The 288,358-nt window shown below is 37.3% G+C and overlaps 8 protein-coding genes, 1 long non-coding RNA gene and 1 pseudogene across 14 annotated transcripts; 5 read left to right on the top strand and 5 right to left on the bottom strand.

Moving 5' to 3' along the window:
- Positions 1-8,309: 8,309 nt before the first annotated feature.
- On the bottom strand, positions 8,310-20,354 carry LOC121389540. Its single transcript, XM_041521207.1, has 2 exons — positions 20,004-20,354; positions 8,310-10,489 (listed from the first exon to the last, which is right to left on the bottom strand). The coding sequence occupies exon 2, from the start codon at positions 10,474-10,476 to the stop codon at positions 9,526-9,528; it is 951 nt and encodes a 316-aa protein (XP_041377141.1). The 5' UTR covers positions 10,477-10,489; positions 20,004-20,354; the 3' UTR covers positions 8,310-9,525.
- Positions 20,355-29,672: 9,318 nt separating this feature from the next.
- Positions 29,673-47,015, top strand: LOC121389499. The gene is made up of 6 exons (XM_041521151.1): positions 29,673-30,206; positions 33,012-33,105; positions 34,086-34,292; positions 39,861-40,017; positions 44,303-44,427; positions 46,704-47,015. The coding sequence occupies exons 2-6, from the start codon at positions 33,048-33,050 to the stop codon at positions 46,817-46,819; spliced, it is 663 nt and encodes a 220-aa protein (XP_041377085.1). The 5' UTR covers positions 29,673-30,206; positions 33,012-33,047; the 3' UTR covers positions 46,820-47,015.
- Positions 47,016-50,971: 3,956 nt separating this feature from the next.
- LOC121388986 (proline-rich transmembrane protein 4-like) lies at positions 50,972-86,909 on the top strand. 4 transcript variants are annotated; one of them, XM_041520567.1, is made up of 5 exons: positions 50,972-51,098; positions 65,394-65,641; positions 70,149-70,908; positions 81,804-82,238; positions 86,183-86,909. In XM_041520567.1, exons 3-4 carry the CDS (start codon positions 70,173-70,175, stop codon positions 82,199-82,201), a joined length of 1,134 nt encoding a protein of 377 aa, XP_041376501.1. In that variant the 5' UTR covers positions 50,972-51,098; positions 65,394-65,641; positions 70,149-70,172; the 3' UTR covers positions 82,202-82,238; positions 86,183-86,909. The 4 variants fall into 4 exon arrangements, with proteins under 4 accessions (XP_041376501.1, XP_041376498.1, XP_041376499.1 ...); XM_041520564.1 differs by lacking the exon at positions 86,183-86,909 and having other exon boundaries at positions 81,804-82,977; XM_041520565.1 differs by lacking the exons at positions 65,394-65,641; positions 86,183-86,909 and having other exon boundaries at positions 50,976-51,098; positions 81,804-82,977.
- Positions 86,910-94,097: 7,188 nt separating this feature from the next.
- On the top strand, positions 94,098-105,341 carry LOC121389058. The gene is made up of 4 exons (XM_041520675.1): positions 94,098-94,109; positions 95,064-95,308; positions 104,663-104,843; positions 105,126-105,341. Exons 1-4 carry the CDS (start codon positions 94,098-94,100, stop codon positions 105,339-105,341), a joined length of 654 nt encoding a protein of 217 aa, XP_041376609.1.
- Positions 105,342-105,344: 3 nt separating this feature from the next.
- Positions 105,345-118,435, bottom strand: LOC121389060 (annotated as a pseudogene).
- An 11,143-nt stretch (positions 118,436-129,578) lies between these two features.
- On the bottom strand, positions 129,579-187,358 carry LOC121388625. 3 transcript variants are annotated; one of them, XM_041520045.1, is made up of 5 exons: positions 187,274-187,358; positions 157,947-158,049; positions 154,240-154,338; positions 148,880-153,134; positions 129,579-130,706 (listed from the first exon to the last, which is right to left on the bottom strand). In XM_041520045.1, the coding sequence occupies exon 4, from the start codon at positions 153,123-153,125 to the stop codon at positions 148,884-148,886; it is 4,242 nt and encodes a 1,413-aa protein (XP_041375979.1). In that variant the 5' UTR covers positions 153,126-153,134; positions 154,240-154,338; positions 157,947-158,049; positions 187,274-187,358; the 3' UTR covers positions 129,579-130,706; positions 148,880-148,883. The 3 variants fall into 3 exon arrangements, with proteins under 3 accessions (XP_041375979.1, XP_041375981.1, XP_041375980.1); XM_041520047.1 differs by having other exon boundaries at positions 148,866-153,134; XM_041520046.1 differs by lacking the exon at positions 154,240-154,338.
- Positions 187,359-191,331: 3,973 nt separating this feature from the next.
- On the bottom strand, positions 191,332-191,907 carry LOC121389061. Its single transcript, XM_041520676.1, has one exon. The coding sequence runs from the start codon at positions 191,905-191,907 to the stop codon at positions 191,332-191,334; it is 576 nt and encodes a 191-aa protein (XP_041376610.1).
- A 1,437-nt stretch (positions 191,908-193,344) lies between these two features.
- Positions 193,345-261,991, top strand: LOC121388907 (meckelin-like). The gene is made up of 22 exons (XM_041520446.1): positions 193,345-193,558; positions 195,887-195,975; positions 198,045-198,114; positions 198,685-198,778; positions 202,292-202,367; positions 203,256-203,330; positions 204,896-204,964; positions 206,939-207,060; positions 209,036-209,288; positions 209,871-209,934; positions 211,149-211,244; positions 229,099-229,173; positions 238,487-238,659; positions 239,703-239,957; positions 245,717-245,836; positions 246,565-246,880; positions 247,993-248,201; positions 251,612-251,731; positions 254,545-254,628; positions 256,784-256,889; positions 259,603-259,745; positions 260,373-261,991. Exons 1-22 carry the CDS (start codon positions 193,345-193,347, stop codon positions 260,451-260,453), a joined length of 2,904 nt encoding a protein of 967 aa, XP_041376380.1. The 3' UTR covers positions 260,454-261,991.
- Positions 212,727-223,192, bottom strand: LOC121388908 (acid phosphatase type 7-like). Its single transcript, XM_041520447.1, has 4 exons — positions 223,132-223,192; positions 217,473-218,181; positions 215,977-216,466; positions 212,727-215,102 (listed from the first exon to the last, which is right to left on the bottom strand). The coding sequence occupies exons 2-4, from the start codon at positions 218,166-218,168 to the stop codon at positions 214,912-214,914; spliced, it is 1,377 nt and encodes a 458-aa protein (XP_041376381.1). The 5' UTR covers positions 218,169-218,181; positions 223,132-223,192; the 3' UTR covers positions 212,727-214,911.
- A 6,400-nt stretch (positions 261,992-268,391) lies between the features above and the next one.
- On the top strand, positions 268,392-277,998 carry LOC121388139. The gene is made up of 4 exons (XR_005959937.1): positions 268,392-268,561; positions 273,380-273,453; positions 275,178-275,231; positions 275,814-277,998. It is a non-coding gene; the product is annotated as an uncharacterized LOC121388139 (long non-coding RNA).
- The last annotated feature ends 10,360 nt before the right edge of the window (positions 277,999-288,358 follow it).

Below are 288,358 nucleotides of genomic sequence, written 5' to 3' on the forward strand. Positions count from 1 at the left end.
CCATATATCTACCATAACTACCATAACTACCATATAACTACCATATAACTACCATAACTACCATATAACTACCATATAACTACCATAACTACCATAACTACCATATAACTACCATATAACTACCATAACTACCATATAACTACCATATAACTACCATATAACTACCATAACTACCATATAACTACCATATAACTACCATAACTACCATATAACTACCATATAACTACCATAACTACCATATAACTACCATAACTACCATATAATTTTGAACAGAAGTGCAGATGTCTTTAAGGTAGAGGGCTATTGGACTATATCTCATTCCAGCCAGTGCACCACGATTAGTATATCAAAGGCCGTAGTATGTGCTATCATGTCTGTCGGATGGTGCGTATAAAAGATTCCTTGCTACTAATGACAAAAATGTAGCGGGTTTCCTCGCTAAGACTACAGGTCAAAATTACCAATTTGTTGACATCCAATCGCCGATGATTAATAAAGCAATGTGCTTTAGTGGTGTCGGTAAACAAAACAAACAAAGTAGAGGGTGGGATTCTGCTCATTTGGTAGAGCGCTCGCTTGAGGTGCTTGGAACATAGGATCGAACCACCTCGGCGGACCCACTGGGTTTTTCTTCTCCCATTAAGTATTCTATGAAAAGAATATCAATTGCCGTGGTATGTGCTGTCCTGACTATGGAAAATGCATATAAAAAGATCCCCTGCTGCTGCTGAAAAACATGTATCGGGTTTCTTCTGAAGACTACTGGTACCTGTTTGAATGACGAAATGCCCGACATATAACAGATGATTAAAGGGACACACCCTAGTTTTTAAACACTAAGGCATACTTTTAACTATTAGGGCCGTTTTTTTGATAACTGAAATCATACTTTACTTAGATTTTATTGTTTAGATTATCAATTTCCGTACATTCGAAGTGTTTTTGGTCATCCTAGTGTTTTTAATATCACAAAATGCATTTATCATATTTTTAAAAACGCACGTGCGTCTGAGGAAGAAACAGTTATGGAGTCGAGTTTTAGTCTATTTGTTTAGGGTATTTTACCATTTCAATGAATGAATGAATGTTTAATGACACCCCAGCACGAAAAATACATCGGCTATTGGGTGTCAAACTATGGTAATGCAAACAAATAAGGTGATGATCAACATCAATATAAAAATTCAAGATTTAAATAAAAACATTGTAAAGAACTGTGCAAAAATACAAATATCACAGATAGATACTGACTTTTACTCAAAATTTCAATTTGTGCTGTATTGGCCATTCTCAAAGAGAATGTTACACCCCTGCACCACGGTGAGGTTACAGCACGCGCAGGGGCTGACCATTTCAAAGTCACAGTCGGCTATTGGATGTCGAACATTTGGTAATTTTGACATATCGTCTAAGAGAGGAAACCCGCTACCTTTTTCCATTAGTAGCAAGCGATATTTCAAATGGTCTTTGATATACCAGTCGTAGTGCACTGGCTAGAACGAGAAATAGCCCAATGGGCCCACCGACGGAGATCGATCCTAGACCGATCGCGCATCAAGCGTGCGCTTTACCGCTGGGCTACGTCCCGCCCCTGTCCCAACCAGTGCTCCACGACTGGTGTACCAAAGACCGTGGTGTGTGCTGTACTGCCATGTCTGTGGGAACGTGCACATAAAAGATGAAAAAAAAATGTAGCGGGTTTTCCCTGTGTTAGAATTAAATAATGTCTATCATCCAATAGCCGATGGTTAGTGAATCAATGCGCCCTAGTGGTGTCGTTAAACAAAATAAACTTTAAATAAAGACTACGAACCGAATATACAAAGCCTGTTTATATGTCTTACACGTGTGTAACTATATACATTTACAATGCTTAAACAGCTGTGTTTAGGAAAAAACAGGCTTTAACCTCATCGTGGTGCAGGGGTGTAACATTCTCTTTGAGAATGGCCAATACAGCACAAATTGAAATCTTGAGTAAAAGTCAGTATCTACCTGTGATATTTGTATTTTTGCACAGTTCTTTACACTGTTTTTATTTAAATCTTGAATTTTTATATTGATGTTGATCATCACCTTATTTGTTTGAATTACCATAGTTTGACACCCAATAGCCGCTGGTTAGTGAATCAATGTTATCTAGTGGTGTAAACAAACATATATTTATATACTAGTATTTAGAAAAGTCCCGCTGAGAGAAAAAGAAACAAATGGTTGTTAATCAACATTTGATATCTTGTATATATAGAAAATACTACATGAGTGGCCGTTAGATACCATTTATCTTACAACAAGTTGTTTATATAGAAAATACTACATGAGTGGCCGTTAGATACCATTTATCTCACAACGAGTTGTTTATATAGAAAATACTACATGAGCTCACAACGAGTTCTTTATATAGAAAATACTACATGAGTGGCCGTTAGATACCATTTATCTTACAACGAGTTGTTTATATAGAAAATACTACATGAGTGGCCGTTAGATACCATTTATCTTACAACAAGTTGTTTATATAGAGAATACTACATGAGCGCTGTTAGATACCATTTATCTTACAACGAGTTGTTTATATAGAGAATACTACACGAGTGGCCGTTAGATACCATTTATTTTACAACGAGTTGTTTATATAGAAATACTATATGAGTGGCCGTTAGATACCATTTATCTCACAACGAGTTGTTTATATAGAGAATACTACATGAGTGGCCGTTAGATACCATTTATCTTACAACGAGTTGTTTATATAGAAATACTACATGAGTGGCCGTTAGATACCATTTATCTTACAACAAGTTGTTTTAAAACATATCTAACGAGCGAAAGTATCAATGTGCTCTAGTGGTATTGTTAAATAAAACAAAGTTTAACTTTTGAACTTTGAAAGCTAATAATAAACTACGAAATACATGTATATTATTATCATAACCAAAATGATGCATGCACGGTGTTGGTAACACCATTAGGATGAATAGAATGCATGGTGAGTATTGTATTGCGTGCTGAATCATTATTAAAGTCGCATCTGTCCGCGTGTATTAATGATGTTGACCTCAGATCTGACGCGTCATCAATTAATCAGTAGCTGGTATTACAGTCATACATTATATACGTCTTCTCCTAAAACACGGACTCGGTACTAATTACCATGCTGGTCATGGACACGGAACAAACATTTGTACGGCAATGATGTGCTATTCAGGCGGATAATCAAACACAATGGAAGGGGCTTCGCTTAAGTGGGTGGGGGTGGAGGTATTCCAGGAACAGTTAGAGAAGTTAAAATAAAGACAAGGTTTACGTTCCAAACCTCACCCCTTCGATAAAAAATAAACATATCAGGGAATCACTAAGGAAGGAAGGAAATGTTTTATTTAACGACACACTCAACACATTTTATTTACGGTTATATGGCGTCAGACATATGGTTAAGGACCACACAGACATTGAGAGAGGAAACCCGCTGTCGCCACTTCATGGGCTACTCTTTTCGATTAGCAGCAAGGGATGATTTATATGCACCATCCCACAGACAGGGTAGTACATACCACGGCCTTTCATATGCCAGTCGTGGTGCACTGGCTGGAACGAGAAATAGCCCAATGGGTCCACCGACGGAGATGGAATCACTGAGGAGTTGGGTGTGGTATGTATTAGAGTAATACAGTTGATAATTTGAACTAGTCCAGACCAAACATTCACTAGCTGGACAAGAGCTAGTGAATTTGTCGAATTTCATTCATTTCAACTTATTTTTGTACTTATATCCAATTAAGGTTCAAGTACGCTGTCCTGGGTACACACCTCAGTTACCAGGACTGCCTGTCCAGGATAGAGGGTTAGTGGTTAGTGAGAGAGAAGTCAGTGTAGTCGCCTTACACCTACCCATTGAGTCGTTAAACACGCTCTGGGTGGAAGCCGGTACCGGGCTGCGAACCCTGTACCTACCAGGCGTTAAGTCCGATGGTTTAACCACTACGCCACCGAGGCCGGTATTTGTCGATTCATAAGTGGATGTATTTAAGGTAATCGTATAGGGATTCAGAGATTGGTAAAATTTGTAAAAGGCAACCCATCACGTCGACGATCGAATGCTGCAATTTTACAACCTTCTTGTTTCTATGGCACACTGAATAAAAGTTAGTTTGTTTTTGTTTAACGACATCACTTAATCATCGGCTATTGGATATTAAACATTCGGTAATTTTTACATATACTAGTATTCTTAGAGAGGAAACCCGCTGCATTTTTCCTTTAGTAGCAAGGGATCTTTTATATGCACCACCTCACAAACAGGATAGCACATACCACGGCCTTTGATATATCAGTCGTGGCGTACTGGCTGTAGCGAGAAATAACCTAATGGGCCCACCGACGGGGATCGATCCCAAACCGACCGCGCATCAAGTGAGCGCTTTACCACTGGGCTACGCCCCGCCCCCTCACTGAATGAGTCCTATTTCTATTCTTCAGACCACAATGCTTGTGTCCATATGGTCCTTTGTAGTCATATTCGTTAATGTGTCGACATTGAGTTACGGTATTCCCTCGGTCGACGTAATCGTCATATTCGTTAATGTGTCAACATTGAGTTACGGTATTCCCTCGGTCGACGTAATCGTCATATTCGTTAATGTGTCAACTTTGAGTTACGGTATTCCCTCGGTCGTCGTAATCGTCATATTCGTTAATGTGTCAACATTGAGTTACGGTATTCCCTCGGTCGACGTAATCGTCATATTCGTTAATGTGTCAACATTTAGTTACGGTATTCCCTCGGTCGTCGTAATCGTCATATTCGTTAATGTGTCAACATTGAGTTACGGTATTCCCTCGGTCGTCGTAATCGTCATATTCGTTAATGTGTCAACATTGAGTTACGGTATTCCCTCGGTCGTCGTGATCGTCATATTCGTTAATGTGTCAACATTGAGTTACGGTATTCCCTCGGTCGTCGTGATCGTCATATTCGTTAATTTGTCAACATTGAGTTACGGTATTCCCTCGGTCGACGTAATCGTCATATTCGTTAATGTGTCAACATTGAGTTACGGTATTCCCTCGGTCGTCGTAATCGTCATATTCGTTAATGTGTCAACATTGAGTTACGGTATTCCCTCGGTCGTCGTAATCGTCATATTCGTTAATTTGTCAACATTGAGTTACGGTATTCCCTCGGTCGTCGTAATCGTCATATTCGTTAATGTGTCAACATTGAGTTACGGTATTCCCTCGGTCGTCGTAATCGTCATATTCGTTAATTTGTCAACATTGAGTTACGGTATTCCCTCGGTCGACGTAATCGTCATATTCGTTAATGTGTCAACATTGAGTTACGGTATTCCCTCGGTCGTGGTAATCGTCATATTCGTTAATGTGTCAACATTGAGTTACGGTATTCCCTCGGTCGTCGTAATCGTCATATTCGTTAATTTGTCAACATTGAGTTACGGTATTCCCTCGGTCGACGTAATCGCTGTCGTTATCTACTGAACAGGGCGAGACGTAGCCCTGTGGTAAAGCGTTCGCTTGATGCGCGGTTGATTTGGGATCGATCCCCGTCGGTGGACCCATTGGGCTATTTCTAGCTCCAGCCAGTTCACCACAACTGGTATATCAAATGTCATGGTATGTGTTATCCTGTCTGTGGGATGGTGCATATAAATGATCCCTTGCTGCTAATCGAAAAGAGTAGCTCAATAAGTGGCGACAGCTGGTTTTCTCTCTCAATATCTGTGTGGTCCTTAACCATATGTCCGACGCCATATAACCGTAAATAAAATGTGTCGAGTGCGTCTTTAAATAAAACATTCCTTTTCTTTCCTCAACAAACTGAGCTAAATCCCGCCTTAATAGATTAATAGAAGACAAAACATTTATGGTAATTTCACTTACTTGTCCATCTGCCATCCTGCTTATGTCTGCATATAATAAAACATATAAAACAGGTGTCATCAGAATTAAAGCGACTTACTCCGATTCCATGACATGAGAAAACGTCTTCACCCACGGGGGACAACCACGTGTCGATGTTTCGAGGTTTCATCCACATCTTTGACGGAGACTATCGTCCATTAGTTCACTGGTTGTGTAGCTATTGTGTCGTGCGCTCTGACACACATATATTACTTGCGACAGGTTGTGCTCTTTTAGAACGTGGCTATTGAATTCTTAAATGTTAATTACACGCTAATAGCTCTGTCGTACTAGCGTTATGGCAGTGTCAGCTTTGTCGCCACACATTTATATTAAGCATGTTATTTTAAAAGACAATTGTGCTAGTTATTTGTACTTTTATTTTACAGTGGTGTAGTCAGTTTTGAGGTGCAGTATTTTGAAGTCAGCATGGTTGCATTTAATTAGGGCGTGACTATTTTGGGCATATGTATGTTGTTTGTTTGTTTAGTTTAGTTTAACGACACCACTAGATCACATTGATTAATTAATAATCGGCTATTGGATGTCAAACATTTGGTAATTCTTGAACAACAATATGCGGCATTTTGAAACAAAAAAGGTAGGGAAAAACTTCCTAGGAAAAACAAAGTATTTTGAAGAAAAGGAGGGAAAAGAGGGACAAGTAAGACAGCCTGATATAGTGATCACAATGTGCAATAAAGGGGCTGGGCGTAGTCCAATGGTAATGCGGTCTGGGATCGATCCCCGTCGGTGGGCCTATTGGGCTATTGCTTGTACCAACCAGTGCACCACGTCTGGAATATCAAAGGCCATGATATTATGTGCTATCCTGTTTGTGGGATGGTGCGTAGCAAAGATCCCTTCTTACTAATGGAAAAATGTAGCGGGTTTCCGTTCTAATACAATATGTCAAATTACCACATAGCTGACATACATCAGCTGATGATGAATAAATCAGTGTGGTGTTGATAAATAAAAGAAACTAACTTTTTAAACTGAAGTTGTTTGTTTTTAGAGTTGCTTCCCTTTTTGGACTCATTGAAGTGTAGAGCAATTGTTTGTTTGTTTTGTTTAATGACACCACTGGAGCACACTGATTAATCAATTACCAGCTACTGGATGTCAAACATTTGGTAATTCTGACTTATAGTCATCAGAGGAAACCCGCTAAAAAAAATTCTAATGCAGCAAGGGATCTTTTATCTGCACTTTCCCACAGACAGGAAAGCACACACCACAGCCTTTGACCAGTTGTGGTGCGAGCAGTAAAGAACAGCTACCGATGATTAATAAATCAGTGTGCTCTAGTGGTGTCGTTAAAGAAAACTTTAACTGTGCAATAAAATGTTATTTCTTTCTTCTTCTTTTTTCCATACACCCACACCCACAATATTTTCATACCGACCTTGGGGGCGTACAGGTTAAACCACCTGACTTAGGGCCGGTTGGTATTGGGTTCGCACTCTGGTAGCGGTTCCCACCCAATGCGAGGTTTAACGGCGGAGAGATATAAGGCCAATATACCGACGAGCACTAACCATTAATCTCACTGTCCAGAGAGCTAAGATATGCACAGGAAAGCGTGCTTGAACCTTAATTGGATATAAGCACGAAATTAGACTGAAACGAATGAATGAATTATTTTCAGTCCAAGCAAGAACTGGTTCTATTAATAGCAATCTTGATATGAAGGTAGTTTAACCCGATCTAACCTGAACGACAAAGCCTTTGGCATACTGTTTTTCAAAACTGTATTTGTGCACAAAGCAGAGTCCGAAAGACGGTTTGACAAGGTCAATCGCCAGAACGTATACATCGTTCCTACTTTTTCTATAGGAGAACTGCGACTCCTAATAAGGGCTAAAAGTTTGTTTTGTTTAACGACACCACTTAAGCAGACTGATTTATTAATAATCGGCTACTAGAAGTAAAACATTTGGTAATTTTCACATACAGTGTTACAGAGGAAACCCGCTATATTTTTAATAGGGGTTAAACGAATCAAAACCTGCACAACTAACTCTTGTACACACCTATGGAGTGTGAGGCAAGGAACACAGTGAAGAGATTAAGACAGTGATAATATAATTGAATGAAGCAGATCCAGTGTCTTGGTCAAACTGGTTCTTTACCTGGAGGTCCAAGGAAAGGGGAGGCCAAGTGTGTATGTGTGCGCGCGAGTATGTGTTTGCGAGTGCGTGCGTGTGTGCGTGAGTGTGCGTAGGTGTATGTATGTGTATGTATGTGTATGTGTGTGTGTGTGTGTGTGTGTGTGTGTGTGTGTGTGTATATGTGTGTAGGTGTGTTAGTGTGTGTGAGTAAAACACAATATAAGCCAAATGTATTGTCGTTATTTGGAATGAGAATATAACAACCAATGGGTATTATTATGACACATTTAACACAGCGCCAAATGACTTGCATACATATACTACATTGCTATCTCAGTCGATATGACTTGCATACATATACTACATTGCTATCTCAGTCAATATGACTTGCACTTCCACCAACCCCCATCGCCAAACGACCCACACAAAATAAAAGCATCACACACAAAAACATAAAGAAAACAAACAATATCAACCTCTTCGATCCTGCATAATTCCAACACAAATATACTCCCAGCCCCGTGCTTATAAAACGTTTAGAGTCTAGACTCGAGACTCAAATAGAGTCTAAGACTTTAACGTCATGGCAACGCACTATACATTTTATGTATGTGATGTCATTTTAGATTTGAGTCTAGACTCAAGCGTTTTTTAAGCACGGGCACTGACACCTCCAACATTTCCATGAATAGGTCACATTTGGCTCTATGCTTATAAAACGTTAACAGCAATGAAAATGTTCAACATAGTTTTGAGAAAGTCACCAGCCCTGTGCCCTGTGCCAGATAATAATACAGTTGATAATTCCCACTAGCCGAGACAAAAAATTCCAAAGGTGGTGGATGTGTCGAACACTGCCATAAAAAAGATTCCATATAGCAATTCAGACTTCAGTTGTGGACATTGAAATTTTATAACCATGTGTCTCGATACGTCGAAACAGTTAACACACATTCGAATTCACTAAGTGCAACGTAAAAAACAAAAATCACTTTTTAGATTTTTGTTAGGTCTCAATAAAAAGATACCATCTGTCACAAAACTCCATGTTAAATTAAAATTGCCCAACTTCAAAATGAAGATTGCCAATAGAATGGGTTCTCGTTGGCACTAACAACATATATACCATTGCGAACATATATTATATGCATTTGTTTTCACTCCAAAATTGAGAACATTTAGTCTCAGTTGTTTGCTATAAGAGGGCATGTCTGTAGTATTAGTCATAACAGGTGGCACAGGAATCGATTCACACCGGCCGCCTGTTCCGTTGTACACCCATGTCCCAAAACGTCAATGCACAATAGTAAAAAATAGCATGGGCAAAATCCAACCTGAGGGCTAACCAGTGAAAAATACAAATAGTTTAATTCTTCCTCTATTACAAGAAGTGAATATGCGAACCACAACATGTCATATGTCACAATTAGGAACTGTAGTGGACCTGATAAATTAATTCTCACTCGGAAATGAACTGTGTAGTGAGACCTTAATATAACATGTCGTCATCAATTCCAGATACAAACAAAGTCTGTGAACTGAACAGTGAGGTGTCCGGACACGATCCCACTATGAGCGGTTCACTAGAATATATTGTTGACGTCTCAAGAAGAGAAAACCTTCTTTCAGTATCAATGACGTCATCACCCAACCCGTTGCTTGGGTCACCAATGACGTCATCACACAATCTGTTGCTGGGGTCATAACTGATTTCATCATACAATCCCGTGCTAGAACCACCATTGACGTCAGCACGCAACCCGGTAATGTGTCCACCACTGTCGCCAAAAGTATCCTTGGTATGAACTATCGATACCCTGTCCGTTCTGTTTTCGTTCCATGCGCGTTCCCTATTGTTATACATATCGGCGGAAGCGAATCTTCCCAGAGCAGCATTTGGGCGACAGTTGGAGAAATAATCTTCGACGTGGCAACCTTCCAACGCTGTCGACGCGTAGACGTTTTGCATCGTCTTTGGGATGTATCCATACATACTCTCTGATTCCTGACCTGGACTGAGAAATGTGTTCCCGTGTCCATGGAGAGCCGTGAGAATGTCTCTCTTTCGAGGACAATATTCAGAAGAAAATCTCGACGATCCTTCAGAAGATTCATACGAATCACGAAAACCATGTTCCGCCGGAGTTTGGCTGAAGATGTCCTGGACCCTTCTCCGCCTCTTGGGGCCAGAGTTCTTCAGCAGTTTCGTCATCGTGTTTCCGTCGCAATGGCCGTCGCTGTCAAACGAAAACGCGGTGGCGTTGGCCCCGGTGAATTTGACGTCAAACTCACCGGATGGCGTCAGTTGTCTGTATGCGTTGCTGCTGACGTCACTGGCCGAATCGCTGTCCATGAACGACCTCCTCTTCCGCGTCTTGCTGCGTCTTGTGAGACATATCCTTTTCCTTTTCATGCACAGACAACTCCACATGGAAGGCATGGTGGCGCTGCTTCTGGACGATCATAAAAAAGAAAAGAAGGAAAATACTTTTAAAGGTGCATAATCACAGTTGCGTGTGTTTTTTATCGTTAATTTTATTATCGTCGATAATTGATTATCACAAGCATGCATAATATAAAAATACAAATATTACTCTTATGCAAAGAAAATATTTGGGGGATCTTCTGATTATGCGTAAATGGATATGTTTATGTCGCACAGAAGGTAAGTGTTCGTAAATATAACCTAATTATACATTATCCAATCCGTTTTAGGGAGAAAAATTAGAATGCAGACTGATGTAAAAGAAACCTAGGCTTATATATGTGGTCTCAAATAAGCAGAACCTCGATATATTGTCAAATAAAACTTTAAAGAAAAACAAAACACAAAGAAACCCACACACAAACCTGAGACATTTTAATGGAATTTTCTTTTCCACTCTGGTGTTAATTTCCAGCGAATCAACCCTAATACTTCACTATACATCTATGTCTTAAACACAGGAGTGACATGTAGGCCTATGGTCTTACTATACAGATGCCATCTGCCATTGAAATCCATGTCAAAAATTAATCACCCAACTTCAAATGAAGATTGCCAATAGAACGGGTTCTCGTTTTCACTAACAACATACACCATTGCGAATATACATTATATAAGCATTTATTTTTCACTCCAAAATTGACACCATTTCCGTCTCAGTTGTTTGCTATATGACCGCATCTGGCTGTAGTACCGGTCCGAACACACCGGCTATACACTCATGTCCCAAAAAGTCAATGCACAATATTGCAAACTAACATGGGTAAACTCCATCCAGAAGGCTTACCATTGAAAAATTAAAATTGTTTTAATTCTTCCCCAATTACTGGAAGTGAATATTTGAACCACCACATGTCACAATTAGGAACTATAGAGGACAGTGATGAATGGACTGTGACCCGGAAGTGAACTGTGTAGTGACACTTAGACGTCTATGTATCCATTCATAATAAATGATTATAATGTAGTTTGCAATGAACCTGTCTTGACAATAAACAATAAAGGACTATAAATGTTATGTATGAGTTTACTTGACAAACATGAGGGAGTACAATACGTGTGATGGGATCTCAACATTTACTGATGACCAAGGTTATAGACAGGACCATCGAAAACTGATGGGGTCAGACTTAGAAATGGGCATGGTAAGGTATTGTATATATACAACAGGGCAACAAAATATGAATTTATTTGTCGCGGTAAAGGTACACATGCGCGTCATCAAACGTATCACTGGCAGCAAAATGCCAGTTTCCACCTTTCAACCGAACCGTAAGCTAATTTATAATCGGTTTGCGTGAAAATGGAACCGATGAATTGCCGTAACTCTATAATGAATATTGTTAAAACTGATATTAAAACGTGTGTGTGTGTGTGTGTGTGTGTGTGTAAACCATATAATAAAAGTTAAATTACGGACATGGGGTTGGGTGGGAGAACGATTTATCTCAGTCCGTAGAGCGATCGTCTGTGATACCTGGGTCGAAGGATCGACCCCCATAGGTGGTCCTCTTGAGATTTTCCCGTCATAACACCACGACTGGTATTTCAAGGGCCGTGGTATATGCCGTCCTAGCTGTGAGAAAGTGTATTATAAAAGTACCCTTGCTGCTAATGGGAAGATGTAACCGCTTTCTTCTGAAGACTACGTGTCAAAATTACCAAATGTTTGACATCCAATTGCCCAATATTAATAATCAATGTGCTCTGGTGCTTTCGCTCGTTATTAAAGTGTCAGACTACCAACTACCAGCAGAAAGTTGGCCAACTTTGTGCTGTCACGACTTCTACGACTGTCCAGTTGTTAGTCTGAGCACTCTTACAACTCGATTCTCGTCGTGTAACCCATTAGTTGTTAATCTGAGCGCTCTTACAACTCGATTCTCGTCGTGTAACCCATTAGTTGTTAATCTGAGCGCTCTTACAACTCGATTCTCGTCGTGTAACCCATTAGTTGTTAGTCTGAGCGCACCCGTCGTAAGTCGGGACTTACAACGCAACCGTCGAGTTGGTCAACATTCTGCCGACAGTTGGTAGTCTAACACTAGCGTTAGATACGTTTTTAAAAAATCGTAAAAGAAATAGTATCTAACGTATCATACCATCATTTAATATTCTGTATTTAACTTTAAGCAAAAGAGGTTGTAATGTTTTCTTAAAAGGTACCTACAGTATTTCAAAACCACTAATAAGCACTGCTTACATATTTTTTTATCCACTGCTTGACTAATCGAACAGGTGTGCATTTGTATATCGATCACGCGACACATCGCACCTCACGCGAACGCTTAAATCCGCTTTATGTGTCCCACTAAAACTTAGTAATAAAGTATTTAAATGAATATAGGAACATACTAATTTTATTGTTCTATAATTATATTTGTCAGCAGGTGGGTTTTCTAAAGCAATAACACTATATACCTCGTTGAAGCAGCCTCATAAATAGCTAACTAATAATAATATACAGAGAAGTAGATTTAATCTATCGCACGAACAGTTTATTCGTTGGAAGCCAATAACTGTTCATTTACTTACAAAAGGACGTGTGTTCGAGTCTAGTTCAGGTTGGTTCGTTTCACTGCAGACGATCTTTTCAGGGGCGGGACGTAGCCCAGTGGTAAAGCGCTCGTTTGATGCGCGATCGGTTTTAGGATCGATCCCTGTCGGTGGGCCCATTGGGCTATTTCTCGTTCCAGCCAGTGCACCACAACTGGTATATCAAAGGCCATTGCATGTGCTATCCTGTATGTGGGATGGTGCATATAAAAGATCCCTAAGCTTGCTACTAATAGGACAATGTAGCGGGTTTCCTCTCGTAAGACTATATGTCAAAATTGTCATATGTTTGACATCCAATAGCCTATGATTAATAAATCAATGTGCTCTAGTGGTGTCATTCAACCGAACGAACGTTTTGATGGTTATAAACTATACCTCATCTTTTTCTTCTTTTTTGTTTTGTTTTTTTTCTTTGTTAATTTGTGCATGTGTTGGGAGGGGGTTGGGTTTTTGTTGTTTTGCTTAATATATAAATAAAACTGGAATACTCGTCTGCTCATGGATTTTCAAACTATAATTTTGGCTCTTTTTTTTTTATCGTACATACATACAAAATGCATTTTAAACATTTTTAATAGTAGAGAAAGCTTAACAAAAGACTAATCAAAATTAGAGTTAAGTAGGTACATACTAATTCAGAACATGTAACTTGAAATTCTACAAGCAGACGACATGCACCTTTGGATGAATGTTATTATATCTATATTTATATATATTAGGCTAGCCAATGTGCTTACTATGCATATAAATATATAATATTCTTATTATTTCCAAAACATATCCTTTTCTTTTTACCTCAAACTAAACTGGAATTACTGACAAAAAACATGTTTAATGTTTGCTGGCATTAGGTATAGATGGTATTATCAACGGGAAACGACTTGTAGCCTACTGGTTTAACAGGTTACTCATCCTTATTAGTATATCTGACCAGGCGAAAGAAAAAGCAAAGAAGCTACTTAGAACCGATCAGAGGAGGAAAAAAAAAAAAAAAAATGTTTTATTTAACGACGCACTCAACACATTTTATGTACGGTTATATGGCGTCAGACTTATGGTTAAGGACCACACAGATTTTGAGAGAAAACCCGCTGTCGCCACTACATGGGCTACTCTTTTCGATTAGCAGCAAGGGATCTTTTATTTGCGCTTCCCACAGGCAGGATAGCACAAACCATGGCCTTTGTTGAACCAGTTATGGATCACTGGTCGGTGCAAGTGGTTTACACCTACCCACTGAGCCTTGCGGAGCACTCAATCAGGGTTTGGAGTCGGAATCTGGATTAAAAATCCCATGCCTCAACTGGGATCCGAACCCAGTACCTACCAGCCTGTAGACCGATGGCCTAATCAGAGGAGGAAGAACTGTTGTTGTTTGTTGTTGTTGTTTCTGGGGATTTATTTTATTTATATATATATATATATATATATATATATATATATATATATATCTATATATATTTTTTTTTTTTTTTTTTCTTTTTTTTGGTGGGGGGGGGGGGGTGGTAACGATGCACTCAGCACATTTCAATTACGGCAATATGGTGTCGGACGCATGTGTAGGGGCTACACGGATATTTTGATAATGAGAGAAGAAACTCGCAGCCGCCACCCCAAGGGGGTACTCTTTTTGATTTAGCAGCAAGGGATCTTTTATATGTACTATCATACAAACAGGATAATACATTTCAAGGCCTTAAGTTTTGTTAATATTGTAATACCAGTTGTGGAGCACTGGCTGGAACGTAGAACCAGTTATAATTTTGCTATATGATTTATTTTAAGTCCCTTTTGATAGTTTTGATATTATGATGCTGTCTAAAAACGTTTAACCACTTATAAATCAAAGCTATATGTTATGTGCAGTGTGCAGTAGTGTCGAATTCCTGCTATATATTATATAGCTGCTCTTGATTGGCTTTTCAAATAATTTTCTTACACACCCGTTGGTGAGAACGTCATGCATTATTTTTCGTAGCACACGGCTGTTTACACACGTACATGTGTTAACAATTTTCAAGACATACGACTGGCTGCTCTGACGTATAGTTAACCTGTCAATCATGGGTCTGTGACGCGAAAGTTAGCTACAAGTGCAACGAGTGTAAATAACTTTTAGTCAAAAAAGATGTTAAAATTTGCTTAAAACCTGCTTTTTGAGGATATTAAAGAAATAGAATAATACATTCCAGTGGTGGATCCAGAAAATTCATTTGGGGGGGGGGTGGCATGAGGCGGAATGCCAATGGAACTTTGGGGGAGGTTTGAGGGGATCGTAAACAAAATGAAAATTAATATATAATAAAATTATAACTGTCGCAAAATTTAGGGTGGGTGGGGGGCGGGTCACTCCCCCCCCCCCCCTTAGATCCGCCTCTGCATTCGTGTCCGTTAGATACCATTTATATCACAACTCGTTGTATAAAAACTTATCAAACTCGCTTTCGCTCGCTAGATACATTTTAAAACAACTCATGTATTATTCTCTATTTTTAATGTGGATACATTTCCAAATTTAAGCTTTTAAATAATGTACATACTTGTTTGTTTAAAAATCATATAATAGTATGTTATGCGTTTAGGTGTCGACTCGAAGTCGTTATTCCAAGGCCCGTGCTTATAAAACTTTTAGAGTTCAGACTCAATCTCTAATGACGTCACACACATACAATTTGTATGGCGTTGTCATGACATTATTGTCTCAGACTCTTATTAGAGTCACGAGTCTAGACTCTAAAATCTTATAAGCACCAGGTCAGAGGCCTAATTCACTCAACTCTCGCAACTTTGCGTCCTCACACTGTGCAATGCAAAACGACTTGCAAGGAGGATGCGATATTGCCAAATGCAAGACTCAGACTACCAACTGGCAACACAAAGTTAGCCAACTTTATGCTATCACGACTTCTACGACTGTCCAGTTGCTAGTCTGAGCGCTCTTACAACTCGATTCTCGTCCTATAACCCATCAGTAACTCTAAGCGCACCCGTCGTAAGTCAGGAATTGAGGGAAATTACAACGTAACCATCGAGTTGGTCAAATTTGTGGTGACAGTTGACAGTCTGAACCTAGAATAAGAGAGCTTTGTGAATGCACTAAACTCTCGCAACATACGATTTCATAGTGCGATGTAAAACGACTTGCAAAGGTGATACGAATGAACATTTGTTGTTGGCCTGGTAGGGGCCATGTATTGTTTTAGCAGTAATCTCAGAATGCTTGTTGGATTTAGTTGGAATCAGAACTTCTTCTTCTTCTTTAAGATATTTTCCTGCTTATATCCAATTAAGGTTCAAGCACGCTGTCCTGGGCACACACACACACACACACACACACACACACACACACGCACACACACACACACCTTACTATCAGTCAGCTATTTGGGCAATCTGTCCAGGACAGTGGGTTAGCTGAAAGAGAAAAAAGAGGGTGTAGTGGTCTTACACCTACCCACTGGGTCGTTAAAACTAGCTCTTGGTGGGATCTGGTATCGGGCTGCGAACCCAGTATCTACCAGCCTTATGTCCGATGTCTTAACCACGACACCCCCGATGCCGGTAATCTGAACTGATTTCAGTGTTAGTCTATGCAATATTCAAAGGGAGCCAACTCCTATAATTAAGGTGTTAAAACAAGGCTAATTCCTGCATCTAGAACCGAGTGTCATGCCATGTCGTGTGTTGCTGGTCTACTGAGGTGTAATACGAGTTGCTTCCCTTTTCTGACCCTTCGAAGTAAAGGGAGGTAATATTTAAACTCCGGGTGGAGAGCTTATTATACCCTTTATTTTTCGGCCGACCGTTAAAAAAAAAAAAAAAAAAAGCGCCCAAATTCCTTCATTAAATGTGTGCAATCTTTCTCTTTGGTTTAATCCTACGGGACTTTCAAAATTCCATAGCACCAAAACTAACCCCGCCCGCTATCGACCCCGGTCGGGCTGCTGGTGCTCTCTTGCACCTGCCAGTGCGAGCATTCCCCTCTCTTACCCACCCCAACTCCGTTCCTGTCCTGAACAGAGGGGCCGAGCAAGGCCGACACCTGTGTCCATGACAGGCGTACGCTACAACAGCTTGTTCTGAATGTGCACGTAAAACCCTCTGACCTGACCAAATTTAAGCTTTTTCGTTTTTTTCGGTTTAATATCTACGTAGTAAATGTTTGTATGCTCAGCTATTGTTGCCTAATTGTGGCAGCTACTATAGGCGACAGTCTGGGGTTTTTCGGTTTCATATCTACGTAGTAAACGTTTGCATGCTCAGCTATTGTTGCCTAATTGTGGCAGCTACTATAGGCGACAGTCTGGTTTTTTCTGTTAGACTGTGGGGGTAGCATAGATGCAAATCTGAATAATTTTATTTCATTCGCTCAGCTCCTATAACCAATATCCTTCAAGAATTGTTATCAATAATATGCTAATGTGAAATACGGTAAGCCTTTTCAGTACATACTCATTCAACCGTATAGTTATAAAGACCATTCCGATCTATGCAATAAAATATCTTGTGTGTACATATCTGTGTGTATTTGTATGTAGGCATATAGGCTTACATATATATGTAAGCGTGTATGTGCGTGCGTGCGTGTGTGTGTATTTGACTATAAATATCTGATGTGGGTGGGTGTTAGTAATTTTTGGCATGCCTCCATCAGATAACTGTTCAAGCACGCCTGTCGTGGGCACAACCTCTGACTTCGCCAGTGTGTCTGTATGTTTGTGAATGTGTCTGTCTGTCTGTCTTTCTGTGTGGTCAGCATAATCCTACCTGAAGACTTCACAGTAATTCCTATTGTAAGGGGGCGGGACATAGCCCAGTGGTAAAGCGCTCGCTCGATGCGCGGTCGGTCTGGGATCGATCCCCGTCGGTGGGCACATTGGGCTATTTCTCGTTCCAGCCAGAGCACCACGACTGGCATATCAAAGGCCGTGGTATGTACTACCCTATCTGTGGGATGGTGCATATAAAAGATCCCTTGCTGCCAATCGAAAAGAGTAGCCCATGAAATGGCGACAGCGGGTTTCCTCTCTCAATATCTGTGTGGTCCTTAACCATATGTTTGACGCCATATAACCGTAAATAAAATGAGTTGAGTGCGTCGTTAAATAAACCATTTCCTTCCTTCTTTAATTCTTATTCTAAGATTAACCGCAAATAGTAAACCTATTCAACGACTTGCATATGCTACCAGTAACAAAACGCTACGTCTAACAGATTACCTAATTCAACAGAGAACGGTTAGCATGTTTCCTTTCATTGTTGACAGAGGACGCAGTCAGCTGGACACGTTCTGTGACCCGCACACCTCGTTTAGAAAGTAGTTAGTATACACGCATTGTGTGGCCCGTACACCTCGACTAGAAACTAGTATACACACATTCTCATAAACACAACACCCCCCGGAGCTAACACTAGACTTGTCATTCATTTTCATTTCAACTTAGTTTCAAGGTTCAAGCACGCTGTCCTGGGCACACACCCCAGCTAGCTGGACTGTCTGTCCAGGACAGTGGGTTAGTTGTTAGTTGGTTAGTGAGAGAGAAGAGGGTGTAGTGGCCGTACACCTACCCAACGAGCCCTTTAGAACTCACTCTGGGTTGGAGCAGGTAGCAGGCTGCGAACCCTGTACCTACCAGTCTGTATACCGATGGCCGGTACGAGACTGTCAAAACATTTCGGTATCCATGTGTACACCGCTATAAACACCCTTGACCTTCCTACAGAGGGAGATAAAAAAAGCTTAAAGGTTTAGTAACAGTACCTGTATGTCACGTTTCTTTTTCCTTCGCGGCAAAATAATAATACAAAATGAATCTTTCTTGAAGTCACTTTCCGACTACACAACAATGACTGTCTCCCGAGGGAATAGAGGGTTAAGACGTTCACCACTGTGGGGGGTCTCCCCGCCCCACAAAAGAATGTGGGTTCGTTAGATTCTGTGTTCGCGAAATAATCAAATAACAATGGAGCGACACACTTGGCTGGGTGTAGGACACGGTGACGTCAGAGAGAGAACAAATAGAGATTAACACCTAGAAACTTTTCAAACAGGTTGACAGGATCCTTTTATTTCTGGGTGTTATACAAACACATAACTCAGCAATCAAAATAGATGTTGATATAAAACTACTGGCATTGAAAGTAATATATATATATATATATATATATATATATATATATATATATATATATATATATATATATATATATATATACACACACAAACACACACACACACACACACACACACACATTCAATTCAGAATAATATATGCATATAGATAGAGGCATAAGCGTACGAGACAGGTGGGCAGTGGGTGCAGGGGGGGGGGGGGCAAATGACCCCTAGCGCTGGAGCAAATCCTCAAATTCGGGTAAAACGATAGAGATATTCGGGCAAAATGTACTAATCTGATACCTTTTTACCATATATTTTCATCATTCAACCCGCAAAATCAGTTGCAATCCATGGGAAAATGCGTAGTGATTCGTTTATAACCCTATATAGCTGCTTTGCAGTAATGTTAATAAAATAAATGTTGTTACCCAGATTTGGGCATTTTTGTATAATTCTCCTCCCCCTTACAAAAATGGGAGCCCGTACGCCGATAGGTAGATAGATAGATAGATAAACATACATACATATATACATAAACATATACATATACATAACTATATGTACAGGTGCATATGCATGGGCATGTGCATGTACATATAAAACATGCATGCATACGCAAGCACACACAGAGGTTAGAAACACTTTTTGTTCAAAATAAAATGAATTTTAAGTTACAGTATTAGCCCCCACACCTCCCCATGTGTGTCTCCCCCCCCCCCCCCCCCCCCCATGTGAACAGTTCTGGCCCAGCCCTAAGATAAAATTAATACACAGTCATATTGACAACCAAACAGTAAATAAATACCTGTGTCTTTTGGAAGCTTTCCTGTATGTCCAGCACTTGGTAAGTTAGTTGCTTGGATTTTTTTTCTCTCAAAACCCAAAATGGACGACAGCATAAATTAACACCTGTACGCTTGAGGCGAGACCTCATTTAGACCGCACGACTCCAAACAGATCAGTATCTTCATGTACATGTAGGTGGAAAAAAAATGAGAGACATCCAAAACATTGCCTCAAAACACTTTGACGTGAATAGTTTCGGGTAGCAGATAAAACATAATACTCCATACGGTGTTGGCGACACGACCGAATAACAATGACAGAAATACTAGTAACGGGGAGAACAAAAACACACACAAAAACCACTGCCTAGATGTTCAGTAAAACGAAATCACAGCCCAAGGCATGTTTGGTTGACTTCAGTCCGAGAAAATGATCAGTTGGAGAGATACCCTGTCAAACATTTGTCGAAGTACAAATCTAAATGAGGTTCTGACAGCTCAAGCGTGACTGGATCTGATACTAGCACACACAACGACCCGCGGATTGCCCAAACACACGACATAATTAAAACGGTGGTCGCTATACGTTCTAACGGCCATGGTCAAAGGGATCTGAAAAAAGCAAACAGAAGACGTCGTTATCCGTATTAGACTTCACCACATTCCGATGGGCAGTGCTGACAGGTCGCATGAGACAGCAAACATCGCCTCCAGGTGGTATAGTGGTCGGGTCATTGGTCTTAAGGCTGAAAGGTTACTGGGTTCGCAGCCCGGTTGAACCCAGATCGAGTTTTGTGTATGTAGCCGAGTTTTATCTGTATACAAAGGTTGCATCAAATATTGTATTGCGTTGCATTCTATGGTCCCCAGCCCCGTGCTCAACACCACCATTTGATTATATTTGGAACAACCCTAAACCGCAGTTCTGTAAAGAAGAAAATAGGCACCGGCCTTGGTTGTGTCGTGGTTAAGCTATCGGACATAAGGCTGGTAGGTACAGGGTTCGCAGCCCGGTACCGGCTCCCACCCAGAATGAGTTTTAACTACCCAATATGGGTAGGTGTAAGACCACTACACCCTCTTCTCTCTCACTAACCACTAACAACTAACCCATTCTCCTGGACACACAGCCCAGATACCTGAGGTATGTGCCCAGGACAGCGTGCTTGAACCTTAATTGGATACAAGCACGGAAATAAGTTGAAATGAAATGAAAATAGGCGATTCAATGTTGTTAAATTAAAGCCCAGGTATTCAATCCCAATAAGTTATTAATGGCATCACAATCGCCAGCCATAACGTAAAGTACGGTATTCAAAGATTGTGCAACAACTGTCATATAGATCAAAACACATCTCACCATAAAACTCACACCGGAAACTAAGGGTGGGCGGTATTATTATTCAAACGGTAAACAAGCATTCTGAGAGTACTGCTAAAGCAATACATGTCCTGTATCGGGGCCATTAAATTTTTGTACCTCCTAAATTCAAGAGCCATAACTCTGTAAAAAATGGGTAAATTGCCAAAAAAGTTAAACTTGATCTGTAACAGAGCATAATAAAGCTATACACAAAATGTCAGCTGGATATCTTCCGGAAAACACATTTTCGTAACTCTGTCAAACATAGGTAAAACGTCATGAAAGTCAAACTCGATCTGTAACAATAAATGATAAAGCTATATACAAAATTTCAGCTCAATATATCGAAGCATTGTGAAAAATAATATCCGAAAAACTATATATGGGACAGACGGACGGACGGACAAACAGAGAGAGACAGAGACAGAGAGAGAGAGAGAGAGAGAGAGAGAGAGAGAGAGAGAGAGAGAGAGAGAGAGAGAGAGAGAGAGAGAGAGAGAGAGAGAGAGAGAGAGAGACCTGCATACAGACAGACAGATATGAAACTTAAATCGACTAATACTACGATATGAAACACCCTACTTAGGGATGCGCGATATTATTGGTATACCGATATATTATTATTATAACGATAAATCATCCGTATTGCGATATCATGACAACGCCATACAAATTGCATGCGTGTGACGTCTTTTGAGATTGAGTCTGGACGGGTCCTGGTCTTTTAATATCGCAAAATGCATTTTTAATCTTTTTAAAAACGCACGTGCGTCTGAGAAATAACAGTTTTACTCTATTTTTAAGTGCATTTCACCGTTCCGCCGTCACAAAATCACAACGTCACAAAGTCTTGTTTCACTCTGTTGTAACGTTTATCCAAATGTGTTACAGGTTTGTAGATTAACTAAACATCGGCTATTGGATGTGAAACATCGGTTACTTCCTACACAGAAATCTTGAGAGGAAACCCGTCACACTTTTTCCATTAGTAGCAAGGGATCTTTATATGCAATTGCCCATAGACAAGGCAATACATACCATAGACTTTGATACCAGTCGTAAGGCAAATTGCATGAAGGCAGTTACCGTAGATAGCTATATCAGCCAAGTGTACTGAAAGTGTAGCTGTGTTTGTATATCACATCAGTACATGATACTAGAACAGGGCAAGGCGAGAATGTGACTTTTTACTAGCCTTGACGGTGTAGCCTTAACGTTGGTAGGTACTGGGTTCGCAACCCGGTACCGGCTCCAACCCCGAGCCAGTTTGAATGACTCAATGGGAACAGTGTTTGCCAGCACAGCGTGCTTGAACCATATTTAGATATAAGCAGGAAAATGGAGTTAATATGAATGAATGAATGAATGAATGAATTGATGGATGAATGAATGAATATGACTGAACGAATGAATATGAATGAATGAATGAATGAATGGATGGATTTAATTAATTAATGGATGAACTGAACTGAATTGAACTGAATAAATGAATGGATGGATGGATGAATGAATGAATAAATGAACCAAATTGAGTGCGCGAGTGCGAATAATTTTTACATACTCATATACCACTAGAGTTTCGAGCATGTCCGTCCCGGGGCCTGTCTCTGGATAGCCAGGGCCTTGTCCCGGGACAGAACCAAATTAAAGTGAACTGAATTGCACCGCATGGCATTACTCTGTCCCGAGTCCGGGCCCTGTCTATCCAGAGACGGGACGCGGGACGAACATGCTCGAAACCTTCGTGGTATATGAGCATGTTAAAATTCACCGCACCGCACCGCACCGCACCGCACCGCACCGCACCGCACCGCATTGCATTGCTCTGTCCCGAGTCCGGGCCCTCGCTATCCAGAGACGGGACGCGGGACGGACATGCTCGAAACCTTCGTGGTATATGAGCATGTTAAAATTCACCGCACCGCACCGCACCGCACCGCACCGCACCGCACCGCACCGCACCGCATTGCATTGCTCTGTCCCGAGTCCGGGCCCTGGCTATCCAGAGACGGGACGCGGGACGGACATGCTCGAAACCTTCGTGGTATATGAGCATGTTAAAATTCACTGCACCGCACCGCACCGCACCGCACCGCACCGCACCGCATTGCATTGCTCTGTCCCGAGTCCGGGCCCTGGTTATCCAGAGACGGGACGCGGGACGGACATGCTCGAAATCTTCGTGGTATATGAGCATGTTAAAATTCACTGCACCGCACCGCACCGCACCGCACCGCACCGCACCGCACCGCATTGCATTGCTCTGTCCCGAGTCCGGGCCCTGGCTATCCAGAGACGGGACGCGGGACGGACATGCTCGAAACCTTCGTGGTATATGAGCATGTTAAAATTCACTGCACCGCACCGCACCGCACCGCACCGCATTGCATTGAATTGAATTGAAATGAACAGAACTGAACAGAACTGAATGAACTTTAGCAAGGACGCTCTATGTTTATTTGAAAGAGACCAAGGCAAGTCTGTGCCACCCGCCACCCATTGATCACTTCGACGAGTCGGACGAGTCTATGTATATCATTGTCCCGGCAGATTGAAAACAGCTTTACCTGGCCCAGGGCCAGACTACCCGCTGTTAGGCTAAACCTCGGTCGCACTTTAACTTCTTCAATGAAACAGGAAGAAGTTTGTTTTGTATAACAACACCACTAGAGCAAATTTATTAATGAATCATCGGCTATTGGATGTCTAACATTTGGTAATTCTGGCATGTTGTCATCAGAGGATGAGTTTGGTTTGTTTAACAACACCACTAGAGCACATTAATTCATTAATCATCGGCTACTGGATGTTAAACATTTGGTAATTTTGACCTATAGTCATCAGAGGAAATCCGCTACATTTATTCTAATGCAGCATAGGATTTTTATATGTACCTTTTGACAAACAGGAAATCACATATCACGGCTTTTGACCAGTTATGGTGCACTGGTTGGAACGAGAAAAAACCCAATCAGTTGAATGGATCCACTGAGGTGGTTCGATCCTGCGACGCAAGCACCTCAAGCGAGCAATCAACCGACTGAGCTGAATCCCGCCACTGAAAAAGAAATAGTTGTTCGAGTTTAACGACACCACTAGAGCACACTGATTTATTATAATCATCGGTTATTGGGTGTCAAGCATTTGTAAATCTGATACGAAGTATTGTGAGGAAACCCGCTACATTTATTTTTAGCAGCAATGGCTAGTTTATATATACTCCCAACAACAGGACAGTACATACATCGGTCTGTGGTATACTGGTGCCAGTCGTGGAACACTGTTTGGGTGGGGAGACAGAATATTTGTTTAACGACACCTCGGCACATTTTAAACTGCGGTCCTTATTTCACTCTATTGTACTTTTATCCAAATGTGTTACAGGTTCGTAGATTAACAAAACTTAGTGTTAATTTTCACTCTTTGAAACTACGGTTTGCGTCTTTACCACGACTTTACCACTCTGCTCCATATATACCACCGGAAAAAAACCCCAGGCCGTTCTTGCCAGGATTACATGTTAGACATCTATCCACAAATTAAATAGATTTCGTTCCGGGTTTTTTTCCAAGTTAGCAAGCGAGATTTTATCTCAGTAGAGTTCTTGTCTAAGATGATTGGGTTCTAGGATCGAACCTCATCAGCTGACCCAGTTGTAAGTGATAGGAATGGAAATTGGTAGCAGGTTTGCTCTGAAGACTATTAATCAATGTTCTCCAGTGATTTCGTTAAACAAAACAAACTTTCATTTTCTTAGCCTGTGTACCACACACACATGTAAAACACACACACACACGCACATTCACACACAAATACATACACACACACACACACAGAGAGAGAGAGAGAGAGAGAGAGAGAGAGAGAGAGAGAGAGAGAGAGAGACACACACACACACACACACACACACACACATACACACATCATACAACATAAACACGCACAGCATACACACACATTTAACACATGCACAACACAAACGCTCACACACACATGCACATTCACTCACATACATACACACACACACACAACACACACACACACACACACGCACGCACGCACACACACATACAGGGAGTTATGTAAATTTGCATTTGTTTTTTGCTCAAGTCATTAAAATGTATTTCTTTTTATTCTTAACACTATCCAGAATTAGAAATCCATTGGTAGCATTTTTTCGGTCATTTGATCATAGCAGCCATCTTGAAATTCAAAATGGCCATCATTTTAGGGTATTTTAGGTGTATATTCACTCCCAGTTAACATAGAAACACAATGTTTGTGTCTATTTACATTTGTGAGGACAATGAAGTCGCTAATAACATTTTGTTTAGTCATTTGGACATGACCGTCATCTTGAAATTCAAAATGCCCGTCATTTAAATATCTTTACGTATATCTTTACTATATTTACATTTATGAGCTCAGTGAATGAATTCGTACAAAAAGAAAGTTGTTGTCTGACCTAGGCAGCCATCTTGAAATTAAAAATGGCCCGGTTAACGTAGAAACGCAATATTTTTGTCTATGTACATGTTTGCAGTCATGAATTTATTGGTGACATTTTTATAGTCATCCAATGACTACCAACATGAAATTCAAAATTGCCACCATTTTAATGTATTTTTGTACATCTTAACTCTTGACGTAGAAGCACAATTATTTCTGTCTATGTACACATCGAGGATCAATTAATTAATTGGTGACATTTTTATATCTTCCAGTCAACGCAACCACCTTTAAATTCAAAATGGCCACCAATTTAATTATTTGGCAAACAAGTGTCCTCCTAGTCCACACACATTTTATATCAAATGAGTAAACTATTGTATTGGATGTAGCATGGAATCTTGAGCTCAGATATTTTCTAGGGGGTGTGTGCTCTTTGGGTATGCTGTTTTCATATCACTTTGGTTTGGTGATGGCTTCTTGAACTTCTTTCCTATTAGAATAACTGCATCAGCTGTACAAATAACCCTTGAGTTTAATACCATGCAGTAAAATATTCACATTTATACTGACCTCATTGCACAGTTCATCACCAATTCCAAACAGGTTAAGAGCTTCAGATATAGCTGGTGGATCTTTGCCGAATAATGCAATAATATATTTTGTCAATGCGACCAATTTGTCCTTTTGTGTCATATCCAGTTACTGCATGAAAGACGTCTAACGCTGAGGTTCTTTCTGAACCCAGTTCATCATAAATTAGTTCCATGTTGATCTGGTTGTGATTTATGTCTGTAACTATAATTATGTATAGGGACCCATGTGTGTAACCTTCCCAGGATGAGAACCCAACAGTCTGTGTCTGGTGTAGAAATTCACTTCATATCTGTCAGATATGTTGTCAGTGATCAGACGCATTTCCTGAATTCATTGATTCACTATTCGATGGAAGATTTATCTTTACAATAGAGCAATATTTATGAAAGATGATATGATATTTTCACTAACCAGGCTACAGATGTTCAAAGCTATCTTAGCGCTATGATGTCATAAAACTACCAAAGGCCATGCTGTGACAGTGGCATGCGCCAAAGCCTACGTCGGTTTTATGATATCGTAGTGCTAAGTTAGCTTCGAGTCTTTTGGCCCAGGTAATGGGGGTCACTTGTATGTTCAGGATGTTACTCCTATCAATGTCATCAAGTAGGTATACAAAAGATCATCTGATAATACATCTGGCAGATAACGTTATACAGACACAATAAACGATGTTCTCTGAAATGTACCAAAATACAGCTGTCAGTACACAGAAAGAAACAGACATGTAAGCGACACAACTTTCAATGTACAGACTCCTGCACATTCTGAGCAGCTGCATGCGTTTAGGTATGTTCCTTTATTTCATTAGCTTTAAAATATAAAATATAAAAGAATAGGTATTGGAATTATTTCACCTAAAAATCCTGCAGGCATACAAAATATTTGTATGTGGACCAAATGACTCTGGTTACCATTTTAAATTGACCAAGTAGATGTTGGCCATTAACTATGCTAAAAACATTTCATGAAATTACATAGGTAACAAAACTGTGCTTCTTCTTTAACTGGAGTTTAGATTAGTTTAAATTATATAAAATATATTTTGAATTTCAAGTAGTTGACATAGGACTATATACATGAATCCACATTTGAACAAAAATATACATGGACAAAATACTTGAATTTCAAGATAAAATTGAATGACTATACATGAATCCAATGACATACAGAAATATACATTTGAATTTCAAGATAGTTGGACCAAATGAATCCAAATTTGACGGGCTACAGAAATATACATGGACAAAAATACTTTTCAAGATAGTTGACATGATGAATGACTATATACATGAATCCATCATTTGACGGGCTACAGAAATATACATGGACAAAAATACTTGGCCAAGATAGTTGACTGATTGAATGACTATAGAATCCAATCATTGACGGGCTACAAAATTGGATTCATACTTGAATTTCTACTGAATGATTGAATGACTATATACATGAAATAATCATTTGAGGGCTACAAAAAAACATGGACAAAAATACTTGAATTTCAAGTTAGTTGACATGATTGAATGACTATATAGATAATCATTTGACGGGCTACAGAAATATACATACAAAAATACTTGATATTCAAGATAGTTGACATGATTGAATGACTATATACATGAATCCAATCATTTGACGGGCTACAGAAATATACATGGACAAAAATACTTGAATTTCAAGATAGTTGACATGATTGAATGACTATATACATGAATCCAATCATTTGACGGACTACAGAAATATACATGGACAAAAATACTTGAATTTCAAGATAGTTGACATGATTGAATGACTATATACATGAATCCAATCATTGACGGACTACAGAAATATACATGGACTACTTGAATTTCAAGAACATGATGACATGAATCCAATCAAAACTACTACATGGACAAAAATACTTGAATTTCAAGATAGTTGACATGATTGAATGACTATATACATGAATCCAATCATTTGACGGACTACAGAAATATACATGGACAAAAATACTTGAATTTCAAGATAGTTGACATGATTGAATGACTATATACATGAATCCAATCATTTGACGGGCTACAGAAATATACATGGACAAAAATACTTGAATTTCAAGATAGTTGACATGATTGAATGACTATATACATGAATCCAATCATTTGACGGGCTACAGAAATATACATGGACAAAAATACTTGAATTTCAAGATAGTTGACATGATTGAATGACTATATACATGAATCCAATCATTTGACGGGCTACAGAAATATACATGGACAAAAATACTTGAATTTCAAGATAGTTGACATGATTGAATGACTATATACATGAATCCAATCATTTGACGGGCTACAGAAATATACATGGACAAAAATCCAATCATTTGACGGAATCCAATACGGGCTACAGAAATATACATGGACAAAAAACTTGAATTTCAAGATAGTGACATGATTGTGCTATCCACATTAACATTTGGGAGTTGAGATATTTGACAAATGATATATACATGAATCCAATGACGGGCTACAGAAATATACATGGACAAAAAATTTGAATATAGTTGACATATGAATGACTATATACATGTTTCATTTGTACAGAAATATACATGGACAAAAATATTGATTTCAAGATAGTGCATGATTGCGCACATGAATCGACGGGCACACATGGACACAATTTCAAGATAGTTGACATTGAATGACACATGAATCCAATCACACACTATATACATGAATCCAATCATTTGACGGACTACAGAAATATACATGGACAAAAAAACTAAATTGTGCTTCCACATTAACAGGGAGTTGAGATATTTGACAAATATATTGAAATGGTAGCCATTTTATGGTATGTATGTTTGTATGTATATATGTGCGTGCGCACGCGCACACACACACACACACACACACAATACACATAAACACACACACAAAACATACACACACAACACTTGGGTTGTGTCTGTATGTGTGTGTTTTGTGTTTGTATGCTGTGTATTTGTATGTGTTTTGTGTGTGTGTTTATGCGTTTTGTGTGTGTGTTGTGTGTGTTGTATGTTGTGTTTTTATGTGTGTATATCTGTGTGTCTGCGTCTGTCTCTGTGTGGGTGCCCAGGACAGCGCGCTTGAACCTTAATTGGATATAATCAAGAAAATAAATTGATATGAAAGAATGGATTTCAATCAAACTCGTTACATGTTACTGTTTTGCGAACATTTCCGAACATTACCGAATACTAATTACCTACAGGTTGGGAATGTCTCCACTGCTCACCGCTAGCTCGTTATGTTTTACGAACAATTCCGACAATTACCGAATACTAATTGCCTACAGGTTGGGAATATATCGACTGAGCACCGCTAGCCATTCCACATTAACATGCGCGAGATGTCATTGATTCTTCGCGAGGTTTAACCAGAGAAGCAGAAGTGGGGCATAATTTGACCATGCCGTCAAGATGGCCACTTAATCACGTGGCCAGACGGGTGCGATACGAGTTAACTAGCCTCAAAAGGATGAGAAAAATAACCGAACAGACACGCAGCAATTATGTACCACCCTTTGAAGAAATCTAATTGTTACCGGTGTGTATGAACACTCGCAGTCCCGGTCTTTATTGGCGGGGGTAAATATTTGACTTGTCACCGGTATGTTGGAGTGCCCTCTCAAATGGCTTCGACAGACTGGGAGGGAATGTTTTGAAGTTTCCTAATTCTTTTTTTTCCTTTTTTTTTTTTTTGATCTTCTGCTTTTTTGTACTGAGAACTGCGGTGTATTTCTAAATGTCGTGACTTTTCATTTGAGAACTGGGAACAAGCTACAGGTAGGAAATAAACCTTTTCTCTGTCACACCACAAGCCTAGTTGGTTTATTTTAACATGATCAGTTGTAAAACGCAATTCATTTTTAACTTATCATTCAATTTCGTAAAGTGAAAACGCATTAAAAAATATATATAATCATTGCATAATTTATATAATGTTTCAATGTTTGCAAAAAACATTATATGATTTAAATTTAGGTACCACAGTCATGTGTTTACATTATTATATTTTAAAATAATTAATGACTACTTAGGAGAAGGGATACCATTTCCTTATTAAATGCACTGGTTTGTCCGTTCTCATAAAATACAATATTATTGCGTGGATAACGTTTGGTTTTGTTAATATAACAACGATAACACAAATGTAATATGCTCTAAATTTAGGTTTTAAAAAATGGAAACCAAAATGGAAGTCAAAAATATGAATTATAATTTCTGCATTTGCATTTGTTCCATGTTTATGTAATATATATATATATATATATATATATATATATATATATATAGTAGTCGTTTTCGAGTTGAAAGACGCTATTTTATAGAGTGCTCAACCGTGTGGGAGCCAGATATATTGTTAAAAAGTATATGTTTTTCTCTACATGACAGGCTTGTTTCGTAAGAGAGTTGAAACAAGCCTGTCATGTAGAGAAAAACATACACTTATATATATATACGTATATATATATATATATATATATAGAAAAACAATAAAAATGCGAATGTGTGGGGGTTTTCGGGGGTTTTCATGATTAAATGAATTTGGTAAATAGAATGTTAAAATGGGCCTAAAATATTCACGAAACATTGGTACTGTTAAAAAGACGCGTAAACTAACGGGGTTGAAACGGAATGATTTAAAATAAATTTAAAAAGCTTTATTAAAGTGACGGACCCTAGTTTTGTTAAAAAACTAAGACATATTTTTCTCTGTTAGAAGAGTTTTTGATAACTGAAATCAGACATTACTTAGAGTTTATTATTTAGATTATCCATTCCCGTACATCCGAAATGTTTCTGGTCAACCTGGTGTTTTTAATTTCACAAAATGAATTTTCATATTTAAAAAAACAAAACAAAAAACGCACGTGCGTGTGAGAAGTAACGTTTATGAAGGAGTTCTAGTCTATTTATTTAAGGTATTTCACCGTTTCAACGTCACAGATTCTTGTTTCACTCTTTTGTAACTTTATCCAAATCTTTTACAGGTTTATAGATTGACTAAACTTAGTGTCCGTTTTCACCGGTTGAAACTAGAGTCTGCGCCTTTAATATTTGCGTTTCTTTTATTGTTCAGTATCCTATAATGTTGGCCCAGTTGTAATGTTGGGTCGCGTTAGCACTACATATAACTTCCAAATCATGCAACCGATATAATATTTTGCCATAGCCATGTGAACCTTTCGTTTCTCTGGGGCATGATCTATTACAACGGGTAGACCGCTCGCCTGAGGTGCTAGGGTCGAAGGATCGAATCCCCATGGTGGATCCTTTCTCTGATTGTATTTTCCCTCATCTCAATCAGTGCCCCACGACTGGCATATCAAAGGCCGTGGTATATGATGTCCTGTCTGTGGGAAAGTGCATATAAAAGATCACTCTTATTAATTTGTTTTCCTTTATTAAAAAGTTTGTTAAAGTTTGTTTTGTTTAACGACACCACTAGAACACATTGATTTATTATTCATCGGCTATTTTGGATGTCAAACATTTGGTAATTTTGACAAATATTATAGTCTTAGAGAGGAAACCCGCTAAATGTTTCTATTAGTAGCAAGGGCTTTTATATGCACCATCTCACAGACAGGACAAAACATACCACGGTCTTTGATATACCAGTCATGGTGCACTGGCTGGAACGAGAAATAGTTTCCTTTAATACGTCATCTTTAAACATGAGGATCACTGTGTGGGACCGATACCGGATATTGGTACTGTCGTAGATATAATCTTGTTACATATTTTGTCAACCACGATGAACTATGGAAGTAAAATTATTCTTTTAACTTAAAGTTTTAACTGATAATAAAGCAATTATAGACCTATATTTAAGACTTTTAGCAAACAAATTAACCAACAATTAATTCCGAGTGAAACAATTAAACGCCGTTCGAAATTGTAAAAATAACTGGTATAGAGAGGAAGCCCACTACATTTTTCCATTAGTAGGAAGGGGTATTTTATATGCAACATCCCACAGACAGGATAGCACATACCACGGCCTTTGATATACCCGTCGTGGTGCACCGGCTGGAACAAGAAATAGCCCAGTGGGCCCTTGACGGGGATCGATCCCAGAGCGACCGCGCACGAAGCGAACGCTTTACCACTGGGCTATGTCCCGCTTCCTTTAAAAGTTAGTCATTAATAAAAGACAAAATTTTAAAATTATTTTGTCTACTTGTGCTAGCAAGATTTGTCGTTACAATACCAATATCCGTTATTTGTCCAACACAGTGATCACTTAGCCTACATGGTTTCTGTTGAATTTATATTATGAAGAACTTTATTTTTAAATTCTAAAAATGTAATAAATATTTAAAAAAAAAAAATAAAAAAAATAATTCATAAATAAATAAATTTCATAATCATTGTGTCGAACATTTTTGCGCTGCAGAAATGAATATTGTAAGTACACCAAATGTAAAATTTAAACAGAAGTATCGGTCAACTGTTTTGAGAACTGTGAACATTTAAAACGCACACGTATACACATAAGTATTTAAAAAGGGGGGAAAAGAGAGAAAAGCTTTTTAATAAAACTGCGCTGTTTGCATTGCGGTATCATATTACTGTATGTTTTAGTGAGCTCTCCAGTGAAACCGGCAGTCGTTGTTGACCATGATGGTGACGGTGAAATGTGACGTCGTCGTGGTGTTGACATTAGTACACCTATCTGGTAAGATACACATTTAACAACAAGGTTACACATTCCGCGCTATCTAGTTAGGGTTGGAGTTAAACCGCGTAGATAGAACTATTCATTTGCGCCAGGCATTCATTCATTCATTCATTTCGTTCGTTCGTTCGTACGTCCGTCCGTCCGTCCGTTCGTTCGTTCGTTCGTTCGTTCGTTCGAGAACAGAAGGGTTATGCAAATAATGAGAAATTGTTTTATTTATAACTTCTTTTTTTTACACACCTTTTGGTGAGAACATATTTCGTTACTTTTGAAAACACATACTTGTTAACACATATACGTGTGATAACATTTTACAGACATACGACTGGCTGCTCCTAGGTGATGACCAGGTCACCAATGAAAACCAAAAAAAACACGGTCGAATCGATGACTCATCTCTGACGCACAAGTTTAACTATAAGCGCTAGGGCCGTACATAGGTTTTAGTTGGGAAAGGCATTCAAATTTATTTTAAAACTGTATTCTGAAGATATGTAAGAAATAGAATACTACATTCGTGTCCGTTAGATACCATTTTATCTTACAACTCGTTGTAAGATAAATGGTATCTAACGGCGCCCATGGTGTATTCTCTATGAAGTTTGTGTAATTTAAATAAAATGCGTTGTGCATCAGTGTTGTCTGCTTGGAGCTACTTTTTCCTCATTCTAATCTCAGACTATCAACTGTTACGACGCAGTTGGGCAATTCGACGCTTGTTTTGTAATTTACCCCACTCCCAAATCGTTATATACGACGATAATCGAGTTGTAAGAGTGCTTAGACTACCAACAGGACAGTCGTAGAAGTCGTGATATCGGCGAGTTGGCCAACTCTGCCGTAGTAGTTGGTAGTTTGATTCTAGCATAATATAGTCTGTTTTTCTTTCTTTGTCTCTTTGTTTCTTTCAAGTTTCCTTTTTCTTTCATTTTTTGTCTTCTTCCCCCCCCCCCCCCCCCCCCCCCCCCTACTTTTAGGACACACCTTTGCCGTTGATTCGAGATGTACGTCGGACAACGGTCTTATTCCTGACCAATCACGATGCGACACGTTTCTGATCTGCGTCCTCGGGGAAGTCCGGAGATCGATCACGTGTTCCGACGGACTCCTGTTTGACGTCAACGCGAGGAAATGTAACTTCAAAGACAACGTCGACTGCGGCGGCAGAGCCAGAGACATGCCAAGTAAGAACAGGGACTAAAGGGGGAGGGGTGAGGTCTACATTACGTGTCTGGGGCGGGATTTAAGTCAGTCGGCAGAACGCTTGCTTGGGTTTTTCACGTCCCAACCAGTATCCCACGACTAGTATATCAAAGACCGTGATATGTACTGTCCTGTCGGTGTTAAAATGCACATAAAAGATAATGGAAGAATGAAGAGGGTTTCCCCTGAAGATATCGTGTCAGAATTACCAATAACTGTTTGATATCCAATAGGCGATGATTAATTGATCAATGTACTCTAGTGGTGTCGTTAAACTTTGAAAACTGGAGCCATGTGCACCCGACTATAACTGCCCTCACATGTTATCCTTAAAGTGGCTAAACTGTTAGCGAAGAAGCAGGAAGTCTTTGTTAGTCAGTTATCATGTCAAGGCAGTACATACCATCGTTCTCTTAATAAGCAGTGGTGAATCATTGGGTGTAATGGAAAAGAACGAAATGAGTCGTCGAGATGGGGGTTGGTATCGATCCCATAACCTATCACATGAGAAAACCACCAAAAAAAATAATAACCTAGCAAATCACACTACATAGAAATGTATGTATATATATATTGAAAAAGTAACCATTCGTCGCATGTTTAATCAAGAAAAATAACTCTGCTGTCAAAGACGGAAATGGGTTACGTCCCTTACTACCGTTATACAGAAACATAGTGTAACATATTCGCTTAAAGGGACGTTCCTGAGTTTGCTGCATTGTAAGATGTTTCCGACTAATAAACTATTTATACGATTAAACTTACATGATAAATATATTTTCTGGTTTAGAATATCAGTGTCTGTATATTCAATGTGTTTCTGGTTGTCGTAATATTTGTAAGAAGCCCAAACTGGATTTTGTCATCAAATAAGTTCGTACGTACGAAAAAAATATAGTTTAGGAAATAAAATGAAATTTAACCTAGTACAAATATTAGAACGACCAAAAACACGTTTAATATACAGCCACTAATATTTTATGCAGAAAAATATATTTGATATGTAATTACAATCGTTAAAAAGTCTCTGTTAGTCGATCACATCTTAAACATTGCTGCAAACTCAGGAATGTCCCTTTAAAATCAGTATGGCAAAATACATGCATACATATATTAATCAATAAAATCTGTTAATAACTCTCATTTCCGTCACTCTCCACAACCGATCATCACCGTCAATGATCCTAGAAAACAAAGGGGTCGGGTAGGTCCTTTGCCATCACAGAGCGTTGCATTCTTTGTCGTGACATGTAAAAATCTTCTTCCCATCCAAGAAAGAAAAACCATGCCTGTGCCACACCCCACCTCTACTACCACCACCACAATGGTGGCAGAAAAAAAAGCCAGCACAGATATGTGTAAGGGTTAATATAGGGTTGACATTGGAATATGGTATGTTGGTGGGAGGGTCATATTAGTATATTTCTTTTTCTAGTTTCAACTTGCTTATATATGCCATTAAGGTTCAAGCACGCTGTTCTGGACATGCGTGTTAGCTGCTCCGGTTGTCACACTAATATTGCAAAACAACAACAACAATAACATTTAAAAACAAAAATCCCACACAAACAAGCAAATAATAATTTAAAAAAACTACATTCTAGTGAGTGCCCACGATCGCTCGCCCTTTTGAATATTACTCTCTTTAATAATAGATTAATAAACGACCGGAAACCCGGTTACCACAGGCCTGGACTGCCCATTAAAGCTGAAATATATCTCGGATCACCATATAATACATCATTTACATAAGCAAAATATAAAGACTTGTCACTGCAGTTTAAATAAACCCACACTCTCGCCTTACCATGATATTACAAATATCATTTATATATGCTAAATACAAACACTTGTTACTAGTTTTAATAAACTACACAACTACTGTTTCAATAAGCCCGTGTGTTATTGTTATCAAAAGTTATCGCCAATTTTTTTTAATACAACACACAGTACACACTTATAACGAACATGCTTAGAACGAACTACTGCATAGAACGAAATGATCGTAAAGTCCTGTTTTATCGTCGTGTCCTGTACTAGTATATCGACATGTGTTAAAGCTTTGTAACATGAAACCGTGGAGCCAATCTATAATTTTAAAGGGACAGACCCTAGTTTCAGCCCATGAAAATTAACACAAAGTTTACTTCATCTACAAACCTGCAACACATTTGGATAAAGTTACAATTGAGTGAAACATGTGTTTGTGACTTTGAAATGGTGTAAGTCACTCTAAAAAATAGACTAAAACTCGACTCTATACCTGTTACCTCTCAGACGCACGTGCGTTTTTAAAAATATGAGAATTGCATTTTGTGATATTAAAAACACCATGATGACCAAAAACACTTCGAATGTACGGAAATGGATAATAAAATAAAATTTAAGTAAAGTATGATTTCAGTTATCAAAAACGGCTCTAATAGTAAAAAAATATGCCTTAGTGTTTAAAAACTAGATTATGTCCCTTTAAAATTGCTACTAGTATATTTTATGAGACCTAGATTAGTGTGCATGGGCGGATCCAAGGGGGGGACCAGGGGGACGCGTCCCCCCCAAAAATTGTTGTTCAAGTGCCCTAAAATGCCAAGTGATATTTTTGAAGAATGGCGCAATACGTAGATAAATGAAATCAAGATTTTCGTGTACATGCGCAAGCTTGCAGATATGTGTCTGTGTTATTGAGTCTCAATGGGGCCCCATTGAGGTTCTAACGCGAGTGACGCCAATTTACTTCATTATTGCTAGTATATTATGACGTAGAACTGTAGGAATTCATATTAATTGTAAATATCAAAACTTGTAGTAAGGTGCCCTTTTGACGAGTCAATGTGCCCTTCTTTTTTGGTCCCCCTCCCCCCTAAAAATATTTCCTTGATCCGCCCATGGTGTGTATAGCCAAATGATATCGAAGAATGGCGCACGACAGTAAGAACATTAATGTAGACTGTCTGTTATAAACCACCCAGTGCCTCACGACTCGTATATCAAAGGTCGTGGTATCTGTAGGAAAGATTATTTGCTGCTTTATCTTTACGAGTAGCCCAATTGGCAAACGTGGGTTACTTCCCTTTGCATCTCTGTCTATCAGCCTGATGTGCTGTCGGCCTGGGATCGGTCCCTATCGGTGGGCCCATTGGGCTATTTCTCGTTCCAGCAGTGCACCACGATTGGTATATAAAATGCCGTGGTATGTGCTATTCTGTATGTGGTGCATATATAAAAAAATGCTTGCTGCTAATCGAAAAGAGTAGCCCATGAAGAAGCGACAGCAGGTTTCCTCTCTCAACATCTGTGTGGTCCTCAATCATATGCCCGACACCATATAACTGTAAATAAAATGTGTTGAGTGCGTCGTTAAATAAAATATTTCCTTCGTTTGCATTTAGTGGTGGTGTGATACCTTATTTCTCTCCATCACTATTTTATTTACTGTACTGATGGAAAGAAATAAGGGGTTACACTAACAATGACAGGAACAGGAAAGAATGACTACAACTAAATCCTCCATCCATTGTTTCAGAAAATTACCGACATTCAATCCCACATTATATCCTTGTACTTTATACAGACATAACGACGCTAAACGTTACTGAAGTTTGGTCTAAAATACGAAGTGTTGCCTTATTTCTCTCAGTATATTAGTACATGGGCGGATACAGGGGGGGGGGGGGGGGGGGGGGGGTACCAGACGCTAAAATGTCCAAGTGCCCTTTTTCTGTTTGTGAATTTTTACTTTTTTTAGACAGTAAACAATAATTATATTCTAGATAAATGAAATCAAGATTTTCGTGAAGCAAGCTTGCAGGATATGTGTTCTGTGTTATTGAGGCTCAATGGGGCCCCATTGGAGTTCTAACGCGAGTGACGACTTAATTTACTTCATTATTAGTACAGACGTATACAGACATTATATACGCTAAATATCAAAACTGAGATTTGGTCTAAAATACCACGAGTTGTGGCCCTTATTTATCTCCCCCCCCCCCCCCTAAAAATATTTGGTCCTGGGTGTATATTAGTACTTTATACAGACATTACGACGCTAATAGTGACTGAGATTTGGTCTAAAATACCAAGTGTTCCCTTATTTCTCTCGGTGTATTAGTACTTTATACAGATATTACTACGCTAGTAGTGTCTGAGATTTGGTCTAAAATACCAAGTGTTCTCTTATTTATCTCATTATATTAGTACTTCATACAGACATTACGACGCTAACAGTGACTGAGATTTGGTCGAAAATACCCAGTGTTGTCTTATTTCTCTCAGTATATTAGTACTTTATACAGACATTACAACGCTAATAGTGACTGAGATTTGGTCTAAAATACCAAGTGTTCCCATATTTCTCTGAGTATATTTGTACTTTATACAGACATTACAACTCTAATAGTGACTGAGATTTGGTCTAACATACCAAGTGTTCCCTTGTTTCTCGCAGTATATTAGTACTTTATACAGACATTACGACACTAATAGTGACTGAGATTTGGTCTAAAATACCAAGTGTTGCCTTGTTTCTCTCGGTATATTAGTACTTTATACAGACATTACGACGCTAATAATGAGATGACCAAGTGAGATTTGGTATATTAGTACTAAAATACCAAGATGTTGGGTCCCAAGTGTTTTTATTTTCTCTCAGTATATATTACAGTACTAATATACAGACATTACGACCAAGGTTCCTAATAGTGACTGAGATTTGGTCTAAAATACCAAGTGTTGCCTTGTTTCTCTCGGTATATTAGTACTTTATACAGACATTACGACACTAATAGTGACTGAGATTTGGTCTAAAATACCAAGTGTTGCCTTGTTTCTCTCGGTATATTAGTACTTTATACAGACATTACAAAGCTAATAGTGACTGAGATTTGGTCTAAAATACCAAGTGTTGCCTTATTTATATTTGTACTTTATACAGACATTACGACACTAATAGTGACTGAGATTTGGTCTAAAATACCAAGTGTTGCCTTGTTTCTCTCGGTATATTAGTACTTTATACAGACATTACAAAGCTAATAGTGACTGAGATTTGGTCTAAAATACCAAGTGTTGCCTTATTTCTCTCAGTATATTTGTACTCTATACAGACATTACAAAGCTAATAGTGACTGAGATTTGGTCTAAAATACCAAGTGTTGCCTTATTTCTCTCAGTATATTAGTACTTTATACAGACATTACAAAGCTAATAGTGATTGGGATTTGGTCTAAAAAAAACAAATGTTTCTTTATTTCTCTCAATATATTAGTACTTTATACAGACATTACATAGCTAATAGTGACTGAGCTTGGTCTAAAATACAAAGTGTTGCCTTATTTCTCTCAGTATATTAGTACTTTATACAGATATTACTACGCTAATAGTGACTGAGATTTGGTTTAAAATACCAAATGTTGCCTTTTTTCTCTCAGTATGTTAGTACTTTATACAGACATTACGACGCTAATAGTAACTGAGATTTGGTCTAAAATACCAAATGTTTCCGTACTTCTTTCTCATAGTATATTTGTATTATTTTTCGTATTTTACTACAGAGACAAAACCCTGCGTTCCACGTCAGATCACAGTCACTATCGTCGCCGAGAACGACCAGGTGGAGCCTCGTTTCTCTATTTCCACTTCCGTTACTGCGCCGAGTCAGAGTCTGCGCAACTTCCTGTTAATGGCGGCTGGACAAAATGATGCATTTAGGTAAAAAGCTTCAAGAATAAGCATGTCTAGCTCTGGATGAGTAGAATATTTCGACAAATTATCTCCAAAAATGCAAAACCCACAGTTATTTTCCAGATAAATATCAATTATTACTTTTTTTTTCCCCATCAAATTAGAATAAAATTAGCAAATGTTTCTTAAAATTCGCAGTTGGTGAATTTGGCGAATGGCAGAGCTGACCCTGAATATGCGTACGAGACATATATATGATAAGGAATGAAAAACACAACCCCCCCCCCCCCCCCCCCCACACACACACATCCTTCTTGGGTGGCACTTATATGTAGCTCATTCTGAAACCGGTCTCATGTCAGCAATGTGAAACTGACTGTCAGTTACATGGGTAACGTCATGCCAATACGGATCAGCATTTTCATTGATTGCAGTCACAATTTCCTGCTAGTGTTCGTGCGATCCCTTATTTCTTTTCATGAGAATATTTCACACTACTAGAATCGGCGACTTTAAAGTGACAGACCCTAGTTCTTAAACACTAAGGTATATTTGTCACTATTAGAGCCGTTTTTGATAACTGAGACATACTTTACTTAGATTTTATTGTTTAGATTATCCGATGACGAAGTGTTTCTGGTCATCCTGATATTTTTAATATCACAAAATACATGGTTTTTAAAAAAAAAAATTTAAAACGCACGTGCGTCTGACAAGTATCGGTTCTGGAGTTGAGTTTTAATTTATTTTTAATATTATTTCACCGTAACTTTATCGAAATGTGTAACAGGTTTGTAGATTAACTATACTTAATTTCAATTTTTACCGGTCTGCGACTTTACAAAATAGAACGATGCTGTATCTTTAAAATGATAGTAAAACAATAGATGTATTTGTGATATTGAAACACGAGACACAACGCGAAAATCCAGTATCTACGTCATGATCCTTGGGCGATATCGGGGATGACTTTCACTATTGATTTATATGTGATAAATTTATGGATAAAAGATCAGCATATCTAAAGACATTTCATACTGTTTAGCCCAGTGTTCTTAAATTGAAATAGCTGTGTAATTGCAAAAATGCTGACACACTACGAAAATTGTGTCAGTTTATATCAAAAGTAGGCTATAAAGAAAGTATGTTCTTCCTGAAAACGTGTTGTATTTTTTATGTGTTGTATTATGTTTCATTATATATTTAAAGGGACATTCCCGAGTTTGCTGCATTGTAAGATGTTTCCGACTAATAAAATATTTCTACGATTAAACTTACATATTAAATATGTTTTCTTGTTTAGAATATCAGTCTTTGTATATTCAATGTGTTTCTGGTCGTCTTAATATGTGTAAGAAAACCAAACTGTATTCTGTCTTCAAATAATTTCGTACGTACGAAAAAATCATATTTTAGGAAATAAAATAAACTTTAACCTAGTACAAATAGTAGAACTATCAGAAACACGTTTAATATACAGCCACTAATATTTTATGCAGAAAAATATATTTGATATGTAATTACAATCGTTAAAAAGGCTCTGTTAGTCGATAACATATTAAACGTTGCAGCAAACTCAGGAATGTCCCTTTAATGTCCGGTCATGATGAGTGCTCACTTGTATACTCCTTGTGGCCGGTAGCGGGGTTTAGCTCAGTCGGTTGAGTGCTCACTTGTATACTCCTTGTGGCCGGTAGCGGGGTTTAGCTCAGTCGGTTGAGTGCTCACTTGTATACTCCTTGTGGCCGGTAGCGGGGTTTAGCTCAGTCGGTTGAGTGCTCACTTGTATACTCCTTGTGGCCGGTAGCGGGGTTTAGCTCAGTCGGTTGAGTGCTCACTTGTATACTCCTTGTGGCCGGTAGCGGGGTTTAGCTCAGTCGGTTGAGTGCTCACTTGTATACTCCTTGTGGCCGGTAGCGGGGTTTAGCTCAGTCGGTTGAGTGCTCAGTCTTGTATACTCCTTGTGGCCGGTAGCGGGGTTTAGCTCAGTCGGTTGAGTGCTCACTTGTATACTCCTTGTGGCCGGTAGCGGGGTTTAGCTCAGTCGGTTGAGTGCTCACTTGTATACTCCTTGTGGCCGGTAGCGGGGTTTAGCTCAGTCGGTTGAGTGCTCACTTGTATACTCCTTGTGGCCGGTAGCGGGGTTTAGCTCAGTCTCCTTGTGGCCAAGTGAGTGCTCACTTGTATACTCCTTGTGGCCGGTAGCGGGGTTTAGCTCAGTCGGGTTGAGTGCTCACTTGTATACTCCTTGTGGCCGGGGGTAGCGGGGTTTCAGCTCAGTAGCGGTTGAGTGCTCACTTGTATACTCCTTGTGGCCGGTAGCTGGATTTAGCTCAGTCGGATGAGTGCTCACTTGTATACTCCTTGTGGCCGGTAGCTGGATTTAGCTCAGTCGGTTGAGTGCTCACTTGTATACTCCTTGTGGCCGGTAGCTGGATTTAGCTCAGTCGGATGAGTGCTCACTTGTATACTCCTTGTGGCCGGTAGCGGGAGTTTTAGCTCAGAGTCGGATTGAGTGGCTCACTTGTATACTCCTTGTGGCCGGTAGCGGGATTTAGCTCAGTCGGATTAGTTCTCACTTGTATACTCCTTGTGGGCCGGTTGAGCTGGATTTAGCTCAGTCGGATGAGTGCTCACTGTATACTCCTTGTGGCCGGTAGCTAGGGATTGTAGGCAGCTCAGTCGGATGAGTGCTCACTTGTATACTCCTTGTGGCCGGTAGCTGGATTTAGCTCAGTCGGATGAGTGCTCACTTGTATACTCCTTGTGGCCGGTAGCTGGATTTAGCTCAGTCGGATGAGTGCTCACTTGTATACTCCTTGTGGCCGGTAGCTGGATTTAGCTCAGTCGGATTGAGTGCTCACTTGTATACTCCTTGTGGCCGGTAGCGGGATTTAGCTCAGTCGATTTAGCTCAGTGGCCGGCTGGATGAGTGCTCACTTGTATACTCCTTGTGGCCGTGGCCTGGATTTGAGCTTGCATGTCGGATGAGTGCTCATTTGTAGCTCAGTCGGTTGAGTGCTCACTTGTATACTCCTTGTGGCCGGTAGCGGGATTTAGCTCAGTCGGTTGAGTGCTTGCTTGAGGTGGATCCATTCAATTGATTAGGGTTTTTTCTCGTTTCACCAGTGCTCCACAACTGGTCAAAGGCCGTGGTATGTGCTTTCCTGTCTGTGGGAAAGTGCATATAAAAGATCCCTTTCTGCATTAGGAAATATCCTCCGCTTGTTACCGGCTCCGTCCGGGCTGCTGGTGTTCCCTTGCACCTGCTAGCACAGGCGGTCCCCTCTCCCACCCACCCCCACCCTCTCCTGTCCTGGACGGAGGAGGACGAGGCCGACACCTGCCAGCACAGGCGGTCCCCTCTCCCACCCACCCCCACCCTTTCCTGTTCTGGACGGAGGAGGACGAGGCCGGCACCTGCCAGCACAGGCGGTCCCCTCTCCCACCCACCCACCCCACCCCACCTTTTCCTGTCCTGGACGGAGGAGGACAAGGCCGGCACCTGCCAGCACAGGCGGTCCACTCTCCCACCCACCCACCCCCACCCTTTCCTGTCCTGGACGGAGGAGGACGAGGCCGGCACCTGCCAGCACAGGCGGTCCCCTCTCCCACCCACCGCAACCCTTTCCTGTCCTGGACGGAGGACGAGGCCAGCACCTGCGCCCATGACAGGCATGCGCTACAACAGTGTGTTCTGAATGTGCACGTAAAACCCTCTGACCTGACCTGACCTGACCTGACCTGATCTGATTAGAAAAAATATAGCGGACTGAGTCTAATTACTAAATGTTTGACATCCAATGGCCGATGGTTAATTAATCAATGTGCTCTAGTGATGTCGTTAAAAACCAAACCTTTTTGTTGTTGTTGTTGTTGTTGGGTGCCCGGCTATGTTGGCATCAAGTAATAAAAAGACAGATTCAGCTGTCAAATTTGTTTAAGATTTGCCCAATGTCAGGGTTGGGGTCCTCTACTCTGAATTTAATCATTGCATCAGTCAATGTGTCTCTTCAACTTGGCAACATTGTTGGGACGGTGCGGTCACGAACTAGCTTCATTCTGTCAAGCCAGTCCTGGGATAATAGTGGCAGTCCTCCTATTGGCGGTGTAGCAGGGACGACGTAGTCTTGTGTCATGCTCGCATCGGTTATACATACTTGAAACATTCAATTATTACGAAGAAAGATCCTCCGCCTTAGTGTGAACACTGTCAGTGTTTTGGTGGAGCGCAGTTATCTCAAGCAGACGAGGAAAGATATAAAATTTGGTAGGCAAAAATGTGATGGAATCGATTCTGTTTACTTTCCAGATTTAAATCGCGGGACATTGGTAATTTCGGAGAGTTTGTGACGTCAATCAATGGCCTGGACTCCAACCCTGCAGCCCTGACGGCGTGGGTCCCCTTTCTGTTTTCTGGTGGACAGCTCATGGAAGGTAACTGATTCTGTAGGGTGTATACCACCAAATCAAATCCCATAGACGACAATAGTAACATATGTGACTAAACCTCATACCTGCAGCGTATCAATCGACATATACACCACGGATATAAATACTACCACCCCTCACCCTTAAAGTGAATCAGAAACAAATTAGGGGTGAAGCTGCTCATTTCAGAGATAACGGGTAGCGTCTGTAACTACGCTAGTTCCGCACAAAAATGTAGTACTTTTCAGGCACCCTACACGTTTCAAGCATAAGGTTTACTTGACACCGTGGTACTACATGAAATAAAGCTGCATACATTGTTTGCCCAGATAAAACTAAAACATTTTTTTTTACAACAAACACTCATATTTATCACCAATCACAGGACTTGTGGTATTAACTGCTCTATCAAAAGATGGGTGAATTTTGGATCGATGAAATAAGAATTTTTTTTAATAAACGCTGTTGTAAGACCACGAAAACAGTGGTAAATAAACCAATATTAGACCCAATTATAAACATAAAACGAAAACCGTATTTGAAAATATTATCACATATGCTTATATAACTAATTTTAAAATGTGCGAGAGATACCGAATATGTGCTGTATTCAAAGAAAACCATTAACATATTGTCAGCCCTGCATTACGAGGAACGGCAAACGGGGGATGGGGGAGGTTGTAACAAAGATATTATCTGTCTCTGTGTTCGTCTGCTTCCTGTTCTTGGTGTTATACTCTGTCTCTGTGTTCATCTGCTTCCTGTTCTTGGTGCTATACTCTGTCTCTGTGTTGGTCTGCTTCCTGTTCCTGGTGCTATACTCTGTCTCTGTGTTCGTCTGCTTCTTGTTCTTGGTGTTATACTCTGTTTCTGTGTTCGTCTGCTTCCTGTTCTTGGTGCTATTCTATTTCTTTCTCGTCGTCTTCTGTGGGCTCGTCTGCTTCCTGTTCTTGGGTGCTATACTCTGTCTCTGTTTGTCTGCTTCCTGTTCTTGGTGCTATACTCTGTCTCTGTGTTTGTCTGCTTCCTGTTCCTGGTGCTATACTCTGTCTCTGTGTTTGTCTGCTTCCTGTTCTTGGTGTTATTCTCTGTCTCTGTGTTCGTCTGCTTCCTGTTCTTGGTGCTATACTCTGTCTCTGTGTTCGTCTGCTTCCTGTTCTTGGTGCTATACTCTGTCTCTGTGTTCGTCTGCTTCCTGTTCCTGGTGCTATACTCTGTCTCTGTGTTCGTCTGCTTCTTGTTCTTGGTGTTACACTCTGTTTCTGTGTTCGTCTGCTTCCTGTTCTTGGTGCTATACTCTGTCTCTGTGTTCGTCTGCTTCCTGTTCTTGGTGCTATACTCTCTGTCCTCTGCTTCCTGTTTGTCCTTCTCCTGTTCCTGGTGCTATACTCTTGTCTCTGGTGTTTGTCTGCTTCCTGTTCCTGGTGTTTAATACTCTGTCTTCTCTGTGTTTGTCTGCTTCCTGTTCTTGGTGTTATACTCTGTCTCTGTGTTCGTCTGCTTCCTGTTCTTGGTGCTATACTCTGTCTCTGTGTTTGTCTGCTTCCTGTTCTTGGTGCTATACTCTGTCTCTGTGTTTGTCTGCTTCCTGTTCTTGGTGTTATACTCTGTCTCTGTGTTTGTCTGCTTCCTGTTCTTGGTGTTATACTCTGTCTCTGTGTTTGTCTGCTTCCTGTTCTTGGTGCTATACTCTGTCTGTGTTTGTCTGCTTCCTGTTCTTGGTGCTATACTCTGTCTCTGTGTTTGTCTGCTTCCTGTTATTGGTGCTATACTCTGTCTCTGTGTTTGTCTGCTTCCTGTTCTTGGTGCTATACTCTGTCTCTGTGTTCGTCTGCTTCCTGTTCCTGGTGCTATACTCTGTCTCTGTGTTCGTCTGCTTCTTGTTCTTGGTGTTATACTCTGTTTCTGTGTTCGTCTGCTTCCTGTTCTTGGTGTTATACTATTATGTTTTGGTTTTTCTTCTTTTTACGACAGGACGTAGCCCAGTGGTAAAACGCTCGCTTGATGCGCGGTCGGTTTGGGATCAATCCGCGTCGGTGGGCCCATTGGGCTATTTCTCGTTCCAGTCAGTGCACCACAAGTGGTATATCAAAGGCCGTGGTATGTGCTATCCTGTCTGTGGGATGGCACATAGAGACAGAGGCAGACAAACACAGACAGAAAAATTTTAGCGGGTTTCCTCTCTGATACTATATGTCAAAATTACCCAATAGCCGATGATTAATAAATCAATGTGCTCTAGTGGTGTCGTTAAAAAAAAAAAAAAAAAAACTTGTTTTCAGGAATTAAAGCAACTGTTCCGTCCATTGACTCAGTGTACCTGTTCAAGTTCTACTCATTCCAGGACGGATGCACGGACGAACAATGCCAGGCCATCAGCAGACAGTTTTTGTCGTAGACTACGAAACCCATACATACAGACGTGTAGATCACATTAAATAAAATTGACAATAAACGAATAAGTACAAGAGTAGTTTACTTCGTATTTTTGGATGAATGTGATATGATAGAAGATGATGGTATCAGTCAAATTGTTCACGAGCGCCAAACCTCCGGAACACAGCCGGTTCATAGGCATTTTCACACACACACACAAACACACACACACACACACACACACACACACACACAGAGAGAGAGAGAGAGAGAGAGAGAGAGAGAGAGAGAGAGAGAGAGAGAGAGAGAGAGAGAGAGACATACACGCGCGTACACACACGTCACACACACACACACACACGCACACACCACACATTTACATATAGGTCTATATACAAATACACAAACAAGTACACAAAAGATATTTGAGTGCATGGATCATTTCAGCGATTTCTCATGTATTATTGGAGATGTTAAAATAAAATTTTAAACATTAAAACGAGTACTCTTTAATCATTTCATTGCCTGAATGGGATTTTGCTTTTCAAAGATGACATAGAGACAAAAAACAAACTATTTTTGTTAACACCTCACAAATTAAGCACAGACAGATGATGGTGATAACAAGATGACTGGTGAAACCCGCAGTATTTCCCTTTCGGTATGGGACTACTTGACGGGGCCGTGCTCCACACTGGCTATCACCGATCGTATCAGCTCAGCTATATCGGTATTAGTATCGCTGAGCCCGGGGTACACGGAACTTGCAGTGCCTGTCGGGTAATAATCGTCCACTGGAGTCATACACTTATCTCACCTCAAAGGTCCAATCCAATTATATATAAAATATATAAATATATATATATATATATATATATATATATATATATATATATATATATATATATATATATATATATATACAGTTAAACCTCTCAAAACCGGACTCTCTGTAAACCGGAATTCCCTCAAAACCGGATATTTTTCACGGTCCTTTTACAAAAATCAGTAAAGAATTTGAGCTTTCTAAACCGGATATCTCTTTATAGCCGGACATTTTACTTGGTCCCGAGGGTGTCCGGTTTAGAGGGGTTTCACTGTATATATAGACCCTTGTTTCCATTCGGGAAAATGGGAACTACGTTTTACAGATCTCTGCGGAGAGTGGTGGTCCTACTAAGGACGAGCACCTGCTAGTAGATTGCGACTTTGCCTTAAACAAACTTTCGACTCGACCTTGTGCAGAGATACGATTGTGATCACGGAAAACGGGTTTGTCATTCTGATTGTTTAGCTGCAACACTCACACAATATTATAATTATATTAGAGTGAAAAAGAGTCTACATTGTTAAAATTGGGAAATACCACTAACAACAGGCAAGAGCTCGTCTTCATAGCCGTTACTTCTCAGAGGTATGTGCGTTTTTAACAAATGTAATATGAATATTGCATTTCGTAGTACAATGTATTAGAAAACTAGTATGACACTTCGGAGGTACGGAAATGGTTACCAGTATTCTAAACAATAAGGCGCGGGACGTAGCCCAGTAGTAAAGCGTTCGCTTGATGGGCGGTCGGTCTAGGATCGATCCCCGTCGGTGGACATATTGGGCTATTTCTCGCTCCAGCCATTGTTCCACAACTGGTGTAACAAAGGCCGTGGTATGAGTTATTCTGTCTGTGGGATGGTGCATATAAAAGAGCCCTTGCTGCTAATCGAAAAAAAATAGTAGCCCATGAAGTGGCGACAGCGAGTTTCCTCTCTCAATATTTGTGTGGTCCTTAACAATATGTCCGACGCCATATAACCGTAAATAAAATATGTTGAGTGCGTCGTTAAATAAAACATTCCCTTCCTTCTAAACAATAAAATTGAAGTAATGTCTGATTTCAATTATATTATCAAAAACGGCTCCATTATTTACTGAAACTATGTTGTAGTGTTTACAAACTCACATCTGTCACTTTAAAGAGTGTTTGTTTAGTTGGGGTTTTTTAATTGTTGTTGTTTGTTGTGTTATTGTTGGGGGAATTTTGTTGTTTGGTTTATTTGTTGTTGAGTTTTTTGGGGGTTTTAAATTATATTATATTATATTAAATTATTTTTAAAAAAAAAAACAATTGGGGGGGGGGTGTTGTTCTTGTTTGGGGTGGGGGTGTTTTTTTTTGGGGGGGTTGTGGGGGGTTTTCTGGTTGGGGGGGTTGTAGTTTGTTAAGTTGGTAGTCAGCTTTGTCTCTTCTAGGAATCACACAACAATTAATCTACAGATGAAGACATGTATTTTAAAACTAATCAACTATCATTCATTTTATAGATAAAAAATAATTATTTTCCTTGTCTGATTAACCCACTGGCTACTTAAGAAAAACTAGTGAAGTTAAGGCGGAATATAGCCACGTGGCAGAGGAACCATATTAAGTTTATTTTGTCTGACGTCATCACTAGATCACATTGATTTATTAATCATACGCTATTGTATTAAGAAAGGAGATAATTCTGACATATAATACAGAACAACACATACCCCTACTCCCCTCTCCCCCCCCCCCCCCATGACAGCCAGTGACACTGCCCTACCTATGATCCCTTGCTGCTTTATGCGATAGATGCGGGTTTCCTCTTTAAGACTATATGTCAAAATTACCAAATGTATGACAGCCAAGAGCCGATGATGTTGTTTTTGTTGTTTTTTTAAATAGTTTATTAACAACAGAAACATATATGGTAGTGTCATGGTTCAATAGCCGATTATTAATAAAACCAATGTGCTCTAGTGGTGTCGTTAAACAAAACAAACTTATGTTTTTCGTAAATTCGGCCGAGATGTTGTAAAACAATTGCTCTTTTCCCAATCTAATTAAAATTAGCTCCACTATTACATGTGGATCTAACAGCAGTCAGTTGGAGCTCATGTCCACCAATCAAAACCTTACTTGCAGAATCATGCCAGTGATTTGAAAATAATTTGAAAATATTCCGAATTATCCTGAGGATATACGACGTTTCGTGTGAATTACGAATGCCGTATTAGACCAGTAGAACTAATTTTAATCAGATTGCTAACAACACTGCGTAGTCTCCAATGTCCAGGTACCATTTCGTCTGTAAATAATAATTTAAATATTGACCAATCACACTTCGCCTTTTATAACGTTATTTGGGAGCATACAAATTCTAAAAATATCGGGCGAGTCTATTTTAGTGGCCGCAGTACAGCGAACCATACCAATACGTACGGGATGGGTTATCAGTTTTCAATTTTAAATAAAAATTATTTATTTATTTATAAAAAAACAAAACTAATTCAGTCTTGTTTTACATTACAAATTATTTATTTTATAAAATAAAACATGTTTTAAGGCATTCGTAATTCACACGAAACATGTCGTATACCCTCAGGATAATTCGGAATGTTTTAAAATTATTTTTAAATCACTGGCATGATTCTGCAAGTAAGGTTTTGATTGGTGGACATGAGCTCCAACTGGCTGCTGTTAGATCCACATGTAATAGTGGAGCTAATTTTAATTAGATTGTTCTTTTCCAAGTGTCAAAATAAAAGAGGAAAAGAACGAGAGAGAGAGAGAGAGAAAGAGAGAGAGAGAGAGAGAGAGAGAGAGAGAGAGAGAGAGAGAGAGAGAGAGAGAGAGAGAGAGAGAGAGAGGGGAGGGAGGGAGGGATGGATGGAGGAAGAGAGAGATGGAGATATGAATGGAGAGTGAGAGAGGGGGGTGGGGAGAGAGATGGTGAGAGATGGAGAGCGAGTGAGTGAGAGAGAGAGGGGGAGAGAGATAGATGGCGAGAGAGAGAGAGAGAGAGAGAGAGAGAGAGAGAGAGAGAGAGAGAGAGAGAGAGAGAGAGAGAGAGAGAGAGAGACCAACCCTCATATTACCAAAAACTTCAAGGGCAATTAATGAAAACACGTTAAAATATGTAACGCCTACACTAGCGCAACACGTCAAGAGCGCTTCAGCAGTGCGTCTGCAGCAAAAAAAAATTCAATGAATTACCTTTTACATACCCCCATCAGGGCAGTGCGTCGACAACGCGTCAATAGCGCTTCACCGTCACTTCTTTTCAATCGCTCATAAAGCGATTTTTGCTGCTTGCTGCTCCGACGTGCATAGAAAGCCCAGTTGTGACGTCATAATGTTATATTAACAAAATATATTAACGGAAAAAAGTTAATCACGGAAATGCAAAAACATGCACATTTCAATCAATTGATTGTAAAAGACACGGAAATGACCGAAAGTGCTTGGTCAGTGATAAGAAAAGTGATTGAAAATACCAACTGTGGTAAATATAATAATTATAGCTGGTTACATCCATAGGTCTAAAGACATGTACTAGTAGTGTTATTTTAGTCTTCATTTATTTCCTGTTTGACGCACTGCGAGTGTGTAGGTGTTGTTGACGTTTGTCTGCTGAGGCGCGGGATTTAGCTCAGTCGGTTTTGTGCTCGCTTGAGGTGCTTGCGTCGCAGGATCGAACCACGTCGGTGGATCCATTCAACTGACTCTTTTTTTTCTCTCGCTCCAACAAGTGCACCACAACTGTACAAAGGCCGTGGTATGTGCTTTTCTGTTTGTGGGAATGTGCATATAAAAGATCCCTTGCTGCATTCGGAAAACATTTAGCGGGTTTCGTCTGTTGACTGTGTCAGAATTACCAAACGTTTGACATTCAATTAACCAATGATTAATTAATAAATGTGTTCTAGTTGTGTCGTTAAACAAAACAAACTTTAATGTTACTAACGTACTGCCGACGGCGTGCTGACGCGCTACGGATGTGCTGCCGACGTGCTGCTGTCGTACTGCCGACGCCCTTGTGACGTGCTGCTGACTTGTGCGTAAATGTGGGACGGGCTTTAGATACCAAAATAACCGCAGTTTCAAATGTGCTGAGGTGTTGTTCGGCAAATGTTTCTTTCCTGTCCAATTAGCAAATCCTTTGTTTGCCTGTACAATATAGTTCATTTGCCGAAGGTCTTACAGCTCACAGAAGTACATCCTATATACACATATCGTGACAAACAATGTGTACTTGGAGAATGGCGAATTAAATTCAGTGAACCTATCAAAACCGGACCCTCTGTACGTTAATAACAATACACATGTATTGTTTTGTTTTGTTTTGGATATCAGTGGTACACGCTCTATTCAGGTCAGATAATCTTCAACATTATTTGTGGCATTCTAAAATATATCTTTTAAATAAACTCGCTAGCAAATTGTTCTGGGTTTTTTTTGCTACGGTCTAGATAATAGTAGGACATATTTAATTCTTAAATCGTGACACAATTTTAACAAAGAACAATAAAATATTGTATTATATATAATGACTGTAAACCTCTTATATTAATTAATAATGGTATTCCTCCAAGCATTTTGTCTATATAATAAAATACAGAAAAAGAAAGAAAGAATGAAAAAAACTTTGAGAACTTTATATTCTGTGGGCTTTTGTTTTTCTTTCATTCTTCACATGCATGCGGCGTCTTGTGTGAGAATTTCGGCGTGCGTTCAACCAGCTGTTTGTCGCGAAAGCTTGCTAAACAGGTTTTTATGCTACACATTAAACCAAATGACCACTTCGAAAAACAGTCAAAATAGTCTGCAAACGTTTTATTGTAAAACGGCTGGTTTAACGTAGGCCAGCAGTCATATTTCTTCGTGGCACCCCGCCAGTCGTTGTTTATTTTACATTCAGTGCGTTTGAATGTAGCCTAGTCTAGATTGTAAAAAACACAAAAAAACCTAACTAAATAAAAGCGAAAAATTATGCGCAACAAGAAAAAAAAAAGCAGATCTATTCTAAATGTTTAAATATTAAAAATAATCTAGATGGTTTTAGTCAATATTTAATATTTGCTCAATGACAATACCATTGTAAAGAATGTATATGATCTGCGCATGATCGATATTCTTACCGTAATGTTTGAGCAGTGTAATAGATTCCTTGTTTAGTTTCGTCTTCAGGGTTGATGCTAGATAATTATATTCCATGACGTTTTTTTAGGCTTAAATTAACAGTGTGTGTATGTATATGTATAATTTGACGGAGAGGGAGAGAGTGAGAGAGAGACACAGAGAGAAAGGGGGGAGAGAGAGAGAGAGAGAGAGAGAGAGAGAGAGAGAGAGAGAGAGAGAGAGAGAGAGAGAGAGAGAGAGAGAGAGAGAGAGAGAGAGAGAGAGAGAGAGAGAGAGGGATGAGAGAGAGAGAGAGAGAGAGAGAGAGAGAGACAGAGAGAGAGGGGGTGAAGGGAGGGAGAGAGAGAGAAAGAGAGAGAGAGAGAGGGGGAGGGAGGGATGGAGAGAGGGGGAGGGAGGGAGAGAGAGAGGGATGGAGGGAAGGAGAGAGATGGGAGAGAGAGAGAGAGAGGGGGGGGGGAAGAAGAGGATATAGAGCGAAAGAGAAAGAATGGAGGAAGAACCTAATTATGTCACACAAGCTATTTCTACGGAAAAGCAGAAAATGCTTTTTTATGTGCATTTTCCGATAGACCGTACAGTACATACCACAACCTTCAATGCACCAGTTACGGGAACAGATAAGAGGGAGAGAAAGCGACAGACAGACATACATACAGACATAGACTAAGACACAGACAGAAAGACAGACAGACAAAGAAATAGACAAAGACAAACATACATACACAGACAGACACACATACACACAAAGAGATAGATGATGCATGTGTCAGCTTGCTATAAACCTGGACATATACTCTTCAAAAAAGGTAGGGGAACTCGTAATAAGAATTTACAATTGCCAAAATTGTATGGTATATTAGCTGTGTTCAGTATTACAGTAGGACGATTGGGGTCAGAAGTGAAATTTGAAAGTTGACGGGTTTTTTTTGCAGTAAATCGCAAATTAGAACAATAAAAATTACTAAAAACAAAACAATAACAACTGTATGATCAACAGATTGAAAAAGATTCACAGAAATAATGTTCCAGTGATTAATCGACCTTCCTGGAAATTGTCAAAATCGAGAATGACACCCCACGCACGTGTACGGGGCAACTGCGTGATTCACGTGCAAACTATGGAATGTGTTTCGGTATGTTGATAAACAGACCTGAACGTTCTTTACTAGGATGTCTGTGGTCAAAACGTATGTTTTGTCTAATAGTTGATAGTAACTTTAATATTTCAGGTTCCCCTATTTTTATTTTTTTTGAAGAGTATAGGAAGCGCGAGGGAGGCGGGCAACTCTGAAGAATTATGCAATGCCCCCCCCCCCCCCCCCCCCCCCCCCAAACCACATTTGAAAGGCGAATTAATTTATTATTGGCCCCTCTCGTAGGGACCTTTTTCAACGCCTGTAAGCCTATGTGCGCGTGTGTTTTTTGCGTACATACACGCGCCTGGCCGTGTATTCGCCCTTAACTCTACATCTGCATTAGCGTGCGTTCCTTGCGTAACCATCGTCTTTTCATTAATGATGCAGATAGGTTCATATTCGTTCACACGCCGTACTAATCATCCGAGTAATGATATCAGCGAAAACATGCTCACGTTCCACTGTGGCACTTCTCATTAGCAAAAGTATTAGATATAGCGTTGTTACGTAGTAGCGCCGAGGTTTAACTCAGTCGGTTGAGCGGTTGTTACTTAGTAGCGCCGAGGTTTAGCTCAGTCGGTTGAGCGGTTGTTACTTAGTAGCGCCGAGGTTTAACTCAGTCGGTTGAGCGGTTGTTACTTAGTAGCGCCGAGGTTTAACTCAGTCGGTTGAGCGGTTGTTACTTAGTAGCGCCGAGGTTTAACTCAGTCGGTTGAGCGGTTGTTACTTAGTAGCGCCGAGGTTTAGCTCAGTCGGTTGAGCGCTCGTCTGAGGTGCTTGACTTGGACCATTGGCTGGGGTTTTTCCCTTGTGCCAATCTTGGTTTTTGAAGATATGTAAAACGTTAGAAGACGATCACGTACTATACCAATACCCATTAGATATTATTTATCATTGGGTCGACCGGCCTCGGTGGCGTCGTGGCAGGCCATCGGTCTACAGGCTGGTAGGTACTGGGTTCGGATCCCAGTCGAGGCATGGGATTTTTAATGCCGATACCGACTCCAAACCCTGAGTGAGTGCTCCGCAAGGCTCAATGGGTAGGTGTAAACCACTTGCACCGACCAGTGATCCATAACTGGTTCAACAAAGGCCATGGTTTGTGCTATCCTGCCTGTGGGAAGCGCAAATAAAAGATCCCTTGCTGCCTGTCGTAAAAGAGTAGTTTATGCGGTGACATCGGGTTTCCTCTAAAAAAAAACCTGTGTCAGCATGACCATATGTTTGACGTCCAATAGCCGATGATAAGATAAAAAATCAATGTGCTCTAGTGGTGTCGTTAAATAAAACAAACTTTACTCTCTTTTTTTTAAATGTGAGGGGCGGGACATACCCATTGATAAAGCGCCTGCCTAATGCGCTGTCGATAAGAGATCGATCCCCATCGGTGGGCCCATTGGGATATGTCTCGTTCCAGCCAGTGTACCACGACTGATATATCAAAGACCATGGTATGTGCTATCATGTATGTGGTCTGGTGCATATAAACGATCCCTTGCTACTAATCCAGAAATGTAGTGAGTTTCCTCTCTAACACTATGTCAAAATTACCAAATGTTTAACACGTAATAGTCGATGATTAATAAATCAATATGCTATAGTGGTGTCGATAAACAAAACAAACTTAACAAACTTAATCGTTGTGAGATAAATGGTGTCTAACTATTTATATACTAGTAACACATACTGTGATATTTATGAAAACCACGCACATAATAATGTACCTATTCAGTCGGTAGAAAGATCGAACCCCCTTGGTGGACCCATTCACTGATTTGTCTTCCCGTTCCAATCATTGCCCCACGAATGGCATATCAAAGACAATCCAGGCTATTCTGTCCGTAAAAAAGAAAGAAAGAAATGTTTTATTTAACGACGCACTCAACACATTTTATTTACGGTGATATGGCGTCAGACATATGGTTAAGGACCACACAGATTTTGAGAGGAAACCCGCTGTCGCCACTACATGGGCTACTCTTCCGATTAGCAGCAAGGGATCTTTTATTTGCGCTTCCCACAGGCAGGATAGCACAAACCATGACCTTTGTTGAACCAGTTATGGATCACTGGTCGGTGCAAGTGGTTTACACCTACCCATTGAGCCTTGCGGAGCACTCACTCAGCGTTTGGAGTCAGTATCTGGATTTAAAATCCCATGCCTCGACTGGGATCTGAACCCAGTACTTACCAGCCTGTAGACCGATGGCCTAACCACGACGCCACCGAGGTCGGTCTGTCCGTAAAAAAGAGAACATTAGATTTTATTAAATGTAGCGGGCTTTCTCTCAGAATGGTAAAGCGCTTCCTTAATGCGCGATCGGTTTAGGATCGATCCCCGTCGGTGGCTCCATTGGGCTATTTCTCATTACAGCCAGTGCTCCACGACTGGTGTAACAAAAGCCGTGGTATGTAATATCCTGTTTGTGGGATGGTGCATATAAAATATCCCTTGCTGCTAATCGAAAACAGTAGCCCATAAAGTGGCGACAGCACGTTTCCTCTTTATACATATCTATGTGGTCCTTAACCATATGCCTGACGCCATATAACCGTAAATAAAATGTGTTGAGTGCGTCGTTAAATAAAATATTTCTTTCATTCATTCCTCAGAATAGTAAGATAATGTATCAGAATTATCAAATTGTCACCCAATAGCCGACGATGTGCTGTAGTGGTGGTGGCAACAAACTTTATATGTAACTAAAAAAGGGAAAACGCTTTAACACAAATTACCTTTTTAATACGCGTACAGGTTTTACAAAATGTGTAAATGTTTTAGGCTTGTACTCATACAATATATTCGTTACATACAATAACTAACTTGTTACACAATATCTGTTAGCAAATCTGCTAATCAACATCTGTTACCTTACGAAGTAGATTATAGATCGGTAACTCGTAATAACGTTATTGTTTGATTTAACATTTTTAAGGAAATTGTCTATCACATTGGTGCGAACGAAAACAAACACCCACGGTGTATAGTTGATGCAAATATAATTATCTCTGACGGGTGTTTCGTAAATCGCTGCCCTAAATGCCATTAGGTGTGACAGGAAATGATGATGTTGGTGTTTCGTAAATCAAAATTGGAAATAATATGCATGACGTAACGCCATATGGGATTCTTTTTCTCTGTAATTAAGCCCGCATTGTACGAAATCAGGAACTTTCAGGTGAAAGTTCGCTTTGTACCGCGGTCGGTTTGGGATCGATTCCCGTCGGTGGGCCCATTGGGCTATTTCTCGTTCCAGCCAGTGCACCACGACTGGTATATCAAAGGCCGTGGTATGTGCTATCCTGTCTATGGGATAGTACATATAAAATAACCTTTGCTACTAATTAAAACATGTAGCGGTTTCGTCTTTAAGACTATGTCAAAATTACTAAATATTTGACATCCAATAGGCGATGATTAATATATCAATGTTTGCTCTAGTGGTGTCCTTAAACAAAACACTAGTTTCACTAGTTCCAGACAATTTAGTGAATTTACTTTATGAGTTGTTTCAAACAAATAAGTTTCTAAACAACGAGTTGTAAGATAAATAGTATATAATGCTAGTCTCAGGCTAACAACTGTCAGCACAAAGTTGTCCAATTTTCTGCTGTCACGACTTCTACGACTGTCCAGTTGCTAGTCCGATTTTCGTCGTATATATGACTCCTACGACCAAATAGTTGTTAACCTGAGTGCACCCATCGTCGGGAAATTACAACGAAATCGTCGAGTTGATCAACTCCATCGAGAGTCTGAACTTAGCATTACGCACACGAGTGTAGTGTTATATTTTATACATATCTTCAAAACCAGCTTTAAACGAATTTTAAACACCTTTTTCAAGCAAAACGTTTTAACTACGCTTGTGACTGCAAACAATTTCGGTTCTACTAATTGTATTGGATAGTATGGAGGGGGGGGGGGGGGGGCAAGGCAATGGCGAGGTTGGGGGGGGGGGGAGCAACCAACACTATATATATGTATGAGGTTTGGGGGGGGGGGGGGGGGGGGGGGGGGGTGCACACACATACACACACACTGTCACGGGGATCCTATATATCTTAACTGTATATATGTAAACGGGTGGTTATGGCTCGTTTTATGATCATTACGATCTTATATAATAGTTTTAAATAAAAACGTTCACTAGAAAACACAACAAAAAACACAATACACTTTGGAATCTGTATTAACCTATGACAAAATGGGGGGGCACGACCCCGTTGGCCACCCCCACGTTGTGCTATATTTGACAAACGCTTCCAGGGGAACTTAATTAATAAAGGAATTACAACTCTATTCCTAACTGGTTAATTTTTAATTAACCCTTAACTACTCATTCAGTAACCTTGTAATACAGAATTAATACTGGTACCTATCACAATAAAGACAATAACCTACAGTTTACCTAGGTCCTCTAGGATCACTGGCTAAGCTTTAATAATTATTTAGACAGTGAGCCTACAGTTTACTGCGTCAGATGACCGGCAGCACCGTCTAAATAACATTGGTATATTACAGTATTAAAATATTTAAAGTCACATCAATCACATCAAGGTTATACAACAGAGCAGAAAATATATAATTACCAAGTCCAAACGGACGCGCTCCCTGGAAGCCTTCCAATATGTTTCTCCCTGATATCTCTAAAACCCTAGCTATTTATTATAAAATCCCAGTATCGCCTGGGGGTATATCGCAGCACCGAATACCTACAAGTGATATTTCCACAGCGACCAAGACGGGAATTTTCCTTAGATGTCCAGACTCGCTGTCGCCAATCGCGGAGGTATTACGTAACTACTGGCCACATGGCCTCCGCACCTGGGCTGCGTGTGTATTAGGCACAGCTCGACCATGGTCGCGCGGAGGTATTACGTAACAAAGTGCACACCTGGCCTTAAGTGCATATTGGAACTGCACACCGCCCTCTAAAACAATTAATATCGCCACAGGCGAAAACAAAATTAAGAGCATGTTCCGTCACACACACACATACACACGCACACATACACACACATACACACACATATACACACACACGCACACACACATATATACACATACACACACACGTGCACGCGCACACACACACACATACATACGCACACACACGCACACACACACGTACACACACACATACACACACATATACACACACACATACACACACACACATACATATACACACACACACACACACATATACACAGACACACACCTCCTGCCTACGCTTACCTCGGTATATGGCGTCGGACCACACAGATATTGAGAGAGAAAACCCACTGTCGCCACTTCATGGGCTACTCTTTTCAATTAGCAGCAAGGGATCTTTTATATGCACCATCCCATAGACAGGATAGCACATACCACGGCATTTGATGTACCAGTCGTGGTGCACAGGCTGGAACGAGAAATAGCCCAATGGGCCCACCGACGGGAACATCACCATGGAGTAACCATCACAAGTCTCAAACGTTATCCCCAACACAATATGCTGGAGAAGAAAATGATCAACATGTACACTGAGTAATATCTCACATGGGTCTAGGATCGATCCCTGTCGTTGGGCCCATTCGGCTATTTCTCGTTTTAGCCGGTGCTGCACATTTGGTGTCAAATTGACCATGGTATGTGCTATCCTGTCTGTAAGAAGAAATTTGTTTTGTTTAACGACACCACTGGAACACATTGATTAATTAATCATCGGCTATTGGATGTCAAACAGTTGGTAATTCTGACTCGTAGACATCAGAGGAAACCCGCTACATTTGTCCTATGTAGCAAGGAATATTTTGTATGCACTTTCTCACAGACAGGAAAGCATATACCACGGCCTTTGTCCAGTTGTGGTGCACTGGTTGGAACGAGAAAAAAATCAGCTGAATGGATCCACCGAGGTGCTGTCCGTGAGATAATGCATATAAAAGTTCACTTGCTGCTATAATCGAAAAGAGTATCCCACCGCGTGACGTCAGCGGGTTCCTAGCCATATAACCGTAATTAAAATGTGTTGAGTGCATATAGTTAAATAAAACATTCCTTCCTTCCTTCCCTGTGTTATGGATTTTCAACAAGGCACTTAATAAAACAAGCACACAAAAACAACAACAAAACAATAAAGACCAAACAAAACACACATAAAAAAACACACACAAAAAAACCCACCCACCGAAATAAATAAATAACTTTTATTTTTAATCTTGGCATTTGGAAAGGCGGTAATTATTGTTTTCTCGCCGTCAGTACCTTATTTAGCTATATTACCTATAATATCCTGCTGCATGGAGAGGGGATAATTAATTATAAAACAATTATACTTATTGATTTCCTTTGTGTAGCGATAGGAACTGGTCATACAAATAATTGTTATGTAGACACTAAATCGTCTGGAATTCATAGCCGGAAGCTCACAAAGCGGACCACCTATTTGACAAATCACCTGAGGACTTTGTTAACATGATATTGCAGAGTCACTCTGTTCCACTTCCGTTGCCAGACAAATAGACTGGCATTCGCTTGGCAGAAATGGGATTTAGTGTTGCCCAGGGGAAATAATCATCAGTTGGATCAGTGACGACATTGCCAGTGGCGGGTACAGCTAATTAGACCAACCACACCCAGCCCACCCGGTTTTTTTATCTGATGATGAGGCTGAAGGACAATGATATTAATGTTTTCAGTTTGATACACTCTCATTTCGGAGAACACCGTGTGCTATTTATGGCATCATGCGGCGATATCTAGTCCCCATTACTGTCCTGGAGAGGCAGTCCAGGCTGCTGGACTGTGTCCCCAGGACAGCGTGCTCGAACCGCTATTGGATATACGCACGTCAAATACTTATAAGTAAGTAAGTAAGTAAGTAAGTAAGTAAGTAAGTAAGTAAATAAATAAAATATCTAGCATAAGTCAGCGATAGATTTAATTACATTAGATTGCCTTCTTTGTGTGAAGATTGGGGGGGGGGGGGGGGGTATGGGTATTAAAAAATTTGGTATATCAAAGGCCGTGGTATGTGCTTTCCTGTCTGTGGAATGATGCATATAAAAGATCCATTCCTGCTATTCGAAAAGAGTAGCCCATGAAGTGGCGATAGCGGGTTTCCTCTCTCAAAATATATGTGTGGTCCTTAGCCATATGTCTGACGCTATATAACCGTAAATAAAGTGTGTTGAGTGCGTCGTTAAATAATAATAATAAATAATACACACCTGTAATAATATTTAAAAATTTTACTCGTCAATCCCCCTTGGGTGACCCCCACCAGGAGCCGAAACTCCTGCTGGTAAAGATGACTGGATGACTAACACAGTGTTATGCAAGCTACAGCACGTCGTTAAAGAATGACCCTCGATATAGTACTAATAGCCCGAGAGCCAAGGAGTCAGACCTAGATATGCCGGATAAAGTTAAATTTTGTTTCGCTTAACGAAACCACTAGAGCTCATTGATTAATTAATCATCGGCTGGATGTCAAACGTTTGGTATCAGAGGAAACCCGCTACATTTTTCCTAATGCAGCAAGGGATCTTTTATATGAACTTTCACAGAGACACGAAAGCACATACCACGGCCTTTGATGCACCAGTTGTGGTGCACTGGCTGGAACGAGAAATGGTTCAATGGGCCCACCGACGGGGATCGATCCCAGACCGACCGTGCATCAATCGAGTGCTTTACCACTGGGCTACGTCCCACCCCGTCTGCAACTATTGAATATTATGCTGAATGTCATGTTGAATATTATGATGAATATTATGAGGAGTGTTATGATGAATATTAAGCTGAATGTTATGCTGAATGTTATGATGAATATTATGCTGAATATTATGATGAACATTATTTCTGAGTGTTATGATGAGTGTTATGATGAATATTATGCTGAATGTTATGCTGAATGTCCTGCTGAATATTATGCTGAATGTCATGCTGAATATTATGATGAATATTATGCTCAATGTTATGATGAATATTATGATGAATATTATTTCTGAGTGTTAGGAATATAATGCTGAATGTTATGCTGAATATTATGCTGAATGTCATGCTGAATATTATGCTGAATATTATGCTAAATGTTATGCTTAATATTATGATGAATGTTATACTGAATGTCATGCTGAATATCATGATGAATATTATACTGAATATTATGCTGAATATTATGCTCAATGTTATGCTGAATATTATGCTCAGTGTTATGATGAATATTATGCTCAATATTATGCTGAATGTTATGATGAATATTATGCTGAATATTATTCAGAATATTATGCTCAATGTTATGATGAATATTATGATGAATGTTATGATGAATATTATGCTGAATATTATTTCTGAGTGTTATGCTGAATATTATGCTGAATATTATGCTGAATGTCATGCTGAATATTATAATATTATGCTGAATATTATGCTCAATGTTATGCTGAATGTCATGCTGAATATTATGATGAATATTATGCTGAATGTTATGCTCAGTGTTATGCTGAATATTATGCTGAATATTATGCTCAATGTTATGATGAATATTATGCTCAATATTATGCTCAATGTTATGATGAATATTATGGTGAATATTATGCTGAATGGTATGCTGAATGTTATGATGAATATTATGGTGAATATTATGCTGAATGGTATGCTGAATGTTATTATGAATATTATGCTGAATATTATGCTGAATGATATGGTGAATATTATGCTGAATATTATGCTGAATATTATGATGAATATTATGCTCAATGTTATGATGAATATTATGGTGAATATTATGCTGAATGGTATGCTGAATGTTATTATGAATATTATGCTGAATATTATGCTGAATGATATGGTGAATATTATGCTGAATATTATGCTGAATAGTATGATGAATATTATGATGAATATTATGCTCAATGTTATGATGAATATTATGCTGAATATTATGGTGAATGGTGAATGTTATGAATGTTATGCTGAATGTCATGCTGAATGTCATGGTGAATATCATGCTGAATATCATGCTGAATCTTATGCTGAATGTCATGCTGAATATTATACTGAATATTATGCTGAATGTTATGCTGAATATTATACTAAGTATTATACTGAATGTCATGCTGAATATTATGCTGAATATTCATCAAGACAGGGGCGGGACGTAGCCCTGTGGTAAAACGTTCGTTTGATGCGCGGTCGGTTTAGGATTGGTCGGTGGACCCATTGGGCTATTTCTCGTTCCAGCCAACTGGTGTAATAAAGGTCGTGGTATGTACTATCCTGTCTGTGGGGTGGTGTATGTAAAAGATCTCTTGGTGCTAATAAAACAGAGTAGCCCATGAAGTGGCGACAGCAGGTTTCCTCTCTCAATATATGTGTGGTCCTTAACCATGTGTCTGACGCCATATAACCGTAAATAAAATGTGTTGAGTGCGCCAAATAAAACATTTCCTTCCTTCTTTCCTTCTGCAAAACAAGAAGCACGTTCGACGTCCAGACGTAAGGTCAGTGACTTTAAACCAGCGACTAAGCACCTAGTTAAGATGAACCTTCCCACGGTGTTTACACCACAAATGAGCCACAATTATAGGCTACCGTAAGACGTCTTCACCTTACTTCATCGGTGCAGTATGTTATTTCGCCTACACAGAAAGGGTATCTCAAGCTATTTACAATCGTTGTGCAGTTATCGTAATGACGGTTATTACAGCCGATAGTCGTAAAGACGCGTACTCAGTGCAATTAACGACTATTATCTACGCACAAATTTATAACGTCACGATCAAAATCAGTAAACGTCAAAAGTCTCGTGCGACCCTCTTTTCACCGACTTTTTCTTCCGAGTTGTCCACGTCATCATCTACGTGTTTCAACGTCCTCCATGAGTGCGGGTTCTATGTACTTCCCAGCCCCTAACTGGCAAAGCTGGTCTTACCCCTGACATTAAGGGTCGTCCATTGGGGTTATACACTTGAGTGACTTCAAAGGTCCAATCCAGTTCTATTTTTATATGGGATTTTTTTTTTTTTTTTTTTTAAAGGGATGTTTGTTTAACACCATTAGAAATTTCATCATTCATTCATTCATTCTTTATTGACTTTGAGCTAAAAAGCTCATAAGTTACATAAATATCAAAATTTCAAAACCGCAGACACACGTTTCAATCCGAGAAAATGGACACTACGTTTGTTTAATCTGCAAAGCTATAAGTCGTTATAGTTGAGCCTGTGATGTTGAAACAAGGAAATATCCTTCAAAACATATTCTTAGAAAATAGCCCCAACTGGTATACTGGTCCTTTGCCGCTAATAAAGCTGGTCTGACTGGTCTGACTACGTGAATGAGGTTTATGTACACAGGTGAAATCTCCAGTGGGGATACAAGCCAGATTTGTATGTTTATCTATATACCAAAAGACAAAAAATAAAATATTTTTCAGGCGTGTGTGCAGTACATTGTGCAGTATAAGCCCTAGACCGTGACAATCGAAAATTGTAAAAAAAAATTGGGGCTGGGTGGGGGTCGTATGATTATTCCCCGGAAAATACATAAAAAATAGAAATTTTACTTGGAGTAGATTTGGATCTTGGAGTTTCCACCGCCAGATCCCCCCCCCCCCTCCCCCTGCACCCGCGCCTATATTATGTGTGTGTCGGGGTGGGGTGGGGTGGGGAGTGGTTGGGTCTCATTCGGGTCTGTATGAGCAATATATATGCATGCATGTATGTATGTATGTATGTATGTATGTATGTATGTATGTATGTATGTATGTACATGTATATATATATATATATATGTATGTATGTATGTATCATAAAACGACATGAATACCACAACATCTGTTATTGATTGTCATCTCATCAAATACGCCGATATCCAGCCACTATATTTGTCTATCTAGATTCCGATCAGCCGATATCGATCGCGTACAGGCAGATTTTTGTATTGCTCAAAGCAATCTACGACTGTCATTTGTCGTAGACTGCGACGTCGCAGTATCAGTCGTTCATTAGTGGCCCACAGGTACCAGTCGATTTATTGGCTGCTAATAATAAAAATCGAAAGACAAATCAGTGACGTAAACAACCCGCCCACTTTTATCCAAGTCGCCAATTAAGTATTAAAACCTCCCACTATCAATCCAACCCGACTCATGACACGCCCACTTTCGTGGAGCTGACCAATCGAGAACACTTTTAGCAAAAACCGACCTAGGGGCAAGCGGTCACTTACACGTTTGACAGGTTTGTTATTTGCTTAGTCAGCGTGTATTGTTCCAACCGGTCTATTATTACGATACATCTGTAAACAAGCAGACACTTTGTTTATTTTGATGTGCCTGTTCTAGTATAGTCTGACATATTTCACTACTTGACTTTGTGTGGTAAAACGAGTATTGTTTTTATAAAGTATTTCGGCATTTGCACAAGGATAACATTTAGGAGAATTCTGCAGTTGTTTTCAAATTTTCCTGAAAGGACACGTGTTTTAGATCTTGCTCATCACACAGTTGACTTTCTATTTCTAGATGCTATATATTCTTCAGAGCCTATACAATGCCCACTTGTCTATTTGGAGATGTTAAAAGCACAGGACTTCGACAAGAGGATTTAAGTCTCCTAAATTCTATTATTAATTTACTGACAGAATTTTTAAACATTTTCTTAGTTATCAAGTGATTGCTTTCAGTAAATGAGAAAACAAAAACAATCTAAAGCTTCAACACAAACAGATATGATAACGCAACTTATAGTTATACCAGCCAGTGCAACAAAGGTTTGTATATTATTGTATTGTCAGGGCCGTAGCCAGGATTTTTTGTTTGGGGGGGGGGGGAGGGGGGGGGGGGGTGGCAACTGAGTAGTTAATAGTCTAAAACTTCTTAAACAGTCAAGAAGATAATTTTCTTTAAGTTTCTATAATGCTTTCCGGATTTTTTCCGCTAGCTACGGCCGTGATTGTATTGTTTTGTTTGTTGTTTCAATGGGAAATTTTGCTATGGTCTATATTGTATTAACAGACTGATACAAGTTCTTAAGTTATTTCCGCTTGCAGGGTCGTACTAGCGGGAAGGAGCGTGGTTAAAAGCAGCTACACCCTCAGAAAAAAGTACTCCTGTCATGGACAGAACTCTCCGGCGAAGTCAGAGGTTGTGCCCACGACAGGCGTGCTAAAAATTACCAACACCCCCGTGCAGAAAAAAATAAAAATACAATATGCAGTTTAGAACGTTAAATGATGTTTGTTTTTTGTTGTTTAACGACACCACTAGAGCACATTGATTTATTAATCATTGGCTATTGGATGTCAGACATTTAGCAGTTTTGACATACAGTCTTAGAGAGGAAAGCCACTACATGTTTTATTAAGAGCAATGAGCGTTTTCTACCGACAGGATAGCAGATACCACTGACTTTGATCTTTAGTAAGATTTCCTTATCCCCCACCCCAATTAAATATATATATATATATATGTTGATCTCTCAAAGTAATTTTGTGGTCCCAACATAGAGTAAAAGCAACGGCATAGAATCGATAAAAGTCAATACTAAATGTGTAATACATTTATAGTAATAATATACAATTATTAATACACACGTCATGTATCAATGTTATCCGTTCTTTGAGTGGTAGCAGCGAGCACATACTTACATAATTTAATTAGCTGTTTTGAATCGTCGTTGGACAGTAGTTGTGTTAATTTAAATGTTGATGCTTTATTTATAATAATAAGCTTTTTATCTCTTTATTGTACATTGTATTTATCTATTATGGTACTGTAGAAAAGATACGCTAGAACAAAGTGATATTCGTCTTCTACATTCATATTGCAGACCGGCCTCGGTGGTGCAGTGGTTAAGCCATCGGACTACAGGCTGGTAGGTACAGGGTTCGCAGCCCTGTACCGGCTCCAACCCAGAGTGAGTTCTTAAGGGCTCAATGGGTAGGTGTAAGGCTACTACACCCACTTCTCTAGCACAAACAACTAACAACTAACCCACTATCTTGAACAGACAGCCCAGATAGCTGAAGTGTGTGCCCAGGACAGCGTGTTCGAACCATAATTGGATATAAGCACGAAAATAAGTTGAAATCAATCATATTGCAGGCTACAAATTCTAATAATCGATCGCCGACTAAGCGGAACGAATATGTGTTTGATTATCGGTGTTTGTACGAGAGGTACTCGTTACGCAATGCATAATTACAGACACGGTCTGGTTACCGGCATGAAACAGTAGTAATAATCATTAACGCAACTTGGTTTTGCTCTCAAACGAGTGGATCGTGTCAAACTATTTTGAACGTTTTTATTGTGAATTTTTTGTATAAGTGAAAAAAGTATCCTTAGTACTATTCGTTATTCGGTGTTTTACTTTGTTAATTACATTCTGCCAATTTTCATTATGTCATATATATATATATATATATATATATATATATATATATATATATATATATATACACAGTATATATATGCAGCGTATATGCCTCCCGTTTTTGTTCTTAATTGTGGGGGGGGGGGGTTGTCAATAAATACAATACGTGTGTTAATACAAATGCATCGGAGTTAGCTCTTTTCTTTTTTTAAATTTATTTAGTTTTAAATTATACACAAAAAGAATGTACTGTATGCGTTGGAAGATGGGTGGGGTAAACAGGACAACATATATATGAGAGAGAGAGAGAGAGAGAGAGAGAGAGAGAGAGAGAGAGAGAGAGAGAGAGAGAGAGAGAGAGAGAGAGAGAGAGAGAGAGAGAAATATAACGGGGTGGAGAGACAGGAGAGAGAAACAACGGGATGAAGAGAGAGAGAGAGAGAGAGAGAGAGAGAGAGAGAGAGAGAGAGAGAGAGAGAGAGAGATTATTTAATGATAGTCCAAGGTTATCCATTCCTCAATCCCGTAGATGCTATTTTAAGTGACAATCTATTATTTTCATTTCATTTTAGTTCAACTTATTTGTGTGCTTACATAAAATAATTAAGGTTCAAGTATGACAGTGGGTTAGTTTTTACTGAGGGAAAAATCGATGTAGTGGCCTTACACCTACCCACTGAGACATTAGAACTCGCCCTGGGTAGGGGCGAGACGTAGCCCAGTGGTAAAGCGTTCGCTTTATGCGCGGTCAGTTTGGGATCGATCCCCGTCGGTGAGCCCATTGGACTATTTCTCGTTCCAGCCAGTGCACCGCGACTGGTGTATCAAAGGCTGTGATATATGCTATCCTGTCTGTTGGATTCCTTGCTACTAAAGAAAAAAAATGTAGCGGATTTCTTCTCTATGACGATATGTTTGACATCAAATAGCCGATGATTAATAAATCAATGTGCTCTAGTGGTGTTGTTAAACAAACAAAAACAAACTTTTCTTTCGCTCTGGTAGGAGCTGGTGTCGGGATGCGAACCCAGAACATAATATCTTTAAGGACGATGGCTTAACTACTACACCACCGAGACTAGTCTATTATTTTTTTATACCCCACTTCCGGTCTCGTTGTCATGGTTTCTTTTGTTAAAAGTGTAGGTGTATTCACCGATACACCTACACTTTTCCTCCATGTTCGACTGCAACGCATTGTCTTTTAAATCCTTCAACACTTGACTAATGTCTTTAAGTATCCATATTGGGGGAATGTAAACGAATTTTTCCCTTGTGGTACACGTCCAGCTGTCATAACCTGTATTATACAACACCAAGTGTTCTTAGACGTGTTTGCGGGAATCAGTAGCGTAACTGTCTCCAAAAAGATTTCTCCTCCTGCAGTTATAATTTAAAATCTTCTTGAATGTCCAAATTAAAATACACAGAAACTGAAGTCCATTTAACTAAACAAAACAATCTCCATTCTGGCCTCCATTCTGGCCTTCAAAGTCCTTTTTTTGTCGCTGGCTTATTTTCACACCCACGGCCGTCTTTCACAATATTTGCCGTTACAAAATCAAACAAAAATGGTTTTGCTTGGTGACACTTATCATTTGCATATAACAAAGTTCAAACTATGTTTTCGTAATATTTCAACCAATAGAACAGGCCATCTACAAATTTTTTTTTGCTGGGTGACATCATTTGCATATACCAAAGTTCAAATTATGTTTTCGTAATATTTCAACAAATAGAAAGAGCCATCTAATTATACATGCGCACTTATTCACAATAGTTACCTTGAGATATTTGCAGAACGATACGTCTGTTAAAGGGACAAACCCTAGTTTCAACCCGTGAAAATTAACACTAAATAAATAATAAAGTTTGTTTTATTTAACGACGCCACTAGAGCACATTGATTTTTCAAATTAACACTAAGTTTAGTTAATCTACAAACCTGTAACACATTTGGATAAAGTTATAACTGAGTGAAACATGAGTCTGTGACTTTGATATGGTGAAATACCCTCTAAAAAGAGACTAAAACTCGACTCCATAAGTGTTACTTCTCAGACGCACGTGCGTTTTTGAAAATATGAGCAATGCATTTTGTGATATTAAAAACACCAGGATTACCAAAAACACTTTGAATGTATGGAAATTGATAATCTAAACAATAAAATCTAAGTAAAGTTTGATTTAAGTTATTAAAAACGGTTATAATAGTAAAAAATATGCGTTAGTGTTTAAAAACTAGGGTGTGTCCCTTTAAAAATCATGCAGTGTACGGAGCTGTAGTTAGTGTGGTAGGGGTGTCAATTACCACCTATCCAGTAAATTCGTCAAACTTTAAAAAAAAATCATTAAATATTATTTCTAATTCATATCATAAATGGTTTCTTTTAGACAATCTGAATATAAACATTTTATATATTCCCATACCAGTACAGCTCTAACACACTGATAAAACTACCTCAAAATGCATTTGCACGTGCGACACGAACAACTAAAATAGACAGTTTCACTGCTCTAGAACAAAATGTGAGGCTCACGACGTCTGGTCCACGTTATTTTGATTTAATTATTTACTACTTTCTAGTTATTGATTTTATTTGCCATATAACTAATATAATAATTAACTCGACCTTAAGTGGAGTATACGTCAGTTACACCCACACTTTACGAGGTGTATCGGTGAATATCCCAACAGTTTTGGTCGTGAGAACATCCTCGGCTTCGCCTCGGTGGCCCCAAAACCAAAACTGAAGGGATATTCACCGATACACCTCGTAAACTGTAGATATAAGTATTACGAAATAGGCAGCATAATTATTAAGTGATGGGTGGGTTCGGTACCTTGATCTCAGAAGATCATATGATATAATATTTTAATTGACTGTTGTGCCTCTTTGCAGTGACGTTATTTCGAAAAAAAAATCATGTCGAGCACCAGCGAGCCGAAAACTGAACCCATCAGTGAAGGCGAAAGCTCTCCAGAACCCTCCACCGCAGTCCCAGAAACGACGATAACCTCCGAACCGGAAACTTCCCAAACAGAACCGGAACCGCAACCGGAAATATGGCCGGAACCCGGCCCGGACTGGCCGGAAGCGTTCTCCGCATGGGGAGTGGCATGGCCGCTGCACGTGTACATCATCGCGACCATCTTCACGTGCATCGCCATCCTGGCCGTCTTCCTCATCCTCGCCAACGTCTGCAACAAGACCGGCCAGAAGAAGAGCACGACGACCATCTCCCTCAACTCGATGGTCGCCTTCTTCACGGGAACGCGCGCCTGCGTCCTGTTCATGGACCCGTACTCGCAGGCCCGGGACCCCGTCCCGTTCATCGTCAGTCACATAGTGTGGTCTGTAGGACTCCCGGGACTCACTGCGTCCTTCAGTATCGTGTTCCTCATCCTGCTGGACACGACCAAGATGGAGATGGCGCCGCCCAAGTTCCAGAGACTCGGCACGATCGCCTGGATCACCGGGGTCCACCTGGGGATCGTGCTGGCGGTCGATCTGCTGGTCATGTACGTCGGCTTCACGGTGAAACCCTTGCTGCTTCTCTGCCAGGCGCTGTTCATCGCGTATGGGCTGACGCTGTCCATAGGATTTCTCTACACTGCGGTGAAGATCCGCGGTAACCTGACGTCGAGCGGACAAATTAAAGGTATGTATTCAGGTTTTTTGCCACGAAGTAATACAATTTTTTTTATTTTATTAAAAGACTCAAAGTAATCCTGTCCTGGGCCCCGTTCCACATAGCGATCTTAACCCTAAGATCGCCTTAAGTGCATAGCCGGAGGAGCCGGCAAAACTAGACACCTGGGACCAACAGCTTTTTTTCTTCTGAATATCAGGCCATCGGTCTACAGGCTGGTAGGTACTGGGTTCAGATCCCAGTCGAGGCATGGAATTTTTAATCCAGATACCGACTCCAAACCCCGAGTGAGTGCTCCGCAGGGCTCAGTGGGTAGGTGTAAACCACTTGCACCGACCAGTGATCCATAACTGGTTCAACAAAGGCCGTGGTTTGTGCTATCCTGCCTGTGGGAAGCGCAAATAAAATATCCCTTGCTGCTAATCGGAAGAGTAGCCCATGTAGTGGCGACAGCGGGTTTCCTCTCAAAATCTGTGTGGTCCATAACCATATGTCTGACGCCATATAACCGTAAATAAAATGTGTTGAGTGCGTCGTTAAATAAAACATTTCTTTCTTTCTTCTGAATATACGCGTTAAAACCTATGACCTGACTTGACAAAGTAATTTGAGGGCAGGTAATAATAGCAAAACAGGTCATAAGTGCCTCTACTAAGAGATTATGAGTTTGAACTCTTTAGAAAGTGGACACCGCATTTCATGTACTTTCAATATGCTCTAGTGGTCTCGGTAAACAAAACAAACATTTTCGTGCATTTTAAACAGCCGTTCTCTTACTGTAATATTTCTAAAAGTTATAAAAATGTAGGCAGGACGTAGCCCAGTGGTAAAGCGTTCGCTTGATGCGCCGTCGCCCTAGGATCGATCCCCGGCGGTGGACCCATTGGGCTATTTGTGTAACAAAGGCCGTGGTATGTACTATCCTATCTGTGGGATGGTGCATATTAAAGATCCCTTGCTGTTAATCGAAAAAGAGTAGCCCATGAAGTGGTGACAGTGAGTTTCCTCTCTCAGTATCTGTGTGGTCCTTAACCATATATCCGACAACATATAACCTTAAATAAAAATGTGTTGTGTCGTTAAATAAAACATTTCCTTCTTATAAAAATGGATCCAATAATTTCCAAGATTTTAGGGTACGTATTTTCATCCTTCGTACTCAGAAACCTTACCGGCCTCGGTGGCGTAGTGGTTAAGCTATCGGTCTACAGGCATGGGATTAATCGAGAAACCGACTCCAAACCCAGAGTGAATGCTCCGCAAGGCTCAATGGGTAGGTGTAAACCACTTGCACCGACCAGTGATCCATAACTGATTCAACAAAGGCCATGATTTGTGTTATCCTGCCTGTGGGAAGCGCAAATAAAAGATCCCGTGCTGCTAATCGGAAAGAGTAGCACATGTAGTGGCGACAGCGGGTTTCCTCTAAAAATCTGTGTGGTCCTTAACCATATGTCTGACGCCATATAACCGTAAATAAAATGTGTTGAGTGCGTCGTTAAATAAAACATTTCTTTCTTTCTTTCTGTCAGAAACCTTGGTATATAGACTGAAAATTAAAACTGAAAGAATACAGTTAGTTGTTTTGTTTTGTTTAACGACACCATTAGAAGCACATTGATTTATTAATCATCCGCTATTGGATTTCAAACATTTGGTAATTTCGACATATAGATTAGTTTTAGAGAGGAAACCCGCTACATATTTTCCATTAGTTTGTTTTGTTTAATGACACCCCATGGATAAATCAATAAATGGATTGGGGCCGTCCAACAATTACATAACGCCAAAATCTGGCATTTGTATACCCCACGTCTCCCTCTTATATTACACAACGCTTGTCAACACCTTGCAGTGGCGGATACAGAAAATCCATTTAAAGGGGGGGGGGGGGGGGGCAGTGACATGAGATGGAATGCCAAGGGAACTTTTGGGGAGGTTTGGAGGGGGATCGTAAAAAAATGAAAATTAATATATAATAAAATTATAACTATCGCAAAATTTAGGAGGGCGGAAAACTTTATAGAAACTTAAAGAAAATTATCTTCTTAACTGTTTAAGGAGTTTTAGACTATTAACTACTCAGTTGCCCCCCCCCCCCCCCCCCCAAAAAAACAAAAAAATAAAATAAAATAAATAAATAAATAAATTCCTAGCTACGGCCCTGTAATTGTATGGTATTAATACGTTTCCATAGTGCATTTATATATAGTATACAAGCAAAACATTTCATTACAGTTATAAAACAAGATCTTTACTAGATGAAACACGAGCATTCATTAAAATTGTAAAATAAATCGCCACGGGCGAAAGCATGGCCGGGGTAATTATTTTAGAAATGTCCCGAACGTGTGCTATGCGAAGGTCTTAGCTAACCGATAGCTCGGGGCGAGAACGGGGCAGCGAAAACGCTATTGTTAACTCTTTATTGTAGTACATCAGCATCCAGTCTGTTATTTTTATACTAAATTAAAGTTATTGTTATTTTTTATTGTCTTTACGTCAAACGGATATAGATGGAAATCTTTAAAGGGTCTTCTGTGTTACTGGCCCGTTTGTTTCATTCACCGATCACCCGCATCGTTTATTTCACTATCCGTATGTGTGTGTGTGTGTGGGGTGTGTGTGTGCGTGAGTGTGTGTGTGTGTGCGTGTGAGTGTGTGTGTGTGTTAGTGCGTGAGAGTGTGATAGTACGTGTGTGTGTGTGTTCGTGAGAGTGTGTGCGTGAGTGTGTGTGTGTGTGAGTGTGTATGTGTGTGTGTGTGACTGAGTGAGTGTGAATTAGTGTGTGTGTGTGTGACAGTGAGTGTGTGAGTAAGTGTGTATGTGTGTGTGACTGAGTGAGTGTGTGTGTGTGAGTGAGTGTGTATGTGTGTGTGATTGTGTGTGTGACTGAGTGAGTGAGTGTGAATTAGAGTGTGTGTGTGTGTGTGTGTGTGTGTGTGACTGAGTGAGTGTGTATGTGTGTGTGACTGAGTGTGTGACTGAGTGTGTGACTGAGTGTGTGACTGAGTGAGTGAGTGTGAATTAGTGAGTGAGTGTGAATTAGTGAGTGTGTGTGTGTGTGTGTTTGTGTGACTGAGTGAGTGTGTATGTGTGTGTGACTGAGTGTGTGACTGAGTGTGTGACTGAGTGAGTGAGTGTGAATTAGTGAGTGAGTGTGAATTAGTGAGTGAGTGTGAATTAGTGAGTGTTATTACTTTATACGGTGTTTTTTTTTACACTTATCAGCATAATATAAAATAATAAATATATACAGGTTAGGTACAGGATTATGGTGGTGAATGATTTAGTAACAAATAATAATTTTAAAAAATTGTATAAAAGCTTATATATATTTTTTTTAAATTAAAGTTCTGTTGACTTGTATTTTTAAATACATACAAGTCATTATTTATTTAGTATACTGAGAGATACATGTATTGTTGGTTTAATATACATGTAAACGAATACAGTAGTATTATGTTGAATAAATAGAACTAATGTTAATATTAACCAATTTGTTCAATAGCTGATCTCTAATGGGATTTGTTCTAAATAAATATTATTAAGTTCATTAGGGGCCGTCTATAATTTTCAGTATTTTCACGAGCGGACAAACCGTACACTTTTGACCACCCCCCTCCCCCCCCCATTGAAAAATGTTGATCGACATTTTTTTTTTTTTTAAAGTGTACGCTGCCCCCCCCCCCTCCCCCGCGTACGGTTTGTACGCTCGTGAAAATGTTGAAAATTATGGACGGCCCCTTAGTATTGTCAAATGCTAATAGCTAGGTAACTTTGAAAACGCTTGGACGTCTGTTGTAAAAAAAAAATAATAATAATAAAATAAATGTCATTCTTATATCGTGGGCATTGGAGGATAAAATGAATACATATAGCACATGTATATTAAAACAATATAAATAAATATGAATAAATATAGTATATTAAAACTGTATAAATAAACATTAATACATATAGTATATTAAAAATATATAAATAAACATGAATACCTATAGTATATTAAAACATAAATAGAGGATAATAAACGAGTTACCAGTTATTATAAAATTTATGTCCCGAGTGAAATAATTTTCAGTTGTCAAATGAAAATTGTTTCACGAGGGACATACATTTGATATTAACTGGTACCGAGTTTGTTATTCTATTTATTACCTACGAGGTACAGCATAACGAGGGTCATATTTATCGTACGATTTCCCTCGTATGTCACAACTAAATCGTATGTCCTCCTGACATTGTCGTATAACGATTGGCTGTTGTAAGAGTACATTTCTTTCTGATTGGCTGACACATTCCACAGATACTACTTTCTTCATTAATACATTTTTATTTCGAGTGTAAGCTGATCATATGCCGTAATGACAAATACGTGTTACTTGTATTATATCACGATGTAGTTGTTTTGGCTTCGTACATAATAAATGTAGCATATCTTACCGTAATTTCACTTGAAAGCCATATTTAGTAAAAGGTACAATGTTTTAATCATAAGATTTTCTTCAAACACGTTCAGGTGCGTTAATAATGTTAAAAAAAAAAAAAATTCAATAGCAATTTTGCACTGGAATTTTTCCATCATTCTTAAAACGGAAACGTCATGTACCCAATTTATAGTTATTTTAAGGCGATGCAATTACTGTGTATTTGTTTGCTTTTTAGTATACACATGCTGTACAGTTTACAGCTGTTGATACATGTGTACTCTTTATTTATGGGCGTATAAATATCACGTAACTTTAGAACAGGTTGTGATTTGGTTTTCAAGACATCAATGAACAAACATTACTCCGCCGTTAAGGAAACGTTAGTTTGTAAACAATGACTGGAATGTTTATTTAGCAAGACAGTTCTACGGTAATAAACAGAATATTACATTCGTGCCCATGACAGACGATGTTTACGACACTCGTGCCTAAATTATCGCATTTCCCGAGCTCTCGCTCGTCTGTCCATGACAGACGATGTTTACGACACTCGTGCCTAAATTATTTCGGAAATATGCTAATTTAGGCACTCGTGTCGTAAACATCGTCTGTCATGGACACTCCTATAATATCCTCTGTTTATTACCTCAGCTATTTTGTCTCTAAAAGGCTTTATTTTCGAAACACATGCACGTACATGTATAGAAACGAGTTAAAATACATTACGCACTATTATGAGTATTGCTATAACTTTGTTATTTAATCACGTTCATAGATACATTTTGTTATCAATTTAACACCAAAAACAGAGAGCCCTAAACGCACACTCTTTAAACTACATGACGTCATTGTGTGTGTTTGCCCAATCGTGATTACGTCATATTTAGTACCGACATGGTCATTGGTTTGTAAGCGTCAAATCGTCCAAAAGTATTATCTCGCCTTCATGTAAAATTCTTTAATCTCATTGGTTGTTTGCCGTTGGACAAATCCCTTATACCCCTGTGGGTGGAGCCAAATTCTCTTATACCCCGTCTGTAATTTCCAACAGTTTCCAGCCACCCCAGTTAATGCTAAAGCAATAATTAGATTATAAATAACATTGATAATCAATCAAGTATACATAATTAATTTTATTTTTACTATAAAATACACTATTTCAATACTTTCAAAAGCTGCAGTGTTGAACTGGGCCACCTAATTACGGTCGTGGTGTTATTGTATTAATGCGCGATTAGCAACAGTTGTGGGTTTTTTGTTGTTTTTTAAATATTTTTATTTTTTTTACTACATACATTTCTGATAAAAAAAAGTTTTTTTTTTATTTATTTTATTTATTGATATCTGTTTCAGACAATTTCGTATTACAAACATTTGAAGTTAAAAACTCGTTTATCGATGGAACTATTTTTCGTCACTGGCAAGTGGTTTCGTTCGCGTCCGCGTGGTACGGCTCCGTTAATAAATTGTTAACAATTATTATCTGGCGTTATTTTGTTTATTTGGCTATATGTTTTAACATGTCGGCAAGATAAATTCGTTGTAGAAGCATCTCTCGGGGTATATGGCTTTTTATGTACCCTCTGTGTGCTCTTTTACCCCCTCGCCTTCGGCTCGGGGTAAAAGAATACACAGAGGGTACATAAAAAGCCATATACCCCTCGTGATGCTTCTACAACTTATATTGTTCGTTATAGTATATATATATATATATATATATATATATATATATATATATATATATATATATATATATATATATATATATATATATATATATATATTATATTAGAATAATATAAATAAACATAGATTCATACAAACATAAGAGTTCTGTGATATAAAAAATTATGTGCTTTACAGTGAACCTGGGAATATAATACACACATGTAGTGTTATATTTGGAGAATTACGGTTCAGTCGGATGCTGGTAATGGTGGAACATTGAAGGCGAATTATTTAAACACTCACCAACCCATTAACTGGTTTCCTTATTCGAGATATCGTTTACGAACCGCTACGCTTTACTTCAGCCATTTGTAATTTGTACTTGACACGAAAACTGACTTAATATCGACTTTCTCAAATTGAAGATAACTAACAATGGTTGTCCATGTCAATGTTTATTCTGTATGGTTAATGATAGTGGGTGGAATTTACGAAAGACTATCATCGCGCGTGTATTTATAGATTGGGGGGGGGGGGGGGGGCAGGTGGCGGACGGACGTGACTAAGTGGTAAAGCGCTAGCCTGATGCGCGGTCGATCTAGGTTCGATCTTCGTCGGTGGACCCATTGGGCTATTTTTCGTTCCACCCTGTGCTTCAAAACTGGTATATCAAAGGCCGTGGTATGCCCTATCCTGTCTGTGCAAAAGTTCATATAAAATATTCATTGCAGCTACTTGAAAACTGTAGCGGGTTTCCTCTCTACTGCTAGGCTCAAACTACGTTAGTCAACTGTCCTATCTTACGACATCTACGCCTGTCCAGTTGCTAGTCTGAGCACTCTTACAACTTGATTTTCGTCGTATGCAACTCTTAAGACCGAATATTTGTTAATCTGAGCGAACCCTTCGTAAGATGGAAGTTGGGGGAATTACAATGTAACTGTCGAGTTGGCCAACTTCACATGACAGTTGATAGTTTGAACCTACATGAAAAAATGTAGCGGGCTTCCTCTGATGACTATGAGTCATAATTACCAAATATTTGACATCCAAATGTGCTCTAGTGGTGTCGTTAAAGAAAACAAACTTCTTCTAGTGGTGTCGTTAAACAAAACAAAACTGTTTAACTTTAGTTCTGCTTCAACATTGTGTGTTACTGCTGTCTAAACCTTGGAACTGGGTGGTGGGTTTAAAATTCATTAAAATCACTAACATTTTGGCGCGCATAAATCAGTTACTTCAGGACACAGTCCAACGTTCATCAAATCTACAGAACTCAATATTGCAAGAAACAAACCGTAAAGTTTCAACCGTAAGTACTGTTCAATATTTTAATAAGACTGTATACCTTTAAATGCGCACACAGTAAAAGTTAAAGATTGTTTAGTTTAACGTCACCCTTAGAGCACATTGATTTATTAATAGATCCGCCACTGAAGGGAGGAAGGGGTAACTGGCGATATCCATTGTTTAAAATAAGCTATAGACCGTCCCATCCTCCAATAAAAATGTTGTTTTGGGTTTTTTTTTTATTTATTTATTATTATTATTATTATTATTATTTTTATTTTTTTATTATTATTATATATTTTTTGTAAATAATATAAGTTTTGTTTGACGTAAGAAGAAGGAAGGAAGGAAATGTTTTATTTAACGACGCACTCAACACATTTCATAGAGACACGTTTGCATGGTGACTCATGATCTGCGTATTCTTAGCGTATTCACAGGTTGTGTGCTTGCTGAACGAACACGCTGCTGTGTAACTGCGCTGCAGACTCGACGAATGAATGCTTGCTGAACGAACACGCTGCTGTGTAACTGCGCTGCAGACTCGACGAATGAATGCTTGCTGAACGAACACGCTGCTGTGTAACTGCGCTGCAGACTCGGCGAATGAATGCTTGCTGAACGAACACGCTGCTGTGTAACTGCGCTGCAGACTCGGCGAATGAATGCTTGCTGAACGAACACGCTGCTGTGTAACTGCGCTGCAGACTCGACGAATGAATGCTTGCTGAACGAACACGCTGCTGTGTAACTGCGCTGCAGACTCGGCGAATGAATGCTTGCTGAACGAACACGCTGCTGTGTAACTGCGCTGCAGACTCGACGAATGAATGCTTGCTGAACGAACACGCTGCTGTGTAACTGCGCTGCAGACTCGGCGAATGAATGCTTGCTGAACGAACACGCTGCTGTGTAACTGCGCTGCAGACTCGGCGAATGAATGCTTGCTGAACGAACACGCTGCTGTGTAACTGCGCTGCAGACTCGACGAATGAATGCTTGCTGAACGAACACGCTGCTGTGTAACTGCGCTGCAGACTCGGCGAATGAGTGCTTGCTGAACGAACACGCTGCTGTGTAACTGCGCTGCAGACTCGGCGAATGAGTGCTTGCTGAACGAACACGCTGCTGTGTAACTGCGCTGCAGACTCGGCGAATGAGTGCTTGCTGAACGAACACGCTGCTGTGTAACTGCGCTGCAGACTCGGCGAATGAGTGCTTGCTGAACGAACACGCTGCTGTGTAACTGCGCTGCAGACTCGGCGAATGAATGCTTGCTGAACGAACACGCTGCTGTGTAACTGCGCTGCAGACTCGGCGAATGAGTGCTTGCTGAACGAACACGCTGCTGTGTAACTGCGCTGCAGACTCGGCGAATGAGTGCTTGCTGAACGAACACGCTGCTGTGTAACTGCGCTGCAGACTCGGCGAATGAGTGCTTGCTGAACGAACACGCTGCTGTGTAACTGCGCTGCAGACTCGGCGAATGAGTGCTTGCTGAACGAACACGCTGCTGTGTAACTGCGCTGCAGACTCGGCGAATGAATGCTTGCTGAACGAACACGCTGCTGTGTAACTGCGCTGCAGACTCGGCGAATGAAAGAAAGAAAGAAATGTTTTATTTAACGACCCACTTAACACATTTTATTTTACGGTTATATGGCGTCAGACATATGGTTAAGGACCACACAGATATTGAGAGAGGAAACTCGCTGTCACCACGTCATGGGATACTCTTTTCGATTAGCAGCAAGGGATCTTTTATATGCACCATCCCACAGACAGGGGACGTAAGAAGAAAAGTAAAAGTCTTTTGGAAATAAAAAAAAGTACAAAACCCCACAAAACCCCCTATTTTTTGTGTGCAATTTAAAAAACAATCTGCTTAGAAATAAGTAAATTGTAGCATTTTCATTTCAACTTATTTCCGTGCTTATATCCAATTAAGGTTAAAGCACGCTGTCCTGGGAATCTATCTGAGCTGTCTCTCCAGGACAGCGTGCTAGTTATTACTTGTTAGTGATTAGTGAGAGAGAGAGGAGGTGTAGTGGTCTTACCCATGGAGTCGTTAAAACTCGCTTTGGATGGGAGCCGGTACTGGGCTGCAAACTCAGTACCTACCAACGTTATGTCCGATGGCTTAAGCACGACACCATCGAGGCCGGTACTTGTAAAGTCCATTGTATGATAAAAGGTGTTCCCTGTGGGAAGGACTATAAGTGTGTATATTGACGCTGATTTTTAGTGGTTCGCTTGTTGTGTGAAAAATTCTATTATTCATTGTTGTGAATGCCATTAATTTGGACTCTGATAAAGTACCCTAAGACGTATTCAAAGACTGCCAGATGTTACTTATTTTACGATATTGTTGTTTTCCGGTTTTCAATGATACGTACGTGCATATGTCTGGCAACACGCCTGGTTCATTATAAATCGAAATCCATCCAGGGCGAGACGTAGCCCAGTGATAAAACGCTTGCCTGATGCGGGGTCGGTTTAGGATCGATCCCCGTCGGTAGACCCATTGGGCTATTTCTTGTTCTAGCCAGTGCACCGTGGTATGTGCTATCCTGTCTGTGGGATGGTGCATATAAAAGATTCCTTGCTGCATTAGAATAAAATGTAGCGAGGTTCCTCTAAGACTTTAGGTCAAAATTATCAAATGTTCGGCATCCAATAGCCGATGATTTTTTTTTTTTTTAATTTATATTGTCCCAGTAAAACAATAGATAATGTCAGGGTTGGGGCCCCGAATCATTACCGTACATACCAATTATACACAGAATATACCATGGAGCAAGGAGAGAAAGGGAAGGAAGAAAGTTGAAATAAGTATTTCCTCCAAACACGCAACATTGTAAAACAAACAACCATAGTCTTTTTTTTATATATATATATTAAAAAAAGGCTGGTCGTTTAAATATTTTCCAAAAATCTTAACCAACATTCCCAGTTTTTGTCGAATTCTTTATGTAAACAATTCTTGTAATAAATATATTTTTCTATAGCCGATGATTAATAAATCAATCATCTTCATAAATCAAGGCTAATATTCGTTCCTCGTATTCAGCCTTGATACATGTCGTCAAGAAATCGTGCCACAAAATGCTTAAATTTCATTGGATGCGATGAGATCTGATTGCAACGAATCGCAACGCTCCTTATAGATTCCCTTGTTATTGTAAACAAAGATGGCAGCGTCAGCGTCCGGCGGTTAATTTTTTATATTGCTTTCAAGATTGTCACATGTTACCGATGCTGTGATTGGTCAGCGATGTCATCGTGTAAGGGACATAATCGGTGTTACAAATTTTCTTTCAATAGAGGGCGCTAGTAGTGGATATCATGTATCAAGGCTGAATACGAGGAACGAATATTAGCCTTGATTTATGAAGATGTAAATCAATGTGCTCCAGTGGTGTTGTTAAACAATTAAAAAACAGTATAACAACAACAACAACAACAAAAAACAGCAACAAACAAACAAAAAACTTATTTTTTATTTTAAATTGCAGATGAACAAACCGAACGCTTGTGGAAGCTGACCAGGACGATAGGCACGGCCTCGGTGATCGCCATGGCGATGTGTGTGACGTACGTCTACTCTGCCGTAAGTGAGTTCGGCGTGTTGAGCGACATCAGCGTCGTCGACCCCTGGAGCTGGTGGTCGCTGCAGACGTTGTTGCGCTTGGAGGAGATCGCCTGCTCTTTGGTCGTCGTCACGATCTTCGTCAAGTCGTCGCCCACGTCGACCGTCGCCGGGTACCTCTCCCAGCTGTGTCCGCGCCTCACCGGTAAGGTCAAGGACAAGGCGTTTCTGGCGGATAAGTCCGAGTTTTCGACCAAGCCGACGAAGGAAGACCTAAAATCGGTGTGGGTGTCATCAGTGACGCCAGTGACTGTCCAGAAATAGTGTGAAACATTCAGGCGCGGATACAGAATTTTTCCAGGTTGGACTAACTACTTAATTGAAAGTTGTATATTGATGGTGAAATCACTTTAAAATAAGTGAAAACTTTCTTTTACAATTTTTTTCTGTTGTGAGCAGGTGGGGGGGGGGGGGGGGGGGGGGGGGGGGGGGTGGTGGATTCCGGAAATATGGAAACGAAGGAACAATTAGCACTGGTGTAGCCAGAGGGGCCATATCCCCCAATGAACCACCTGTTTTTCCTACCACATTCTATATTTGTCTGTTGCCCTTTACAACGACTCATAAACAGTTTGGGTGCCCCTCGCCCCCCCCCCCCCCCCCCCCCCCCCCCCAATGTGGGTGGTCCCTCGATATAAACTCCCGACTACGCCAATGACAATTGGGATTAGTTGTTTGGAAAGTGTTCTTCGCACCCTTTGATACAGTAGTGAGTTAAATATTAATTCTATTGTTACGGACCTGGTTCATTATAGTACTATGGATGTGAATTAAGGGACCCCCCCCCCCCCCCCCCTTTCAACCATGTCTGCCCGGTGAGACCTCCCTTGATCAACCAGTGTAAACAGTAGCCCTGTGCAAGAGATGGACCAAACAAAATAAACAGTTTGAAAACATGTACTTTGACTTTGTAATAAAACAAAGGCAAACTAAGCGCACAAGCTGTGTCCCCCGCCCATTCCACCCTCTAACGTACGTCACTGCCTATAGGTCGTCCCTAGCCTGAACTTGAATCTGTATTAAATAAATGTAGATCTGCATTTTCGAGTATATTATTATTTTTAGTAGTAGTAGTAGTAGTAGTAGTAGTTTGTTTAGTTTTTTTCCTCTGTGTGTGTGTGTGTGTGTGTGTGTGTGTGTGTGAGAGAGAGAGAGAGAGAGAGAGAGAGAGAGAGAGAGAGAGAGAGAGAGAGAGAGAGAGAGAGTGAATGTCTGTTAAAAATATAAATCAAAATTGACAGTAGGTAATAAATAGAATGTTAAACTCGCCATCATGTCATATCAAGTTTTATTTCACCAGTGATATTTTTTTTTATGGCTCGTGATAACTGCAAATTATTTCACTTGGGACATAAACATGATACAGAATGGAAGCTTGTTTAATATTCTATAAATACTTGTGACGAGTTCCTGTTATGACAAGTTGGCTATATGAGCTGCAGAAGTAGAGGGACAAAGGTACCACTGCCTCTACCCACCCACCCCCCCCCCCCCCCCACCCCCGATGTATTGGGAGGGCTTTGTACTTTTCATTGCATATTAATATTAATAAATCGAAGATCTGTTTTTGTACATATGTAATATGTTTATATTATATAAAATAGTATAGAAAATGTATTATACATAAACCTGAAAGTTATTTGTAACATTTAATTGCATTATAACCTTCCCCTCTTTCCCACGCAAAGCAAAAAGCACACAAAAAAGTAAAAACAATTTTTATTTTTTTTTTAATCGTGTTCCGCTACCTCACGCAATGTGACCCCCACAGTATATTCTGTGTCCCCGGCTTATGGCTTACTCGAAGGAGTTTTGTTTATCCAGAAATTCAAACAGATTGCTTCTTCCGTTTCGCTACGTCCTTGAATCAGCTGGATGTGTCCGATATTTTGTTACTTATCGAATAATCAGAATGACAAAGTGTCAAGTATTTGAGTTTCAATGGATCAGAGAATAATAATAAAATTAAAAAAAACATTTATCTAATAATATATATATACAGTGAAACCCCTCAAGACCGGACCCTCTCTAAACCGGAATTCTCTCAAACCCGCACGTGTTCGAGGGTCCCGTGATTTACTGAGCAACGGACGAATAATTCAGTTCCAAACTCTTTATTTAGTGCAAATTGTACTTCTAAAAATCGGACGATCAGACCATTGTCAATCAATATTGCGCGACTAATAATTGTTTAGTTTATTGTCACTTTGCCGTTTTCGACTGGATTACTCGACTGCGAACATAGCTCGTGCAATATGCACTTGCTCTGGCAAGCCATTGATTGCGTAATCACCGTTACATGTGACTTGGTACGTTTTGCAAATAACAATTAAGCAGCGTGGCAGCTTCAGTATTCTTCGTAAACATGTTTATAGTTTGCTTCAAGGATCGACAAACCAACAATGAATTTAATCCTCTGTTTCCTATTGTGTGAAAGTGACTTTATTTTAATGCCGTTTATTGCGCAAAATAAAGAGTAGGCAAAAGTAGCGTTAGCTTGGCGGTGTCAAAAACAGTGGCGTAGCTGTGTATTAATGCCATTGTTATGAAGCTTGTTAACTATATTGTTACAAAGGTTTTAATTATAGAACATGTTGTAAATATACTGATAGAAACAAACAAAGGTTCACACCAACGTTAACATGAACATATTACTGCAAGAAAAACCTCAGCCACAGTGTCAGGTAGTTCACTGTGTTACTGACAATCATTCTCACACTACTGACAATCAATCTCACATTACTTATAATCATTCTCACATTACTGACATTCAATCTCATATTACTGATATTCATTCCGACATTAATTACATTTAATCATACTGACAATCATTATCACATTACTGACAATCAATCTCACATTACTGATAATCATTCTCACATTACTGACAATCAATCTCACATTACTGACAATCAGTCTCACATTACTGACATTCAATCTCATATTACTTATAATCATTCTCACATTACTGACATTCAATCTCACATTACTGACATTCATTCCGACATTAATGACATTTAATCACACATTACTGATAATCATTCTCACATTACTGACAATCAATCTCACATTACTGACAATCATTCTCACATTACTGACATTCAATCTCATATTACTGATAATCATTCTCACATTACTGACAATCATTCTCACATTACTAACATTCAATCTCATATTACTGACAATCATTCTCACATTACTGACATTCAATTCCACATTACTGACATTCATTCTCACATTACTGTCGTTCAATGCCACATTACTGACATTCAGTCTCACATTACTGACCATCAGTCTCAGATTACTGACATTCAGTCTCATATTACTGACATTCATTCCGACATTAATGACATTTAATCACACATTACTGACAATCATTATCACATTACTGACAATCAATCTCCCATTACTGGCAATCATTCTCACATTACTGACATTCAATCTCATATTACTGAGAATCATTCTCACATTACTGACAATCATTATCACATTACTGACAATCAATCTCACATTACTGGCAATCATTCTCACATTACTGACAATCATTCTTACTGACAATCATTCTCACATTACTGACATTCAATCTCATATTACTGATAATCATTATCACATTACTGACAATCATTCTCACATTACTGACATTCAATCTCATATTACTGACAATCATTCTCACATTACTGACAATCATTCTCACATTACTGACATTCATTCTCACATTACTGTCATTCAATCCCACATTAGGCCTACTGACATTCAGTCTCACATTACTGACCATCAGTCTCAGATTACTGACATTCAGTCTCACATTATTGATATTCAGTCTCACATTACTGGCATTCAATCTCACATTACTGACATTCAGTCTCACGTTGCTGGCATTCAATCTCACGTTACTGACATTCAGTCTCACGTTATTGACATTCAATTCAACATTACTGACATTCATTTCAACAATACTGACATTCAATATCACATTACCGACATTTGGTCTCACATTACTGACATTCAATGTCACATCACTGACATTCAAACTCACATTACTGTCATTCAATCGCACATTACTGACATTCAGTCTCACGTTACTGACATTGAGTCTCACGTTACTGACATTGAGTCTCACGTTACTGTGTTCCTTTATTTCTTTCTCTCATTATATTTATAATCATCAACATTTTATCAAACGTACAGACAATTTGCCCTCACAAAATCAAAATTGTTGACGTATAACTTGTTACATTTTTTCAGTTGGCAGCAAGGGATCTTTTATATGCACTTTTCCCCACACACAGGCCAGCACATATCACATCATTCGATATACCAGTCGTGGGGCTCTGGTTAGGACGGGGGAAGAAAGGATCAGAGAATGTGTCCAATTAGTGGATTCGATCCTACGACTCTGGTATATTAGGTGAGCGCTCTGGCGACTGAGTAGATTTTAGTAGTACCCCGAGGGAGGTGTAGCAATTAATTGTGTACTGTGTACTCTTCTGAAATTAACTTTCCTAATATGGACAGTGCCTAATATGCCTAATACTGAACGGGATGTCGTTAACAGTTGGATGTTAACTGTTCTAAATAGATGGATGAATCACCAAAACGGACCAAAAACACTGAAACACTTAAATATTTTAATTCTGCCTCTATTCCATTTTGTTCGTTTCGGTTCGTTTCGGTTCGTGTTGTTGCACCTGAATGGATTTTGCGAATAAAGAAATCATTGAAATGAATTAATTTCCTTTTATTGCCGAAACATTTTCACAACCAGCACGTGGACTCGTGTACAACGTTCTTAAACAAAATAATAAACGAGTTACCAGTTACTATCAATGTTATGTCCCGATTTGAGACGGGATACAATCGGAGTCTGTCGAGGTAGGTTGACCCTGCGACCCAGTGCACCTCGATCTCTACCACTGAGAGGGGTGGGACGTAACCCAGTGGTACAGCGTTCGCTCGATGCGCGGCCAGTGTGGGATCGATCCCCGTCGGTGGGCTCATTAGGCTATTTCTCGTTCCAGCCAGTGTACCACGACTGGTATATCAAAGGTTGTGGTATGTATTACCCTGTTTGTGGGATGGTGCATATAAAAGATCCCTTGCTGCTAATAGAAAAGAGTAGCCCATGAAGTGGCGACAGCGGGTTTCCTCTCTCATTATCTGTGTGGTCTTTCACCAGATGTTTGACGCCATATAACCGTAAATAAAATGTGTTGAGTGCGTCGTTAAATAAAACATTTTTTTTTTTTCTACCACTGAGCTACATCCCGTCCTGATTTCCGAGTTGTTCCAACAGTAACTATTGTAGTTAAAAGTTTGTTTTGTTTAACAACACCACTAGAGAACATAGCTTCATTAATCATCGGCTATTGGATGTGAAACATTTGGTTATTCTGACATATAGTCTTAGAGAGGAAACCCACTACATTGTTCCATTAGTAGCAAGGGATATTTTATATGCACCATCTCACAGACAGGATAGCACATGCCACAGCCCTTGATATACCAGTTGTGGTGCACTGGCTGGAACAAAAAATAGCCTAATGGGTCCACCGACGGGGATCGATTCCAAACCGACCGTGCATCAAGCGAACGCTTTACTACTGACGGGGCACAAGTCGAGAGTCCATCGAGGACGATCGACCCTGAGACCCATCGCACCCCGATCTCTCGCACTTAGCTACCTCCCGCCTCTATCTCCGAGTTGTTCAAACAGTGACTAATTTAGATACTAGTTTATTTTTGTTTAGCGACACCACTAGAGCACATTGATTTATTAATCATCTGCTATTGGACGTCAAACATTTGGTCATTTTGACATAGTTTCAGAGAGGAAACCCGTAGCAAGGGATCTTTTATCTGCACCATCCCACAGACAGGATAGCACATACCACAGCCGTTGATATACCTGTTGTGGTGCATGGCTGGGACGAGAAATAGCCCAATGAGCCCACCGACGGTGATCGATCCCAAACCGACTGCACATCAAGCGAGCGCTTTACCACTGGGCTACGTCTCGCCCTGCAGAAAACAACGCCGGTGATCGAATTTTTCTAACGGTTATTCTTTAAATGTTTGACATATTCCACTGTAGCCAGCTAATGGCGTCAACGAAAAAAACCTTGAAAGTTCGACACAACGATGCTCGACTATATAATTATGTCATCGCTATGTAGACGATGGCTAGTCGATGCGTGCTGATAATAACTGGCTATCAGTTTGAGATATCAGATTTATTACGTGCACATTATAAATAATTATGAAACACTGTGACGTGATATAACCAAAGGATGATCGAATCAGCATCATCAGGCAAATGGTCTGTTCATTGATTTATATTACAGTTTAAATTGAAACGGAGCGTAGCTAGCCATTATCCTAGGGAGGAGAATAATTAAAGGGACTATCCTTAGTTTGTTGTCATTGTAACATGTTTACGACTAACAGATCCTTTTTAATGGCTAATGATATTATCTTGTGTAGAATATCACTATCTGTATAAACAGGGGCGGGACGTAGCCCTGTGGTACAACGCTCGCTCAATGCGCGATCGGTGTGGGATCGATCCCCGTCGGTGGGCCCATTGAGCTATTTCTCGTTCCAGCCAGTGCACCACGACTGGCATACCAAAGGCCGTGGTATGTACTACCCTGTCTGTGGGATGGTGCATATAAAAGATCCCTTACTGCCAATCGAAAGGTGTAGCCCATGAAGTGGCGACAGCGGGTTTCCTCTCTCAATATCTGTGTGGTCCTTAACCATATGTCTGACGCCATATAACCGTAAATAAAATGTGTTGAGTGCGTCGTTAAATAAAACATTTCTTTCTGTATAAACAAGGTGCTTGTTGTCCTAATATTTGTAGTAGCCCAAATTACATTTTATCTTCCAATATTACGAAGATATATATATATATATATATATATATATATATATATATATATATATATATATATTATTTTATTTATTTTAAGATATTTTTCTTCTAAAAAACAACATTTTATAAATAACATACACAGCATTTGGATGAAAAATGGCCGCAGCTTCTTTGTTAAAATATAATAAATGATATGTTTTATGATGAGTAGGCATACATATATTTTCCCGAATATCTGGATACTACACCCTAGTGTTGAGCCATAGCAGGGCAGTTCTTCTAACATGCACATGCATAAGTAGGTCTCTCATACTGAGTATCTACCGACCACGGCATTGGACACAACAGCACCTTTAATTACTCCCTAGTGTAAAACGTAGCGGAGTATACCATATAAATATACATGAAAGACCGTATAACCCAATCAAGTATACCATTCTTGCATTCCAACCAGAACTCCCAGGGTTGCTTTTCTGCCTGATCTGTTAACTCGTTTTCTTTTCTTTTCAACTGATGATATTGATTTACCCCCTTTCCAAAATAATCGTGGAATAATATCTGACAAAATTATAGTACAATTTGGAAGCCACTTGGCCAAATTATGAATATCACATTCAACTAGTGTACAAAATTCTGCTGTGGAAATATCTGTTAAATCATTACCACCTACATGTAGCATCAAATATTGTGGTGGAGGAAATTTAGACAATTGCTGGCTAATTGCTGAAAACACTCCTTCCCATCTCAAACCTCTTCTTCCCAACCAGGTAATCTTTACCCTTAATCCTTCCAGTCGCAAATCCTGACTCATGTGTCTAACAACTCTCCTATATGCCCAATATATGATGGATGAGCCTACTATCCAGATGTCTGTAAAAACCCATACCAATGATTAACTTGCAATAATGCATACATGTAATAAAATTCAAATCTGTCTATTTATTTTAAATAACAAATTTAATCACAAACGAATGTATTTGTTTAACGCATTAGATTTCCAACGCCCTAAGACTTGAATTATTTCAGGAGAAATTCCACCCATGGTCAATGTGGTTGCTGCACCTATTCTAAAAGAATGTGACTTATAAGAAGCCTGTGGCAACCCCAAAGATGTAATTACCTTCTTCAGTACTGTACTAAATTGATATCTTGTTAAAGGTTTTCCATCATTATGTACAAACAAATAGCTTTTCCTGGCTGGTCTAAACAATAGAAATTCTCTAATGTTATCAACAGGACAAACTGCACTTCCTTGTATTTTTGGAATACATATCACCGTACCGTTACCCTGTTGATCAGTCTTTGAATATCTCAGTGTTACAATAATGTGTTTGTTTGTATTTAATTTGATATCTGAAATTAATAAAGGCCTATTGTATGCCCGAGAAGTGGTATAAATCAATTCACTTACTCTGAAAAGACCAAAAAATGCTAAAGAATATACTGCTCTGAATAAATTCAATTCATATGTAGATGAACAAATGTATTTCAATTATGTATTTATTAATAATATTATATTGTAAGTAATTGGCGTTCTTGAATCTGGTCGGCCTTGCAGTCTCTTTAAACCCAACAAAGCTTTCTTAACAATGAAAAATGAAGTTGGATCATTCCATTGTTGTAATTTATGAATGTAACTAATACCAGATATATAAGTAGTTATTGTGGGCGGTGCTGACTTCTTATTAGAATGATAAGCTATAAATAACAATATATGATCAAGTGGCACTGGCCATATGCCACCAATATGTATATTTTGCCTAAATTGCACAAATTTTTTAAGAGCATTACAGTATGCAGCCTTTGTGTTATCTGATATAGCCGCACCTAACAATCTTTCAAGTTCATTGTGAAGTCTGACCAGAACTGTTGGAAATACAGTTTCCTTGTAATCTGCCTGTGGTGCTAGTCTTCTGAATTTGTCCAACTGCAAACGCGACAAATTATCTGTTAAAATATTAACACTGCCTGGGATATACTTTGCTTTAAAAAGTATATTTAACTTCAAACAGCGAAGTACAAATTTTCTCAACAATATCAAAACATTTGGCAATTTACATGTCATAGAATTGATAATGGCTACCACAGATTGATTATCTGAATGAAATAAAACTTTTTTATTTTGTAATCTATCACCCCAGATAAGAATGGACACTAAAATAGGAGAACATTATAGAATGGTTAAATCATCTGCATAACCTGGTTCAAACCAAACATTTGGCCAAACAGCATAGGTCCAACTGCCATTATAATAAGCCCCAAAACCATTTCCATTTTTAGCTGAACTGTCCGTATAAAGATTTTCATGTTCACTGGTGATTCAAAATTGATCCTGGAATACAGAAATCCCATTGAATGATTTGAAAAATGTTAACCACATAATCAAATCACTACACATTTCAGCTGTTATTCTTAAATGGTGAGAAGGATTCGTCAGCCCAATTGTCTACAAAAAGTACGACCAGGAACAACTGCACAACATGCAAAATTGAGAATGCCCAATAATGATTGTAATAACCTCAGTGTGGTTTTTTGTCTGTTTAACATATCAGAAAGTTTAGCTACAATATCCAAGACTTTTATCATGGGAATTCTAATCAACATATTAACTGTATCAATTTCAAGTCCTAGATAAGTAATTACCTGCTGTGGTCCTCAGTCTTCTCATTAGCAATAGGAACACCTAATCGACTGCTTAAAGCAAAAAATGCATCTGAAGCTAATTGACAGTCACTAGAGCTATTAGATCCAGCAAAAAAAAAATCATCTAAATAGTGTATCATTTCACCACCACACAATACTCTACATGTAGCCCATTCCAAAAACGTAGCAAATTTCTCAAATGTAGCACAAGAAATAGAGCAGCCCATTGGTTAACATTTATCAAAGTAATACAGGCCATCAAGTTTGAAACCTAACAAATCAAAATCACCAGGCCATATTGGCAAAAGCCTACAAGCAGATTTAATATCAGTTTTTGCTAAAAGTGCCCCTTTACCCAACCTTTGTACTATATTAACAGCTTGATCAAATTTATTATAAGATACAGAACACAAACAAGGATCAATAAAATCATTAACAGATGCATGTTCTGGATATGACAAACAGTGAATCATCCTAAATTCCCCTGGAGTTTTCTTTGCTACCAAACCCAAAGGAGATACACACAATGTAGAAATAGGTCTAGATATGAATGGCCCAGCTACTCGACCCATCTTTACTTCCTTATAAATTTTTTGCTTAGCTAATGTAATATTTTCCATCAATGATTTTAAGTAAGGAGCCTCTACTGGCAAACATGGACCTGTGTAATGTAAATGAAAACCATATGTGAAACCTTTAATTAACTGCATAGCAATATCATCATTTGGGTAACTTTTTAACTCCTCACAAAGAATACTAACATTTATTGGTGTAAAGCCCAAACTAAATTTATTGCCTTTTTTCAACACCAGCTTTGTACATAATCTGTCCGCGGTTACCACTGGCCTTGTTTCCCTGGGTATGAAAGGAATCATTCTTACCCCTATTACAATTTGTTTTAGGATGATTCCCATGACAAACTAAGCAAACATGTTGATAATGACATGGATTCCATTTGCAATAACCTCTGTTGAAAGCAAAACATAAGCCTCTAGTACCCCGACTCCTGTCAACCCCACTATTCAAAACTGAAGGTTGAACTGACCCAATAACCTTTGGGACCGACAACAATCTGAGCCAAAGATCAGTGTTTAATTTTGACCAAGACTGCTGTTTGACAGACTGACGTAACCTAAACTGTTCATCATAATTTCTCCATCCATAGCCTGGCGACCTGGCAGCAGCATATCTAATGATTGACATATACTGTATTAGCTCAGCTGCTTTTGAAGGAAATTTATTAATATAAATATGCATAAAAATCAAAAATGCATCAGACCACCTTTCTATTGTGAGAATGATATCCTTACTAACACATGGCCGAGATTTAATAGCCCCACTATCATTTACAAATAATGTGCCTCCAGAATAAAATTCTTGTAACTCTGCAGTGCCTTTCAATAACAATGCTAAATTATTAATGTACTGATGAGCCCAAATTTTTTGGCCTAATGCCATGTGAACATGTGAAGCAATATCATCTTCAACCAATCATAACATATCTGGTTGGCCTGCTAAATGAGTCAAATTGCTTGATGAAAAACTCTCACGTGGACCCGATTGTGCGTTGGCATCGCTTTCAATTTGATTTAATACGTAACCCCAAATGTTATTATTCATACCATGTTGAGCACTTGCTCCCGATGTGGCTGGGTCAACAGCAATCCCTGTTGGTACTACAGCTGGCTCAGTCTCTGTTGACAACACTGCAGGCTCAGGGTGTTTTCCAGTTTCAAATTCAGGCTGCACCGTGGTGATCATATGCTGTGTTTTTGAAGTGCAAAGTTGTTTCCAATGTCCAACTTCCGGACGAGAAGCTGTACCCATAGTTTTCCTTTTTCTGGAAACTGGAGGCATATGTGAAATAAGTCGAAATTTTTAAATAATGCTGTTTGAATGTGAGTACTGTGTAACTGCCAAACCGTTTTATTAGCAAATAGCCCGATGGCAACTACATTAGATTTACAGACACTGGTATTCTAAACAAGAAAATGTATTTAATATGCATTTGTAGTCTCCCAAAAAGCTTTGTTAGTTAGAAACACCTTACAATGGCTGCAAACTCAGAATAGTCCCTTTAATACAAAATCGCACACAAAATTTGTTTTGTTTAACGACACTAGTACTACTACAGCACATTGATTAATTAAAAATCGGCTATTGAAGGTCAAACATTTGGTAATTTTGTCATAGTCTTAGAGAGGAAACACGATACATTTTCCATTAGTAGCTAGGGATCTTTTATATGCACCATCAAACACATGATAGCATATACCACGGCCTTTGTTATGCCAGTCGTGGTGCACTGCCTTAGACGAGAAATAACCCAGTGGACTCACCGACGGGGATCGATCCGAGACTGGCAACGCATCAAGCGAGTGTTTTATATTAGATACACAGACACTGGTAATCTTAAAGAAAAAAATGTATTTAATATGTATTTTTGGTCACACAAAAAGGCTCTGATAGTTGGAAACACCTTACAATGGCTGCAAACTCAGGACAGTCCCTTTAATACAATAGCGCACAAGGACCCACTCATAGACAATCGGCCTCGGTGATATAGTGGTTAAGCCATCGGACATAATGTTGGTAGGTTGTGGGTTGGCTTCCCGGTATCGGGTCCCGTCCAGAGCAAGACTAATGATTCAATGGGTAAGTGTAAGGGCACTACACCAACTTCTCTTTCACTGACCACTAATCCACTGTCCTGGGCCAACAGTCCGGATAGCAGAATTGTGTGCCCGGGACAGCGTGCTTGAACCTAATTGGACATAAACACGAATATAGGTAAATATACCTATAAATTAAAGAATAAAACTCAGACGAAACTATTGCTGGCTGGCTGGCTGCTTGGCAGGCTGGCTGGCTGGCTGGTTGAAGTGTATTGTCATAAACAGGCCTTGACTATCTAGGCTTCTCAAGGGATAATGAATCCGCCTAGATATATCTCTCTTTTTTTTCTTCTCTTTTTTCGTACTTATATCCAATTAAGGTTCAAAAACGCTGTCCTTGGCACACACCTCAGCTATCTGGGCTGGCTGTCTAGGACATTGAGTTAGTTGTTAGTGTGAGAGATGAGGCAGCAGTGATCTTACATCTACCCATTGAGTCGTTAAAACACGCTCTGGGTGGGAGCCGGTACCAGGCTGCGAACCATGTACCTACCAGCCTTATGTCCAATGGCTTAACCACGACACCATCGTGGCCGATCTAGACATATGTTTCGCCTCACGTTATACACAACAATATATGAAACTCCAGAATGGTTATTCTAAGTCTAAAGCTAACACTTACCCGTATGTTTAAAATTAACAAATAATCGGAATCCAGTATTTGTGCTGAAATGAAATTACAACGCAGCCACGGATCACCCTGTCCTTTGCCAAATTAGCCCACTGCTAGTTTTTATACAAATTGGCTACAACGTTTAGGATTTCGCCAATAAAATTCGGTTTAAATTAGCCACTTGGTAAACATTTTCAAGGCAATACTCTACATACAGTGTACCCTCGATTTATTGCCCCCCGATTTAACGCCAACCTCGCATACCGCCAACTTTCTTTAAAGTACCGTTTTCATTCATTTTGGATTGTTGGATTCACACAGGGGTCGTTCCTCGGGACCCTCATTTCCGACTTGCACCAAGCACCAGCCAATGAAACGACAGCGTTGCGAGATCTGGTTGGTAACGTCACGGGCCGACTTTCAATCGACGAAAAGCTGAGAATGGATGTTGATGAGTTTGTCAACATTGACAACGAAACAGAGACATTTGCTAATATCAGCGACGAGCAGATTCTTGAAAGTGTTAAACAGATTCACGACGAAACGACTGATGACCAGGAAGAAGAGTCCGACGCTGAACCGGAGCCCATATATGTCATATTCTTGACATTCAGAAATTTAAAAAAATATTAAGTTTGGTAGTAAACACTATACCGCCAACTCGATATAACGCCAAAATTATTTTGGAACATTGGTTGGCGTTAAATCGAGGTTATACTGTATATGGAAAATGACTAAAGCAAAATTGTTTCCAGTGTGAGCTCTGTGCGTCGGAATATTTTATCCTCGGAACTGTCATCTCTTAATAAAAAATATAGGTTAGCGTGAGCGAGATGTTGGTGTAGTGGCCTTAGACCTTTTTAGTTAGCTATGAATACCCACCCTAAAGTGTTGCTAGAGCTGCTACTAAGATAGGAACCCAGTGCCTAGCACCCACACACAGAGCAATGAAAGTACTGCGCGCTCGATTTATATGTTTCTCACAGTGCTACTACTTCAATCTTTATATAACAATACGGATTATATAGTTATTTTTAAAAGTGCATTAATTAGAATTAGTTCATTGGTAATCTGACGTCTGTCGTGGTATCCACTTAAGTAGCGACTTGCCAATCGGACCAACTGACAATCAGACACAATGTAGTTTAATTGTTGATACGCGTATTGCAGGCGTCTGAACGAGTACACCATGAAAACTACATATTACATGGATACGTGTTTAGTATGCGTGTTATAAATAAGGATATTTTACCCATGAAATACAGACTCGGGGAGAACAGATACTGTTCACACGTTTTGCAGTTCTCTAACAAGACACACACTCTACTGGAATACAGACTCGGGTAGAACAGATTCTGTTCACACGCCTTGACGTTTTCTGACAAAGCACAAACTCTACTGGAAGAACCGAGAGAGTTTTTTGACATAAGCAATGTTAACTCTATCGGGAGACCTGTGTGTCATTCACCCAAGAGCTCTGACTTGTATATTATCTGTATGACCATGTTGTTAACTTGTTAATCATGTTTCGTGTTGGAAAAGAAACCAACAACCTACGTCACCAACTTGTCACTTCTGTTATTCATTTAACATTGCGATAAAACAACACAAAGAAAACTACACTGTGTTATGTTCTTAAAACACTTTTTTAAAACATTGTTGTTTCGGCCAAGAACAACGCAGAATCATCCAAGAGCCAACACCTCTAAAGCCTCTTGAAAACGTCTCGACCTCTAGATACCAAACGCAAGAATCAAAAATCATTTTAAGTGTTAACCGCACTAACCAAAATACCTTTTAAGGACCGGGGGCAGAACGTAGCTCAGTGATAAAGCGTTCGCTTGATGCGCGGTCGGTCTAGGATCGATCCCCGTCGGTGGACCCATTAGGCTATTTTTCGTTACAGCCAGTGCTCCACAACTGGTGTAACAAAGGACGTGATATGTACTAATCAAAAAGAGTAGCCCATGAAGTGGCGGCAGCGGGTTTCCTCTCTCAATATCTGTGTAGTCCTTAACCATATGTCTGACGTCATATAACCGTAAATAAAATGTGTTGAGTGCGTCGTTAAATAAAACATTTCCTTCCTTCATTTCATTTTAACGACCAATCTTAACTACCAGATTCATAATAATACTTGGGACAAAACCACTTTGGGCATCTCTAAATTAAGGCCTAAATTTATATTGTTTTTGTTTCTCAGACCAAACCGTTCTAAATTACGCGTCTATTCACCTCAAAGATAAAAATTAAAGTTTGTTTTGTTTAACGACATCACTAGAGAACATTGATTTATTTGGTAATTCTGTCATATAGTCTTAGAGAATCCGAAAGATTTTTTTTTCTATCAGAAGCAAGGGATATTTTCAATGCACCATTCCACAAACAGGATAGCACATACCACGGCCTTTGATATACCAGTCGTGTTGCACTGACTGGAACCAGAAATAGCCCAATAGGCCACCGCCGGCAGTGATATGTGCTATCCTGTCTGTGGGATGACGCATATAAAAATATCCCTTGCTACTAATGGAAAACTGTAGCGGGTTTCCTCTCTAAGACTATATATCAGAAGTACCAAAATGTTTGAGAACCAATAGCTGATGATTAATAAATCAATGTGCTCTAGAGGTATCGTTAAATGAAACACTGTTTTAATGTGCACGTTAAACCACTTGCCTTGAACTGACTCATGTTTCGTACACATCGAATGTATACGAATAGATATAATATCTTTATGTTTGCTTGTGTTTGTCTCCAAAACCGTTTAATCATTAGCCTTGTTTCTTGGAAGCAAAGACTATTCTCAGCTCTGTTTGATATTAACATTGATCACAAATGTTTTCAAACATCGATGGCGGCTTTGATGTCAACACTAATCACACATGTATCAGTGGAACCCATTTCGCAGATTAAACATTATCTTCTGTGTTTTTCTGTGGTAATCTTTCTTCAATGTCTGCCTTTGTTTGACACCCAATAGCCGATGTTTATTTTTGTGCTGGGGTGTCGTTAAACATTCATTCATTCGTTAATATTACTCAGTCAAGCAATCCATTATACTTGACTGCACTTCCTCGTGTCAAGACCGATGTTTTCTATTGTTGATGATGGTGCTGGTGATGATGGTGGTGATAATAGTGAGGATGATGATGGTGATAATGATGATGATGGTGGTGATGATATTGATGATGATGGTGATGATGGTGGTGGTGATAGTGGTGATGATGGTGGTGATGATAGTGGTGATGATGATGGTGATGGTGATAAAGATGATGGTGCTGATGCTAGTGATGATGATAATGATGGTGAAATTATGATGATGATGGTGGTAATAGTGGTTATGATGACGATGGTGATGATGGTGATGATGATGGTGGTGGTGATGATGATGATGGTGCTAATGACGGTGGTGATGATGATGGTGATGATAGTGATGATGCTGATGCTGATGATGATGATAGTGATGACGATGGTGGTGATGCTGATGGAGATGGTGATGGTGGTGATGATGATGATGGTTGTGATGATGATGATGATGATGATGATGATGATGATGATGATGGTTGGTGTGTTTATTTTTGTATTTGCACATGGACATAGTTATAATAATTATATCAACGGCAAATGCGGATTCACGAATGACGCACCAAAGAAACATTGGATTAAAAATGATTTAATCATCCAATCTACCCCCCCCCCCCCACCCCCCTCCTCACTCGGTCTCCCGCTGTCTGTCTCTCTGTCTGTATATGTTTTTCTGTGTGTCTCTGTCTGTCTGTCTGTCTGTCTGTCTGTGTGTATGTCTCTCTCTCTCCCTGTATCTCTCTGCCTCTCTGCCTCTCTCTCTCTCTCTCTCTCTCTCTCTCTCTCTCTCTGTGTGTGTGTGTGTGTGTGTGTCTTTTTCTGTACATGTGTGTGTCTAACTCTCTTGTAGGCGATTGTGTGTACTTTTCTATGTGTGTGTGTGTGTGTGTGTGTGTGTGTGTGTGTGTGTGTGCACATGCGTACGCGTGTGTTGTATGTGCGAAACCTGCAGCATTTCCCCCATTAGCAACAGGGGATCTTTTATGTGCATTTTTCCACAGACATGACATTACATACCACGGCATTTGATATGCCAGTTGTGAGGCTTTAGTTGAAACAGAAAAAAAATGTATTCGCTTTAGATTTAAATCGATTATAGGACTCCTGAACTTGCCATTCTTAAAGATGGCGTCTTAATCCCTGCCCATGCCGAAATGTATTTCAGCTCCTATTAGGACTAGATCCTTGTATAATACCACATTTTAAGGTTTTTTGTGTGCGAGGAATCCATTTCTGTTTCAAGGTCACTTTTACGGTCAAAGGATATTTTCAAGGTAATTTTTACATTTGTTTCATTTCAACATATTTTTGAGCTTATATCCAGTTAAAGGTTCAAGCACGCTGTCCTGGACACATAAATCAGCTATCTGGGTTGGCTGTCCAGGACAGTGGGTTAGTTGTTAGTTGATTAGTGGTTAGTGAGAGAGAAGAGGGTGTAGTGGCCTTACACCTACCCACTGAGTCGTTAAAGGGACATTCCTGAGTTTGCTACAATATAAGATGTTTCCGACTAATAGAATAGTTCTACGATTAAATCTATATATTAAATATATTTTCTTGTTTAGAATATCAGTGTCTGTTTATTCAATGTGTTTCTGATCATCTTAATATTTGTAAGAAGCCCAAACTGGATTTTGTCTTCAAATAATTTCGTACGTACGACAAAAACAACATTTTAGGAAATACGATGAAATTTAACCTAGTACAAATATTAGAATGACCAGAAACACGTTTAATATACAGCCACTAATATTTTATGCAGAAAAATATATTTGATATGTAATTACAATCGTTAAAAAGTCTCTGTTAGTCGATAACATCTTAAAAAGTGCAGCAAACTCAGGAATGTCTTTTTAAAACTAAACAAAAAACCCAAAACGGCCACAGTTCGATGATCGAGGTCTCTAGACCTATATTTTCGACGCAAGGGAATTAAAATGTTTTAAGTTTACTGCACAACCCACTGTCACCCTATGTTTTTAAAAAAAATCCAGAATGGTGTGCAAAATGGCTGCCATTATAACTAAAAATGATCATAACTCCGGAACTGAGCCACATAGAAAGATGATCTGTGGGTCTACCGCAAGTATAAATCATCCATGATCAAAACGTCAAGAAATAGAAGGAAAACTTTACAACGGTTTTTAAGTTTGAAAACATTATTATCAGGATATTAGTTTGGGTTGAAAAGACAATTATGGTGGACCCACTGAAATAGCCAGGTATTGAGACAATAGAAAGCTCAGGTTTCACTGTCAGTGGCTGGAGACAAAGGGTGACCACGAGCTTCCTGGCTTCATTCGCCGAGTCTGCAGCGCAGTTACACAGCAGCGTATTCGTTCTGCAAACACACAACCTGTGAATACGCTAAGAATACGCTGATGAGTCACCATGCAAACGTGTCTCTGTGAAAACGTCGCGAATACGCAGAGCCGTAAATTCAAGTATCCGTTCTCTCTCAAATACGAAGGAATACTGTTCGGTATTTTAAAGTATTCTTATCTTTGCTCACACATTAACGGTCGTCTGTGTTGTCTTGGTATTTTGTATTCGTTTAAACGACTGGAATCGATTCCCGTCGGTGGCCCATTGGGCTATTTCTTGTTCCAACCAGTGCACCACGACTGGTAAATCAAATATAGCGGGTTTCCTCTCTAAGACTGTATGTCAGAATTACCAAATGTTTGATATCCAATAGCCGATGATTAATAAATCAATGTGCTCTAGCGGTGTCGTTAACAAAACAAACGTTAACTCTTTTAACTGTATATCAAAGGCCGTGATTAATGCTTTCTTGTATGTGAAAAAAAAGATCGTTTTCTGTTATAACTGTAAAGCCGCTTTTACATTGGTACGTTTCCGGTTTGACTTCCAATACCAACTTACTTATCCGCTTAGTGCCTTGTGGTACATAAGGCCCACACAAAATCTCTCCAAACTACTCTGTCTTGGGCGTTCTTGGCTCCCGTACCCCAGGTCAGTCCAGCATTCATTAGTTTTTCCTCCATTGTCCGCCGCCATGTGGTTTTGGTCTGCCTCTTTTCCTTTTACCTTCAGGCATCCACGTGAAAGCTGTTTTTGCTGTTGACATCCTATAGCAGATGATTAATTAATCAATGTGCTCTAGTGGTGTCGTTAAACAAAACAAACATTATTTTCTTCGCTGCACGGGTATAATTCTTCAGCTGTGTATAACAGGATGTGCGACAATGCATATCTCCAGCCTCTGTATCGATTGCAGTGTTTGAAACATCACCATGAACAACCCAGTTCTTGGATTCTGTAGCTTCTGTGTGGAGGTTTTTGCCACAGTTTTCACTCCTTGCTCTGTAGATTGATTCATCACTGTTGTATAGACACAGAGCTAACGATCGTCTTTCTATGTGACTTAGTTCCAGAGTTATGATAATTTTAGCTAGAACGGCGGCCATTTTCCCCACCATATTGGATTTGTGACTAAAGGGCGAGAGTGAGGTGTCCAATAAACTGAAAAATTAATTCCCTGGCGTCGAAAACATAGATCTACATACCTTGAGCATCGTCCTATGTGGCTTAGTTGCAGTGTTATGGGCGTTTGTTGCGAAAAATGACCTTGGAAATTACTTTTGACCTTGAAAATGACATTGAAAAAGACAGATGACTTTAAAAAAAACTATTCCTGGCTCCACAAAACATAGAAAAGCGGTATTATACAAGGATCTAGAGCTACCAGGAGCTGAAATAGGACATTTTCTTTTTTTCCAGCAGCCGCATTATTAGATTTTGTGCATACCGATAACTAGGGGACTATCCCAACTTGTATGCGGTAATTTCTGAAACCCTTATGTCCATACCTAACTAGGGTCTCCATGAGCACTCGAGTACTCGGGCACGGGCTGAGTCTAGCAAAACTCGAGTCTGTTCACAGGACTCGGTACCCGTGCAAGAAAGACCACTCTCATTAAATACCTCTTCCTTTTTTTACGTCATTTTGCGATATGTTACCGCCGGTTATATTACACGGCTATGAGACATGGAGGGAAAACAAATGTCGAATGTGTGGAATGCAATACAATGACATGATTCGGTTGGAATTAAGACGCATAATGCTATGTTACTTTATTCCTTAGTTTCATTATCGTCTGGTGCATGTGTCGAGTACTCGGGTCCGGGTCGAGTGTGACCCTCGAATACTGTCCAATATTTTGGACTCGTGTAGGCCCTATACATAACACTATGCCAAATTGTAAAAAATTTGTCATAAAGTGCACTTTTTTTATTTATAAATTTGGATATATTCCATCTCCGCTAACCAACGATCCCGGTACTTTACTAACGAACACTCTCTAACAAATTTCTACACCGACAGCAGACGAGAGAGAAGGCTACATCAGATTCTACATCGGCTACTCATAAAATGTAATTACGGTATGCTTCGTTGACCCGGTCATTCACCAAATCGGTAAGACAAGATAACTAGTATTAGTAAACATATTATTGTACTCTACACGGTCAGCTTTAACGATTAGCCATTTTCTTCGAGGTAATCAGGCACTACATACTATAGATTTCAGCCATTAGTGAAAAAATATTTATCTACACTAACGTAGGGCCTACGATTTACTACCCTGGTCATAATAACACAGTTATGTTCTTCAGGTTTAATCTTTCTCTTTTTTTTTCTTTTTTTTTTATTGAACCGTTTGTTGATATATTGATAAGTTAATGAACTAATTAAGGTAGAATGCCTGATAAATGGTTTTGAGTAATAACAAAGAAAGACCAGCCGATATAGAATCAAGAGATTATTTTTAACCTATAACCTATAATTATGGTAGGTCATTAAAAGTAGTTGTTACCTTATGTTTTCTTAGGCATAGCTTAAATATTTCACGATTGCAGATATATAAACATTAAAATTAAAAAAAATATATATATCGCCTTACTAAACAGGTGACATCACGTGTTATTCCCGTGGACCTTTCATAGATATTGAGAGAGGAAACCCGCTGCCGCCACTTCATGGGCTACTTTTTTCGATTAGCAGCAAGGGATCTTTTATATGCACCATCCCATAGACAGGATAGCACATACCACGGCCTTTGATGTACTAGTCGTGGTGCACTGGCTCGAGCGAGAAATAGCCCAATGGGCCCACTGACGGGGATCGATCCCAAACCGACCGCGCATCGATCGAGCGCTTTACCACTGGGCTACGTCCCGCCCTTAATATGATAGTGACACGTGTGTTATTTTTGAAAACTGGAAACTGTGATTCGATAATCATGGATCTATACAATAAGCAACAACAACAACAACAACAACACGAAAAAAAACCCCCAAAAAACCAACAACAACAACAACAAATAAACAAACATTCCCCCTAAAAAAACAAACAATTTTAAAAATTAAATAGAGGATAATAAACGAGTTACCAGTTATTACCAAATTTATGTCCCGAGTGAAATTACCGGATGTAAAAACACGAGCAAAACACACACACACACACACGCATACACGCGCGCGCGGACACACACGAAACAATAACTACCAACCAACCAAAAAACCAACAATAAAAACCCCAATCAACCTAAAATAGGCCTACTTTCATTTTATCTCAAGATTATTTAAATTAAATAAAAGTAAGTTTTTGGCAATCATATTAAACGGTCACTGACCCTGCTAACAAGTAAACAGATTTTCCTTTCACAGGTATTGACGGAACCCAGCCTAATGCGATAGCCATGACAAGCGATTATATCTGGAGACACAATGAGCCAACATCGTAACAATCGCCTAGAAGCTAATCTGAACAAAATGGCGGATCCTAATGGCGGATATTTCACCACTGCTGAACAAAACGGACGGCCGCACAGCCCAGTGTTAAGACTTTTCAGTCGGATGTAGCTATATGAGACGCTCAAACCCCACTATACCTAATCAGCCAGTGACTTCCGAGTCTTATTAGGCCTACATATTACCATTATGTTGGTTAATTAATACGACAGCTACTATTATATATATGAATACCAGACGTTCAAAATGATGCGATCCATATCCATATTATTGCAAGTTTTGAAAATATTGCATTTCCAAGTACACATGACCAAAAAAATAACAACAAACAAAAAAATACAATCCTAACATGACCCACCTCCACACACATCTAAGAATGTGCCCACAGTTGGTGGTGCTGGGCACAACTACCAATAACTTTCAACCAATTTAGGGGTTTTGCCCAACACAAATAATTTGTTACTAAACAACTCACTTTTCATGATATACAAAAAATCACAAAGAAAATGATAAGATAATATGACATTTATTCTGTAAAAAATGTGGCCATTGCACATTGCACATTTTACATGTTTGTGTCACAAATGGTAACAAATCATATTTCAACATACAAGTAGTTGTACATATATAAATATATATATAGTTATATTTTTATTTAGTTATTAATATGAACAATCCATGTTGATCAGAGTAGAAACCACAAGCATGTACTACATGCATACTTAGGCACATAGCTTTGTGTAATGTGAACAATATATAGTGTGCTGTCGGCTATAATATTGATACTAAAAAATTACAACAAAATTATTTTATTGTGATGATTTTTTAAAAGACAATACAAATGAGAATAACCCAGGATTATTGGTGAGCATGCCCCAACACTCCCACTTCCCCCCAAATCCATGCAGCTATTAGCGCTTGCCGGCACTCAAAATGGTAAAGCGCACACCTGATGCGCGGTCGGTCTAGGATCGATCCACGGTGGTGAGCCCATTGGACTATTTTTTGTTCCAGCCCGTGCACCACGACTGGTATATCACTGCTACTGATGGTGTCTGAGAGGTATCTGTCCATGATACTCGACATACTGGACACAGAAGAGGAAATGTAGGATACCACCCACAGCCAGGTGCCAGTATTGCAGACTGGTGTTCATGCAACAACTGCAGAGAGATGCCAACTCCTGCAGAACGGCTGTGTTGTAGGAAGAACCCACAGAACTGTCTCACGTTATTACCAGTATGAAAACTCGTGTCAGCTTTAGTTATTTACACATTTTAAATGCACTGTTTGAAATCTTCACAAGTTTTTATTCAGCTGTGGGCACACTGCTTTATCAGCATATTACTTGTCATATATTTGTTAATTTCCACAAATCGTCTATCACCATAGTGTACTCTTTCCCATTAGCAGCAAGGGGTCTTTTATGTGAACTTTTCCACAGGCACGATAATTTTATAACTTTGTCATCTGACCACACAACATGAAATCATCAATCATAGTGTTTCCTTTAATTTTCAGGATTTTATTGTCCTGATACTGGATGAGGCTGTCCTGTCACTGGCCAGGTTGTACCGGCAAGATAAGTTTGCCCTCCAATTTATTCTCTGGCAGCATGGTCGACTGGGTGTTGGAGATCGAAGGGTCATTCCATCGTGCAGTGTGTGGAAGATCAGAGACAAATTTCCAGATCCATTCGGACAGTACACCGGATTCAAGCCATCTATACTTACTTGAAAATCAATTTGTTGCCATCCTGGAAACCTTCTCCTCGACCAGTCTTGTTGTTGGTGGTGGCGGAACTTCTGCAAGAACAGAAGATATTCTTCTTGGGTATGAAGCAGCCAGTGCTACTTTTTGGTGCATTCCTCCAACATCGGATAAGCGATTTTCGACAATCAGATTGATTAGACCCTCGATATGTGAATATGTTTTCTCAACCTTGTACGGCACAATTGGCCATCGTCCACTTTTCTTGTAAGTTCTGTGATATCTGAATCGTAAATAAATGGATGTATTAGACGAAGGTATTAGAACGTTTCCCTAACATATCAATGTCTCTCATTGTGCAGTTAATAAAAAATAAAATTAAAATACTGAAGACGGTAGTGCCAATTTGACACACAAAAATGACCTATTTCTAAAATAATTAAATGCATTAGGTAAATTTTGAAAATCTTGTTTTGACTAATGGGATAAAAGAACAACAATTGTTAGGAACAACAAATACCTTATCAGACCATCTTTATTCTTCTTGATTTCTCTGTCAACATGGGTGTTGTAATCCAGTGCAGCCAAACGATTTCTCATTCGGTAAACTGGTGGTGTGTAGGAAAATCGTTTGGAAGCATACATCAGTATCAGCGGGTGATAATTTTCCAGTTCAGCAGTACTTCTATAAACGAGAACATTACGAACAAGTTACAATATGATGAAACAAAATGACATCAATTTCGATAGCCAATCCCCTTTCTGTAAGTTTCTGTACATTAGATACAGGTGATCTTTTACGATGTTCTTGAAATGGACATGTTTTATTACAGCAAACACCAAATGATCTAAAAGGTAAAGATAAAGTTGTTTTAATGATGCCACTAGAACATATTGTTTAATAATCATCTGCTATTGTACATCAAACACACTGTAATTTCAATCAAGTCTCAAAAGAAACCTGCTGCTGCTACGTGGCTATTCTTTTCTTTATAAACAGCAAGGTAGCTTTTATTTTTCCTGCAACCACCGTTTGTATTGACAGAATATGATGACGGATAAAACAAAGTTATATACGTATAGTATCAGGATATGACTTTTGATGTCACTCGCATAGCTACATTACAAAATCGCTCATTTCACCTGTAGGTCATCGTACAATGTGGCTGAAATAACAGCTTTTCCACTTAATGTTTATGGTCTGCAGGATAAAGAGAATAACAAGTTTATGACGTCGGATATCAGCTTTATCCTGTTCAGGCCGAATGAGAAATTTCCCATTGTTAATGTCATAGGATAAAGCCGATAGCCGACGTCGTTAACTAGTTATTCTCGATTTACACTTTTTCAGCATATACCAGTTGTGGATTACTGGTTGCAATGGAGTAAACCCTCAGTTCAGTGGGTCTACCAAGGAATATGAATCCTTTAACCTCCCACATTTCAGACATATGCTTAAACCACAGAGGTGCATCCCATCTCCTGTACAAATATTACCAAGTGCTTCCATCAGGAGATATGTTAACAAACAAAAAATCAGGACATGATAAACCATAATAAGCCACTTGAAGTTTGATTTTTTGTCAAAACATTTCTGATGCCAATGGTCCTGAGGAAACAAACATATCAAAACACTCGTTGTTAATGCAGTATACCCTCCAAAAGGTACAACTCGGCGCTTTTTTTTGTTCCATTGCAATCAACATGAATCTCAAATTTCACTGTAGTTATGTATAGTTTCAACTTCGCTAACCAGAAATTGAGAAAATATGGCACTTTGTGTAGAAGATTCTTCTTCAAAACATTGTTTGTGCCTCACTCCCTTTAATCAACCATTTGCTGTCATCAACATTCTTCTCCACTAAAGGTCCATGTCCCAGCATCCGAATAGGGAACAGCCCAAGAGTGTTCATTCAAAACATGGTGCAATACTCCGCACCACATTCCCTAGAAAATGAAAAAAAATATGTTCAGACATTTATATGAAGCTGTACCCAAGTAAGTCACCTCATATTAATGACTTGTTTCTTAGTCCTGTGTGCATTTTGCAATTATATCTGCAAAGTTTATCTAAAATTTCACATTGAAGTTTTTTATATGAAATGTTTATTAGTTGTACCGATTAGGTGCCTTTAAGGGTGTATAACACCAAATCAAATCCCATAGATGACAATAGTAACCTGTGGCTAAAATTGATACATGCAGCGTATCAATCGATATATACACCACAGATATAAATACTACCATCCCTCACCCTTAAAAGTAAATCAGAAAAAAATGGGGGTGAAGCTGCTCGTTTCAGAGATAATGGGTAGGATCTATGACTGCCCTTGTTCCGCACAAAATTTGAGTACCTTTTTTCACAGGCACCCCATACATGTATCAAGCACAAGGTTACTTGACACAGCGGTACTAGATGAAAAAACATTGCATACATTTTTTGTCCATATGAAACAATTTATTTTTACAACAAACACTCTCACATTTATCATCACTGAAAGAAGTTTTGGCATTAACTGCTCTATCAAAAGATGAGTGTACCTCGAACTTTCACATGTTTTGGTTCAGTACTACCTTAATAAAAGATATCCCTTATCTTATATTATGTCAACAGTGTTTCTGCCAGAATGAAATGTTTGGGTATGGCGCTGTGAAGTTGAATGCAACCAGACAACAGAGGATATGGGGGTCCTCCCACAGAAAGAAAATGGGTTAAGTTTAGGTTTAGGGTTAACAAAAGCATACAGTAATGATAAAAGTAATTAATTTCGTCAAAAGGTTCACTAAAAAAACATGCCAAAACATTTGGGTATGACGTCATACCCGTTTTACTTTCTGGCAGAAACCCTGGTCAATGAAAGTCTACCTACTGCATTTTATTTTTTTAAAAGTGACCTATTGACCAAGTAATTATTTCTTCTTGTCAAAGTTTTGAACTTCAAAGGACTGATAACACTGGCCAGGGAAATGTTTGCACGAATCAAACACTGTTTGTTTAATCATCAGATAATATGTCACAGATAATTATGTACGAGTCTCAGTTTGTTTGTTTTACGACACCACTAGAGCACATTGATTTATTAATCATCGGCTTTTGGATGTTAAACATTTGGTAATTTTGACTTAGTCTTGGAGAGAAAACCTGGTACATTTTTCTATTAGTAGCAAAGGATCTTTTATGTGCACCAAAGTTTGGTTTGTTTAACGACACCACTACAACACATTGACTCATTAATAATAGGCTATTGGATGTGAAACATTTTGTAATTTTGACATATAGTCATCAGAGGAAACCCGCTACATTTTTTCTAATGTAGTAAGGGATCTTTTGTATGCACTTTCCCATAGACAGGATAGCACATACCACCGCATTTGATATATCAGTCGTGGTGCACTGGCTGGAACGAGAAATAGCCCAATGGGCCCAGTGACGGGACTCGATCCAAAACCGACCGCGCATCAAGCGAGCACTTTACCACTGGGCTACGTCCCACCATTTTATATGCACCACGATACAGGCAGGATAATACATACAACAGCCTTTGATATACTACTCGTGGTACAGTGGCTGGTACGAGAAATAGCCTAATGGGCCCAGTGACGGGACTCGATCCAAAACCGACCGCGCATCAAGCGAGCACTTTACCACTGGGCTACGTCCCACCATTTTATATGCACCACGATACAGGCAGGATAATACATACAACAGCCTTTGATATACTACTCGTGGTACAGTGGCTGGTACGAGAAATAGCCTAATGGGCCCACCAACGATGATCTATCCGAAACCGACCATACATCACGCGAGCGACCATGCATCAAGTGAGAGCGCTTTACCACTAGGCTATGTCCCACCCCATGAGTTTCAGATGCCAATAAATATTGTACCGACATTGGGGTACACACATAAAATATGTGCGTGAAATTATTTACTTATTATGAATTGTTCGTAAGTGTTCGCATTTTGACACACATGCCAAAGGTGGTTTGTGATATCCTGACACCAGTTCTTCAATGGTCTACATGACTAAGTCTGACTTTCCTTAAGAAATATTTTTAAAAATACACATGTACCAGCAAATATGTTTTATTATGATATGTTTATGAAAACTGGTCAAGAAAGGCAGTTGCCATGCAGTATGTTCAAATCAAGTAGCTGACTTTCATTGCTGCATTTGTAAATAAGGTCCAATATTTTTTATTGTAATCACAAAATTGGCAATATTTTGAGTATTTTTCAACAAATAGTACCAGGTAACTGGAAAAATAAGAGTGTTTAAAAAGTGTTCCTTACCTACCATACCAATATTTTTGAGCAGGAATGAAAAGTGACTTCCTGTTTACAGAGCTGTCCACGAGTAAAATGAAGGCATATGACAAAACACGCGGGACTGAGTGCAGGCAAGCGAGTTATATAGTAATAATAAAACAAAACTATAAAATAAGTATATATGTATTTTCATCTGCCCTTTTCCCAATGTATTGAGACAAGAAATATATGTAATAGAATCATTATAAAAAGAATGTAATTTAGGTAAGTAACCAACCATTTTCCATATTTGAATTTTAGGTGAGTGTGAGGCATGGAGAGCTCTGCCTAATGACAGAATGTTTAATGCAAACAGCAGTACTGAGTAAAAACATATTTACAAATTTTGTCATCTGCATGTTACTTACTGCTAATATCTTCTTTCCCAAGTTTTTGGCAGCATGCCATACGTCATGAGAATGTTTCATATCTCGACAGTTCTTCTCTGTAAAAGTGAATATGGTACATAGCTGTCACCACACTATTATTGGACAAAGATTTCAGAATGAACAGATATAATATACTGTTTATTCATGTTGTGTCAGTATATATTTATGGAATGACTCCCAATGCATCTTGTTACTGTAAATAATCATATTGTAAAACATTTCTCGTATATTGTATTCTGACAGCCTGAGACTGTTCAATAAACTACTGAGTAAAACAAGCAACACATTTAATAGCTTGTGTTTCACAGTAGTACCAATAGTTGTCTTTACCACTGAGTTAACTGCAAACATGTATGCATTAAGTAAGATATCTCACTCAGCAATGCACCAGTCTGTGTATAGGCATAAGTAACAACCTCCATAACTTTCAGTCCATCATCAGCTAGCTTCTTTAAGGTTCTGTGGAAGCCAACCTTCTCCATATTCCCACTTTTCCTGTTAGTCTCCCTTTTGTCCAAAGTAATGACATTTAGAATTGTTTTATCATTCTCCAGTGCTGTATATGAACAGTACTGGGCACAATAACTAGGACTATCCATCCTGCCATCACCTTAAAAAAACAAAAAATAAATTCATTAAGTTTATATTTGAAAATTCTAGTTTTAACAAATGGGTCTAAAGGCAGAGTTCATTGATTGGCCAATATTGTTGGCAGTGATTAAATGGTTGTATGTTGTAGTGTAAATATTCAAATGTGTAATATTAATGAATGAATAACATGTTTTCACAGCAGTAAATGTTAATGGTTTTATAGACTGAAAACAAATGTAATCAGGAATGTTATCCTACAAGATGTTATGGACATGCATACCTAACATCACAATGTCTTTCCCTCTGAATTCCTCCACAACTGCATGCTGGTGATCAACCCAGTGCTCATCAATGGCTGGGACAAGGTAGTGTCACTGTATCCTGTTGTAGGTAACTGTAGATGGAAACTTTAGCCTCTGAACATGACTGGTTGAGAACACCATCTATAGTGCAGATGTCCAGATTCACATACCTTTATAAAAACAAATTTAAAATGACATGTATATGTAGTTAATCAAAGATGGAATATGTGATTGTTCTAACATGACTGGAATTCCATCATTATTACGCAAAGTTTGTTACTAGTGTCCACCTTTGCAAAACAAAAATGTATACCAGATAAACCACATGTAACGGCACAAAATCTGAAACACTGGTTGAGCAAAGTGCAAAATTTTAAGCTTGAAAATTTCCGTTTTATCCAAGTTTAAAAAGGTATATGCAGGTAATACAAAATGTAGTGAAATACGTAGAATGCTAATGCAGAGAGGAAAATAATTATAAAATACTGCACATTAACTGGCTTTGGTTTTAAAATAGTGGGTTGTTTTGCCCTTAGTGGCTGAAATGTACTGCAAACTGGCAATTACCCATTTCAGGTATACAGCTGATCCAGTGACACTGTGGTTCACCGACAGTGCCTTTCTACAGCCCTTCACTTGGCAATGGTCTGCAATTTGTGTTTTTTTATTGCCAGTGTAAGCAATGGAAGGAGATACATCAAGAAACATCCATCATCTGTGATGAGACTGGACTCTCCTGGATAGAGTACCAAATGCGCAAAACCCAATTTTGTTTGGTGTTCTAACTTCATCCGACAGTCACCAACGTTTGGTATTCATCATCGAACTTGTACATTTCTTAAAAAGGAAAAGATAACCTTGGCCGAAACGTCTATATTCAATCCGTGGGCGTTCGCCATCGCAAACTGCTTCATTATTGGAAATATGCGTTTCCGTAAATAATAGTAAATAACGGTGATCGTGCTTGATTTATTATATGTACACAACTTACGAGCAGCGTTAGTTTGCAACCTGAGGCACTCTTATATTTACGTCCAACTTTACACGTAACTTACGTTTTCGTTGTTTCGTGAATAGCTCTTCAGTCGTAGATTTACGTTTACGTGTAAAACTAGACTTACGATATTTTGTGAATATGGGTTCTGGTCTGTAACATTTTCTTTCTTAAAGGGACATTCCTGAGTTTGCTGCATTGTAAAATGTTTCCGACTAATAAAATATCTCTACGATTAAACTTACATATTAAATATATATTGTTTTGTTTAGAATATCAGTGTCTGTATATTCAATGTGTTTCTGGTCGTCTTAATATTTGTAAGGAGCTCAAATTGGATTCTGTTTTCAAATAATTTTGTACGTACGAAAAAATAATATTTTAGGAGATAAAATGAAATTTAACCTGGTAAAAATATTAGAACGATCAGAAACACGTTTAGTATACAGCCACTAATATTTTATGTAAAAAAATATATTTGATATGCAATTACAATCGTTAAAAAGGCTCGGTTAGTCGATAAAACCTTAACAGTTGCAGCAACCTCAGGAATGTCTCTTTAATAAACATTAATGTCCAACATAATACATAAGACATGATCACTATTGTGATAGTAATAAGTGCGAGATATATATCTTGTTGAAACATTCGCACCTGAAGAATGCCGAGTAACTATGATTCAAATAAATCATCAATTCAATGCATTCCCAATCTGGAACTTGCCGCGGCAAGACCTATTTGCTTCGCATGTGCACAATACACGTGCTTTCGTTTGCTCGCCTTGGGAATCCTCCATTTAATTTTATATAATATATATATATATATATATATATATATATATATATATATATATATATATCCTTTTCACTAATTGCTACTCCAAAATTCTGTCCTGGACCCAGTCACTGGCTAAGTCAGAGATTGTGCCCGATAATGACGTGATTGAACCTTAATTGGACATAGGCACGTTAATATGTTATCCAATCCAATCAATTCAATGAAGTAAATAAAACTGAGGAATTAAATGTATCACCTACCATAAACTGATTTGGTCTGACGCAAAAGTATTTAAAAAATAAAATCACCTGCATTGTGACGAACATATATAGGTGCCTATATGAACCAAGTTGTTTTAATCTAGGACTTATAACCTGTGAGAAACGGATCTAAACGCAAAACTTTTAATGTTGATATTGTTGACGCCGACACTGGAAAAGTAACACCTATATCTGGCTTTTGTACTTTGTGAAGTCGAGATAAAAAAAAAATTGGAAGTCAACAAATTACTTAAAAATGTCGTCTACAGGCATTATTGTTAAAACATGTAGCAGGGTTTTTTTCCCCATTTAGAACACAGACAAGAGATGTTTCTATTGCAATAATCTCATCATATGGATGCACATAAAATCAGACTATTTTTGGTCAGTTCAAATACTGTATTAATGTTGCATATTATTCTTTAGTATACCCGAATGTGATGTTGCAACTGACTTCATAATCTTCATCATCGGAATCTACATCTTCGTCATCAATATTTTCCGTTATGCTGATACTCAAGCTGAATATAAATAATGATATATGTTCAGAAAAAAATCCTTTGAAATGTTATATATATATATATATATGTGTGTGTGTGTGTGTGTGTGTGTGTGTGTGTGTGTGTGTGTGTGTGTGTGTGTGTGTAAAGATACAGAATAATAATTTGCCTCTTCTAGATAATTTGCCACATTTGAAACTGTATAGTGGGCACAATAAGGTTGTATGTGTAAACATCTTCATTAATATGGAGGAAAAAAAGAAAAGAAAGACATGTTTTATTTAACAACGCACTCAGCACATTTTATTTAAGGTTATATGACGTCAGACATATGGTTAAGCACCACACAGATAGAGAGAGGAATCCAGCTGTCGTCACTTCATGGGCTACTCTTTTCGATTAGCTTAATATGGAGGAAATAAAGAGTATCTATCTCTCTATCTATCATTTCTCTTTACAATTTTAATGTTGGTGGGTCAGCAAGTTGAAAAAGACAAGGTCTGTGAATTAAAAAGAAACAAATCTATAATGATGAAAAAAAAAAAAAAGTTTGTTTTGTTTAACGACACTACTAGAGCACATTGATTATTAATCATCAGCTACTCGATGTCAAACATATGGTAAGTTTAACACAGTCATAGAAAGGAAACCTGCTACATTTGTTTTCATTAGTAGCCAGGGATCTTTTATATGCACCATCCAACAGACAGGACAGCACATACCACAGCCTTTGATATACCAGTCATGGTGCACTGGCTAGAATGAGAAATAGCACAATGGGATCGATCCTAAACCGACTGCACAATAGGTGTGCGCTTTACCACTGGGCTATGTCTGTCCCGGCTCTATAATGATGAATACATTCTTAAAGGAAGGGACAATCAAGGCATTTGACCTGGTATGCATATTCAACGATATATACTGCACATTATTGCTTAATATCAACAAGTATAATCGTATAGTTAATTAATAAAACGGTTAAATGTGACGGCTATTATATATAACGGGTGCAGCCATTTTGTATCATCCCAGTGAATACGCCCTCTGGCGAGCTGGTGGTTACGTAATACCTAACGTGTCACGTCAGGAATTAGTCTTCGAACTGAAGAAACAAAACATACCTGATTTTTGCGGACGCATCGCAATATTCTGTAATAATAGTCATCCCAGTAAGCCAGCAACAATTATATATTATTAATACAAAATAAACCACCATTGTCAAAGTGTTGAAATAACTGTATTATGGTTTGTATATAAATTAACCCACGTACTGAAATAATAATCGGAGTGTTTTCTTTGTTAATTGGTCTTTTCTTTCCGTGGCCTGTACCTGTGGTTCCTGATTGGCAGGTGTATATTTAAACGGTCCCCAGACACTGTGTCTAGACACACTAAAAATACGTGCCTCTTTTATTAAGATCACAGGGTATTGTGTGTTAACCGTACGGACACCCCTCTAATCGTAATCGATCAGCCGTCCTGCTTTATTACTGTAAGTAATTCTGCAAAACCCTTGATTAAGTAGACTTTCCCATCTAAAATCACAAAACTTACCAATTACGTAGTACCAAAGAAACGAAAATTATCACTTGGGTATCGTGAGTGGTCGTTTTTGCTCGAACGTAGCATACCAATAGTCCTAATAATATGCATTTTTTTCTTTGGATTTTTTAAAAAGAAAAAAATACTATAACTCCATTTCGTTCTATTGATGCAAATTGAAACATATTTAGTTAAATAGTTTATTATACTATCAAGTCATTTATGTTGTTTTACAAGTCAGGTTGATGAAAGTGAAGTGCATTGTCGTAAATTAGAGCGTTTGTTTACACTGTGCATAGAGCAGATGGACGGAGCTGACGTCACTTAGCCCCAAGCTATACCACCGGACGTCACAAAAACGAAACAAAATGGCTGCCCCCAGTTAGCAGGAATAAACATGTTTTTTTTATTCTCTAAAATTACGCGTTTTTCATTTGTTAAAGTGTCAGTATGTGTTGGTGGTCCGGGTATGCATCTTTCCAACAGATAAATCTCTTGTTTGAGTTTACTCTACCTTTAACTAATATACATGTATTTCAAAGGAGAATATAATATTCACTGTTATGTGAGATAATATTGTAGGATAATTTATAGAAAATTAATGGACTATTTTGGTAGTTTCAGATAATTTTAATTCCTTTTTAGCATTATACTTAATTCCACAGTACTGATAAACAAAAGTTTGTGTTGGTAAAAAATAATAATGACATTGTCTGGCAGATAGTATTTAATAAATTATTATTTGCGTAGATTTAGCATCTTGGTTAGCAGAATTGGTCACATGATTAGTTCAGATCTTGTTTGAAAATCGACAGTGTTCATATCTATAATTGAGTTTGAGCATGTGAGTTTCTATATTGGTAAGAAAGTGATAAATGTAGCCTTAGTACATGAATTTCATATATTATGACATTTAAACAATCATTAAAAAAATGAAGTTATAGTTATGTTGCAAAAGTATGAATCGTTAATTAAAGAAATCATTCTTACTCAAATGGATTGATAAAACTCCATGTTTTGCCTTTGTCCATCTCATCTTTTGTTTTCCGTCTGAGTCTTCCCCTTCAAGATATACTAAAATGAGATAATTAGAACGCTGATACTTTTAGAATTTAAATAATTAATTTCCAATTAGCAGTGTTGAACACTTGAACAGATGGTTCTAAAAGTAACTATAGCTCCATAAAGCTATAATTGGTAACTTATAAAACTAAATATGTTATATTAGCAAATACCAATAATTTTCTACGCTAGAGAGTGGGCTATTGAAAAAGCCTGTACTATTCATTTACACTTCTGTATTTTATTGCATTTCATAGAAATTCAAGTTACAGTCTCTGGTTACCATATTATAACATCATGTACAAATGTGAAATACAAGCTCAAATGCACTTAAAAAAGTCGTGTGTGTTAGCTATGAACGGAGATCGTCAAACGTATACGCTCGATTCGTCGCCTGTGCCGCCATTGCTCGGCAAAGCACAAACGACAGCCTGTTGTCAGTTTCAGTTAACACGTGCGTTTGCCGATTTCAAATTGTAGGGTTCGTCTCAAAAAATGAAATGAGAAATCTTGCGCTGTACGAAGAACGTTCGGTTGAGGATACGGTACTAGAGTCTTTCGTTAAAACCACCTCGGTGGCGTCGTGGTAGGCCATCAGTCTACAGGCTGGTAGGTACTGGGTTCGAATCCCAGTCGAGGCATGGGATTTTTAATCCAAATACCGACTCCAAACCCTGAGTGAGTGCTCCGCAAGGCTCAATGGGTAGGTGTAAACCACTTGCACCGATCAGTGATCCACAACTGGTTCAACAAAGGCCATGGTTTGTGCTATCCTGCCTGTGGGAAGTGCAAATAAAAGATCCCTTGCTGCTAATCGGAAAGAGTAGCCCATGTAGTGGCGACAGCGGGTTTCCTCTCAAAATCTGTGTGGTCCTTAACCATATGTCTGACGCCATATAACCGTAAATAAAATGTGTTGAGTGCGTCGTTATATAAAACATTTCTTTCTTTGATCTTAACAACGTATTATCGACAATCGTACCTTCCTATTTCAGAATTAATATTTTATAAAGTGTTAGTAGAACTTTCAAAGTTTAGTTTGTATGCTAGCAACACATTGATCATGTATATATTTTTTAAATAAAATATACTAAAGTAGACAGTGAACGTTTTCATTTCTGTGTTAAAATCGACAAATTCAAATAAATATTCTTTCGTTTGGAAAGGGTAAAGTTAGGTTTTTTGTTTAACGACATCAATGTTAGAGCATATCGATTTAATAATCATCTGCTATTGGATGTCAAACATTTGGTAACTTTGACATATAATCTTAGAGAGGAATCGGGTGCATGTGCAGGGGGAGGGTATTGGAGGTCGAAACCCCTACCTGCCCAAGCTTTAAAAAAATGAAATATATTTTCTGGGGCAGCATGGCCCATATAAACTTCGCTGAACAGTCTATAACCCCAACATTGCTGAAATCCCCGCACACGCGCCTTGGAAACCCGCTACATTTTTTTTAGCAAGGGATCGTTTATATGTACCATCCCACAGACAGGATATCACATACCGTGGCCTTTTATATACCCGCCGATGGGGATCGATCCTAGACTGACCGCGCATTTCAAAAAAACCACCTTTTTAGGTCTAAGTAATGAATAAAAATAACATAGTCTTGAAAAATGTTACGTAAATCGAACACAACACCCTCTTCCTCTACCCCTAGAGCGTTATGTAATTATTAACACCCTCTTACATGTAGCGCGTATGCCAACCGCTGGCCACTGTCAAAATTTCAAGGCAAATCCCCCACCGACTCCTGGAAAGGTGTTGTACCATACCTCTATTGATATAAATATGTTTTGGAGATATGAGACGACCCCTCAATCAAGACAGTTAAATGTGTTCAAAATCACGTGAGAAGCTCAGTGCCTGCGCAAATCACGTAAAGTCTCAGTTCTACTGGCGTCCCGCTAAATGAAGAAAAACAAAGCTGGCCATTGGTTTGTAGTTGACCTAGATAATGTAGATAAGCGAGCATTGCGAAACTATAGCGATGTGGTGGACCTCATATGTACCAAACAGAACTGAATCATCTATTCTATATGCTTAAATAATAAACATATTCCAGAGACTGCAACTTTAAGCTTATCTATACATGTATATAACTAAATACAGTGCATCTCAACTATCAATTTGTGTGTCAGATTGCATATACCTTTTCCAAAGTAATGAAAATATGTCATACCTGTACATAAGCAGTAGTTGCATGGTTGCATGTATGCCTGCATCACCAGTTGCACCATTGTTGCTACCCTGTTTTGTGTATTTTAATAATAAGCAATTGGAATGAAAAATAATCCATTTCAAAATTAACCAACCTCAGTCTTGAGGATGGACCAGCTTCTTCAACACTGGATACCCCAGTCTCTGACTGCATAAAGACACCAGACATTTAAACCGGACTATACAAAAAAAAAAGGGGGGTAATCGTAATCGATTACAATCGATTACATATTTTCATGTAATCGTAATCGTAATCGATTACTGTTTGAGAATACCATGTAATCGTAATCGTAATCGATTACATTGCTAATGTAATCGTAATTTATGATTACTTCCGTGATTACTACACTTGGATTAAAGTTTCAATCTGTATGAACTTGCACTTTTTTTATGATTATATATTAATCATTATTACAGCATCCTTCAATATACATGTATCATTAAAGTAATAAAGTTATTACCTACTAGCAATGTAAACAAAGTATGTAAGTTAGGAAAATATTTATACAAAATAATAAGAAGGCGTGAATCTATGGTTACTTAGTTTTAAATAGAGTTCTGTACACATATATCATATTCTCCTTAACTGTTTTATACCAACACTTTCCATTATGTCTGTAAATGGTTATATTATGTTATAACGTACATACGCTTATGAAAACATGCCTATTAACCAAACTTCTTTGATATGCTTGGTAACAACTCAAGTAACAGTGCTAGTAGTTGGGTGCAGCACTGAGCAAAGGGACTATCCTGAGTTTGTATCCTTTTAACATGTTTTTTTTCTGGTGTCACCGGTAACAGTGACGTCACGGCTCAAACTAGATCTATTGTTTTCTATATTTTCATTTCGGGCTAATGTTGCATTTCAAACCATTATAAGTAAATATTTTTTAAAACGTATCTATGTGTTCATCTATAATGTGTTTGGTGTTTGCTATGTTTTTTATTCAAATAAAACAACGACCAAACTAATATCGAAAGAAACTAGGAGTCAGTTACACATTGCCCAATATATATTTTTTTATTAAAAGTTGTAACTTTTTTTTCCTGTGACGTTTTGTCCTGTGTTTTTTTCAATGGCTTTTTACCTGTCAAGTGAATCAGTTAATTTACAAGTTGACTGAAATAATTGATTCTCCAGAAGTCACGTGGCAAGAAAGTGCTGGAGCAAAATACTTTCTGAACCGGTAGAGCACTAAAAACATATCCTATTCTTTTAATCTTTCTTTTTTAATTTGTGGGTTATATAAGAATTGTTTCTCATTTTTTAGGAATTTATCGATGTATAAAAGTCACAAATGGTAGCCTATAAAATCGCTTCGCTACGCTACGCGATTTTATACTACATTTGTGACTTTTATACATCCATAAATTCCTAAAAAATGAGAAACAATTCTTATAATTACAAACAGTACAAGAAGTGTACCTTAAAACACTCAAAAATAATTTCTTTCGTTCTTACCGTCAACCATGTTCTGTAAATAAGCGTAGGAATACATATATACATACTATTGGAAATTGTCCGCTAAAAATAAAAATAAGTATTGAATCAACAAAAACAGTGTATATATCTTTATTATAACTTCTTTTTAAAAAAATGAAACTATTTCATGTGCAGATTTGTCTTGTTTTTTTTCTATCGCAAAGTGACCTTGATATTAACTTTTGTTTACGTGTAGTGACTGTTGGTGTTGTGCGGTTATTTCGATCTTGGTCTTCCGTGATGACGTATTTTTATGAGGTTTATGGAAGGATAACACTTGGTTTTTTAGTGACGTCAGCCAATCAGAATACAGTAAATCGTATAAATTCGGAAAATTTGTAATTATATTACTTTATACCAGTGGTTACCTAAAATTGTAACGATTATAGTGATGCTTTGGAGGGAGGGGTTATATATGTTAAATAACTTATTGCTGTGTGTGGATTTGGCTGCCCAGTCAAGCTTACAGACAAGAGATTACGGTTGTGCGCTGTCCATCTGCAGTCATTAAGACTAACAAAAGCAAAGAGTCTGCCACAGTACAACTGATCGCATTCAACACTTTAGATGTATTGTCAAATGATCATAGTTGACAACTCGGACCTTTGATAACTGTAAACTATATGTCTTGTTTTATGTGACACTGAACTAGAGCAATTCGGCGATTAAAGGGGCATGCTTTGGTTTCTTTTAGCAGCTTGGGGATTAACACACATGTAATTACGTTTTGTCGTTAAATATAATAATATGTTTTAAATATTCATGTAATAAGTAAAGTTTGTTTTGTTTAACGACACTACTATAGTACATTGATTAATTAATTATGGACTATTGAATGTCAAACATTTGGTAAATTTGACAGTCATCAAAAATAGTTCATATTTGTGAAAATGTAATCATGATTAGTGGGCAGTGTAATGGCAATCATAATCGATTACTTTCATTATCCTTGTAATCGTAATCGTAATCATGCATTCTTATGTAATCGTAATCGTAATCGATTACTTTTGTCATGTAATCGCCCCATATATATATATATATATATATATATATATATATATATATATATATATATATATATATATATATATATATATCATATAATATCTTACATTTTCAGTGCAATCAAAGTATGTGATATTTTTCAGATCACATACTTTAAGAATTTGATAACTTTGCAAATTAGATGTAAATTAGTCGTGGTCTCGGCACTAGGTTTATTGACATTTAAGCAAACGTACTTGGGTGACACTACATGATTGACATATGCATTCATAGTCATCAAATAAAAACATTTCAATGGCAGTTTGACACTGAAAGCTGTCCAGCGTTCAGAAAACAGGCATAACTTTATTTTGATGTAAGGACATCCAAAATTACGTCATTTGAGTTTGACGTCATTTCCATTCAAAAATACACCGCGCCACATATTCTTACGTCATTTGAATATCTAGTAATTGCGGACTGGAATTAAAGTTGCGTGTACAGTTTACAAAAATACGTTGTATTAAGCTTGAGCTTATATGATAAAGAGATTATTACCCTCGTGTATTTCGGTATCGTCAATATCATATATTAGGAATAAAAATAATGTATTATGCTCGCATAATATAATTTTTATTCCTAATATATGATATTGACGATACCGAAAAACACTCTGGTAATAACCTATATAGATATATATATATATATATATATATATATATATATATATATATATATATATATATATATATATATATTAAAGAACTAAATCAGTCTTCAATTTTACATTACAAATTATTTATTTTATAACATAAAACATGTTTTAATGAGTTTAATGCGAGATCGGTCTGGTGAGATACAAGTTTGTTTTAGTTTTTTTGTAGTAATTCTGACATGTAGTGTGTGTGTTACGTGTGTGTGTACGTGTGTGTATATATTTTTTTATTTTTTTAACGGACTACCAATAACTACAGTGGTATAAAAGAAAGATGTTTTATTTAACGATGCACTCAACACATTTCATTTACGGTTATATGGCGTCAGGCATATACCAGTTGTGGTGCACTGGCTGGAACGAGAAATAGCCCAATGGGCCCACCGACGGGGATCGATCCCACACCGACCGCGCATCGAGCGAATGCTGTACCATAGTGGTTGCGTCCCGCCCCTACAGTGGTATATTTAGGACACACAGTTATATTTTTCTTACTTTAAAGATCTCGTACTCTCGACTTATTATCTTGATTTCGACTTATGTCGAGATCCTCGTCGGTGGCTCCATTGGGCTATTTCTCGTTCCAGCCAGTGCATCACGACTGGTGTAACAAAGGCCGTGGTATGTACTATCCTGTCTGTGGGATGGTGCATATAAAAGATCCCTTGCTACTAATCGAAAAGAGTAGCCTATGAAGTGGCGACAGCGGGTTTCCTCTCTTTATATATGTGTGGTCCTTAACCATATGTCTGACCCATATAACCGTAAATAAAATGTGTTGAGTGCGTCGTTAAATAAAACATTTCCTTCCTTCCTATTATGTCAAGTAAGTGGGGTCTAGATGTCGGTAGAGTGCTAACCTGAGGTTCTTTGGTTATAGGAATTAATCTCCTCAGTGGATTATTTTGTGAATGTTTTTTTCCGTCCCAACCAGTGTCCCATGACTGGTATATCAAAGGCCCATCAAAGTGCACATAAAAGATCCCTTGCTGCTACTGGAAACATTATCTCGTGCTATTGATTTATTATGTCGAGCGCTCAACATTTTACCTCTTATCATCAAGTAGGTCTATCTTTTGCAATTCTCTTTTTTGGCTGTGCAGTACTGATGCAGAAGTTGAGAGCTCATGATAATAAGTTGAGCGCTGGAGATAATAAATCAAACTCAAGATAGTTAGTTAATGACTAAGGATAATAAGTTGAACACTCAAGATAATAAGTCAAGCACCTGAGATAGCAAATCGAGCACTCGTGATAATAAGTCAAAAGTTTAACATAATAAGTTGAGCACTCAGAATAATCAGTCAAAGGCTTGAGATAATAAGTCATGCAAGCGCTCAAGATAATAAGATGAACATTTGAAATAATGCCGAGTGCTCAAGATAATAAGTTGAGCATTTGAAATAATGCCAAGCGCTTGAGATAATCAGTAATGCGCTCAAGATAATAAGTCGAAAGCTCGAGATAATAAGTCGAGTGTGCATTCAGCATGCGCAGAAAAAAACCCCGTCGATCGATGTTACTTGTAACTTAAAAGTACTTTGATGACGTCAATTTACGAAAATATAGATATAAAAGTGCACGTTTCCGTGCGCAGATAATGTTAATGGAAAGTGGGCCTTATGTTGAGATCTCCACTTATTATATTGATGTTGAGGGCTGAACATATTATCTTGAGCTTTCAAATTCTATTGTCGAATGCTATACGTATATTTTGTCAATGCGTACGTACATTCAGTGGCATATAGTCATGATAAAAGGTCGAGAGCATGACATTATAATCAAAATCTTGAGACAATATGCTGACATTTCAAGATAATAAGTTAAGCACTTGACAAAACAAGTTCAGATTTCGAGATATAAATTGAAGTTTAGTATTTTTAAAAGTAAGAAAAAAAATGTGTGTCCTAAATATACCACCATATTAATTATTTTAATGGGTGGTGTTTTTAGATTGTATGAAATGAAACTTTGATACCTTAGTACATTTTAAATCACTGGTGTTTAACATAAGGATAGTTATTTTAACACTGTATGGCCGAACGTTGATTTATTTCTATGGCAAAGGGATTAAATAATAATCGTAACCATTTTGCATTAAGGTTATATACGCAGTCCTCGACTGTTACGGTCGTGGTTCATATAGCCGAGCTCCAATTCAATTAGATTGCCGCTTAAAGCAATAAGCGAACTTGTTGGCCCTTTTCATCATTTAAAACAATGGGGTGAAAGTGCAGTAATAAATTCTCGAGTATGTACTAGAATAAATAGAGTTTATGGCTATACTATCAGGGTTTTTTTTTCCGTCTTGAAACGAAAGTTCAAAATTAAAATTATATATCACGGCAGTGAAATTTGTTTCCGGCATACTTCGTAATTCACCCGAATCATTTCGTATATCCTCGGCATAATTCCAAATTCTTTTGAAATCACTAGCATGATTCTGCAAGTAAGGTTTTGATTGGTCGAATGAAAGGTCAACTGGACATGAGCTCCAACGGGCTGCTGTTAGATCCACATGTAATAGTGGAGCTAATTTTAATTAAATTGGGGCATGCTGTAACCCCACCGTGGTGCAGGGGTGTAACATTCTCTTTGAGAATGGCCAATACAGCACTGTTTTTATTTAAATCTTGAATTTTTATATTGATGTTGATCATCACTTTATTTGTTTGCATTACCATAGTTTGACACCCAATAGCCGATGTATTTTTCGTGCTGGGGTGTCGTTAAACATTAATTCATTCGAGACGTAGCCCATTGGTAAAGCGCTTGCCTGCTGCGCGGTCGGTCTAGGATCGATTCCCGTCGGTGGGCCCATTGGTCTATTTCTCGTTCCAGCCTGTACACTACGACTGGTATATCAAAAGCCATGACATGTGCTATCCTGTCTATGGGATGGTGCATATAAAAGATCCCTTGCTACTAATGGAAAAATGTTGCGAATTTCCTCTCTAAGACTATGTCAAAATTACCAAATGTTTGACATCCAATAGCCGATGATTAATAAATGTGCTCTAGTGGTGTCGTTAAACAAAACAAACTCCATGTCGCTCACATTTAATATTAAATAGCACACCCATTTAACATTGATGAATACGTGTTAGAATTAACAAATGTTTAACATCCAACAGCCGATGATTAATTAACCAATGTGCTCTAATGGTGTCATTAAACAAAACAAACTTTACTTAAAATTTGCCTTAACTTTACAAATGTAATGTATCCCATTATGCTTTATGCTGTAGGCCTTTATGCTGTAGGCCTATATTCTTGCCCAACATGCTACCAAGGCATATTATTACTAGCAGAATACATATTATATGATTTACTGTACTAGCCATATGCCTTGGAAGCATGTAGGCCCTAGTCAAATTTTCCGACATTGAAGATGTTAATGCTGTCTGCATGTCTAAAACATGTAGGCCACAGCCTATCATTAGCGAAATGAATAGATCGGCACAAATAAAAAAATCTGCACTAGTGGTGTAGTTTAACAACACAAACTGTCCATCTTGCGATGAGAAAGAGGTTGTAGCTCCGAGGTAGACAACTCTACTGAAATGAGGTTCATCGCCTCCCCAACACGTCAGAACTTTATCCCACCCTCCTTTTCCATACCAAATACGCTGGGTGTGTAGTCCTACATATGGAAAAAGCATACTAAAATATTTTGTTTGTTTTTCGATAGAATTAGCCTGTGCTTGTCTACCAATACCAGTTTTGCACCCCAACCCCCCCCCCCCCCCCAAAAAAAGTTCCCGTATTATATGCATAGTTGTGTTCACAAGGGGGACTATTCTTCTTGTCCACAAACACACCCAACTCTTTAATACATTTTTTAATTTAAATTTAATTTTTAATGTAAATAATCGTATTCATATACCTACCTTTGTTTGACACTCAGCAGTTGATGTGTATTTTTGTGCCGTGGTGTCGTTAAGCATTCATTCAATCTCCTCGTTGAAGCCACAATAGGAAAGTCAAAGATCTGCTTGTTAATGTCTCACATGCAGTTGTATATTAGGCCTACCTCTGGGCCGTAGCTAGCGGGGACACAATAACAGCGTTCTTTTTGTCTAATAGAGATGATTCTATATTCTGCATTCAGTGTCAAATTATTTTTTGATTTACCCCCGTCCATTATTTTAATCCCCCGTCTACATGCACCTATTTACCCCTGGGGCAAAAGTATCCTTTGGTCATGTAAAGACATTTACCCCTGGGCTAATACTAACCCCTTGGTGGCAATTTGCCCCATGTCTTGAGGTTAAGTAAATCTCATTATCCCCATAGTCAAAAACTGGTGACAGGACAAGTGCTCATTGAACAAATACTTATCGAAGAGTAAACAAGTAAAGGATTCTGTATATGCTCATTATTTGGCTGGATGTAGTGACCTCTCAACGATATATATCGGATCATCTAGATGTAAAGGACCTTCTGGGCTACTTCGGGCGGACGTTGCCCAATGGTGAAGCGCTTGCCTGATGCGCGGTCTGTGTGGGATCAATCCCAGTCATTGGCCCAATGTGCCATATCTCGTTCCAGCCAGTGGACCACAACTGGCATATCAAAGGCTATGGTATGTGCTATCCCATCTGTGGGATGGTACATATAAAATATGTTGCTGCATTAGGAATAATGTAGCAGGTTTCCTCGGACTACGTGTCAGAATGACCAAATGTTGGACATCCAATAGCCGATATTTATTAATCACTTGAATGTGCTCTAGCGGTGTCATTAAACAAAAAGCAAATTTTAACCTTCGCGTGCTCTATTAGTCTTTAGACCGGGTTGCTTGTACTCCCTTGTGCTGGTCGGTATGAGTGTACGAGGCCCACCTGTTCCAACTTGTGAAGTAGCAAATAGAATTTGGGATTAACAAAGTTATTCCTTTTATTTCAATACCACAGAATAAACGTTTAATGCAAGTGGCAAAACAACTCAGTCAATAACTTATAATAATAAAAACATTTTAATATGACAATGAATGGTTTATTCAAAAGGTTTGTTATTGTAGTGAATAAATCATAAAGCTTCCGAACAAGTAAAATATCTGCCATTATAGTTCTCAGGTCAAAGACACGTTTAAAACATGTGTGTTAGACTCTTTAACTACGTGCATTTCAATAATGAAATTGAGGATCAACTGCTAATCCATCCATACAAAAAGACGTAAAAAGAAATATTACAGATGTAAACGATACACGACAGTACAATTTGTAACAAAAAATGTTGAAGAAATATTTCCGAATGTGAAGTTTTGAATAATTATGCCGAAGAGTCACATGGGATGTTTAAATGTTAAAGTTGATTACCGTGTTTATTTCTATTCTTACATGCAAAAGAGCACCCTTGTAGATCATGTTCCACTCCAGCATACGTTGAACATCACTTTAAAGACGTCCGATTTGGCTGCACCACGACGATGACCCAGTCACCACAGCCATTGAAAACTGGCACGACCGAAATTGATTGCTCTGTGACATATAAGTAAACTTGAAACAGACTGTTCTGTGACTGTGACCACACATTAACTGTAAGGGGAAGTGCCGTAAATATATTTTCCTTGGAAAAGACGTTTAAAATGCATTAATTTTAAACCCAGTTTTTTGTGAGTTTTAACATATTTATCTCACTTTCACTCGATAGCTACGTTTTTAAACAACTCGTTAAATACGTGGTATCTAACGGTAACTCATATACATGTAGTATTCTCAGTTTCTTGCACCAGTGTGAGATATCACCCGTCGTAGATCGTTTTCGTCGTCCAGATACATTAGGACACCATGACACATCTGTGACGTCACTTGTTCTGCCCCACATTTTCAAACTATGTCCTGACTATCACTTTATTTTTCATATTTGTTTGTTTTAAAGTACAGATTCATGAAACAATATATTCATACACCATGACACATTTACTTTCTACAACAAAATAATTATTCTTTTTACAGTTTAAATTTGCTAGGTTTTTGGGCCGGGATTGTTTCGGAGTTACGTAAGAAAGAGAAAACACTCGTGCCAGATGGGAGATGATTTGCATTAGCCTACAACTCGTGGTTTCCAGCCGTATCTAACGAGCGAGCAAGACAAATCGTCTCCAACGGACACTCTTGTATTGTTCTTAATAAAAATATATGTAGTGGCCATCAGCAGGTCAACCAAATATGAATTTGTGTCGCAGTAAAGGTACACAGGCGCGTCATCAAACGTATCACTGACAGCAAAATGCCAGTTTCCACCTTTCAACCGAACCGTAAGCTAATTTATAGTCGGTTTGCGTGAAAGTGGAACCGATGAATTGCCGTAACTCTATAATGAATATTGTTAAAACTGATATTAAAACATATTACTGACTTTTAAACCCATACTAACTCAAAAAAAAAATTTTTATTTTTTTTACTAAACATGTCTGTAAATAAAGCGTTTGAACAAATTGTCATCAAACTATATATATTAATCTCATTTTAATACAGGGGTGAAGACAAAATACTAGCCTTAGCTGCATTGCTATCGAATCGATAATGTAGTACACACCGAGACTACTAAACGTAGGACCGTGGGTGCTTTATGTGGGCTGTTCCAACAGTTGTCTTCATAGCTGCATTGCAAAATGAGGTTTAGCCTATGCAATTTGATGATAATTTGTAAAGAAACTTTTTTATTTACACAGATTTTTTTCTTCAAATTTTTTGGTATGGGTTTAAAACTAAATATGTTTTTATATCAATTTTAACTTTATTAATCATAGAGTTATATACTAATTCATTGGCTCCCTTTGAACACAAACGGACTATAGCAGTGTTAGCATCAGACGATACTTGGACCAGGTTGAATTACATTATATCCGTTACTTTCCTCATCTTTCATAACGCTATTGTGTTTTGCGGTTCTTGATGGTTATACATATAACATCAAGTATGCGCAGGCAAACATTTTCTAAACTGGTCTGTGTACTATGCATTAAAACATGTCATTTGTTGTTGGTCACCTATGTACATTAAATTACAATTCACTGTAAGCCACATGGGCGTACATAGGATTTTGAAAAGGGGGGTTCCAAAATAGATTGCAGAGATATTGGGCATATATTTCTATATTGAGTAAATATAATAATGTCAGATATATTAAATTATAAAAAAAGCGATTTCGGGAGGGGGGGGGGGGGGGGGTCCGTCGAACCCATGAGCCATCACCTTTAACCTGGAACACGTTTTGACAACAGCACACTACTGGCGTATATACATGCTCGAGTTCCTTAACACGACAAAATGATTCATGGAAACAAAGTATATTATATGAAATAACATTATTTTCTACAACATTCAGATATATTAAACTTGCATTTATTTAAGCATGACAGTGCTAACTGGAATCATGCTCCAGGTCTCCGCCAGTAGATTTAACAAGGTTGATGCCGACAAATTTTGGATTTAAAACAAAATAATACTCCAGGACCCATATTCACAAAATATCGTAAGCCTAGTTTTACACGTAAACGTAAATCTACGACTGCAGAGCTATTCACGAAACAACGAAAACGCAAGTTACGTGTAAAGTTGGACGTAAATATAAGAGTGCCTCAGGTTGCAACTAACGCTGCACGTAAGTTGTGTACATACAATAAATCAAGCACGATCACCGTTATTTACTATTATTTACGGAAACTAGCAGTATTTCCAATAAATGAAGCAATTTGCGATGGCGAACGCCCACGGATTGAACATATTTTTGTTCGTGATCGAACGGATGTTTTCGACTCGGCCAATTTCTCCTGAGTTATCTTTTCCTTTTTAAGAAATGTCCTCAAGTTCGTACCAAAACGCGGATCCCTACCAATACCAAAATGCCATGGTTCACTGTTCGCAATGTTATTGTTAGCAGACGACAAACAAAATTGAGTTTTGCGCATTTGTTATTTACCCGGTAGCCATCGTTTCTAATGCGTTTTTATTAATTACTCCAGTGAGAATATTAAATCGTAGATTTACGTCCAACTAAGTTACGTTTACATTTACGACCATCTTTGAGAATAAGGTGCTTCTTGCACGTAAACGTAAATCTACGGCACACGTAAGTGCTAGTCGTAGACGTAAATTTACACTTTTTTGTGAATATGGGTCCAGGAAGGTAAATTTTTATATTTTTCAGTGGAAATATGCAATTCAAGCACTTTTCGAAATTAGTTTTAATTTCTAAGACTGGTGCTTTTTCGTGCTATATCGTTATTACGTCGTCATTTATAAAGATCACTTTTGAATGCATGAGTACCACGTCCAGTCAGTCTTCTTGTGGACAATAAAGATGTTAATGTGTTTGTCGTTCAGGACTCGTGCTTACAATACTTTTAGAATTTTGACTCAAATCTTTCTTGACATCAAATGAATACAATTTGTACAGCGTTGCCTCTACTTCAGGTATCAAGACTATATCGAGTCTAGACTCTCTAAGCATTTCACAAGCACGGGGTAAGATTTAAAGATAAACCTAATTGGTCCAAAACCACAAACACGACTAGTGTTAACTTAATTAACACAATGAAAAAGACAATTAGAATCACTGACAACACAGCTTACGTTAAATACTGTTGTAAATTATAAAAAATCATCAACCGCCATCTAAACTTGACCCGTGCTCCTTACTTAATAGTTCCGATATTTTGAAGACACAGACCTACATATAGCTGTCGATAGTCAAATAATCGTTAACAAATTCTGTTTAATTTGTTTAATGTTTTTTTTTCAACGGAAATTGGAAGGAAATGTGCGAGTTCTTAAACAAAATAAATGTTAAATACAATAAGATGTCAGTGAATGGTCGACTCATATACTGATTCGCAATTACTAACATACTAATAAACAAAAACATGACCGATACTCGAGGGTGATTAAATAATTCACAACATAATGACTTAAAGCAGCCGACTATGACTGCTTTTGCCGAATACTATCCTCTTTGTCTAGTTCTTCCATGTGAATCCAACAAGAATCTGTGCTTCTGGAAACTGCAGGTCGTCTTCCTTTTCACTCCGATAACCAAACGATTCCGATTTCTGCATTCGGTGCTGTATGTTTCCTCTATGCCCAGGAAACGAAATTAAAAGAAACTATTTAAAACGTGTAGACGAACTGTGGTCGTTAATGTTTATCAATCTGGATCACCAGTCCGCGGAATCTTGTTCTATGTACAGATGGTTTGGGCAAAAACCCAGTCTCGGCGTTTAGGAAATAAACCTCTCATCTATAAAATCTGCAAATGAGAAGGGGTAGAAGTAGATGTTTAAATGACGTGCCCTTTGGCACATCCAGGATCAGAAACTAAATATGAAAACAAAAACGAATCCCATAAATCAAGGTTTCAATAATTATTGCCAATTAAATCACAAATATTCAAAAGCTGGTGAAAATGTATATTCTATATATTGCAGTTATGAGATGGTAAGATATGGCAGGATTAAGAGGGTCCCGTATTGTAGACATTTTACTTTATATTCGCATTATAACTGAAAAACAAACGTAGTTTTGATTGCTTTATCCAACTTGGACGTTAAGCCTTGTTCGACAGACCTCGTCGCGAAAACAATTTGAGGACAGTGACTAATTGTTCCCCTAATTTATGGGGAGCTATTTAAGATATTACCACATTGATACCATATACCGTATTTCCTCTAATAAGCGCCCGGCCAATTATTCATTTCAAAATTGTCGTGGACCCGGCCGTTACTTTTTCAAACACATTTTAGAAATTAAAGCTAAAAACTACAAACTTATAAATATATTTAGTTTTAAACTTTAATTTTGAACTGTAACAAAGCTTCAAACTTTAACAAAGAAGAAAGAAAGAAATGTTTTATTTAATGACGCACTCAACACATTTTTGTTTTTACTGTTATATGGCGTCAGACATATGGTTAAGGACCACACAGATTTTGAGAGGAAACCCGCTGTCGCCACTACATGGGCTACTCTTCCGATTAGCAGCAAGGGATCTTTTATTTGCGCTTCCCACAGGCAGGATAGCACAAACCATGGCCTTTGTTGAACCAGTTATGGATCACTGGTCGGTGCAAGTGGTTTACACCTACCCATTGAGCCTTGCGGAGCACTCACTCAGGGTTTGGAGTTGGTATCTGCATTAAAAATCCCATGCCTCGACTGGGATCCGAACCCAGTACCTACCAGCCTGTAGACTGACGGCCTGCCACGACGCCACCGAGGCCGGTCAAACTTTAACAAAACAACGAACAAACTAATATTATTTGTCCACGTAAAGTTCCTAAATTATGCCAGGGAGTAATCAGTTTTTGGCTGTCTTACCCGGCGTTTATTGGAGTCCCGGCGATTATGTTGTTGCAAAGTGTTAGGGCGTACAGACCTGGACCCATATTCACAAAATATCGTAAGCCTAGTTTTACACGTAAACGTAAATCTACGACTAAAGAGCTATTCACGAAACAACGAAAACGTAAGTTACGTGTAAAGTTGGACGTAAATATAGGAGTGCCTCAGGTTGCAACTAACGCTGCACGTAAGTTGTGTACATATAATAAATCAAGTACGATCGCCGTTATTTACTATTATTTACGGAAACTAGCAGTATTTCCAATAAATGAAGCAGTTTGCGATGGCTTACACCCACGGATTGAACATATTTTTGTTCGTGATCGAACGGATGTTTTCGACTCGGCCAATTTCTCCTGAGTTATCTTTTCCTTTTTAAGAAATGTCCTCAAGTTCGTACCAAAACGCGGATCCCCACCAATACCAAAATGCCATGGTTCACTGTTCGCAATGTTATTGTTAGCAGACGACAAAAAAATTGCGTTTTGCGCATTTGTTATTTACCCGGTAGCCATCGTTTCTAATGTGTTTTTATTAATTACTCCAGTGAGAGTGTTAAATCGTAGATTTACGTCCAACTAAGTTACGTTTACATTTACGACCAGCTTTCAGAATAAGGTGCTTCTTGCACGTAAACGTAAATCTACGGCAGACGTAAGTGCTAGTCGTAGACGTAAATTTACACTTTTTTGTGAATATGGGTCCTGAACCCATATTCACAAAACATCTACGACTGAAGAGCTATTCACGAAACAACGAAAACGTAAGTTACGTGTAAAGTTGGACGTAAATATAAGAGTGCCTCAGGTTGCAACTAACGCTGCACGTAAGTTGTGTACCTATAATAAATCAAGCATAATCGCCGTTATTTACTATTATTTACGGAAACTGGCAGCATTTCCAATAAATGAAGCAGTTTGCGATGGCGAACGCCAACGGATTTAACATTTTTTGTTGGTGATCGAACGGATGTTTTCAACTCGGCCAATTTCTCCTGAGTTATCTTTTCCTTTTTAAGAAATGTCCTCAAGTTCGTACCAAAACGCGGATCCTCACCAATACCAAAATGTCATGGTTCGCCGTTCGCGATGTTATTGTTAGCAGACGACAAACGAAATTGAGTTTTGCGCATTTATTTACCCGGTAGCCATCGTTTGTAATGGGTTTTTTTTTAATTTCTCCGGTGAGTGTTAAATCGTAGATTTACGTCCAACTAAGTTACGTTTACATTTACGACAGTCTTTGAGAATAAGGTGCTTCTTGCACGTAAACGTAAATCTACGGCAGACGTAAGTGCTAGTCGTAGACGTAAATTTACACCTTTTTGTGAATATGGGTCCTTGACCCATATTCACAAAATATCGTAAGCCTAGTTTTACACGTAAACGTAAATCTACGACTGAAGAGCTATTCACGAAACAACGAAAACGTAAGTTACGTGTAAAGTTGACGTAAATATAAGAGTGCCTCAGGTTGGAACTAACGCTGCACGTAAGTTGTGTACATATAATAAATCAAGCACGATCACCGTTATTTACTATTATTTACGGAAACTAGCAGCATTTCCAATAAATGAAGCAGTTTGCTATGGCGAACGCCCACGGATTGAACATATTTTTGTTCGTGATCGAACGGATGTTTTCGACTTGGCCAATTTCTCCTGAGTTATCTTTTCCTTTTCAAGAAATGTCCTCAAGTTCGTACCAAAACGCGGATCGCCACCAATACCAAAATGCCATGGTTCACTGTTCGCAATGTTATTGTTAGCAGACGACAAACAAAATTGCGTTTTGCGCATTTGTTATTTACCCTGTAGCCATCGTTTCTAATGTGTTTTTATTAATTACTCCAGTGAGAATGTTAAATCGTAGATTTACGTCCAACTAAGTTACGTTTATATTTACGACCATCTTTGAGAATAAGGTGCTTCTTGCACGTAAACGTAAATCTACGGCACACGTAAATGCTAGTCGTAGACGTAGATTTACACTTTTTTGTGAATATGGGTCCTGGCGCTTATTAGTGGAAATACGTTAAATCAGGCACGTGTGCGGGAGGGATATCGAGTTCCGGAAGTCGACTCACCTCCCACCCCCATCCTGCTCCAAACGAATTTCCATACCCCTCCCCAATATTTTCCGAGGTAGCATGACTCGACCGCCCTAAGTACTAGGTACATCGTTGTAGTACGGATATATTGAAGAATAATGCTTGTAGCAGTTTCCATTTCAAAATATGTGGCAAGTTTAAGAATGAAAAATCAGTGTGTTTAAACTCGCAGACAAACACGTTTTTACGAGTTTATCAGTCATACACAGAGCCCGTTAATTCTGAAACCATTGCATTATGTATTTTATGTACACATTTGCAGTCTTCACCACGAAAGGCGAGTGAACGCTCACGCTCCCCTCCACACTGGCCTGTAAAGTTTTAGGAGAGTGACAAATTGATCGCCTTGCAATACATTTTTTTAATGTTTTATTTGAAAGTTCATATGATTGCGCACCTAGAACAATTTTAGGAGTGATCTTCTGCTCGCCTTAATTTTCCTCATTGCGAAGACTGCATTTGTACATGACTATGTACTCTTGAACTAATGGAAAGATCTGTTGTATTCCAAATCTCACCAACTTCTCACACACACACACACACACACACACACACACACACACACACACACACACACACACACACACACAGAGAGAGAGAGAGAGAGAGAGAGAGAGAGAGAGAGAGAGAGAGAGAGAGAAAGACGCGCGCACGCACGCACGCACACTGACTGACTGACCCTGGTCTGTTTAAGTAAAGCTTTGAATATTCCAGGTTGAAAGGTTGAAAACAAATCTTGTGGTGGAAAATTTTATGGACAGAAATTACAGAAACTAGAAATCAATGTGGGATGAAACAAGCACTTGTAATTTAGTACACCAAAATTTTACATGTAGCTCTGAACGGTGAATTGTGTGACTAAACATTGCTACTTTCATCCATCTATACAATATGTTTTAAAAGGAAAAGGAAGAGAGTTTTTTTTTACCACTACAGGTATGACGGAGCAGAACTTTTAGCAGTTTTGTAGAAGTATGGCTAGGCATTGTACTGAACAAAAGACTGTTTTGTTTAACGACACCACTAGAGCACATCGACTGGCTATAAAACATTTTGTAATTTTGACACACAGTCGTCATATTTTAAAATTACGTATTAATATTATCTTCCGCCTGAGGTGCTTGCGTCGCAGGATCAAACCATCTCGATGGATCCATTCAGCCGGTTTGTTTTTCCACAACTGGTCAATGGCCGTGGTATATGTTTTTCTGTCTGTGGATAAGTGTATATAAAGGATCTCTTGCTACTAATGGGAAAATGTAGCGGGTTTCCTCTGACTACGAGTCATAAGCACGTTTGACATCCAACAGCCGATGATTAATAAATCAATTTGCTCTAGATGTGTCTTTAAACAAAACAAACTTTAACTTTAAAAACCAAAACAATCTTTAACATTGTTTTTATCATTTTCTGCTGGCCCCAGTAAGGATATTATAAGATAACATGGCTCAAGCCAAAAATGTTACACGGTAAACACTAATTTTGGTAAAAGAAAGAGTATAAAATTTAATGAAAAGATGTCATTACTTCAAGATACATCGACAGACAGCAAACAAGTTACAACCATACTAATGTAATTGGCTGTGTACTAATGCCGTAGGTTTAAAAAATAACAGCCGTTAATTACTGTACATGCTTATGGATTAACCAAACGATTAAATGTCACTGCCATGGGTAAAGGTCAACGAGCAGTAGAACAAAGCGACTCTGAAAATGCCAGTCTAACCGGGCAAACAAACAAGTGAAAATGGCAAAATGAAAACAAAACCAGAAAAGAAAAACTAATATAAGCAGAGGGCCACGCCATTCCCGAATTCTCATAGCCAGTCTATGCATGCAGTTGAAATGTATGAAAATAAATTTCACCCAAGCCACCATTCTCAAATATATATTTTTTTCCAGCAAAATTTCTGGTTAGTTAAGACAATAGAGCTCGGAATGCTGAAAATATATCCGCTTAAACACAATTTGTACTTTTACGGTAGGTAGCATGATATAGGGACGGACAGCCCTTTACTTCGTCTACTTACACATCACTTGGTACTAATCAAGAGAGTAGCTTATTAGACTAAAGCGTTTCTTACCTAGTTTTACACCATGTGTAACAAAATTGCGATATCACTACTCATTAACAGAAATGCAGTTTAAAATAAAGCTCCCTATCAAATTACTGCTCCGTCTGAAACATCACAGGTGGAAAGTGTTCAGGGTTTTCTGCCGGAGGATACGAAGGGTAAAACAGTGTACCCTAAAATTTTGGAAATTAATGGATATAGTTTTAGAATTTTTAAAAGTACACTGCAATGTCCAATTTCAAATGATTTCAAACCCACCACCACCTACACGGAGGCACTTATCAGTTTTGTTTCTATTGCGTACTTTTAAATTATTTTCTGGCAGAAAGCCTGGTGGTGTTTTGTGTTGAATGTTTCAGATGGAATCTTCTTCATCCATACACATCCAGTGCCAAGCTTCTTGAGACAACTCTCAGAAGAGGCTTCGAAGTTTTCAGCTTTATATTACTGCTCCTCGTGTCCTCGCGCAAATAATCACCCCAATCGTGCTCCTAGTCTGGATTAACAAACTCATCTATCCAGCAACATCCACTTTACAGTTCAATAGGATGACAGAGCATGGGAAAATTTCTTTTTCCATAAAACGACAAACAAAAATTGATGGTTTATTAAAAGGTTTTTGATTAAACATTTTGACTCACTTTAGTGACAGTACAATGTTTCTGGTATTTTGCTTCGAGCTGTACATTGATTTGTCAAGGTATTATTTCAAACTTGATTCATGTATCCACAACCACTCTCCGTAGAATCAATCTGATTAAAATTAGCTCTACTGGTCTACCAGTAGATCTGACAGCATTGCGTGGACTTCCATGTCCAGGCGACATTTCGTCTATAAATAATTTAAATATCGACCAATTACATTTCGCCTAGTATAGCGTTATTCGGGAGCATACAAATTCTAAAAATATCGGGCGAGACTTTATGCAATAGGCGAACTTGTTGGTCTATTTCCGCAGTAAAAAACAGGTGGAAAAGTGCAGTAATAAACTCTGGATTGAATACTAGTATAAACAGATTTTATGGCTATACCATCACAGTTTTTTTTTTCCCCGTCTTGAAATGAATTTTATATAAAATTTTAAACTGAAATTAGTTTCCGGCATACTTCGTAATTCACCCGAATCATTTCGTATACCCTCGGCATAATCACGAATGTTTTCAAATTCTTTTCAAATCACTGGCATGATTTTGCAAGTAAGGTTTTGATTGGTCGAATGAGAGGTCAACTGAGCATGAGCTCCAACGGGGTGCTGTTAGATCCACAGGTAATAGTAATTAACCAGTGGACCTAATAACGCCAAATATAATAAGGAATTCTTTAATTAATTAATAGAACAAAAAAAATAGTGTAATTTTATAGTAATTTAATGAATAGTGAAATATAATTATTGTTATTTATAAGTATGTATTGATCATATAAATATTTTAATTCAATGTTACTTAATTATCTTATTGATTAATTAAGTAATTGAATGATTAATTATATTATTTATTATTATCCACCACTGTTTGTACATATTGTATATAGATGTATTTATATTTATGTTATTATTAATGCTGATAAGATGTAAATCTTAAGGCAATAAAGAACTTGGAACTTAAACTTGAATTTTAATTAGATTGCCGTAGAATGTGGATAAAAGCACAGTGGACCAACACCGTGAACGAGCGAAAAAAAATTCTATATTATAGCTACGTGGGAGGGGGCGGCAGGCGCAGATTTAAAATTTGCCAAGGCTGATTTTGTCTTGTAACCAAATTCATTTTACAATGATGAAACGCCCGCATTTAAGAAAAGCATACTTTTAAAATCTGGTATTCATCGACTACAACACGGGACCGTCATGAAGAATGGCTTCAACATCGACCATTACCAAAAAGTTATATTAAATATTTATAGACCTTCCCAACTTCTTGAATATTGTAAATTGCGTTTTGAAAAAATCAATCTCGCTCGCTCACACACACACACACACACACACACACACACACACTTATTTGTGTACAATTTAAAGTTTATTTTGTTTAATGACACCATTAGAACACATTGATTTATTAATCACCTGCTATTGGATGCTACATTGGTAATTCTGACGTCGTCTTTGAGAAGTCATCCGATATATATATATTATTGAAAGCAAAGGATCGTTTCTAAACATCACACATACATGTTAGCACATCCCACGGCCTTTAATATACCAGCCGCAATGCACGGGCTGCAACGAAAAATAGCCAATGGGCCAACCGACGGGGATTGATCCTAGACCGATTACTTACTACAGGGTTACGCACTGCTCCAATCGGTTGAGAAATTCATAAAATTATAGTGTATACCATTGTAAGAAAACTACGTTCAATGCTGGTAAGGATAGTCTGGGATCGATACCCGTTGTTGGACACATTGCTACTAATGAAGTGCCGATGATTAATAATGAGTTCTAGTGCCATTAAACAACTAAAACTGTGCTTGGTGGAATTTATTACTATTATTATTAAAAAAAATTTTTTTAACCAGTACCTTACTTGGTTTGTAATTAAATAGACCGTCTCGAGTTTATTGTTATGGTTATAATTGTTGCGACTACATTTTCATCTTTAAATATTTGTGTCCGTCTATACAGTGTTATCTAATCATCTTATGTTGTACTCTAATCGGCCGCGAGCGATTATTTTAGAAAGCATCAATTTGATTTCAATTGCCTTATCCTAACTGGACGCGTGCGGTTAGGAAATGTTTTATTTAACGACGCACTCAACACACTTTATTTACAGTTATATGGCGTCAGACATATGGTTAAGGAGCACACAGATACGGAGAGAGGAAACCCCTATCGCCACTTCATGGGCTACTTTTTTCGATTAGCAGCAAGGGATCTTTTATATGTACCATCCCACAGACAGAATAGTACATGCCACGGCCTTTCTTACACCAGTTGTGGAGCATTGGTTGGAACGAGAAATAGCCGAATGGGTCGACCGATGGGGATCGACCCTAGACCGACCGCGCATCAAGCGAACGCTTTACCACTAGGCTATGTCCCGCCCCACGTGCGGTTAGGATACGGCGATTCAAATCAATGATTTCTAAAATAAGCGCTCGTGGCCGGTTAGTTTACAGCTTTAGACGATATTTTAATGAGGTAGGAGAGAGGGGATAGACGTAACGCAGTGGCAAAGCGCTAGTCTAATAAGCATTGGATATTTCTCGTTCCAGACTGCTCCATAACGTGTATAGCAAAGGCCGTGGTATGTACTATCCTGTATATAGGATGGTGCATATAAAATAGCCCTTTCTATTAAATCGAAGTGAGTAGCCAATGGAATAGCGGTAGGAGCTTTCCTCTAATTAGCTGTGGTTCTTAACCATATGTTCGACGCCATATAACCGTAATAAAAATTCGTCAATTGCGTCGTTAACTAAAGTACTAATCAAAATTAAACCCAGGTGATTTTCCAGTCTTGTATATTAGTTATGAAAATCCCTGGAATAAAAACCAAAAAAATGTGTCAGTATTATCATGACCTGTTATGGTATTCAAACAACCGGTAGAAAAAATGACAATAAATGACCTGTTATAGATAGAAATATGAGACGTATTTACGTATTAACAATTTTACTACAAAACGTATGTAATTTGGAACAGACTATAACACCCAGATTGATATTGATTAAAGCGGACAAGTGTAATCACAAGTACTAAGCTAAGCAGAGGGTGGCATCAGGTGTGTTCAATATAAAAACTGGGTGTCAAATTGCATACGTTTTGCAGTAAAATTGTAAATACATCTCATATTTCTATCTGTAACAGGTCATTTATTGTCATTTTTGGTATCGGTTGTTTGAATACCATAACAGGTCATGATAATACTGACACATTTTTATGGTTTTTATTTCAGGTATTTTTATAACCAATATGTAAGACTGGAAAATCACCTGGGTATAATTTTGATTAGTACTTTAGCGTCTTTCTAGCTTTATTTCGTTTGTTTGCAATATCTACAACTTGTTTATTACATACCCATTTAATCTCACTGTAGTATTAAAGATCATTCCGACAAGCAACAATAAAAATAATACTGAAGAAGTGTGTCATATAAATCTCGAAATATGTCATGCCCCTAGCCAAGATGCTCAGCGTTCTGACAACTAACGTTTCAGACGAAGTTGTGGTATTCAATAATATATTGCAGGATGTTATATTGCGGGTCGGGGAGACGAACCCAGACAAATTATTTTAGAAAATTTAAAACGGTAAAAAACAGTTTTATTGGGGGAATGGGGGGGGGGGGGGGAGAGTGAGGAACATGGACCCCGTGCCCACCACTCACTAGGATTATACGGGAGGGGGGGGGGGGGCGGACGCAATCCACACTATGTATGTAAATGTATGCATCATTTTTATAAAAATTAATACAGTAAAAACGTTTTGATTTGGGGGTGGGGGATATGGAAATGCAATGCAATGTTAACATACAAATGATATACAATACGCCACCAGTCACTCTACATACTTTCTTAATCTTATATTCATCCATCCATCCGCCCGCCCACCACCAATGAAGCGTCGTCTTGGATATGTAAAACAATCAAGATGTTGGAATGATCCAGCAGCTCACACCAACACGGCCTTGTGGGAAGCACGTCACACGGATCATCCATGTCATGTTTACAGTTCTGTATTCTTTGTTAGTGAAATCAACATCCTTATCCTTTCTCCAATGGAGATGGGGATGGAGAGAGAGAGAGAGAGAGAGAGAGAGAGAGAGAGAGAGAGAGAGAGAGAGAGAGAGTGTGTGTGTGTGTGTGTGTGTGGCATGTTTGTTTGGTTGAAAGACACCACTACAGCAAAGAGTGGTACGATCCTTCACAGCAACACACACGTTTGTTCATGTCGGCCGTGGAAAAAAACAATGGAAATTTAAAGACACCAGCATATTTGTATCCAGTGGCCATTTTGCGCCTATTACATTGGTTATTCCAAGCTTGTATGTATGCATGCGTGAGAGTGAGTGCGAGAGCGAACGAGCGAAACGCAGAATTAACATTACGACCCATCAGAAAATATATTAAATAGTGGTATGTGGATGGGTTCTTTTCTTCTTTCTTTAAGGTTTAAAAGTCGATGATCAGTCTGCACCAACTTTGTAAAAAATTCTCACGACCGATGTTGTATCGGATTAAAACATTAAAAAAAAAAAAAAAACATTTTTTTTTTTTTAAATTTCCCCAAAAACCCACAACACTACCAACCCACAGTTAGCAGTGTCCGACGCAGTTTGTTGGGCACACTTGGTATGTGAAATTCCACGCCACAAACTACCAGCTGTCGGTCTGATGGTATATTCCCTGAGCCGTTTAGGAGATGGCGAACTCGTTTGGTCAGTGACTGCATCCTTGTGCAGGTCTGGAATCGTCTGGTCAATGTCAGTCAATCAACAGTTGAGTTATTTTGGACGAAATAGTCCATACTCTACGCAGAGCTTTTACCTACTATTTTAATACTTTAATACAATCGTTATGTATTTATCCTACAATCACTGTTAGTACGGGCAGATTTCTAGATAGCTTTCGTAGTTAAAGGCTAAAACAATGGATACGCCTTCTAAATGGCGAAATATCAGTATTTTGGCAGTTGTTTAACAATATATGCGATTGCTGCGGGTTTAAAGGTAGGGTCAGCTCAAACAAGAGCCTTGTGTGTTGGAAAGATGCATACCCGGACCACCAACATATACCGACACTTTAGCAAATGAAAAACGCGTAATTTTAGAGTTAATAAAAAAACATAATTATTCCTGCTAACTGGGGGCAGCCATTTTGTTTCGTTTTTGTGACGTCCGGTGGGATAGCTTGGGGCGAAGTGATGTCAGCTCCTGACCATCTCCTGTATGTACAGTGTAAACAAAAGCAGTAATTTTCGACAAGGCGCTTCTCTTTGATCAACCTGACTTGTAAAACAGCATAAATGACGTAATAATATAATAGAACTATTTAACTATATATATTTCAAGTTGCATTAACGGAACTAAATGGGGTTATAGTATTTTTCTCGGTTAAATAATCCAAAGGAAAAATTTACACTATTAGGCCTATTGATATGCTACGTTGGTGCAAAAACGACAACCCACGATACCCAAGTGATAGTTTTCTTTTCTTTGGGATTATGCAATTGGTCAGTTTTGTGGTTTTAGATGGAAAAGTTTACTTAATCAATAGTTTTACAGAACTATTTACAGTAATAAACCATGTCCATTACAATTTTAGGGGCGACACGTAATATTCCACAATACCGGTATGTATTTTTGTGTCTAGACAGCGTCAATTAATTGGCTCGTCTGGTTACCAATCAAATACACACCTGCCAATCATAAATCACAGGTAGAAGCAACTAACAGCGTAGACCAATTAACTAAGAAAACACTCGTGTTATCATTTCAGTACGTATTTTCAGTACGTATGTTAATGCATGGGCAAAACATTGTTAATCTGTTCGACTTGTTGTGTAGCCACTTCGACAATGGTATTTTATTTTATATTGAAAAATAATATATATAGTGCTGGATATACTTATTGCTGGCTTACTGGGATGTGTATTAATCAGAACATTGCAATGTATGACTATTTATCATCCCGCAAAAACCAGGTAGATTGTGTTTCTCTAGTTCTAAGGCTCATTCCTGACGTTACGCGTTAAGTATTACGCCAGAGGGCGTACTCACTGAGATGGTACAAAATGGCTGCGCCCGTTATATATAATAGCCGTCACATTTAACCGTTTTATTAACTAACTATACGATTATACGTGTTGATATTATGCAGTAATGTGCATTATATATTGTTGAATATGCATACCAGGCCAAATGCCTTAATTGTCCTCTCCTTTAATCCTGCGACCAAAGTCGATCAGGCGAGCGCTCTGCTTTTAAATTAAGCCTGGTGGTAAATCAATACTAATGAACTTCTTGACATCCTGTCAAGGTCATGTTGATCGCTATTTAGCCGTTTTAACCACTGGCTAGCAGGAATATCAAGAGAAAACGAACGACCAGTTAACATTAAGATCCATACTATTTACAACGGCTGAAACGCTATTATTCACATAATAATCTTGACATATTGTCCAGGCAGATGTCTCTGATCGTAAATCAGACGACATCAAGGCATTATTTTCTAAACACAACTGCTCAATTTTGACGGTGTAAATAATCAATGCAGGTTAAATTAATACCACTATTTTTTGTTGTTTTTCTTGTTCGTACATACTGACCTTGGAAAAACTGTTGAATTTTTAAGACTTATCTAAATTTGAGACTTCTGTGGTATGTTTTTAAATAAGGAATCCGTGGTAACCGTTATTGACATCCATCATCTATGTGTACTTCATGCTCTGTACAGAACACAGCTCGCAATGAAGTAAGATGCATACTGTCAATCCTAATAAGCGTATTTCTTTGAAGACCAACAGGGATGAAAACAAGGGTTTAGTCGATCAATGAAACAAAAGGAATATTTAATTAACGACACCACAGCACATTTTAAAATATGGCTCAGTGCTATCAAGTATTATGGTTTTTACAACACTTAGTCAAGAGAAACTGGAAATGACTTTCGCAATTTAGGCTACTCGTACTGATAAGAGAGTACATATCAAGGCCTTTGATATACCTTCCGTGGGCAATGGATGGGATGAGGAAATAAACCTATTAAAATAAAGTTTGTTTTGTTTAACAACACCCCTAGAGCACACTGACATATTAATCATGGGCTATTGGATGTCAAACATTTAGATAAACCTATTAAGGTGACCTACTCACAGATACAAACGCAGAAACTTAAAATTTGTGTTTGATTAAACAGTCCATTTCAGTCTTCCTTCTGTGATGTGGAATTCCTAAATCCCCATTTACTGTTGTATAATTGTCCAAGTCTGAATATTGTGTTTGCCATACAGACGCTCTGGATGCATTTAGTTGTACATTGCATTAATTAAAAGATGGTGACGAGATGTGTATGGTGTATCACAGCAGTTGACACTATCCGTTGATATAGAAAACACTTCGGAATTCGTTAAAGCTGCAGTTGAGTTCGTATTTTACATTAGTAATCTGTGTTAACTGATGGGAAGACAAAATTGGCGCTCCAACAGTTGTTAGTTGACAACACTGGTGTGATCATCCGAGAGGTAGACGTTTAGCATACGGTAACTGTGTTGGCATGTCGGGTCATATATAATTGTACACGATTTTAACAAAAATACAATTTATTATATAACTGGATGGTATTATAAACTTAAACAATGTGCATAATTTGTATGGGTTTTTATATTCGTTTTTATATTCGTATTACGTATCGAACGCAGAAATACCCGATGTGATACGTTTGAAACATGGTGGCTTTAGATTGCACCAACGCTAAGACAGTAAAGGATGTGCCCAAAATAAACAAGCCAAAATTAAGTAAAAACATGCTAACCTCAAAACATTTCACCTCAAAACCAATGGAATGTTAATGGCATACTGTTACAGATTTAAGGACCTTATTTCTCTAAAAATGAATAATAAATCAAAATTACATTAATTTTCAGACCAAATCTAGCTACTGCATCACTTTAACTACATTATGATGGAATGAAATCCATGCCAACCCTCTCAGCAATGTTAGTTGTTTAATTATGGACCATTGTCATAATTCAATTTTTTTTTTTTTACAAAATATCCTTAATAAGTGGAGTATGGTGGTTACGTAGATGGTTGAATAAAGTACATTTAGGGACAAATCAAATATATATTTTTTTAAATAATACTTTAAAACGTTAGATCATGTAATAGGTCAATGGTTTGTGACAATATGCCTTTAAGGTCTAATTAGATTAAAATAACTTGAAATGCATTTTTGAATGTAGACAACTTTTTACCAGTTATTATTAACATTGCCACATTAAAAAAGACCTTGATGTGCTCAGAACAGACAAAACGCCTGTTGTGCCCAAATTAGTGTAATCTAAAGCCCCGAACATACACTTACTAATTATGACAGTATCTCAGAAAAGAAATTGGTGTGTTCATTTGGTTTGTTTTTCTTTCATTATTATTATGTCATTTTTTTATGGGTGTTGATTGGTTTTTGTAGTAGTTGGGGTGGGATTTGGGGAGTGGGGGATAGGTATTACTTAATATAGGTAAGAAAAAACTCAGTGTAACATCTACAAACGATCGTTTATATATGGTTACTGTAGTATTGTATGGTACATCTACAAAGTTTCCGATACTTTCTTTCAGAAACAGTCTCAGTGACTTCACACAATACAGTGAAAATGAGACTATTTCAAAAACATCACTGTCAGTCTTTACATCGCCTATAGTAACCTAATAAAATTAGGACCGATTCTAGCATTTAGAGCAAGATACGAAGGCAAATAATAAATAAAAAGCTACCTTTCTGTTTTTGGAGAAGAGGCTATATTATTGTATCTTTGTTACTTACCGCAACCCCCTCCCCCGTTATTTCGATCAAGATACTAACTTACTAGTAGCAGACACTAGTTTACATTCCATTGCAGCGAGATATTAGTACAGATATTTTGACCAGTTTCGTGTGACCAGTCACATCATATGACTTGTTAAAGTATTTTGCTTGCTATTTGATATTTTGTTTTGGAGACATCTCTCTTGAAATAGAACACTATCCAGTCGTCAATAATTTGTCTCTGAAATAAAGTCTTCTATACTGTTGACGATATACCATGCAATTCTAAAAATAACTAGACGTGCAGACACGCACAGGTAAAAACAGTAAGAGCCACTGGCACACATACACGCACGCACACACGCGCAAGTGGAGTGCAGATACGAGATCAGATTTCAATATTTTTAAAAATAATAATACACGCATGTGTGTGTGTGTGTGTGTTAATTAGGGAGTGATTAATTTCCCTTCAATTTTAGATAATTTAAAATATTACCATATCCTAAATTAAAGTATATAGACGCTATATAAATTCACATGGTAAGGGGAGCTGCTAATAACTCCTGGAACTGTATCAGGGGTGCGATGTCTGCATATCAGGCGAAATTACCATTAACAGCCAATGAATTAAAAATACGTTAAAATCTAATTTAGCACAGTAAAGATTAAATCTAGTATATACGCGAGTCCGCAAAGTATGTTCGAATCCTGCCAGATTACACTGTTTTTTTAAACAGTGTATATTCTTAGTTTTTTTTATGAGGTTACACTGCCAGAGTATAAAGAGTTTCCCCGTCTGTTATAGATTACATTTAGATAAATAATTTTTAACGTCCATTATGTAATGAGATGATGTGGTTCAAATGCACACTACCTAGAGCAATCATAATCTTACAAAACACACGCTTTTCACATAAACACAACACTCATACATGTTAAGTTTATGAAGTTCATTACAAAATATGTCAGTTATTTATAATTTGTAAACATCTCATCCATACTGTGTCAGTTATAATTTTACTTTTAGTTCAGTTGTAATGAATTATACTTTAGAAATGTTGTTTTCACGTTTATCTCCATATTATTGGTTCAATCATTTGCCAGGTCTGTCTGCTGTGTATTGTAAGTTTACTGCGCGTTGTACAGAAAAAGCAACAACCAAGAATGCAAACCATTGCTCCCCTTTCGCTCTTAACACACCAATAAACATGAATGCAGTAACATTTAACAGCCAATACTTAAATAAAACAGAGTAATTTAGTTGTATTTTATGGTCTGTATGACTAAGCAGGAAATAAACGTTTTGCTACAGCCCATCATCTTATACACAGAAATGGTTACTAATTAAAACGCTCTGGAGAATATATTTATGAACTCTATTTTCTGCATACATATATAAGCCACCTGAATTCAAAGACAACTAACTGTAGGTCGAGTCTCCACGAGTACTCGAGTACTCGGGCATGGGCCGAGTCTAGCAAGACTCTAGTCCATTCACAGGACATGAGTACTCATGTAAGGAAGAGTACTCTCATTTAATTATGTATATGTTTACGTCATTTTGCCATATGCCAAGCAGCTTGCCGCCGGTTATATTATAGAGCTATGAGACATGGAGGGAAAACAAACGTCGAATCTGTGAAATGCAATATAATGACATGATTTGACAAACATATTCAGCGCTGGAATCAAGATGCATAATGCTATTTTACTTTATTCCTTAGTCTCATTATCATCTAGTGTAAGTGTTGGATACTCGGGTCCGGGTCGAGTTTGACCCTCGAGTACTAGAGTCCAATATTTTGGATTCGTGGAGGCCTTACTGTAGGTAAATAAATGACAATTTACACACTTGTTTGGTTGTTATTTGAAGAGGTTTTTTTTTGTGTTGTTTGTTTTGTTTTTTACACCCCAATTTGTTAGGATTTTGAGTGTTAATGGTATCTGACAACATTCATACTTCAACTACAGTATCAAAATTAGAGGTGCAACGATACAGGTAGGGCCCGAGACGATAATTAATGATAATGACCCTAGTTATTAGGCAGTTTAAGACATTTTTGGAAATTACACCTTTCTTATTATTAAATTATATACCAGTACAATGTCTAGCCGAGTTTGCTGCCATTGTAACATACTGTAATATATTGAAAATAAGAAATATATTTATTTAGGCCGTTTTTTCCCATATGTGAACTGTGAAAAAATGGCCTTAAAATGTATTTCAAATTTTCAGCAAATGAGAATTATTTTAATATTTACACATGGGTATCTTATTTTCACTTCAATAAAAAAAATCTCCTATTATCAAGAGATTATCTTTAGTCGACAGTGAAGACTGTTACATTATAACACTGTACAGCATGGTATTGTGTAGACAACAATTTTAATAATCAACAGAGTGACTGCCACACTATCCAGTGGAGAAAAACACTGCTTTTTGGGGATAAATATGATTGCGATACAGCTGCCATAAATCAATGTATTTTATTGTTGACCTCTCATCGCGATACAGTACTGTATAGAAATAATTACTGCATAGTTAGAGATATTGCCAAGCGAAAGGTTGCAAACTTAAGATCAAGGAGACAATTCCATCCATGGTTTTTAATCAATGTGCCGTTTAACATAGCCTTAATAATAATTCTGAAAATAACAAAGATATGCACAGACACGCATAAATAAACAGTCTGACACAGCAATATGAACACAGGCACTCACACACCACACATAGGCACACACACATAGGCACACACACACACACAAATACAATTTGATATTCTTTTATTAATAGCTCAACATTAACTGTTCAAATGATTTCGAATGACTTAGTGGTTATGCGGCTTAATGAGTTGGTATACAAAAAAAAGTGGTACAAATAATAATTTCTGACAACAGCTAAATGCATAAATGTATGAAAACATAAATGCACAATCATGTTTTCTACTAGAGGGTAAAATGGGTATGGCGCCATACTCAATTTTGTTTGCACACTTTATCTTTTAGTGGACCTTTTGACAAAATTAATGACTTTATTATTACTGTATGATTTTTCTTAACCTTAACCCATTTTCTGTCTGGGGGAGGTCCCCCATACTTCCTATCAACTGCGGTTGCATTCAGCACACACACTGTAAAAATTCAAGTTCATAGCGCCATACCCTAAAATTTCTTTCTGGCAGATACATTGACAATGGTGATTATTTGAAAATCTTAAAGATAACTTGCCTCCGCATTAACGATTTAGGGGCAACCCCTCTCAAAAAACAAAAATAAAAAATAATGAAATAAAAATACCCCCCCCCCCCCCCGCCCCAAAAAAACAACAACAACCCCACCCCGTCTTTATGTCCATTATAATAAATGCTGCCACTTACCATAGCCTACATTTTTAACCACCATGTGTAATACTCACTTTTGATTACTCACCTCGCTAATAAGATGCTGGGTTGATGACCACATTGTTCTGTCGGCAAAGTGCGTTGTTCAGCTCGTGCATGGCTTTCATAGCTTCGTCCCGCGACTCGAACCCGACCACTGCATTCCCCGTGGGATGTCCATCTCCAGTGTAGTGCAGACGAATAGACTCCGGCACAGGACTGTGACCTTGAAAAAAGCCCAGGATTTCCCTTATGGTCACCGACAGGGGCAGATTGGAACATCGCAGATAGAACCAGTGTCTCTTCAGAACTCCTGGAGGTATGGATTTAGTGCAGTCATTAGCAGGAGCATCAGGGGTGTCTGCAATCAGTGGAGGACCACCAGACTGCAAGGGGTTTCGTGCTGTCGGTCCGAACTTGGAGACCAATCGTGCTTGACGCATCCGTGTCACCATTTCAACTTTAGTAACACCTACTACCGATATCTGATTGTGACCCATGTTGTGTTTGTCAAGTTGCAGACAGCCTTCATGATGTTCTTTTGAATGGAATTCGAGAAATGCCTCTCCAGTTGGCTTGCCATCGCCATCATGGCAAATCTGTAGTCCACGAGGAGCTATTGACAAACCTTGACAAAATTCTCTGATTTCACGCTGCGTACAAAGAGGTGGTAGTCCATTCAAGCACACAAAGTAGGAATCTTCTTGTACTCTACTGTCGGCATCATTTTTTCCAATTCGTTTTGCTTCATTATCTGATGGTGGTTTTCCAAGTACAGACTGATCATTTTTACCAAATTCTAATTTTCTATTATCGACATCTCCAAGATTACTTTCAAAGTGACTGAACTTCTTTTGATGATCTAACACTGCATCGATGTCTTCTTTCTTTGCTTGGCTAACACGAATAAGTCTGGGCCCCATGGTCCTACATTCGCAAGCAAATACTTTCTTCAAATCTTCGTGTGTGGACACTTCTACATAAACTGTGCCAGTTCCAATGCCTTTCTGATCAATGTCAATATACACTGCATCTCCACCATTAGCAATATTAATTCCCAACAAAAACTGAACAATATCCTGCTTTGTTATTTTTGGGGGCAATCCCTTCAATGCAGCCATAAATGGAGGACTTGTACTTATCTGCGGCTGTTCTTTGGTACTGTCTGGTTCATTTAGCTTGGGGCGCTTTTGAGGCATGGGTGGTGAATCCGTGTCAGGAATATATGAATCGACAGCAGTTTCATAATCTTCCTTAGTACACCGCTGAATTTGAACCTTCTTTCCATTCATATTTGTTCCAGCCTTTTTAAGGGCATTGACGACATCCATGTCGCTTGCAAACTTGATGTAACCTTGTCCGGTTCTTCTACCTTGTTCATCATTAATTAGTTTGAGTCCATCAAATGGAATTTCGATGGGTGCGAAGAATCTTCTGACTTCACGGTATGAAACATCTGATGACATACTATGAAGTACAACATGATAAGATCCACGAATATCTTCTGATCTAATCCGTTTAGAGCCTCGGCTGTCAGTTCTGCTGTCTTTGTCAGAACTACCTTTAGAATCACCTCTTGAATCCTTGTCTGCAGAACTCTTGGACTGACTAGATCTCGATTCTCTGTCTCTTTCTGACCCACTTTTTGACTGATCAGATCTAGAATCCCTGTCTCGTCTTGACTGATCTCTATCACGATCTCTTTCCGAATAGCTTCTTGAATCTCGATCACTGTAGCGGCTACTGCGATAATGATCATCTCTTCTGTCTGATCTGTAATACGAGTCACCTCTTCTGTCATAATCTCGATCTTCATTTCTTCCCCTGGACCGTGACCTATCATCTCTCTCCCGATAAATGTCTCTTGAAGAAAATCTTGCAGAATCTGGATTACCTCTTCTACCATACCCACCACCAAAATGTCCATCATCAGATCCTCTTGAAGGCATAGGTCGTCCCATGTGTCTGTTGTCACGGTCAGCGAGATCCCTATTGTCTTTGTCTTCAGGCATAGGCTTAGCCAGTGGTGGGGCATCTCCAAGCAATCCTTTACCTGGAACTGCAGGCTTACTAACAGGTTGACCATTCTCTGGTTTTAAACTCTTGTCACCATAAGGCTGTCTGCCATCCTTCCATTTGTCCAAGTTTTGTTGGTTGTCTTTAACTAAAGCATTACTATCCTGTAATTTTGGTACATTGCCCGCAATATGAGGAAATCCTGGTCTCTCAACATCAGTCTCTTGAATATCAGACCCTATAGTAGGAACATCTAAAAGTGGTACTGGACCTCTAAATGGACCACCAGGTCTCCCTCTCCCTCTTGAACCTTCCGGTGGAAATCTTCCTCCAGGTCCTGCAAATGGTGGATTTCTGACTCCACCTTGCATTGGGATTCTTCCAGCTGGCCCAGGAGGGGAATCTATATCGCCTTGGCCCTCAGGTTGAAAATTTCCTCCTATACCTTCATGAGGCATTCTACTGTGTGGTCCATCTGCTCCTAGCCTTCCTCTCCCAAGTCGTTCAGGAGGCATCCTTCCTCCAGGTCCATCTGCTGGATAAGCACCACCCCGCACTTCAGGTCCAAATCTTCTCATTGGTCCTTCTAATGCATATCTGTCTCCAGAACCATCTGGTGGAAATCTTTCTCTCAACCTATCAGGAGGAAACCTTTCTCCTGACACATCTGGAGGAAACTCTTCTCCCACATGTTCTGGAGGATATCGGTCGACAGGCCCTTCAAAATGATGTCTAGGTCCATCTGGAGGAAATCGTCCCCTTGGTTCACCTGGTCCAAACCTTCCACCTGGACCCTCTGGTCGTGCTCCCATTATGTCTTGTCTAAATGGTCCTCTTGGACCATGTGGTACATTAAGACTGGAACCTTGGTTCATGGGATCAAAATGGTCTGCCTGTGGAAATGCACCTTGATTCTGAGGATAACCAGATCTCTGATCTTGATTCATCCCTGAAAAACTTGCTGGGGAATTAGACATTCTCTCACTAACATTTGGGCGGTTTGTTAGGTTAGGATTTCTAGGAGTACCATCTTGAAGATAATCCGGTTTGTCATCCAATCTACTAAAGATTTGCCTTTCTCTTGGTGTGTTCCGGAAATCTCGATCATCAGGAAATTCATTCCCAAATTTAGGACCAGTGGTTAGTCCTCGTGGAGGCATTAGAGTTTCTTTTCGCAAATCTGGATCATCTGGAAATTGACTACCTTTTTTAAAACCTGGTTCAAAAACCTCTGGAACATTTCTAGCAGGCAAAAAACCTGCACCTGGTCTTTCATTACTTTTAAATGTAGGCCCAACTGGTTTTTGAGAAAATGGTCTCTGTTCAGTAGGAAATATTTGTCTGCCATATTCATCAAATTGAGGGATATCATCAGGCTCCTCGGGTCCCTGTACGTTTTGACTCCAAGGATCAAAGCTGTCCCTTTGAGAACGCACAGAATCAAACTTCCCATCAGATGGTTCATACCTAGCACTTTGTGGATTCCTGATATCTGGTGGATAGTTCATATCTTCTCGTGGACCACGACTTACTGGGTCATAATCACCTTGCCAGTTTTTGTTTCTGCCATCAAGTGGAAATGGTTCATCAATTGGTTTCATGCTTGCAGGACCTCTAAACTCATTTTTTAACCCTCCTGCAAAAGGTTCGCCTACTGGTCTTGAAGGTCTCATTTCTGGAGGCATGGCTCTAGAATCTTTAGGAATCATATCTGCATCTGGATGGTTTAAACCAGCATCTTGCTGTCCGTAATTGTAATTCCCAGGGTCAGGGTAGACATCATTCCTTGGATACTTTTGCAAGTCTGCTTGTTGCTGACCATCATACCAGGACTGCGGTTCTTTGAACACATTTGCAGGATCCTGTCTTTGAAATTCAACTTTTGGTGCTCCTCCCCAACTGCTATTTCGTGACAGTGGTTCTCCACCATAAATATCATTATCTAAGGGTCTTCCATGTGGATCAGGCACCTTAGAAGACTGTTCTGGAACAGTGGGGCTGGAGTTCGCAATTGGTGCTCTAGCTTGTTCAATGACATTTTGCATTTCAGTTTTACTACTGAGGAACAGTTTAATCACAGAGTCACTTAACATTTCAAAATTTTTGTTCATCCCTTGCCTAGCATCTTCATCTGTACTGAAAGCAATGAATGCATCTCCCTTCTCACCACCGATTATGTGTACTCCACCAGCAGGAATACTTAGACCCTTGAAGAAGTTTCTTATGTCAAGAGCACTGGCTGACCAAGGTAGGCCTTGCAAACGGATGATTACAGACATATTGGGCTTCTGTAAATTAATAAAAAAGAGAGAGAAAAAAGTAAGTCTACGGAAAATGTCAGCTATGAAGCAGCAGATGTTTGCTGCAGACCCCCCCCCCCCCCCCCCCCCCCCCAATTTTTTTTTTTTTAAATCCACTCACACAATACCCCAATACATATCACACATTTACCTCAATGTCTTAAAGAAATGTTTTATTTAACGACACACTTAACACATTTTATTTACGGTTATATGGTGTCGGACATATGGTTAAGGACAACACAGATATTGAGAAAGGAAACCCGCTGTCGCCACTTCATGGGCTACTCTTTTCGATTAGCACAAAGGGATCTTTTATATACACCATCACACAGGCAGGATAACACATACCACAGCCTTTGATATACCAGTCGTGGTGCACTGGCTGGAGCAAGTAACAGCTCAATGGGCCCACCAACGGGGATCGACCTTGTCTAAGGATTTCTTAATCTCAAAACATTAACAATCAAGACTTGACTAATTGTTCAACACCCATTTAGTAAAAGAAGAAAACAGACTTCTTTACCTCTTGCAAATAAGAAAAAAAAAAAAAGAAAAAAAAAATACACCCAGAAATGGAAAAGAAAAATATAAAATGTAATATTTCTAAAGTGAACCATGGTGTTTTATGAAATCCCACTATTATTATCAATACATAATGCATGTAGCAGGTTTACATACGTTAAAAAAGGAAAACAATTATTATAGCACCAACCTCCACTCTGTACATAACGGTCCATTATTAATAGCATATATGAAAAGCTATAAAAGGACAAACATCTTAATGTTCCATTTTGGTACAAAATAACTCCCTCAGAGATCCTAAGGGAGTTATTTAGTACCTTTTCCAAAACATAATATACGCCAAATTCTGTGAACTCAGTAATACTACAATCTTGTTTCTGTCAAAACATCATCTAAGCCAACTGAAGAGGACCTTTGTGTGATATACGGTATGGCGTGTTGTTACAAAATCATGGTTTCTCAAAATGACGCAAATGGATATATCACCTTTAGGAAATGAACTCTTCAAAAATTAATTTGATGTCAAGTATTAAGATGTTAAATATAAAAGACTTAATCACTGTTATACCTCAAGACTTCTCTCAACTTCTCATATATGTATCTATGGGTGTAGCTGGCTGGGAAAGCACTGTTTTGGCTGTGGAGTTGGGTCTCAATCAAAGTATGGCTAGACAAAAATAAAATTGGGGAACATGAGTGACCAAAGATACTTCTACTGAAGTACTAATCAAAATTAACCTAGCCTTCTTTTCGCTTATTATATATGATTTATGAAATTCAGTGGAATGAAAAATTGGAAACTGTATTAGCATTATAATGACCTGTTACTATATACAAACAATAGGCATTAAATAAGCATCAAGAAGTTATAGGTGAAAATGTCTCGTATTGACAATGTAATATCCACACACACACAAGCAATTTACACAATTTGGAACAGACTTATTATCCACATGGTTCAACTGAGTTAATAATATTCATACGAAGCACATGTGTAATAACAAGTCTGATGACAAGTGTGATGACGTAATTTTAGGAAACGTCGTCATAACATGACAATGTTTTCTCCAGTCCTAGTTCAGACTTTACACGTGAAATATGATGTAATTTTCTCATCTCCTTGTTATTCATAAAAAATAACACTCGAGTCAGAATTTATGTATTGTCATCGCTCTCGCTCAGGCAATGCAAAAATCCCGACACTCGTGTCTTAAAATCAGTAAACACACAAGCTCATATAATCATCTATATATATTGCACTTGATATCATTACACCTGAATAGACTGGTGTGATCACAACTGCCAGTGTAATAATGCAGTCAGTGACAATCATTTCATAGTCTGTTCAAACTTTAAGTGTTTTGTTTAATGACACCACTAGAGTACATTAAGTAATCACTGGCTATTGGATGTCAAACATTTGGTAATTTTGACATATAGTCTCAAAAGAAACCTGCTACATTTTTCCATTAGTAACAAAGGATCTTTTATCTCACAGATAGGATAGCACATACCACAGCCTTTGATATACCAGTCGTGGTGCCCTGACTGGAACGAGAAAAGCCCAATGGGCTCATCGACGGGAATCGATCCCAAACAGACAGCACATTAAACAAGCGCTTTACCACAGGGCTACGTCCCGCTCTTTCAAGTGTTTTGATGCAATTTGTAAATTTTTTATCTATAAAAGGCAACTAATTAATCTTCATTGTCTGTTATTTAGTATTAGATCATCATAATGTTCATTCAGTTTCCAAGCTTTCATTTCAAGGATTTCCATGAATTAAATGTGTGTGCATGTGAAGGGGGGCATCTGCCCTCTCACTTTTCAGATATTTTGCTTTATATTTGCTTTATAATAGTGTAAAAGTGTGTAAATATAAAAGTGGCTGTCTGTTACATGACATATATTCAGTGTTCGAAATAAGCACTTGTCCATTTGTCCTGACAAGTGAAAATCTGCTCGGACAAGCAGAATGTACCTTAATTGTTGTCCAGTGGATAAATAAACATTTTCCAATGTAGTTTCATCTTGAGCAATCAAAACTATGGTCCTCGTACTTGAACAAAACTAAACAATTACTTGTACAAGTGAAAATATTGGTGGACAAGTAGATCTTTAAATGCACTTGGCCAGTGAATTAACGAAAAATTCTGCTTATTACATGTACGTAACCAGTTGCTATTGGTTGTGTTTAATCAGTGGCTATTGGACAAAAGCATTAACACGTACAGAACATATCATATTATGATATAACACATGTAACCTGTTGCTATTGGTCAGACGTAACAGATGGCTATAGTTGTTCAACTGTCAATTGCAGAACCTGATCTTAGTAATATCCATGATGAAACCGGCTTCTGTGACAGAGACAACTCCTTCAGATATGCAGCAACAAATCGATCTAATAAATGCATTTTTGCATAGACACGACTGCCATACCACTAACTTTTCTTGTACCAGTTACGTATTGGTGGTTAAAATGGAAAAAAAACAGTCTACCATAGAAGGTAGATCACATAACCAAACGCACTACAGACCTACACTGCTTCAAAAATTATCCATTTTAATGCAGTTTTTCCTCATCTTGTAGAGACAAAACTTAGATCATTGGCAGAGAATCTCCTGAAGTGTGATGGGTCTTAGGTTCGATTCCAGTCTGTGGGAAGGCGAATACAAAAAGATCCCTTGCAGCTAATCAAAAAAAGAAGCCTCTCTCATTATCTGTGTGGTCCGTAATCATATTATAACCATATTAAAATAAAAATGTATCAAGTGTATGTCATTAAACAGAACATTTCTTTCTTAGAATTGATGGGACTAATTTTCTCTCTTTTCAACCAGCCAACCCATGACAGATGCATGTACTGGGTGTTTCAAAGACTATGGCATGCACTGTCTGGGGCGAGGTGCAGCCCAGTGGTACAGTGCTCACTTGATGCGCAGTTGGTTTGGGATCGATCCCCGTCAGTGGGCCCATTGCACTATTTCTCGCTCCAGCCATTGCACCATGACTGGTACATCAAAGGCCTTGGTATGTGCTATCCTGTCTAAGGGATGGTGCATATAAAAGATCCTTGCTGCTAATCGAAAAGAGTAGTCCATAAAGTGGCGACAGCGGGTTTCCTCTCTCAATATCTGTGTGGTCCATAACCATATGTCTGATGCCATATAACCATAAATAAAATGTGTCGAGTGTGTCGGTAAATAAAAAATTTCCGTCTTTCCTTGTACTGTCCTGTCCTGTCTATGGAAAAGTGCATACACTTGCTTAATTGTGGTACTACCGGTCTAAGTGTGGTAGTGGTCTTCATATCTTTTTCCTCTACATGAATGTTGTGTTGATGCGTCACTGAGCAAATACTGGAAAGGTAATCTAGCTGGGTCAGTGACACAGTTACCTGAGGTGCTTGGATCAAAGGATCGAATCCCAGCCATTGCCCCATATATCAACGACTAAGGTAAGTGCTATCCTGTCTTTGGCAAAGTGTAAATAAAAGATCACCTGCTGCTAAAGGAAATATGTATCAAGTTTTCTATAAAGATTTTGTCAAAACTATTAAACACATCCAATAGCTGATAATTAATCTATGTGCTCTAGTGGTGTCCTTAAACAAACCAAACTTTACACTTTGAACAAATATATTTCTTCCAAACCTGGTAGGTACTGTCATTACCCCTTTACCCTAGCTTTGTGTGGTAAATGTTAGTGACAGTATCGTGTCAACGTTTAGTCTTTTTTGGGGGTTTTAAAGAATAAAATAAGATTCATAATTTCAAATAAATAAAAATGACATTCATTGCACTTTCTAAAAGGTAGACGGGAACTTGCACTCCTAAAGAAATCCACGGAGGAAGCACTCCCCTGAACAGGATAGTGTGCCACTAATTTACAACAGCTAGGCTAGAATCCAGCAGGGGTGGGGAGAAGGTGCTGCGTGTATGCACCCCTTCAAATTCTTAAGTGCCACAAAAAACCCAGTGTTTTACTGAATATACAATGTATTTTTCAATCAGGACATGTAATATCTTGCAATTTCAAAGAAAGATTGTTCTCTATATAATGCATAAAATACTTTTAATCATTACACCCATTCCCTGAACACTGCAATTGCCCGTTTTTAACCACTACAACCTCCATCTAGAAAAATCCTGCATCTGTACCTTCTACAGTACATACACCGTATATAAGAATATATTAAGTTGCCCAGTCTGTCAAGTATATGTTTGAAAGACCATTTTCTTTAAAATTAACAGTTTTGTTGTTGTGGTACCTTCAGACTTCTTTTCAGTCAAGTTTCTTCAAGGTCTATGGTAAACAATAGTGTTTGGTGTGAAGCACAATTCTCTTCTCTAACTGCTCTCAATTCAGTGAATCTGCAGGCAAAAAAAAAGTGAAGAACATAAACACATATACTCAATGAAACACTATAAGTCCAGTTTCATCACTGGTAGTCCCTGGACAGTGGTCAATAAGGGGGAAACAAAAATCTTGTTCATGAGAGGATTATTTTTAAAGTTGATTAATTCTGAATCGAGTCTGAAATTGGCCTCATCACACTGGCTACTTCTCCGAATTAGCAAGGTACCAGTACAACATATACCATAAATTTAGATGAATCAATAGAGGTTCCCTGGTGTGAAAGGGAAATAACCTCACCCAGTTAACATGCACATCTTGCACCCATTCACAAACACATTTTTTTGTGTCAAAATCTTTAATGCATAAATTGCTTTTGACAATGTACACGTGCATGTTTATTTCTTTGAAGTGACGGTAATGTGGACAACAAAATAATCCTTTTTACGTATTTTAAATAGTTTTGGGGCAGAATCTACATGTAGTCATTAGTAGAGCACCAGAGTGCAATGGCTCATGGGATCGATGGCCATGAAGTGCCTCAAATACAGGTGCAGAAGTGGGGAGTGTGATTCAGTGTCAACCCAATTTTTTTGTTTATTTTATTTCACTTCAGGTATAGAGGAGTTACAATCATCCCCAGAATAAATGTCGTACACTTAGGGTTCATTATTATTGTTACACCTCTATATATTATTCTGGGTGGGTTTTTTTAATTCAATCCATTTTACATAAACCTGCTGTACACAATATGGGATTACCGGTACATGTGCATCATAAATGCAGTGGATAGATCAAACGGGATATAATCATAATTCCACAATACAATTTAGATTGCAATACAATAAACCAATTCAAGATTAAAGGCATCATTTCTAAGCAGCATAATGGCATATTCCTGCCAAAGGAGTACGATTTAGCAGTTGGTTGAGTGCTCACTTGAGATGTTTGTATTGCAGGAATGAACCACCTCTATGGATCCATTCAACAGATTAGATTTTTTCTCTCATTCCAACCAGTGCACCACAACTGGTCTATGGCAGTGGTATGTACTTTTCTGTATGTGGGAATGTGCATGTAAAAGATTCCCTGCTGCATTAGGAAAAAGAAAGAAAGAAATGTTTTATTCAACGACGCACTCAACACATTTTATTTACAGTTATATGGTGTCAGACATATGGTTAAGGACCACATATATTTTGAGAGGAAACTCGCCGTCGCCACTTCATGGGCTACTCTTCCAATTAGCAGCAAGGGATCTTTTATTTGCACTTCCCACAGGCAGGATAGCACAAACCATGGCCTTTGTTGAACCAGTTATGGATCACTGGTTGGTGCAAGTGGTTTACACCTACCCATTAAGCCTTGCGGAGCACTCACTCAAGGTTTGGAGTCGGTATCTGAATTAAAAATCCCATGCCTCGACTGGGATCCAAACCCAGTACCCACCAGCCTGTAGACCGATGGCCTAACCACAACGCCACCGAGGCCGGTACATTAGGAAAAATGTAGTGTTTCTTCTGATGACGTGTCAGAATTACCAAATGTTTAACATCCAATAGCCGATGATTAATTATTTATCAACTTTTCCTTTGAAATGTAAGCATTATACTTTCAACGACATGTACATACCCATAAAACATTACAACCAAATAATCTACTAAACTACTAATCAAAATTATACCCAGGTGATTTTCCAGTCTTACATATTAGTTATGAAAATCCCTGGAATAAAAAACATAAAAATATGTCGGCATTATCATGACCTGTTACGGTATTCAAATAACCGGTAGAAAAATTACAATAAATGACCTGTTATAGATAGAAATATGAGATGTGACATCACAAGTACTAAGCTTAGCAGAGGGGTAGTCTCAGGTGTAATCAATATCAACCAGGGTGTTATAGTCTGTTCCAAATTACATATGTTTAGCAGTAAAATTGTAAATACATATCATATTTCTATCTATAACAGGTCATTTATTATCATTTTTTGTACATGTTGTACAGGATAGTACATACCATGGCCTTTGATATACCAGTCATGGTGCACTGGCTGGAGCGAGAAACATCCCAATGGGCCAACCAAAGGGGATTGATCTCAGACCAGCCAGGTGTCAAGCAAGCATGTTACCACTGGGCTACATCCTGCCCCTATACAAAGATTATGTGAAAGATATATTTATATTTATTTTTATTACACCATGGTGGAAGAGATACCCATGTGACATTTACCATATCTTCACATTGTGGAATATGCCTTTTGAGATGTCATGATCTCCTCTTATCAGGTGATCAACTGTGTCACACAGTACAGCTCCACAAAACGTGTGCGCATGGTTCTTCCGATTAATATTTTTAAATTGGGAAAAATACTTGCCGTCAATTCTGATAATTAACGTTAGCAGCATAATTAAACAAAATATTGTTTGTGTAAACTTCATTGATAGATGTATAGTGCTGGAATGCAGTTTCATCGATAATAGAAACATAATTTTCCCAGTCTTTAATCGATACATTTTCATGTCTTGTTTAGATATTTTGGAACTAATTTGGTGAGATTTTTGTTCATTGATATATGGTGTAATAAATAAAATACTATAATCGTTCCTGTGTGAAACTGGTTTATATTACGCCTGGGTTTTTTTTAATCGTACATCACTAATTTTCGCTTATCACTTGCTTTCTCAAACAGAAACTTGCTGAGTATTCTCTATGAAAGAAATAAAAGGTAAATATAGTGAAATATGGAACTTTTAACTACTGGGCTGTGAATGTAGTAGGATTTAGTGCTGCTGAGAATCCCAGATTTGGGGTCAGAAGTGTTTCATATATTTATAAATGTTACCATATTTTAATGTTAAAACTTTCATAAATGTTCAGGATTTAATAAAATGTGATCCAACTCAGCTTGTATAAACTTTTCGCGCAACATGCACACAGCTTCTCCAAGTTGACTCAGCTAATGTAGACTATTTACACAACTACAGTCGACTCTTCTAATGTTAACTTATTGTAACAAATTTATCTACTAAAACAGCAATACATAAACAATATATAAATCCACTGTTTGTAATTGTTAATTAAGTGTTATTAGTAAGAAATAATGTAATTGATTTTTTTCAGTTTAGTTTAATAAATGTCATTCATAAATCATTTCACATTTTGTTTTTAAAGCTTTGTAACTTATCACTTGAATCCCCAATACCTGTAGCAATACATCAGTCTGTAAATATGTACACATTTTAAACATGCAGGAATGACAATAACATTGGACAACAACAATAATAATAATAATAATAATAACAATGTATATATATACATATACTTTGAACTTTCCATCAAACAAGTAGAGGATGTTTTTAGGTAGATCCAGAATTGTAGACATATCAGGATGTATATTTGTTAGTAGCCACAATATATGTATTTGTATTTGTACTTGACAAGTATTTCCACTGCTGCTACCATTTAGTACCATAACCACTGCCATATTCCATTAGTTGTACATACAAGTTTATGTTCAACATAAGCTGAAATTTCAGTTTATACAATTTGCAGGCTTTTTAGTTTACAGACAATACTTTAAGCAGTTTCTGGCCACTTTCTAAAAAAAAAAAAAAAAATCCCCAACATTTTATGTACTCAATTTCTTGATTTACAGAATCATTTAAATATGGTTTGTTAAACAAAACTTCCGTTTTATCATTGGAGGCATGTTACGGTGGGATTTTTTTTCAAAAGGCACCCAGGTTTTTAACATTTTAGATGTTGGATTTTATTTAAACTTTAAAAAATTCACCTACATGTATGCCATTAAAATATTTAACAGTAATTATAATTTTGTTTATTCCACAGACACACACTTGCTACAATTAAAAAAAGAATTCATGATCAGTCAAGGACTCCTCTAATCAAGTGAAACTTAACTATAATAGGGCTCCTTTCACAAGAGAAGAACATGTATAATAAACACATTTCAACAAATCAATAGGAGTGGGAAAAATACAATTTTAAAATGGGTTAACGATGTACATGTAAATTTGTATTTTACATCAATATATACAACTAATGACGAGTGGCAATGGCAGAACTCTATATCAACGTCTACAGATGTTAAAGTACACAGTGGTACAGTGACAGATTTATAAGGGGGCAATTGCCCCCCCCCCCTCCCCCCCCAACGCCAAGGGGCCCATCAGACTAAGGACTTCCTTTATATATAAAAAAAAACCTAATAATTATAAAATTATTTCATTTTTTTTTTTTTGTCATGTAATTCAATTTCTATGTTGAGGGTCCCCTGAACACATTAAGCTTTCCATGTACCACCCTTCTAGTTAAATGGTCCATGGTGAAATAATGCACAAGTTAAATTTCCAAAGCATAAACACACATTTATTCTATACAAAGAAAGTGAATTAACCAGTTATCTTTTCTCCGTTTAATAATTGTTAATGTTCTTACTCGCATCCAATCATAAATATGATTGAAAAATAGTTTTCTGAAATTTAACATTATTGACCAACATCACAAATAATGATGGCAATGTTCAGTTTTTTCTTCTTTCACAAGCATGGGTTGAAGGATGAAAATAACCACATTTTCCTATCCTGTTACCACACAGCTTGGTGTGTAGACGAGTTCTCAGATTATCTTAATCCTTGATAAGCTGGACACCGCTGTAGAATGTGCTGCATTGTTTGGGCTTCCAGAACGCTGCCACAAGTTGACGAAGGTGCTAGCAAGAACATGTGAGCTTTCATTGTGGTCTGCCGTATCATCAATTACTTGTTCCAAAACGTTGAAAGAGGTGATAATCATTCCTCACTGACATTTACATGTCGACTGTCCAGACTAAGATTGGTCTTTCAGGAGTAACATTGTCGTTTGGTTTTGTATCTAATGTGGTTTCCAAGTTTGTCAGAAGGCGATACCAAGGTACCAATTAAAAAAAAAAAAAAAAAAGGTCATGAACATTTAAGACTGACTTTTTTTTTATTGGAGGGGGGGGCAGGGGCGATACTACAAACATGGATGATGATGAGAGAGTGATGAAGCCGCAGCATTTCTATTTCGGTAGTGGACTACTTGACCGGGCAAATTAAAATCACCATGTCATTTCTAAAATAAAGATCTACATCATACATGTACATAGCTTCTTTCTTTTCTTTTTTTAATTGTAGCAAGTTAGTTTCAAAAAAAAAAAAAAAAAAAAAAAAAAAAAAAAAAAAAAATCCAATAAAATTTAGCCAGTTTTAGCTGTACTAAAATTAAATTTTGTCTTTGTTTAGGTATTTTCCCTCCTTACTTTCATTACCATTTTACTGAGGCAACAATGGAAAGGAATTTTACTTATTTGTTTATTTTATTTTGAGGGGGGGGGGGGGGAGAGAGAGAGAGGACATAAAGAGTGTTGCTTTTGGTTTACAACAGAAAATAGAACACCAACAGTTTTCTTCAAAAGATGCGATGAAGCAAGTACTATAAAATGTTCAGTCAAAATACCATGCTGGTGCCTTGTGCTCTAGGCTATGCAATTTGTTGGATATGGCAATGGATCTTTTATATGCACTTTCCCACATACAAGAAAGCACATACCAAAGGCTTTGACCATTTGTGATGCATTGGTTGGAAAGAGAAAAAACCAAAAACAAAATCAGTTGAATGGATCCACCATAATGGTTTGATCTTGCAACATAGCACCTCAGTTGAGCGCTCAACCAACAGAGCTAAACCTCAACCTTCAGTTGGATGCAGATGCCTTTTATCATATTACCGATGTTAACTTTAATATACTACTCAAAAGAATTTAAGGGTCAAAAATTTATAACAAAATAAGTTTCAGAGTGTATTAGATTGATGATGTAAACTACACCAAAAATTTAATTTATTGTTCCATATTTACAAAAAAACACAAATAAACGTCACTGTATACAAGAAAGTCACATGACATGCTGTCAAAGTTGAAGGTTGTCAAACATGGATTTTACACATTAGAACATTCGTTTAATAGTGTGTGAATCCACCCCTGGCGCGAATACACTCGACACATCGTTGCCTCATGCTGTTGATCAGACGTCTGAAGAACTCTTGGGGAATGGCCTGCCACTCTGCCATAAGAAGTTGACCCAGATCATGAAGGTTGGCCGGAGGGGCATGGTTATCCCGAACTCTCCTGCCTAATTCGTCCCAGGCGTGCTCTGTTGGGGCTAAGTCAGGCGAATATGCTGGCCAATCCATCCTGGCGATACCTTGTTGTCTGAGAAAGTCCGTTACCACCCTGGCGCGGTGGGGTCTGGCATTGTCATCATGCAGAACTGCCCCGCCGCCAATCTGCTGAAGGCCTGGGAGAACCAACGGCCGGATAATCTCATTCAGATAGCGGATTCCATTCAGATTGCCATCCACCACATAGAGGGGGGTCCTGTGGTGGATAGAGATGCCGCCCCACACCATGACGCTGCCACCACCGAACCGGTGACGTTGTCTAACGTTAACGTCAGCAAAGTGCTCCCCAGGACGTCTGTAGACACGAACCCGACCGTCGTTGAACTGGAGACTAAACCTGGACTCATCAGTGAACATCACTCGACCCCACTGAACACGTTGCCACCGCAGATGAAGTGTACACCAGTGACGTCTGGCCGTTCTGTGACGTGGTAGGAGTGGTGGTCGAACAGCCTGGCGACGGCAGCGTAGATTATTGGCTCTCAGACGATTGCGTATGGTTTGATCAGACACTCGAGTTCCAGTCGCAGTCCGCAGATTGTCACGTAATTGGCGTGCAGTGGTTGTGCGTTGACGTAGAGCCATATTGGTGATGTAGTGGTCCTCTCTATTTGTAGTCTTCGGGGTCTTCCCGAACGTGGACGATTTCGAACAGAATTCGTTGCTTGGTACCGTTGCCACAGTCGGCCAACGACACTCTGACTGACACCAAGTCTTAGAGCAACATTTCTTTGCGTATTGCCATCCTGAAGCCAAGCAATAGCCCTTCCTCGATCTTCGATAGTCAGTTGACGTCGTACCATTGTCGAATTTGGAGTGTGCACCGTACACGAACGCAAGCTCCAATTATACGGAAATTCAGCATTGGGAACATGGAATACACATGCAAAGCGTGCAAATGAAGCGCTTTGTGATAAAGCAAGTTATGGGCACTTAGCAGACCTTTCGCTTTCGCCCTAATTTACGTGCAAATGTAAGCATGTTTTCGTCATTAGAACTAGTCGACAGTGTCAATGACAGTGGTTTTTTAATTCATTTATGGGTTGCTTAGACCCACTTTCGTCAAAATGGAACAATACCATGCATGACATTATGGTCTAGCTAATATAATTGACATTCAGAAAATAATGTCGAAAACATCGTCCGACCCTTAAATTCTTTTGAGTAGTATACTTGTCATATATAACTTGGACTGTATAGGAAGATCAGTGGGAAAAACAGGTAGGGCACCACAGAATTTTTCTTGCAGTTGATTTTCCAGACACAACGGCACGCAAGTAAACCACAACACCTGCCATCATTGCTGTGGTAAAATTCTAACCATGCATGGCGCTTTAAAATATATACATGTAATGCATTAAAGTTTAACAGCTACTGGTCTCATAACATGTAACTACAGATCTATACAAATAATAAGAAAGAATAATAAATATAATTATTTAATTAATAATAAATAAAAAGATACAATAGTTTGAAGACCCAACAATGGCAACCTCTCGAGTTACACAGCCAAATCATCTCCGGTCTTATTTTGAACTTGTGATACATCTTCAGCTTCTGGAAGCAAAGCGATACATTCAAGTTGTATGCAAGTCTTCTAATAATCCTCTTGTGTCAAACTTTACCTCAGTCTGAATACCAGAAATCACCTGAAAATGGTTTTCTAAGCTAGTCTTTGGAGTGGTAGTCCTACAGTCAGTGCAGAAAGGATGAAACATCCTGTTGTGTATCTCCTAGGCAGTGGTTGTCCTCCCGAGGATGAGCTCTGATAGTGGATCATGGAAGCAATCACAACCGTGCCAGTCATTTCGACTGCCTTGTGCAGATATGATTTAGATACCGGAATAGTTGTTGTTGTTCAGAACTCAAAATTATGTAAAAACTGCTAAGCTCATGAATACGGGTATTCTCTTAATAATTTTGCCATAAACATGGATGAATCAGTCTTTTTAATGCAGCTCTTCCATACATTTTTCCCTACGTAAAATTATATACAAATATTAATAAACAATGACCATCATTTCTAAATTGCGTCAACAGACCAATATCTATTAATGCTGCATGTTTTTTAGTGGGGTTTTTTGCTTATATATTTTACAAAGATTAAGACAGTGTCCTTAATTTTAAATTATAATATTTTGTTGATCAATATGCCATTTACAAGTGTCTCCTAAACACTTTGTATTTTAGTAATCACCATTGATCTACCATATCATGTCCTTTCATGCATCCTTTTTGCTTTTTCAACAGCACTAATTTTATGCTACATGTATTTTTTTCCCTCTTCATTTAAGATTACTAATTTAAACTTCCAACAGATGGCAAGGTTCACTACCCCTTACATGAAATTCTAGAATATTCAACTACATGTATATCAATTGGTCTTTCTGAATATACAATCTGCTGATACAGGCAACAGAGCTACTTTACTCTGGCCCAGGTAAATAGACTAAGTAACCACTCAATTCTCAAAACAATTAGTTGTTTTTTGTTTAACAACACCACTAGAGCACAATGATTTATCAATCGACTACTGGATGTCAAACATTTGGTTATTTGAGATGAAACCAACTACTTTTTTTCAATTTGTAGCAAGGGATCTTTTATATGCACCATCATACAGAGAGGATAGCACATAACATTGCCTTTGATATATCAGTCGTGGTGCCCTGGCTGGAACGAGAAATAGCCCAATCGGCCAACCAACAGGGATCGATCCCAGACAGTGCACCAAGCGAGCACTTTACCACTGAGCTACATCCCCACCTCTTCAAAACAGACTTTTTTCCCTTCTTAAATTAAGATGCTCTAATAATTTTCTTTCTGATTACATTCATGAACAAAGCAACCAAAACCCCCCAAAACATTTGGCAATTAAAAAAGAAACCACTTTTTGAAGTTGAATTAGCAATAGCGGGAAAAGTATGCAAATCAGAACACTGATATTTTGCACAAAAGTGGTTATTGTATTGGGTACAGATGGCAAAATTTTAATGTTGACACGTCTTACACTTAATATGGAGCATGATGCAACTATTACTTAAAAAATGCTATAAGAACCTACTCAACATCTACAGTAGATACATATACTTTTATTGCCACACCAATTTGCTTTTCACAAGCCCATTTTTCTTTTAGGATAAAAAGACCTTTATTTCTTCAAGTGTTATTTTAGCTCCCAACATTTCAAAAACACTTCCTTTTTATGACCCAAAACTGAAACCCTATGGACTATTCAATATGGAACTGTCACTCTGATAAAAGTTGATTTTTATAAATAAAAAAATAAACATCACTACAGCACACTTGATTTATTAATCATCAGCTACTGGATGTAAAACATTTGGTAATTCAGACATATAGTCTTAGAGATGAAACCCACTAGATTTTTTCCATTAGTAGCAAGGGATCTTTTAATATGCATTATCCCACAGACAGGATAGCACATACTACGACCTTTGATAAGTCTATAGCAGTCATACTGACAATTTCACCTGCAGTTTTGCTATAAAAGATCCGATATGTTGAGGGCAAAAATAACTCCTTTAGAAATAAAGAAGTGTATTTTCTTCTCAACGAAAGACTAATGAAGTGCAAGAAAACAAATCAACTTTTAGTACTTACAGTTGATGTTGAGTAGGTTTATATTCGTATTGTATTTTTTGACATTTTGTATCACATGCCATTTAAAAGTAATACATGATTATATCAAAATGAAAATTGTAGCATCTATACACAACACAAACTTTTTTGTGTGCAAAATTTCAGTTAATCATTGCATACTTTTTTTTCCCTCTGTACAACACCCAAAAGTGGGACATTTAAAAAAAATAATCATAAAGTATTATATCGTTGCGAGGTTGGTCTGGGATCGATCCCCATCGGTGGGCCCATTGGGCTATTTCTCATTTCCAGCCAGTGCAGTACTACTGGTATATCAAAGGCCGTGGTATGTACTATCCTGTCTGTGGGATGGTGCATATAAAAGATCCCTTGCTGCTAATCGAAAAGAGTAGCCATTTAAGTGGCAACAGCGGGTTTCCTCTTTCAATATCTGTATGGTCCTTAACATTATGTCCAACGCCATATAACTGTAAAATAAAAAATGTGTCGAGTATGTCGTTAAATAAAATATTTCCTTCCTTCCTATTTGACACTTTCTTTAGCCTGTAGTGAGACCAGTGATACATTTACTGTTTTCACCGTGTAGGTCATGTCAAAATTGTTAATGGTTGTGGCAAGGAAGAACACAAAAACAAATTGTGTTGACCTAAAAGTACAATCTAAGATCATAGGTTTCATGAACCACACACAATATTTCCATTACAGGGTAGGCATTTTGAACAATCCTTCCTGGAGAGGCCTTCATATGCTACATGCATGTTGTTAAATTGTGTCTGCATACTTGCCAACAGTCCCTTTTTTTTTCTTTTTTTTTTTTAAATTTCGGTGTCCCAGAAGTTTGCAAAATTGTCCTAATTCCAAAGATTGTCCTGATCAAACCTTCCTTTTGTTTCCTAATGTAAAAAATGACCCCAAAACACATGAAATTGCACCTCAGAGCATATCATTTTTAAAAAACACTATGGACTGGGGGGGGGGGGGGGAGAGAGAGAGAGAGAGAGAGAGAGAGAGAGAGAGAGAGAGAGTAGAGAGGAGGGGGCGATGGCAGGGCATGCCCCTGGACACCCGCCCCGAGTCATTTCAGGCCACTTCATAGCCCTCAATTAGAATGTCCCTCTTTTCACTTTCCAAAAGTTGGCAAGTATGTGTCTGTATTATATTCTGTTCTAATGAGTAGTTATTTGTAATGTGTGCAAGTAAACAAATTGTTTAATGCTGCTTTTACATCCTGAAGTAGCCGAATAATCCAAATGGATGAGACGTTCAACTATCCTTGACCAGGGCTTGTAGAATTTTTATAAAAAATCCATTAGCCATGGGATCCGTGATTTTTTTTTTTTTTTACTAGCCACTATTAAAAATTCACTAGCCCTACTTCTCTTTAAGTTGATAAAATTTTACCAAACAATAGTAATAATCAGATATGTCACCTAAACAGGGCAATACAGCTTAAAAACACTAACATTGGGGGTTGAGGTGGGGACAGGCTATTCATATTTACAAAATAAGACTTAACAGTTAACTGCAACATTTTACCAAAACATTTCACTAGCCGTCAGGCATGGCAATAGCAGTTATTTACTAGCCATGGAAGTGGGGCTACCACAATCTAGAAGCCCTGAGTGACTAAACCTCTTTTGGACATAGCGAACAAGTGGCTACTAAACCTCTATATATTATTTCAACCCGTTATATCTTAGGATTTTAACTGCTATAGGTTGCAGTGGCTGTTCAGTTCCGCTTCTGACATTATTTTAAAACTTTGCAAAAACTAAATACGTTAAACAAAGAAAGACTTATGATAAGGTGATGAATTGAACTGTTATCAAACAACTGTAAATTGTTTTGTTCCATTTCAGAAATACTGCTACATTTTTCTGCAATATTTCAAAATTCAATGACATCATAGAACAAAGAATCCATTTAAGTCTCCAGTCATAATCATTTACTAATGCAAAATAAACAAGAGTACCAGTGAGGTACATGATACGCCCGTAAGGAGTTTGATGGAAAACCATGTTTAGAACAGACAAAATATCTATTTATTTGTATCACAGAGACCTAGTAATTGTATGTGACACACCACCATCCCAAGTTGTTCCTAAATGCGAGGTTCGATGTTCCTTTTATGTATCTGTATGCAAGATATGGTCCGAACAAGGATCTAGTGTTACATGTGAGGTTTGATAATCCTGTATGCAAGATATGGTCTGGACAAGAAAATGTTAACAGACAGGATGTACAGACTGACAGACAACACCATACCATAATATGACCCATCATAGACCCACTTTTAACAAACTAATGCGTCATTAGAAACGTAACATGGTACATGTATGTAGGACAGTGTTAATGCAAATAACCACGGTTTAGGGGTTGTCTCAAATCAACAAATTTGTGCACTATACAATGCAAAAAACAAAAATGAAGAAAATTTAAGGGTGAGATACTTTGTTTCAATCCTGACAATAAATCTTACGTTATGTTTAAAGGCATGAACAGAAGAAAAAAAAGTTTGCTAAAATTTGTTTTGTTTAATGACAAAACTGGAGCACATTGATTAATTAATCATCAGCTACTGGATCATGGATGTCAAACATTTGGAAATTCTGACTCATAGTCATAAGAGGAAACCCGCCACATTTTTTCTAATGCTGCAAGGGATCTTTTATATGCACTTTCCCAGAGACAAGAAAGCACATACCACGGCCTTTGTCCAGTTGTGGTGCACTGGTTGGAACAAGAAAAACCCAATCAGCTGAATGGATCCACCGAGGTGGTTCGATCCGGCGACGCTAGCACTGAAGCGAGCACTCAACCGACTGCATGGACAGAAGTACTCCAAAGTAGGGTAGGATTTACCTCAGTCAGTCGAGTGCTCACCTGAGGTGCTCGTGTTGCACCACCTCCATGGATCCATTCAACTGATTGGGTTTATCCCCGTTCCAACCAGTGTACCACAACTGGTCAAAAGCTGTGGTATGTGCTTTCCTGTCTCTGTGAAAGTGCACATAAAAGAACTCTCACTACTAATGGAAGAATGTAGTGGGTTTCTTCTCTCAAGATTATGTCAGTTACCAATGTTTGACATCCAATAGCCGATAATTGATTAATCAATGTGCTCTAGTGGTGTCTTTAAACAAAACAAACTTTTTTTTATTCCAAAGTACCCCAAAAGTTCTTTGTTTTCTTTTTAAATTTGACTTTGGCATGTTTAGGCATCAGAAACAAAACACTGCTTCTTCAAGTCTAACAATACATCACCCTCCAAACTGCTGGAAAATGACCACATTGGTGAATCCATTCAACTGATTGGGTTGTTCCAACCAGTGCACCACAATTGGTCAAAGGCTGTGGTATGTGCTTTCCAGTCTGTGGGAAACTGTGAAAGATCCCTCGCTGCATAGCATGATTGTGTGTCAAAATCAACAAAAGTCTGACATCCAATAGCCAATTGATGATTAATCAATCAATGTGCTCTAGAGACATTGTACATCAATGAGAGCCCAAACAAGTAAATGCTAAATTAGGTAGAGTATCATTAAATAGATATTTACAAAATATTTACCTGTCAGTTTAATATGAAAGAAATAATCAACAAAAATCAGTTTTAATCTATTTCCGACACTACTTTAGGTTTAAATTCCACACATTGGAAATGGTATTTTTAATCACTGTACCAGCTCTAAAGCTAGCAAGTGTTTCACAAACCTCAATGGTTAGCTGTAACCACTTACACCGACCAGTGTCCACAAAAGCTGTGGCATGTCAGGGATAGAAGCTAATGCTTGCACCCTCGCCTCAGGCGAGTATTTTGCCAATGAAACCTGTTAAACATACAAACTGTAGATATATTTCATCAAAATAAATTGTGACAGATTGACAAAGTCAAAGTTTCGTTCAGTCTCAATAAATCCGGGTATTTACTGCAAACACAATTGGAACTTTCCTGTTTTTGTTTCCGAATTCCGAAAATTGCCTAATATTCCGATTATAGATGAGCGGAAGGGAAAATGTTTTTTATGTGTGTGTGTGTGTGTGTGTGTGTGTGTGTAGCGTGTAGCGTGTTATACTTGAACTGAACCTGTGAAAACACTTTGTTTTTGTATGTTACACTTATTTTAATTGCCGTGTATAGTTCCTATATAGATTTCGTCTTCTCAAACTGCTTCAATAATGAAGTGGGGATGGGGGGCTAGTGATTATTCCTGGGGACTAGTAACTTTCCACAGCTACTAGTCCCCCGGGCCAGTGAAAATATTTCCTAATTTCTACCACTGTATGTACTGTCATATCTGGTAGAGTGAATATAAAAGATCCCTTGCTGTTTAGTAATAAGTAGGTGGTTTCCTCTCATATTAACACTAACTTCTGTCAAGGCAGCTGTACTGTGTCCAGAACAGACGTGTTTGAATAGAAGCATGTAAATAAGTTATAAAGTTAAAAAGAAGGGTTCTATATTTATCTGTCCAACAATAACATTTAAAACAATTTTTTAATTAATATGATCTTTCCTCGTGTATCTAAGAAATGGTAGACTTATCAATTTTATAATTTACAATGTTCGTTTTATTCTGTAAGAATTAGTACTTCTAAATCCATTTAATTTAGCAGTAAACTTCATCAGTATCACCCACTCCAAAAAAACTTCTGTGCTTGCGCAAATCAAGTTATCGTGCAAGCTCAGGAGCTCACTAATTGCTGTTAAGTGGCCTGCTTGAAGCTTTTATGTGGCTTAAATAAGCAAGCATAAAAGATATGAGGAATTGTAACGCATCACAGGTGTAAAATGGAAATTAATTATCTATTTTAAATGCTTAAATATTTGAAATACTCTGCAGACATTAGCTTTAAGGTCGGTAAGGAATAACCTGCCATGCGAATTGGTGCAATGTTAGAAAGGAAGGAAAATGTTTTATTTAACGACGCACTCAACACATTTTATTTTCGGATATATGGAAACCTGATGTTGCCACTTCATGGGCTACTCTATTCGATTAACAGCAACGGTTCTTTTATATGCACCATCCCACAGACAGGATAGTACATACCATGCACGGCCTTTATTACACCAATTGTGGAGCACTGGCTGGAACAAGAAATAGCCAAATGGGTCCACAAAAAGGGATTGATCCTAGACCGAACACGCATCAAGCAAACGATTTACCACTGGACTACATCCCGCACTAGGTTAGAAAGATGACAATGGACACTTAGTATTTTTAAATACTGTGTAGACGTAATACTGATTTAAAATGGGTTATTTTTAACACAGATTAAAACACTGCCCAAGTGCGACACTATTTTACTAAAATGTCCATCCATAAGAATCAACAATTTCCCATTTTAAAGCTTTTAATTTTGTTTTATTCCGGAAGGATACACATCAATCATATATAGTTCAAGCATTAGAAGGCATGCTTATTTTGAAACAATCGTATGATCTTGGTGAAACAGAAATAGTCCAATTGGCTTACTTCATGAAGGTGTCAATGTCACACCAAGTACATGTTTTATGGTACAATAATAACTTTCCTAAATCGAATGTCATAAATTATTAGTATGATCATTTTCAAGTTCACTTATGACATTTAATTCAGATATTTTTAACTAGTGCAAATTCTGCATGATGAAAGCCAACACACTGATGTTGTCTTCACCAGGAAAAGAAAATGATCACCGACACTTCACTTTCACTTGGAAAGTTAATAGTAGCAAACTGATCGCCTTGCAATAAACAAATTAATACTTTATTTTAAACTTCACATGACTGCTCACCTAGCACCATTTTAGGAGTGATCTTCATCTTGGCTCGATTTTGCTCATGGTGAAGATTGCTACATGTAACAGTTTGTACTAGTCACTAACATACAATTTGTGTACATGTCACGTGTGGTGTCAAAAATTGTAATTAAAACAGTTTGTGACATCACATTTAAAAAACAGGCCTCTGAGAAATGAAAATCTGTGACCCATTTATAGGTTATATAAAAGTTCATTTATCAATGAACATAAAACTGTCAGGGACATCACTATATATATTGACATTTTGTCTTACTGAGCATTATTGTTATGAACAATAAAATATATAAATGGGTCATTCCATGTCAGATCACCCAATGGGTTAAACCCTACCCTCTCAAATTTCAATGAAATTTGGTATATAAGGTTATTTTGGCCAAAAACCCTGAAATTCCAAGTTTCAGCTTAATCGGACCAACAGTTTCCAAATTATGGCCTTTTCTTTGTTTTAAATTTTGTCAAAGAAGGGCGTGGCCGCCCTTTTTTAAATTGCCATAACTCAGCAACCAATGGTCCAATTTTGACAAATGAGGTATCATTGGAAAGGGGGGGGGATTACAAGGAATCCAAATCTGGCATTATTCCTGACACTTGGGTTACTTTTGGGCTGATGACCTTTTGACCTATATTTTGATCTTGAAATTGACCTTGTGGGACACGTGACTTTGAGATGACCTTTGATTAAAATTATAGCCCAACATGTTGTCTACAACATATAAAAAAATTGGAGGTGGAAAATGTTTCATTAGTCAGCAATTTCAGATTGAAATATGTTTACCTGCTGTTCTATGCTCTCTGTATAGACTGCATGCATTTCACTATTAAATGTATATGCGTCAACACTGTAAATGTCATGAATGTTAATGATATAATATAGTGTGGCAACTAGGCAACCAATTGATTAAGGAAAATAGAATCTATAAATCACTACTGGTAGTTTTCTTCATCTTTTGTTAATTTTATATATTATTGTATTTCTGTTTATTTGAGGAGTCTGACTACTTGACTGAAGTCACAAGCTTTCTAGTCTTTAACTATCCATGTTGAACAGACTTTGGAAATTCTGACGAGATAATTTTGGCAGATACTGTAATTCCTGGATGAAGATGATGTCAAGGATGGGGTGTTTATAACACAAAGTATATCCCTTTCTGGAACCCAAACTTGTCTGCTTTTGACGGCCAGTGGAACTGCCTTGAAGGTCCATGAGGGTGCATGAACTTGACGTTATAGTCTCCAAATTCCTCTGAAACTTCATCCACCAAACCAATCGAAAGAATACCATCATAGAGGCTGCAGACAAAGTTTTGCGCCTTTATTTCTTGTGGAATTTGAGAATCATCATTACATTGTACGATCATTGAAATTGCTAGTATCTTGAATTTGTACCAATTCGGGTGGATTGGATTGTAAACTCAGTTTGAAAACCTGCATTGTAGACTGATAATGGGACAAAAAGATGGTACTGCAGGGTTTTGTTTAACTAGAGCTCATTGATTTATTAATCATTGGCTATTGGACGTCAAACATTTTGTAATTTTGACATAATAATCTTAGAGAGGAAACCCATTACGTTTTTCAATTAGTAGCAATTGATCTTTTATATGCACCATCCCAGAGACAGAATAGCACATACCATGGCCTTTGATATACCAGTTGTAGTGCACTGGATGGAGCAAAAAATAGCCCACTGACAGGGCTCATTCCCAGACTTGTCAGCGCACCAAGTGAGTGCTTTACCACAGGGCTACGTACCGCCCCTGCCATCTATTTAACTATGTACAATGAAATAGCATTTGTTTGGCATTTTAAAAAAGTTCCATATATATGACTATTTTTCTGCCATTTATTGCTGAATTGTGACAATTCCATTTTTTTAAATTCTTTATCCATTAAAAAAATTAGTTTTACCCTTCATTATTTATACATGTACTACAATGTAGGCCTATCACTAAGTGCTATAAGTAACTTTTTGCAGTTGGATTCTCTGCTGCTTATGGTACAGGCCTATGCTTGAAACCTTAGAAAATAAGTGTCAAATTGTGATGCAGTACCTATGGTGAATAAACAAATTATTATTTAGCAATCTTACCATAATGACTTGCTCAATGACATGATGTAGACTCAAAATTTTAAAGTACAAACATTCTTCACTTCATCAATAAGGATGTAAATGTACACACATAAGTGTGCCAGTAGGCCTACAGACCACAGATTAATTAATCTTAAAAATAATTATCAATACTAATTACATATATAAGTAATAAGGATCAATTAGTTCTTTTGTTTGTCAGTTACCTACTGGAGATTTTCTGATACTTACATCTTAATGGATCTTGGAAATGGAGGGAAATCCGAGATCTAATGGATAAACTTAAAATTTCTTCGATTTTAGATATTCATGCAGCATGCTCTGAATTGGAGTTGGGGGGCTGCAGTTTCCTCCACATGGGGTCCAAAGTCCATTCAAGGGGCCATAACTTCCTTTCAGTGTAGTCCCCATGGTAATATAGTTTAGCCTGTTCTAAACAATATGAGATGTTGGCACAAGATGTTTTTGATAATTAGGCAATACATGTATTTCAAAAAATTAATCTTAAATATGTTGGATGCTGGACAATATCGTTAGAACATTCATGACATTTACAGTGTTGATGCATGTACATTTAATAGTGCTTAAATACATGTGCAGTCTATACACAGAGAGCATAGAACAACAGATAAACATATTTCAATTTGAAATTGCTGACTAATGAAACATTTTCCACCTCCAATTTTTTTATATGTTGTAGATAACATGTTGGGCTATAATTTTAATCAAAGGTCATCTCAAGGTCACGTGTCCCACAAGGTCAGTTTCAAGGTCAAAATATAGGTCAAACGGTCATCAGCCCAAAAGTAACCCAAATATCAGGAATAATGCCAGATTTGGTTTCCTTGTAATTCCCCCTTTCCAATGATATCTCATTTGTCAAAATTGGACCATTGGTTGCTGAGTTATGACAATTTAAAAAAGGGCGGCCACGCCCTTTTTTGACAAAATTTAAGAAAAAGAAAAGGCCATAACTCGGAAACCGTAGGTCCAATTGAGCTGAAAATTGGAATTGGAGAGGGTAGGGTTTAAATTTCCCTTTTTGTTGGGTGATTTGATATGGAATGACCCAAATTCAAAATTAAATATGAACTCTTTAGAGTTATTAGCAAACTTATGTTTCAAATTTAATTATAAATAATTGTCCTTTTTTTTTTTTTTATGTTCACCTGAATATGAATAAACATTATCTGCTAACTTCACCAATTCACACAATTGCGGGTAAAAAAAATTGTTCATACCCCAATGAACACACAACAAATAACAGACAATCCTTCAATAATATAATCTATAAAATGCAAAACAGAAAATGTGTGTAAAGAATTTTCTTTCTTTTATGATTTGTATGCATCTTGACTGTTGAGTGTTTTAGTTAACGACACACTCAACACATTTTAATTACGGTTATATGGCAACTGTTGAGTTAGCATATATGTTTTTGTTTTGCACCAACAGTATTACTTGTAATCGTTTTAACTCTATAAAACCGAAGGTGAAATGGATTTTGTTTTTACAAACTATGATATTAGCAACCCCTGCAATTGCCAACAGCAACTGGCAATGCCATGGGGGGTTTTAATTATCCAAGGCACTTTTTTGCAATGGACTACCGGTACATTAATTTGTTTTTGTTTTTACAATGGCATGTTTTTTTGCTGTGGACATTTTCTTAATTTTTCAGGGGTTGAGACAGAGATCCGTTTGAAAAACTTGAATAATGTGACAATAAACTACATAACGATGATAGGATACCTTTTTTTCACAATACTAAGTACATACTTGATTGGTTTTGGAGGTTTTAAAAATTTATGGTTGTATATTTTAATAATGCACAGATTAAAAAATAATAACCACCACCTCTCACATCACCCTCCAACCACTACAGAAAAAACCAGAAAGAAATGTTTTATTTAACGACGCACTCAACATATTTTATTTACGGCTATATGGCGTCAGACATATGGTTACGGACCACACACAGTTTTGAGAGGAAACCCGCTGCCGCTACTACATGGGCTACTCTTTCCGATTAGCAACAAGAGATCTTTTATTTGCACTTCCCACAGGCAGGATAGCACAAACCATGGCCTTTGTTGAACCAGTTATGGATCACTGGTCGGTGCAAGTGGTTTACACCTACCCATATTGAGCCTTGCAGAGAACTCACTCGGGGTTTGGAGACGGTATCTGGATTAAAAAGCCCATGCCTCGACTGGGGCCAAACCCAGTACCTACCAGCCTGTAGACCGATGGCCTAACCACGACGCCACTGAGGCCGGTACCAACCACTACAGATGTAAATAATTATAAACCACAACATTATTAAATGTTTATCTTTGTTACTCTATCAAAACACTGGTGTTAAACACAATTTACAAATGGTGATCACATTCTAAAATCATTATTGGGAGTTTCTGTTGCAGCTCGCTTGATACAGAAACGAACACTTCCATTCTCTATGAATCAACCCGGAACATCTCAGTCGACAATCACACAAATGATCAGCCTAAGTTTTCGAAGTATAAATATGACGACCACTGGATTCTGATATGCACAAAAGTGTTGTTAATCTGCCTGTGGCTGACAGCAGTATTCAAATGTAAATGAACAATAAATAATAATGTGCAAGAAACAAAGAATATATAAATTTATGTTGTTAATTGCTGTAAATATTATTAATATGGAAATTTTAGGTTGTATTGTTTTAGACACAAGGAGAATCAGTCACTTCATGTGTCAATAAGCCAGCCGATTTCGCAAGACATCATTGTTTCATTGCTAATTAATAAAATGCTTTCGCTGGAGTATATGTGTGTGTGTGTGTGCGTGTGTGTGCGCGCGCGCGTCTTGTCTCTCTCTGTGTTGTTTTGGGGTGAGGGGTTTTATTACAGAAATTATTTTTGTCCTATTAAAGGGAAGTTACTTTACAACTTATCGACCTATATATTCAGGATTCACCAGGGCTCGAAATGGCCTGTGGCCAGGTCGCCAAATGCGACCAAAGCCCTGTTTGGGCGACTTAAATATTAAATAATGTTGTCAGTCGCCCAAATAATATTATTTGGTTTATCTTCTTTCTATAATATATGAGCTACTATTAATAAATTGTATGACATATATTTATTCCACATTAAAATTTTGCTTGTGGGTCACAGAACTGAACAGATCAGCTTACCGTAATTTGCCAACATTTATTTATAAATTATAAACATTGATGTTGTATAACAAATGCAGTCATTCTGATCCAGTTCGTAACCATTTGGAACATCTCGGCTGAATACGTGATCAAATCCTAACATTTCCTAATGCTGTCTTAGTTTTTGTTACATGCTTTGTGGTGTTCAGATTTCTGTTTGGTTTTTGGTTTTTTAAATCCTGTTTTAATTGAGGGTTTTAACTGGCCAGTTAATTTGGTGTCTATTGAACTGACTAATGAAATGAATTGTTACCATATTCGGAGTAAAATCACGATCATGATGTCCTCTGCGGGGTGGAGTATTTTCTTAAACGCACAGCAAGAAGCAAAGGAAAAAAGCAAGCATGCCAAGGAATTTTAATTTGTTTTTCAGTTCTGCAGCAGTTGCAAAACCAAGTACTAGTAGGTGTTGGAACTGACAGAGTAGGAGTTGGGGGTTTATCGAGAGCTGCAGACACTCAGTAATGGGGGCACGCGGGGTGTGTGGGGGGGGGGGGGGGGGGGCCTTTATGGGCCGGAGTCTGTTACCACAGAAGTGTGCAATGTAGTCCACTTTTAATGCATAAAGTTGGTGAAATTGTTGGCCCAAGAATAGAACAAGTATGACTCTGTGGTTTTCCGTTTAAAACCCCCTTAACTATTTTCAGTTTCATGTTTTTGTAAATTCCGTTTCATTTCCATTTCAGATTACAGTATGTAATTAAAGGGACACTCCCGAGTTTGCTGCAATGTTTGAGATATTATCGACCAACAGAGACTTTTTAACGACTGTAATTACATATCAAATATATTTTTTTGCATAAAATACTAGTGGCTGTATATTAAACGTGTTTCTGATCGTTCTAATATATGTACCAGGTTACATTTCATTTTATTTCCTAAAAACTATTTTTTTGTATGTATGAAATTATTTGAAGACAAAATCCAGTTTGGGCTTCCTACAAATATTATGACGACCAGAAACACATTGAATATACACACACTGATATTCTAAACAAGAAAATATGTTTAATATGCAAGTTTAATCGTAGGAATATTTTATTAGTCTGAAACATCTTACAATGCAGCAAACTCGGGAATGTCCCTTTAACAATTCAACTAACACAAGTTGTGACAAATTAAAGGGTCCGAAAATTGACTGGCGTCGACATTTGTCATTAAATCAAAGTAAGCCTACATATTGGTAGCGAAAAATCACATCAGGAGCAAAGGCTACAATTATAATAACTACATAAAGCATGATTGTCCCACAATTAAGTGCACTGCTTTATTCAACAGGGCTTAGGGTTCACAAAACGTAAACATTTATTTTATCATCTGTTTGACAGTCTAACGTCGTCTTCAATGACACAGTGGAAATAAAGTAACATTGCAACATTCAGCCAGCCTTTTTTTTGCTAAATGTTTGCAAACATATTTTGACTGGTGGTTCCCGAAATGGTCATTCGGTTTAATGTGTAGTGTAAAAAATCTGTCTTCCAAGACAATCGTTAGCAACAAACCGCTGGCTAACCTTACTCCTGGAAAAACAAAACGCTGTTCCATCTGCACAGGCGCAACAAACTAAGCAGTAAACCAGCCCAAGTTCAGCCAGCAAACATTTCGCTAACGTTCGCGAAGTATTTGATTGGTTCCTAATGTGACCATTTGGTTTACCGTGAAGCGCATAATCCAGTCTAGCGTTTGCCAATAGTATTGCGCACGGGTCAATCGTCAGTTTTACAGTGTGTGGCAATAGTAAATTAGTATTAATTTCTTTAACTTCTCCGCGGAAAAGCGTAATTCCGTTTCCAAATGTAAATTCCATTTCACATTGGGAATTCCGTCCATTTTCTGCGATTGCGGAAAATCACTGGGTCTACTGTGCTCATGAATCAAAACAAAATATATTTTAAAAACAAAGGCAATGAGCAGTAATGAGCAGACTGTATTCGAGGGAAACTCAAAGTTTTCCTGAGGAAATTAACCCATAGAAGCCTAGCTATACATTCAGACAAGAACCAAGAAAATATGAACTGGAGTCTGAACAACTGTGGCGAAAATAGACGTCGGAAAAGAGGGTAGTAAACGTTGCATGCGACGCCTTGTTTTGCAACCACTTTTCTGTCTGGCGCAAATGAAGTTAGGTTCTATCCGCATAAGAAAAACCTTACCCGCACTTTGTTTGTATCTATTTCTTACAAATACTTATATTAAACAGTGAACACATGAACAACAGTTACACTTCACTAACACGTGAATAACAATTATGTAGCTCAGTTGGTTTTTGTATTATACGTGAGCTATTCCTGGGAGATGAGTCACGCCATGCAATTTTCCGTTGATGATGTAAACAAAAAATTATTAAGTTCAGATATTTTGTAAAATATGTACAAGATAAGTAAATAATTTGCTCAAGCCAGTGTTTTCTTTTAATTTTTCATTTTTATATTATGTATCTTTGCTATCTAGAAGCACATTTCACATGCTTACTTAAATATTTCGCTTAAAACATGAAATATGAATATTTCGTGTTTGGGCTACCTAAAGTAAGTTTGGACCACTGAAAATGAAATTATAATGGCCCAGATATTTGTTTTTGGGCCACCATATATTTTGGCGAGTTTCGAGCCCTGGGATTCACCAACTATTAACTGGTTTTCAACTTTTAAACTGTTCCTATGTTAACAATGTACATTTTTAAAAAAAACCTAAACAAACATGGACAAAGATCTTATTTTCGAAGCAAAGATACTAGGATCAGTTATTAAATTAAATATTCAAGATGTTTTCCTTGGTATCCCTAGTCAAAGCATTTTAATAAATCTCTACTTGTAATAGTGAAAAGATACATATATAATTGTAAATATAAAGAAAAGCTACCAAAATTTATGGAAGCTCTTAGTTTTATAAAATATTATTGAACAATAGAAAAATATATTTTAGAGTACAATGAAGATCGCTTCACAGAAAAATGTGGCATTTTACCTCTTTAAAATTAATACTTTAAATAATAATAAGTTCATCAATTCCACTTAAGTTTATTTTTACTCTAATGGAAACATCCTTTCAGTTGGAGATAAAACATTTCCCTAATTTTCTTACTAATATAACTGTCCTCCATGACTTTGCCGATCCCCATCATGTAATACAAGCTATTTTTCATTATTATTATTTTGCGATGTTATTTCTTTTAATAAGATGTATAATGTTTATTATGTGTGTGTGTGTGTATAGTATATCCAAGCCACGTGGGTATATAACATGGATGTAAATGTGGCATGTCATGGAAATAAAAAATTTGAAGAAAAAAACACGAAAAAAAAACAAATTCTGTCTGTAAATTATTGTGTTCACCTTTCAATATACTTTTTGTCAAACAAAATGCTTTAATTTAAAATCAAATGTTTCATTAAGTAACAATAGTTACGTTAAATTTTCACTTTGATCATTTGACAAATTAACATTTATCAACAGACTGACTCTTCACATTAGGTGGGCTTAAACTTTTTTAAGACCAGTACTATACATTTGGTGCCATAGGGAAGTTTTTAAAATGTACGTTATTCTACTTTATCTTGTGCATATTCAGCTGCATTATTCGCTTGATGTATAATCTACTGAGGGTTTTTTGGGTGGATTTTTTTTTGGGGGGGGGGGGGGGGGGGGGGGGGGGGAAGAAGAGAAAGAGTTTTTAATGCATTACAGCAAGTTTTACACATTTAAAATATAAAAGTTATGTGATCCGTTTACGGAATACACAGATACTATTTTGTCTAGGCAATAAAATGCTTGTTCATTCATCTCAGGGTTAGATCTATTAACTTTTTTTTTTTTTTTTACAAGGCAGCATACATGTGCTAGGCGTATTCAGTAGTGTATTCTTACTGCATTGAGCGTTTCCCACTGTTGCACATTTTTCAAGCACTTTTCGAAGTAGTGTAATTTATCTGCCATCAGAATATATTTGATTGCAGATATATCAGATAGAGGCACTGATTTTCCGTTTCAGATTTTTCCCTTTTCCGTTTCATAATGTTACAAATTCCATTTTTTCCCCCATTTTAGTATTAAACAAATTCTGTTTTTGTTTCACACACACACACACACACACACACACACACACGCTCAGTGATGCAAATGAGCACACACACACCAGTGGCATATAAGATCATGGCAATGCCGCAAATGTTAAAAATTAATAAGCAAACATAACATAATATATCTTTCACTTGAGTAAATATCGGACAATTTTAGCTTACAATGTTCGGTTTTCCCCGTTAAATCACCAGGAATAAGCAAAGAAAACACGACCGGTAAAATGTTTAGATACTCTACATTAAACATTTGGCGTAACATACAAAGGTACTAGTGTCGTAGCGTAGCACAGGAAGTGTCGGTGTCCATAGTTTCTATTTCGAAAAATAAATTTTAATTAATCAAATGCGCTATTTAAAGTTAAATAATGTTTTAGAAAAAAATCAGGAATTCCATTTCAGATAGGTATTTCCGCAATTCCGGTAAATCAGTGCCTCTAATCAGACTACTTTCCTGGGCCCCGTTCCACGCAGTGATCTTAGCCCTAAGATTACCTTAAGCGCACAGCTAACCTAAGTTGATCTTAGGGCTAAGATCGCTTCGTGGAACGGGGCCAAGGACAACAAAGATAAAGGTAGAATTAAAACTCTTTGGATGGTGTTTATTGTTCACTATGGATGAGTTTCTTTACAAAAGACCTTGAATAAGGGAAAATCTGTTTTCTTTTTTTTAAAATTGAAGGTTCCCCCCACCCCTCCCCTGCATTTTACATGTATGCAGAAATATTTTTTTGCCTAAGTTTAGAGCAGGCAGCAAATAGAGATTCCTGGCACATTTTTTGCTGCTTGTTGCACCTAATATCGAACCTTGTATCTTAATTTTTTTTTTAACCACCAATATTCCACTTTTTTTTAAATTGATTTTATTTTGCATGAACAAATAAAAAAAGTAATTCTGGTCAGATCATATAATTGAATTTATATGCATAATTTAACAGTAAACATCAAAATGTCTTTGGTTTAGTTTTAAATATGCCTGTAGTATTTTTGTGTAAACATCATTGATACTTATGTCACATAAAAATGCAAATCTTTATTCACCATTATTTGAATCAGATGACTGCCGAATGACGTCATTTTGTTAAGTGACAGCATTTCCGCTAGTTTTAATCTGTGTACATTTTGATGGCTTGTTTAGTTATCTTGGAAGGATTTCTCTAATTTGTGTTCAGTTTATATTTCATGATTATGAATGAAGGGAACATACCAAACATTTACACTGTCGTTTAATTTTCAACAGCTGTAGAACAACGCTTCCAAGCAAGTTTCAGGCGTGAACTTTTCTACATTTCTTTAGCCACAGACAGTCTCATTACATAGCAATGACTTTTTTCATCAATGTGCAAGTCTACTCTGCTACAACATTTTCCATTAATTTATTGTATAAATTTATCGGTTGAACCAATCGTTTTGCTATTAAGTCAATAGATACAAAGAAAATTTATTTATATGTTTATAAACACATATACTGAAATAACCATAGAGCATGATAATCTGCGTACAGATTACCATGATTATCTGTGTACAGATTACCATAAGTTGTCGGCACGGTAACGGAAAGATTTCCACCTATACTTCCACCCCCCTCTTTGGGGTATTGAATTAGCCATATTAACTGAATACATTGCATTAAACACTACAAACAAGGTAGTACTACAGTCTGGATTCGAACTCCAGATCATCGTACTGTAGCCGAGCATTCCAACCACTTGGCCATGGAGTGGATCAACAAGCGACACTGCATTTTAATACTTATAAATGTGATAGAGTGTATTTTGATAGAATGAAACAAATGTCTACAGAATAAAACAAAATCTTTAGTCCCATAATGCCTCATTCTGTCTTCTGTGCTATATTTCCTCCAAAAGAACCAACATTACATGAATGAATGTTTAACTACTCCCCAGCACAAAAAATACTCTTGTGGAGGATATTTTTAATAAGAATATTCAATAATTATATATCTTAATTATATGTCTTAACTTTTGAAAGGCAAAACATAGCGATATTGAATTACCAACTATAAATATATTGGATTAAGAAATATAATTATGTTGCTTTTATAGATAAAAATGTTTTAAAGAGTATTGTATATAACTAACCCTACATTAATTCTAAGAAATATTTTTAAAATTTGTTCATGTAGCAGTTGACTGCCAAAATTTAACCATCAAAATTTGCGACACCAGTCAGAAGTCATGCTAAAAATTTTTACTGAATAACTTATCTGCAATGTTCAGAATTGTATTTTACCACTAGTTATTTACTATATTTGTACTGAATTTCATTCACAAGATATGACTTTCTAATGAATCAAAGGCTGAGATTCATACTATGAATTATCTTTTGGATCTGCCGTTTGTATTTTCAATTTGAATGCTTCTGGTTCTATCAACTAATAGTTTGTCCCACCAGGGAACAACATTTACTTAATTGTTTATTAAACTGCACATTAAAAGTCATTTTATTTGTCGAGATATTTCAAAACAAAATTCTACTTTTCTTCTTATGTCAAATTAAACTGAAATTATTTACAAAAGACAGTGCAGGGTGCACATTAAATCACTACTTTTTACTTCCCACTGGCGTAGGAATCGTGGGTGGGGGCAAGGGGGTATGTGTTCCCACACTTTTTGATATTTTGCTGTACATTTGCTTTATAATAGTGTAAAAGTGTGTAAATAGCAGTGTGCGATTTTGAGGAGTCCTGGACCTAGAGCCTGAGACTCGCAAAAATCATGTAGGACTCTATCTTGGCTAGCATGTGAGTGCACATGGCTCGTAAAAATTATTTATACAAATTACATTGATTCTTCGAAATGACAGAGTCAACATATATCTTAAAATACTGGGAAACCACGGTCTTGAATAGCGATCTTTTCCATGGTTTTATGCTAAATATTTAGTGTATCTTCTGTTCTACTGGAGACGCACGACAGGGCTCGCTGGGTTGATGACGGGCTCTAAAAGATTTGTAAATAGGCAGTGCTTAAGACACTTAAATGTTTTTAACCAAAATCGCACACTGAATAGAAAAGTGCCCCCCACTTTTTGGTACCTTCCTACGCCATTACTTCCATTCGGATTACAAAAAAAACAATGTTCATGGAGGCTGGGAAGGACTGAAGTCTGTAGATGGTAACCAGTCATAACGTCCCTGCGTACGAAGGACCATATCGTCCTCGTGTACGAAGGAGGCTGTGCGTTAAATAAACAAGTAAACGGGGTGGGTGAAAACATCAAAGAATTAGCCTTGTTGGGCATTAAATCCTCAAAACAGACAATCAAATTTTAAATGTCTGGTCTCTATATTTGGTGTTACCAAGTCACGGTGGGATTCTTAATTAGTTGTTACAAGTAAGCAAGATTTAGTGGGCTCTTTTGATTTAACATGGATATCCTTATTGGGCATTAAATCCTCAAAACAGACAAAAATCTACTTTTCATTAGAAATGGCAAAAGAGTTGTCCGTGTCCGCCACGGAAAACACCCACATTGTAATGATTGTTGGATGAAAAATATGTATAGGCCTAATGGCATCCAGGGAATTTGAATAGCTCAATAGGGTTGAAATGACATTGAATTCCGATTCCACTTCTCTCAAATAATTATTGTGTTGTGTAGTTGATGTTAAGTGTGACTGGTACATTTTCACATGAGGACGATGTGACTGGTACATGGGCGTACAAAGGATTTTGAAAAGGGGGGTTCCAAAATAGATTGCAGAGATATTGGGCATATATTTCTATGTTGAGTAAATATAATAATGTCAGATATATTAAATTATAAAAAAAAGCAATTTCAGGAGGGGTTCGGTCGAACCCCCTCCCCCCCCCCCCCCCCCCCTGTGGTAACCCTGTCGATGCCTGCGGACTGGGGGATGCTTCTTTTTAAATCATGAACGTTCAGCAAAACTTCCATGTACCGTGGTTGTGCATTTTGTTGTTGTCAAACAATAAACTTACAGGCTTCCTGTTTCTGTCAATCTTCTAAATTTAACGTTATTGCTGTACAGTTGTTTTGCTCTTGTTTTGTTTTGTTTTCAACTGACAACTGCCGCGTTGCGTGCGTGTTTCATGATTATGATGATAAAGCGCCGCCATTTTGTGTTAAAAAGACTTCACAAATACAAAGGATTTTAGTAAGTAATTATAAAGTGTAATCGTTGTAGTCATCGCATTCCAATAAAGTAAGTTACTGCTAGCAGTATGATTAACAGGTACCTCAGGTTCACTACTATATCTTCGTAAAACGACTGTCTTCTGTTCTACTGAAAATGCCAAACATCCATTATGGCAGCGAGGTTTATGCAAATTAGGTTACCGAATTACATACATTAAATAAAAGTATTTTTCACTGAACAGAGTATGATATTATAAAACCTATATTTAAAAGCTAAATATTATTTTTATTATAAACAAAATAATAATCATCAAAAACGTATTTTGTATAATATTTCAACCAATGGGATACTCGTAAATTATTGGTTCATTTTTATCATTCGGGAAAGTTCGTAAAATGTTAAATAACAATAAAGTTCAAGTCAATATTTTTGGCGCTAAAGTATGGTGCACAAAGTATATACAATTTTGAACAATTTGTTCAAAAGCACCGTTGATCGTCTGAGAGATTCTTCAATTTCTGTTTGAACTAGTGAATTTAATATTTGGTTGTGTTTTATGGGCATATAGTTAAAGGTATAATGTTTATATTTCAAAGCAAAAGTTAATTGTTTGACCTGAAACCTCCATTGTGCAACTTTGAGATAGCATCTTTAAGGTTCAAACACGTTGACATGGGCACTCACTTTAGCAATCTTGACAGTTTGTTTATCACGGTTGTCAATGGCAAGTTAGTGAGTAAGATTAGGCCCATAGGAACGACATCTGGAGGGGTCACAGTCTTTAGGGGGTAGGGTGGCACAAACCAGATTTTTCTCTTAGGACGACCCCCCACCCACCCACCCACGTACAAAGGTTTTTCTTAACGACGTAGCTCACTGGAAAAGCGCTCGCTTAATGCGCGGTCGGTCTGGGATCGATCCCCGTCGGTGGGCCCATTGGGTTATTTCCTGCTCCAGCCAGTGCACCACGACTGGTATATCTAAGGCCGTGGTATGTGCTATCCTGTCTATGGAATGGTGCATATAAAAGATCATTTGCTAATAATGGAAAATGTAGCAGGTTTCCTTTCTAAGACTCAAAATTACAAAATGTTTGACATCAAATACCCGATGATTAATAAATCAATGTGCTATAGGTAAAACTGGACAAACTGGCATGCACTATTGGTAGTGTTACCCGTGACTACTGGCTATCAGATCAGTTCAGGGTGTTTAACATCTCGAGCAAGCTGTCATAGCAAGTTCTGACCACTGGCTCCGTCAAGTAAGGTTAAAACAAGCTCGTTCTGGGTATAAACTCCAATATAGCTATATAGTGTATACCCAAATCGAGAGGAGGGGGCTGTTTATGGCGAGTTATGGACAATGTGAAATATGTGTAAATCATGCCAGTGGTCCAGACTTATTTCTCACGCTGGTCATTTATAGCGCTGGTCATTGTGGTGCTTGAGTGATCAATGACTGCACAGAGCAACAGACAACTGAGAGGATAAACTCGGACCAATCTGATTGAAATTAGCTCTACTGGTCAAATACCTCCCTCCCTCCCATTTTCATTCATTTCAACTTATATCCAATTAAGGTTCAAGCACGCTGTCATGGGCACACACCTCAGTTATCTTCGCTGTCTGTCCAGGACAGTGGGATAGTGGTTAGTGAGAAAGAAGAGTGTGTAGTGGTCTTACACCTACCCACTGAGTCGTTAAAATTCGCTAAGGGTGAGAGCCGGTACCGGGCTGCGAACCCTGTACCTACCAGCCTTATGTCCGATGGCTTAACCACGACACCACCGAGGCCGGTACCTTCCTGCCAGTGTGAATCGACCCTCATTATAAAATCCTATCTACGCCAAGTGTTAGGCATCCCTACCTCCGACTTTAAAAACCCGATAAATACAAGTACACAAGCAAACAATCACTAATTACTTCTGTTGATCTAGGCTACGGTCAATGCACAGATATTTTTACATTAATACAATAAATATGATTACAAATGTCAAAAGTCAGCGATTCTTTTCGCACATTTCTAAAGTTAAATTACATTCAAGAAGGATGTACGTAGTCAAAGGAACGTTTACGTTTTTATATTATAATACATTTCCGGCCATTTTCCTAACATAACGGGAAATGTTGAAATATTGATGATACACAAAAAATAGAATTGTAGGCCTATGCATTAAAATAACAGGGTTGGTTGTGGGGTGGGGTTTTTTGTAATTTAATTAAAAATGTAACGTCACATCTTAACATCATTATTGGGTGTTTCAATAATATTTGCTTACATTTTGTGTTTTTTAAATGGCGGTAAATCTCAGTGGCGTAGGAAGGTGCCAAAAAGTGGGGGGGTCATACCTTTATATTTACACACTTTTACACTACTATAAAGCAAATATAAAGCAAAATATCTGAAAAGTCCCCCCCCCCCCCCCCCCCCCCCCCCCCCCCCCCCCCCTCGCTTCCCACGCCAGTGAAATAACATTATTTAGGCTAGATGAGAGTAGGGGAACCCGGGGCATAGTGGACCGACATTTTTTGGTTGGATAAAATGCTGTGAAAAAGCGAGGCAATCGAAACATTTAGTTCTTATCCTATGATTTATGATTAAAACTAAAATGCGACACAAACGTAATGCAGCTAACAACGATTTTTATTGAAATATATAGAATTATAAACTTCATAAAAATTTAACTTTACCCCGGAGCCCTGGGGCAAAGTGAAACCTGTTACGGGGCATAGTGGAATGCTATTTTATTTTGTTTATATTTTGACAAAAAGTATTTGATTCAACTCGGTGTATGAAATTACGATAGTCCATAATGCATGTTCAATCCGCACACACAAATTTGATTATAGTAACAGTTACTTATATCGATGTAAATTCTCTTGATGTTAAAAATATAATTTTATATTTTTGCAAACATTTTCTATTCCTTGCAGAGGTCACATGTATAATTGTCGTCTACGTCATTTAGCCCTGCACATTCTTCATGTGTCCATTTGTTACACTTATCACACATGATCCACTCTTCGCCACCTTTCGATTGGGAATAAAGGCCAGAACAATAAATGCATGGAACATCCTCGTTTTTACGCCTTTCCTTTACCTTTCCCTTTCCCTTTGCCCATACCATTACTTTGACCCTTTCCACCTGCTTTTTTTTTAAAAACAAACAACTGGACTTTGGAGGATGGTTTCATTCGTTTCCTGTTAAGATCACATTCCAATTCTTTTAAATAAGGACTGCTTGTCAGTATGACCGTTTTGCCTCTTCTGATACCTTGTCTCCTTGGTTCTGTCTGCTCCACACGAGGGACTCCCATGATGTATGCGGGAGACACATACTCGATATCATTCGTCTTGGAAGGTGATGTTGATGGAGTTGCTGCAGTGTTAGATGGACCTGGTGTTGCAGCATCAGATAAAACCGGTGTTGTCGCGTCAGATGGAGCTGATATAGTGTTAACATCCATTGGAGTTGCAGCATCAGATGAAGTTATTTGTGTAGTGTTAAACTGGTCTGGTGCTGAAGGTGCTGAAGCTGCTGGTGGAGCTCGATCTGGTTGTGTAGCATTAGATGGAGTTAGTTCATCTCCTGGTGTGGGTTTGTCTGTGGTTTCTGCTGCGGCAAACATGTGATCCGGGAATATATTTGGATTAAATGGATAAATTCCGGTTTTTGCGAAACCACTAATGGCTGTTGATGTAGTTGCAGCCTTCTGGTAGGCAGCCCCAAAGAGACCTGCAACTTGGTAGATTGTGATGACCTTTCCTGGATGTTTCCTGAGCCATACCCGCACTTCCTGTTCATAGTATGTGTTTAGTGGTCCCATAAATGATACGTCAAGTGGTTGCAGGCGATGTGACATGTGTGGTGGGATTACCAGGATATGCACATGATTTTCCCTTGCCATTTCGATTAAGGTGAGGTTTTTCGTATGGGTTGCATGACCATCAAACAGCAGAAGGACTGGATCTTCAGCTGAAGGCTTTGCGTGGTGCAGAAAATGCTTGAACCATGTTTGTGCGAATATCTCGGACTGCATCCAGCCAGATGGGTGACATGTAATTACAGTTTCCAGCGGTGCTCCAACTTCAAATAGTGGATTGAGATTCTTTCGAGGGAAGATAAGTAATGGGGGTATGTAATTACCAAGAGCATTAAAACATATTTCTGCTGTGACCAACATTCCCCTTTCCGCTGAGGCGAGTGCACCGACCCTTCATTGATATAACTTTTGAAGTCTTGTTTGGCACTGTCATCACTCCAGTTTCATCGTTGTTATAGATACGACTTGGTGGGAAATGGTATGTTTCATACAGCGAGTTCAATAATCGGTAGAAATTCATGACAACTACCTGTTGAAACCTACTGCTCTTGCTGCTGAAGTGGCTTCTGGTGTACGCAGTGACAACATTTGATGACGTTTCAAAAATCCGTACACAAAATCCTCTCCTGCCATCTTCAGTTCCATATTGAATGGATGTTCTACATGGTTTCTGACAGCAAATTGGAATGATAGCTGTCGGAATTCCTTGAGAGTTAAACCAAATAAACGACTCTCCATGAACAAAAAGATAGTCTGCAAGGTCCTTTTCTTGCTGTTGACTGAAAACTGGCCTGAAACGCCCTAGCCCCTTTTGTGCCACATCACCAGGTTCACCATCTTTCCTTACTCTTCGGAACAGAGTTGTCTTCGGAATACTGTATGTCTCAGATGCATCTGTAAGGGTCATTTCTTTGTCACGTACTTTAGCCACGGTCCACCGCTTCCTTCATAGCCTGTTCCGACCATTTCTGCTGGTCAATTGTTCGCTTGTAATTGCGAACCATATTGCCTAAAATAAGAGAGAAAAAGACACTGTGTAGGATGCATGTAGTCCTAATGTTATGGAGATTGGTGTTAAAATTATGTAAAAACAGACATTTAACTGAGTTTTAATCAATATAATTAAGAAAGCGTTAATTAATATAATTAATAATAATAATAATAATTACCTGTTAATAATTAAAAAGTCAAATAGAATGACCGGGGCAAAGTGGAACGCTGTACCACTTTGCCCCACCCACTTTACCCCGACCACGTGTTATTTTCTAAATTCCTCGTGCTACTGTGTTAATAGATCTACGCAAGAAATATCGCCATGCATATGGCATATATTGACCTTAGATTTAACACCATGGAAAACATTGCAACTAAACAAGATAACAGTGCTTTAGGAGACGATTAATTTCTGAAAATTATTGTTTTAAAGACGCAAAAAAATATTTTGCCTAAACAAATTTACTTACCTCATTTGTAAGAAATGGCTTCCATCAAAAACATTGCGTCATCAAACAACCTTGCGATGATATGAGTTGCAGGCATATGACGTCATTAACATAGATTTGCGAGGGCTGTTTCACTTTAAGTTTACCCCGTGTTCCCCTATACGTTTAGCACAATTTTAATGGGATTTCTAATTTATGTGCTTACTTATTTGAGGCTAGTCAAAAATATTTAGGGGTAGCAGCAAGCTAAATTGTGACCCTATGTTTTCCCAAAAGATGGGTCACGGGACCCCTGTGATACCCCCAAGCCTGGATGTGCGCCTGTCTTCTAGTCTTCGGACCAGGCTACGCGTGTTCTATTGTCCCTGCCAGTTTGGGTGTGCGAGCCCCTCCTTTACCTCGCCTCTACGTACATGGGGGGGGGGGGGGGGGGGGCTGACATATCTAGGGCGAAAAACAATTAAAGTTTCTAGGGGTTCGGGGGAGTATGCCCCCCCCCCCCCCGTACAATTTTGAAAACTAGATGTCCTGAAATGCAATTTCCTGCATTCTACAAGTAAAATTAATCTCTTCCCTAAGTTTTACTACCAATAATAGTTTTGATTCAGAATTATTGGAGGGGCTAGAGGCCGTCCGCCGTGCCTGTATTATTATAATTATATTTATTGTAACAATGTGCTGAGGAGTCGTTCAATTTTCGTCTTTCCAAAAATGTTCAAACTTGCTTTCATAAAACAACTCTAATTTTAAGATGTCGTCTAAGGATTTGACGGAAATTGTCGAATGTTTCTAAATTCCACTGGATTTCTCAAGTGATGCGCTCTGTTATCAAATGAAATTCCGTATGCGAGTACAAACGAAGAAAACCAGACGATGGGTATAAATTGTTTATAGACAACGACATGGCGTCTATGACAGTGTTAGGGATTTTTGTATGGATACACTTGTTTTCCTTCGTTAGACTACAGATACAGCAGGAACCTTCCATTGATTATATAGCTCCAAAAGACTGCGCAGTGGGTCAGAGCGATCTCTTCCATGAATTCTTTGACTTTTCCTCCATGTCGTGTGTGAAGTGTGCTGATAATAGCACGGTGCAAACATCGAGCGATGATCGTAAGTTCCTGTTTGAACAGGTTGTTAGAATCACTGACTGACAGTCAGTTGTCTACACAGTTGTTACTCATTCCCATGTCCAAGGCTCACGCTGAAAAGAAATATGTTTCAGCCACTTTTCACATATGTAGAGTATTTCCTTGATAATTATTCAAAACTAGCTAATTTTAAATATATTTGAAATTTATATTTAAATTTTATTGATAAATTATCGTCTCGGAATGTATTATGACACGGTATTTATTTTGACGCGCAATCTTTAAATAGCAATTGTGTGTCATCAAAGAAAAACTGACATCAAATGCAGACGTTCTTGTTGACGGAGGTATTTGTTATTGATAAGAATAAAGCAATGTTTACAATTTGCCAGTTTGCGGTAAGTATAAACAATTAAAAATACCATGTAATTAAAAGTACTATTTTTCATAAGGCACTTTTTAAACATACATAAACATCTCTGTATCTCCAAATTTTCACAATGAATTTTATTTACCTGCTGCATGAAATATTGTCGTCTGCAACTAATGAAATAAATACAAGACGATTAGATCACCTCTACATCAGTCTATTTTCATGGACTTCCAAATGAGTCCCCTGTCCTTATTATACATGTGTTGCATACGATTATATTCGGTCAGGATTAAACAACATTCAAGTGCATATTATATCTTAAAATAATATCTATTTCACATGAAATGTAAAGTGAACATTGTTTTCATTAATACTAATAATAAACAAACAATAAAAGTCTCGAATGGCTATCAAATTTACTCCCACCCTATCAATATACAAATAGTGACTATGTTTGCACTGGGTTATATGGTTTACATGTGACAATCTGGTTAAAATGTATTTTAATTGTGTTATTTTTGGCATGTATTATTAATATGGAATTTATGGACCACCACACATCGTTTGGAATTGTTTTTCTTGAATATTGGTCATTCACAAGTTTTCTGGATGTTCCGCGTCAAAATACGTACCGCATCAAAAAGGTTAGAATATTACAGTATACACATATAAGCTAAAACTAAAACTAAAAATCTCACTATATATTGAATTTAATGTTTATATTTTAATGATATATATACATTAGCTTTTGTCTGTAAATAATAACAAGAAAAACGTCGTTATTTTTACACTACGCGAGATCGTTGCTTATCTGCGTCAAAACCCATACCACAAGGATATTTAGTAAATACTAAGATTGATGACGGTCACTATTTGCACCCTTGGTTTAAATATCCATCCAATTCCATCCCCACTCCCCCATAACATATTTTTATATTGAAATAGTGTTTGTTGTATTTCTTTTTTTCATCTTTTAAAAGTTAAGCTTAATATTTTGTTTAAACTTACGAAAAATAAAAACATACCCTTCCCAGTACTGAACTGAACCATGTGACTGTCATCATAGATACAATCAGGGTTTCTGCCAGAGGGTAAAATGGGTATAGTGCCATACATAAATGTTTTGGCAGATGTGGGTTTTTTTTTACGGTAACATTTTGAGAAAATTTATTATTCTTTATTCTCTGTATGCTTTTCTCAACCCTAATCCTAAACGTAACCTATTTTCTATATAGGGGAGACCCCCATAGCCCTTATTGACTATGGTTGCATTCAATTCCATAGCGCCATACCCAAAAATTTATTTCTGGCAGAAACACTGACAATGTATGCATAACATTTTTGATGATCCTGAATTTGTTTTAAATTTAAAAAAGAAAGAAAGACTGCATGTACAACAGGGCTAGCTCTGCCACTCGCCAAATTCTCCAGTTGCGAATTTTAGGAACAATTGGCGATAATTTTTTTAATTTGGCGAAAAAATTAAAAGTAATAGTTAATGTTTTATTGGAAAATAGCTGGTTTTTGCTTTTTAAAAAAAGATAATTTGGCGAAATGTTTTGGTCACCCAGAGCTAGCCCTGTACAGCATGTACCAATTATCACATTGAAAAATATTTAACTGGCCAACAACTAGTGATATTTAAAGTATACTCCTCCCCAGAAGTTTCTACATGTACATATGTATTTGTTTTATTATTTAAATCATGCAATTTAACAGCAACTTCAGTCAGAGCAGCTTGACACTGCCAAAATTCAGGCCACTATATTTGACTAAAAAATATTGTTTTCATCAGCATGTTTTGGAAAAATTCTATTTCCTATTGTCATAACTTAATCCATCATTGCCAATACCATGATTGCCGGACACCCTCCCACCCCCCAGTTTCTGACGGTTTCCCATGATCACTGGGTATGGAAATGTGACTTTCATGTGCATGTACTTTTAGTTTTAATAAGATACTTTTTTCTCTTGTAGGATTTAACTGTATATGCAGGCCAGGTTACAGATATATTATGAACTTTGGTGGACGAAAGGTGAAGTGCGAGAAATGTGCAACCTCAGAGGTATGAGAACAAGATAAATCCTTGTATGGGTAATCCCCTTTATGCACTCTGTAACAGTGAAAGAAATAAGCAGAATGTTTTAGAATGTCAACTGGACAAATACATCTAGAAATCTACTGTCTGCCAATATTTTCACTTGTCCAAATAAATGGCTTGTTTTATTTAAGTACAAGGATGATGTTTGTGATTGCTCAAAATGAAACTGCACTGAAAATTTTTACTTGTCCACTGGACAACCACAGAGGTACCTTTTGTTTGTCCGAGCACATTTTTACTACTCAGGAAAAACGAACAATTGCTTATTTCGAACGCTGTATAATAATAATATACATGTTGTACAATGTCACTATATAACATTTCTTCATACATTGTAATGAAGCAAATCTTTGTGATGTTAACAAGTTCAAAACAAATTATTGCTTGAGTTTTGAAACTTATATTGATCAGTGTTATATATAGATAAATACAATATATCTATTAGCTCAGTTGGTAGAGCGCTGGACTCTCACACTGGAATCCTCTCAGTGGAAGTTGATTTTTATCTGTTACATTTGGAGCCGACGTAGGGACTGGGTGTGTTCTTAACATAAGAATACAAAATTTTATAACCCAGTTAGGACCTATAACAGTTCAACTGCCCATGGCCCACAGCTCCAGGAAGTAGCTTCACTTGAGAGGAGACTATGTAGTAGTGTTTGTATAAAGTGCTACTAGCAGTCGCTAGTTTTATGCAGTATATTTTTATGTCCAGAGTAATGGTAGAAAGTGGGGTTTTTGGGGGGTTTGTTTGGTCTTGTCTTGATGAAGTCAAAAAGCTAAATATATTCCAAGCTTCTGAAAAAATAATAATTGGCATAACCCATTTTATTTCTGTGTAACCCATTATGACTATGTAAATAATATCTTAACGTTTAGAATACTGGATTAATTTTTGACAAAAACCATGTTGAGTGGGTATAGGTATAATATTTACTCGCATATATATTCACTTAAATGTTTTATAAATACATAAAATAAAGTTCATATTTGAATTGGTGTGTATTATTTACATGGGTTTTTCTAATATTTACGATATTTTAGATCAGTTAATATTGATTAAAATTAGGCAATCAATCTAAAAAGTCGCGTTTACATATGGGCAAGAAGAGTTTTAAGAAACCAGACTTGCACGAATGTTGCACTTGTAAATAAAACTTCTCAAAATTCTCAGAGGTCTATATTCTAACGTTAGCATCTGTGTCAACTTTTGTGTTTCGCTTCGTTGTTAAATTTTACCATTTAACATCATTTCCCACAGACAGGGTATCTGCCAGAAGGTAAAACGGGTATGCCGCCATATCAAATTTTTTTGCAGATTTTATTTCTTTAAGTTAACCTCTTGACACAATTATGATTTTTTTTAACCCTAACCCTTAACCTAAACCTAACCCATTTTCTTTCTTGGGAAGGTTCCCCATACCCACAATTGACTGCGGTTGCATTCAGCACACACAAATTGTAAATATTCAGTTGCATAGCGCCATACCCAAAAATGTGTTTCTGGCAGAAACTCTGTCTGTCCATATGTTGGTTGCAAACATGCTTGTTTTATCTGTGTTCTGTTCACACAGATTAGGGTGGGATGTAGTTCAGTGGTAGAGTGGTAGAGGCCATGATATGCAGGGCTAACTCTGGCACTTGCCAAATTCACCAATTGCGAATTTTAAAAACAATAAAATCATTTTATTTTCATTTGGTGAAATAATTTGATGTAATAATTGATATTTTGTTAGAAAATAACTAGGTTTCTGCTATTTTTTGAGAATGAACCGATAATTTGGCGAATATTTCTACTCGCCCAGAGCTAGCCCTGATGTTTGTTTTTATGTACTGTCCTGCCTATGGGAAAGTGTATAAAAGATCATTTGTTGCTTAACTAATAGGAGCAATGGCCTATATGGTAGCAGCACATTTCTGTACCCTCTCTGTTGACCAATCAAAGTTACTGTTAGACACCAAATAGACATGGCATAGTTTAAAATGTACCGAGGTGTCGTTATTTGTTAAATATTTGTTTTCTTTATTCACAGATTGTTTCTGATGATGGATGGGAGTGTTTGAAATCAACTGCCAAATCATGTGGTAACAGAGAGGTGTTTGGTAAATATATTACAATGTTCTCTGTAATGTAACTATATATCAAAGACTGTGGTATGTGCTGTCATGACGTGGGAAAGAAAACAGTAAATAGTTCAGTCTAAGTTTGTCAAATGTTATCACACGGTACCATTTACCATACATACTCACTGCAAAGAAACTAAAGCTTAGAAGGTTTCTTCTAAATATCACTAATATATTTCAATGTCTGACAACCATTTCGTTTTGTAACTTAAGTCAGTAAGATGATATGTAAGTCTTGCTGTTAGGTGTTTTAAAAGTTAATTTAGAAAAAAAAATGTTTTGTCATAATTATGAAAATGTTTCAGCCAAGGTAATTTTTATTTATGATGTAATATTTATTTGATAAACATGGGCCTAGAACCATTAGTCCAAAAAGCTGGGGTGTATGCTTAGGACATTTGGCATAATACTGTATTATATTACAAATAAGCATAACTGGTTAGGAGGGAAAATAAATAATGTAAGTAATAACAGCTTCATCGTCTTCTTATTTTTACATGAGTATTAAACATTATTATTATTGGTGATAAACATTTTTTGATTTTGCAGTTGAACGAGAAATTGATGGTGCGTGGAACATAACAGAGACTAAAGTGTGCAAAGCCTGTTTTGTGAACACCTCGTTAAATGCAGCCCAAGACAGGTAGGTAGATGAGGCCCTGGCATATCTGTTTATATACAGATAAGCAATGGAAAATACAAAAATATATCTTTATGAACAGGTTACTTTGATGTGCAGTAGGGCCTCCACAAGTCCAGCATATTGGACTCTTGTACTCGAGGGTCAAACTTGACCCGGACCCGAGTACCCGACACACACACTAGATGATGATGAGATTAAGGAATAAAGTAAAATAGCATATGCATCTTAATTCTAAGGCTGAACATGGATGCCAAAGCATGCCATTGTATTTCATTTACAAACCTCTTGATATGTTCAGTATTGTGACAGACGGACTGCCAGATTGAAAAGAGAAACTAGCGCATGATCATATAATTATTGTGTAATTTATATCGTTGATTATCTGCTGCTGAAATTAGTGTACTATGTTGTCCATTGTATTATAGTTGATCATTGTATTCCACCTTGTACGGGTACTCGAGTCCTGTGAACGGACTCATGTCTTGCTAGACTCGACCCGTGCCCGAGTACTCGTGTCTTGCTAGACTCGACCCGTGCCCGAGTACTCGTGTCTTGCTAGACTCGACCCGTGCCCGAGTACTCAGGTCTTGCTAGACTCGACCCGTGCCCGAGTACTCGTGTCTTGCTAGACTCGACCCGTGCCCGAGTACTCGTGTCTTGCTAGACTCGACCCGTGCCCGAGTACTCGTGTCTTGCTAGACTCGACCCGTGCCCGAGTACTCGGGTCTTGCTAGACTCGACCCGTGCCAGAGTACTCGTGGAGACCCTGATGTGCAGGGACATGGGATGTAGCTCCGTGATAGAGCACTCACTGGAAGTGTAGTAAATTGACGGATAGAGCACTCACTGCAAGTGAAGTGAGTTGACAGATAGAGTCGACGGACCAATCTTCCTCAGTGGACATGTCAGGGTGGGTTCCAAACAGTGGTTTACAAATGGGCTGAATTCGGTCAGACTGAACAGAAAAACATTCGCTAGAGTGGTTTATGCACTTCACGTTAAATCGCATGACCACATTGGGTCCATTCAAATAGTGAGCGAACATTAGTGTCACTTGCTGTTGTGTAACATAGGACTGGTATTATGAAGATTAATCGAGGCGAGCTGAAAATCAATCTTTTGAAATAGTGTTGGGGGGGTCAAGTACATGCATTTTAAATCAAATTTGCTACTCTGCTAAAACATTCATGGCATGTGTGGAGGGCAAAGTCCAAGGAGTGTATTTGCAAGTGGAGGGAGGGGGAACAAACCTGTTAGAGGATTTCGAAATTTCAGGTTTCAAAATGCAGCATAAAAACAAAACCGCTTTAAGGTATCAGTGTTTTCTTGTTCAGGGTGAATGGAGAACTGCACACTGAAAGACGACTAAAGTACTGTCGGAAATAGAATAAAAATGATTTTCGCTGATTATTTCTTTCATATTAAACTGACAAGTAAATATTTTGTAAATACCCATTCAATGATACTTTACCTAATTTAGGATTTACTTGTTTGGACTCTCGTTGATGTACAAGGTGGTGTCTACTCTTGAAATTACACTAAAGATGTCAGTAAACAGGCGATTTGTAACCTTTATTGGAACAGACTATAAAACATTTTGATCGATATGTGTCAATTTCATTTATCCTTAAACAAACTTTTAATTTAAAACTGCAAGTTAAATTGTAGCATAAATTATTAATTATGAAAAGCATATTTATTGAATATAAATTCAATATAAGTACATTAGAAATTTACACAATCTTGCAACAATTTAAAGGTGCTATATAATGCGAGCTGTAATAAAGATTCTCTAATAAAAATGTATTTTCTACCAGTAGATAAAATTATTTCCTTTAATCTTTATGGGCATATTGTTAAAGGTGTCTTCTTTAAATCTTAAATCAAAATTTTATTAAACAAACAAAAAAATCCAACAAAAAACGATTTGCAATAGCTGTCATTGGGCAACATTGAGATAGCACCTTTAATACCGGTATAGTGGATCACACATAATGGCTCTTGACAGTTTTGCTCAAAAGGTTCTTATAAATGACTACAAATATTTTGTTTTGGAGAAGGATAGGGGCAAATCATCATCAGAAACAGTCCCTCACATATTGTAACAGCAATAAAGTGCACAGATCACCTGTTTACTGATATTTTTCTTTTAATTTCAAGAGTAAACACCACCTTGAACATCAATGAGTGCCCAAACAAGTAAATGCTAAATTAGGTAGACTACCATTAAATAGATATTTACAAAATATTTACGTGTCAGTTTAATAGGTAAGAAATAATGGATGAAAATCATTTTTATTCTATTTCCGACAGTACTATAGCTGAGTTACTCATTCTTACATTCATAGGATAACTCTAATAACCTACATGTATGCCTTTAACCAGTTATAGGGCCATTTCATATGAGGAGTCCCATTTTATCCTGTCCAGAACATTTTCTTTATCGGAAATAATTTTAAAACTAAAACAGTGATTCAACCTTGTATAATTTTGTAATTATTCTCAGGGCCAATGCTAGGCGGGAAGTAGCCCAGAGGTAAAGCAATCGCTTGATGCACTGTCGGTTTGGGATCAATCCCTGTCAGTGAGCCTACTGAGCTATTTGTTGTTCTAGCCAGTGTACCATGACTGGTACATCAAAGGCCGCTGTATATGCTATCCTGTCTGTGGGATGGTGTATATAAAAGATCCCTTGCAACTAATGGAATAATGTAGCAGGTTTCTTCTCTAAAACTATATTTCAAAATTATCAAATGTTTGACATCCATTAGCTGATGATTAATAAATCACTATGTCCTAGTGGTGTTGTTAAACAAAACAATTTTACAATCTTCAGAAATCTTTTAATTATTTGCAATATAAAGAGTTCTGGATGAGACAAAAAGGAGACTCTTATCTGAAATGATCGTGTAAACGTCAACTGATCTTAGTTTATTTGAAATGATCGTGTAAACGTCAACTGATCTTAGTTTATTTGAAATGATCGTGTAAACGTCAACTGATCTTAGTTTATTTGAAATGATCGTGTAAACGTCAACTGATCTTAGTTTATTTGAAATGATCATGTAAACATCAGCTGATCTTAGTTTATTTGAAATGATCATGTAAACGTCAACTGATCTTAGTTTATTTGAAATGATCATGTAAACGACAACTGATCTTAGTTTATTTGACTGTGTTGACAAATATTTTATCTCTTTTAGGGGACGGGACATAGCTCAGTGGTAAAGCGCGCGGTCGGTCTGGGATCGATCCCCGTCACTGGGCCCATTGGGCTATTTCTCGCTCCAGCCAGTGGCATCAAAGGCTGTGGTATGTGCTATCCTGTCTATGGGATGGTGCATATAAAAGATCCCTTACTGCTAATCGAAAAGAGTAGCACACAAAGTGGCGACAACGGGTTTCCTCTCTCAATATTTCTGTGGTCCTTAACCATATGTCTGACGCCATATAACCATAAATGAAATGTTTCGAGTGCGTCGTTAAATAAAACATTTCCTTTATCTCTTTTAGATGCATTCGCTGCAGTGACTTTTTATACATAAGACCCGAACTCACCGCCTGTACCTGTGATTCTGAGACTAATGCTGTAAGTATTAATAATGAATACCGTAGGGCTCGAACTTAAGATTTTATTAACAATGACAATTTGAAAATGTTTTTCACGTAGGTGAGATGCTCAGATATGGCAGTTACGAGCCTGTCTAGTCTAAGAGCAGTTTTAAACCAGTAATGTTTGTAACAAATAGACATAAATGAATGATAATTTTTCTGCATCAATTTCAGTAGACAAATATGAAAGTGAATTGAAATATATGACAGATTTTTAATAATCCTTAAATCCGTATGAGATAATTTTAGTTCATTTATAGTAACATTATTACTTGGCAACTAACTGGAAATTAAAGGGACCTACCCTAGTTTCCACCCGTGAAAATTGACACTAAGTTTAGTTAATCTACAAACCTGTAACACCTTTGGATAAAGTTACAATTTAGTGAAACATGAGTCTGTGACTTTGAAATGGTGAAATACCCTCTAAAAATAGAATAAAACTCGACTCCATAACTGATACTTCTCAGACGCACATGCATTTTTAAAAATATGAGACATGCATTTTGTGATATTAAAAACACCAGGATGACCAAAAACACTTCAGATGTATGGAAATTAATAATGTAAACAATAAAATCTAAGTAAAGTATGATTTAAGTTATCAGAAATGGTTATCATAGTAAAAAATATGCTTCAGTGTTTAAAAACTAGGTTATTTCCCTTTAAAAAAAACCAAGAATGTTTTTTGGGGTTTTTAATTATTATTTTTATTAAAATAGAAAACAAAATTTGCCAAGATTAGAAAGAGAAAATCATCATCTGAACTGACTTATTTTTGTACTATATCCGATGAAGGTTAAAGTTTTTATTTGATCGGTTGTTATCTGTGTTTTTTGTTTTGATTGACCTTTTTTTGTTTTAGGCTGGAGGACTATGTTTTAAGAAGGACGATGCTGTTGTTACCAGTGGAAGCCAGATGTTTGAGATTCCCCTTGTGGTATACATATATTAATAATTACACTTTATTATGGGCCTCTGTTAATTACAAGAACGATTGTTTCGTTTGCGCATCGCTCAATCAAATCTAATTTCATTAAACCTGTTTCTTGTTCGTGTATTAAATTAAGGACAATTTTGTGGACATAACAGGTTACGTCAATAAGAAATTAGTTATTTGAATTTGTTTTTACATAAGTGATAAATGGGCTATGTAAATGTGTAATTCTGAGAGGCCTGTTATTGTCCCTGTAATCAAATATATAATATTATTTTATTAGGTGCAGAGTGAGGACCGTTCACCAATATTTATTACTGATGTCTTGTTTGTAAGGAAAGTGGATTGAGATATAGGCAGGTTTTTTGGTGTTAATCCAGTTACCTGGATCTTTGCATGCATTCCATAGCTGTGTATACTCTTACAGTGAACTGTTCTGACTTATTGGTGGAAAGAATGTGAAATGAGCATTGAAAGTTAAAGTTAGTTTTAAGAACACCACTAGAAAACATTGATTAATTAGCCAGTAAGTGTACTCTGGTGGCGTCAATGACCAAAACAAACTTTCATTTTAACTTTGTAATGGGCAGTGAAAGACTGCAGTTATTAGTATTACACAATGTAATGGGCAGTGAAAGACTGCAGTTATTAGTATTACACAATGTAATGGGCAGTGAAAGACTGCAGTTATTAGTATTACACAATGTAATGGGCAGTGAAAGACTGCAGTTATTAGTATTACACAATGAATGGGCAGTGAAAGACTGCAGTTATTAGTATTACACAATGTAATGGGCAGTGAAAGACTGCAGTTATTAGTATTACACAATGAATGGGCAGTGAAAGACTGCAGTTATTAGTATTACACAATGTAATGGGCAGTGAAAGACTGCAGTTATTAGTATTACACAATGTAATGGGCAGTAAAAGACTGCAGTTATTAGTATTACACAATGTAATGGGCAGTAAAAGACTGCAGTTATTAGTATTACACAATGAATGGGCAGTGAAAGACTGCAGTTATTAGTATTACACAATGTAATGGGCAGTGAAAGACTGCAGTTATTAGTATTACACAATGAATGGGCAGTGAAAGACTGCAGTTATTAGTATTACACAATGTAATGGGCAGTGAAAGACTGCAGTTATTAGTATTACACAATGTAATGGGCAGTAAAAGACTGCAGTTATTAGTATTACACAATGTAATGGGCAGTAAAAGACTGCAGTTATTAGTATTACACAATGTAATGGGCAGTAAAAGACTGCAGTTATTATTAGTACACAATGTAATGGGCAGTAAAAGACTGCAGTTATTAGTATTACACAATGTAATGGGCAGTAAAAGACTGCAGTTATTATTAGTACACAATGTAATGCAAGGGTTTTATTGAAGTAACCAAATGATAAATAAATGTTATGCACATTTTTAACGCATTTAATTCTAAATGTATTTTAAGAACAATATATACTTCTAGTTTTTTTTCACGGTCCAAATTAATGCGGTTTACTAATGCATTTTCACTTTTTTGATGTCATAAAAAGTTAAAACTTTTTTTCTTCTATAGGGACAGGGTACTTCAACTTCGTCATTTTATTTTTTGGAGAACATACAAGCAGCAGAAGTTCTGTGTCGGGTAAGTTAATTGTGAGAAAATGAAAGGAATGTTTAAGAAATGCCAGTATATGATTTAGTGAGTCGATGTTTAGGTCAGGTCAGGTCAGGTCATAGGGTTTAATGTGCACATTCAGAATAAGCTGTTGTAGCGCACATCTATCGTGGGTGCAGGTGTCATAAAAAGTTGAGCAAATTTCTTGAAGTAATTTTGGCACATTTTGGATTGGTTCATCAAAAGAAAAAAGGAGAGCTAATGCTTAATTTTGATTTTAGTTTGCCAAATAGTAGTTCACATTGAAAAGTCAATGTTTGCAGCAAGGGGTCTTTTATACATACTTTCCCATAAACATAATAGGACACATATATAATACAGCACATATTGGACACCAGCTAGCATGGTAGAAACCACTAGACTAAGTTTTGTGAAATGGAAAGGCTGGTAGGTACATGGTTCACAGCCCGGTACCAGCTCCCACCCAGAGCAAGTTTTAACGACTATGGGTAGGTGTAAGACCACTACACCCTCTTCAATCTCACTAACCACTAACCCACTATCCTGGACAGGCTGCCCAGATAGCTGAGCTGTGTGCCCAGGACAGTCTGCTTGAACCTTAAGTGAAATGGATTGGTCGTCATCTTAGTAATAGTTAGAGGACGAGTAACAATACTTTGTCGGCGTATAAAGGTAGTGTCGCACGAGATAAAGGCGAGGCGTAAGCCGGGCGTTTTCTCGTGCGACACTACCTTTATACGCCGATAAAGTATTGTTACTCGTCCTCTAACTGTCTTAGAGCTGCACATGCAGTAATACCTCTTATAAAGTGAATGTCTGAAGTACTTTATCGGGATATAAATGTACTTCATGTGACCAAATATGAAGCTCCCATTGGACTAGAAATTCAGCTGTGCTCTAACCACTGATAATAGAATGATACTCTCGAGTGCCAAATAAACGTACACCTACGTTTATTAAATTTGTGAAAAACTGTCTATGCTTATTCAACACCCTATGTTTAATTACAAAAATGTGACCCCCTTCGCTAATTCTGCACTCGATGCTTATTACAATTCTTAATTTATCAAATGCTTACATATAGCCTCAATTAGAAATTTGCTAGAAAAATTTGCCAGAGTTATGTCCTCTAACCACTTTCCAGGCTGATGACCACAGTTGTTTGTGAATCTTCAGCTGAGATTTATGCATGCCAGCCCCTGGCATCATAAATGAACCACCTATGCTACAGGTAAAAATTAAGTTGATGAAATTGCATTTTGTTATAATTGACCATGTGTTAAATACAGGAGATGAATCTAGCGAGCTGTCATCCACCCCGATTGTTTTGGTTTTCTTGCATGGAACTTTTGGATTTTTCAAAGCTGCAATCTCTCCTCACATTAATTATCATAATTTCATTTAAACATACAAACACACCTACAGTTTTAATGAGTTGTGTGTGACAGCAACACAGTTGTAACAGTTGGATAATATAAATATACGTTTATATTACGTCCCACGGGGAACGCAGTTTTTCATACGATGGAATTTACTACAAGTTCCAAACCAAATTCTGTTTTCATTACTAGTCAATTTTTACAGTTTAGCTAAATTTCCAGACCCTATGCTAATTCCACACTCTACTCTTATTGGGTTTAAAAAAAAAAAAATCCACACCATATGCTAATTCCACACCCGACTTTTAATTGATTTTAGAACATTTTCCAGACACTATGCTTATTCAGCCCCTATGTTTATTAGGCACTTGAGAGTACACAACTGTAAACATGTTCAAGAAATTAAGTTTTGAATTTTAAATATGGCCAAACTTCATTACGTCAATGTCGAAGAGGCCTTAATAAAGAGCTTGAGATACACACTGTAATAAGTAAGGTTTGGTTAAAATCGGGGCTTTACGACGTCGGCTCATGTAATTATTGTGTTGTTTTCCCCGTGTACACCTACATTTCCTAATATCACATATTTTGTTTTCTGCAGAGGTACCGGAAGTTTACGTCATGTCAGCAGTTGGCCAACATGTGTGTTCTACTGCTGTACGACGTCGGCTCCTCGCAGACTGGCAGTAAGCAAGCCTGCACATTCTTCTCAAAAATACAAGAGTGAGACAACTTTGGATTTATGGGATGGGATGGGATGGGATGGTATGGTAGTTGTGTTCTAATGGTTGATTATAATCGGAAATTGATTGGTTTGGCTCTACTAATGTGATGATCGATTATAAAAACCTATAACTGATTGTTGCAGAACATTTTAACTGTAATTGTTCCTCCATTTAAGATGATGAAATTGATGTCAATATGTTGGGGTTTGTGTTGTTTCCATGTGTACATAAAGAAAAAAGATATTAACCTTTAGACTACTGGATTAATTTTTGACAAGTTTATAATTTTACTCACATATTCACTTAAATGTTTTATAAATACATAAAATAATTTCATACTTGAATGGGTAAGTATTATTTTTGTGTATTTTAAATTTTTAAAAGATATTTTAGATTGTTGATTAAAATTAAGCAAAAAAATTGAAAAAGTCGTATTTACTTACGGGCATTTGTGACCAGCTGTCCAGTATTTATGTCCATTTTCCCAATAGCAGTGGCTTTCTGACCAGAATTGCTTTTTAAAAATGAACTACGATTCCTATCCCAATATTTGGTGATTTTCGTTGTTGGTAAAACGATCAAATTAGCTGTCACAATCAGCTGTTAATCCCTGAAAATTACTGTGATGTGCCGTCATTGTTGTCAAGAAAAAATACTTGCAAAAAACCACTTTTTCAATTCAAAATTTCAAGGTATTTTTATTTGAAAAACTTAAATCAAAAGTCACAGGAAGCTGACTTGTCTTTCATTTTCTGTTAATAAATTGCTTCCGGTGAGTGTTGTGTGCAAAACGGCTGGAAATATGACTTGGGGAATGCACTGTATACAGTGTTCAGTATGTCGACTGGCGTGACGTCAGGCGAGATATCTCGACTCTAGCAGTCAGAAGGTTAAATAGTTGAAGGTAAAATGATCAATTTGTTGGGTCTAGATCCCAGTGCATACGACAATAGGTGCATGGTTCTTGTAATTCAGATCCTTCTTGTGTTCATATGATTCAAAAAGATTGTGTAATTAAAAGATGATTGGTTAGTGCTATCAGATTATAACTGATAATTGATGATGAAGTTTGAATTCTGAATATGGATGAATGAGTGGGTGGGGTACAGTTGGATGAAAGGATGGATGGATGGGATTTCACAACACACACATGCGTGCACACACAACAAATCACACACACACGCACACTATATAGAATCTATATAAAGTTAGTTTGTTTTGTTTACCAACACCACTAGAGCACATTGATTTATTAATCATCGGCTATTGGATGTCAAACATTTGGTTATAGTCTTAGAGAGGAAATCTGGTACATTGTTTCATTAGCAGCAAGGGATCTTTTATATGCATCATCCCATAGACAGGATAACATATACCACAACCTTTAATATACCAGTTGTGATGCACTGGGTGGAACAAGAAATAGCTTAATAGCCCCACCATTGTGGATCGATCCTAGATCGACTACACATCAAACAAGTGCTTTACCACTGGCCTATATCCTGCCGTGAGAATCTATATATGTATAGACCGGCCTCAGTGGCCTCGTGGTTAGGCCATCGGTCTTCAGGCTGGTAGGTACTAGGTTTCGATCTCAGTCAAGGCATAGGATTTTTAATCCAGATACCGGCTCCAAATCCCGAGTGAGTGCTCTGCAAGGCTCAATGGGTAGGTGTAAACCACTTGCACCGACCAGTGATCCATAACTGGTTCAACAAAGGCCATGGTTTGTGCTATCCTGCCTGTGGGAAGCGCAAATAAAAGATCCCTTGCTGCCTGTCATAAAAGAGTAGCCTATGTGGCGACTGGGTTTCTTCTAAAAAACAGTGTCAGAATGACCATATGTTTGATGTCCAGTAGCCAATGATAAGATAAAAAATCAATGTGCTCTAGTGGCGTCGTTAAATAAAACAAACTTTACTATATATGTATAATTTGTCTAATTATTATGTGTTTCTTCTTCTCTCCGCTAGTCCTCTGAATGAGATCTACAAACCCATGTTGTTCTACACCGGGAAGGCTGACGATGCTGTGATCAATAACGACATACCCACGTCGTACACATTCACCCCGGCGTCAGTGTTGAAGTATACGCTAGCCGCGTACAACATTGACGGGAACTTCCTGGGAATGAAGAGTGTCACGGGGGGACTGTTGCAGCTGTGCAATGACTCGGAGAAGAAACTCAATGCAGCATTCCGGTTTGGAACAGTGTATTCACAGTCGGTAAATAGTGTTTTTTCGCATAACCAAAATAAATTTGTCAAATTAACATATTTGAGTATAAATACAGCGCATAATTCAACAATAAAACTTGTAAAATAATCCCCAAAACGGTAATATTTTTGGGTGAATTTTTTTACCCTCTTATAGTCGACCCCCCAAGTTATAAAATAATTTTTGGGTGAAAAAAATTTGACTTATCTGTGAAGATATACAGTAGTTGCATTTAGTTCAGTTCTTCACAACCCATAAGTTCTTGATAGTGAATCTTTGAGTCAAAGTTGTATTTGTGGATATATGTCGTAATGCATATTAAGAAAGTTCAAATATTAAAAAACCCACTTGGATTAATTATGATTTTGTTATCACAGATGAAAAATGTATTAGGCTTTTTTTCCTTTTCTTTAATTGTTTTGAACTTATACAATGCTTTTTCATCTGCACAATTTAACTTTTATTTGATTTTAATGAGTTAATTATTATTTGATTATGCAACAAAAATAGTTATGCTTTGCTCAGAATTATATTAACTTCTGTTTTAGGCCTTTTGGAAAGTTTATTTAATAAAATATTTCACCATTTCAGTGCAGCATCACGGCCAAAACGCTGTGGGATCAGTCAGTTTACCCCCTGGTGTTCTATGATCCTTGTATCCTTTTCTCGTTTCATGTCATTCAAAATATTCATAATACCATTTATAGCAATATTTCAGATCTATACTAAATATTTTTACTGAATATCTGCACTCAAAATCTATGCTCAAAGTACACTCTAAATTCTATCAAATATCTTCACTCAAAATGTATGCTCAAAGTACACTCTAAATTCTGTCAAATATCTTCACTCAAAATCTATGCTCAAAGTACACTCTAAATTCTGTCAAATATCTTCACTCAAAATCTATGCTCAAAGTACACTCTAAATTCTGTCAAATATCTGCACTCAAAATCTATGCTCAAAGTACACTCTAAATTCTCAAAATCTATGGGATATAGCCCAGTGGTAAAGCAATCGCCTGATGCATGTTCGGTCAGGGATCATGTGTCATGTCATGTTATAGGGTTTTACGTGCACATTCAGAACAAGCTGTTGTAGCACACGCCTGTTGTGGGCACAAGAGCCGGCCTTGGCCAGCTCCTCCGTCCACGACAGGAAAGGTGGGGGGGAGAAGAGGAGGGACCGCCTGCACTGGCAGGTGCAAGGGAGCACCAGCAGCCCGATTAAATCGGTAGCAGGTGGGTGGGGGTGGTGGTGGTGCTATGGAATTTGAATGGAGCAGTTAAATGCCAAAGAGAAAAGGGTGCGCAATTTTGATTGAGGGAATTTGGCGCAATTTTGAACGGTCGGTCGAAAGGTAAATAGGTTTTGATATTAGTGAATCGAGAGTAGCTCGTTGTCAGGGATCGATCTCATTGGGCTATTTCATGTTTCAGCCAGTGCACCACGACTGGTATATCAAAAACAGTGGTATGCAGTCCTGTCTGTGGGATGGTGCATATAAAAGATCCCATGCTGCTAATGGGAAAATGTATCAGCTTTCCTCTTTTATGATTATATATATAAATATGTTTCACATCCAATAGTTAATGATTAATAAATCGATTGCTCTAATGGTGTCATTAAACAAAACAAACTTTAACTTAGAATTTATACTCTGCTCTTAAAATATCTGCTCAAAATCTACTCACAGGGCTCGCACTGGAAATAGTTTTTCTTTAGCCAATTTTAACATATATTAATTATTTCATAACTTCTTGTATACATTACCACAATACCAGCACCATTATCATGTCATGATCTGGCAACTGATTGTCTGTTAAAGAAAATACATTTGTTAAGCTTAAAACCTTAACGTGGAATCAGATTTGGAGTACACAGAGAGTGGGAAGAAAAAGCTGTACAAGATCCCAGTTCTCGTGACCAACTATCGAGATACCAGCAGCCGTAAGCCAAATGAAGGTTAGTGGATGTTAATGATGTTTGTTTGAGGTGTTTGGGTCACTGGATCAAATACCCTCGGTGGACCCATTCTCTGGTGTGTTTTTTTTATCCCAAAGACTGGTATGTAAAAGGCCATAGTATATGTTATCCTGTCTATTGAAAAATGTGTATAAAAGATCCATTGCGTGTTTCAATATAGCGATTTTCCTTTCTAAGACTATATATATTAGAATTACTAAATGTTTTAACATTCAGTATCCGATGATGGATAAATCAATGTGGTCTAGTGGTGATGTTAAAGGAAATAGACTTTAACTTTGATTGGGGGGGGGGGGGGGGGGGGGGTTTGGTGGCACTTTTTAAAATATGTCCATCACCCCCCAAAACAGTATTCTACGTTGCGACCAAAATGTTAACTGTGGCGACTGATTGAATTTATTATCGTCGCCATCTGGCGACTGACTCCAAAAACGTCTAAGTATTAAATTATTTGCCATGTGCGTTCAGAGTCCTTTGATGCACCATGTGATGCATTACAAACATTATGGGGGAGGGGAGGAGTTGTTGGTCAAGACTTACTTACCGACAACGTCTTTAAAACAAATTGATTTTTTTTTTTTAAAGCATAAACTAAATACCGGCAACCATACATGGCCATATTTTCTATTAGATGCATTTTTAATCAATTATTTATTTAAAATAATAAATTCAAAAAAAGAAGAAGAAGCAAACCGAATAATGTTGGTTAAATTGCAGAACTTTGGCAGTGAAAAGTGGACGGGGTGACAAAGTGTTACATAATTTTAGAAGGGATGGTAGTCTTAACGTTACAAAGTGTTATGTGAATCAGGGTAAAAAATAAACCTGCCAAAGTTTCCACTATGTAATTATTGAACAGACACAAGTGTTGCATTTGATCTGCTAATCCATTATGCACGTTTCTACAATCGTTCAAATCGAATGCAGCCCCAGTTAGCGTTTTCTTTTTCTTTTTTCTTGCTGTGTAGACGTACATGTATGCGCTGTTTCTGCCCACCATGTAGAAACACGGCGAAAACTTTCAAAGCGGCAAAATGTTAAAATATTACAATTCTTTAGGAAAACGAAAATCTAAAACTTCAAATGCTAATCAAGAAGACAAGACAGCTGAAACCGAAACAGAGCCAGCCAAAAAAACTTAGAAAATTTAATGAAACTTCAGTTTCTGTGGCTTCAACATGGCGATATTACTGACACAATGCACTATACCTATTGTAGAAAAATTAGCAAGCATGTTGCTGGCATAAATCAAATGAGGGGAGACTTTTTTTTCTCTTGTTTTTTGTATACCCACCACCCACAAAATAATATTTTAGTTAAACGGTAGGATATGTAGGAAAAAAATGGCAGTCATATGAGGCATAGAATTATAACTACAGTCCCTCCCGCCTCCCTCATGCGATCAATTCTGAAATGGTCCTCATTTCAAATTCATAATTCAGTGAAAACTAAATAATTTCACTGTTTCAAATTATTTATTTAATTTAGCAGCATAAGTCATCTATAATGTTATGATGGTTACAACACATTCATAAATGATACAAAATGAGTAGTGTCACACTGTGGCGAGTAACATTTTAAGCTTGGCTAGTAATTTTTTTTTGTCCACTAGCCAAAGAAGAGTAAGTTATAAAACCGAGTGTAGAACACTGCAAAATATTTAAAAAAATAAATAAAATAAGCATAATGAAAAAAGATGTAGGCAACTCACCAGGCATAAAATAGTAATTGTTGTGATATCTGCTTTACCCCCACCCCCACCTCCGATGTACGAAATAACTGCTGATTTAACAAAGTTCTGCAGTTTGATTAAAGAGCTACAAAAGGAAGGTTTGCCTATTAAATATTAGGGACGTACTGATTTATCGATAAGTCGACATGTCGCGGTATTTCTCTCTACGATACGATACATGCACTATTGTGTCGATACTTACGGTTTTAAAAAATTTATATTTGTCATTTAAAGTATTGATTTATTTAAAATAAATGTACCTTTTGTCATATTTGTCATGTACGCAAACCGCATATCTTGCCCTAGTTTCCGTTCCAGTTACCGTTACCGGAAACCAGTCCACACACAGCGTTAAGTTAAATTAATTTCGATTGGCTGATATCCAGATTTATAGCCAATCGCTTGCTCGAACCTAGGTCTTCGTCGGTATTGTTTGACATATGTGACATGTTTGCAAAGCATGGAGTTCTTAGCAGACGAATTTGAAAATCCGCCTGCGAAGTACAATATACCGTATGGCGTTTTTTCTTCTGCCTACCAGCCAGTTGATAAGCCACAGTGTGCCCAGGTGGATGAGGAAATCACTGTTTACAAGAAAGAGGAATGTATTCCCCTTTCGAGTAATCCTCTGAACATAGATTTCCAATGCTAGTAGTAGTAGTCCAAAGTGTGGTTGTTTCTACGTCCGAATATTTTTACATATCCTGTATATTATTGGTATTCAAAACTTGTTGCACCATGTTTCAACCGTTTCTCAACCGAAATAGTGCCACAAGTGGACACACAAACCAAAAATGTATAACCTACCATACTCAATAAATCCCGATTGGAGTACTTGCATCATTATTAACAAAATAAATTTTCCAAAGACAACATAAAAAAATTGCCCACCATTTTAAATTTGCTAAATAGAGGGAAGCAACTCGCCCTGCACATTAAGAAAAGTATTGACTTAATGTGCACCCTGCTCTACAGTGCTAGCTAAACTGGCCAAAACATACCTGTACACACCAAGAACATGTTTCAAAGTTTGAGGTGGGCAGAATTTGTTTCAAAAGTGTTTTTTCACTGCAGAGGATATTATCACAGCCCAAAGAGCACAATTAAAACCACAAAGTGTGTACAGTCTTATTTAAAAAAACAAAGAACATGACTTTTTAAAACAAATAATTCAACACAGTTGTGAACCATTTGTGGTTGTTTTCCTTGCACTCCTCACAAATATAAGTGATCTATTATTAATATATTAATAATTTTCTAGACCAACAATTCAGTATTTTTAATTGTAAATTTAACATCGCGATACTTATCGTATCGTGAGGTGAATATCATGATACGTATCGTATCGCAACCCTACTGTATCGTTACACCCCTATTAAATATCTTTATTTAAATAATTGATACCATTGTTGCATACAATGATAAATTCAGTCTCATTTACATACAAAATGTTTGACACGCTGTATGTTTGACTATTGTTGAACTTTATTATTGTTCTTAGAAGAGTGTTACGCTTAAATCTGTACATTAATGTCTTCTGTTGCTAGAACTTTTAGTGATGGATGAGTCAGTTGATAGGCAATGCTTTAATAATCATTTGGTAGGCAGTGTTTTAATGATTGAATACAAAATTATAGATCAGGCCATAATAAAATAATTATAGATTTTCATCCCTTCCCCTCCCCCATTTTTTATTGACCTCTTAAAACAAACATTTCAATGAGAGGTATTTCCAGTGTCATGTAGATATAAAATACAACATAAAATTTCTCGCTGATTAAAAAAAAAATACAGATGAAAAATCTAACATTTAATATTGTTGTGTTGCCTTATCGTCACTTTGGTGACAAATCATTTCTAGAAAACACCACAGCACTACAGATTACTGCAAACAGTAGAGTTTGAAGTTTTAAGCTAAAATTGGTTGGATGTTTTTGTTATGGTAAACTGATCGACAACTTTGTCACGTTTGCTGATGACGTACTGAAAATGAAGTTGTGTTGGTGACGGCCGCAGTAAGAGATAACCGGTGTCGAACGTGAACTGTGCGTGAGCTCGCCAGGGAACATTCAGCCTGAATGTGGGATCATTCCATTCAGGGTTGCCTGTAAAACAAAGACATAAAATATTAAATTTAATATATTTATCATGAGTGCGACTGTTGCCATTATGACCAGACATTTAGAATTTTGTAAAAAGAAATTAAATTATTGTTTGCTCACTGCACAGTTGACTCAATGCATCAGTTCACCCAAAGTGTTATTTGCAATGTACAGTAAAGTATTTAGAACTAGTGTTTACCCTTCAACTGGTGTATCTTGAGTTCGTAACCTTTGTACATGGAATGTGTGTTTTGACCAATAAAGCCTTATTTTAAATTTAATATTTTTTGTAGTTGCTTAGTATTGATTTTTTCCCTATTTGTCAAAGCATACCTTAAATGTATTTATTAGTCCCCTAGAATGCCTTGAGATATTGAGCTGAAATTTTATGTATAGCTTTATCATGTAATGTTACAGATCAAGTTTGACTTGCATGGTGATTTACCCATTTTTGACAGAGTTATGGTCCTTCAACTTAGGAAGATATTGAAACGAAATTTTGTATATAGCTTTATCACATATTCTTACAGATCAGAACTTTCATGGTGATTTACCCACTTTTCAAGAGGTATGGCCCTTGAATTTAGGAGATAAGAAAATTTTTTGGGCCCGGTAGGGGACATGTATTGCTTTAGCAGTATTCTCAGAATGCTTGTTCATAATAAAATGCTCTGTATATCAGACTTGTAATAAGTTTTATTTCCCTGACATGTTATACATCTATTTGTGTAACACAAATTTCAAATCCTTTATGTCTTGGGAGGTTTTTTTATAGGTCTTTTGTTGTTTTTTGTTGTGTTTCTTTTTTTATGCTAATATCTGGTACTTTATTACATTGTTTGTAAAAAAAAAATCAATGAAAAGTCTCTTCACCCACCTGCTGCTCCATTTACAATATACACCGGTGCCTTTGGGTTGTTGTAGTCCTTCTGAGTTGCCTTCAACTTGTAGACGGGGTACGTTCTTTCGTAGTTGTGATTGTGTCCCGCCATCACCACGTCAACCTTCTGTTCGTACAACAGATCCTCCAGGTATGACCGAAACCGTGGCGCTTCGCTCTCGCACCGCTCTGAGCAGATCACGCTGGTGCAGTACAGAGGTCGATGCCCGTAGACTATTATCCAGGGAACGTTGGCGCGGTTAGAGTTGGCCTTGTAGAGGTCCTGTTTGATCCAGGCGAACTGGGTGGAGTTCTGTTGGAACGGATGCTCGGTGGAAAATGAGAGGAAGTGGATGCCCATGTAGTCGAAGGAGAACCAGAAGGGGGAGGTGGAGCCGCTGTGGGTGGTCGGCATCGTGTACCAGTTGAGGTAGCCGGCGAAGTCGAACTGGCTCTCGTGGTTTCCCGGACACAGCATGTACGGCACCTGACAAAATGGAGCTGTCGATACAGTGTGCGATTTTCACTTAAAAAATTTAAGTGTCATAAGGACTCCCTGTTTGCAAGTCTTTAGAGCCTGCCACCAACCCAGTGAGCCCTGCAGTGTGTCTCCAATAGAACAGAAGATACACTAAATGTTTTGCATGAAACCATGGAAAAGATCGCTATTCAAGACTGGTTTCCCAGCATTTTGAGACATATGTTGACTGTGTCATTTCGAAAAATCATATTGAATGTAATTTGTACAAATAACTTTTACGAGCCATGCAGGCTCATATGCTAGCCAAGCTACAGAGTCCTATATGATTTTTACGAGCTCCATGACTCTCCTCAAAATCACACTCTGTGATAGATGATTGTGTTATATATAATCATTATTAACAGGCTGCGAATGTAATAGGATTCTGTGATTCCACGGAATTTGAATCAGAAGCATTTAAGATTATGAGACAGAATTCCAAAATATTTAGATTACAGCATTGTTATAATTCTTGCAGGATCCTAAAAAAACATTTCCTCAAAATTCAATATCTGATTTTTCCGTATACACTGATAATGTAGCAGTCAATTTTGAATATTTTAGAAATGATGACAGGGTCAGTTGAGTAGGAAGCATTGATATTTTAATTATTATTAACAAAAAAGGTTCTATTCCTGCTGGATGTTGTGTACTTTCTTCAGCAAATAGAGCCAGTTGTTCAATTTTAATGTGTATGTTGTTGGTATTGAACAAACGTTGCCTTACACTGTGTATGATATCTGAAATAGACCTTAACATGACTAGTGATTGGATAGAACATGATCTGAATCTAGTGTGTCTGAAATTATACTCATAATAATGAAAGTTTTTCTTTTAAAAACAAAACAATCGGTGGAACCAAAGTTTGCTAAACTTAGCTCTGATTGGCTGAGACATTTTGTTTGAAATCAGCTGAGCCAATCAGACTTTATAAAACATTTTGTCCTACTGAAAGCCATTATAGTTCAGTTACCTGAGAGACGGTTGACTGCAGCTGGTTCATGTAGTTGACCCATATGTAACTGTTATTGCCTGTCTTTCCACCAAACTTGTTTGCGTAGCTGATGTCTCCAGCATGAACAAGCATTTGTACGTCGCTCGACTTGACTCTCTTACTGATGGACGCCATTGTGTGTTCACCATGAGTCACACCCATGTCCCCCACTAAAGCTATCAGCGGACCCTCACCTGAATCGACATTCTCTTTTATCGTACCTGGCTGAAGGGTGAAAAAATGGGTCTCACTCCACCCATACTTCTCGTCACCACACACATAATAAACAGTCTCATATATGTTTGCCAACTGATGAAGGTCAAGTGTAGCCGTGTTCAAGGTCAGCTCGAAGTCTCCACTGGGATATGTGCTAATAAAGCCAGGAACTTTAATGTTGATGTTTTTAGAACTGTTGCCATAGTAACACATAGGGCTGAAAAGTCCTTGGCTGAAAGGTATGGGGTTGAGCCAGTTGACGCGCATGATGCCGTCGCCAGCCAGGGCGAGGTGAATGTCCTGTACCGGTGGTGAGGATCTTATTGCGAAGTCGTGGTGGAAGTCTGGGTAGAGGTGGCCGTGTTCACGGCTCAGTATGTACTTGGAGAACAGGCAGGCCTCGTCCTGGGAGACCGTCAGACAGATGAGAAGAGCTGCGAGCAAACCTTTTACCTCCATGATTTAATGGAAGCTAAAAAATAAAAATAACAAATTGATTAAATTCCAAGTGAGAATCAATTTAAAGATATTTATACTGCCATATTAGAAAAGAAAACTTTAAATCAGAAAAAAGTAACTTATCCGTGGTAATTGTCTTTTATAGAGGGGAGGGATTTAGCTCACCTAAGGTGTTGCATCGCAGGATCAAACCACCATGGTAGATCCATTTCAACTGATTGGTGGGGGTTTTCTTGTTCCAACCAGTGCACCACAGCTCGTCAGAGGCCGTGGTATGTGCTTTCCTGTCTGTGGGAATGTGCATATAAAAGATCCCTTGCTGCTAATGGAAAAATGTAGTGGGTTCGCTCTAATGACTACCTGTCACAATTATCAAATGTTTGACATCCAGTAGCTGATGATTAATTAATCATGTGCTCTAGTGGTCTCATTTAACATTTCATCTGTTTTGCTAATATTAGTTGTTTAAATGTTTGTAAAATGGATTATGATGCCTAACAAGGTACATGTATATACAGTCAAACTTCGATAACTCCACCTTCGATCTCTAGAAAATTTCGATCTCTTGACCTGAAGCGACGGTCCTGGCCGAATTGCTATAGAAACTAGTAATCACGGCCTTCGAAAACTCAAACTTTGAACACTCGATAAACTCGATCTCTCGACCTAATTATTTGGTCCTGCCATAAAGATTAAATAGATTATGCACCTCTAAAACTCGACGTGTGGAATGATCAGACTCGTTGCTGATAGTATTTTAAAGACGAATGAATTGTCAATCAGGTCAGTCAGACGAAGCGCGTCTGTCCCGGGTGGCCTGGCGAGGAGGCAGGTGATAATTACAGAATACTAGATCGCCGACTAAGTGGAACGAATTGATCCTGTGTTTGCTTGTCGGTGTTCATACATGGCAGAGAATCTCCCTACATAATACATAATTATAGACACAGTCTGGTAAATTTCAAAGAGCACTTGTAATATTTATTAACACTGTTTCTTTTTTTTAAATTATATAAATGTTAGTTTCTGATCTGCATTAGTGCATTTTAATGATTTTTCTTATTTAAAATAATTAAAATAATTTAGTGAATTGCGTTATATTCGGCGTTCAGTGTTTTATTTGTTAGTTACGTTCCGCCATGTTTTCACATCTGCAAAATGCATCAATGTTCATTATATCATTTACTTCTTGTTTCAGATTTGAACTCTTATATATTAATTTTGAAAACTTGAACTCCCTGAAACTCAAACTATTTCCTTGTGCCCTTCAAGATCGAGGTATCGAAGTTTGACTGTAATATCACTGAGTTACATGTAGGTTGATGATATAGAATTTATTTTGTTTTATATTGATGAAAAACATGTTAAAGTTTAAGTAATTTCCCAGATTAATATTATATTTTATTACCCATGTTGGTGGAGTGATCTGGGGAAAGATTTTGCAGAATTAGAAAACCTAAGAAAAGAAAAAATTTTCAGGACATAATATTCAATGTTTAGTGCAATGATTTCATGATGTCCAAGAAATCCTTTTACCTCAAAGAGCTGTTAAAACTCATTATATTAGGAAGCCATTGTAAGACTAAAGCTAACGTTTGTTTTGTTTAAAGGGACATTCCTGAGTTTGCTGCATTGTAAGATGTTTGCGACTAATAAAATATTTATACGATTAAACTTACATATTAAATATATTTTCTTATTCAGAATACCAGTGTTTTTATATTCAATGTGTTTATGGTTGTCTTAATATTTGTAAGAAGCCCAAACTAGATTTTGTCTTCAAATAATTTCGTACGTATGAAAATATATATTTTAGAAAATAAAATGAAATTTAACCTAGTACAAATATTTGAAACATGTTTAATACACAGCCACTAATATTTTATGCAGAAAAATATATTTGCTATGTAATTACAATCGTTAAAAAGTTTATTAGTCGATAACATATTAAAACTTCCAGCAAACTCGGGAATGTCCCTTTAACAGCACTACTAGATCACATTGATTTACTAATTGGCTATTGGATGTCAAACATTTGGTAATTATGACATACTGGTATTGTCTTAAGAGGAAACCCACTTCACTTTTCTTGGGAGAAACCTAATTGGATCCACCGATGGGGTTCAGTTGAGTTCCACCGAAGGGGTTCAGTTGAGTTCCACCGAAGGGGTTGAGTCCTCTAACTCAAGCACCTCAGGCGAGCACTTTACTGACTGTTACCTCCCCCCCCCCCCCCCCCCATTGTAACCTTGTACTTACATGTACCGGGTACTTACCTTAAGTATGATGGCTTAAGCACTATGCTACTAAGGCTGGTATACTATAATAATGTAGTCATGTGGGGGGACACACCCCCCCCCCCAAAAAAAAAAAAAAGAAGAGAGTCAAAAAGCAACAACAAAACAACCTTATTTGGGTCTCATACAAATACTAGAGTGACATAAGAAATAAAAGAAAAAGAAAAAAGAAAGAAATTAAACAATAGAAAAGAGATTTTAAAAAAGATAAAACCCACCACAAACAATATTGATTGTAAAGAATTTAATATTCTATGCAAGAAAGTCTGCATCACCATTTTCTTAAAGTCCTTAAAAGTAACCTTTAGGCCAAAAACAACAACACCACACACCCACACACTTACCCACCCCTCCAAAAAAAATCAAAACAATAAAAATTACCAGTATTGTTAAATGCCACATTAATTGTAACAACCAGGTCAAGTTCACTGACCCATCTTGATATTGATAACAGTAGCTGTAAATTGATCAGCTGATCAGCTGACTGACATAATTATACTGTAAACACTTCCCTGACCAGTTTCTTTAACTTCCATAAATACCTTATACCTCATGTCCAGAATTTTACACACTATTCTAAATTATGAAGCTTATTTGATTTTGTATGTATTGTCTTGCATCACCCGACTGAGCTTTAAACACTCATTCTGAGTGGCCATTGGGCTATTTCTCGTCCCAGCTGGCCATGCAGTGCTCCTCAACTGGTGTGACAAAGGCCGTGGTACACACTATCCTGTCTGTGGGATAGTGCACATAAAAGGTCCCTTGCTGCTAATTAATTGAAAAGAATAGCCCATGGAGTAGCGGCAGCAGGTTTTTTCTCTTAATTATCTCTATGTAGATGTAGATGTAAGTCCTACGCCATATGCATTGTTAAATAAAGCACTTCTTTTTTTCTTTCATTCTGAGTAGTAACTAAATCAAAAGCAAGCTCATAACCTACATGTCCTTGCTATAATATATAAAAGGTACTTCTCCCCCCCCCCCCCCCCCACCAATAATTTGAACAATAATCAATAATTCTGTAAAATTGTTGGTGGTGGGGGTGGGGGGGGGGGGGGGGGCATTGCCCAGTGGCAAAGCCCACACTTGATGTGCATTTGGCTATTTCTCATTCCAGCCAGTACACCGGTCACAGTGCCACCACGACTGGTATATCAAAGGTCGTGGTATGTGCTATCCTGTCTGTGGGATGATGCATATATAAAAGATCCCTTGCTACTAATGGAAAAATGTAGCGCATTTCCTCTCTGTCTATGTCAAAATAGCCAACTGTTTGACATCCAGTAGCCGATGATTAATAAATCAATGTGTTCTAGTGGTGTCGTTAAACAAAACAAACTTTTAACGTTCTCCCTCAGAATAATTTGAACAATATGCCTGAAAAGACCTACAGTTCCTTTCTTGAAATACTATTCAATGCACATCTGTGTGTGTGTGTGTTGAGACATCCCTTTGTTTAAGGAAGCTACAGAAATGTCTTATCTGCATAGACTGGCTCGCGATGTAAACGTAGTAGTCCTCTTACAGACAGAGTTGGAACCATATATTCTCATGGTCCATATCAGATCTCTGTAGACAAATCACCTGACCGCGAATCATGGCTGCATACCCTCAGTACTCTAGCTATCAAAATGTCTTTTGGAATCAGTCTTGTTCATGAATGCAGTATTTATTATACCAATGTCAGATTCATATTTAGCATGTTATGAGATCTATTACACACTTAAAATTTTATATTGTTTTGGTGCATTACTGGCGAATATATTAAAAGAAAAAAAGAAATGTTTTATTTAACGATGCACTCAACACATTTTATTTATGGTTATATGGCGTCAGACATATGGTTAAGGACCATACAGATATTGAGAGAGGAAACCCGCTGTCGCCATTTCATGGGCTATTCTTTTTGATTAGCAGCAAGGGATCTTTTATGTGCACCATCCCACAGACAGAGTAGTACATACCACGGCCTTTGATATACCAGTCGTGGTGCACTGGCTGGAAAGAGAAATATAGCGCAATGGGGCCACCGATGGGGATCGATCTCTCACCGACCGTGCATCGAGCGAGCACTGTACCACTGGGCTACGTCCCGCCCCTTGAGTATATTAATGCATATTATAATAAATAAAATAATAAAAAAATAAAAAAATAAAAAATTCTGGATTTGTTTTTGTAATTCACTTTCATCTTTGAATAAGTGTGATATACTAAATTAGCTGTTTGAATGAAGAAGTTTTGAAACAAACTAAATGTGTATATATTTTTTACTGTACTTCGTTGGATCCCAGGCAGGATCTGGCTCAGTTGGTAGAGTGTTTGCCTGGGGATCTTTGGTCGTAGGATTGAATCACCTCAGTCGACCCCTTCTTCGATTGGGTTTTCCCCATCCCAGCCAGTGCCCAACAAATGGTATATCAAAGGCTGTGGTAAGTGCTGTTCTCTGTGGGAAAGGTAAAAGATCCCTTGCTGTCATTGAAAACATATAGTGTGTTTCCTCTATGACTATATGTCAGAATTACCCAGTGTTTGATATCCAATAGCCATTGATTAATAAATCACTGTGCTTTTAAGTGGATAAACAAAATAAACTTTAATGTTCATGTGTGTTGTTCAGTTGCTATATAACCCTGCTTTTAAAAGTAATTACAATTAATACTCACCTTAGTATGTCGGTTTGTGTCAGGTTTGATTTGACATTTGCTATTTACTTATCTGTTATCACTTAGATCACATGACACTGCTGACAAGTCACTCATGTAAACATCTGAAAATTAGTCCACCCGTCCATAAAAATGTGCTACTTACAGTATACAATGTCATGTATATTATATGTAACTGAAGTAAACATTTTAAAATATGTGCTACTTACAGTATACAGTGTCATGTATATTATATGTAACTGAAGTAAACATTTTAAAATATGTGCTACTTACAGTATACAGTGTAACAAGTAAACATTTTATTCTCTCATTCTTTCATTTTGTTTAACTGAAGTAAACATTTTTTAAAAAAATGTTCTGCATTTATGTGCTACTTACAGTTATACAGTGGATCACTCTTTATATTGTTTATTGTAACTGGTTTGTAAACATTTTAAAATTCTCTCATTCACTCTTTCATCATTTTTTTATTGTACCTGCTCTTTGATTTAGTGCTGTTTACAATGTTACTTGAGCAAACTTCAGGATTCCGTCACTCTTTCATCATCTGTTTATTGTCCTGCCTGGTTTGATTTGCTGGGTGCTGTTTACAATGTTACTTGAGCAAACGGTTCAGGATTCCGTCACTCTTTCATCATCTGTTTATTGTCCTGCCTGGTTTGATTTGCTGGGTGCTGTTTACAATGTTCTGCATTTATTTTCCTGCCTGGTTTGATTTGCTGGGTGCTGTTTACAATGTTACTTGAGCAAACGGTTCAGGATTCCGTCACTCTTTCATCATCTGTTTATTGTCCTGCCTGGTTTGATTTGCTGGGTGCTGTTTACAATGTTACTTGAGCAAACGGTTCAGGATTCCGTCACTCTTTCATCATCTGTTTATTGTCCTTCCTGTCTGGTGTCATATGCTCTGTGTTATTTACTTTATAAGTTCTTCCTAGTCGGGACCAGGGTGTTCATTGTGTTTCAAGATAAGACTGTCCAGTGCATGCAGTCACTTGCACTAAGCACATCTAGAGCCACATAAAATGATGTAAATAGAGAATGCTACATGAGAGGCTGATGGAAATAGAGAATAATACATGAGTGGCCGTTAGATACCATTTATTTATAAGTTTGGTTTGTATAACGACACCACTAGAGCACATTGATTGGTTATTCATCGGCTATTTGAGGTCAAACATATGGTAATGTTGACATATAGTCAATAGAGGAAACCCGCTACACTTTTTCCTAATGAAGTAAGGGATCTTTTATATGCACTTTCCAACAGACAGAATAGCACATACCACGGCCTTCGATATACCAGTCGTGGTGCACTGGCTGGAACGAGAAATAGCCCAATGGGCCCACTGATGGGAGTCGATCCCAAACCGACCGTACATCAAGCGAGCGCTTTACCACTGGGGTACGTCCCGCCCCAGATATCATTTATCTCACAACGAGTTGTTTTAAAATGTATCTAACGAGCGAAAGTGGATTTGATATGTTTTAAACAACGAGTTGTATGTTTTTAAACAACGAGTTGTTTTAAAATGTATCTAACGAGTGAAAGTGGATTTGATATGTTTTAAACAACGAGTTGTAAGATAAATAGTATCTAATGGACACAAATGTATTATTCTATTTCTTACATACATGTATGCTCAAAAACCAAGTTTTAAGCAAATTTAACATTTTTTTCGACTAAAAGTTACTTACAGCCGTTGTAGCTAACTTATGCATCACAAGTTAACTATATGTCACAGTGTAATCTATTTCCACCGTGTTGTTTTTCTTTGGATGCATGACACTGGTGACCTGGTTATCACCTAGGAGCAACCAGTCGTATGTCTTAAAAATAAGAATGTCAACTGATTTTCACAAGATACTTGAAATAATAACTATAGTTATGTTTACTCGGCAAAAATGAGGATGTTTTCCTTCTTTTTTTCTTTTTAGAATGTTTTTGTTTTTTTTTTGAAGGGGGGGGGGGGGGGGGGGGCGTGCGGGAGATACATTGTATACACCTAATAGGAGTGATGCAAAGTTAAATACAGTAAATCAGAATTCTATGGAAACTGGAGATTTTTTTTCATGGTGCCTTTTTCAATATCAGTACAGAACAGAACAGAACAGAACAGAACAGAACCTTTTTAAACTCGACACCCCTTATACTGGGCTTTTTACTTGACTATTTGGGTGGTCAGTATAGAAGGGTTTCACTGTAATTTGAGGGAAATACTCTCTATCTTTTCAGATTTTTAAACATTAAATGTTTAAAAAAATTTAAACCCTAACTTTGAATATAACCAGTTACAGTTTTTAGGCCTCAAAGTATGATTGATGTTAACATTTCGCAATTTAGTCACTCTTTAATCAGCTATTTAGTTTACTCTCAGACAAATTAATTTTATCAGAGTTTTATTTAGTTTATATTGTTACATTATTGTTATCTTGTGATGTGTTATATAATTAATTCCCCATAACCCATTGAGTTATTTCCCATTACAACCAATGCTTCACAACTGATATACCATGCATGTTGCCTTGTCTGGGCAGGTGTGCACATAATAAATATGCCTTAATGGTAATCTACAAGACTTGCAGCAGTGCTTTTTTTCTTCTCAAGTATTAAAGGTTCTATCTCAAAGTTGCTTAATGTAGGCTTCTTGACAAAATCATTAACTTTTGCTTTGAAATGTAGGTAACACATACTAATAAGTTAAACACATATACATGTGATAATTTAAAGATATACGACTGGCTGCTCCTAGGTGATGATCAGGGCCCCATTTCACGAAGCGATCTTAGCACTAAAATCACCTTAAGTCATTAACTACCTTATGCACTTAAGGTGATCTTTACTCTAAGATTGCTTCATGGAACGCCCAATGTTGCCAATTCTATACCATCCAATGGAAGAAAAACATGATCGAAATTCATTACTCTATGACATATAAGTGAACTTGAAATTGATTTGTCTGTGATGCATAAGTTAACAATAAGCATTAGGGCTTTGGTTGGAAGAGACATTTAAATTTGTTTTAAAACTGTTTTTGAGAATATGTAAAAAAAAGCAGAATACTATATGTACATTCATGTCCATTAGATACCATTTATCTTTCTTTTTTGTCTTTTTTTTTTAAAGAATTTATTCCTTGAAAAATAATTGCCACATTTACATTTGCTTTATACTCACGGGGCTTGAGTGTTTATTTGGTAACATTTTTAATGCACATTGTTTTCTACAACCCTTTATGCAATGCAACCTTTTATGAATTGCAATGTAGGAATCAAAAAATCATGGAGGATAGACACTTTAGTGAGAAGTAAATAGTTGTAACAGAAAACAGGAAGGTTTTCTAGGGTCTATATTTGTATTCTAGTTTTGTAATAGCAAAATAAATTTTAAAAATGCCTATAAAAGTAAGTTAATATAATAATTGATATTATAATAGACCTCTTTCACATTCCCATTGCGCATGTGCGCGAAGAGTACCGTCCCTTGCCGAATTGGACGGTATCGAGGCTGTATACAAATTGGGGGGGGCATGATCGACAGTTGTCATGAGCGTCGTGAGTAGCTTCGTAGGAGCTGTGAATCTCTAGCGACTAACGTACATATTTCGTATAAGATGTTAAAATGGCTGCGAAAAACGGAATGGTTTAAGACCAAAAGCAGTGAAATATTAACTTAAATGAGGTCTCTGGAGCCGCCTGTCAAGGGTATTTTAACAACACCAGATTAAAAGAATCATACAATAAAATTAATTTTAGTGGAATGTGTTTGCTACTTTTAACAATTAGAATTAGAGTTAAATATTCACGTGGATTTACCAGTGATGTATCAGTATTTAAAATTTAATAAAATATGCTTCTTCTTCCCCCTAAAAAACCCAACAAAACCCCTAACTCACATAGACCTTTATCACAGCTCTATTTTCCCCTTATCGTTTCCCTAGATTTATATATATATAAATATATGTAGAACTATTATTTGCCTTGAGAAACAGGGGATCATAACGTCTGGATTATCAAATGAATGTTACCCAGGGGATGAAGACACACATTCACATAATGGTATCTATTGTATTTATGTTTACTATAAAACCACTTGAATGAATACAATACGGGCCTGACATGGTACTTAATATGTTTGCTTCAAACATTCAAACGAAGTATCTTATGACTAGTACCTTATGACTGCTCATAATAAACCCTCATGAGTTTATAATAAAGAGACCATCCTGAGTTTGTAGCTATATTATCAAGCTGTCGGCTAGTCTAATCTGTTCTAAATAAAACTTGAATCTTTCTGAGGTTAAATAATCTTGCTTCGAATTTAAATAGCTGTACATGTATATGCAATAGTTACATTTCTGACCATTCTCAGGTCGGTAGCAACCGGGAAGTTGGAGGGAGGAGGGGACTATAGCCCCACTTTTATAAATACGGTTTAAAATATGGCTTTTGTCCCCCACCCACCACCAATTAGACTGTCCCTCCACTACAGATTGTGCCCTGCGCCCCCCCCCCCCCCCCCCCCCCCCCCCCCGATCTCCAGATATCTTTCTTACGGGCCTGATTCTAATGCTCAAATTTTCATATGTATCATTTAATTTTATTCCAAATACCAAACAAATTTTTTAATAACTTGGTGCAAAGAAATCTCGACAAGAATCCTGAATGTATTTATCTGTATAATCTTTATAAATATTTAAATCATGTTAAATACAATAAATATATGCATAGATACACGCTCGCACACATTAATATTATTTCAGCCCATATCCGATATTTATTGCGTACGAATCTGAACCGATGGTTTGTCGGGCATTGACAACCACATATTTTTTATTTCGTGAAAAGCAATAATTCACAAATGTCTCCAATAAGTCTTGTTGGATGTCGACAGAATTTTCGGGTTCCCTACTGATAGAATAATTAATCAGGGAGTTTTTTAAATTCCTATTGCGTGGCCTCCCATTGTCTATGCCCCCCAACTTGTCCACAGGTCTATTTTTGAGAGATCTCGCGTGAGTTCGCGGTTTGCGTCCTTGAGTTACCCTGCAACGGGCACATGTGCAGTGGAATGTGAAAGAGGTCTATTATAAAAGGGGGTGGGACGTAGCCCAGTGGTAAAGTGTTCGCTTGATGTGTGGTCAGTCCAGGATCGATCCCCGCTGTGGACCATTGAGCTATTTCTTGTTCCAGCCAGTGCTCCACAACTGGTGTAACAAAGGCCGTGGTATATACTATTCTGTGTGGGATGATGCGTGTAAAAGATCCCTTGCCTCTAATCAAAAAGAGTAGCACTTGAAGTGGCGAGAGCAGGTTTCCTCTCTCAAAATCTGTGTGGTATTTAACCATATGTCTGATGCCATATAACCGTAAATAAAATGTGTTGAGTGCATTGTTAAATAAAACATTTCTTTCTTTTTTTGTAATTGTAAAATACCCCATTTAAGTATTTATCTTACAAGCTACACATATCTTACAGTTACAAAATTGCAACTAACATGCTTTCATTTGTTAAATATGTTTTAAAACAACTCGTAAGATACATGATATCTAATGGCCACTCATGTTGTATTTACTAGTTCAGTTGAAGTGAACACTGTAATATTATGCCAGACAGATATCGCTGACAAATTTGCTAATCTCTCATTAGCATTAATAAAATTAATCTTTCAGAGTGCAGCCAATTAAAATTGAAAAAGGTGCATCACGGAAAGAAAATGAAACTTCATATTTAAATGGCATTGCTTGAATGCTAAGAAAATTAAACTTCATATTTAAATGGCATTGCTTGAATGCTAAGAAAATGAAACTTCATATTTAAATGGCATTGCTTGAATGCTAAGAAAATAAGTTTTGAAATTGCAGCTTTTAAAGGCTACATGTATATAATTCAGAATGTGGGCGTTGTTTTTATAATAATTATTTACTCAAATTGTTTCACATGATAAAATGTTTGTGTTATTTCAGGTGATATGGACAAATGGAAGCTGGTGAGACGTTTTTTCATGGTCGATAATGTAGCAACAATACCAAAAGCGGCAGGTAATTCCACTATTCCATTATATTACACAGTCAGATGTCATTATCTCAACCTCTGTGTCCTCATTAGCCCATGATATTTTAAAGTTAACAAATGGTTACCATGGCATAATTTACACTAAAAGCTAACTGGACTGAATTTACAAAATATACTTTATATTTGGTTGGGTATGGATACCTTTGGTTGTTCAAAATCAAGTTCCAACATTATACTTTCAATTCTTATTTGTATTTATTCAGTCCTTGGTTAGGAAAATGTCTGTGAAGAATTGGTTAAGCTAGGTAACGTTTGAACAACTGGTCCCTGTGTTTAAGAAAAACAAATCTGGTCCCACTGAGATAATGGTTTGTTTGTATATACAGTGAAACCTTGCAAAACCGGATCGTCTGTAAACTGGAATTCCCGCAAAACCGGACATTATTCATGGTCCCTTTTTAAACATCAGTATAAAAAAGAACCTCTCTAAACCGGATACCCCTTAAAACCAGACATTTTACTTTGTCCTGAGGGTGTCCGGTTTAGGGTTTTTTTTTTTTACTGTATATAACAGTTTATTTTTATGAAACGACAGTGTCTTTGCTACTCAATATGGGTACCACGATAATTTTTGTACCATACAGCATGGCTTGTGGGCATGTACCATGATTTATAGTCAGCCCTAATCTTGCTGGCAAAATGAGTGGGTTTTTTTCAACAAAATTTGTTTCAAGTCGCCAAGTTATTAGTAGTGGCGAGAAGTCGAAGTCGCTGTAATATTTGGGACATAATCCGATTTAAAAATTAAATCACATAACAGATGTCAACATCCCGACTTGGTTTGGTTGTATATATATAACAGTTAATTTTTGTACCATACAGCATGGTTTTTGGGCATGTACCATGATATATATGTAGTCGGCCGTAATCTTGCCGGCAAAATTAAAGTTTTTTTCGACAAAATTTGGTTCAAGTCGCCAAGTTATTAGTAGTAGTGAGAAGTCGCTGTAATATTTTGGACATAATCTGATTTAAAAATGAAATCACATAACAGATGTCAACACCCTGAGTTGTTTAGTGTCATAGCTCACTTGACACCTTGGCGCCTCACTGACATCGACACATGTCGCACCATTTGCTGTCATCAGTCAGAATATACTAATTATTACTTTCATTTTAACATAACAACATAGTGATTTCCCTAGAAATTAGGCAAGGCATGGTAGACCAAACACTTTTGGGGCATTTTCACCATTTTCGGGGCACTTGTTTTTCATTAAAATACAATTTTTTTTAATTAAAATAAACATTATTGTAATTTATGTGCTTGCTTTAATAAATGAATGGCAAAAGATATAAAAAGCATATTTTATTAATTAATAATACCTTTTTGGGTGTTTTATAAAGGCAATTTTAGAATTAATTACTGAAAAAGGCTTGTTTAATCTCAGGGCAGCATGGCGCTCATTGAGGCAAGATGGCACTGGACTATTGAGGCATGGTGCTGCACCATGCTAAAACAAGCTAGGGAAAACACTACAACACATTATCAACTACTTAATAATATCATGTTTTTAATATACGTCAATTGTTTTGGCTCTTTTGTCTCAAACAATCTTGAACTTTGTTCTGTCAATGGCAACATAGTGATGATGATATGTTAGACATTTTAGCAATTTTGTTTTTTTTCAAGATTTGTTTCATTCATTTGTTTCATTTTACTTTCTAAAACATTACTCAGAATTATGTATTTAGCTTCATAAATCGTTGCGTGAGAGCTAAAAGGTCTCAGTGGCAGATACGACCTAAAATGTCTTTTTTGCATATTCAGAATTGCCATCCCCGATTACATATTGTCACAAAAAATCATAGCTGTGTCCCTAATTGCATTGCTTATACAGAAGGATTTAAATGGTCGTAAATGAATCACAGATACCACTTTGCACGAAAATAGACATAACTGACACATACGACTTTCCTCCGATTTGCTTGCTGTCCATTATATGCACACGACTGGTCGTGTGTGGTAGATACACCCTTTTTAAATACAGTTCATTATATAATTATGTCTGACATAGGTCGTATGTTCCAAATACGACACATATGTATTCTTTGTTACCGGTCTGTGATAGAAATTACAAATGCGAAGTACAATAGAGCATACATTATGTCAATATTTTTATGTGCTTGAATTCTAAAAATAATATGACTTTTGTCGTTGTGAGAGCCCGGTCTATTTAAAAAAAACCATTTGATACTGCATGCAAGGAACCATTTGGCAACAGACAAGAATGGTGTGTGTATATATAAATAGGAATTGCAGTAACATTAATGTTCGTATGGTTTGCCATTTTATGTGCACCATATTTATAATAATAAACATGTTTTGGTGAATTTTCGTGAAAAACAAATATCTATTTTGAAATGTCTTTAATTGAAGCAAAGTTTCCAACATGTAATTTGTATCTGTAGATACAATTTTAATTCATAATAATGTTGTATGTGGTAGTGCTGCAACGATAAACCGGTATATTGGTATATCGCAATAATTGATCAGCTCGATACGAACCGCGGTACAGTTTTGCGTGTCGCGATTTTTATACGCTTTTTTTTCTTTTCTTGTATCTTATTTGACTTGAAATAGGCAAACAAACAAACAAACAAAAACCACATCATTTTATTAATTGGTGATGACAGGAAATGTAACAATCACGTCAAGCATAGTCGGCTTACTTGTTGGCATACGAAGTGATAGGTCAGTTATACTTGGTTCTAACTTCTAAACAAAATGTGTTAAAAGTCCAATGAAAATAACCAGTTACAAATAAATGTTTTGTTACTTACACATTATCATCCACCAGCCTCGGTGGCGTCGTGGCAGGCCATCGGTCTACAGGCTGGTAGGTACTGAGTTCGGATCCCAGTCGAGGCATGGAATTTTTAATCCAGATACCGACTCCAAACCCTGAGTGAGTGCTCCGCAAGGCTCAATGGGTAGGTGTAAACCACTTGCACCGACCAGTGATCCATAACTGGTTCAACAAAGGCCATGGTTTGTGCTATCCTGCCTGTGGGAAGTGCAAATAAAAGATCCCTTGCTGCCTGTCGTAAAAGAGTAGCCTATGTGGCGACAGCGGGTTTCCTCTAAAAAAAAACGTGTGTGGTCTTTAACCATATGTCTGACGCCATATAACCGTAAATAAAATGTGTTGAGTGCGTTGTTAAATAAAACACTTTCTTTCTTTCATTATCATCCATTGTTCATTTACGTTGGAATATGGCTACGGCTATCATCTTCAAAGAAATAAACCAACAAATGAGAATCACACTTAGCTGTTTTTCACTGAACTCGGAATACTTCAGCCGATCGTTCAAAATACCTCGGCTAATAACCTCGGCTAATAACCCCGGCTCAATATGTACATTTCCATGTCAAGCAAGCAGCAACAAAGAAGCCTGATAGTAAGGATTTCCGAATGTGACAATTTATAAATAGTTTGACACCGTCACACCGGTGTTCTAGTAGACTAGTATTGTGTTAAAAAATAAAAATATGGCCTAAAACATTTAGCCTACAGCTGAAACTAATAAAGATCATTAAAAAGTTATGCCTTCTGTTTTCATTTAAAAAACCCAACCCATAAATATTAAATTTAAATAATATCAACTATATTGAAATACATATTGCAATACAATTTCTTATATCGCAATACAGTTTTGACCGTATCGTTGCACCCCTAGTATGTGGCATATACGACCAAAGTGAAAGCATAATCACAATGATTTTGGATGTACGTGCATTTAATTATATGTTATGGTGATCAAGTTCTGCCTTTCAGCTGCCTTTGAAGATCTACAGGATTGCCCTCAGGGGTGTACAAATATGAAATTGTGATAGTTGCCCGGTGGGCAACCAGTAGCTGAAGTTTGGTTGCCCAACAACATCTCTTGGTTGCCCACATATTTCATAAAACGTTTTATGAATATAATTTTGAACTGTCTTGAAAATGAAACTGAAATTTAAAATGTTTTTATTGTTATCATTACTTATCAGTTTAGTTTTATTTCTTTTTTAACATTATTTATCTACAGCTCATCTTCGCTTAGGCTGAAAAAAGGTTTGTTTTGTTTAACTGGAGCACACTGATTAATTAATCATCGGCTATTGGATGTCAAACATTTAGTAATTCTGATTCATCAGAGGAAACCCGCTACATTTTTCCTAATGCAGCAAGGGATCTTTTATATGCACTTTCCCACAGACAGGAAGGCACATACCACAGCCTTTGTCCGGTTGTTGTGCACTGGTTGGAACGAGAAACAACCCAATCAGCTGAATGGATCCGCAGAGGTGGTTCAGTCTCGCTTGGGCTGTCACAGTCATAATACTTGATGAACTCAGGGCTCATCCAAGATTAAAAATACCTGTTGCCAAAAAAATTGCCAAATGGGATTTTTATTTGCCATAATGAAGATGTTTTAGCCAAAATTGTTTTGTGTAGTACTGTATAGAGTATTTATATATGAATATGAAACTTCTATCTTTTTCAGCTAATTATGTACAAATTGGAATACATCTGAATAACAAAATTATCCCAGATCAAAATCAAAGACAGCAATGGGGGTAGGGGCAGCTAATATATTACTTTGATTTTTCAGTGGGTGAGGGGAGATATGTAGAGTTGGAAGCCAATGCCCTCTGCAAACACACCCAAAATTCTAAGGTCTATGGCATTAATAAAAATCTGAGAGCCAATACTCTTCTTCTTTTTTTAAACAGTGCTCATTATTTCTGTAAAATAGCAATCTTTATTTTGGTTTGAACTGCTTTTAATTGTATTTTAATAACCCATCTATTCCACACCCCATTTGCGCCATTTTGTTAAGTTCCGCGTCGTGTTAAATGCTTGTTGTTGATTTCAGCTTGTAAAATACGTAGCCTAAGAATGCTGACTTCACGTTATGACAACTATCCATTTACGTCAAAAGGTTTTGATTAAAAAGATAATGAATTCAAATTTTACGGTCTTTTTAAAATCTAGCTATCTTTTGAGATGTCACCTCACAGTCAACAAATTTATATAATATTTTATCTAACAAATATGATTATTGTAAACTAATTGTATTCAGTGTACGTTTAACTGCAATTTGTATAAATACTGCATGTTCCTTTCCCGCGATTGCGAAATGCATGAGTGCGAAATTAACAAAGACAACGGAAATAAACAAACGAAACAGCAATTAAGTATTCATTAATGCGAACAACTATTTGGTGGTGGGTTTTTTTCTCACAAATCGTATTGTTTAATGTCTGCAACAATGTCTTTTGACACGTGCAAGTCTCGGCTGACTGTCAAGCGTGACCTATATGCACACTGAAAACAGCCAACGAACGTTTTCCAAACATTCGCGAACTATGCGATTGGTTCCCGACGTGGACATTGGGTTTAACATGAAGCACATAAACAAGTTTAGCGGACGTTTTTGTTTTGCTCGGTCTACCTGAAATCGGCCCTCGTCTACTTGTCTTTGGCCCTGAACTAGCATGTGTATTGAAACTGACACGCAATTTCGGTCCGTTTTTATTACTTTGGCTCAAACACTTTACAGAGTTAAAATAACACGCTACAGATTTTTCAGACTTTTCTTGCATACATGTTGCCATTAAAATTAATAACTGATTATTAAAATAAGCAAACATTGTTATGCTGAATTCTTGATGACACCGCTTCTCGTTACCAGTCGCGAGATCCCTGTTAATATTTGGTATTATTATAAGTTGTAGAAGCATCACGAGGGGTATATGGCTTTTTATGTACCCTCTGTGTGTTCTTTTACCCCGAGCCGAGCAAAAGGACTCCCATGGCGCAAAGAACACAGAAAGAACACTGCACACAACATGACATCAGCTTTTCTGATGACTCATCAGGAACGAATACTTTCTCCTTTTAAAAATAAATATGTGATTTACAAAACTGAAATGTTTTAGAAGTGATGGTTCTTTCAGATTTACTTGATATACTGTTGGTTGTAAATGACGAATTTAATTTAATCATGAATAATTGTCGTAACTACAACTATTTAAGCAAATAACTAAAACACCTAATATGCTATAAATACTGCAAATATACAAAGAAATCGTAAATATTTTCAGCTTTCATTGTCATTAAAAGAAATTCGACATCTTAACTACTGATAAAGAAAAACAGTTTTCCTTCATTATCTCAGGTTTTTAAAAATTAATTTTAATGCACTTACGTCCTTCTGGCTCTCACACAAAGAAAAGTGACAATTTATTACTTTGGTTATCATCCACGGAAAGTCCCATTATATACTGGTACTGCCCAAAATGACCAGTGATACATGTATGTACCATTACTGATTCTGAAAAAACCCTCAGGTGGACTAATAAATACAGTCCTTAGTTGGTTGTCATTTGTCAATACACTGGTTGCACTTTTCACATTAAAGTTGCTATATCATAGTTACAAGGACCACATTTCACTAGTTTTACATTTATTTGTGATAACTATAGATAGATTAATGAATCCTACACATTTGTGCATAAATAATTCAGAAACATTTAAATTATAATAGTGCTAGCAACTAGATTCCTGTTTACCATGCAGTACATGTACATAACAAATCTCATGAAATCATAAAAACCTGCTTTGTTGATTGTCGGCAACTATAGTCCGTGCCATCCTACACTTTTTTTTTTTATATAAATAATTTCAGTTTTGTTTGACGGAAGAAAAAAAGTAAAAGTGTTTTTGAAAAAAAACAAAAAAACATTCTATGTCCAATGAAGAAAACAATTGGCTCAGAAATAAGTAACTCATAGTAAATTCCATAGCATGTTCCCTGTGAGAAGAACTATAGATAGGACCGTCAAGAGAGATGCACAAAGACAGCAAACTTTTCGGAAATATACATGTAGCCTGGCAAAGTATTGCAAAGTGTCAGCCACAACTGAACGTGCCCAGTTTCTTTCATTCATGAGTCACCTAAAGATTTTACAGTATATATTTTTCTTTCTACTAGTTAATTAAAAAAAAATTTATTTTATTTTTTATTAACATATTGTTGAAGTAATAATGTTTACATTTCAATTTAATATATGGATTTTGGCTGAAAGCTGCCGTTATGGGACTTTGATATGGCACTTTTAATAAGTTGATTACTCTTACATCTTCATTTCCAGTACCACTGTCCGCTTTTATATAAAGTATCTTTCAACAAAAACAGCAATTTTTTTCCCTTATTTGTTCGTTGTTCGTTGTAACTTGTTGTCTTTGGTATTACAGTGTTATTCTTCTGGTTCGTTTTTGATATTACAGTGTCAGTAACTGTTATTGTTTTTATTGTTGTTGATATTAGGCCATAATATAATCAATACTAGATTTTTCCTCAATTTTTGTCTCGCTTTTATGTACGTATTAATTTTCTGATGGCAGCGGCATCAATTTTCCGTTTAAGTGTACATAATTAAAGTTTGATGTTTAGATCAGTTTCTCACAGACTACCTTGTATAAGTCCTAGGTCACTGAAACCTGGTTTATAAATTATAATTACACTAATGAATGTTCATCAAAGTGCAGCAAAATTGTTTATGGTAGGCGAGACGTTTAATTTAGTGGAATTCTTGGGGGGGTTTTCATAAGGAGAAGAATTTTTATTTTATATTTTAAGGACATTGGAAATAGTGTATAGTGAACATTATATAATAATTATGTTCCAAGAACAATTTTTGGAGAATGGGGGCCAATTAAAAAAAAAGGGTTCAGACTTTTATCCTCAGGGTAAGATCTGAGATTTTGGTAACTGATGTGTTTTGGATATTTTCGTTTTGTATTACAGTGTTAATGATAAAAACAATTGCTGATCATTTGATGTGGAGATCTACCCGAGTTGGTAGAGTGCTCGCTGGTGTCTCATGAAGTACTTGTATAGTAGGATCGAACCACCTCAGTGGACTTATTCTCTGACTGGCTTTTTTCTTTCCTGTCCCAACCAGTGCACAATGACTGGTCAATAAAAGGCTGTGGTATATGCTGTCCTGTCTGTGGGATGGTGCATATAAAAGATCCCCACGACTGGCATATCAGAGGTGGTATGTGCTGTCCTGTCTGTGGTGAAAGTACATATAAAAGATCCCTCTCTGCTAATGGAAAAATGTAGCAAGTTTCCACTGAATCAATGTTCTCTAGTTTTGTTGTGATACAAAACAAAGTTGAGCTTTTTGCTAAGAAAATCTGGTACTGTCCTTTATTATCAGAGGTTATGACTTGTTCAGTGGCATTAGTGGTGTAGTGGGGGTGGGATTTAGCTGAGTCGGTTGAGTACTCGGTTGAGTACTCGTTTGAGGATCGAAATACGTCAGAGGATTCATTCAGCTGACTGGGTGTTTTTCTCATTCCATCCAATGCACCACAACTGGTCAAAGGCCTTGGTACATATGTGTTTTCCTGTCTTCGGGAAAGTGCATATAAAAGATCCCTTGCTTCATTAGGAAAAATATAGCAGGTTTCCTCTGATGACTACATGTCAGAATTACCAAATGTTTTACAGCCAGTAGCCGATGATTAATTAATCAATGTGCTCCAGTGGTGTCATTAAACAAACCAAACACATTTTTTTGTAGTGGTGTTTTGGTTAAAGCCATCTGACTTAAGGTATTAGGATCATTTCCTGGGACCTGCTTCCAGGTAGAATGAGAGTTTTATTTAACAGATAGGAGATGGATGGCCACTACACCAAGGTTGTGTCTCTCATTAAACCAGTAGTCAAGACACCCCAGATAGCTGAAATAGGCAAGATCTAGCTCAGTTATAAGAACACTTGCCTGAGGTCATAGGATCAAACCCGCTCAGTGGAACCATGTTTTTTCACCTGTCCCAACTATGACTGGTATATCAGAGGCTATGGTGTGTGCTGTCCTGTATGTTAAAGTGTATATAAAAGATCCTTTTTTGCTAATTGAAAAAAGTAGTGGTGTGTTTCTTCTATGACTATATTTCAGAATTATTGTTTGCTTGACATACATGTACAGTGGCCCATAATTAATAAATCAACGTGCTGTAGTGGTGTCATTAAACAGAACTAACTCTATTGTCTATCCCATCCTCCTACAGAAATATTTTGAAAAAAAGTGTTTTGGAAATAAAAAAAATATACGCCCCAGTAAATTCCATAGTATGAAAAAATGCGTTCTCCATGGAAAGGACTATAGTTAGCTGAGGTGTGTGTCCAGGACATTGTGGTACCTCTCCAAGGACGAACTGGCAAATGAACTCCACTTAACTTTATAATAAGTGTTTCTTTCTTATTGTTTTGTAGATCCTGCACTGCAGTCTGTTAAAAATGCTTCCTATGTGCGGTATGTGAAGTCGATGACGTTGGTCGTGGTACTCCAGGGTGGGACCACTGAGGGAAAGATAAACCCTCCCTATATGAGAATCACCTATGGAGAAGTAGAAAGCACGGCCGCAGCGAAGGGTGCGGAGGTTCAGGTGAGTTCTACGCCGCAGGGTTTCTGCCAGAGGGTAAAACTGGTATGGCGCCATACCCAAATTGTTTTGCAGATATTATTATTTTTAAATTAACTGAAAAAATTAATATGACTCTTGTTATTACTGTATGATTTTCTTAACCTTAACCCTAAACCTAACCCATTTTCTTTCTGGAGGACAACAGGTGCATTCAGCACACACATTGTAAATATTCAGTTCCATAGCACCATACCCAAAAATATCTTTCTGGCAGAAATACTGTACGGGGAACAAGGTTTGTTCAGTATTGCATCAAGGGAAGGGCAGGACATAGCCATCTGTCTATGATCGATCCCTGTCGGTGAACCCATTGGGCTAGTTGTCATTCCAGCCAATGCTCCACAATTGGTGTAACAAAGGTTGTGGTATGTACTATCCTGTGGGATGGTACATATAAAAGATCCCTTGCTACAAATGGAAAAATGTAACGGGTTTCCTCTCTAAGACTATATGTAAAAATTACCAAATGTTTGACATCCAATAGCTGATAATTAATAATTCATGTGCTCTAGTGGTGTTGTTAAACAAAACAAACTTTTAATGGTATTTTTTCTCATTCCAACTAGTATGTAAAAATAAAATCCTGGTACATTGTATATACTTTCCTGTGTAGAAAAGTGCAATATAACTTGTTGTTTGATAGGATTGTATGTGTTAGCACCGGCTTTCCTCTTTTGATTCAGACCAAGTGTCGAAATAACCATCAATTTATATTAACCAATAGTCATGGCATAAAATGTGCTGCAGACCTTAGCATGAACAAAACAATTACAGGTGTGATTAATTTCTGCCCTTATGTTGAATATGGGGGACCCATTTATAATATTACCATATATGAGTACAATATAAATTCATATGCTAAAGGGAGCTAAAAATTACTCTCCTTGAACTAGTCTTAGGGAAGTGATAGGGAACGAGGGAGATACACTGTAGCTCCCTTTAAATGGCGAGGTCTGGTGCTCAGGTGTTGTTAAGCAAAATATATTAAATTTGTTTCTTTTCAGGTATCGTTTCGAGTGACGTATGACATGGATCAGTCTAAGTACAACCGTAACTTCCAGATTGCGACAGGGACGCTGTGTACGCTGGGGGTCCTCTACGCTGGTTACCGTGCCTGGGTCTGGTCGAAGCGTGACGGGCGAATCGCCATCGATTTCCCGACCATCATCAACTTCATATGCTACCTCGCGGCCTCTCTGTCGAATGTCATGTTCGTCGTAACGTTTGGAATCGCTTTCTATTGGCTCATCTTTTATAAGGTGAGATTACTTTAGTGTTTAAAGATAATCATATTTTATAAGGTGAGATTACTTAAGTGTTTAAAGATAATCATATTTTATAAGGTGAGATTACTTTAGTGTTTAAAGATAATCATATTTTATAAGGTGAGATTACTTAAGTGTTTAAAGATAATCATGATTACTTAAGTGTTTAAAGATAATCATATTTTATAAGGTGAGATTACTTCAGTGTTTAAAGATAATCATATTTTATAAGGTGAGATTACTTCAGTGTTTAAAGATAATCATATTTTATAAGGTGAGATTACTTCAGTGTTTAAAGATAATCATATTTTATAAGGTGAGATTACTTCAGTGTTTAAAGATAATCATATTTTATAAGGTGAGATTACTTAAGTGTTTAAAGATAATCATATTTTATAAGGTGAGATTACTTAAGTGTTTAAAGATAATCATATTTTATAAGGTGAGATTACTTAAGTGTTTAAAGATAATCATATTTTATAAGGTGAGATTACTTAAGTGTTTAAAGATAATCATATTTTATAAGGTGAGATTACTTAAGTGTTTAAAGATAATCATATTTTATAAGGTGAGATTACTTAAGTGTTTAAAGATAATCATATTTTATAAGGTGAGATTACTTAAGTGTTTAAAGATAATCATATTTTATAAGGTGAGATTACTTAAGTGTTTAAAGATAATCATATTTTATAAGGTGAGATTACTTAAGTGTTTAAAGATAATCATATTTTATTTTATAAGGTGAGATTACTTTACTTAGTGTTTAAAGATAATCATATTTTATAAGGTGAGATTACTTAAGTGTTTAAAGATAATCATATTTTATAAGGTGAGATTACTTAAGTGTTTAAAGATAATCATATTTTATAAGGTGAGATTACTTAAGTGTTTAAAGATAATCATATTTTATAAGGTGAGATTACTTAAGTGTTTAAAGATAATCATATTTTATAAGGTGAGATTACTTAAGTGTTTAAAGATAATCATATTTTATAAGGTGAGATTACTTAAGTGTTTAAAGATAATCATATTTTATAAGGTGAGATTACTTAAGTGTTTAAAGATAATCATATTTTATAAGGTGAGATTACTTAAGTGTTTAAAGATAATCATATTTTATAAGGTGAGATTACTTAAGTGTTTAAAGATAATCATATTTTATAAGGTGAGATTACTTAAGTGTTTAAAGATAATCATATTTTATAAGGTGAGATTACTTAAGTGGTGATAATCATATTTTATAAGGTGAGATTACTTAAGTGTTTAAAGATAATCATTTTTTATAAGGTGAGATTACTTAAGTGTTTAAAGATAATCATATTTTATAAGGTGAGATTACTTAAGTGTTTAAAGATAATCATATTTTATAAGGTGAGATTACTTAAGTGTTTAAAGATAATCATATTTTATAAGGTGAGATTACTTAAGTGTTTAAAGATAATCATATTTTATAAGGTGAGATTACTTAAGTGTTTAAAGATAATCATTTTTATAAGGTGAGATTACTTAAGTGTTTAAAGATAATCATATTTTATAAGGTGATTACTTAAAAGATAATCATATTTTATAAGGTGAGATTAAAGATAATCATATTTTATAAGGTGAGATTACTTAAGTGTTTAAAGATAATCATCTTATTTAAAGATAATCATATTTTATAAGGTGAGATTACTTAAGTGTTTAAAGATAATCATATTTTATAAGGTGAGATTACTTAAGTGTTTAAAGATAATCATATTTTATAAGGTGAGATTACTTAAGTGTTTAAAGATAATCATATTTTATTGAGATTACTTAAGTGTTTAAAGATAATCATATAAGGTGAGATTACTTAAGATTACTTAAGTGTTTAAAGATAATCATTTTTTATAAGGTGAGATTACTTAAGTGTTTAAAGATAATCATTTTTCAAGGTGAGATTACTTAAGTGTTTAAAGATAATCATATTTTATAAGGTGAGACACAAATAAAATTTATAAGGTGAGATTACTTAAGTGTTTAAAGATAATCATATTTTATAAGGTGAGATTACTTAAGTGTTTAAAGATAATCATTTTTTATAAGGTGAGATTACTTAAGTGTTTAAAGATAATCATTTTTTATAAGGTGAGATTACTTAAGTGTTTAAAGACAATATCAGTTACACTGTTCAGTTACACTGTTACTTACCGGTACCTTTGTTTGACACCAAATATCCCATTTGTATTTTTGTGCTGGGTATCATTAAACATTCATTCGATCAGGAAGGAAGGAAGGAAGGAAGGAAATGTTTTATTTAACAACACACTCAACACATTTTATTCACGGTTATATGGTTAAGGACCATACAGATATTGAGAGAGGAAACCTGCTGTCGACCTCTTCATAGGCTATTCTTTTTGATTAGCAGCAAGGGATCTTTTATATGCACCATCCCACAGACAGGATAGTACGTACCACAGCCTTTGCTACATCAGTTGTGGAGCACTGGCTGGAACGAGAAATAGCCGAAACGGCCCACTGATGGGAATCGATCCTAGATGGATCGCGCATCAGGCGAGCACTGTACCACTGAGCTATGTCCCACCCCCTTCATTCAATCATTCAGTTACACAGTATTTCAAAGAGATGATTAATTCTGTTATTCATGACCAGTTTCAAAACTAAAAACCAACTGGATATGAAAGGTACCATCTCATTAAAAGATACATTTTAAAATTCTGATGCTTTATTTTGTTTTTTAGATAAAAATATAACATACTCCCATGAAAAACATTCAGCAAATGTTACTGTTGCAACACTTGTACTCAGAAAAGAAACTTGGATTTATTAGTGGTTTACATCAATTAAACTTGAAAAGTCAATCATTTATACACAATTATATTAAAATCTTGCAAAATGTCAGTGGTGTGGTAATTGGAACATTTTGATTAGCGACATTTCTAGTCAATTGAAAATTGATTAACAGCTACTGTCAGGGTTCGCACAGGTGCTTGAAGTGCTTGAAAGTACTTGAATTTTGTTAATGTATTTTCAAGGCCTTGAAAACCTTGAAAAATCTTATTTTTGTGAAAAAGTCTTTGAAAAGTCCTTGAGTTTTATTCCCCCCTCCTGAAAAAAACAGGAAGCATGCCTTTCCTAGCTTTAGTATAAAAAAACATGAATCGCTTCCGTAGGTTTATTTACGCGTCAGCCCAAAACTTCTTTGTCATTCCCGCCAAATATGTGCTTCGGCTGTCCACGGAAGTTAAATATTCACAAATACTGCTCTCTGATTGGGTCAAAGTACTTGTGCATGCAGACATGTGGTCGTTGTGCATCATCGGAAGACACCATTGTTTGATTGTTAAATTGACTGTAAAAATTCTTTCAACATGCCAGGCAAGTGTAAATTTAACGATACCTGGTTGCTAGTGCTGCAACGATAAACCGGTGTACCGGTATACCGCGATAATTGATCAGCTCGATACGAACCGCGGTACAGTTTTGCGTATCGCGATTTTTATACGCTATTTTTTTTCCTTATCTTATTTGTCTTGAAATAGGCAAAGAAAGAAACAAACAAACAAAAAACACATCATTTTATTAATTGGTGATGACAGGAAATGTAACAATCACGTCAAGAGTAGTCGGCTTACTTGTTGGCATACGAAGTGATAGGTCGGTTATACTTGGTTCTAACTTCTAAACAAAATGTGTTAAAAGTCCAATGAAAATAACCAGTTAACGATAATTACAAATAAATGTTTTGTTACTTACACATTATCATTCATTGTTCATTTACGTTGGAATACGACTACGGCTGTAATCTTCAAAGAAATAAACCAACAAATGAGAATCACACTTCGCTGTTTTTCACTGAACTCGGAATACTTCGGTCGATCGTTCAAAATACCTCGGCTCTGTTTCGGTCGATCTGCTGAAACATTGCGACTCAATACGTAAATTTCTGTGTCAAGCGAGCAGCAACGGAAAAGTCCGATAGTAAGGATTTCTGAATGTGACAATTTATAAATAGTTTGACACCGTCACACCAGTGTTCTAGTAGACTAGTATTGTGTTAAAAAATAAAAATATGACCTAAAACATTTAGCCTGACAACTGAAACTAATAAAGATCATTAAAACGTTATGCCTTCTGTTTTCATTAAAAAAAAAAAAAACCCCATAAATATTAAATTTAAATAATATCAACTGTATTGCAATACATATTGCAATACAGTTTCTTATATCGCAATACATCGCAATACGGTTTTGACCGTATTGTTGCACCCCTACTGGTTGCAAACCGAGAATTACAAGGATTGGCTTTTGTGTGTGCCCGATGAACACAAAGCGCGATGCAGACTATGCTCTAAAGCATCCAGTGTAGCAAGCATGGGCGAGGCAGCGTTACGAAGTCTGTATGTTTGTAGTTTCAATAAATGATCAGGTGTGTACTTTGTTTTGTTTCTCAGGCTAGTTTAACATATTTAATGATGTGCGTTAGTATTTTGCAACTCGATAAATTTTGTGACTGGGGTTTACTGATGAGCGATAATAGACGAACAGCCATAGTGCTCTTGGGTAATGACGTCACATATTAGTTCAGCGACGCCCACGCTCAAGATACGGACAAGCAGAGCTCGATATGTATACAGTGATGTCCGGTGAACCAGCGCACCTAAGCATTAAAATATCGTTTTTAGAATTAAAACTGGAGGGCAAAGCTGTAAAATTGGTTTGTGTGAAATAAGTAGTGCATCATCTGTAATACACTGTTAGTATCTGTGACATCTGTTGTAAAGAAACACTTAAATATTGTCAATAAATGTACTTACCCTCCTGTATTCAAAAGGACTTCTGTGTTAAATTAAGGCTTGAAGCGGTGTATAATTATATGTGCAATGACTGTCTACTTTTTATTACTAGGTAAATTTATTTAAAACATTTTTTTGTGTCCTTGAAAAATTAATTTAAGTACTTGAAAAAGTCCTTGAAAGTCCTTGAATTTTATTTTCTCAAACCTGTAAGAATCCTGTACTGTTTCATGTTTTAAAATTGTGTAGCAATCTCTGAAATTTGCATAGCAAATCACAACACTATATTGAACAAAATGTTCCCTGCAGTATAAGGTGAGCATATCAGTCGTTTGTGGAGGATTAAAAAACCAGATAAAACATTAAACAGTTATTTTAATATATAACCATTTTGGTTATGTAAACTGATTATGTTCAAGTATGTTAAACAAAGCTGGTACAAATAATTGGTGTATTTCATCTGCTATTGTGATACTGTACTAGCTACTTTTTACAATATAATGTTTTTTACTTCAACTATACACCACTTGGGTTTCTAATGGCCTCTTGTAGTACGTTCATGTTGCAATAAATAATAGATTTACAGTGTTTGCATTGTGTTGGGAGGAGCTTAACATACATGTAGCTCTGCCTACTTTAAATGTGCAGGTTCTTACATCGAAACATAATGGATATTTAATAATTAGGATAAGATGATGTTATTGGTCACTTGGGGTGGGATCTAGCTCATTGGGTGTTACGGTGTTTGGGTTGAAGGTCACTTGGGGTGGGATCTAGCTCATTGGGTGTTACGGTGTTTGGGTTGAAGGCTCAAATCACTTTAGTGGACCCATTCTCAGAGTGGGTTTTCCCCATTCTAGCGGTGTCGTTAAATAAGACTACCTTTTTAGGGGGGGTTGCTGATTGTGTTATGGAATTCATAATTATCTGTTTTTATTAACATTGATTAACCATTGTTACACTTGTTTTATTTCAGCGTCAAGATGCGGTGTTTCTCGTTCATCCAACAGGAATGGCTGTCCAGGAGTGGAGGGGTCTCTTTGGTTCAGCGTTTGCCCTCAAGTGTCTTAGTATTCTGCACCTCATATTCTCACAGGTATGTCGCCCTCAAGTGTCTTAGTATCGTACACCTCATATTCTCACAGGTATGTCGCCCTCAAGTGTCTTAGTATTGTACACCTCATATTCTCACAGGTATGTCGCCCTCAAGTGTCTTAGTATTCTGCACCTTATATTCTCACAGGTATGTCGCTCTCAAGTGTCTTAGTATTGTGCACCTCATATTCTCACAGGTATGTCGCCCTCAAGTGTCTTAGTATTGTACACCTCATATTCTCACAGGTATGTCGCCCTCAAGTGTTTTAGTATTGTACACCTCATATTCTCACAGGTATGTTGCCCTCAAGTTTCTTAGTATTGTATACCTCATATTCTCACAGGTATATCGCCCTCAAGTGTTTTAGTATTGTACACCTCATATTCTCACAGGTATGTCGCCCTCAAGTGTCTTAGTATTGTACACCTCATATTCTCACAGGTATGTTACCCTCAAGTGTTTTAATATCATACACCTCATATTATCAGAGGTACATGTATGTCCTCATGTGTTTTAGTATTGTAGATGTCTTATTGTCACAGGTATATTTGCCTCAAGTATCTTAATATTGTAAACCTCATATTCTCACAGATATGTCGCCCTCAAGTGTCTTAGTATTGTACACGTCATATTCTCACAGGTATATCGCCCTTAATTAGTATTGCACACCTCATATTTTCTCGGGTATGTTGGTATTGTACTCACAGATAAGCTCCTTTTCTTTCCAGTGTTTCATCGATATCTTCTTCATTGACTGGGAGCGGCCTAAAAGCGGCGAGAAGAACCGGAAGAGCGACGGGAGCTTGGTGTCGATATGGCGGACATATTTTGTGGCCAATGAGTGGAACGAGCTGCAGACCAGTCGGAAGATCAACAATATTTTCCAGATTTTCTCCGTCGTCTTCTTCCTGAGCGTGGTGGGCTTTGAGAACGTCACGACAATGGACCCCAATGGTCAGGTGATCAAGGACAGCTCCGACTACCGGGCTCAAGAAAGTGAAATCTACAGATACGCCGTCGCCGCACTCACCTACATTCTTGTTGGTAGGTTTTTGATTGAAATCTATTTTATTGCTATTTTAAAAAAAAATCTGTATTAGGCACAACTTACCAGGCCTTGTCCATAATATACTCACATTACGACAGTACGTAGGTATTTTGTTCAGGGCAGGATGTAGCCGAATGGTAAAGCGCTCGCCTGATGTGTGGTAGGTATAGCATCGATCCCGGTAGGCCCATTTGGATATTTCTTGTTCAAGCCAGTGCGCCATGACTGGTATATACAAGGCTATGGTATATGCTATCCTGTCTGTGGGATTGGGTGTATAAAAAATCTCTTGCTACTAATGGAAAAATGTAGCAGGTTTCCTCTCTGAGACTATATGTCAAAATTACCAAATGTTTGACGTCCAATAGCCGATGAAAATAATACATCAGTGTACTCTAGTGGCGTCGTTAAACAAAACACACATTAACTTTTTGTGTTTTGTTCCACCTCTTGATGAAAAGTTAGGGCTAGAAAGATATTTGCCATGTCTTGAACTACATGTATATTCATTTTGGTGTCATTGTTTCAATAACAAGTCACTTGGTTTTTCCCCATCCCAACCAGTGCCCTACAAATGGTATATTAAAGTCTGCTGTGTTATGTGTTGTGTTGTCTGTGAGAAAATGCATATAAAAGAGAGAAAAAGTAGAGAATTTGTTTTTGAATTACCAAATGTTTGACATTCAATAGCCAGGGTGGGATCCAGCTTAGTTGGTATGAATGAATGAATGAATGAATGAATGAATGAATGAATGAATGAATGTGAATGCATGAATGCATGCATGCATGCATGTTTAACAATACCCAGGCATAAAAAAGCACATCGGCTATTAGGAGTGTTTGCCTAAGGTGCTTTGGTCTTAGGATCAAACCCCTCGTGGGTTTTTTCTCACCCCAACCAGTACCCCACCACTGGTATATCAAAGATTGTGATATGTGTTGTCCTTTCTGTGGGAAAGTACATATATATATAGATACCTTGCTACTAATAGAAGTTTAACATCCAATAGACTATGATGTGCTCTAGTGGTGTTGTTAAACAAAACAAACTTTAACACATGATTGTACTCCTGTAACTATTTTCGGTGGCTTTGTGTGTGTGTTTCAGCATTAGTCCAGTGGCTGTTCTACACGTTCTTCTACGAACAGTTCATCGAGGACCGCGTGGGTCAGTTTGTCGACCTGTGTTCCATGTGCAACATCAGCATCTTCATCCTGGCCAACGCCGAATACGGCTACTACATCCACGGCCGCTCCGTTCACGGCCGCTCCGACACAGACATGAAGGAAATGAGCGAGATGCTCAAGAAGGAAGAGGTCAGATATTAGAGGTTTAGATTTATCTAGTACATAAGCTTCTGTGTAACTTGTCTCAGAGATTTATCTAGTACATAAGCTTCTGCGTAACATGTCTCAGAGATTTATCCAGGCATTCTGTAGGTCCAAACATAAATCCATTACCAAAAGAAAGTGGCATTCAAAATTCTCAGTTTTTGTATTAAAATTCCCAATATATATATATATACAGGCCTTTCCCCAGGATTTTTTAACGTGCTTACATTTTTAGCATCAGTATAACACATATCAAGCCAAAATAAGTGGGGTAGTGGGTTGAAAACAGTTAAGTGTTTGCATTCCTTCAAATCTGGCTAATTATGCTTTTTTTTTTTTACTGCTTTTTTTAAGTACGGTAAACCCATCAATTCCCCACCCCCAACAATTTCATAATTTGTGCCATGTTGTTGTTGTTGATTTCAGCGTCGTGTTAAATGCTTGTTGTGCTTTCTGCTTGTAAAATACCTAGGCTAAGAATGCTGACTTCACAGTATATTCCATTTATTAAATTTATTTTTTTAAAATCATAAAATTAAAATTTACGGTCTTTTTAAAATCCAGCTAAATATTAAATGTCACCTCACAGTCTTACAAATATATATATAACAAATAGATTATTGTAAACTAATTCAGTGTACGTTTAACTGCAATTTGTATAAATACTACATGTTCATTTCCCGCGATCGCAATCTGCATGCGTACTCTCAACCATAGGTACAAAATTAACAAAGACAAAGGAAATAAACTGCGTTAGGTATTCATTGATGCAAAGAAACTATTGTTTTTCTACAAATTTACATCAAGATTTACTTTTGTGTAATCGTATTATTTAAAGTCCGCAATGATGTCTCTTGACATGTGGAGCGTGATGTATATTTGCGCCGAGAGCTCTCCTCAGTTCAGCCAACGAACATTCTTCCTCACATTCGCCAACTATTTGATTGGTGTCTGTCATGTCCATTTGGTTTAACGTGAAGCACACAAACCAGTGTAGTGAACGTTTTTTTTTTTCACTCGGTCTGGCTGAACTCTGACCTTGGGGTAGCCTACATGTCTTTCGGCCCTGAACTGGCATGTGTATTCAAATTGACACGCATTGTCGGTTTGTTTTTATTACTTTGGTTCAAAGACTTTACAAAGTTAAAATAACAAGTTACAGATCTTCCACACATTGAATCACCGTTACATTGCGGTCATACATGTCAAGTGCATGCCGTTAAAATTAATAACCGTGATTATTAAAATAAGTAAACATCATAAGGCCTACGCAGTATTCTGGATAGCACCATTTCTCGTTACCGGTAGCGAGATCGCTATTACGCTAATTTAATATTTGGTATCATTATTATGTTTGAGGTGTCAGATATAGAAAATGGCTCAGCCAAAATTGTAGCCACTTGCAAATTGTATTAGCCATTTTTTGTGAAAATAATTTTTAATTAGCCAATGGCTAATTTGGCTACCGACAGCGTGAGCCCTGAGTGTTTTCAGTGTGTATGTGTGTGTGTGTGTTTTTGGTAGGGGATGTTAGGATAGAAATGAGTGATTGCCAATTAATTGTACTTTTAAAAAGTACGTCACCTATCGTTTATTCATTTAAATGGTACAGTTGATTCTGTCAATGGGTATCTTCTTTGATCGGCCTTGAAGCTTGATTGCTCTACACAGGAATCCCGTTACGCGTAAGTGCCTTCCTGACGGATTAGCGGTCCCAGTAGATGTGATAAAATTGCCAAACACCAATTGTTAGGTATTTAGGAAGTGTTTTACCTGTCATAGTGATTAGGTGTGCTTGATATACTGGTACACAAGTTATTTGCAAGAGGTAGTCAACTGCCACGCTCGTACTTGCGATAATTGTTTTTCTAAAGCACTTCAAATCCAAGGCGTAGCGGCAATTGATTTAAGGCGCTTCCACGCTGTCAAAGAGCTTACTTTACGGACCAAGGCATGTCGGGCCGCTATGCCTAACGGCCCTGGGGAAACCCCTGATATATATATTTAAGTATGTCTGTTGTAATAAATTAACAGTGGTGTACTGTTCCAAGTATGATTTACTATCACTAATTTTCACAGTCACGTCAGACGTGGGACCCTGATGAAATATTCAGGATAAATCCCTGTCATAAGCATGATGTACAAATGTATATGAAGAGTTTCATCGCAAAACGCGATAAATACACACCCAATCCTAAAAACATTTTATTCCAAACCACCATAAACACTACGCCAGTTTCTCTGCAATCTGCGATATACATGTATCCTCAGACAATTGTATCGCGTTTTGCTGAAAACTGAATTTGAACTTGTGTTTGTCTACGTGTGAACAGTGTCTGAGTGGTGGTGTTCGCACAATGGTTTTTAATATGGCATTTATCACGTTTTGCTATGAAACTCTTCATATCTACATGTAGGTCTGGGAATTCCAATTGCAGGGATGTATTGTTCACGTTTTTATGTGTAGACAATGATCCATACATACGTTTTTACAATTGTTCCTTTGTTAAATTTCATGTTGTAAATGTATACATAGTTAACAGAGAAGCAATATATAGTAAGTTAAGAGTGTTAAAGAACATTTATAAAACCGAAAATTAATGCTGTGCTTTATGTATTTCTGTAAAATCATAAATTAAAACTAGAAGTATGCATGTCTTTGAGTATTATAAAGTTTGGTTGCTTTTATTGTATACCACACCTCAAACAAAATACCTACCTGCCTGTGACGTGGTTGGGGGGTACGGGTATGAGGAGGTTCTAAATATCTTCAAGTAGCATTTTGGGTTTCTCTCCCCGTCCAACAATCCAACAGCACAGTTTACCAATAATTCTGAGTGAATAGAATAACACACTCGCTGTTTAATAATGAAATTACATTTATTGGTTATCACGATTAATATATTTCTACAGTAGAATTATAAAGTAACTCGTAAACTAGTATAAAAACGTAGTCTACGGAAAAATAAAAATAAACCACTGTAGGCCTAAATTGTAAATACTAATAATTGATTTCCTCAGGTCTCGTCTGGATAAGGTGTAGTTTTCTTAATAAAACCAATGCTTACATTTCAATAAAGTGATTCACGGTTCTGCTGGTAAGAACAGCTGTTTTCTATTTTCTTTCCAAACCATCAACACTCAAGTTCATGACGTCATTCCCGGTTGACGTCATATGTCTTTCTGAAGCTGACGTCATAATATTCCCCGCCGTAAATAACATATTTTCCACGTACATTACACTGCCCATTATGGGAATTATTTATTGTAATAATATGAGATGATTAAACTGTATGCTGGGCTGTTACTGAACAAGCATTGTTTTATCTTCTTCTTTTTTGTCTTAAATCTTTAGAAAATAAATCTTTCTAAAATGTATGATTTCTGCTTCACAGAATAACCTTGTGGGCCGGCGAGGTTTGGAACCCGACACTGACGAACAGACGTTTCAAATGCGGATTCCTAAAACTCTCCGAGAAAAGTACAGGAACGCATTTCAGTCCATGGCGCTGGCCGTAAGTCCTTTCTCTTCCCTGTGCAAATACTGATCCAAGCGGACTATCCCAGCATACATCGTCCAACAATTTTACATATTGATCAATTTATATTTTAGTAGGAGTGGAAACTGGAATGTCTTATCTTGGTTGGCTGGGTGTTTTTGGCATGCATTATATATTATCAACATAAGAAATTGGCACTTATGTCTTCCAAAGTATAATGATAATGATTATGATAAGCACTATATATTACAGTGAAACTCTACCTAATGATCACCCCGGTAGTAAGACCACTCCACTACTAAGACCACTTTTTTAAAGACCGGGTTATTTCCTTATTATTTTATAGGTAAAGCTACCCTGGTATTAAGACCACCCCGCTATTGCAGATTACAACCAGTAAAGTCAGTCCCATTGGTCGTTTTTAGTGCATTTCAACCTGATAGCAAATTTTCTGCATTTTTCGTTCATACAAGTGTTGAAAAGTCACGCATCTAATGGTTTCTTTGTTCTTACTGATTGTTAACAAATGATGAGTAGTACAGTCAAAGAGTAATCATGTTAGTTTAATCTATGGAGCATAAAAAGGACACATGGCATTAAAAAAATTAATGCTAAAATAAATAAATTTGATTTAAGAAAAAAAATAACATTCACGTTTCTCTCTTCTGTTGCTCAGTATAGCATACGACCATTATATTATTCTACAGTATCTCATTATCTCCTGTAAAGCCCATCTTGTCACTAAAATATTGTTATTGTATGTTGCCCATACATGTATGCCGTTGTGTAACGGCCTGAGTTGTAATAAAGTTCCATTCTGTTCTGGTACTTTTAGTTTCTGGGAAACATTGTCTCCTAGTTAATATTAATGAGCGACCTAACGCGTTGATTGGTTGTTTGCATACTGCAGTCAGTCAAGTGACCCACATGCCTGCACACATTCTGATTACAGTGACATGCTAATTAAACACATTTATAAAGAAACACACTGACTATACAAATCATGTAACTTATTAAGAAGAGCCTCACTGCAATTACTTTTAATACCCAGCCCAGAACATTTATTACTCTGAAGTTGCCTCGACACCTGTATATTATTGTTTAGTTGACGGTACACGTTCACCGTCATCCCAATGAGACAGGGCAGACCTAAATGTTAATTGGAATTTCTTACACACCCGTTGGTGAGAACACCATGCATTATTTTTTACAACATATAGTTGTTTACACACGTACATGTACATGTGTTAACAATTTCAAGACATACGACTGGCTGCTTGTAGGCAATGACTAGGTCACCAATGCCATCCATGCAATAAAAAAACAGCACAGTGGAAATTGATTACAATGTGATGTATACTTAACCTGGCAATCGTGTGTCTGTGATGTGTAAGTCGGTTACAAGTGCAAAGGGTTGTAAATATCTTTTAGTCGATAAAATTGGCTTAAAATCTGTTTGAGGATATATAAGAAATACATGTAGAATAATAATTCGTGTCTGTTAGATACCATTTATCTCACACAATTCGTTGTTTAAAAATGTATCAAACTCACTTGCGCTCGTTAGATACATTTTAAAACAACTTGTTGTGAGATAAACGGTATCTAACAGCCACTCATGTATTATTCTCTATATCGCTGCATCAAGGTGACCGACTAATCCAATAGGTTGCAAAACTCGTGTTATTTAGAGAGGCGACATTGACAGTGAGTTTGTGTATTTTGAGCGAGTTGTGTTAAAGCACTGAAAACCAAACATGAATGTTGTAGTCGTACTATCACTAGTTCGATATAATTTTATACACATCATTGTTATTAGAAATGTCAAATTCAATGATAGACAAGTTTTTCATATAATTTGACTAATATTCAGTATTTATAAATTCAAATTGACATTAGTTCTTAGTTCTACATGTATTTTAAGGTTCACTGCAATCTATTTATTATGTTATAATTGTACATAATTTGGAATCAACTTAAGTAACCCACTAATAAGACCACCCTGCTAATAAGACCATATTTATTAAGTCGCATGGGTGGTCTTAATAGCAGCGTTTCACTGTATATATAATGCTTATTATAATTAGTGTATCTAGGAACACTAAAGTAGTGTCTCAAGTTACATTGTACATCTGCTTCCTAAAAGAGTCTACATCTACTACTCCTGATATAACATCATAACAGAAGAATGTGGGGGAGGCAGGTAGTGGATGACAGTGTTGCTATCCTTAAATCAGAGAACTGTTCAAGCATGCCTGTCATGGACACAACTCTGATGGTTATGCTTCAACAGAAAGATTTTAAGTTATAGATGATTTTTAAGTGCTTATTGACATATATGAAGTCAGTTTTTCTATCACCTGTCCCCCACCTCTCACCCCTTTACTACGTTTAGCTTCAGAATCCTTCTACATGAATATAAAACTGTTATGGAGCCCTTAAATAAAATAATGCAGATCAAAAATAAAAGGGATATTTGGATGTTTAAAAATCAATTTTATTTGATAAACAAGATGTGGTTGGGGTTTTTTTTCACGAATTACTGTTAATATAAAATAAAAAAAAGAACTAGTTACCAAAAGCATGAATGATAATCAATAGAAATTAAAATAATTATTATGGACAATAAAACATAGTGCTTACTTTCTTGTTTTACTAAAGGCTTCTTGTGAAATTCACCGATTACACCGAGTGGCAGCATGTTACAATTTTAATATTCTCATGTGAATGACACAGATATGTGCGCGATACATTAATTGTTGTCAACAGATGAGATTTTATGGTTCACTAAAAGACTGTAATTACATTAACTTTTGTTATTGTTTCAGAATATGAACCGACAGCAGAGTGATGCCACCCGTTACGAGTCGTACAGCGCCATTAACAGACTTCTTGCAGCCTTCATTGACCATGTAAGGCTGACTATTATACAGCAGCCGCCAGATGGGGGGATGGGGGTGGGGTGTAGCTCAGTGGTGGAGGTCTCGCTTTATGTTTGATGGGTCATAGGATTAATTGACCTTGGTGAACACCCCGAGGTGGGACATAACCCAGTGGTAAAGTGCTCACCTGATGTATGGTCGGTCTGGGATCAATCTCGGTCATTGGGCCCATTGGGCTATTTCTCGTTCCAGCCAGTGCACCACAGCTAGTATATAAAAAGCCATGGTATGTGCTGTCCTGTCTGTGGAATAGTGCATATAAAAGATCCCGTGTTACTAATGTAAAAGTGTAGAGGGTTTCCTCTATAAGACTATATGTTAAAATTACCAAATGTTTGACATCCAATAGTGATGTTGTTAAACAAAATAAACTTTAAACTGTCGTGAACACCTCAGATGTTTTGTCATCCCAGCCAGTGACTCATAACCGGTGGGGCGGGATATAGGCCAGTGATAACAAAATGCTTGCTCAGTCCCAGTCAGTGGGTCCATTGGGTATGTAGGAAAGTGTATATGAAAGGTCCCATGTTACTGATAGAAAAATGTAGTGGGTTTCTTCTAAAGACTGTCAGAATTATCAAATGTTTGGTGTCCATTAGCCAATGATTAATAAGTCTATTTGCTGTAGTAGTGTCATTAAACAAAATAAACTTTACTTTTCACTTTTGAGAAATCGGGAGTACTCTCTACTTCCTACATTTTAATTTGCAAGCAAATGCTAAAACTTGAGACAGTTCTTGATCAACTGTATTGTTATAAACTTTTATCTAACTTTATGTAAAATTAAACTAATAATTTGTTTTATCATATATAATTTAAATGTTGGTCGTTCTAATGTCAACAGATTTGGCATTAATTTTTTTATTTGAGTAGTTCTACTGTGCTTTAAAATGAAAATAAAAAACTGTTGTTGAAATTGATTTCTAGAAAGAATGGGGCCTCTTGCTCCTTGTCAGATGTGAGCCTTGCCTGGTATATTAAAAGGACATTCCCGAGTTTTTTTCAATTTTTAAGATGTTATGGACTAACAGAGACCTTTTAACGATTGTAATTATATATCAAATATATTTTTCGGTATAAACTATTAGTGGCTGTATAGTAAATGTGTTTCTGATCATTCTAATATTTGTACTAGGTTAAATTTCATTTTATTTCCTAAAATATATTTTTTCGTACATATGAAATTATTTGAAGAGAAAATCCAGTTTGGGCTTCTTACAAATATTAAGACGACCAGAAACACATTTAATATACAGACATTGATATTCTAAACAAGAAAATATATTTAATATGTAAGCTTAATTGTAGAAATATTTTATTAGTCGGAAACATCTTACAATGTAGCAAACTCAGGAATGTCCCTTTAAGTGTATGTACAGAAATGATTATTCGCCCATCCCTAGCCATGCAAGACGGACCAATTCCATGACATCAGCCCATATGAATAAATCGGTCTCGCATGGGCTATGACGTCATTGAATTTAACATGGGGAGTATTACGTCATTGGTAATATATAACGTCATATCACTGCCAGTTGGGTAGTTGTAGATCAATATTTTGTTATTAAAACCTTCATTATAAAAGCTATCTTGTTAATTTGTAGTGTTGAATTATATTTAACACATGAAACAGATGTGACAATTATGATAGTGTAGTTTATTTATGATAAAACGGTCAAATAAAGAAGTTACTTTTTCAGCCATCTTTGTTTGTTTGTGTTAAATAATGGTTTATTTTTCGAATGGATGGGAGAAAAAGACTCCAGCATATGCGATCATGTGGGATAGAAAAAGTACACCCTCGGAGGTGGAATTTTTTACCCTGGGACTTGGCAAGCCTTGTTCCGGGTCAAAATTTCCACTACCTTGGGTGTACTTTTTCTATCTCACATGACCACGTATGATGGAGTCTATTATTCCAAGCACGAGATTGTAAATTTTAAACAGTGGTACTATATAAAGTTTTTAGAAGGCAATGTATATTTAATTATAGGGAGGTATTTAACATAGCTGCCTATATGTACTTTGAATAAGCAACATCCGATTTTGAAATGTAATAAAAACTTGATGTACAAACCAAATGTATGCTAATATGTTCTTTTATATATATTTTTTTTATTTCCAGTCATTACGGAATATAGATTACACCGTAAGACCAAAGACTTGGTTAGAAGGCATCATGGATACAGAGTTCATTGACATCACAGCTGAAAAAGGAATTCTTTATAATGGTATCAGTACTGATTTCTTTTAAAAACTAAATATTGGTCATTTTGCTTTGTCCATTTGAATGTGTGATGTACCTTGGTCATAGAGCACTGGAGCAATAAAATATCATGGTTTTTTTTGTTGAATTAGTAATACAAGTCAAAATAACAAAGAACTGTCTTAAAGGGACAGACCCTAGTTTTTAAACAGTAAAGCAAATATTTCACTGTTAGAGCCATTTATGATCACTGAAATCAAACATTACTTGTATTTTATTGTTTAGATTATCCATTTCTGTATAACCAAAGTGTTTCTGGTCATCTTGATGTTTCTAATACCACAAACTGAATGTGCGTCGGAGAAATAACAGTTATGGAGTCGAGTTTTAGTCTTTCTTTAACGCTATTTCACCGTTTCAGTGTCACAGACTCTTTGTTTCACTCTCTTGTAATGTTATCCAAATGTGTTACAGGTCAATTTTTACGGGTTTGTAACTTAACCAAACTTAGTGTCCATTTTCATGGGTTTGTAACTTAACCAAACTTAGTGTCCATTTTCACGGGTTTGTAGATTAACCAAACTTAGTGTCCATTTTTACGGGTTTGTAGATTAACCAAACTTAGTGTCCATTTTTACGGGTTTGTAGATTAACCAAACTTAGTGTCAATTTTTACAGGTTTGTAACTTAACCAAACTTAGTGTCCATTTTCACGGGTTTGTAGATTAACCAAACTTAGTGTCCATTTTTACGGGTTTGTAGATTAACCAAACTTAGTGTCCATTTTTACGGGTTTGTAACTTAACCAAACTTAGTGTCCATTTTCACGGGTTTGTAACTTAACCAAACTTAGTGTCCATTTTTACGGGTTGAAACTAGGGTCTGCACCTTTAAAGCCTTGTGGGCCTGGATTTAGCTCTGTGGGTAGAGTGCTCAACTGAAGATAATAAACATCTTGGCGGACCACTTGGGATTTTTCTCGTCCGATCTAGTGATCCATGATTGTTATATCAAATGATGTGGTATGTGCTGTCCTGTCTGGAAAAGTGCATATAAAAGATCCCTTGCTGTTAATGGAAAAATGTAGCAGGTTTTCTTTGAAGACTGTGTCAAAATTACCACAAAAGTGCTGTCGGTAAAGCTCTTCAATAATGGCAAAATGTTTACACCTGTTATACATTATCTGCCAGTATATGTCTCCATACAGCAAAATAACCTTTCAGTCTTATTTATTTGATGCAAAAGTCTCTTTTTTCCAAATTGCCATGGGCAGGCTTTAAATTGCCATCCGTGGGCTGTTTCACCCACAGCAATTTTGTTTTTAAAGCAGCAGTATCCGGAATATTTTTATTATTTAAGCATATAGAACAGAAAATCCAATTACGTTTGGTGCATATATGACGCCGCACTCTGCATTGGTTTCACTACGCTGGTTTATCCAGGTCAAAAACAAAGCCAGTATTTCGAAAGTGGGACACTTTTGACGGGCTCCTACTGATCTCGGTTTTCATTGGCTTATCACAAGTGTGGAATTCCTCAACAAGAGATCACGTGAGATTTCGCAATTTTTGAACAAATTTAACTGTCTTGATTAAGGGGTCGTCTCATATCTCCAAAACATATTTATATCCATAGAGGTATGGTACAACGCCTTTCCAGGTGTCAGTGGGTGCGGGATTTGCCTTGAAATTTTGACAGTGGCCATGTAAGGGGGTGTTACTAATTATGTAACGCTCTAGGGGTAGAGGAAGAGGGTACTGTGTTGAGTGAAATTTATATGGGGCCATGGTCCCCCAGAAAATACATTTCAATTTTTTAAGCTTGGGCAAGTAAGGGTTTCGACCTCCAATACCCTCCTGCACATGCACCCGATTCCTCTCAAAGATTATATGTCAAAATTACCAAATTTTAGACATAAAATCAGCAGATGGAAAGGAAAGATAGGATATGTTTTATTTAACGACGCACTCAACACATTTTATTTACGGTTGTATGGCGTCAGATGATTATTAAATCAATATGCTCTAACTTTGATGTCGTTAAACACACACCCCCCCCCCCCAACTTTACCCTTTCCAAACGAAAGAATATTTATTTGAATTTGTCGATTTTAACACGTAAAATTAAGAAGTGAAAATGTTCATTGTCTACTTTAGTATATTTCATTTAAAAAATATATACATGATTAATGTGTTACTAGTATACAAACTAAACTTTGAAAGTTCTACTAACACTTTATAAAATATTAATTCTGAAATAGGAAGGTACGATTGTTGATAATACGTTGTCAAGATCAAACCGGTTATAACGAAAGACTCTAGTACCGTATCCTCAACCGAATGTTCTTCGTACAGCGCAAGATTTCTCTTTTAATTTTTGGAGACGAACCCTACAATTTGAAATCGGCAAACGCACATGGTAACTGAAACTGACAACAGGCTGTCGTTTGTGCTTTGCCGAGCTATGGCGGCACAGGCGACGAATTGAGCATATACTTTTGACGATCTCCGTTCATAGCGAACACACACAAGTTTTTTAAAAGTACATTTGAGCTTGTATTTCATATTTGTACATGATGTTATAATATAGTAACCAGAGACTGTAACTTTAAATTCCCATGGGAGACAAATTCTTAAGTTCGAACCCTGCGTAGGGTATACTAATATACAGTAGTTATATCGTAGTCTGTGATAGTTATTAATTGTGTTTTATTGGTTTGTTTTTGTTTTTTTAAACAGATAATGGTCACTCGTTTGATAAGGTACTGTTTTTTGGACATGAGTTTACGCTGATTACCTTTGAAATTCTACTGTTTTGCACTGTCGATATGTTATGGAACAGCTACATATTGGCTGGAGTCTTGACGTATGTCATTTCAGAAGTAAGTATATTTTCATTAGGTAATAGTATACATTTTATCCCATTTTTATATGCCCATCTTTGATGGGTTGTATTATGTACGTCTATACAAACATACATTCTAACTTTTCTTGTCCAGAGCATATCTTCCTTTGATAAGGCATCAATTCATATAGGATCATAAAACCTTATATCCAAGTACAACATGGGATAACTAGGTGTTGTGTACCATAACTAGGTCAATGTGACATACTTTCACATATTACTGCACATCAGTAGTTGGTCCAAAACAGACTGTTAATCCATTGCACAAATTTCATATAATTATAATCCACTATCACACATAGCACATTATAAAATGTGTGTGTTTCTTTCAAACTCCTAATAGGCATATCATGGACCTAACTGGTACCATAGGCGTACATGCTACCATTTTTGTAGGGGAGGGGACAAGCTAGGTTTTGCCCGAATAAACAAAAATTCATCCGCAAGCTTCGCCAATTCACACAATTTGTAGATTAAAAAAATGTGTTCATACTCCAATGAAAAATAACAGACAATCCTTAATTAAATGTGATTAATAATTTAAATAATGTGTTTAAATAATTTAACCTTTTTTTTTCTTTTTTTCTTTTTTTTTTTTTTGCAGTTTGTTAGTATGGTCCGTGAAAGTGGAGGAAAGAGAAATATTGTGCGGAAGACACTGGTGGATAAGAGATTTTTGATTTAATCACACATTCAGTGCTTGCCATTCCTTTTGAAAACGGGTCAAATATTGTTTCACAATCGATTCAGAAATATCGCGGTCTGAGAGCCGTAATCTAGTTTCTTTTGAATACAGGTCAATATTGTTTCAGTGTCAATTCAGAAATATCACGGTCTGAGAGCCTTAATCTAGTTTCTATTGAATACAGATCAATATTGTTTCAGTGTCAATTCAGAAATATCACGGTCTGAGAGAGCCTTAATCTAGTTAAAAGCTGTAGCTTCTAATACAAAACCAACACCACTACAGCTTCCACCTCTGTACAAAGTTCGGCTAAATACACAATGTATTTAACTATTGACCTGTCTTGATTCATAAGAAGCTGATATCATGAAAGCGTAATTTGCATGTGACCTACATGTTGATTAGCCTATACATTACAATAAACATGTTAAAAAGGTGTTGCACTGTGAGAGAAAAAAAGTGGACAATATATTAAGAATGCTTAAATAATCGTTATTAAAACTGAGATCATTGTGCATGTAACTGACTTTCATAGACAGTTCTCATTGTCTGTTGTTTTTTGTGCATGATTGTCAGTAGAGTGATCTGCCCGTGTGATATTGGTACATGTTGGTTCATAGCCATTCCACTTGTAATAACTGTAATATCTCTTACATTGCCTTGACATATACATGTAGGTTATATACATTATCATGGCACTTAAGGGCAAGATTGCTGGCCTGTCCATCAGGGCTATATTTCCAGGAAAGAAATTTAAAAAAAACTGTAAAAAAATTAAGAATCAAAATAAATAAAATAAAGCGAACTAATTGCAGAAAGACATCACTGTGACCTTACTATGTGGAGTATGAGTTGAGCCTGTCTTGGTCAGGACTCATGTTGGTGTTTAAATCTGCATTTGTGGTACAATGGATGATCGGTTTTAAATACTTGTACTTCAGTATGTTTATTTTTTAAATATCCATGAGATTGGATTTAAATATCTGACGTGCTGTCAGTAGTATTTTTAATTAGCATTTTAACTATTTATTACTATGAAATCACTTTTATTTGTGGTGGTTAATTTGTGGATTAGTGCCATCAACAAAGTTAACAACGAAAATATAATACATGTAAACATATACAAATTTATGATACTACCTTTTTGATCCATAAACTTAAGTACCCAATGAAGTCTGTATTTAACAAAATCAAGAAAATTTAAACCCACGGAAATAAAGGATAAATTCACTGTATTTGTATAATTTGTATACTTTAAACTGAGTGCTAGAGTGAATTTGTTTTCTGTAACCATTGATTTATAATATTGCCACAAATGAAATTGTTTTAAACCATATTATGACATAATTTCTTTTACATTTGACCAAATACACACACAAAAAAAATATATAATGTTTAAATTTGTTTTTTGTAACGTGATTGATTTATAATATGGGCCACACATGAAATTGTTTCAAACCATATTATGACATAATTTCTTTTACATTAAACCACATACACACAAACACACATGCATGCACACACACACACACACATACACACACCCCTATAACTTTTACATTATTTGAAATGAAATTCTATATAGTTACAGAAAATATTTTCAAAGAAAAAATCTAATTTACTTTTAATATTTTTTATTAATACAAAATTTGTTTTTAACAAAAATAGTTTTAAGTTTGTTTTTAAAGTTGTGTACCAAAGATGTGTACAAATGTACTATAAGTAGCATTATTATGTAGTTTTATTCCAGATATTTGGGTTTGTATTTTAGAATGAAATCATTTTATTTGTACTCTATAGCTGATATTATTATGTTCATACACTTACATTATTGTTACTGAAAACCCAACTTCAGTAAAATTGTATTTGTATGTTACTATATTGCTAATATTCAGCATACATGTCACAAACTGAAAATATTAAAATTACATTTACCGGTAGTCTGAAGAATGTTAGCTTATTTTCTGGCTTATTTGTTGATTTTATTTTCCCACAAAATGCTCATTAAAACATTCCACCGGCTGTCAAACTGTAAACTTGCCTACAACATGATTATTGGTAGAGGGGGCATATTCTAATCTAAGCCATTGCTTTATTCATTAAATAATGCATTTCATACCCCTGCTCATTGACAACTTACTGTATGCACACTAAAATCCCCCCCCCCCCCTTCCCTTTCCCAGGTTTTACTGAGTGCTTTGACGTCAATAATATTGCAGACTTTCCAATGCAGGGAATGACGTAGCCAAAAACACATCAGGTGGCAGTACCAAAAGATTCGGGGCACAGTAATGGACTGTCTTTTTTGAGGTAGACAAACAGTGCATTTTCAGACTAGTAAGGGCATATTTTCATAATTTGCTGTGGGTGCAACTGCCACTTCCACCCCCACTCTTGCCACGATGCTAGGTATGGCCATGCAATCCATTTGCCCTTTAAAAAAAACCCCACCAGATTCTGTTTTGTTAGCAGTCATTTTTATCATTTGTCAGTTAATTTTATTAATATTAATTGTGTGGAAAATGAATTATTATGCTTGAAGTGAAATTAATTCCTTTATATCTTGAATATTCCAAGACAAGATAGACATGAACTTTCCTGGTTACATGTCCTTCAAATCAGTGTGCCTTCAGAGAGCACTGTGTATATTACAGTGTGTATTAGCCATCCGTCCATTTTTATACGTGTTCTATACATGTTTTATACTATGTGTCTTTTTTGCTTTTAACAAGTAGTGTGTAATCACGTGTATTCATATTTTATAAAGTCTCATAATTTACTCTACTTTTAAAAAATATAATTTAGATTATATAATTATGCAGTTCTCTGGTAATTAACTAGTTGTTTTTTTCTAAACTTACAGCTAAACATATAATAGTCAGATACTCATTTGAATTGTTCGTGTGGATCCAATTTCACAAAATAACGTAGTTTCACTGTCAGTATAATATTTTATTATTAAACCTGTTATGTGTTTGACATCTACTTAACACAGAAATTATTGATCAGGAAAGAAAATTATTTTTGTATATTTTAAACTATGTTATTACATGTACATGTATAAGAAATTAATTTTTTCAATTATAAATTTACAGTACATTTTATATGCAAAACATAAGTTTATGAATTTTGTGAAATTTGTCTCTCTATTTTCATTTTGTTAAAATATATTTATTTCCATTACAAAGAAATGGGATCAGTAAGCAGGCAAAGATCTCTGTCGGTTCCTATCTCTTTGTTTTTGTTTTTTTAATCTTGAAATTATTACACTCCAAGTGTTTGGGAGGGACTGAAAAAGATATCTGAGGCTGGTCAATAGATCTGTACATTTTACAGACCGGTAGATGTACCGGAAAAACAACATTACTGGCAAGAATAATTTTATTCTCATGCCACTGCTGATGTATAGTAGTAGTATTTTATTTAAGGACCATCCACATTTGCTTACAAATCATATGCTAGAGGGGAGGAACTTAATATCAGCGTTTGGTTTTTGCAGACAAAAATGTTAATTATAATTTTGTACAAAATCATCACGATTAAAATATTCCTTACAAAAACATCATTTTTGATGTACGCTTTTAGGAGAGGTGAGGTAGTACGAATTGATCTGTTTAACAGTTTCTGTTTCGTTTTTGATCCTGCTATACATTGTTAAATCAGTACAGGTTTGTGCAGTTTTGTGCATTCAATTCTTCCTTAATTCTCATGGATCTATTATGAAGTAGTTTAGTACCCGTAAGCCTACAAGTAGTTGTAGTCTTTCTAAATACTATTAATTTAAATGTAAGTTTAAATGTACATGTGTATATATAATAAATTATTTTTATACTTTGTTGAGTTTTGTATTCATATTTGTGCTATAGTTGGAACACCATTAAATATCCAAAGATGAAGAACATGCATGCACAACTGCACACTGACACAGGCATACACAAGAACCCAGACGTGCACAAATACACAACTGTATTGTTTGGACATCTTGAGTTGAAACTAATTCCGCAATATGAACTAATTTTATTCAGCAAAACATCAAAACCATGATTCCCACATACAGTCCCTTTAAATGTCGGTACCCGGTACAGAACGAACCTCTAAATAATATATATATATAATGTATATGTGTGTATATATAATATATATATGGGTTGGGGGATACATTTTTAAATACCGTAAATAACATTAAAATAAAGAAACACTTTTTTAATTAATTTTTTAACTTTATAATTTGGCTAAAGGTTTCCTGACCAAAACATTAAATAATTTATTTGAATATTTAGTTTTGAATTGATAAATGTTTGGGGGATAACATGACCCCACCCCCTTCTCTGACTGTCTAGGTGTCACTGTCTCTGTCTCTCTCTGTCTCCCCCTCTATTTCCGTCTCTTTCGAGAGTTAAAGGTCCACAATCATGGCACATTATTAATACACAGTATATAAAACAAATACATAAACATTACAGTATTAAAAATAAAAAACAAAAATACCATCCCAGTTATTAATAAAAGTGACTTTTTGTAAAAGGCTTGGGGGAAAAACCCACTGCTCAGATCTGTGACGTAGCATCAGGCGTTCTGTTAGTAGGTCAACATACCGACAGCAGCATTGATTGTTCGAAAAACAGCTGATTCTTAACAGACGCTAGTTTGGACATGTTGGTCTTAACACATTTGTACATCTACTCTAATGGTACCTCGATTGGTGAGGACATGGTATGTAAGCACGTTAACCAAGTTACCTACCTATCTGTGAAAAGCAGGACACAAGTTCAGTCCCGACTTTTGAAAGTGAGATATTAACATTTGACTAATAAAAAAGATATGTGTTCAGATCAGAACGCATTTAAAACAACAAGCAGAATAAATAACATTATTTGATTGATTAATATCACATAAAATAGGGATCTGAATTTATTGTCTTAGACAGATCGGTATGATGCAATGCAGGTATGAACACATACAAATAATAATACGATTTATCTTGCTACTTACACCCTGTTACTACAGGTGTTGTTCACTGTTTGTTAAGCATTCAAAGAGGCGCCATTATTTCATAACACTTTCTGTGGTGTCCTAATTTCCGGGGAAGTACAGGTATTGTTAAAAGGTGACCACTGGCAGATAGTAGGTATGATCGCGTGCCGGTGTAGACTGAGCTAATTAATACATGAAAGGTTCTTTTGTTCTTGAATTTGCATCCGAAGTCCGGAATAGAAGGCATCCGGTGTCAACAGATTTTTTGTTTCCTAATACATTAACGGTAGCTGAACGGGACTTAAAAGTGTTCCGGTTTACACATAATGCCGGTTTAGATAGATGCCGGTTTGGACAGAGTCCACTCACTCACTCACTCACTCACTCACTCACTCACTCACTCACTCACCCACCCACTCACTCTCACTGTGTATATGTGTATGTGTTTATATATTGTGTGCGTGCGTGTGTGTGTACATACGAACTTTGTGTGTGTGTGTGTGTGTATGTGTATATATATACGCACGCACGCATGCACAAAAGTTTTGTATTTAATTATGAAATACAAGCCCCATATTTTTTTTAATATCGTTCTAGGCTTGGTACCCTTCACTGTCGTAGGCAGGATTTTATATTGGGATGGGGGGGGGGGGGGGGGGAAGGAACCCACACTATGTATATAATAGGCCTACATGTGTATATATGATTTTATAAAATGTATTAGTTTAAAAAAAAAAAATTGATGGGGGTGGGGTTGGGTTCCCGTAGGCCCCCTCCCTACACCACTGCTGGGACGGCGCATGGCCTAACACTTTTCAAAGAGGCACTTTTGTGGGTTATATTTGTTGTATCTGTGAAAATGTCCTCAATTGAATTTGAATGAAAAGTCTTACCACTATTTTTTATGCTGCCGCCCCTGCTTTGGTACCCTCACCGCCTCCTCACCCTCACCCTTTTGAGCTCTAGTTTAGCTCGTGCTCGTCGTGGTTTCTTGTTTGCTGTATCATGCGCAATCGTAGAACATGTGCCGGTGGGGATACAGGCTTGGAACAGATATGTTAAAAGAAATAATAATTTAACAATAGGTGTCATATTTATCGACCAGCTTAAATAATTGTCGTAATCCTCAGTGATGAAGTGGTCACTGCAGATCCTATCCCATCGTGATGGTCCTTTCCATTAAGCATGGGTTCTGTTAGCCCGAGTACTCTGACTGTAAGAGAGCTAGACGGACATTTGGACATAAACATGCTCTCATTACAGTCAGAGACCAACCTATGTCTTTTTTTGGCAATTCCTGACTACCAAAGGGTAGGCAACGAGTCCCGCTCTAATACCACAACAATCTTATGTTTGACGTCAAATACCTTTACATCAATCATTTTCGAGTTAAGTGATACAAAAAAATCCACATATTAATCACTAATACACATACTACAGAAAGAAACCCGATAGCACGCACATTCAGCTACGCTTCGTGACACTCCGTCGCAACAATTGCAAAGCTCGGCGATCTATTTCGAGACTGGGCGATTCCGCCTTGTGCAGCAGTTACAGGGGTCATCTCATAAGAGGAGGCAGTACGTAGCACATACTTTTGCCGTATCCTGTCGATAACACCCCAAATGTATCCTTCAAATTCAAAATGGAATCAATAATGTGTAATTGTTTTGGTTTAATGACGTAATGAAATCCAAATTCATCCAAAACGGCATTAGCCAACTCTTCCATGTTGTAACTTCGCTTGATATGAGACGGCCCCTGTAACTGCTGCACAAGGCGGAATCGCCCAGTGCGCGATCACGTGGTCTACGTCTCGAAATAGATCGCCGAGCTTTGCAATTGTTGCGACGCAGTGTCACGAAGCGTAGCTGAATGTGGGTGCTGTCGGGTTTCTTTCTGTAGTATGTGTATTAGTGATTAATATGTGGATTTTTTTGTATCACTTAACTCGAAAATGATTGATGTAAAGGTATTTGACGTCAAACATAGGATTGTTGTGGTATTAGAGCGGGATTCGTTGCCTACCGTTTGGTAGTCAGGAATTGCCAAAAAAAGACATAGGTTGGTCTCTGACTGTAATGAGAGCGTGTTTATGTCCAAATGTCCGTCTAGCTCTCTTACAGTCAGAATACTCGGGCTAGGGTTCTGTTTAAGAGCCACTTCCATGCAAACCCTGTGATTGTGAGTTTGTTTAAAAACTGCTGCTTTGATACATCCAAATACTAAACAATGGTTCACCATATTTTACATTTGAAAACTATCTCCAAAAGAATATTTCATCCATACAATTCAATAATAAAATTTTCGCGTTTTAAAAATACACGTGTTCCACCTTTCCAGTAAAATGTCTGAAAGGCTGCGAATCACACTTTCATGTTATGCCGGTTAGCGCGTCACGGGGTCACGTTACTTGGTTCTTCGAGTCGACAGGCGTTTTGGCAAGCGATGAGAAAAACGCGACTTTTTATTGCGAATATATTAAAAACGGGTAAATTTTTAAAAAATTATTTTATTGATACTTCATATATATTGTAAAAGGTATACGTAGATGCCAAACAATAGTGAATTAGGTTTTTGATAAATGTTGACCTTTAAACGTTTGTTTAACACTATACTTGAGCACATTGATTAATTAATCATCGACTATGGGGTGTCTAATATTTAGTTACCCAAGTCTTCAGAAAAAAAAAAAAAATCCGCTACTGTACATGTTTCCATTAGCAGCGAGGGATATTTTACATGTTCCCACAGGTCGGACAGCACATACCACCACCTTTGCTACATGCTAGTCGTGGCGAGTTGTGTTAATCACGTTTTAGAGCAGTTACATAATAAATAAATAAATAAATAATAAATAAATAAATAAAATACGGTACTTTAAAAAAGATATGAAAAAATAAATTCGCATTTTAGCTCCAAACATTTAGCATCCAACAGGAAGTTGGGTCTCAGTTATTTGCCCTTGGTGTGCTGAAAGACCTTTACAGGATTTCGTTTGGTGTATTTTTTAGTTTGCATTTCCGTGCAAATAGCAAATGTATAATGTTTCGTCTGCATTAGCAAAATTAACTCTTGCACAGCAAGGTTGTACAAAATAATTGTAAATTGTTATCATCAATTATATTGAAAAGGTAAAGCAAGAAACATTTCTCCTTTAGTAGTTTTACACTTGATCAAGTTGATGTTAAAGTTTTCTGAGTTTACCTAGTTCATCAAGATAAACGTCTCCGGCACGATATTTATTATTGTGATGTTTATTGCTGTGCCGTAACGTTTATCCATTGGATCGAATTTTCCATTTGCAATCACGATTTAATAAAATCAGGCATATGTGCTTTATTTAAGAGCCTCAACACGTACAACAACATATTTTAATAAATTTTAGACAAAAATATTAAGTACAATACCTTTGGTAACCTTTCCAGGATTAGATGTTTGAAGATGACACATTTAAACATTTGAAAACTATTTTTATCCTGGCACATCGAAAATGCGGAATGAAAATTTTGCGGAACGAGAATTATTCGTATCAAGCATTTTACGTAAAAAGAAATATTGCGGAACTGAATGGAATTGATTATTAAATTTATTGATTTTGTTATTTTTGTTTCTACATATGTGCTTTGTGTGGGTTGCATTATATGCATTGTTAATAATATTATCACATTAAAGTTTTGGGGTGTATTATTCTTTTTTATTATTATTAAAAAATAATGATTGTTAGTACAGGTCATTACTTATTTTAAGGCCTTCATTTATTTACTTTTTCCAAAATTATTATTTCCTTTAGTAATTGTTTTTAAATATTATTATTACAGGCCATTGCTTACATGTGTTTCAAAAGTTTTTTTCTTCTTTTTTTTTTTTCTCTTCTTTTTTGTTTTAATTTCATTTCTTTTTTTTAGCTATAATTACTGGTCATTAGTTATTTTAGAAGTTTTATTCAGTTAAATTTAATTGTTATTATTAATTTATTATCAATTAATTGATTTTTAAACAATATTATTCATTAATTAAGTTTATTTATTTATTATTATAAAACGTGATATTCCATTAAATATCGTGGAATAAACTCGTGAACCCGAGACGAATAATAATAAAAATAATCCGATTCCACCAACAGTTTTCAATCACATTTTAAATATGCTCACAATGGCCGGCGGGAATATTCGAGATTTTGTTCGTAACTGAAAATTGGATTAATGCAGGATTACTATTTGGACAAACTGTCTATTTATGCGTAAAACGTGACTCGGGAAGTTTTCTTTATACAGGAAGTGTTTATATTTATTGGTACATCTCATATTTCGCCACGAAATAATTAATTCCATGGTTGTATCGATTCCGCCTGAAATCTGGGCGGAAACTGCACGCTTGTTTTTGCTGTTGAAGTTGTAAACATCGGGTCCAATAAATGTCAAAATGTTAAAAAACGGACCGTAGATGTTTACCTTGGTGAACTAGAGTTTACCCTGATTGTTTTATTTTAGTGTTACAACCAGTGTCCCACGACTGGTATCAATGGCTATGGTATGTACTGCCCTGTCTGTGGGAGAATGCTTATGGAATGTCATTTGCTAATAGAAATATGTAGCAGGTTGCCTCTGAACAGCTGATGACTACTTGTCAGAATTATGAAATGGTTGACATCCAAAAGCCAGTGGCTAATTAAACCAAACTTTAACTTTATCCAGTTTTTATTTATCTATTGAATATGAATGTTTTTAGTACATACATGCACACGTACTTTACCATGTCCTGTCATATTTCATGTTTAATCTATTAGTAATTTTGTAATTTCTGTCATATGTTGCATCATGCAAAACTGTTGACAGGATACGTATCCAAAAGCTTACCGCCTTGTGCAGCACCAGCTCTACACAGGATGGTTCTGCACAGGACGGTCATGTGATGTGTATGGGTCATCGCAGCCAGTGCTACATGGGACGGCGCCACCCAGTACACTCATTATGTGTGTTCTGTCAGTCTATATCAGTATTTTACTGTCACTATAGACATACAGTATTATGTGTATTATCAGTATTATCATACATTTCAATGAGCTAATGGACATTGCTAACTTTAGACAATATGAACGTTTGTCTACTGTATACAGACACGTCGTTTTTGTAGATCAAATTTAATTCACTATTACTAATAGAGGAGTGATATCTGTGTAAAATACTGTGTACAATCAATGAGAGAGAGAGAGAGTGTGAGAGAGAGAGTGAGTGAGTGAGTTCTGCAACGTACATGGACCAGTAACAGTTTCCACCCTCCAGTTAAAACTGTGCTTTTGTGTTATGAATCCAGTAGACTTGTACATTGTTACCTACCCCACTTCTGGTACTCACACTGTGTATAATGACCTATAACCACCCACTCACCCACCCACCCCTCTGGAAGCACTTGGACTACTTTATTGATGATCACAGTTAATTAAATTAAATAAACAGTGAAACAATCATGGAGAACAATATCAGTTTATTTATGTACATAATTATATACAGAAACAATATACATCAAACACAATGCATACCGAATAGGCAGGAATGTTTAGTTACTACATATTGTCCTGTCACTTGTGTTTTGAAAGGAAATGTTTTATTTAATGACACACTCAACACATTTTAATTATGGTTATATGGCGTTATACATGTGGTTAAGGACCACAGAAATACTGAAACTTACACTTTTCTTATCCATAACAGATACCTTTATATCTATACCTATATATATATATATATATCTGTATACATATATACACATGAAGCACAATAGTACTTAATTAAATTCATTTAAATTATATACAAGGTTAATTACTTGCAGCCTGACACGAAAAACCCAGTAGAAAAACCTTTTTAAAAAGGTAAAAAAAAAGTACTGGGAAACGTGTTCTCTCATCGAATGTTGGACAAGTATAGCTTGAGCGATTAAAGCTCACATTTGTATGCCTAGAAGTTAATTAAAGATATGGTTTAAACAATATTTATTCCCAATTACTACACCACAGTATTCATTTCATCAAACACAATACATCGCCCGGGCTTACCTCAAGAGCGTATTGTAAGCAGAGAAATTCTATCAAAAAACACCTCAGGAAGAAGTTTGGAAAACGTGTGATTGGTCTGAACATCCAATACCGGCCAAATTCCACAAAGATGGGGTTAATTTCAACAAGAAAGGAACCAGCCGGTACTTTTTTTAAATTACGGAGAGTGTTTGCAGGTTTCTGATTGACACAAGTGACTTGAAATTACATATCAATTTGTTTTAACAGTAAAGTCATATTTTAAATATCAGAATGTGTTTTGTTGCATTTTTCTTAGTGTCTGTCTAATGGGGAAAAGTAAAACAAAAAAATGTGGGTGGCAAAGTTGAGGTTTTATGCTGTTACATGTATATCCATAAAGTGGGAATTTAAAATAGGGGGGATTTGAAGGCAGGTGCTGTCCTGTGTACCCATGCACACATGTTTACCACCATATCTAAGTATGAAAAATACTAGACCGCCCTGTGTAGGATTGTCCTGTACAGAGCCGTCATCACTATATATATTTTTTAATACTCACACATGCACATGTTATACATATACACATATATATTTTATTGAGTATTATCCACAGTATACATATATTTTCTTTATTATTACTGAATTCTCCCCTCAAATCTCAAATCTCTACCTTTAATTACCATTACATTTTCTCCACTTTTTTCCAGACATAAATTGTGTAAAAACAATTACAATTGACATAGATTCCACATATTAGACTGAAACCATATCACCTGTATCAAATTTGCTAAGATCTCTTAGGGCAAAACTTGTTAAATTTTTCACCACATGTCATTTTGCTTTTTTATGGAATACTCTTGAAGAGGGGTGAAAGTTTCTGAAATATCTGACATAATTAATCTGATGTCATGACAATTTCATTAGACCTTAGCACATGTCATAATGCTGTTAGATTGCGTGATATCGATCTACCCCGCTTAAATAGTATTCCATAAAAATGAAAATGGCAACCAGAAAAATATTGCACAGGCTTTTTGTCCTAGGAGATCTCAGTGAAGTCAGTGTAGGTGCAGTGTGCGATTTTGAGCAGAGTCCGGGAGCTCAAGGCTCACAAAAATCATATAGGACTGTCTAGCTTGGCTAGCATATGAGCCTGCATGGCTCGTAAAAATTATTTGTACAAATTACGATGATTCTTAGAAATGACACAGTCAACATATATCCCAAAATCCTGAGAAATCACAGTGTTGAATAGCAATCTTTTCCATGGTTTCATGCAAAATATTTAGCAATCTTCTGTTCTACTGGACATGCACAGCAGGGCTTGCTGGGTTGGTGGCGACCTCTAAAGATTTGCAGAGTCGTTATGACACTTAATTGTTTTAAACCAAAATCGCTGACTGAGGTGACATGGTTATAATCTAGCATGTGGAATCTGTGACATTGTAATGTAGTTTTTTTCATGATCTATATTTGGACAAAGTGTGGGTACAATCTCACTGGCATACATGTAGGAAGCGGGTTGGGGGAGGGACAAGGATGTAAAAGTGTGTAAATATGAAATTGTGCCCCCTCACTTTTTGGCACCTTCCTACGCCACTGAATCTAATGGTTGAGTGCATCATTAAATAAAACATTTCTTTCTTTCTTTCTGAATCTAATGGTAATTAAAGGTAGGAGAGTAATTTATTGTAGTTGTTAACAATGTTGTTCAGACTTCATTTGTTTTGTATGTCCTAGTAAATTAAAAAAAACAATGTATAAGCTAGAGGTGTGATTGGGACTTTATTATAAATAGAAACTTTGCAGTTTTTTGTTTTGCATGAGTAAACAATGTTACAGGAGGAAACATTGCTGTTTTAAAAAAAGTATCATGCAATATAACAAGTATTATCTCTCACACTATAGGTACATGGATATGTTGTTTAATTTGCAGATTCGCAGCGAACCTAATTCAGAAAGTCTGCAGACATTATTGCATTTGAGTTGAGTACAATGTTTGGAAAACTGGTAAGACAATTCCGTTACAAACTGGCCTCAATGACCTATTGGTTAAGCCATCAGTATTAAAGGTGCTGTATCAGAGCAGGAAACATTTTGTCAATTGAAATTGATGGGCAATTACTGTTTAATGTTTTAAAATTGTGCAGGGATCTCTGAAACTTGCATAGCGTGTGATACTGAACAAAATGTTCCTGGCATAAGAATTTACAAGTGCTATATATTTTGCTGTTTTTACATTCTTTTGTAACAAATAACTATAAATTAATTGATCCCATGGCCACTCATAATCCTTGCATAAATAACTTAGGAATATCGAAATTGTATAATGTGCTTTTACCTGTACATTGTGTAAACAAATTTGTGATTAGTAGATTAGTACAAAGTTGTACATGTAGATTCCCTCTTATTACATCATCGTGAACCAGGGCTGCTAGATTATGGTACCCCACTCCCATGGCTAGTGATATTCAATGTTGGGCTAGTAAATAACTACTATTGCCATGCCCAACGGCTACAAAATGTTTTTGTCAAATGTTGCAGTTAAGTCTATTTTGTATATATGAATATCCTGCCCCCACCCTAACCCCCAAATGTTAGTGTTTTTAAGGTTTATCGGACTCTTTAGGTGACATTTTTTATTGTTACTCAGGGCTTGTAGAATTTTTATAAAATCCAGTAGCCATGGGATCAGTGATTTAAAAAATTTACTAGCCATGATTAAAAATTTACGAGCTCTACTTTACTTTAAGTTAATTCAGTTTTATTAAGTAATAGTAATAATTAGATGTGTCACCTAAAGAGGGAGATAGAGCTTAAAACACTAACATTGGGCGGTTGTGGGGGGGGGTCTAGGATATTGATATTTACAAAATAGACTTAATTGCAACATTTGACCAAAATAAATTCACTAGCCATCTGGCATGGCAATAGTAGTTATTTACTAGCCCAACATTGAATATCACTAGCCATGTGAATGGGGATACCATAATCTAGAAGCCCTGTATTACTATTATTTAGTAAAATTGTATTAACTTAAGTAAAGTAGGGCTAGTGAATTTTTAATCATGGCTAGTAAATTTGTTTAATCACTGATCCCGTGGCTAGTGAATTTTATAAAAATCCTAGAACCCCTGTGAACAAATGTTGCGAAATCAGTGAATATACAAAAATCCGACAAGTTGACTGGATAAGGCTGTCGGAGACGGATGAGAGACAATAAGACAGTAAACTTGTTGACAATATCCACTGGCATGATGTTACAGATTATTCGCCTCAACTGTATGCGCCCAATTCTGTTGGTTGTAAACTGAATATTTCCCTATCAGTGGGTTTTTTTCTATAAATAAATTAAATTGTTTGGTGTTATTTTTTATGTACAGGGGTGTGAGGACCCGGGAGAGGGGTCTAGACTGTGGCAACTGATATCTGTTTTCACAGACAAGTTCGTTTAGTCATATATCTATACACTGTCAGGTAATAACATGTCACATGGAACCAGCTTTTGCACTCCATTTTTTATGATGCCAGGTGATTTTGGTTTAAGCAATCTTATGCAATAAACATTTTGGAAATACCAATATGCTTGTTAATCTCATGTTTATAATTTTATATAACTGAACTGTAATTATTGTAACCTTGCGAGATCACATAATGATATGTACATGTGCTTGCATTGGTCTTTAATATTATGAACTTTGTTCTGCATACACGTTCTCTCTTTTTTCTTCTAGATTTCGTTTTTGATTGGGGCATATGCTGGGATATATGCTGATCAACATTATAAGGTGGGTAAGCATGGATGACACACAAAACACCTCATTCCAAATAGCTGTATTCTATCTGATAGCAGCTTGCTCACTTTAGCAGCACCATGCCTTATTTTGTATGATTGCTAAATTAACATGATAAACAGCAATAGAGTGACAGTTGATTAGGTACAAATTATGTTACAAGTTGTTTCACAATTAGATGATTGTGCTTTTAAAGATTGGTGTTATGGGAATCTTACTGGAATCTTGTGGATTTTTATTTGCAATATTACCAGAATTGAATTCTGATAAATGAAAAAAAAACCCTCAAAGAGCCTGATGCAGTGGGCTATTTCTCATTCCAGCCAGTGCACCACAACTGGTACATGTATATCAAAGGACATGGTATGTGCTGCCCTGTCTGTGAGGTGGTGCATATGAAAGACCCCTTGCTACTAATGGAAAAATGTAGCAGGTTTCCTTTCTAAGACTATGAGTCAAAATTACCAAATTTTTGACATCCAATAGCCAGTGATGAATAAATCAATGTGCTATAGTAGTGTCATTAAACAAAACAAACTTTTAACTTTTCATGATGCTTGCTTGTTTTCTTTTCAGATGCCAAGAATAGACAACCCGCAGGATATGTGGGCCCGACTGAAAGTGGTCATGGACGACTACAAGAAGGAAAACCCGGGACCCAAATCTGACTAACGGTTAAACTAACAGGCTGTGACCTGTTAAACTAACAGGCTGTGACCTGTTAAACTAACAGGCTGTGACCTGTTAAACTAACAGGCTGTGACCGTATAGTTTACATATCCTTTGTGGGTAATCCTGACCAGGCTGGAAATGTGTGTGACCAAAATAACAATGTATTACTACATACAATCATGTACATTGTATATTCTGGATGGTTTTTCATCATCCGATACAAAATGAAGAAGATGCATTTTAGCCTTTGTTGAGCAGCTACATCAGGAAGTATTACACAATCTGCTAAAACTAGTGGTTGTTTAATGCAGGTTATTTTGTACTGTAGTGGCTGCTTTACACAGTTTTTTTTTATTAATACAGGCCGAATTTCACTACATGTTTTGTATATCAGATGACTGGGAGACCATTATAGTAGCAGACATGGATTCAGTGAGACATGAATGTCACTTCCATTCAATTTCTGTTTGAAAAATTTGCATGGTTAAGAATGAAATGGTTTTAGCTTGATATCCTGTAACACCTATGTACCATTTGAAAAATTTGGGATATACCGTATTTCTTCTAATAAGCTCCAAGCCTTCAATAGGCGTAGGGTCTGTAACAGTTTGTAACAAAATAAACACCAGGCCTCCAATAAATGCTGGGTAAGACAGCTCAAAAATTATTAATCCCTGGCCTCTTTCAGCAATGACGTTGACACTAGACACTTTACATCGACAAATAATATTAATATGTTCATTGTTTTGTTGAAGTTTAAAGTTTTGTTACAGTTAAAGTTTAAAAATAACTAAAATTGTAAGTTTGTAGTTTTTAGCTTTAATTTCTAAAATTTGTTTTAAAAAATTAAGTCCGGGTCTCCAGTAAGTGCCGGGTCTGCGACCATTTTGAAATGAATAAACGCCCGGGTGCTTATTAGAGGAAATACGGTATCATCCGATGAGAAACAAGGGTTTAAAAAAATAAAAAAAATAAGGTGGTACAAGAAATATTGACATTGGACACAATACTATGACTGGTATATCAAAAGCTGTGCTGTTCTGTCTGTGGGAAAGTGCATATAAAAGATCTCGTTGCTAATGGGGAAAATGTAGCAGGCTTTCTCAGAAGACTGTCAGAATTATGAAATGTTTGACATTCATTAGCAGACGATTAATTAATCTGTGTAGTCCAGTGGTGTTTATTGTCACATATGTGTGCATAATAGTTGGGATATAGGGGGTGGGGGTGGGTGGAATAAAGTGCTTGTTGAGGTATGGTGTGTTATAAGATTGATTGCCGTTAATGGAATCTAGGATTTCGTTTTGCATCTTAAACAGTGCCTCATAACAAGACTAATATGTGCTGCCATGTATGGAAAACGTCATGTAAAAGAGCCCTTGCTGCATTTAATGGGAGTAGCGTACACAATGTATGTGGTGGTAGCGGGTTTCCTCTTTATCTATAGTCCTTCCCAGCAGTAAGGATCATTTTCTTACTGTGGTATGTACACATGCTATTTATTGCTGAACTGATTGTTTTTAAAACTGCACACAAAAAAAGAGTGATTTCTTTTGTTATTTCCAACATTTTCTCTTATGTCAAATCACATTGAAATTTATGTACAAAAAAATCATTGTTAAGGGAGGCTGGGAAGGACTATAGACCAAGTATCAAAATGTTTACTCAATTCTGTCCAATTCTGTCGGTCGTTCACTGAAGATTATTCAATACAAATTAAAAAAAATTATACTAGTAAATTTAATTATTTGGTTGTAAATTTTTATGGTCATATAGTTTAGGGTATATTTACTTTTTAAAACAAAACTTATTTAAAAAATTTGGCCATTATGGTAGCATAGCACCTTTAAATCCTGCTCAATTAATGTGTGTTAATCTGTTTGGGTTTTTAAAATATATTTTTAAAAATTAAGATAGTACAAATGAAAATATTTTGCCTTACATGTAGATACACGAGAAAATGATATTTGAAACCCTGAACTCATATATGTTGCATAGTTTATAAGATGAGTTTACATGTATCTTGAAATATTAGTGAAATATTTATATCATGGAGTGAACAGATGATGAATAAAATATGAGTTTTTCAGTTTCGTCTAAGAGTACAGAGATGATGACAAGATTAATTAGGTTATCCTGCTTTAAGAAAAAGTACGTGGAAGAAGATTATAGACACAGTGAGACCTGTCAAAACTGCATCATGCTGGGCACCTAATATTTATCCGATTTACCCAGTGTTCAGTGAAAATTTGTGACCATGAAACTTGGCCGGTTTTGACAGGTTTCCAGTTTGTTCAGGGTCCGGTTTAGACATCGTTCACTGTATATTTATTTGAAGTCTGTTTTGAAAGAGAGATTTTTCTAATATAGTCCGTAACATTTAGTTATAATTAAAAGTTAATGTTTTGTGAATAATTTTTGTATGGTTTAAGAGAAGCTTCCATTTTTATTACCCCATTTTTTTAGCTCCATAAACTATACCTTGAAATGGGGATATAGGACTTCTAATTTTCGGAAATTATATGGCTTCAGATTACACTTATCTTCCCATTTGGTTGTCCAAAATCCGGAAATTGGTCCGCATAAGTAGTCTGCTGTTTGACTGTGATTATTTCATGGCAGACAGCTATGAAGTGACTGAAATGACAAGGGAGAGCATGTAGTTTGTAAACATGTGTAACTTGCTGACATTGAAGACTTGTTTGTGGTAATTCCGGCCCATGCAAAAGTAGTGCTTTTTGTGTAAAATGGGTGTACTCCAGCCAGGTTTAGAGGGTGTGTTTGTTTAAACCAATATGCTGGGAGAAAGAGCTGGACAACAGGGGTTGTCCTTTTCAGGGTATGTGTCCCCCAGGCAGGCAAAGGTACATACAAAAATCCACGGGCCTGCTGATATTAATAAAAATGTTATAGCCACTAAGCCTATATAGAAACATAATATTAGCGAAATTAATTGTGGTCTGTGGCCTGATATGTTAGTTTATCTATGTGTGATTCTTCATATTTAAAAAACAACCCCAAAACAACCATATCCTTTTATAACAAAATTATTACCCCAACAACTTCCATTTTCTTTTCAGTTGCACCCCGTCCCAAATAAATTCCTGTGTCTACCTCTGGTTACTGTGATACCAAATCTGTCAATAAATACAACTCGAGGAATCTAGAACAAAATGTGACTCAGTAGAAATAGGATCTGAAGTGGGGGGATCTCTAGTGTGTGTGTGGGAGGGGAGGGCATAGGACCAGACAAATACATTTTCGTCTTAAAGTGCCTGATATCCCAGCCTCCCCCAACCCTCGGTTCCTATGAACCTGTACAGCATATTATGCACAAGGACACTGTCCAGTATACACAGGTTATTTTTATAACAAGTGAACTTGATGATGTATTGTTGTGACTACCAGTAATCAATATTCAACAACAAGGTGTGTTTGAAGTATGTATCTAGGTTTGTGTGTGGATTTTTTTTTTTCAAATGTACTAATAATATGCGTGGATAGAAAACATTATTAATCATGATTGTAAACTTAATTGAGATAGAATGTTACATGTATCTATTAAATTGAATTACAGTTTTAATAAACGGTGTACATGGGATGGGGTTTGTTTGTTTGGAGGGGACAGAACATAGCCTAGTGGTGAAGCACTCGCTTGATGCATGGTCGGTTTGGAGTCTGTGGATCCATTGGGCTATTTCTCGTTCCAGCCAGTGCACCACAATTGGTTTATCAAAGGCCATAGTATGTGCTATCCAGTCTCTGGGATGGTGCATATAAAAGATCCCTTGCTACTAATGGAAAAATGTAGCAGGTTTCCTCTAAGACTGTCAGAATTACCAAATACATTGTATAGCCGATTAGTAATAAATCAATGTCCTCTAGTGGTGGTGTTAAACAGATCAGACTTTAACAAACTTTGTTTGGCATGCAGTAACAAATGGTTGATGATATACGACAAAGTCCAAGAATGGCCGTAGCAATCAAATTGCAGATCGGAACCTGTAACACACGTGTAGGTCAAACGGTAATACTAATGGTCGGCCTGATCATGTTGGTTTGTTGTTGATGTTGCCACAGAATCCAAAATGTGTTTCATCAAGGAATAGGTGTGCCATTAAGTATGGTGAAGCAATTGGAAATAAAATGTTTTTCTGATGATATGATTGGTTATACAGAAAATTCGCCACAGAAATGGATTGACATACAGACCAATGGATCGATTTAGAGACTGCTGAAGTCTAAAATGACACGAGTCTCACAAAACCCATGTTTTGATGTAAGTCACATCAAACAACACATTGGGGGCGGGACGTAGCCCAGTGGTAGAGCACTCGCTTGGTCTGGGATCAATCCCGGTATTTCTCATTCCAGCCAGTGCACCACGACTGGTATATCAAAGGCTGTGGTATGTACTACCCTGTCTGTGAGATGGTGCATATAAAAGGTCCCTTGCTGCTCATCAAAAAAAAAAAAAAGAGTAGCTCATGAAGTGGCGACATGGGTTTCCTCAATATCTGTGTGGTTCTTAACCATATTTCTGACGCCATATAACCGTAAATAAAATGTGTTGCGTGCATTGTTAAATAAAACATCTCCTTCCTTCAAACAACACATATTCTGGTAACCTGTTCATGTTACTTATGATAGGATTTAAAATTAAAGTAAAGAAAATTTTATTTAAAAACATTTGTGTATTGCACACCAGCCTCGGTGGTGTCATGGTTAAGCCATCAGACACAAGGCTGGTAGGTACAGGGTTCGCAGCCCGGTATCGGCTCCCACCCAGAGCAGGTTTTAACAACTCAATAGGAAGTATAAGACCACTACAGCCTCTTCTCTCTAAAAAACCACTAACCCACTGTCCTGGACAGACAGCCCAGATAGCTGAGGTATGTGCCCAGGACAGCATGCTTGAACCGTAATTGGATATAAGCACGAAAAATAAGTTGAAATGAAATAGAGAATTGCACAACATACGTTGTAATAAATACATTGCAAGTCAGTTTGGATTGCAGTGGCTTGGAGGGGTGTGTGTGTGTTATGCGACAAACATTAATTTGTCAGTGAAGTCTGACCCTTCCTCTTAGTCACACTTTCTAAAGTAGACATTACCAGAGCTGATAACCAGAAATGGTTGTCCAAACTCATGAAAACAAAGCATTTAACATTTACCAAGAAAACAAAACCCTTTTAAAAAGCCATTTTATTTACTTATTAAATTTATGAATCTGCAGCAGTCTTGTTATATATATGTTCCTCCGTCTCTTCACCCTCCCCCCCCCCCCCCCCCCCCCCCCCCCCCCCCCCAAAAAAACAACAACTTGACAACATTAAAACATGGAAAAATACAAAATAGTCATTCTTATTTTTGTAAAGGGTGGACATAACCAACTCTGGTTGTCAACTGTCCTGTTAAATTTAACTACATGCAACTCTACCAATACATGTATGTACCATTGTAATATATCTAACCATATTCTTACGACCGGCCTTGGTGGCGTCATGGTAGGCCATCGGTCTACAGGCTGGTAGGTACTGGGTTCGGATCCCAGTCGAGGCATGGGTTTTTTAATCCAGATACCGACTCCAAACCATGAGTGAGTGCTCCGCAAGGCTCAGTGGGTAGGTGTAAACCACTTGCACCGACCAGTGATCCATAAATGGTTCAACAAAGGCCATGGTTTGTGCTATCCTGCCTGTGGGAAGCACAAATAAAAGATCCCTTGCTGCTAATCGGAAGAGTAGCCCATGTAGTGGCAACAGTGGGTTTCCTCTCAAAATCTGTGTGGTCCATAACCATATGTCTGACGCCATATAACCGTAAATAAAATGTGTTGAGTGCGTCGTTAAATAAAACATTTCTTTCCATATTCTTACAATTACCTGGTCTCAGGTATGCACTTTCTGCAACCATAAGCAAATTTATTCCACCAGCACCACCTTCACTAAGTTATTGGTGGTTGCAAGCTAACTAAGATAAATATATGTAACAACACAATTATGCGAAGAAGCCCATTTATTTGCAACAATACAAAACAAAAACTAATTGTTATAATGTAAAGATAATATTAATAAAAATAATTATTGCAATTTAGAGTAAATACAGGTATTTACATCAAGTAAGAAAAACAAATAAAGAAGTTACAATATATTTGAGTTTGTATACCTTGTACCTGCAATAACCAGAGACATAGCAGACATTGAAACAAGAAGAGAATAGTTGTCCAGGTTACTGGTGTGTATGTGTGTGTGTGTGTGTGTTTTACCACATGTTCAGAAATTCCACAATGGTACTTTGTTCTTGACAAAATCTTATTAAAGCGGCTATGTCTGGAATATTTTTATTATTTAAGCATTTAGAACAGAAAATCCCATTACGTTTGGTGCATATAAGACGCTGCACTCCGAATTGGTTTCACTACACTGGCTTTTCCAAGTTAAAAATAAACCCACTATTTTGAAAATGGGACACTTTTGCCGGGCTCCCTCTGGGCTAAAAATAGTACGGTTCGGCTATTGTTGCATTACAAAAACCGAGCGGATTCTAGCAGCCAATTCCAGCAGACCCTCATGGCGACGATCTAAACACCGGACTCGTATGCTTTTCGATTGTTACCTGTATTTCACACACTTTTATACACACTGTTATGCTAATTTTTAATTATTCACTACAACTTACGAATTTTAGAGTTTTAAAGAGTATCTTTATATAATAAGAACACAAAAACTAATTTTCACAGTCTTATTGTTACTAATATCCGTATAAATACAACTTAACCGTATCACTTTAAAAATCCGTCTGTACTACGGTAATATAGGATGTCCAACTAGTATCGTATAGCCCACACCACAACACACATTATAAAAGGCGTAATGGTCCGGTGTTTAGAACGTCGCCATGCGTGTCTGCTGAAATTGGCTGCTAGCGTAATTGGCTGCTAGGAAGTGGCTGCTAGAATGCGCTCGGTATTACAAAATGGCGAGAATTGTTCTAACTGGCTAGTAAGCATTTGACGATATGCGTTAATGACGACAACTTGCGAGTGAATTAAAAGTGCAGTTATGCTTGTATTTGAACTTAGAACTTGACTGTATACGATTGAAACCAGACATTGCAGCTTTAAACTAAACCTCCACCACCTATATTATTATCAGTTGTGTTACTGAAGGCATACTGTCACAGATTTAAGGACCTTATTTCTCTAAAAAAAATGGATAATAAATAAAAATTACATTAATTGTTTGAAACCAAATCTAGCTATCGCATCACCTTAACCATGATGGAGTGAAATCCATGTCAACCCTATCGGCAATTTTAGTTTTTGAATTATGGACCATTGCCATAATTCAATTATTTTTACAAAATATCATTTATAAATGGAGTATAGTGGTTATGAAGATGGTTAAATAAAGTACATTTAGGAACAAATCAAATTCTTTTTGTTCTGGTAATACTTTGTTAGACCATTAAATAGGCCAATGACCTGTGACAATATGCCTTTAAATCTGTGACAGTATGCCTTTAAAATGCAAGATGTACAAGAATCAATACAATAAGAACAGTGATCTGAATGAATAACAAACTTACAAAGTACCAAACTGAGTAAGTTTGTCAAGGCTTTTTGTAGTAATGACTACAGTGTCATAACGTACAGATTTCTAGGGACCTAATTAACTAAACTCGCAACTTTGTGATACTGCAGTGCAAAGCAAAACGTGAAATGAAAATGTGATCTTGAGACAACTTAATTTTAGAGAGATTTTTGAATTGCGTAATTTATTAAACTCTTGCGACTTTATGATCTTGTAGTGCAATGCATAATGACTTGCAAAGATGATGCAATATTGCTTGAGACAGCTCTGTGAATTAGGGCCCAAGACTCCATTTTATGAAGCGATCTTACCACTAAGATCGTCTTAAGTGCATAAGGATGTTATGCACTTATGGTGATCTTAGCGCTAAGATCGCTTCATAAAACAGAGCCCAGGTTTGTATTGTGAGGTAACCTGTACATGGGATACCAGATACTATGCTTATTTAAATGCTTGTTATTTAAAGTGTGAGTATTTCATAGAGATTATTCAACATACATACATATACATGTTTTGGGGCCCATATGTCCCGACATGGGTCAAAAGGACCAACTCATGACAAGCTTTCTTAAAAACAGATTCCTTTGACTAGCTTGCTAAAATTTACTTTGACTGTGATCAAAGATAATTGAGATTCATATCATTATCACAACATTTGATTAATTTAATATTGTAATCCCATATCCACAGTACCATTATTACTGCTTAGTCCTCCAAACAGGCACTTAACATTGGTTAACCATGACATGGTCTGAATGCACTGGGGAAAAAAAACAAAAAACAACAACAACCCAAAACAAAAAGACAACAACATCGGTTTATAAAACTTTTAAAAGTCCACGAGTCAAGGCAGATTTAATGGAAGTATATAGTGTGGAGACTTTAAAATCATGACAATGGCATACAAAATGCATACAACATTGCAGATTGTAATTAAAGGTAAAAGTCTGTTATGTCATAATATTATATATACTGGACTTAAAAGTTTTATAAGACTGGGTCCTGATACAAATTAATGATTTTTTTTCTTATTTCAAACTCAATATGCAAATAGGCTAATATACTTACTATAGGTAAGTATTTCTGTTTTATTTATATATTGACAAATGCACATACAAACAGAACATTTTAAGGTGGGTTTTTTTGTGTTTCCAAAACACTTCTGGAACCAAACTGGAATGATTTATTTAACAAACAAAAAAACACTTAAAATTTTGGCTGTACCAAGTTATAGCTTCCACATCCTCTGGTAATAAATTAAAATATAACCTTTACTTTCGCCCCTATCGGCCTCAGTGGCATTGTGGTTAGGCCATCGGTCTACAGGCTGGTAGGTACTGGGTTCGGATCCCAGTCGAGGCATGGGAATTTTAATCCAGATACCAACTCCAAACCCTGAGTGAGTGCTCCGCAAGGCTCAATGGGTAGGTGTAAACCACTTGCACCGACCAGTGATCCATAACTGGTTCAACAAAGGCCATGGTTTGTGCTATCCTGTCTGTGGGAAGCGCAAATAAAAGATCCCTTGCTGCCTGTCGTAAAAAAGTAGCCTATGTGGCAACAGCGGGTTTCCTCTTAAAAAACAGTGTCAGAATGACCATATGTTTGACGTCCAATAGCCGATGATAAGATAAAAAATCAATGTGCTCTAGTGGCATCGTTAAATAAAACAAACTTTACTTTTACTTTCGCCCCAAATTACTTCGGGCTGTTGGAAGAACGGTGCTTAATACACACAGCTGTGAGCTGAACACAAAGCAGTTGACAGATTATCACGTAACATTCTGGTTAAAACCAAAAAGCAAAAACACCCAAGAAGATATACATTGTAAAATAAACGTTTGTGTAAAATAAAACAAATTTAGGTAGAACACATTAGGTCACTAAATGCAGTTTGTCAGAAATTAAAAAAATATATGGACAGATGACATTCATAAAGAGTAAATAATACGTAAACTGGCAAGTAGTATTTGATAGCAAAGGCACAACATATTGCATACAATGTACATGCATAAAACAGCGCAGCTACAAAGGACAATTCATACATATATTTAGTGTTATGAATTACTGCAAATTATATTTATATTTGAACTTAAACAACACTTTTCATATATAAAATACATATTCAATTTGATACATTTTACTGCAGGCATACACATTTTGAAAAATGTAAAATTTGTATATTTTATATACACGTCAATTTAAAATTTATATATGTAATTATGAACGTATGTTTCTGGTCTGATAAGACGTACACCCACCTGCCTCCCCCACCTAGATCTGATGATCAGCCTCATATGTACTTGTACCCTGTATTTAACATTTAAATCCTACTGTACTTAAACGTGCGTCAACATGTGAATTCCAGTTTACAGAGGGTCCATTTTAGAGAGGTTTCACTGTATCATCTTTCTAAAACATAAAAATATATCCATTAATTTCAAAGATTTTAGGGTACGTAATTTTACCCTCTGCACCCTTTGGCAGAAACCCTGATAGGCTACATGTACAATATGTCCATCACAATAAAATTTAATAATACTATGCATAAAAATGAAAGCATTTACAGTAAACAGTTGACAAAATGTATAAAGAGTTTGCATCAACATGTGGAGTTTGTGTCTTATACTAGACTACCTTATTAAGTACATCACAATCAATTTCGAAATGAGGAATGAAAACAAAAACTTACATAATAGACCTTAATTTTCACAAAATATATAACAAAATGTATACAGTTATGATTTATCAGAACAGGGGACAATACTTAAAATTTATTCAGGTACAACCAGGAGTTGGTTCACATGATGTTACCATTGTAACCGATTGTTCCGTTATATGAATTATACACGTATTTGCATAATTTAATCAAGTACCACAACTTCCATTAAAATGAGTATTATCTTCAAACTTTTGCAACTTTTTTTTAATTTAAGAATGTAACAGGATGTTCATATGCATGTAAAGTTGCATAACCGACACCAGTGCATGTTAAAAATATTGTGCCTTGTTATTTGTGTATAACTTAGGTCTGTATCTTAACCCTTTTGTAATGTGATGGTGTGCAGATGTCATCAATTTATTAATGTTGTGGACATAATGACAAGTGCGCAACACTATTTATTTCATGACATGACATCATATTAGCACAGATATGAAAAGGTTAAATACCACATGATCAACTACTGCTCAATACAAGTATTTTGATTAACATTTTACACTGGTTTTGATGCGATGACTTATATTATCAGAATAGACAGCCGGGAATGATGGTGTGGTAAATGAAGGGAATGTTATGTAAGTAGCTGTAACTAAAAATAACAGCAAGCCATATTTTGCATCCAATTTCGAGGCCTACATTTGAGTATATAAAACAAAATGTTCCAATATCCCCCATGTGAACAATTCTAAAACTAAAATTATATATATATATAATACAACATGAATAGAGTATTTGTTTAAATTAACTTTTCATCATGCAGCCACTGTTTGTGCATCAACTGACAGAATATGATGACGAGATAAAGCAAAGTGATATATGGTGCTATAGTAGCAAAATACCATCTGTTACAGTCAGTGTTCGAAATAAGCACTTATCCGTTTGTCCTGACAAGTGATAATCTGCTGGGACAAGCAAAATGTATGTTAGTGGTTGTCTAGTGGACAAGTAAAACATTATAATGCTGTTTCATTTTAAGCAATCAAAAACATTGTTCTTGCTCTTGAATAAAACCAACAACTTATTTGGACAAGTGAAAATATTGATGGAGAAGTAGATTTGTAGATGTACTTGTCCGGTGGACTAGTGAAAAATTCTGATTATTTCTATCACTGACAGTACATGTATACATGTATATAACCGATCGATCTGACTCAAACTGCTCCTTTGACTAGACATTCAAATTGCTTGTTCTTTGTACATCATTAATTTCAATCAAAATATAGTTTTGTTGTGTGGCAAATATCCAGTATTAAAATAATATATATATTTTTAATTAAATAATAATTTATTTAGGAATTATGAGTCAAAACTGTTAGCGTGACAAATATAACATATATATTGCATGTTATATATTTTGTTGTCTTACTGCAAAATTCTTGCTTGTTTAGCTAGAGCACATTGAAAGCTAGGAATAAAGTTGATTTGCCCACTCTTCTTGTTGAATTGCAGGATAAAAATTATAACAGTTTAATGTCATACATGTAGGTTATCCGTTTTATCAGACCTTGATATGAAACAGAGTGAAGTAATTGATTGCTCTCCAAACTTAGATTATGGGGATCGAGCCATTTATATTACCAAGTATAATTACATCTAGTGCACACAATATCAATTTTATCGCACTTTGCAACACTTGTTACAAACAAGAAAATAATAATAGCCATAGAAGCAATGATCCAGTTTTGAGTAGATGTGTAACATTAAACGGAAAAACTAAATATTTCACCTCATTTGATACAACATATATTATACACATTTTACTATGTATTTTCAAAATTATGTCAATATCATGATACCATCACCAGGGCTCGCACTGTCGGTAGCTAATTTTTACAAAAAAATGGCTAATAAAATTTGCAAGTGACTAAAATTTTTGCTAAGCCATTTTATATCTTCTGATGTGAACAAACAATAATAATAGCAAATATTCAATTAGCATAATAGTGATCTCGTGACCAGTAATGAGAAACGGTATTATCCAGAATACAGTGTAGGCCTGAAGAAGTTTGTTTATTTTAACAATCACAGTTATTAATTTTAACGGCATGCATTCAACATGTATGAAATCAAAGTCCGTAACTTGTTATTTTAACTTTGTAAAGTCTTTGAACCAAAGTAATAAAAAAAGAGA

This window comes from Gigantopelta aegis, chromosome 14, assembly GCF_016097555.1.
Source record: "Gigantopelta aegis isolate Gae_Host chromosome 14, Gae_host_genome, whole genome shotgun sequence".
In the NCBI taxonomy this organism is placed as follows: domain Eukaryota; kingdom Metazoa; phylum Mollusca; class Gastropoda; order Neomphalida; family Peltospiridae; genus Gigantopelta; species Gigantopelta aegis.

Coding starts and splice junctions, on each gene's coding strand:
- LOC121389540 (XM_041521207.1), bottom strand. CDS start 10,476: ATGCCTTCCATGTGGAGTTGTCTGTGCATGAAAAGGAAAAGGATATGT.
- LOC121389499 (XM_041521151.1), top strand. CDS start 33,048: ATGATGGTGACGGTGAAATGTGACGTCGTCGTGGTGTTGACATTAGTA. Junction 34,293..39,860: donor CAGAGCCAGAGACATGCCAA/GTAAGAACAGGG, acceptor ATTTTACTACAG/AGACAAAACCCTGCGTTCCA. Junction 44,428..46,703: donor TGGTGGACAGCTCATGGAAG/GTAACTGATTCT, acceptor ACTTGTTTTCAG/GAATTAAAGCAACTGTTCCG.
- LOC121388986 (XM_041520567.1), top strand. CDS start 70,173: ATGTCGAGCACCAGCGAGCCGAAAACTGAACCCATCAGTGAAGGCGAA. Junction 70,909..81,803: donor GTCGAGCGGACAAATTAAAG/GTATGTATTCAG, acceptor TTTAAATTGCAG/ATGAACAAACCGAACGCTTG.
- LOC121389058 (XM_041520675.1), top strand. Junction 95,309..104,662: donor ACTGATGACCAGGAAGAAGA/GTCCGACGCTGA, acceptor TGATGGTGTCTG/AGAGGTATCTGTCCATGATA. Junction 104,844..105,125: donor ACTGTCTCACGTTATTACCA/GTATGAAAACTC, acceptor TTTAATTTTCAG/GATTTTATTGTCCTGATACT.
- LOC121388625 (XM_041520046.1), bottom strand. CDS start 153,125: ATGTCTGTAATCATCCGTTTGCAAGGCCTACCTTGGTCAGCCAGTGCT.
- LOC121389061 (XM_041520676.1), bottom strand. CDS start 191,907: ATGACCCTTACAGATGCATCTGAGACATACAGTATTCCGAAGACAACT.
- LOC121388907 (XM_041520446.1), top strand. CDS start 193,345: ATGGCGTCTATGACAGTGTTAGGGATTTTTGTATGGATACACTTGTTT. Junction 193,559..195,886: donor GCAAACATCGAGCGATGATC/GTAAGTTCCTGT, acceptor TTTCTCTTGTAG/GATTTAACTGTATATGCAGG. Junction 239,958..245,716: donor ATTGGCTCATCTTTTATAAG/GTGAGATTACTT, acceptor GTTTTATTTCAG/CGTCAAGATGCGGTGTTTCT.
- LOC121388908 (XM_041520447.1), bottom strand. CDS start 218,168: ATGGAGGTAAAAGGTTTGCTCGCAGCTCTTCTCATCTGTCTGACGGTC. Junction 216,467..217,472: donor TGCAGTCAACCGTCTCTCAG/GTAACTGAACTA, acceptor CCATTTTGTCAG/GTGCCGTACATGCTGTGTCC. Junction 215,103..215,976: donor TATTGTAAATGGAGCAGCAG/GTGGGTGAAGAG, acceptor TTTGTTTTACAG/GCAACCCTGAATGGAATGAT.